The sequence below is a fragment of the Mus musculus genome, chromosome 3, assembly GCF_000001635.26.
Source record: "Mus musculus strain C57BL/6J chromosome 3, GRCm38.p6 C57BL/6J".
Classification (NCBI taxonomy): domain Eukaryota; kingdom Metazoa; phylum Chordata; class Mammalia; order Rodentia; family Muridae; genus Mus; species Mus musculus.
In genome coordinates this window covers 9,657,050-9,945,407 of record NC_000069.6, presented here as the reverse complement: position 1 = coordinate 9,945,407, position 288,358 = coordinate 9,657,050, and the positions used below count along the sequence as shown (strand labels likewise).

The following is a 288,358-nucleotide window of genomic DNA, read 5'->3' as shown; positions in this document are numbered from 1 at the left end:
GCATAGGGGGATGACATTTGGAGGCATAGCACCTGGTGTTCTCTGGCTTCCGCATACATGGGCGCACATGTACACACACACACACACACACACACACACACACACACACACACTGAGCTCCACAGTGTTGTGTTGCTAAATTGGAACATCCATCAGGTGAAAAAATAAACATAATTTTGACACACAGTATTTATAGCTTAGCAATATGTTTCTCAGGACATACTCCTCTCACACCCTGGGCAGTATCCACACATTATCTCACACAATTCTTCCCCAAGCTTATGCAGACACGGTCTGTTTTACAGACATAGACACTGGGGTGTAAGTGGTATATATCTAGTATCATATGTGTCAATGATTCCACCCCTGAAAGTTTTATTCCAGAGTTCAGAGTCTTAGCCCTCACCAACTAAACATCTTGTCTTGCAGTGAGGACAGACCAGAAGACAGTGTCTTTGTGAACAGATCATTTTACAGTGGCTATTAAAGCTATTCACAATGACAGATGCATCTTCTTTGGAGGCTATTTCTACTTATTCTTTCAACCAGTATTGGCATGCCAGGCAGTGTTCTCTGTGCTGCAAATATAATACAAAAACACACCACACACATACACACCCACACCACCGCCACTACTGCCAGAGCTTAGGTAATAGGAAGGAAGGTCATCTAAGGGTCGATGGCGAAGAAGATAGATCGGGATAGTAGAGAAGATGTGTCATCTTCCTTTCGATAGTGTAATAAATTGTCACAGCCGCATGGCTAAAAACAGAAGTATATTGTCTCAGGTGGTCATAGTACACACACCTGTGATCCCAGCACAAAAGAAACTTGGACAGGAGGCCAGCCTGAACTATTCAACAGCATCTGTCGCTGTCGCTCGGTCTCTCTGCCTCTCTCTGTCTTTCTCTGTCTCTGTCTTTCTCTGTCTCTGTCTTTCTCTGTCTCTGTCCCTCTTTGTCTTTCTCTGTCTCTGTTTCTCTCTCTCTCTCTCTCTCTCTCTCTCTCTCTCTCTCTCTCTCTCTCTCTTTTCTTCCTTCTCTTCCTCCCTCCATTTCTCATAGTTCTGGGACCAGAAGTCCAAGTTCAAAGTGTCTGAGTGGCAGTAGGCCACATCCCTGCAGGCTCTAGTGAGGAATCCTCCCTTTCCTTGTCCAGCTCTTGATGACTCCAGGAATTCTTAAATATGGCTATGTAATTCCAAATTCTGCCTGTCTCACGTGGCCCTGCCACCTGCTCCCAACGACACACACACACACACACACACACACACACACACACACACACGCACACGCACGCGCGCGCACGCGCACGCGCGTACACCCATGGGTACACACACACCTACACCTGTGATTTCTTCTGTTCTCAGGACTCTTGTAGTTGGGTTAGGGCTTGCTTTGGTCATGCAGAAGTGATGTCATCTCATAACCCTTAATCCCATGTGAAGATCTGAACAACGCCATATTTTCAGGTTCTAGGATTAGTACTTGGATACATCCTGTTGGAGCTGCATTTCAAACTGCCTCAAGAGATAAATGATTTTTAGAAGTAAGGGAAAAGGATGCTAATTAAAGACAAAAACAAAATGGAGCTGAATAAGTCCAGGCTGGGCATCATAGTTACACAATGGCATCAAGGTACTTCTAAGCTGACAGCTTAGTCCTAAAGAAAGGGACAGACAAATGTCCATCTACCAGATTATGACAAGACACGTGATGCCTCCCACAGTCTCTCTTGCCCTGTCCCACACTGCACGTTATGTCTCAGCTCCCTTCCTCTAGTCTGGTGACTGGGCTCCAGCTGGAGAGAGAGCATGAGTGCAGATTATGGCTTCTGCTCTTCCCCCACATGCCATTCATACTTCCAGCTCAGCGTGGGGGTGCCTCCACAAGCAACCTTGGTAGTTCATGCTGACTATGGAGTGGTTCTTTAGTCTCCAAAGTGACAGCATGCCCGATGGACTCCTCATAAAGCTGCTCACTGCCCAACTTACGTGAGGAAGAAATGTCCCCTGCATTGAAAGGGTCTAGCCATTTAGCAGGAGCACACAAAGTGCAGACATTAAGGCCACAGTCCACAGCCCCTGAGCATTCTCAGTGTTCGTGAGAAGCAGCAGGAAGGACAGGCAGTGTGGCTGCAATGGAATAGCAGGGACAAAAATGCTGTAAGATGAGGCCAAAGGGCTCTACTGGTAAGAACCAACCATAGTACAACAGAGCACTTCAAACTATAGCTTGGGAAGCCATGACCAGATTTACTGAGAAATGACATAACCTGAGAGGATTTCTTCGGCTTTTATAAGAAGACAGAATGTAGAACAGCAAGTTACCTTGAAGCAAGGAGAACTATCGGAAGGTGCCACAGATGACAAAACAACAGCTAATGGCAGCTCAGCTGGGGATTGACTTGACCAAGGCAGGAGAAGTGAAGGCAGGTGAGAGATGTTTTAGTGAAGAAGACATCAGAATTTCTGAGAACCCAGGTATGGGCCTGAGAAAGAGGAAGGATAGGATGACACTCACATTTGAAACTGAATCAACTGGAAGAAAAGAGTTGCCACATCGTCCCTCTCGCCGATATCTCATGTGCACCACATGTAACCACACCACAGGCTTCACAGAGACAAACAAAACTTGAGCTCAGAGTTCCTGAAGAGGAGCAGAGCTTGATAAAGGTTATATCCTCTCTTCTTGCTCTTGGAGAAGATTCTGTCCTCCCACACGGGGGGATCCTTCCCATGTGCCTAACCAATGATGCCGTGTTGAACAGCACCTTGGTTTGGATGTGGTTTCATGTTCACACTTGTGGTTTTAGTGTTTCTAGTGAACAGGCTTCTGAAAAGCAGGAACCATTCATATTTTATATCCATTTACAATTAACCCAAGTCATTAGGAATGCATTCTTTAAAGCATCCCTAATTGTTCTTCAACCTTAGTCACTGAGACCAACCAAGGTCTCTGATACAAAACCAGAGCTGGTGGATGTGATTTGTCTTACTAGCCAGCCTCCTGGGGGAGGAAGGGTCTCTGCCTCTGCCTTTTAGGGTTGGAAGTACCAGCAGGCCACCCTGCCCATCTGCCATTTACCCACTGAAACGCCTCCCTGGCCTAGGAATACACCTTTTAACAAGTGAACACAGCACTGTGTTGGTGTAGGAACAAACTGTCTTCCAGTAAGTTACCCCCCAGCAGGAGCCCAGATAACCCAAGGAGAGGGCTTCAGAGAAGTAAAACATTCAGAACTCGGGCACGGCAGCTTGAGCATGAAGAGTAGACTCTAGTGGGGCCATTGAAGAAAATCCCTTCTGGTCCTAGAAAATTAACACTTCTTGCATATAAAAATAAAGTGCAGCCAGGTGTAAGAGCTTATGTGTGTAATTCCAACACGTGGGAGGATGAACCAGGATAGCTGTACGATCTGGGTCAGCCTGGGCTACAGAGAGGGACCCTGTCTCCAAAATAAGCAAACAAAGCACAGCGAATGCATGTTCTTAGAATAAAAAGATCCTCCTTCCCCCACATCTTGGTCAATAATCTGACATTCTCCCATAGTAATTCACCACTATAGGTTGACTATTTGTGACCTTTTAAATTCACACTGAAATGTACTTGTCATTGTAACCATGGGAGCTGAGCCATAAGGACCTCACTGTCCTGCTTGCTTCTGTTGCTGAAGTAGAGTTCCTTCCTCTTGCTGTTTCTCCACTCCTTCAGTCTTTGGCCACTTAAAGGAGGGCAGTGCTCTTCCCTGTCCTCTGCAGGGCACAGCATTTAGGACACCATCTTGGAAGCCCAGACAGTGTCCGTACCACAAGCCAAACCCTCAAGCACCTTGAGTTTGGACTTTACATCCTTCCAAAACTAAAAGAAAAAAATGATCGCTTATAAAATGATCTAATGATCTCCAGTACTCTGGTATAGCAGCTTGAAATAGACTAAGATGATGTTAGCCCCTTTCATATCGCTAAATAAACAGATTTTGTATATTGCAATATAATAAAGCCATTCAAAAATATTAACAGATAAACTCATTTGCTCATAATTTACATCATTCCTTAAAAGTAGGTATAGACAAAGTACCTATATAAACTGAAAATACAATCAAACAGCTCCAGATGTTTCTAGACACAGATCTGAGAGGCTTGCAGGATTCTGACATTATCATCTGGGCCACTGGCTCAGGACTCAGAGCAGAGACAAATAATTCAACAAGTTCATCTACTTTCAGCAAAGTAAGTTGACAGAGCACCTAGTAACTCAAGGCAGTCTACCAAATATTTAGAAAAGAAAACTCCCTTAATTCCATCTCTCATGAGGCAGACGCAGGTGGATCTCTGATTTCAAGGCCAGCCTGGTCTACAGTCAGGACAGCCAGTCAGGGCTACATAGAGAAATGCTGTCTCAGGAAAGAAAGAAAGAAAGAAAGAAAGAAAGAAAGAAAGAAAGAAAGAAAGAAAGAAAGAAAGAAAGAAAGAAAGAAAGAAAGAAAGAAAGAAAGAAAGAAAGAAAGAGGGGGGAGGGAGGGAGGGAGAGAGAGAGAAAGAGGAGAGAAAAAAGAGAAGAAGAGAGGAGGGGAGGGGAGGGGAGGGGAGGGGAGGGGAGGGGAGGGGAGGGGAGGGGAGGGGAGGGGAGGGAAGGGAAGGGAAGGGAAGGGAAGGGAAGGGAAGGGAAGGGAAGGGAAGGGAAGGGAAGGGAAGAAAATTCAGTCCCACTACTCAACCCAGCAAAACAGGCTCAAAGTTCTATTTTCCACTGAATGACTTAACACGGGTGTTTTGTGAACCTCCTCCTAGGGAGTGAGCAAACATTCCTACTCCCCTCACCCCTACCTCCCAACCCCTCCTCCCCCATCCCTGCCCTGACTCCCCAGATAGAGCACCAATGACAAATCAAAGTAGCAGTCTCTCTCAAATCATCAATGAGTTTATCAGGTAAACTACAGAGCAGGGGTGAGGGGCTCCATACAGGAGGATGGGTCGATCCCAAAGCAGCTATGTCGCTGAAAATACCCACTCTAGTGTGAATGACAACTTCCCTACAGCTGAATAGATGGAGCCCCCGCTTCACTCAACCTTCCAAACCTCTACACTCTAATCTCCTGAGACCCCGAGGCCATGAAGCCTAGGCAGAATTGTACACAGCAGGGAGTGGGCATGGCAAGGAGTGACCTGTGGTCTCAGGGGAGGGGCTGTGTCATCCTGGGCTCAGGCTCCTCCCATCCTGTGGCTCCTCCCTTCTCTTGGTCCTCTTTTCCTCTCCATTCAGTCACAGTGAAAAGGCAGAGTGTTTATGGAACTGAGGACACTCTTTAAGATTCGGTCTTAGAGAAGGGGCACATCTCACCCCACATTGCATTAGCTACTGCTTAGTCAGTGTGGCCGAAGTCCGAGGTAACAGAAGGTGGAAGCATATTCCAGCCGTGTGCCGGGGAGGAAAAAAAAATGGGCTGTGAGCAATACATAGCAGAGTGAGCACTAACTTCTTGCAAAACATGGAAATATCCTCCGTTGGTGGCAAAAGCAGGCTTTCTTGATTTAATATTTATAAGGAAACAGCACTCAGCCAAAGAAAATAAATAGAAACAATAAATCTCCAAGGATTCATAAGAATCTCTGTCAGTTCCTCATCACTTATCGGGCCAAGTATTTCCCTTTACTGTGTATATTCTGAACATTAAAATGGGGTCCGGAGGATAATGTGGTCAGTGAAGTGCTTGAGTGCAAGCTGAAGGACCTGAGTTCAAACCCCAGAACCTGTGTGGGGAAAGTGAATGTTTGTAGTCTCAAAGGGCTGGGGGCAGCAGCAAACAACCCTGCTCATGTGGAGTTGATCTTGCAGCTTGGTCTTCACGCTGGTTGCCGCAGCTGGGGCGGGGGGGCGGGGGGGGCTGTCCCGGACTCTGCCTGCCCGCCTGTGGATCCTGTTCCCCTAACTGGGCCTCATTGTCTGGCCTCAGTGGGAGAGGATGTGCCTAGTCCTGCAGTGACTTGAGGTGCCAGGGTGGGTTGGTACGCAGGGGGGCACCCCCTTCTTGGAAGAGAACCGAAGGAGAGGAAGGAGGAGTGACTGGGTGATGAGGGACTGGGAAGAGAGGGGAGTTGCAATCGCGATGTAAAGTGAATAAATGAATTAATGAAAAAAATGAGCGCAGAACCCCTCTGGCTACTTTTGTCCCTAGCTTTTGTAGGTGATGTGAAGGTCACAGTTTAATTATTTACAAGGGTGTTGATTATGAATTTTCAGTTGGATAACTAAATTCTTTGATTTCTTTTTATATTAAAAAGGAAGACTTCACATTCAATAAGATTGGAAATGGATATCTTTAGTCTATATTCTAGAGAAAATGAGAGACCTGTTGGAATCTAGTGCTACCCCAGAAACACTGGACATGCAGGCATGGACAAACAGAGAGGGAGAGAGGGAGAGAGAGAGAGAGAGAGAGAGAGAGAGAGAGAGAGAGAGAGAGAGAGAGAGAGAGAGAGAGGAGATAGACTCACCCACAAATACAGCAGCATCTGTCACAGCCCCCACCCTCTCCTGCACCCTGCCAGGAAGTCATCCTATTGACATGGGCATATATGTCATGCAATCCAATTTAATTAAGTGAGCTTGTTAATTAGGACACACATGCTCCGTCTTGGATTAATCCACTTGGTTTCTTTGGTGGGGAAATCCTACTAGATTTATGAAGAACAGACATCACAATCAGAGAATAGAAGGGCAGAGCTTCTTAGCCTGACCTTCTTCAAAATCCTCTTGTACTGCACACATACAATTTTGTCATTTTAAGTTAAAGATAAAAACAAACCTGCATGTGCTAGATGTTTTTAAGTCTTTTACAACTTGGTTATAGTTATAGTCAGCAATATGAAATTGCATCTTGTTGCTAAAATTTCATATGCAGTTACTAAAGCCATGGAAGCAAAACTATAAATAATGACAGCATACACAATGGTTTGTGTGACTAGAGAATCCCACATTGTGAATGGGACATAACATTTCTGAAAATATTTATTGATGCTGGCTAGATATGGATGCGTTTATACAAACTACCTTAATGGTGTCAAAAATTATCAAATATGCATTCAATGTATTCTATATGAACGTTACACAAAATATTCAGATGCTGTGCTTTAATTGGCAAGGGGTACAGTAAAGCTTTTCTCCTTGATAGCTCTTTTATAGCCCTAGAAACACAAGCCTAAGGCAAGCCGATCATTAGCAAGAGCAGACATTGCTCTTTGTAAAGTGTGAGTCTAGTTAGTCTTGTGACCAATGAAACTCCAGATGACCTTATGTACCCCTCAGGATATCAAGGATTTGTGGGAATTTTGGAGAGTAGTGCCAAGGACATCTTGTGAACAAAAGGGTTTTGCCGCAGAAAACTAAAGAAATGCACGTCAAAAGGCAAGTTCCACTATGCAACATCAAGCATGTGGCCTGCCCTTTGGACAAGCCCTTGGGACATGTAATATATTTACAAAGCAACGGAGGGCAGAAAGGTTGTCTTTGAGGAGTAAAATAAGATGTCAGGAGGAGGATGGAATCTGGGTTATGGGGGCCTCTTAATGCGATGGGACATCCTGTCACTTCTGTGGTTTATAGCTATTGACTGTGATCCCACACCCCAAAGGAAGAGACAGAAGAATTTATTAAAGGACTGACAAGCAAACTGCATCTTTGACAAACTGCTATTGAAGGGTATTAGTAAATAATTGGGCTGGGTTTTTGTCCCTTCGCTCAGATATAAAATTTACAAGTAAAAAGGCAAGCAAAACAACAACAACATAACCCTATTGATTTTTCTAGCCAAATCCCCAGAACCCTTTGCAGAATAATAGGCAAAAATGATCATTTCTTGCTAAATTCTTTCCACTGAAGAGCTATCCACAAAATAATTTCTTTAAAGTTTCCAACAAATAAAGAATTCCTCACTGGATGCACTTTGATCAGAAGGTGCTGTGCCAAGCATGCACATATGATCTCATTCCCTCGGTGCCCTTGGCTGGCATTACGTATCTCAAGGAAAACAGTTACCCTTCCATAAGCTTGTTATCCATGTCTCGAAATGAGGACATGCTAATGGGTTACAACAAACACAGGAAAGATGTAGTTTGCACTGGCAGTAGTTGTCAATGGAACCCGTGTAATGACTGTCAGCACAAGCTCCAAGCTCATGAGAGAGTGACATCCTTCCAGTACTTAGCATTTTCTCCGAAGAACTTAGAACACTTTGCAAACATGAAAATGTTTCTCTTTTTAGGAAAAAAAGAAGCCCTGTAAAATTCATCCTTGAGCACTGAGCAAGATCAGTGGCACCCATCTCTCACACCCTCCTTGGCAAAGCTATTCGCTGCCAGCAAGCTGCTTACTGGAGTTCATTTCCTCGTGACAGGAGAGCATGGCTGCTCCTCCTCCCGGTCTCTGCAACTCATCTCTTGGATCTCAAATTTAAGTAAAATGTTCTTTGTAGTGTTTTACATTGATTGTGTGTGTGTGTGTGTGTGTGTGTGTGTGTGTGTGATATAGTGGGAGTGAGTGTGGTGTGACAGAGAGAAAGAGTGTGTTATGGTGAGAGACAAAGCTGTGTGAGAGAGTATGAGTATGTGGTATGGATGGTGTGTGTGCTATGTGTGTGTGAGAGAATGAAGAGTATGTGAGAGTGTGTGGGATGTGTGTATGTGAGACAGAGTATGTGAAAGAGTATGTGTGTGCTGTGTGTGTAAGAGTATGTGTGTGTGATTTGTGTGATATGTATATGCGGTGTGTGAGAGTGTGTGTGCTCTGTGCATGTGACAGAGAGAGAGAGAGAGAGAGAGAGAGAGAGAGAGAGAGAGCAGGGATTAAACCCAGGGACTCAAGACATACTAGGCAGACATTCTATTGTTGACTGTAGGGCCAGCCTAAAAAGGCACATTTTCTTGAAATCTCATTTGAGAAGTTGACAAGTCCTTTGCTTAAACTGTGAACAATTATTTTTTTTCAAGGTGTAGTTTAAATCAAGACTACTATGATATCATTTATATACAATTATATTTTTCTTTTGAGCACAGTTCAGTGATTTGTCTTGAAACCACCACAAATACCATGTCATATTTTAGCACCTCAGTCCTTTGGTATCACTCACTGCCCATCTCCAGCAGCGACCTTTGAAAAGCAGATGCACCAGTGTTCTCTCCCAGTGTAAAGGAAACGTGTGACAACAGTGGACAACACACAATCCCCTCTTTATTTTTAATTTATTACTTTTATTTTTTTACAGTCCAGTCTTCTCCAGTCCACCCTCCCACAGTTCCTCATCTCTTTCCTCTTTCTCCATTTCCAAGAGGATGTCCCCACACCCCACCCACCCACCGGGCCTCCCTACTCCCTGTGTCCTCAAGTCTCTCAAGGGTTAGGCGCATCTTCTCTGACTGAGTACAGACCCAGCAGTCCTCTGCTGTGTATATGTTGGGGGCCTCATATCAGCTGGTGTATGCTGCCTGGTTGGTGGCTCAGTGTCTGGGAGATCTCGGCGTCCAGGTTAGTTGAGACTGCTGGTCTTCCCGTGGGGTTGCCCTCCTCCTCAGCTTCTTCCAGTCTTTTACTAATTAAACCACAGTGGTCTCAGACCTCAGTCCACTGGTTGGATGTAAGTATCTGCATCTGTCTCAGTCAGCTGCTTGTTGAGCTTCCCAGAGGACAGCCATGCTAGGCTCTTGACTGTAAGCATATCATAACATCAGTAATAGTGTCAGGCCTTGATTGAGATGGATCCCAAGTTGGGCCAGTCACTGGATCTCCTTTCCCTCAGTTTCTTCTCCATTTTTCTCCCTGCAGTTCTTTTATACAGGAACAATTCCAGGTCAGAGTTTTTGACTGTGGGATGACAGCCCCATCTCTCTACTTGATGCCTTGTCTTTGTACTAGAGGTGGACTCTACAAGTCCCCTCTCCCCACTCTTGGGCATTTCATCTAAGTCCCTCCCTTTGAGTCCCGAGATTCTTTAACCTTCCAGGTCCCTGGTACATTCTAGAGGGTCCCCTCCTCCACACCACCTACCTCCCAAGGTTGTATATTTCCATTCTTTCTGGTGGCCCTCGGGGCTTCTTTCCTGCCCACTGCCCCCACCAATACTTAATCATGTCCCCCTTTTCCCCTCCCCTTCCCCTCTCCCACTCAGGTCCCTCCTTCCTTCTGCCACCCCACCCCCAATGATTGCTTCCTTTTTCCTCCCAAGTGGGATTGAAGCATCCTCACTTGGGCCCTTAGGCTTGCTATCCTTCTTGAGGTCTGTGGATTGTGTCCTGGAAAGTCTACCTTTTTGGCTAATATCCACTTATTAGTGAGTCATACCATGCACATCCTTTTGGGTCTGAGTTACCTCATTCAGGATGATACTTTCTAGTTCCATCCATTTTCCTGTAAAACTCAGGATGTCTTCATTCTTAATAGCTTTGTAATATTCCATTGTGTAAATGAACCAAACTTTCTGTATTCATTCTTCTGTTGTGGGACATCTGGGTTGTTTCCAGCTTCTGTCTATTACAAACAAGGCCACTATGAACATAGTGGAACATGTACCCCTGTGGTATGGTGGGGCATCTGTTGGGTATATATTCCCAAGAGTGGTGTAGCTGGGTCTTCAGGTAGATCTAGTTCCAGTATTTTGAAGAACCTCCAGATTGGTTTCCAGAGTGGTTGTAACAGTTTGCAATCCCACCAGCAATGGAGAAGTTTTCCTCTCTCTCCACATCCTTGCCAACATGTGTTGTCACCTGAGTTTTTGATCCTAGCCATTTTGATTGGTGTAAGGTGGAATCTCAGGGTTGTTTTGATTTGCATTTCCCTGATCAGATGCTTCTCAGCCATTCCAGGTTCCTCTGTTGTGAGTTCTCTATTTAGCTCTACACCCCATTTTTTGGGTTGTTTGGCTTTTTGGAGGTTAGCTTCTTGAGTTCTTTATATAGTTTTAATATTATTCCTCTATCAGATGTAGGATTGGTAAAGATCTTTTCCCAATCTGCCAGTTGCCGATTTGTTCTATTGACTGTGTCCTTTGCCTTACAGAAGATATTCAGTTTCATGAGGTCCCAATTATCAATTCTTGATTTTTTTTGGATATTTTCTTTATATACATTTCAAATGTTATCCCTTTTCCTGGTTTCCCCTCTGAAAAACACTATCCCCCTATCCCTCCCCCTTCCCCCTGCTCACCAACCCATCCACTCCCTCTTCCTGGCCCTGACATACCCCTATACTGGGGCATAGAGCCTTCATAGGACAAAGGGCCTCTCCCACAATGATTTCCGACTAGGCCATCCTCTGCTGCATATGCATCTAGAGCCAAGAGTCCCACCATGTGTGCTCTTTGGTTGGTGGTTTAGTCCCTGGGAGCTCTGGAGGTACTGGCTAGTTGTTGTTCCTCCTATGGGGCTGCAAACCCCTTTAGCCCCTTATGTCCTTTCTCTAACTCCTTCACTGGGGACCCCATGCTCAGTCCAATGGATGGCTGTTAGCATTCACTTCTGTATTTGTCAGGCACTGGCAGAGCCTCTCAGGAGACAGATATATCAGGCTCCTGTCAGCAAGCTCTTGTTGGCCTCCACAACAGTGTCTGGGCTTGGTGATTGTATATGGGATGGATCCCCAGGTGAGTCAGTCTCTGGATGGTCATTTCTTCTGTCTCTGCTCCGCACTTTGTCTCTGTAACTTCTTCCATGGGTGTTTTGTTCCCCCACTTCTAAGATGGATCGAAGTATCCACACTATGGTCTTCCTCCTTCTTGAATTTCATGTGGTTTCTGAATTGCATCTTGGGTATTCCAAGCTTCTGGGCTTCTGGCTAATATCCACTTATCAGTGAGTGCATATCATGTGTGTTCTTTTGTGGTTGGGTTACCTCACTCAGGATATCCTCCAGATCCATCCATTTGCCTAAGAATTTCATAAATTCATTCTTTTTAATAGCTGAGTAGTACTCCGTTGTGTAAATGTACCACATTTTCTGTATCCATTCCTCTGTTGAGGGACATCTGGGTTCTTTCCAGCTTCTGGCTATTATAATAAGGCTGCTATGAACATAATGGAGCATGTGCCATTATTACATGTTGGAACATCTTCTGCATATAAAGGTCAATTCTTGACCTTAGAGTGTGAGTCATTAGAGCTCTGTTTAGGAAATCGCCCCACAGCCCCACCCATACCAATGAGTTCGAGGCTCTTTCCCACTTTCTCTTCTATTAGATTCATTGTATCTAGTTTTATGTTGAGGTCCTTGGTCCACTTGAACTTAAGCTTTGTGTAAGGTGACAAATATGGATCTATTTTCATTTTTTTACATACAGATTGCCATTTATTGAAGATGCTTTCTTTTTTCCATTATATATTTTTGGCTTCTTTGTCAAAGATCAAGTATTCATAAGTGTGTGGTTTTACTTCTGTGTCTTCAATTCTATTCCATTGATCAACGTGTCTGTCTCTGTACCAGTACCATGCAGTTTTTATCACCATTAGTCTATAGAACAGCTTGAGGTCAGGGATGGTGATTCCCCCAGAAGTTCTTCTGTTGTTAAGAATTGTTTTCACTATCCTGGGGTTTTATTTCTTCCATATGAAATTGTGAATTGCTCTTTCTATGTCTTTGAAGAATTGTGTTGGAATTTTGATGGGAATTATCTCATCTTAAAGTCACTTGGTTGGCAGGCTTTATTTTATTTCTACCTTACCTTCTCCTCAGCACTAATCCAATCTGATAATGGACTCTGGAGCCTTGGATCTCTTCTGAGACTATTATACCACCTTACAGCAGACATGTGAAAAGAACGCACAGCGTGCACACTGATCTACCTCACCTGACTGCTGGTGCATCTTTCACGGTACCTGAGAGATGTATTACCTGCATCAATCTATCTGGTTGTCTGCCCAAACTCTTCAGTTGTGGGTACTTTGAAAAAGGGGATGCAATTTTCTCTTCACAGGCCTGTCATCAATAGAGTATGAAGAGGAGCCAAGCACATTGCCGTGAATGAATGGGTGACCACAGAATTCAGAAATGAGTTCCTTCAAATCCCCTTGGCTGTCCTGCTTCTCCATTTTTCCCTCTGTAGCATGCTGGACGCTGTAGCATGCTGGATGGATTAAGCTTAGATTTATGGTTCATTTGCTTCAGGACTGTGAGCTTCTATGTTAGATTGCTATTGCTGGAAAAACAGATTAATCACACGTTAGATAGTAGGAAGATCATCTATTTACCATTCCACAGTCCAGACGTGGCTCAGTTGGTTCTCTGCTTAAGGTCTCCTAAGTCCAAAATTCAGGTGTTGGCCAAGCTGAATCCTTAGGTAAAGAATTTAAAGAGGAGAATTCATAAGCCAGGTGTAGTGATGGTTGCCTATAATCACAGCGCCAAGAGGCTAGGGCAGAACCATTGCAATGGTACTGGACGTTCCAGGCTATTCTGAGGCATATGGTGAGACCTTGCCTCAGAAAAAAATGGATCACCACCAACAAAGATTCCTTCATTGCGGCTGTAGCTCCGAGGTCACCATTCTCCTGCCGCTGTCAGCTGACATCCACCCTCTGCTCCTGGCCACTCCACACTCACGACCCCCGGGTCTTCAAAGCAGTACGAGCAAGCCCTGCCCTTCTGTCCTCAATGCTCTTGATTTCTAATTTGATCTTAAAGGGATGTATATGACTAGATCAGGCCTGTTTGGTTAATCGCCATGTCTGAAGGTCATCCGCTTTGGAACATTTAATTACAGCTGCAAAACTCTTCACAGCATGACCAGAGGAGTGATTCAACAAGCAGGAGACTGGCTTGGGGGCAGGGATGGTGGGTAGCCATAGACTACTGCACACTGTCCCTTCCAGCAGAAACTAAGATCTCCCTGAAAGAAAAAGCAGAAATGGGAATTATTCTTACCACCTTACAAATACCCAACTGTCATGACCTTTGTAACATACCTAACACATTTCCTAGACTTTTTCATAAATTGAAATACATTCATTTTCTTATAAAAGCACATTCATTTCACAAAAGCCTGGGTTGTTTTTACTAATATTCTCAGCTTACCATTTGTGGGCAAATTTAAATTTCACCTTTCTTTAAACAAAGTTGACTTTATTTGTTGAAGAATCTCTATTTTGTACAGAAAACAAAGCATATTTTAATATAAATCTGTATGTGGCAGTCTAAATATTTTAAGAGCCTTTCAAAATTAGAAGTGTAATTGTAAGTGTCCTGAATATAATCTAAAACCTCAAAGGTTCCTGTGTGCTTTGGCAATAATAAAAGATTGTCTAGGAAACTGGTCTGTTCCATGTAAGGTTTTACACTTCCTACGTCCCTTTTAGAGAAGCTGTACTGTCAGCTATATTTCCTTTATGTTAAGAAAGAATTGAATCTCCTTAATATGTTTCTAATTTATTAAAAAGTTCCCACAGGTCTTTGATGTGGAAAGACAAATGATGAACATCTGTTCTCTCTAACAAGAGACAGCCTTGTGTCAGGGGCCGGGAGAGTTAATCTATAAAACAGTTGACCTTCTGATGACTAGGTTGGTGGTTTATTAGATAAAACACCATAAAACAATGAACTAAAGGGCTTCGTCTCCAGAATTGCTTCATTTTCTCCTCAGGCCTTTGATTCACTAGTGACTGTATCTTTCATGGAAAACAAGACAGTTTCTAACAAGAAGATTTTCAGTCATTCCGACTCATCTGCATACATTTGGTTTTATGACACTAAGTACTTTCACTTGGATTTGTTTTAGAAAGAACATTTAGCACACTTAAATTGTGTAGTTCTTAAAAGGATTTTTTAATTATATCTTTTGCTCCTTACCACAACTGCTTTGAGAAGTCAGAGATATGTTCGCATCTCTTTCCACCAGTGAGGAAGTGGGGCTAAGAGGATAGTTAATTGACTCATTTTCGTGTTAACTGGTAAAAAACTGAGACAGGGCTTCAGGTGTTCACCCTTTGTCCTTTCCAGCATGTGATGCACCAATCACATTTGAGAGCATCTCGAAGCAGACTCTCCTGTAAGGATAAGTCTCTTAGCCACATGCATTCATTTTTATAATCTCAAACTAAATTACAATATCTACTCTTTAAATCATTGGCTACGTTTCAATTCTAATTTTGAACCTGATAATTCTACCAAAGTCCAGGACTACAGGTTTATCTTACCTACAGTAAACCCACTCACGCTGTGGTAGAGATGAAGAACCATCAGCTATAATTTATCAGGTAAACAAGGAGGCTTTTGAGAGTAAGAGGAATACTATTAACTATGATGGAAGAGTAGGTCTACCCAGGAGAAACCTAAAGAAACTAGACAGGAATTTTACTACAACAACCTAGCCCTGGTAGGTACCTAGCTCTGGACCTTAAATGTCCTCTCATTTCCCTGGGAACAAACAACCTTGGTCTTCATTATTATTACCACACCACACTGTCTAATCTGCCTAGATTGTACCATTGTGACTTGAACTGTATCTTCAGTTAAAAGTGCTTATTCTCCACAGCACCAAGCTCAGGACCGTTCCTTTTCTCATTGACTCTGCATTGTCTCCCTACTTCTGACTCTGTCTGTGTCTTCGGGTCCTGGACAATGTTTGTCCCATAACTCACGTAGCAGGCAGAGGCCACTGGTCTCTGGGAGGCTCTTCCCTGTGGGCAGCCATTTCTGGAAAGCTCTCTGTGAAGCCTCTACCCTCCTCTGTGCCTTTTCATTCTAACAGGGCTTTACCCAAGATGCTTGTGTTATTTAGCCCCTTCCCATGTGGTGACTGTTGAACATTACTGGAGAGGGTAAAGCCTTTGAAATCTTCCTTCCTTCCTTCCTTCCTTCCTTCCTTCCTTCCTTCCTTCCTTTCTGTCTGCCTGTCTTCCTTCCTTCCTTCCTTCCTTCCTTCCTTCCTTCCTTCCTTTCTCTCTTTTTTTTTTCCAGATTTTTCCTGCCTGTTAACAACTGGATCCTCTTGGTTAGCAGTGTCTTTCCCTCTCTGAATTAATGTGCTTTCTTCCACACCATTCAGAAATAAATCAGCTACTGTGTCTGCCTTCAGGGAGAATACAGTTGTGCAGATAGACATGGTACAAAATGTAATTAAGATTGCAGTTATAAAGTTAACAGTATGCTGGGATGCACTGTAGTCATGACTAAATTCAAAGAATAAGGTCACTTCCGAAGGAAAAAGGCAGTCAAGAAAGATTTTACAGAGGATTCTGGCTTTGATTTGAGCTAAGAATCAAAAGGTGAATGGGTAGTTTCAAGTGGCAAAGGAGTGGGGTGACAGAATGTCTCAGACAGGGACAAAACACAATGAGGTACAGGGCAAGATGTCATATGTCCTAATGTCAATGGGACATCAGCATTTCTGAATAGCTAGGTTATAGGCCGTACATAAGATGGGTAAAATTCTTTGTTCCAGTTGGAATTCATCGTGTGTAGAGATTACTAGACTGGGAATGCTTGAGAGAAGTAGGGATGAAAATACTGCCTCAGACACAACTACTAAGCTCTGGTGCTTTACAGCTCGGATCACAAAAAGCTAGGATATATTTACTAACAGCTGGATGGGCTCTAAGTGTGCAAACAGAAAGCAATGACAATGTGATGGAAATGCGCATTGTCCTCATCTGATCGGGTCACTATGTATGTATCACTAATTTCATTTTAAAAAGAGAGCAAATGGCTTATGGGAAGAACTGTATCTTTCATGGAAAACAAGACAGTTTCTAACAAGAAGATTTTCAGTCATTCCGACTCATCTGCATACATTTGGTTTTATGGGAAGAACACCTGTGTGTCAAGACACCATGTTGCCATCTCTTACTTGGGGGAAATTTGGAGAAACGGAAAAAGGAATTATTATCATCTTCAAACAAAACAAGCTTAAAAGCCAGTAACATTCAGACAGTGTGCCCTAGAAGAAAGTTTCTAATAAATTACCCTTGAGCACATGTTAAAATAAGTGAGAAATAACTAACTTATATACTCCCCTTCAGTCAAGACTCATAGATAGTATTTCATAGCTTACTGCTCAACAGAGCTCAGGGTGTTGTGACTGCAGAATTAGTAAATTTAGCTTCTAATGAGCTAACATCCAAGAATCCAATGGTTTGGCCCATTTATGGTAATTGTCCTCAACTACTCCAATAGGCTGGCATAGTTCTTGGCTAAAACACACGTAGAGCGGGATTCAGAAAAGAATTCTAGCTTCAGCATCTGTAATCGTAACTATCAGCTCTAAGTAGGTCCTCAGAAAAGCGATCGCAGGTGTGAAGCAGAGAGAGAAAAGCCATTCAGTTCTGAGAGTCTCTAAGTGTGAAATGGTGGCTGGATCAGCAGAACCTGTTGGGTACCCCACCCCCATGGATACTCAAATCTGAGGCACTCAAGGCTTCTATAATATAGTGTAATGTGATGATCATACACATACACACACACACACACACACACACACACACACACACATATATATATATATATATATATATATATATATATATATATATACCCACCCTTTTAAAGTTTGGATTGAGTGTGTGTGTGTGTGTGTGTGTGTGTGTGTGTGTGTGTGTGAATGTTAATGTCACAGCTGAGTTTGAACTGTATTTTAATGGTTCATTCTAAAAACAAAAGAAATACAACCAAACAACAAAAATACCCACAATCCTTGGGGATATTAAAATTTTCTAAAACTCGGTTTTGTTATTCATCCTCCTGATAATGAGAATAAATTTAAGATGATCTTGCAAATTTTGGAGTACTTCACACTGAGTTATGCTATTAGTGGGTAAGTTCCCCACTAAGCCTCAATCCTTCTGAGAGACCCCAAAACTTATGAACCTAATTAAGTATACATATCTCCTAGTGTAATTCTCCTGATTCTCTCCTCCCTAAAGGAGTAGTTAGCTTCACAGTCAAAGCAAGCAATTCTAGCAGGTAAAATAAAAAAGGGACATGAAAAACAGCCATTGCTTGCTATCAGCAGTTAGCAGGAACCCCGTCCCCGTGGATACTCACTCAAATCTAGGCCACTCAAGGCTTCTATAAAATAGTGTAATATTTGCATATGATTGATCATATATATACACATACACGCATACATATATATGTCCATCCTCTTTAAGTTTGGATTGAGTGTGTGTGTGTGTGTTTGTGTGTGTGTGTGTGTGTGTGTGTGTGTGTGTGTGTGTGTCTGAATGTTAATGTCACAGCATACATGTGGAACTCAGAGGATAACTTGCAAGAACTGGTTCTCTCCTTCCACCATATAGATCGTGGGGAGTTAAATTCAGGTAGTTCTGGCAGCCAGCACATTTAACTGCTGACATATTGCACAGTCCACTTATATACTTTCAATCATTTCTAGATTATTTTTAAATGTACTACAAATGCTATGTAGGCCACTGGTACACTGTATTGTTTGAGAAATAAGTACAAAAATGAAAGACTATATATGTTCAATGCAGATACTGTTGTAGGTATAACTCTACTCCGGGCCTGTGGTACCTGAATCTGTGTGAGAAAACCCACGCAGATGAGTGCCCACTGACATCAGTTACGAGAAGCCACGGATGATAAATTACACAGTAAAGATATGAAAATAATATCAGGAAAAAAAGATAAAGTACTTATAGATACACAACTGAAGACTAATTCTCAGATAAAATAAACAATTTTCCCAAATATTTTCTGAAAATAAAATTGAAAGGTTCTCAAAAACTAAAGTTATTTTAGAAAATAACCTAAACCAAGATTTATATTCTTAATTTTGCTTATGATATTTAGAGCATGCTAATAAAATCAGAAGTGATTAATAGTGGCTATATTTTCAGTGTTGGGAGGAAAATGTAACACTTGAAATTTACTTTATTTGAATTAAAATATTTATGAGAAAAATAAAGCTTAGGATACATAAAGTTTGACTATAAGACATGGCTGCATATCACCAGGCATAAAATATGTAAGAGCATTTGGTAATTTCTAGAGAGAAGATAAACTTGGGAGCTATTACTTTACTTGTAAGAAGATTTTAGTACATAATTTAGAGGAATTACCATTATTATGAAGACACAGTCTGCAGCAATCTATCAAGCCATCTCTTTGTTTGTATGTGTGAGGTGACAATCCAGACTAAAGAAAGGCACCCATCAGTCATGTCTTCTCTCCACACATGGGTATCTGACACCAGAACCAGGAGACTATGGTTGACCAGTGACCACTGTGTGTCTGCAGACCTTCTCTGAGACTCATGCCCCAGCTTCTTTAAGAACATGTATCTGTCTCCATGGCAGGATTGAATCACATGAATTCCAAACAAAAGCACACAATATGTTCAAAGCTTGAAGGCTTAGAATACACAGTCAATGGCAAGGCACAGGGAACTTTTTCTGCAGCTATTTGGAGATAGTAGGTTCTTCCAAGAGAAGCAGTTTTATAGTGAGCTTCTAGACCCAAGAGCTCCTATGCCCTCTTATATAACGGGAGTCAAGAAATATATTTTCTCATGAGAAATAACAGCAGCTAATCCAGACTGCCTGAAAAGAGAAATTCTGCTTCTATCTCCATGGAGAATGTTGTTCTTCCTCTGACTCACATCCATGTTAGACATGACATGATACCATTACCAGTACAGGGAGACCTCAGTTGCAGTTCATTTTCTGTTATAACAAATACTTGAGGCTGAAAAACGATCAAAGAGAAAAATGCATATTTGAACAAAGTCTAAAAGTTCGAGAGTGTAGTGCTGACTTCTGACTCCATCACATCATGGGGTGTAAGTATCTTAGCATGTGAGAGGTCACACAGAACACTAGGAGTCAGAGACTCATAAGCAGGATTCAGCTTGTTCCTTTTAAACCAATTTGTTCTTGAAGGAAATAACCAGACTACCACAAGAACTTTAATCCCTTGCAAAGTAGGCAACTACCAATGAGCCACCACTTTCCACCAGGCTTCACATTGATTGTTTCATTGGTTGGCTGGTTGATTGGATGGATGGATGGATGGTTGATTGGTTGGTTGGCTGGCTGGCTAGTTAGTTGGTTGGTTGGATGGATGGATGGATGGATGGATGGATGGATGGTTGATTGGTTGGCTGGCTGGCTGGATGGATGGATGGATGGATGGATGGATGGATGGATGGATGGATGGTTGATTGGTTGGCTGGCTGGCTGGCTAGCTGGCAGGTTGGATGGATGGATGGATGGATGGATGGATGGATGGATGGATGGATGGATGGTTGGCTGGCTGGCTGGTTGGCTGGTTGGTTGGCTGGCTGGCTGGCTGGCTGACTGGTTGGTTGGTTGGTTGAGCTTTTTGATACAGGATCTCCACATCTAGCACAGGCTGGCCTCTAATTCATAATCTTCCTGACTTAGCCTTTGGGGTTCTGGGAATGCAGGTATGAATCACCATGCCTTGAAGCCTTTACCTCTTAAAGATTCTGCCTCATCAATACCACCACACTGGGAGCCAGGCTACCAGCACATGAAGCTTAGCTGGGAGGGTCACACTGAACTCATATCCTAACCACAGCTGCTCCTCAAATATAAGGGAAGCAGAGGTCTAAGCATAGGGGCCCTAGACCTGTGGGTGCTACCCACAGACCAAAACCACTCTATTTTGAATACCAGTAACTGTTTCCATGAGGCCCTTGGGGCCCTTTTCCTTTTCCTTTTCCTCTGCACTCTGCCTTCTCTTGCCTTCCTATAAGTGGAGATAAATACTCTTAGGAAGTCCAACTAGCATATCATCCAGTCACAGTTGTGCGTGTGACTTAACTTTTAAGGGATACCCAGGAATCCCAGCAAAACACCTTTCTCTCTGTAACGTACAGATAGTGTTGTACATATAGCATGCACATAAAAGTCAATTAGTTATACATTATTAAGATTCACTATAGTACTTAGCTTTTATATTTATCTGTAGAGTTCCCAATAACTAAATATAATGTATTAAGAGGAAAAAAGCAGAAAGATCTTTACAATTTCTCTTGTGCTTATTTTTGTTTGCTTGTTTTGGCTTGCTTTTTCAAGACAGGGTTTCTCTGTGTAGCCTTGGCTGTCCTGGAACTCTGTAGACCAGGTTGGACTCGAACTCAGAAATCCTCCTTCCTCTGCCTCCCAAGTGCTGGGAGTAAACGTGTTGGCCACCACCACCACCACCTGGCTCCAGTTGTACTTCTACTGGTGATTTCAATACTATGTGCTTTAGGGAAAGTAATTTATGACTATTGTATCTTTATTGCTTTCAGGCCACCCTCCTCTCTCTTTGCCTGCTTTTGTCCTTAATTGGTTCATCTGAAGAAGTTTGGGTAAGAAGGTGGAATTTGGTAGGGAAAGGAAATGGAGATGTATATAATCAAAGTACATTGTAGGAAATTCTCAAAGAACTAATAATTTTCTTAGGCGACATCATCTGTTTGATTCATCATTATGTCCTCAGCATCTCTGAGTAACAGATTCACTGAATGCATTCTATATATGTTGGAATTAATAAGTCCTCATGTTACGTATCTAACGAGGAGGTGCTCTGCCCACTTTAAAGCAGATGACTCTGTGCTCATAAATAGCTGCCACCTTCTTCCTCGGCTCCTGTTTTATTCTTAGAGTAGCTTGGTTTTTTTCTCTGGCCACTCACCAGCTTCACCTGTAACTACAGACTCTACCTGAACACCCTCTTTAATGGCATCACTTAATCTTTACGTCCATTAGCATAGTTAGTAGATTTCCTGTTATTCTTTACTCTAATTCTGTGTTGTGCCATTAGGTGCTTTGAATCCTTTAAGAATATATTAGCCTTGCTGGTGATATATCTCAGTGACAGAATGCTTCACCACATGTATGAGGCTCTAGGTTCAATCCTGGTAAGTAGAGAAGGAGCGAATAGAAGCCACTGGCCACATTGTCTTCATTATTAATCCTAAGAAAACCTTGTTCCGTTCATCAGCACACATTAATTCTCTCCACCACACTCTGTTTCTCTGTTCCCCTTATCTGAAGCTATATGTGATTCTAAGGCAGTTTCCCCCTTATGGTTAGCCTCTATTCTTTTTTAAAAAATAATTTATTTAATTTTAGGGTGTTGATTGATATTTTGCCCAGACAGTTGTAAGCAGCCATGTGGGTGCTGAGAATTGAACCTGGGTCCTCTGGAAAAGCAGCCAGTACCCTTAACCACTGAACCATCTCTCCAGTCCCTATTTTTTATTCTTCACCTTCTACTTTCACAGCTGGTTGTTTCCTGCTTAGGCACATTTTTCTTCATCCCCTTTTTTTGGCTTAAAAAAAAAAAGGCATTTCATTATAAATTGCTCCCAAGAAAACTGATGCTCAGTAGCAAAGAAGCTAGTGTGCCCCTGTGCGGGCTTAGGGGGTTACACTGTGTGGGTTTCACTGCAAGCTCTACCCGGTTGTACAGAGGTAAGGAAATAAGGGAAAGGGAGAGTCTGTAATACTAGTGCTATGCTCAATGAGGTATAAGGATTAGCACGCAACTGTCGCTTGGCCGTACCCATGAGTGAGGAAGCGTGAGCAAAAAGCAGCCTCCCCATCTGTCCCCACTAAAGCCTTATCAGCAGTTAGTTACTCATGCTCAAGACATCAGGACTGTCTGTACATGGCAGCCAGCTAGGCAACTGTTCGGCCACTTCTGTTTCAGAAGAGAAGTGGCACGGTGCCCAGCCATCCAGGAAAGCTGCTCACCGTCTCTGTTTCAGGTCAGACAAGATTCAGTAGCAATGGCTGCAGACTCAGAAGGCCCACCAGACCAGACCAGACCCTTCCCAAAGGGAGGACCCAATACCCCTTGTCTAGCCCATCCTTAGTTCTCCTAGGGCAAAAGCCTTTGCTATATCCACGAAGATCTCTGTGAAATGAGACTTTCTGCACTGGCAAAGGTATCCACAGACAGAGACCTACTTCCCTGGGCCTTGGAGAAGATGCCTATGTGTTGGAGTGATATTTGAAAGTAAAGTTGTTTTTTTTTCCTAGACAAGGGAAATTGCTTAGGAGAAACACAGGGGTAGATAACTTACTACCTACCAACATCCTAAATTAATCTATCTTTCCTGATGCTGGGGATTGAACTGGAGCCTTGTGCACGCCGATCCAACTTTCTTCCACTGAGAGACATCGCAAATCCTTAGCTTTCTAAGGCACTTCTGTTCACCATACTCAACCTACTCCATGTCTGAAAATGACAGATGAGAATGTCTAAGGAGCCCAGCTCAGCAAATAGAAAGCACCCATTACAGGGTCTTGGTGACTGGTTTTCTAGAATCTTCCACAGATTTCTCTTCTTTCTAAAGAACAAACAGTTAAAAAGTTGGTGTTAACCTCATATTTTGTGAAAAAGATGGTGTAGTGGTTTGAAAGAAAATGGCTCCCATAGGTCCATAGGGAGTGACACTATTAGGAGGTGTGGCCATATTGGAATAGGTGTGGTCTTGTTGAAGGAACTGTATCACTGCAGGGGTAGGCTTTAAGGTTTCATATCCTCAAGCTATGTCCAGTGTGGTTTACAGTCTCCTTCTGTTGCCTGCAGATTAAGATGTAGAACTCTCAGCTCCTCCTCCAGCACCATGTTTGCCTGCATGCCACCATGCTTCCTGTCATGATAATGGACTGAACCTCTGACACTGTACGCTAGTCTCAATTAATATTCTCCTTTGTAAGAGTTGCTGTAGCCATGGTGTCTCTGCACAGCAATGAAAGCCTAAGACAAATGTGAAGCCAGAGTTGTGGTTTTGCTCCATGGGTCTGAGGCCCCAACAGACTCTATTAGAAGCTTGTACCACATCAGGTTATAGTATTCAAACAGAGGCATGATACAGCATCTCCAGGTTCTGGCCACTCTTCTTCTGACACCATGTCAATGTAAATCTACCTGTATTCTTTCCTTAACCCCCGCTAGGCTCCGTACTGACTTAGAATAATTGATGAGGGAAATTACAGATAATAGCAGTAAAAGAAGGTTTACCAGGCTGCACAGTGATATATATATATATTGTCTTTTCTATAAGTACAACTTCACTCTCCTCATTGCATTTACACACAGTGACAAGCACTGTGTGAGACCACTTTGCAGCGTCCACCTTCCTAAAGATGGGCCTTCTTAAAAGTGACATCAGTGCTTACACAGATCCACAGGTCAGCTCCACAGTGACTTACTACCCCAGGAGGAAAATGGGAGACTTTTTAAAAATATTTTTATTAGGTATTTTCCTCATTTACATTTCCAATGCTATCCCAAAAGTCCCCCATACCCTCCCCCCCCACTCCCCTACCCACACACTCCCACTTTTTGGCCCTGGCATTCCCCTGTACTGGGGCATATAAAGTTTGCAAGTCCAATGGGCCTCTCTTTGCAGTGATGGCCAACTAGACCATCTTTTGATACATATGCAGCTAGAGTCAAGAGCTCCGGGCTCTTGCTAATCAGTTACCCAGCTGGAGTCAGGACTCCGGCCCTCTGGGCAGTCCATTCATTCAACTGGGGCACTGCATTAGCTCCAGTTGTTTCCAGGACTGTTCAGAAGATAAAACCGGATACTGTGGCCATAGCCCAAATCTTAACTTTAACCAGGCAGCATGTTTAATACACCTATGTAGCCTATTGCTGGGTAGTAGCTTTCAACTTAGTTTCAAACCAAGCTTTCACAAAAACAAGTCGAGGGCACTGCAAGGAATGACCATAACTAGAAGCGTTTTGTTTGGAAGCTTTCACAATCAGCATCAATATGAGAAACTCATAAAGTACTCTTTTTGCCATCTGGGGAAGAGAAGAGCCTAGTTAACGGGCATGGAGGATGTCCCACTGGCACAAAAGCACCTTTGGCCGTAGGCCCAGCAATTCCTAGAGTCTATCCAAAATTGAGTTTTGTCAACACTTGGACAGAAACCCTACAGAGAAAACCCCAGGTGTGGCAAGAATTCTGTTGGTGATTCATTGGCTGGCATCCTCACTTTAGTGTGAATAACTAAACCAGCATGCCAGCATTGACATTCTGCCCAACCTGAAGGCTTTGGCAATTTGTATGGCTTTAAAAGGAGACTCATGCTAAACTATTGATCATAAACACAGTGGAGATAACACAAGGAACTTGGAACCTAGTTGTAACTACAATTCAAAATTAATTTTGATACATAATTTCTGCAGTGGTCTTCAGGATTTTATCCAAAGAGAACTTTCTGCTCATTTTTCTATAGAATTGCAATTTCCCAGAGAAAGCAAGAACAGTATACTATAACTATGAAGCCATATCTTGGTGAGTTATAGAAACAACTCTCTCATAGGAGAGAATTCTTTAAATGTCCCCCTAGAACAAGATTCACGTGCAGCTTGTTGGCAGGCCTGAGCTAGGAAGGACACAGTTCTGCGGCATAGCATTTGCAGATGGTTGTGAAGGGTTTTTTTGCCTCCACACTTTTGGTGTACGCTCTCAGTATCCTACAGTCAAGCCTTCCTGTTATCGAGTCATGAATTGTGAAGCTTAGAATCATGTTCTTCTGTCTACACAAAGGTGGTGAGGGAGGAGCCATGTTGGACAGCATGATTTGGCCAGGTTCATTGTGCAAAACACACAACCTCTGCTATGGCGATGTGTTCACAGAAATATAGGTTTCAAGAAGCCGAAGAAACTCATTTTCATTTTTTTTTAAATGAAGACAGTGCTAGAGAGTGCAATTGAGCCACACAGTTTGGCCCAAATAAAGAATGTCACGTGATGGTAGCCAGTGGTATCCTGAGCTTTTGTCCCCACCGGCAAGAACACGCTCAGGACAACCGGAATCTTCTGCGGCAAAAGCTTTATTGCTTACTTCTTCAGGAGCAAGAGGAGAAGAAGGGCGAATGGCAAAACCCCGTCCCTTTTATGGAGGATTGTCCTCCGCCTCGGACGTGTCGCTCCCTGATTGGCTGCAGCCCATCGACCGAGTTGTCCTCACGGGGAAGGCAGAGCACATGGAGTGGAAAAATACCCCGGCGCATGAGCAGATTATTTGTTTACTACTTAGAACACAGGATGTGGCGCCATCTTGTAATGGTGAATGTGAGGGCGGCTTCTCACACAGTGGATTTGATAAAGCTGGGAAACTGCCTATTGTCATTTAGGAACCAAAATGGTACATATATAAATATTCCAATAGTTCTTATTAGAACAGTACTTTAAAAAGAGAAATAGTTTCACACCTGGAAGAGGTCTTAGAAATAGTAGTTCATAGCTGAACTTGAAAATAAGAAATTCAAAGTTTGGACTATTATTCCTGAGAGAGGTTCCCTGGGGACTGTGAAGAATAAATAGGAAAGATTCATGTTCCTGACCACTCAGGGGAAAGTGTCACAGTAGTCAGGGTGCTATCTAGGTACCAGCAGGGGACCATGGTGGCTAGGAAGCCCAGAACCAGTTTTAACTTTATCACAATTTCATAGTCCCTTTTGCCTCTTAACATAAATCTACACAGAGTCTGAGATTGTCTGCAGATAGCTTGATAGCTTTGGATGGCTGGTTCAGGCTGGACAGTGAAATTAGAAGCTATTTAATCACGTACCAGTTCTGTAAATGATGGATCTTAAGTCACTTATCTGTGCCTCGGTTTCCAAGTCTTTAAAGTAAGAAGATTGTATATTAAATGGCTTACATATACATTCCTAAGCCAAATTCTGTTTTCCTGGTTAGCATGAATAACAAGTTTGAAAACAATTATGAAACTGGATTTTTTTTTCATGGAGAATATTCTATCAGTTTTAACTACTGGGTGTTGCAGATTCGTGCAAGCATTTGCATGGCCCCTGTCTTCAGCATGAGCAATGGTCTGCCTACCACTGTATATAATTGTTTTGTCCTTTCTTAAAAGACATCCATTCTCTTCCATTGCTTCTCTTCCCTCCTTCCCATTTACACCAACCTTCTATTCTGAGAGAGAGAGAATGAGAGAGAGAGAGAGAGAGAGAGAGAGAGAGAGAGAACAGAGACATAGAGACAGAGACACAGAGAGAGGCAGAGAGAGACACAGAGCAAGACAGAGAGAGACACACAGAGACACACAGAGAGAGACAGAGAGACAGAGAAACACAGAGAGACACACACAGAGTGAGACAGAGAGACAGAGAGAGAGACAGACAGACAGACATACAGAGTACCAAGAGTATCCTGGAGCTTCTTTCATTCAGTTTTCAAAAACACACAGAAGCAAACTTTGAGACCGTGTGTCTTGGTCACTATTCTAGTGATGTAAAGAGACACCATGATCATGGCAACTCTCAGAAAGAAAGGCATTTAATTGGGGCTTGTTTACAGTTTCAGGAGTTTGGTCCATTATCATGGTAGGGAGCATGGTGGCACACATGGAGCCATGGTGCTGGAGAGGCAGTTGAGAGCTCTCCAACTGGATCCACAGGCAGCCATTCTTTTTATTATTAATTTATGTATTTATTCACTTTTCATCCCAATTGCAGCCCCCTCCCTCCTCTCTTCTGAGTCTCATCCTCATACATTTCTCCCTCATTACCGCTCCCATTCTCCTCAGAGAAGGGGAAGCCCCACTTGGGTACCAGCCCACCCTGTGGCAACAAGTGAAAGCAAGTCCAAGCACATCAGATGACATCCTTACACAAACTACCAAGCCCACCTAGCTTATTTTATATTCCATCCTCACACACTTCCATTTCACAGAACAAATCACAACTTAATGAGAGACATATATATATATATGTATATATATATATATATGCTTTCTAATAAAACTATCACTCCCATAAAACAACAACTGAGAAACCATGCAGGATTTGCACACGCGTTTCCTCTCAACTTCTGCTCCTGCTCATCCAGGCTCAGATTAGCCTGAAGATAAATTTTTGATCAATTACAAGGGTGATGAAAGAAATTGGCCTGATTATAAGATCAGTGTAAAACTCAGCTAAGCAAGGGCACGCATAGTGTCGGAAGAAACTCAGGTCATCAAGGGTCACCTCCATGGTGGCAGGAGTCTGGGAGAGGTAGATCCAGTCAGTTCCAGAAAGGAATTAACCTGATCCCTAAGCAGCATGTGTGGTGACAAGTGCAGAGGTGAGGCTGAGGCCCAGGTGGCAGCTAGAAGCTTGGCACAAGGAGCTGCTCTCCCGGACTAAGCTTCTCACTTAATGAGCTGCTCTCCCGGACTAAGCTTCTCACTTAATAAGCTGCTCTCCCAGGCTAAGCTTCTCACTTAACTGAGTGAACTTACTAAAGCTTTTCCTGCTTTTCAGGTTTGAGTCCAGAGGTGCAAGGGGCAACAGAAAACAAAACGTGGCTTTCTGCACAAGCCCTTCTTTTCAGAAAATTAGTTCCTGACTTTTGAAATAGTCCCCTAAACTCCAAGTCCCCTAAACGCCAAGTCCCAAACATCACAGCACCTGGAGGAGCCAAGAGTACTCAAAAAGCCTTTCAGAAAATATGCACAGGAAATCAGTAGCAATCACACACAGGAAAGGCGCGGCTCCGTGTGAATTTGATGCTGATTTGATTTTTTTTTTTTTGCAACTCGACAGAAGCTAGCTTGATCTAGGAAGTGGGAACATCCGTTGAGAAAAGGCCTCCATAAGCTTGACTTGCAGACAAGTCTGCAGGGCCTTTAATCATTAATGATTTTTATGGAAGGATCCAACCCACTGTGGGTGGTGCCACCCTTGGGCAGATGGTCCTGGAGTGTATCAAAGAGCAGGCTGACAAACACTGTATGGAAGTCGGGGATTCTTATGGAAGAGTTGGGGGAAGGATTGAAGGCCCTGAATGGGATAGGAACTCTACAGGAAGACCAACAGAGTCAACTAATCTAGATCTTTGGAGCTCTCAGAGACTGAGCCACCAACCAAAGAATATACCCAGGCTGGAACGAGGTCCCTGGCACGTATGTAACAGACATGCAGTTCAGTGTCCATGTGGTGCCTCCAACAACTGGAGTGGAGGCTGTCCCTAAAGCTATAGCCTGACTGTGGAATCTGTTCCCCGACAGGGCTGCCTCGTTGGCCTCAGTGGGAGAGGATATATCTAATCTCGCAGAGACTTGATCCACCAGGGTGGTGGGATACCCAGGGTGGGGCCATCCTCTCCAGAGGAGAAGGGGAGGGTTTTGTGGGGAAGGACTCCGTGAGGGGGAAATCCTATGGAAGCAGAGTGTGGGATGTAAATAAGAAAGTAAATAAATAAATAAATTTAAACGAGTGCAAGCCGAGGGAAGCAAGCCAGTGAGAACCAGTGCCTCCACTTCAGCTCCTGCCTCAGCAACTGACTATAACAGAGACTGTGAGATAAAATGAACTGCTTTAACACAGCGACAGAAAGCAAACCAGAACACGGCTGGCTCGGTGGCTCGGTGGCTCGGTGGTTAAGAGCATGCACTACGCTTGCAGGGGACCCAAGACCAACTTCCAGCACCCATATTGGAAAGCTCACATACACTTGTAATACCAACTCCAGGGTATATGACATGCTCTTCTGGCCTCTACGACACCTGCGTTCATACGCACATACCAATACATATAATTTTAGGAAATGATTTTAAGAAAAGGAAATAAGTCTTAAGTATAAAATAAAATGTAGTTTACTGCTGAAGCCCCAGTGCCAGTACATACCATTCCTATCAACAGAAATCAATGCGACGATTGCAAAGTCAGCATCCTCACAGATGGACTAAGTTCATATTTTCTATACTTCCATTATCCTGAATCTGGACGTGACTGAAAATACATCCAAATTAATGTCCAACATGCTGCAGCTTACGATGTGGTTATAGACTCCTCAGGGAACAGAATTAAACCATCGAACCCATCTTCTGTGTCCAGGGTGAAAGGTTAATGGGCTGACTAAGATGCTAAACAAATTACAAAGCAATGTCCCTTGGAGGGAGAGATGAGGAAAAACATCAAATGCTTATTTGACATTTTCCCCTCAGTTCTGCAAATGTTGTAAATAGCAGTAAAATAATCGCAGAGAAGCCACCAAGGCTGAATGGCTATCTAATGAAGAGTCCCTGCCAGCTAATTCAGGTTTTTGCTTTGTTGCGTGGAATAGAGTGGGTCACCTAAAAATGTTATTTACATTTAGCAAATGACTGAGAAGAAACTCCAGAAAAGCTGGCTCTGCTCAGTCTCTCACACCAAGCAGACAAAAGAACCTGGGGATCCAACCACCGTTCACATTATCAGGACCCGCCTTTCTTCCATGTAATCAAGGACCAGGCATTGCAGTTAAAGACAATTACATTCTTCAAGAATATACAGGCTTGGGCTGGAGAGATGGCTCAGCGGTTAAGAGCACTGACTGTTCTTCCAAAGGTCCTGAGTTCAAAGCCCAGCAACCACATGGTGGCTCACAACCATGAGATCTGATACCCTCTTCTGGTGTGTCTGAAGACAGCTACAGTGTACTCATATATAATAATAAATAAATCTTTTTAAAAAAAGAACACACAGGCTCAACTGTGTCTGGTCTATACTAATTATACAGTTGAGACAGCCCGGTACATAGTTTTTTTTCTCACCTTCTCCTATCTGGTTCCAGATCCTACTGAAGGAGTTCAGTGGTCACACATCCTCCCAGCAAACACAGTCAACCAAGGAAAAGTTAACTCCAGCTAAGGAGAGGAAGCCACACAAGACTGAAACAGATGTCACTTTCTCCAGGTCATTCACTCTCTCATGGGTTTTTTGTACTCATTTCCCCATTTCCTATGGAGAGGCATGCGTGAACTAAGCATGTTTTCTGGCTAACCTGACAAAATGCCTCACAGAAGCAATGGCTAACAGTTTGAGGCACAGCCCATCGTGTTGGGATAGGATATGGAGGTAGCTGGTCACATTGTGTCCCTAAGTGGAAGCAGAGAGTGATGACCGTCACTGCTCAGCTCAATTTCTCCTTAGTCAGTCCTGCACCTCACCTGGACTGGAGCTGCAGCCTACAACCCAGGTGGGTCTTTCATCTCTCCTCAGTTAAACTTCTGGAGAACGCTCACACAGACACCAAAAAGGCAGTTTCCAGGGCAATTCTTAATCTAGTTGACAATGAAGATTAACCTATCATAACAATAAATTTCCAGACGCAGAGGGCTGGGGAGTTTCATTTTTTTCATATGACACTCCCACACAAGTAATAAATTCTGTTTCTTTCCCCTTTATTAATCCACCAACTGTAAGTCCACATAGTCTCTGCTATTGAAAATGGAGTAAGAGTCTTTCCCTCTCCCAGGCTGCTCTGGGCCATTACAGTTAAGACAACCAAAATGTCCTTGTGTGAACTAGTCTGCTGAAGCCACTGAGTTGGAGCCTGAGCAGTAATTCCTCTAGATACAGAACAGTTCCCTTCTTCTCCCTCCTTCTCATGGTTCTGCTAATCTGCCCACTTTCCTTCTCTGAAGGCTTGTCACTCTTTACTCAGATGCCTCCTCACATCGAAATAATAATAATAATCCCCATTGTATTGAGGTTACAAAGCAATGATAAACATCAAAGAAATACACACATAATGTAAAATCCATACAGACAGGTAAAGATAGCATCAGATAAACTAATTTTGTAGGAGGCAGTATTGCCCACTGAAACCAGAACAGTCTACACTGAGACTAGTCTGGACCTGTATATGGTGCTGCCACAGACATGGCCTGTCGCGCTGATATTCAGGGAAGATAGACTTCCCTGTACCTTATTACATGTATTTCTGTCTTCTAGTACTAATTTTGAAGCAGGATGTCAACATTTTATGCATAGAGTGACCTGGAAAATATGGTCATAATTCAAACAGTTCATTACACAGCCAGAAACATTGGCATATGGTGAACACCCCTTCTTGAGGGCATTTAAACAATGGTTACAACATCAAGGGCGCTTGCCTGGAGTGGGTAGTTCTGCATTCTTCTGAGGCTAATACCCTACTGTCCTTAGAGTTCTCATTTCAGCTAACAGTTGCAAATTAAGTGCTCACAGAGATAAAACAATTCCCCATTACTGTGACCAAATGCTTGACCAAAAGCAACTTGTGTGCCAAAGGGTTTATTTTGACCCATGGAGGAAGAGGCACTGCAGAATTCATAGTGTGGGAGAAACTAGCTGGGATTTCCCACATCAGAACAGCCCAGAAAGCAGAGGCAGAGATGGGTAACTACCAGTGTATTCATTTCCCTTAGGCCATGAGGCACAGATCTATGTTAGTGCTATTTCCAGGGCGTGACTACCCCTCCCCTGTTAAACCTTTCAAAAAATATCCTCACAGACACATCCAGAAGTGTGTCTGTCCTAGTTGGTTTCAAACCCAGTGAGGTTGCCCATTAGTGTATGACCATTAACTACCATACAACTACCATCTCATTTCTTCTCCACAAAGTCCTATCAAATGAGTGTCACCTCAGGTTAACTGATGCAAAGCCATCAGGCTAAGAAAACTAAAGTGCCTCTTTAACCTCATTATTAAAGCAGTGATTTAAGGCCAAGTCCCGTTAGCTAAAACTCAAGTCAGAGTATAATGGAGAAATTTTTGCAAAGTCAAAATACATAACCCATAGATTTTCCCCATGCATAACAAACCAACTTTCTTAACGTCCCTTGTTTTATGTCATTTTATAAATGGGTAAATTCTATATTAAATAAATTTGATCGAGCAATGAAAAGAAATGTTAATGAAAATGCTCTGCTGTAAGTGAGGCTCCGTTCTCAAGTTCATAGCATGTTGTCTCAAAAATACAATTAAACACAAAGACAAAAGACACACAAAACCCTTAGTTGAAAGGAGGGTTAAAGTCATGAAGTTTTGATTCTGTCATCACTTTTTTAGTGTGCATATTGATTTAACCAAATTACGTGTTTATTCACATGTGTGTAATTTGTAAAAATAAATAAATAAATTTTGTCTGATTTTCTGTTTTATACACCAGTATTTTTTATATCCTCAGGAAGACTCAAAGACTCAAACGAAGGGAGATCAGCATTCTTGTTCCTGGTGCATTTGCCTTCCAGACGGGAGTCAGAGGAGCATTGTGTAAGAGGCTGACTATGGTAGAGATATTATTTCAGAGCAAGATGAGGAAACATGGTGTTAAAAGCTTGTACCAGAAACGCCATTCTGGGTAAAAAATAATTGAGTGTGAGGATCAAAGAGAAACCCACAAGTCACTACCACTCGCTCCACTTTATTACATAAAACAGAAATAGCTATGGGTCTGGGACTTTTCTTCCTATTAAATCTACAGCATTGGCACAATCCCACTCTCTCATCAGAACATTCAATCTAAATTATATGATTCAGCTTCGTCTTCCATTTGACCTTTTCCTGACTCTTATTTCTTATTTGCAATTTCAAGCACTTGAAAGCTGACTTGATTTACCAAAGTGTTTTCTTGTGGCCAGCAAAAGAAAGCAAAGCAACCCCTCTGGGAACTTCCTTGTATCTACATCCCATCTGTTCCAATAGACATCGAAGAGAAATAGTGATGTACAGAAGCATGGCTGTGTTTAGCGGAGAAAAAGTCAGAGTCAAAGAAAGTAACAAGAAACCCTCAGAGAGCTGTGTGAAACGTCGAGTCGATGGAACACTCAGCTTCCACTACTCGGTGTTATAAACAAAATGACTGAATCCATACATGCTCTCCTGGCTTGGCTTCACTAGCTACTTGTCTCCTATTTGCTTTGTTCCAAGTGTTTCTAAAGAGATGCCAGGTTAGTCCGTGCAGCAAAGACACAATTGGTACCCTCACTTGAGCATCTTCCCTGCAGAATCCCAAACACACTCCAAGCTAAATTCGGTTTACCTAGCAGATCTCACTTCAACCCACATTCCGACTCTTGTGTAGGAAATGAATATAAGACCCTCGAGGACCAGGCATCTTCTTTTTGTTATGTTGCTCACCAAGTCATTTTCACTATCTTTATCCCTCGTGTACACCAAAAACCTCTTTTCACAATACATTGTGCGTGTGTGTGTGTGTGTGTGTGTGTGTGTGTGTGTGAGAGAGAGAGAGAGAGAGAGAGAGAGAGAGAGAGAGAGAGAGAGAATCTTCAATCCCAACCCCCAAATACAAGTATAAGAATTTACAAGAATATCTCAAAGAGTGTTTTATGCATTGAAATGTGTCCCTTCAGAGATGCAGATGAACTTCAGTGGTCATTCAGAGGCTGTAGCTAGATGGTTTCAAAGTAATCAAATTAAAATGAGGTCATTGGGTACACCTCTGCACATCAGCCTTTAAGTGTAAGGAGAGGATTAGGATGCATTCAGCACAGAAAAGGGTCAGTGTGCAGAGGCACAGGAAACTGATGCACAGGAAGATGGCCAGCTCAGAGACAAGAAGTGTTTGTAGCTGGTTTGATCTTTACCTTTCTTCTTTGGTAGTATTTAGAGTACTTTCCATTACACTGAACACTAGTCAGTAGGGGTGAAGGCTCTAAAAAGGCACCAGTCTAATTTCTCCATGTTCAGTGACTGGTATAGGTTCTGTCGTCTGTAATACAACCTTATAAGCAGTTTGTGGAAAGTAACCAATATAGCCTTGGCTATGGCCTTAGATGTTTGGGGATTCCCATGAGGCCCCCTTGACCACCAACTAGATTAAATGTAACCCATTCTTGGTACCAGAATTTAGTGATGAGAGATGTCCAGTTGGGGCTCCATCCTCCCCGTTATTTGACAATTCTGCTTGCATCACTTTCATAGATGTATATATATTTATTTTGTGTGTGTGTGTGTGTGTGTGTGTTTTATGTAAGCAGTATTTTTTTTAATTAGGTATTTTCCTCGTTTACATTTTCAATGCTATCCCAAAGGTCCCCCATACCCACCCACTCCCCCTTTTTGGCCCTGGCGTTCCTCTGTACTGGGGCATATAAAGTTTGCAAGTCCAATGGGCCTCTCTTTGTAGTGATGGCCGACTAGGCCATCTTTTGATACATATGCAGCTAAAGAAAAGAGCTCCCGGGTACTGGTTAGTTCATATTGTTGTTCCACCTATAGGGCTGCAGTTCCCTTTAGCTCCTTGGGTAATTTCTCTAGCTCCTCCATTGGGGGCCGTGTGGCCCATCCAATAGCTGACTGTGAGCATCCACTTTTGTGTTTGCTAGGCCCCGGCATAGTCTCACAAGAGAGAGCTATATCTGGGTACTTTCAGCAAAATCTTGCTAGTGTATGCAATGGAGTCAGCATTTGGAAGCTGATTATGGGATGGATCCCGGCATATGGCAATCACTAGATGGTCCATCCTTTCGTCACAGCTCCAAATTTTGTCTCTGTAACTCCTTCCATGGGTGTTTTGTTCCCATTTCTAAGAAAGGGTAAAGTGTCCACACTTTGGTCTTTGTTCTTCTTGAATTTCATGCGTTTGGCAAGTTGTATCTTATATCTTGGGTATCCTAAGTTTCTGGGCTAATATCCACTTATCAGTGAGTACATATTGTGCGAGTTCCTTTGTGATTGGGTTACTTCACTCAGGATGATACCCTCCAGGTCCATCCATTTGCCTAGGAATTTCATAAATTCATTTTTTTAATAGCTGAGTAGTATTCCATTGTGTAAATGTACCAAATGTTCTGTATCCATTCCTCTGTTGAAGGGCATCTGGGTTCTTTCCAGCTTCTGGCTATTATAAACAAGGCTGCTATGAACATAGTGGAGCATGTGTTCTTCTTACCGGTTGGGACATCTTCTGGATATATGCCCAGGAGAGGTATTGTGGGATCCTCCGGTAGTACTATGTCCAATTTTCTGAGGAACTGCCAGACTGATTTCCAGAGTGGTTGTACAAGCTTGCAATCCCACCAACAATGGAGGAGTATTCCCCTTTCTCCACATCCTCGCCAGCATCTGCTGTCACCTGAGTTTTTGATCTTAGCCATTCTGACTGGAGTGAAGTGGAATCTCAGTGTTGTTTTGATTTGCATTTCCCTGATGATTAAGGATGTTGAACATTTTTTCAGGTGCTTCTCTGCCATTCGGTATTCCTCAGGTGAGAATTCTTTGTTCAGCTCTGAGCCCCATTTTTTAATGGGGTTATTTGATTTTCTGGAGTCCACCTTCTTGAGTTGTTTATATATATTGGATATTAGTCCCCTATCCGATTTGGGATAGGTAAAGATCCTTTCCCAATCTGTTGGTGGCCTTTTTGTCTTATTGACGGTGTCTTTTGCTTTGCAGAAGCTTTGCAATTTTATGAGGTCCCATTTATCGATTCTTGATCTTACAGCACAAGCCATTGCTGTTCTATTCAGGAATTTTTCCCCTGTACCCATATCTTCGAGGCTTTTCCCTACTTTCTCCTCTATAAGTTTCAGTGTCTCTGGTTTTATGTGGAGTTCCTTAATTCACTTAGATTTTGTAGGAAGCCGCCCTCACATTCGCTGTTGCAAGATGGCGCTGACATCCTGTGTTCTAAGTGGTAAACAAATAATCTGCGCATGTGCCAAGGGTAGTTTTCCACTACATGTGCTCTGCCTTCCCCGTGACGACAACTCGGCCGATGGGCTGCAGCCAATCAGGGAGCGACACGTCCTAGGCAGAGGATAATTCTCCTTAAAAGGGACGGGGTTTCGCCATTCTCTCTCTTGCTCTCTTGCTTCTTGCTCCTAAAGATGTAAGCAATAAAGCTCTTGCGCTCTTGCGCTCTTGCCCTCGCTCTTGCTCTGGCTCTTGCTCTTGCTCCTGAAGATGTAAACAATAAAGCTCTTGCACTCTTGCGCTCTTGCTCTCTGGCTCCTAAAGATGTAAACAATAAAGTTTTGCCACAAAAGATTCCGGTTTGCTGTGTTCTTCCTGGCCGGTCGTGAACGCGTGTAAGAAGATTTGACCTTAGTACAAGGAGATAGAAATGGATCAATTCACATTCTTCTACATGATAACCGCCAGTTGTGCCAGCACCATTTGTTGAAAATGCTGTCTTTTTTCCACTGGATGGTTTTAGCTCCCTTGTCAAAGATCAAGTGACCATAGGTGTGTGGGTTCATCTCTGCGTCTTCAATTCTGTTCCATTGGTCTACTTGTCTGTCACTATACCAGTACCATGCAGTTTTGATCACAATTGCTCTGTAGTACAGTTTTAGGTCCGGCATGGTGATTCCACCAGAGGTTCTTTTATCCTTGAGAAGAGTTTTTGCTATCCTCGGTTTTTTGTTATTCCAGATGAATCTGCCGATTGCCCTTTCTAATTCGTTGAAGAGTTGAGTTGGAATTTTGATGGTGATTGCATTGAATCTGTAGATTGCTTTTGGCAAGATAGCCATTTTTACAATGTTGATCCTGCCAATCCATGAACATGGGAGATCTTTCCATCTTCTGAGATCTTCTTTAATTTCTTTCTTTAGAGACTTGAAGTTCTTATCATACAGATCTTTCACTTCCTTAGTTAGAGTCACGCCAAGATATTTTATATTATTTGTGACTATTGAAAAGGGTGTTTTTTCCCTAATTTCTTTCTCAGCCTGTTTATCCTTTGTGTACAGAAAGGCCATTGACTTGTTTGAGTTAATTTTATATCCAGCTACTTCTTTGAAGCTGTTTATCAGGCTTAGGAGTTCTCTGGTGGAATTTTTAGGGTCACTTATATATACTATCATATCATCTGCAAAAAGTGATATTTTGACTTCCTCCTTTCCAATTTGTATCCCCTTGATCTCCTTTTGTTGTCTAATTGCTCTGGCTAGGACTTCAAGTACAATGTTGAATAGGTAGGGAGAGAGTGGACAGCCTTGTCTAGTCCCTGATTTTAGTGGGATTGCTTCCAGCTTCTCACCATTTACTTTGATGCTGGCTATTGGTTTGCTGTAGATTGCTTTTATCATGTTTAGGTATGGGCCTTGAATTCCTGATCTTTCCAAGACTTTTATCATGAATGGATGTTGGATTTTGTCAAATGCTTTCTCAGCATCTAACGAGATGATCATGTGGTTTTTGTCTTTGAGTTTGTTTATATACTGGATTACATTGATGGATTTCCGTATATTGAACCATCCCTGCATCCCTGGGATAAAACCTACTTGGTCAGGATGGATGATTGTTTTGATGTGTTCTTGGATTCGGTTAGCAAGAACTTTATTGAGGATTTTTGCATTGATATTCATAAGGGAAATTGGTCTGAAGTTCTCTATCTTTGTTGGGTCTTTTTGTGGTTTAGGTATCAGAGTAATTGTGACTTCATAGAATGAGTTGGGTAGAGTACCTTCCGTTTCTATTTTGTGGAATAGTTTGTGAAGAACTGGAATTAGGTCTTCTTTGAAGGTCTGATAGAACTCTGCACTAAACCCGTCTGGTCCTGGGCTTTTTTTGGCTGGGAGACTATTAATGACTGCTTCTATTTCTTTAGGGGATATAGGACTGTTGATATCATTAACCTGATCTTGATTTAGCTTTGGTACCTGGTATCTGTCTAGAAACTTGTCCATTTCATCCAGGTTTTCTAGTTTTGTTGAGTATAGCCTTTTGTAGAAGGATCTGATGGTGTTTTGGATTTCTTCAGGATCTGTTGTTATGTCTCCCTTTTCATTTCTGATTTTGTTAATTAGGATGCTTTCCCTGTGCCCTCTAGTGAGTCTGGCTAAGGGTTTATCTATCTTGTTGATTTTCTCAAATAACTAGCTCCTTTATTGGTTGATTCTTTGAATAGTTCTTCTTGTTTCCACTTGGTTGATTTCACCCCTGAGTTTGATTATTTCCTGCCTTCTACTCCTCTTGGGTGAATTTGCTTCCTTTTGTTCTAGAGCTTTTAGGTGTGTTGTCAAGCTGCTAATGTGTGCTCTCTCTAATTTCTTTTTGGAGGCACTCAGAGCTATGAGTTTTCCTCTTAGGAATGCTTTCATTGTGTCCCATAAGTTTGGGAATGTTGTGGCTTCATTTTCATTAAACTCCAAAAAGTCCTTAATTTCTTTCTTTATTCCTTCCTTGACCAAGGTATCATTGAGAAGAGTGTTGTTCAGTTTCCACGTGAATGTTGGCTTTCTATTATTTATTTTGTTATTGAAGATCAGCCTTAGTCCATGGTGATCTGATAGGATGCATGGGACAATTTCAATATTTTTGTATATGTTGAGGCTTGTTTTGTGACCAATTATGTGGTCAATTTTAGAGAAGGTACCATGAGGTGCTGACAAGAAGGTATATCCTTTTGTTTTAGGATAAAATGTTCTGTAGATATCTGTTAAGTCCATTTGTTTCATCACTTCTATTAGTTTCACTGTGTCCCTGTTTAGTTTCTGTTTCCATGATCTGTCCATTGGTGAAAGTGGTGTGTTGAAGTCTCCCACTATTATTGTGTGAGGTGCAATGTGTGCTTTGAGCTTTACTAAAGTTTCTTTAATGAATGTGGCTGCCCTTGTATTTGGAGCATAGATATTCAGAATTGAGAGTTCCTCTTGGAGGATTTTACCTTTGATGAGTATGAAGTGCCCCTCCTTGTCTTTTTTGATTATTTTGGGTTGGAAGTCGATTTTGTTAGATATTAGAATGGCTACTCCAGCTTGTTTCTTCATACCATTTGCTTGGAAAATTGTTTTCCAGCCTTTCATTCTGAGGTAGTGTCTATCTTTTTCTCTGAGATGAGTTTCCTGTAAGCAGCAAAATGTTGGGTCTTGTTTGTGTAGCCAGCCTGTTAGTCTATGTCTTTTTATTGGGGAGTTGAGTCCATTGATATTAAGAGATATTAAGGAAAAGTAATTGTTGCTTCCTGTTATTTTTGTTGTTAAAGTTGGCATTCTGTTCTTGTGGCTGTCTTCTTTTAGTTTTGTTGAGGGAATATCTTCTTGTTTTTTCTAGGGCGTGGTTCCCGTCCTTGTATTGGTTTTTTTCTGTTATTATCCTTTGAAGGGCTGGATTCGTGGATAGATAATGGGTGAATTTAGTTTTGTCGTGGAATACTTTGGTTTCTCCATCTATGGTAATTGAGAGTTTTGCTGGGTATAGTAGCCTGGGCTGGAATTTGTGTTCTCTTAGTGTCTGTATAACATCTGTCCAGGCTCTTCTGGCTTTCATAGTCTCTGGTGAAAAATCTGGTGTAATTCTGATAGGCTTGCCTTTATATGTTACTTGACCTTTTTCCCTTACTGTTTTTAGTATTCTATCTTTATTTAGTGCATTTGATGTTCTGATTATTATGTGTCGGGAGGAATTTCTTTTCTGGTCCAGTCTATTTGGAGTTCTGTAGGCTTCTTGTATGTTCATGGGCATCTCTCTCTTTAGATTTGGGAAGTTTTCTTCAATAATTTTGTTGAAGATATTTGCTGGTCCTTTGAGTTGAAAATCTTCATTCTCATCCACTACTATTATCCGTAGGTTTTGTCTTCTCATTGTGTCCTGGATTTCCTGGATGTTTTGAGTTAGGATCTTTTTGCATTTTCCATTTTCTTTGATTGTTGTGCCGATGTTCTCTATGGAATCTTCTGCACCTGAGATTCTCTCTTCCATCTCTTGTATTCTGTTGCTGATGCTGGCATCTATGGTTCCAGATTTCTTTCCTATGGTTTCTATCTCCAGCGTTGCCTCACTTTGGGTTTTCTTTATTGTGTCTACTTCCCTTTTTAGGTCTAGTATGGTTTTGTTCATTTCCATCACCTGTTTGGATGTGTTTTCCTGTTTTTCTATAAGGACTTCTACCTGTTTGGTTGTGTTTTCCTGTTTTTCTTTAAGGACTTGTAACTCTTTAGCAGTGTTCTCCTGTATTTCTTTAAGTGAGTTATTAAATTTCTTCTTTATGTCCTCTACCATCATCATGAGATATGCTTTTAAATCCAGGTCTACCTTTTCAGTTGTGTTAGGGTGCCCTGGACTGGGCGAAGTGGGCGGTCTGGGTTCTGATGATGGTGAGTGGTCCTGGTTTGTTTCTGTTAGTAGGATTCTTACATTTACCTTTCGCCATCTGGCAATCTCTGGAGTTAGTTGTTATAGTTATCTTTGTTTAGAGATTGTTCCTCTGGTGATTTTGTTACCCTCTATCAGCAGACGTGGGAGACTAGCTCTCTCCTCTGAGTTTCAGTGGTCAGAGCAGTCTCTGCAGGCAAGCTCTCCTCTTTCAGGGAAGGTGCGCAGTTATCTGGTGTTTGGACCTCCTCCTGGCTGAAGATGAAGGCCCAAAACAGGATCTTTCCCAGAAGCTGTGTTGCTTTGGCCAGGAAGGTGGCCGGTTGTCTGGAGCCGAAGATGGTGCCACCTCAGAAGCTCTCTGGCTCTCGCCTGTCCCAGAAACTGCTGGCCTCTGTATTCCACACCCTCACCCGTGCAGCCTGCCCTCCGTGGAGTCCCGGAACCAAGGTGGCTCCCGCCGGAGCCTGAGGCAGAAACCTCTCGGGCCGGGCGGACCCCTGTGCTCTCACCAGGAAGGTGGCCGGTTGTCTCCATAGATGTATATATTTTAGGAAACTTCTACTATGTTAGGTTTCCAAATGGCTCCACAAATGGCCCTTCTCGGATGATTCTTCTATATGAGAAAATTAAATTCATGACCTACTATTAAAATTGTATTAATAATATATATTATAAAATGGCCACCTGATTTTTACTAACAATTGGCTTCATAACTCACTGACGGAGATATTGCCTCTTTATTGTGCTGCGAGAGCTTTCAAAGTGAACAAAGGATAAACGTGAAGTTGCAGCAGAGTATACATTAATCACGGTAGCCTCCCAGCAGCTCGTGAGCTCATTGTTAGAAGGGAAAAGTCTCAACAAACAAGGCTGCACACATCACCAACTGCTTTACAGCAAGTGCAGCATTGGGATGGACAGCACGGCCATGGGATTGTCGACCCTGTACATTTCTCCAATTATTCCTTATTACTGCCAACCAAGTTCCAGAGCATGCATTGACAACGAAACTTAATGGAGCAGAAAGAAGAGCAGAGTTCATTTTGAAAGATATATTATCCTCATTGTTTTATGAAATCTTCATCAGCTTGATTTCTTCAAAGTCAGTCATTCTTGTAGGAAAGCTTGGATGTTTCCAAGTGCCTCTCTGGTAGCAGAGTAGTGTTGAGGTAGACAGCCACCAAGTCAATGTCCACTAATCCTTCTTTCCTTGATTTCATACTCGGTGGGCCTTGCTTCTGTGTTAAATAATAGGTATGTGTCCAATCAGTCGGATGTCAATGTGATAGAATGGGATTTTGGGAGGTGAGATCACCAAAAATGTGATGTTTCTGTTGTTTTCTCTCACATTGCTTACTCTGAAGTTGGTCCACTACCATACTACTTAGACATCTATGGCCTTTCACCAATATCCAGTACCACTTTCCTGAGAATGTGAGCCAGCCACCTCGGAAGCAACCCCTTCATCCCCGCACATCTTTCAAATGGCTGTAGACTCAGTCTGCAGTCATGAGTGCAGTATCATGAGATGTCTTAGACCAGAATCACACAACTACACACTCCAAATTCTTAACCCAGGAAGACCAGGCTAGAATAGACTGGGTATAGTAGACTGTTAACTTTGGTGCTTTCCAAAATGTTTTCGTGAGGCATCAGACAATAATTATCATAGATATAGAACATGGCTGCCATTAAAGAGATCATGGGTTGGATCACAAATACCTCAAAAAGTGACAGAAAATAAATTCTTATACGTATAAATACAACAACCCCAAAGATGTTTGGACAATTCCAGAGTAATACTGTACCCTATTAAACATATGTCTTCTCATTTAGTCTCTCAAATTTCAATTTGTAGCATGTATAATAGTGGGTTTTGTGCAAGTATGTGGTTAGAAATTGTGACTGGAGAATGAAGGAGAAGGAGAGAAGAAAGTATAAGACAGAAAGAGGGTTAATTCCAAGACAAACTGTCATGTCACACATTGTATAGGTCCCCATTAGCCCAACATGGTACAGAGGAAATGCCACTTCTGCTGACAGTGGGTTATTTGTTTGTTTTTGTATTTCATAACACTCTACGAAGAAGGAACCTGTGTCAGCACTTCTATGTAAACAATGACAGATAATCAAGGGAAACACATCAGGGATTATGTAGACAGTAACTTACATTATCCCTTATATAAGCAATGTACTACAATATTTAAGGAAAGTTTAATCCTTATTAAACAATCACTTTTGCATACACTGCCTTCTCTTTATCTATCATTTGTTTAACTTTAAGCAATTCTGCCTGGATAGCTTTATCTCCTGGGCTGTCTCCTGCGCTGTCTTAGGACCAGCCACTCCTTGATCATACCACCTTAATCCTTACCATCCTTGATTTTTGGTATACTGCTTTGGTGTTTGACAGGTGCATTTCAGGAACCTCCAAACAACTGTCGGTTGCCCCATGCCAATCTGACACCTTCAATTTACAGGCTGCAGTCTGGATGAATCTGCTTTCTCAATAACAACCTTTGAACTATCCAAGCACCTTGTGTTTTAATAACCACATCCCAGTTCTGAGACTTGAATTTCCAATGTTTGCTAAGTCTTCAGATATTAATAAAATTTTATCTCCATATTTTAATCTGTATCTGCATTCTCAGTGAAATCTGTATGACTATCATCAGATACATCTTTGTGGGTCATCCCCTTCTTTCCGTCTTCCACATTTTGCAATAACACACAGTTTGACGGGTTGTCACCCCTCACTTCTACATTTTCTAGCACCCTTGCCACACCCAGTCCTTTAATTACTTGACCAAACACAACATGTTTCCCGTCTGAATGAGGAGTCAGAACTGTCGTGATAAAGTACTGAGAACCATTTTCATCGGGGTCAGCATTTGCCATGCTCAGCAAACCCTCCTGATCAGGCTTATAATGAAAATGTTTATCTTCCAATTTTTCACCAAAAATATTTTCTCCTTATGTATACTATCATATCATCTGCAAATAGTGATATCTTAACTTCCTCCTTTCCAATTTCTATTCCTTTGATCTCCTTTTGTTGCCTAATTGTTCTGGCTAGAACTTTGAGTACTATATTGAATAGATAGGAGGAGAGTGGACAGCCTTGTCTTGTCCCTGATTTTTTAGTAGGATTGCTTCGAATTTCTCTTTATTTAGTTTGATGTTGGTTATTGGTTTGCTGTATGTTGTTTTTATTATGTTTAGGTATGGGCTTTGAATTCCTGATCTCTCTGATACTTTTACCATGAAGGGGTGTTGCATTTTGTCAAAGGCTTTTTCAGCATTTAATGAGATGATTATGTGGCTTTTTTCCCCCTTTGAGTTTGTTTATATAGTGGATTACATGGATGGATTTCAGTATATTAAACCATCCCTGCATCACTGGGATGACGTCTACTCGATCATGGTGAATGATTGCTTTTATGTTTTATAAAACCACATTGGAATTCAATCTGGCAGTAACTCAGAAAATTGAAAATAGTTCTACCTGACGACCCAGCTATACCATACTGGCATATACCCAAAAGACACTCCAATATATAACAAGGACACCTACTCCAATATGTTTATAGCACCCTTATTTATAATAGCCAGAAGCTGGAAGGAAGCCAGATGTCCCTCAACAGAAGAATGGATACAGAAAATGTGGTACATTTACACAACGGAGGACTACTCAGCCATTAAAAACAATGACTTCATGAAATTAACAAGCAAATAGATGGAACTAGAAAATATCATCCTGAGTGAGGTAGCCCAGACACAAAAGAACACACATAGTATGCACTCAGTGATAAGTGGATTTTAGCCCAAAAGCTCAGAATACCCAAGATACAACCCACAAACCATATGCAGCTTAAGAAGAAGGAAGACCAAAGTGTAAATGCCTCAGTCCTTCATAGAATGGGGAACAAAATAATCACAGGAGCTTGAGGGAGTGAGGGACCAGAGACAGAGAAAGGAGGGGAAGGGAAAAGGGGGGCAGGAGCAGGTCCTGGAAGGGACAGGAGAGAAGTATAGAGGATCAGGAGAGTGAATAGAAATATGTAGCAGAGGGGGATGGAGAACTGGGGTACCCACTAGAAAGTTCCAGACTCCAGGGAAACAAGAGGCTTCCAGATATGACTTTAGCTGAAGTACCCAATAAAGGGAGATACAACCTCTAGAGACCACCTCCAGTAGATAGACACGGCCCCCAGTAGAAACATGGGGCCACCCAGGCATCTCAAAAATTTTAACCCAGAAATGTTCCTGTCCAAAGGAAAGAAAGAGACAAAACATGGAACATAGATTGAATGAAAGGCCATCCAGAGACGGCCGCAACTAGGGATTCATCCCATCTGCACGCACCAAACCGCCACACTATTGCTGATGCCAAAAAGCACTTGCTGATAGGAGCCTGATATAGCTGTTCCCTGAAAGGTTCTACCAGGGCCTGACCAATACATACAGATGCAAAGAGTCACAGCCAACCATTGGACTGAGCCCAGGGAGCCCAATGGGAGAGCTAGGGGAAGGACTGAAGGAGCTGAAGGGGATTGCAACCCCAAAAGAAGAACAAGATCAACTAATTGGACTACCCAGAGTTCCCAGGGACTAAACCACTAACCAAAGAGTACACATGGAAGAAGCCATGGCTCCAGCTGCATATGTAGCAGAGGATAGCCTTATCTGACATCAATGGGAGGGGAGGCCCTTGGTCCTGTAGAACTTGATGCTCCAGAATTGGGGGATGCTAGAGGGGTGAGGTAGGAGTGTGTGAATGGGTGGAGGAGCATCCTCATAGAGTCAAAGGGGAGGGGGGAGAGGGGAATTGGGATAGGAAGGTTGGTGGAGTGGTAACCAGGAAGGAAGGTATCATTTGAAGTGTAAATGAATAAAATGATTAATTTAAAACAATGCTTTCTGATTTGAGAAGTCTCCACCATGAATGATAAATTTCTTAATAATTCCATGGAAAGGGCATCCTTTAAAATGGAAAGGTTTCCCAGTTGTGCATCTAGTGCCTTTTCTTCCTGTACACTATACATGAAATTTTTCTGCAGTTTTGAGAACAATATCTGCAAACAATTCTAAAACAATTTGACCAACTCGCTCCTGGCCAATGTCCACATCAAAGAAGACCATCAGGTTCTTGTGTTTGAAGGGCTTGGCTGCTGGGGATGGGGAAACATCTTCTCGCAGGCGCTGGGACACAGGGTGGGGGAATCCCGTGTGTGGGGGAGAGGAGCTTGGCAGGGTTCCTATGTGTCAGGTCATCTGCTTTACTGTAGACCCGTTTCTGGATTTTCTGCTTAATCCTACTGAGCCATCCTTCTATAAATAGCATTCCCACTTCTATAGATAGTATTTTTTGTTATTGGAAATTTCAAGTTGGTTGAAATAGAAAAGCAAGTGCTCCCATGAGCCTTCACAGTGAGCCTTCACGGTGCTCCCATGAGTCTTCACAGTACTCCCATGAGCCTTCACGGTGTTTCCATGAGCCTTCAGAGTGTTCCAATGAGCCTTCACAGTTTTTCTTGACTATTCTTATTCTTTGCTTTTTCCACTTGAACTTTAACATTGGCATATGATGTTAAGTCACATTTTAATTTTTTCCTCATACATAAACTGATATCACTATCTTTTGCATTTCTCAGAAGCAGTTAATATATATTTTTTATCTATTTCCCTTTTTTATCATCTAGGTCAAGCTGGCTTCTTTAGGGTCTTACCCACAAGATCACTCAGTTCTCTTATTTTGCCTGATTTATAGTTTTGTCATTCAACCAGACCTGCGTTGATATGAAATTTAAACTTTGATAAACACAGTGTGTTTTGAGGTCAAGAGCTGCAGTGATCCTTCACATCGATAAATGATCCTGACTGAACTTAGACCACGAGCCTAGACCACATCTTCAAAAAAAATAGTATTCTATCCTGAATTTAGGCATATGAGGCAGTGGTATGATTATAGTATGAAAATTTTAAGCTTATCCCCAACTAGTTTACAAGTAAATGAGACTCAGACTATGTTTATTTTATTTGGCTTTTACAATTACTGGGGGTCACCCTTAATCTACTCTTCTAACTGCAGGCCTGGCTACCTCCCCAGTGGTGTACTCCAGACACTAGCTGTTTCTCCTGGCCATGTGCTCATGGTTCCTCTCCCCTCATGGTAGATTCCTCCTACTCCTCCTTTTTCCTCTTTTCTCCCAGTCTTTCCCCCTCCAACCAGGTCACTCCTAACCCATCTACCTCTAATCCCTCCAGTAATTGGCTGTAGCCAATTTTATTTAACCAATAATTAAAAATCAAGGAACAAGGTTTGCACAACAAAAGCTTGCAAACCTGAGAAGTCACTCCTGGGCTTAGACCTTCTGGGTATAGAATTTAGCATTACACAGCAATAGACCAACACCTCAACTTATAATCGCTGTTCATATTTGCTTTCTTCAACATTAAAAACAAATTCAGAGGGGCTTTTTATTGTCAAGCTATACTAAGTCACCTTGGGTGAATATCTGCAAACTCTTAAATTATTCTGATGTATGTCTTTCCTCAATGAAACATCTAGCTGAAACCCACTTGTGCTTCATGTGGTAACAAGCACTTCAAACTACCATGGCTCAAACTAAGACAGACAGGGAATTGATGCTAGCATGCGTACATAGATACATCACAATAGCAAGAAAGCAAACAAATAGACAGACAGAAAGAATGGACGTTTAGTACAGGATGAGAAAAACCAATAGCTGACAGACTAGATAGAAACTTTATGTACAACATAAAGTCATGAGGACACATTCCTAACACAAAGGAAGAGCTATGAGGAAATGTGAGGTGAGCAGCTACTAAGATGAGAACTGTGGGTTTCAGCTAGATGTTTCATTGCAGGAAAGAAGACAGACCTCAGAATAATTTAAGAGCTTTCAATAAAAGGTTTTCCCTTTTATTGAAAATAAATTTTTTTCTCATACAATATACCCTGATTATAATATCCCCTCCCTCCTCTCCTCCCAGTTCCTTTCCACTTCTTCTCCCTTCTGGATCCACTCCCCTTTTTGTCTTTCATTAGGAAGAGACAGACTTCTAAGAGATAACAACAAAACGTAACAAAATGAAATGTAAGATAAATTTAAACATCCCATTGAAATTGAACAAGGAAAAGCCAACATCAGGAACAAGAGAAGGAACAAAAATCAGAGACGCCCTTGTGCACACACTCAGGAGTCCCATACAACTACTAAACTGAAAGCTATAATATATACACAGGAGACCCAGTTCAGACCCGCGGTGCAGAACCGCGTAGGCCCCGCACTGGCTGCTTCAGTTTCTGTGAGCTCATGTTTGCTTTGCTCAGTTGATTTAGAGAGCCTTGTTCTCCTGATCACCGTCGTTTCTGCTTCCTCTTCTGTGGAGTTCCCTGAGTCCTGAGGGAGGGATTTGATAGGGACATCCTATTTAAGGCTGAGTCTTCCAAGGCCTCACTCTCTGCATAACGCATGGCTGTGGTCTCTGTATTTGTTCCCATCTGCTGCAGAAGGAAGCTACTCTGACAAACATATCTGACAATGACACAGTTATGAGTTATTTTAACACTCTTTTAAAGACCAGTAGTGTTTTGTAAGCAGTGGATTCCAACCAGGCTGCAAGGCATCCTCTCAGCAGTGCTGACACTCGCCTCTGTCTTCTCCCCTCCCCTGCCCACTCTCCTAGCCTCTAGTGGACACCATCCTGCTCCGTTCTATAATAGAAAGTCTTTAAGGCTTGAAAAGTCCATGTGGACAAACTCAGAAGAGACTATGAGGAAGCAAACATGACCTCAGATTGTGGTCAGGTTGAGAAGATAACATGTTAATTGGTTTAACAAAAATAATTGAATTCTACTATGAAGGCATGCATTTAAGACAATAGGCAAGCACTTCTCAAAGCCTTCTACCCAAGACTAAGACTTGCTTCTCTCCAGAATGCCATCTACCGCTCAAGTGATGGGGAGATGACTTAGCCAGAAAAATACTTGCAGTGCAGGGTGAAGATCTGAGTTCCCCAACACTCACTCACCCCCACTCCTGAGTGAGGGAGTGTACGACTATAGTCACAGTGCTAGAGAGGCGAAGGAAGACAGCAGGCTCCCAGCTCTAAGAACAGCTGACCTAGGCAAACAACCAGCTGCTGTCTCAGTATGGGATCCCTGTCTCAGAAAGCCATGAAGAGAGCAACCTTCAGCACACACACGTGTGTATTCCCACTCACATGTACACACAGGCACGCCCACATGAAGATACAAACAACACATATAACACACACACACATACAATGTCAATTTTAAAAGAGAATTCTCTAACATTCTGCTATTTTCATGCTTAAGAAAATGTTATTATCGCCTATCTATTGAGTCTTCACGGCAAAAGCCAGCCCTTGTCTGTGATTAGTCACCCTCTTCATGTGTGCCTTCCCTTTTCAAAATAAGAGAATTTTCCAAAGTTGTACTTAAACTCCATAATCCATGAATTCTCTATTGCACTTAGGTTGAAAGTGTATAGAATCAGAGGGCAAGGCTGTATGATGTCTGCCACTTTCTGGACAGTGGCACAAAGGAAATGTCTGAGACGATTTCCGCCCAAAAGGCGGAAACTTCTCTGGTGGAGGGCGTACAGGAGACAGCCACCAGTGCATGCCCACACGCTGTGGCCTCAGAGTGCAATGGCAGATCTGAGAAGAGGAAATGCATAAACCCAATCCTCGATGCCCCCCAGAGGGCCGGTGAAGAACTTTGGACCCCACTTCCCCAGAGACTCTTAGCTGCTCTCCTGTGTTCTGTACAATTTATCCATTTTGAAAACTGCGCTAAACAACAAGCAATAATCACACCTACTCGGTGTTCTTTTCTGCCTTTGATTCAGTTTTCTCTCTCACTCTCTGTACCAGATTACCCAATAGAGCTAATCTGCTCTACTTAAAACAAAATACTATCCAGTACAACAGCTTGTATCCTCTACCATACCCTACAAGGCTACTCCTACTATCTGTCCCAAACAGTTCAACTAACCACACGCTAAATATTCAAATATGGAGGGCATTCTTATCCAACTGCCACAGGAGGTGGCTGGAGTTAGACGAGGTTAAACAAGTGGGGTTCTAGCACTTTACATTCATCTACTTCTTTTTCCTTATAGAAAGACAGCTAGGACATTCTCCCCACCTCTCTCTTTCTCCACTGTATATTTGCACCACAGAGAAGCCACCTGAACACGAAGTGATATGGTGGCTGCCCATAAACTAAAGAATGGGCCATCTGCATGGAACTCCCCTAGTTGTACAAGCTCCGTGAGTCTGTACAAGCCACGCAGCCCGTGGTAAAACGGCAGCCCCAGCAGACATCTCTCACCGACCTCTTTGCCTTGCTCTCTCTGTTCTCAGGATAATGGTGAGAAAGGTGCTGTTAAAAATGTAAATTACACGATATCATTTCCTCCTCTAAAATCCTAAGAACTTCATATCTTCCAAGAATTAAAATAAGGACCTTAAATGGTCCATATGCCTTGGACCCTGTGACATTGAAATCATCTTTGATACCTTTTACCGCCCTTTCCCACCACAGTGGCTCACTCTTCCTATTCTGTTCTCAAGATGTTTGGACACTCTGGCCCATTACTGGAATCCGCTTCCCTTCCCACCCTTGACCCGTGAAGATCTGTGCTCAGATGTCCACCGCGGCCCCAGCTAGCGCCAATGCCCTGTCCTCTACATACCACTTCCTGGCTCTTTCCTTTGGTTCGCCTTTCTCCTTGGTCACAACTAAGCTTTAAAACTCCTCACGTTAAATTTTTCCCTCAATTGAGAGCGCTTCGTTAGGCTAAAATTTGAATTCCATAAATTCCAATCGATCATTTCTAAAGGGACTTACATGACATGAAAGTTTGTTCCTTATTTATCTTGTCCTTTCTGTGCCACAACAACACCTGCTGCATGAGGACCAGAGTTCCTTTCCTGTGCTGTCTACGGCTGCTTCCCCTTCATTGCCCCCCCCCCAAATCCTTCACATGCTTCCTATTCATTCCGCATAAAGCGGTAACAACATGTGTGTAGTACCAGGAAGCATTCATGAACCCCACAAGACCAGTGAGCAGGCAATCCTACGCAATTCACAAGCTCGAGCTCGGGCTTAACTCACCGCTGACCTACAGGATGGTTTCAGTGGAGGAAAGCCCGAACTCTCATCCGGACAAGGTTTTATAGGAAATGACAAATGAGAGGTGAGTGTTTCTAGCCTGGCAAGCATCTAACTGGGGGACTACTGTGGCCTTTAGCATAATTGGCTGGTGCTGGGAGTCAAACCACAAACTTAACTTCTGTTTTCCTCCTAATTGGTGGTTGTTAGGCAGGGGCCGGCTTGCACCCTGGAGGTGCAGATTTGTTGGGCAGTAACCTGAAAACTGGTGTTAGACACAGGTCTTGTTGGGGGTAGCCTGGAAACTGGTGCTAGGTACAGGCCTGTTAGTTAACTTGAGTTCAACCTTAGGCAGGTTGTCTAAGATGGAGTCTGAACCCAAAGAAGTTGGTCTCTCAGTGTATGCTGAGGAGTCCGTATTACATTTGAAGACCAACCATCCTTGTCTTGTCTTTTATTTTATTTTATTTTATTTTATTTTATTTTATTTCAGTAGTCAATATTGCTGCCTTACTCCCCCTGGAATAATATCCATATAATGAGAATTCATGATTCAAAGTAGAGTCTTGCATGTGTTAAATAAATCAATGACTTAATAAATACACGTACGTTAAATTTAGTGTCTGAAATACTACCAACATGTTAATGCATATCATATACAATAATTGTATGCAATGTTTAATAGAATGTTAATAAAATTTACCAACTGCAAAGTGGGTTCCTAAACTCTGTTAACAGTTATTTCACTGGTTTTCTCAGTGTTACATAACCAAAATAAATGCAAAATAAACTGCATGCCCATCTATCTACCCTTCACATTTTCAAAGTTTACATTATTTGAAACAGCTTCATTAAGATAAAAGTTCAATTCTACATCACGTTAATGCTGTCTATAAAATTTTGGTATCTATAAGACAACAGTTTGACTTAGAAGTTTGAAATCACTGCATTGGACTTACTACTTTCAGATGCAAGAGGGGCAGTGGGTTTCTTCCTTATTATAGATCCATAGCCTTTTAAATAAAACATTCAACCTCAATCCAGCTAGGCAACTTAGTGAGGCCTTGTGCCAAAATACAAATAGAAAAGGGCCTAGGGATACCTCAGTAGCACTGTGCTCAGTTAGCCTGTACAAGGTTCTGAATTCAGTCACTGGTTTGTCCCATTCCACCCCCCTCCATCCCATACTGCCCCCCCCCCCATTAGACACCACACATACCCCGAGCCCCCAAAGCTTCCAGTTAGAAGTTGGAGGAGGAAATAGTATTTGACTGGGGACTAAAAGCACACACTGAATTTGCATAGAAGAGAATGCTTCTCGCATGGGTGGTTACTAAGAAAGACTGCCAGCTGGGCTAAAAGAGAAAGAGCAGTCTGATTTTGGGAGTTCTGACTAAAAGTTGAAGCCGGAGAAACCATCATGGGAACCCAGAAGCCACACAGGCTGGGGCTGAGTTTAGTGTCTTGTTCAGCCAGCAAGAGACGCTTCCTCCTGTAGGAGATGGGGACTAATTGAGACACCCTCAGCTGAACAATGTGCAGAGAGGGAGAGACCTGGGACACTAAGTCCTAAATGGGCTTAGTCTTCATCAAAACCCTTCTCCTCAGGGTTCAGAGATCTCTGTGGAAGAGAAGGCAGAAATATGTTAACAGCCATGGGGATAGACATCACCAAGGAAAGGAGGCCTTCTAACCAGAGCCCGGCAGGTGCTCACATAAACTCAAATAACCACTGCAGCACGCACAGGGGCTGCAGAAGTCTACCAGAAGGAGTCCCATCACCAAGAAGGGAAGCAGACAAGTGCCCTTCCCTAAGCCAGAAGCTATCTCTAGCTGGCGACCACTCACAAAGGAAAACTTAGTTTTTTCCAGTGGAGTCTCGCTGGGTACACAAACCACACTTTTGCATTTTCTGACTGCTGTGACAATGTTTTCTATGGTATCTTCTGCACCTGAGATTCTCTCTTCTATCTCTTGTATTCTGTTGGTGATGCTTACATCTATGACTCTTGATCTCTTTTCTAGGTTTGCTATCTCCATGGTTGTCTCACTTTGTAATGTATTTATTGTTTCTATTTCCATTTTCATTTCCTTCACCTGTTTGGTTGTATTTTCCTGTAATTCTTTAAGGAATTTTTGTGTTTCCTCTTTAAGGGCTTCTAGCTGTTTACCCGTGTTCTCCTGTATCTCTTTAAGGGAGTTATACATGTCTTTCTTAAAGTCCTCTATCATCATCATTAGAAGTGATTTTAAATCCGAATCTAGCTTTTCTGGTATGATTGAGTATCCAGGACTTGCTGTGAGAGAACTGGGTTCTGATGATGCCAAGTAGCCTTGGTTTCTGTTGCTTATGTTTTTAAGCTTGCCTTTCACCTCTGGTTATCTCTACCAGCCCTTGCTATCTCTGGCTGGACCCTGTCCCTACTTTGATTCTGGTTGTGTCAGAACTCCTCAGAGTCCAGCTGTCTCTCTGGTCCTGTGATTCTGGGATCCTGGGGTCCTTAGATCTTGGGTGTTTCAGAGCTCCTGGGAGTTAAACTGCTTCTGGGATCCTGAAATCCTAGTGTGCCAAGCTCCTGAGATCCTGTTGTATCTGAGCTCCTGAAAGTCTAACTTTCTCTGGGTGTTGCAAGGGTAGGTGGGGAGTCAGAGCCCTGGGTTTACTCTGGGCACAGGTGCAAACAGAAAGGAACCCATGCCTCTGGCTGAGTGGGGATTTGTGTTTCCTTGGTTCCTGTGGGGGTCCCAGTTACACTGGGTGTTGGGAAAGATGTTGTGGTCTCCAGCTGTGATCTTGAGTGTGTCAGTGCTCCAGTGCTCCTGGGTGTTTCAGATCTCCTGGGAGTCAAGCTTCCTCTGTGATCTTGTGATCCTGTGATCCTGGGCCTGTTAGAGCACCTGGGTGCCCAGCTTCCTCTGGTTGTAGGACTGGGTGGGGAGCCAGCGTCCAAGGTCTGCTCAGGGCACTGGCTTACATCGGAAGAAATCCATGCCACTGGCCTGGTATGGGTTCCAGCATCCCTAGATCCAGGAGTCCCGGTTACTCCCATTGTTGGTACAGATGTTCTAGCCACTTTACCTATGATCAGTCTATTAGATTTTTTAAAAAGATTTATTTATTTTACTTATATGAGTATACTGTAGCTGTCTTCAGACACAGCAGAAGAGGGCATCAGATCCCATTACAGTTGTGAGACACCATGTGGTTGCTGGGAATTGAACTCAGGACCTCTGGAAGAGCAGTCAGTGCTCTTAACCACTGAGCCATCTCTCCAGCCTTGCCTATTAGATTTTTAAAAAGATAAAGAAGGTATGGGGTTGGGTGAGAGGAGAAGTAGGATCTTGGAGAAGGCAAGGGAAGAGAAGCCCTGATCATATATACTGTATAAAAGTAATTTTTAAAAAGGCAACACCAATCAGAATGACTAAGATCAAAAACTCAGGTGACAGTAGATGCTGGAGAGGATGTGGAGAAAGAGGAACACTCCTCCACTGTTGGTGTGATTGCAAACTTTTGCAACCACTGTGGAAATCAGTCTGGTGGTTCATCAGAATATTGGACATAGTACTATCTGAGGACCCAGCTGTGCCACTCCTGGAGATATACCAAATAGATTCTCCAACACATAACAATGCTCTATCTACTATGATCATAGCAGCCTTATTTATAATAGCCAGAAGCTGGAAAGAACCCAGATGTCCCTCAACAGAGGAATGGATACAGAAATTGAGGTACATTTACACAGTGGAATACTACTCCGCTATTATAAACAATGACTTCATGAAATTCTTCAGCAAATGGATGGAACTAGAGAATATCACCCTGAGTGAGGTAACCCAGATACAAAAGAACACACAAGGTATGTACTCACTGATAAGTAAATTTTAGCCCAAAAGCTCAGAATATCCATGATACAACACATAACTATATGCAGCTTAAGAAGGAAGACCAGTGTGTAGATGCTTCAATTGTACATAGAATAGGGAACAAAATAATCACAGGAGCTAGAGGGAGGGAGGGACCAGGGAGAAGTAGAGGAGGAGAAGAGAAAAAAAAAAACCCCACAGGGTTAGGAAAAGGTATTGGAAAGGACAGGAGAGAAGTAAAGAGAATCAGGAAATTTAATAGAAATATGTAGCAGTTGGGGATGGGAAACTGGGGTAGCCAGTAGAAAACCCCAGACTCCAGTGAAAGGCTCCCAGGAGCCAATGGCAACCAATGACTTTAGCCAAAATACCCAACAAAGGGGAGATATAACCTGTAGAGACCACTTCCAAAAGCTAGATATGGCCCCCAGTAGAAGCATGGGGCCACCCACACATCTCAAAAATTTTAACCCAGAAATGTTCCTGACCAAAGGAAAGACTGGAGCAACAACAACAACAACAACAACAACAACAACAACAAACCAGAACAGAAACTGAAAGATGGGCCATCCAGAGATGGCCCCCACATAGGGATCCATCCTTCCTCCAGACACCAAACCCCCACACTATTGCTGATGCCAAGAAGCACTTGCTGGCAGGAGCCTTATATGGTTGTTCCCTGAGAGGTTCTACCAGCGCCTAACCAATACAAATGCAGATACTCACAGCCAACCATTGGACTAAACCAGGGGACCCCAATGGAAGAGCTAGGGGAAAGACTGAAAGAGTTAAAGGGGTTTGCAGCCCCATAGGAAGAACAACAATGTCAACCAACAAGACACCCGAGAGCTCCCAGGGACTAAACTACCAACCAAAGAGTACACATGGAGGATCCCATGGCTCCAGCTGCACATGTAACGGAGGGTGGCCCTTATCAATGGACCTGTGGAGGCTTGATGCCCCCGCGTAGGGGGATGCGAGAGTGGTGGGGTGTCAGTGGGTGAATGAATGGAGGAGCATCCTCATAGAGGCAAAGGGGAAGGGGGTGGGACGAGGGTTGCTGGAGGAGTAACTGGGAAGGGGGTTATCATTTGAAATGGAAATGGATAAAATGATTAATAAAAAAGGTATTTTTTAAAGGCAATTCAAAGTACAGATCATTGAGTATGTCAAAGTTCCTTTTTAAAAAAAAAGCCTTACATCTAGTTATAGTTGTTTAGCTAAGCAATTCTGGGCCAACTTTCCTGGGACCCTGGAGGAATTCGTTTTATAAGTGTTAGCAGGGCATGTCACTCTCAGACCTCATGCATATGTTTGGGTGTGATGCTATTCTTGGCTGTCATCTTGACTACATCCTGAATTAACTAAGACTCAAGATGGTGGGTACACCTATGAGAGATTTTTTTCTTTCTTTTCTTTCCTTTCTTTCCTTCCTTTCTTCCTTCCTTCCTTCCTTTCTTTCTTTCTTTCTTTCTTTCTTTCTTTCTTTCTTTCTTTCTTTCTTTTATTTCAAGACTGGTCTTCTATGTATAGCTGTCCTGGTTGTCCTGGAACTCATTCTGTAGACCAGACTGGCCTCACACTCATAGATCTGCCTGCTCTGCCTCTGCCTCTGCCTCTGCCTCTGCCTCTGCCTCTGCCTCTGCCTCTGCCTCTGCCTCTGCCTCTGCCTCTGCCTCTGCCTCTGCCTCTGCCTCTGCCTCTGCCTCTGCCTCTGCCTCTGCCTCTGCCTCTGCCTCTGCCTCTGCTTCTGCCTGAATCTCCTGAGGTTACAAAGCTCCACCTTAAAGCTGGGCCATACTTTTTGGTGGAGGCCTACATAAAGAACAGGAAAGAAGGAAGCCTTGCTCTTTGCCAGCTTAGCTCACTCTCACTGGCATGAATGGACATCAAGTGTGTCCTTGAGATTCCAGTATATACTGAAAACCAGCTGAGACATCCAGCCTCATGGACTGAACAAATGCTGGATTCTTCAACTTTCTACTGTGAGGCAGCCATTGTTGGAATAATCAGACATAAGCTATAAGCCACTCTAATAAATCCTGGGTTTTTTGCAGGGGGAAGGGAAGAGATACCACCATGAGCCTGGATGGACTATCAGGGCTGGAAGCAGAGCTGGATGATATTCATGGAGAGTACAGAAGCCCACTGAGCACAGGAGACAGGGAGTACAGATGAGTCACTTCATACTCAGACTGCATAGAGGAGAAAAGGAACGTGAAAAAAATCCTAGGGGATAAATGATTGGAAGGAATGCTGTAGGAGATGCCTTCTGGACAGGTCACAGTCATGACACTCAGAGCAGCAGTGGTGCCTTCACAGGACACACCTGTCAATAGTCAATCATGACTTAGGGGAGGGCTTATAATGCTTCACTCCTCACAGATGAGCCTAAGGCAGGTTCCTTGGGATTGGAGAGTCATGGTCCTCAGCGCTGTAGTCGCTGGTATAATGTCCTTCCTCAAGTAATAACACCCCACCCATGCTCATGCAGGTACCTTTAATTAAAACATGTGTACACGCGTGTGCGTGCATGTGTGTGTGTGTGTGTGTGTGTGTGTGTGTGTGTGTGTGTGGCAGTGTATAAAAAGATGGGAAAGTATGAGGAACTTGGGAATAAAGGCTGTATTGGGAGAGGAAGGGGATAGGAGGTATGATAAGGGCCTTTGATACATACACATATGAACACACACACATACATCCTGTGGGAGTGTGGTTTTGCTTTCCTGTTTGGGGGCTCTGCTATCAGAAGTATCAACAGCCCTGTGGCATGCTCCAATTAGAGGAGGAGGCACTGGGTCCCCAGATGAACTAAGCGGTGACCATTGAGAGCAGCTGAGAATCCATGCCTCCAGAGACAGAGGGTTTCTGTTGAAATCCCTCAAAACTAGCCTGAAAAACAAAGAGAGTCTGAACACTGGCTGAGAGTCACTTCCACGGGTGAGAATTGTGCACACAGTCCCAGGCTGCAGCTCCACAGGTATTCTGTGGCTGCAAGGGACAGTAGAAAGAACAGACAGACGTGTACAGAAAATCTGGGATCACTAGACTGTACTTGCCATGACAGAGTGCACCTACTATGTACAGCACAAGGGAAGGAGTTAGCTAGTGTGGGCAGGAAGTCTGCGGTGAGCAGTCTAAGTGTCTAGGAGGCAGAAGTTGCAATTGCTATTTTTTTCACACACCAGGTAACTGTCCCTAAATACTTATACTTACACACACTGTCAATATTTGCGCTCAAACAAGAGGAGGGCTTTGCCAGGTCTCGATCTCATCAGTATGGGATGCTTTGCTGTTCCCACGGCTCTGAGGTGTTGGGACTTTGACAAGGGTGTGCCCATGTCAGACAAGCCACACTCCCTCAAGGCTTTCTTAGTTCTCCACAGTGTTCCAAAGCCCCCACACAGGAAAGCAAGGCCACACTCCCACAGGTGCTGGAGGAGAGGTGTAGTCACACAGTGGTCTCCACCACAGCTGTCTACCACAGCTGTTAGAAGGCAGCAGCCCACAGAGCTGTGCCAGGGGCATTGCACACAGCTGCAATACCGCAGTTCTCAGCCACAACGCTGCAGTCAGCTGGAGCGGATCGCCCTCTCTAGTAGGGGGTTGTTCTGCTCCTTATAGAATGTCAAGCAGTGTCCTTGGCTTTCCTCGTTGTATCAGTACCTCTCCCCATCCCCCCTGTGCTTGGTTGTGACAGTGAAAAATGTCCTCAGACATTGCCAAATGTCCTCAACCAGGCAAGACTAACCCCAGTTGAGAAGCACTGTGAAATACTGGAACTTTGGGCCAAGTTGCTTCACTTCTCAAATTCTATTTCTAATCTGTGAAGTGAGGATAATAATAGACTGAGCACATAAGCTTTGGGAGATAACTAATGCATGGGTAGTTAGCAGAGGAGGTGGACATCTCAGGATACCGTCCGTTCCTAAGAGTGCAACATTGAAGAAAGGCTTGGTGGTGCATGTCCTTGGGCGAGAACTTAAGGTTGATTTTCCCTTCTTAGACTAACAATATTAGTTTCTTTTTTAATTAATTAGTTAGTTAATTAATTTTTATATCGCAATCGTTGCTCCCCTCCCTAGCCCCTCCCATAGAGTCCCTCCCCTGTGCCCTCTCCCCTTCTCCTCTGAGCAGGTGGGTCCCCTTGGACCTCCCCCACCCTGGCTCATTAACAATATTAATTTCTAATATCTACTTCATCAGCTGGATAGAGGTTGAATCTCAGTACAGATAAACCTAGGAGGAAAGGATGAAAAGATCAGTCACTTTGATCTTCCTGCATTACTAAGCACCCATTAGCGCTCCCAAGCTACAGACACCCACATGTCACTCTGTTCTGCTTAGTTCTGTCAGTTGAACGTGGCGTGTGAAGGAGATGAAGAACTTCTGCTTAAAAAGTGGATGGGAAAGCTATATGCTCTATTTCAGAATAATCTTCAGGAATTTATACCTCTGAGTTTTACAAAATACAGATCTGCGATGTACATTTACTAAAACAAATTTTTAACATCTGCAATCTCAGACTTAAAAGCATGAATATTTTAGGTTTATTAGCATAAACTGAATACCAACATGCAAACACTGAAATGAATTTAAGGAAATTGTTAATGATTCATTACGTAGAGTAATTAGATTTTTGTATGATCAGAGCAAATGCATTAGCAGAAACAATTATGCGCCAATACAATGAAAAGCCGCTCTCAGGAAAGAAGCCATTAGTGTAATAAAAAGGACATTCTGCAGGGTTCCTCCTGTACTTTCTTAGACTCAATTGCAGCAGCTGTTGCCATCTGCCAGTGAGAACCCTTGGCAGAGGAACATGATGAATCGTTGCCAAAGGCTGGCCTGTTGAAAATGCCTCGCCTGGAACTCTAGAAACCTAAGTAAGGGACAGGAAAGCAGCACAATCAGACATCCGAATGTGAGAGGGGACATCAAAGAAGATACGCAGGAAAGTAGCTCTGTGGAAATTCGTTTCTTGTTGCTTCTGTCTCTGGAGTCTCTGACTTCCACGCTCTCTGTCTGTCTGTCTTTACCTACAGCACAATCGTTATTCAGAGGTGCTGCATTGCTTCCCACAGAACTGACTTCTAATGCAGCTTCGAATTCAAGACACTGACATCTTTGTATTCCTAGGACCTAGCATAAAGCAAGCATCTAGATAAATGCTAAGTTTCGTGGATTATGGAAGGGAGGGAGGGAGGGAGGGAGGGAGGGAGGAAAGGAGGGAGGGAGGAAGAAAGGGAGGGAGGGAGGGAGGGAGGGAGGGAGGGAGGGAGGGCCTGTCAGTTCAGGAGGACACATCATACTCCTCCTAGAATACGGTCTCTGGAGGCAGGAAATGAGTAGACAAGAAAGCCATGTGACATAGGGCAGGCAGCTCTAAACCCAAAAGACAAAAAGTTAGGCAATCTTCCAGATCACCAAAACAGACAAAGATGTTTGTTTACAAGAACTTCCTGATAAAGCAGGCGATGTGGCTTGGGTTCTTGTTTGGTTGTCTTTCCCCTTTCTGTATGAATCAATACCGTATTCACCTCAGTTCTTCTCCATTTGTACATTCTTATTTAAACGCGGCTCAGACACAATTGTTTGAAGCAGACCATTCCAGGGGTTAGAAGAGAGGAACCCCAGGGACAAAGGAGGAACCTTCAGAATTAGATCAAGGGTGTCACAAGCAGTCCAAAAGTCTGGGTGGCACTTTAGGGGTAAATGAAAACTGGCCCACAGAAAGCACTGAATTTTACAAATAAAAATGCTAGCTCATCCCCATGTGGGGCATGTGACAAATGTGACATTTGCAATATTATGAATCTATGAAGGTCAAGTTTTGCTTTTCATTTCTGAGGCTACTGACTACAAAGAGGGTTTTTTTTTTTCCTATAAAAATTCTTTGTGCAAAACCTTGAAGGCAACAGTACTGGAAATGATTTTTAAAACAGAACTCAAATAATATGGTCTCCCAGGAAGTAGTTTTGAATAATATACAAAGAAAAAACTGAATTACGTTCGGAGCCTCCTCCATAGATGCTGTCCCTGAGGAGCTGAGCCCAGACCGCCTCTAGAGAGTGGGGGTTTCATCCAAGATAAACTCAGCCACCGTGGACCAAGTCCTGCATCAGCCACCTGCCAGCTACAGCTCACGATGGATCTGAACAAACTCCTCAAATTGGACAGAAAAGTAAGCAGGCACCACAGAAATTAAAATGAAATTGTCTGTGAGACAGTTTTGTAAACCACAACACCACCGTGGAAATCTGACTTATCACACCACAGAAGGCTCACAGGAGCCTCTCTCCTCTCTTTTAATCAAACAACGTGACGAATTGCAAGGATAGAAACTCATTAAGTCTTTTAACCAGAATTTTTCTTTTTAATTACTGCAAGCTTATTTGTTTTCTGTGGACAGAGTTTTGAACCTCAGTCATTTTCGTCTCCCCGAGTTGATGAAAACCCCATGGCACATCACTTCCGGAGCTGTTCTATCCAAAGGAAGACAGGATTCGTCTACCTATGCTACAGGAACTCACCATGGAAACAACAGAACCGAAGAAAATTAAGCGGAACAAAGCAACATTGCTGCGACTCCTCAACACAGGTAGTCAGCCTTCTCCCGGGCCTGCAGAGCCTCGCGGGAAGCTTGCACATATTTTGTTGTTGTTGAACTAGATTTGTAGTGTAAAATGAAAGGTTTTCTTATTTTAAGTTTGCTGACTGGAAAATAAATTTATTTCTTGGTACATTTAATTTTTTCAGACATCATAATTTAAAAACAAGAGGTAAAGCTAAACTAAAAGTTTTAGGCAACATAGGTTCAATGCATGTCAAAAATAGGATCCAGAGACCTGGGTTTGTTGCTTAGTGGTATAGCATGCTTAAGGCTCGGGATGCTGCCACTAGCACCAGAAGTAAACAAAACATTAACCATCAGATGTTATCACTGCCATTGCAAATCAAATTGTCAATGATAATCTCTGCTTAAAAGTTGTCATTCTTTAATTAATATTTCAAAGTTACATCTTATTCATTTATTTTGTGTGGTATGGGATACACATGAATATGGATGTCGGATGGGACTCAGTGGTTTCTCTCCTTCCACTACGTGAGTCCAGAAGCTCAAACAGGTCCTAGGACATGCTAAGCTATCTCCCAGCCACACTCCTCCTTCCTCTTTCTTTACCTTTGAGACATTCATACTCATCTACATTGAAATATGATCACATCTACCCCCAGTTTTCCTTTCCAATTCCAACCCCCTCATACCTCACCAGCATATCTCTCTCTCTCTCTCTCTCTCTCTCTCTCTCTCTCTCTCTCTCTCTCTGTCATAACTCAGTAAGTCCATTTGTGCAGCCCATGTAAGCTTGGGTGTGAGTCCTCTCCAATACAGAAAAACTGGTAAGAATGAAAATAGATGTTACCAAGATCACATCATTAGAGTTCTACTAAGACTCAATTTTATAATTAAAGTGTGCATAATAATATAACACTTATTGTTGTAGGAGATATTGAAAATGAACCAGCATGTCCCCACACTTGTGCTGGCAACTCTCTGGCATGGCAGCCTGGCTGGCCATGCACTGGCGGGCAATGGCCGACCTGTTATTATCTTGTGCAGACTCTGGCTCAGAGCTCCGCAATCTCTCCACCCAGCTCACTAAGTTCCCACTGGTGGGTCGTTACCATGCCAACCCTGGGCTTCACATCCTCTGTGGCCTTCATGGTGTACATCAGGCAAACCCAGGCTTTGCCACCATACCTTTCTCTCTTGAATCCAGACGAGCCACTGCATGAAGGAAAATGCAACACAAACTTAGTTCAGATATGATGGTATCACTCCCCAGCCCCCCCGAAATGATGGTAACTCAATCGCTCCCCAGCCCCCCGAAATGATGGTAACTCAATTGCCCCACCCCCACCCCAGAAATGATGGTAACTCAATTGCCACCCCCACAGAAATGATGGTAACTCAATCGCCTCCCCCCCCCCCGAAATGATGGTAACTCAATTGCCCCCCTACAGAAATGATGGTAACTCAATTGCCCCCCCACCACAGAAATGATGGTAACTCAATCGCCCGCCCCCCCCCCCCCGCCCCCGAAATGATGGTAACTCAATCCCCCACCCCCCACCCCCAGAAATGATGGTAACTCAATTGCTGGGCATAGCAACTAAAATCCTAATCTTGTAAACCTTATTAAATCTGATTCCTCTTGTGGTGAACCCGCCATTGAAACCAGAAGACACTAGTAATTACAACTTGTCCTACACTGTCCCTGTCCAAAATGGGCCTCTCTCCTGCTTCCTCTCTTCCTCTGTTCAACCGGGAATTCCCTCCTACTCGCCCAGTGATTGGCTCCTTTATTCATTAGGGGATTGGTTCACAAGAACTCACCCGAGTATGTGACTTACTCCTCGTCCGCAACCCCTTCCAGTAAAGCGGAATTAGCACCAAAGTACAAGTACAAACAGCACCAGGCCCATCCACAACACGTATTTCTTAAACTATTCCTACCAAACGCTAGGCAGGGACTTTGATTGTTCTATTAAATTTCATTTGAACTTTCCCAACTCTTCTTAGGAAACCCTGGTGTCTACTGTGTCAAAATGACGCAAAGTGCATTGTAATGTGCTCAAGGCATGAGAATGTCCCAGATGGGACTGGAAGTGGCCACATGGGCATCTAGACACCATTTAAGGAATAATAAGAGCCCAGGGGCATGATGAAGGAAGAATAACACAAACAGCGAAGCCATGGCTGCAGAAAGCTCACTGTAGTTAGGCCATCGAAAGTAATCCCAGGGCTTATTAACCCTTCTTAGTGAGATGAGTTTATTACAGCACCTTTTCTAAATGTATTTGTTATAATGTTAAGGGCTGAACTGATTGCGACATGATTATTATATTTTCTTAACTTATGTGAAAGGCTGGGCATGGTGGTATGTATCTGTAATCCTAACTACTGGGGAGGCTGAAGCAGTAGAATCATATGTTCGAAACCAGCCAAGACTGTAGGCAATACTGGGACATCCTTCCTCAAAATAGACCAGCGAATAAGCAAACCCATTGGCTGATAGAAGCCAATTAAATTTTGAGACCATGTAAAAAGAATTAAAGTTCTTTAGTCTCATGAAACATCTAAATGTGTATCTTTACTTTTCTCAAGGCAGCAACCGTTGAAGGAAAAAAAATTTTTAAATGGGCTTCAAAGAATGTAAGGGCTGGAGAATGCGGAGGAACGCTGAGAAACACTGTCTATTGATGAACTCTCAACCACCGTGCTGACCTGCACAAGATGAAGCCAAGCCAAACCCCAGTGCGTAAAGGGAAGCCATTGCCAACTGGTGATTGTTGGAAGAAGGAGAACTGATTTTCTTTAGGGAGGCAGACCCTGGGAAGCTACCTGAGCCATTTGTGGAGGAATCACCCTGTGCACGTATTCGCAGCACTAAGTTGACTCAGTGAGTATAAAAAGAAAAGCGCGTGGGGCGGAGAGGGGAAAGTGGTGCCTTGGGAGTCGGGCGGAGAGGAAGTAGAGCAGAAGGAACTCAGGGTAGATTCGATTCAAACTCACTTTAGGACACTTTATGCTTTTCAGAAAGGTCATTGAGGAAGACAAGAGAGCTGTTTAAAATATTGATTGGAAAACAACTATGAGTATGGAAAGTTGCACTTCTAAATCTAAACACACTTTCAAACTTTCCAATGCCTTGAAAAGAGCTAGATTGGCGATCCTAAAATGAAAAATTATCTTAATGAGTTACAAATTTAGAAAGAGATTCTCCAGTTGTGTCTAATTTAACTTGATAGTTAAGTGTTCCAAAAATATATCTTTAAATTCCTGCTGCAAAAATGTACATAGTGATGCTTAAATTAAAATGACTTTTAGAGTTAGGCACATGCTACGTGTCTTCTTGGTCACCTTTCTCTTTCCTTTCTGTGTATAACCAATGGTTGGATGAGTATTGATAATTTTTTAACCATATTTCTTATTTAATTTAGTTGTTTATATTAAAGGATAATTTAATTAACTCTTTGAAATGTCTTACTCTTTTATGAGTTATATTCTTTTGAATTTTATTTCATTTACATTAAGGTTTAGTAATAGCTGATTGACAAGGTTTAGATGCTACTCTGGTAATGGCAGAAATAAAATACATTATTTCAAATATTCAAATGTCCCCCTTCTTGGGTTTTATTTCTAATTTAACAACACCAAAAGTTCATCATCTCCAACCTTTAAAAACATGAAAATTTGAGACAAATGATTAGAGAAAAGATTTGACTGTGTATTTAACAACATACAACTGATGCCGCCACTAAGACTGGGGATTAGTGAGGACAGGGTTTGGTCCAGGAGACAGTGATGGGGGATTTGAGACCAGTTACTGTTGTGGATGGCCCTGGGGCTAATTATATTTGATGTTAATTCTGTTCTCCAGTGAGTAGCCTCTAACAAGCAAAGAGTCAACACTCAGGTGATTTCCAGTAAACCTGCTTCCCACCTTAATTTGTAAAATAAAGGAGAGCTGATGATTGGGCAGATAAAAGGGAAGGTGGTGGTGGAGAAAATGGAAGAGGGAGAGGACGCAGAGGAGGAGGAAGAAGAAAAGCAGAGCAGAAGCACATGGCCTGGAGAAACCGCAAGTTCTAAGGGGTCTCATAAGCTGTAGAAGATGGTAGTGTAACGGTAGATCTGCCCAATCTAGGCTCACAGCATGTATTCATACTAATTGTGTTGTGTTTTCCTTGCCGGGGTGTATTTGGGAGGAGATTTACCGCAACAGGTTACTGTAAAACAAGATTCTTACTCAACTTCTCTATCACAAGCAATCTGGTAGGGCAAAGGGAAGCCATCTTTCTGAGGGTGGATGCTGTGTGTCACAGGTCTTTGGCTGCATCCAATTTCATAATTTATTGCACCAGCTTGTTTTGAAGCTTTCAAACAGTCCTCTCCCTCATTGCTAACACTTGCCCTGGTTTTAGAAACAAGCAAACAGGGAAGTTGTCACCCTTTTTAAATTGTGTGCTTTCCTCACCTTCCTTGTTCCCCAGGTTTCTCCCCCTTTGAGAACCAGCTGGCTGCTCTTAAAACACCACCCACATCACAGCCCATGTTCTGAAACTCCACCAAAGGTGGCCTACCCAAGTTCTGGTACCTGGCACTGGCTGTAGCCGAGTGGGAGATGCCATCCCCAGCAGTGGCAAAGTCCTTTTAGTCCCAGCACCACACACAAGTATCAATAAGAACAATAACAGCAAAAAAACCCTCATATAACAGTGGCCAAGGGTTAGATCCAATAGCCAATAATAGCGTTTTCTCCCCCAAAAGATTTCTAGGATTTAAATCATCTTCTCGGAGACAAATGAAATCCAGATCAGGGCTCAACAGCAGACACAGCAACCTTGGAAGAGGGGAATATGGCTGCAGAACTTGAGAGCTTGCATAACTAATAGCAACAGCAATGGCCACTCCTGCCAGGGGCCCTTTCATCCCAACCCCAGAAAAGGCAATGAATGATTAGAGAGAGGGAGAGGATGCAACTCTGCCAGATAGGGAAACCGCTGTGGCTCAAGCCCTCCTCGCTGCAGTCCGTTTCTGTTTTGTTTTCTCCTCCCCAAACACTTCCCTATTTACCCCGTAAACCAGAATGGACTAGAACATTCTCTGGAGGAGTTTACCTGTCTCACAGGCTCTTTATTACTAAAGCCCACTTCCTTGTCATAAACGTAAGAAGCAATGAGATAACAGAATGTATGTCCTTAAACTTTGCCACCTTAAAGGACTCTCCAGTGCTCTCCTCTCCCTCAATTCCTTGATGTCAATAAAGCCATCCAACTGTTCTAATCATACAGAAAAGAAGCATCCTCCATAGTCATTATTGAGAGAGAAGCATAATTGAGTGGTCTATTTCTAGCCCTAAATTGCTGTGTAAAAAGAATAGAGAAGAAAGACCATTTTTGCCAAAGCCCTGAATCCAAGCAAGAAATGACAGTATGCCTCCCTCTCTCTTTCAATCTCTCTCTGTCTCTCTGATTCTCTCTCTCTGTGTCTTTCTCTCTGTCTCTCTCTCTCTGTCTCTCTCTCTCTGTCTCTCTCTCTCTGTCTCTCTGTCTCTCTGTCTCTCTCTCTCTCTCTCTCACACACACATACACACACACACACACACACACACACACTTGTTAACATGGTCCATGGCTAGTAATCCTATCAGGAGTTTCTGACAGAAAATTGACACATCAGAGACATGAGCATGCATTAATACTGGCCCCCCACCCCCACCCCTGAAGCCTAAAGTACAACACAGCAGCTAATCTGATGGGAGAGTGGGAGCCCTGGGAATGCCATCACAGTTTGAGACCACTCTGCTATCTTCCTACCTTTGTATTCAATAGCTCTCTGAGCTGAGCGCTCTATAGACTCAGAGAAAAACAGATGAGTTTCTGAATGCACACAGCCTTTCTGATGTTCTTAAAACAGTGTGCCTCCCCCTTTGATTCTTTCCTGATTTATTTTCCAACTCCAAAAGGTCAAGTTATTCATGATTCATGAAAAAAAAAATTCTTGATCTTAGAATATGAGCCATTGGAGTTCTGTTTAGGAAAGTTCCCCCTGTGCCAGTGAGTTCAAGGCTCTTTCCCACTTTCTCTTCTATTAGATTCAGTGTATCTGGTTTTATGTTGAGGTCCTTGATCCACTTGGACTTGAGCTTTGTGCAAACTGACAAATATGGGTCTATTTTTCATTTTTCTACATACAGACAGCCAGTTAGACCAGCACCATTTACTGAAGATGCTTCCTTTTCTCCATTTTTGGAGTCTTTGTCAAAGATCAAATGACCACAAGTGTGTGGTTTTATTTCTGGGTCTTCAATTCTATTCCATTTATCAATGTGTCTGTCTCTGTACCAATACCATGCAGTTTTTATCACTATTGCTCTGTAGTAAAGCTTGAGGTCAGAAATGGAGATTCCCCCAGCCGTTCTTTTATTGTTAAGAATTGATTTCACTATGCTAGGTTTCTTGCCTTTCCAGATGAATTTGAGAATCGCTCTTTCCATGTCTTTGAAGAATTGTGTTGTGATTTTGATGGGGATTGCACTGAATCTATAGATTACCTTTGGTAGGATGGCCATTTTTACTATGTTAAATCTGCCAATCCATGAACATGGGAGATCTCTCCATTTTCTGAAATCTTTGATTTCTTTCTTGAGAGACTTGAAGTTATTGTCATACAAGTCTTTCACTTATTTGGTTAGAGTTACCCCAAGATATTTTATATTAGTTTTGACAATTGTGAAGGGAGTTGGATCCCTAATTTCTTTCACAGACTGTTTATCCTGTGTATAAAGGAAGGCTACTGATTTATTTGAGTTAATTTTATACTGGCCACTTTACTGAAGTTGTTTATCAGCTGGAGAAATTCTCTGATAGAATTATCATCGATCAAGAATTGATAAACGGGTCCTCATAAAACTGAAAAGCTTCTGTAAGGCAAAGGACATAGTCAATAAGACAAATGGACAACCTACAATTTGGGAAAAAGTCTTCACTAACCCCACATCTGATGGAGGGCTAATATCCAAAATATATAAAGAACTCAAGAAGTTAATCACCAAAAATCCCAAACAACCCAATCAAAAAATGGGGTATAGAACTAAACTGAGAATTCAGGACTGAAGAATGGCTGAGAAGCACCTAAAGAAGTGTTCAAAGTCCTTAATGATCAGAGAAATGCAAATCAAAATGACCCTGAGCTTCCACCTTACACCAATCAAGATGTCTAAGATCAAAATCTCATGTGATGCCTGGCCATCTTCCTTCTGAGCCCAGCTGAGGCCTCTAAGGGCTCCTGAGTGTTCTCCAGGCTACAGAACCTCGGGATCACGGGTGAGTGGAACGCAATATCAGCTCCAAAGAATCAAGGAGGATCTTGTGCCAGCAGAAACCAGGACTGAGGAACCCCTGCCGACCAGCCTCTGGGATCCATTCAGGTCGGGGCCAGCCCCACCATCTTCTGCGTGAACCTGACCGAGGGCATCTAGGGCACCAGAGGACTCTCTACGCTGCAGGACCCCTAGCACACCCAGGACCTCGTGATCACCTGAGAGCATGTGGGTGATAGAAGCAACAGAGCTTCTTGATCAGGGTCCCGTCCAGCCTTCATCTTCAGCCAGGAGGCAGAGCTGAGACCCAGACCCCTGGGCACCTTCCTTGCTAGAGGAGAGTCGGCCTACAGGGAGGGCTCTGACCCTAGGACTCAGGAGGTGGATCAGAGCTCCAGACTGCTGGACACTTGCCCTGCAAGAGGAGAGCTTGCCTGCAGAGAGTACTCTGACCCCTGGTACTCAGGTGAGAGTTGGGTTCCCAGGAGTGCTGAGAGGCTAACAGAATCACAGGAGGATCAAGCTCCAGCCAGAGACAGCTTGAACATTAACACCAGAGATTTCCAGATGGCAAAAGGCAAACGTAAGAATGTTACTAACAGAAACCATCAGAATCCAGTACGCACACCACAATGAATCCCGGATACCCCAACACAACCAAAAAGCAAGACTCAGATTTACAATCATATCTCATGATGGTGGTAGAAGATTTTAAGAAGGACATTAATAACTCATTTAAAGAAATACAGGAGAATACTGCTAAACAGGTAGAAGCCCTTAAAGAGGAACCGCAAAAATCCCTCAAGGAATTACAGGAGAACACTGCTAAACAGGTAGAAGTCCTTGAAGAAGAAAAACAAAAAATCCCTTAAAGAATTACAGGAAAAGAAACCCAAACAGGTGATGGAATTGAACAAAACCATCCAAGATCTAAAAATGGAAGTAAAAACAATGAAGAAAACCCAAAGGGAGGCAACTCTGGAGATAGAAACCCTAGGAAAGAAATCAGGAACCATAGATGTGAGCATCCGCAACAGAATACAAGAGATGGAAGAGAGAATCTCAGGTGCAGAAGATTCCATAGAAAGCATGGACACAGCAATCAAAGAAAATGCAAAATGCAAAATGATCCTAACTCAAAACACCCAGCAAATCAAGGACACAATGAGAAGACCAAATCTAAGGATAATAGTAGATGAGAATGAAGATTTTCAACTTAAAGGGCCTGCAAATATCTTCAACAAAATTATAGACGAAAACTTCCCATGCCTAAAGAAAGAGATGTCCATGAACATACAAGAAGCCTGCAGAACTCCAAATAGACTGGACCAGAGAAGATATTCCTCCCAAAACATAATAATCAGAACAACAAATGCACTGAATAAAGACAGAATATTAAAAGCAGTAAGGAAAAAAGGTCAAGTAACATATAAAGGCAGGCCAATTAGAATTACTCCAGACTTCTCACCGGAGACTATGAAAGCCAGAAAATCCTGTACAGAGGTTATACAGACACTAAGAGAACACAAATGCCAGCTCAAGCTACTATATCCAGCAAAATCTCAATTACCATAGAAGGAGATACCAAAGTATTCCATGATAAAACCAAATTCACGTAATGTCTTTCCACAAATCCAGCCCTTAAAGGATAATAAAGGGAAAACACCAACACAAAGATGGAAACTACACAATAGAAAAAGCAAGAAAGTAATCCTTCAACAAACCTAAAAGAAGACAGCTGCAAGAACAGAATCCCAAATTTAACAACAAAAATGACAGGAAGCAACAATTACTTTTCTTTGATTTCTCTTAACACCAATGGACTCAATCCCCCAATAAAAACACAAAGACTAACAGACTGGCTACACAAACAGGACCCAAAATTTTGCTGCTTACAGGAAACCACCTCAGGGACAAACACAGACACTACCTCAGATTAAAAGGCAGGAAAAACAATTTTCCAAGCAAATGGTCCAAAGAAAAAAGCTGGAGTAGCCATTCTAATATCGAATAAAATCAACTTCCAACCCAAAGTTATCAAAAAAGATAAGGAGGGGCACTTCATACTCATCAAAGGTAAAATCTACCAAGATGAACTCTCAATTCTAAATATCTATGCTCCAAATGCAAGGGCAGCCACATTCATTAAAGAAACTTTAGTAAAGCTCAAAGCACACATTGTACCTCACACAATAATAGTGGGAGACTTCAACATCCCACTCTCATCAATGGACAGATCCTGGAAACAGAAACTATACAGAGACACATGGACACTAACAGAAGTTATGAAACAAATGGATTTAACAGATATCTACGGAACACTTTATCCTAAAACAAAAGGATATACCTTCTTGTCAGCACCTCATGGTGCCTCCTCCAAAATTGACCATATAATCGGTCACAAAACAGGCCTTAACAGATATAAAAATATTAAAATTATCCCATGCATCCTATCAGATCACCATGAACCAAGGCTGATCTTCAGTAACATCATAAATAATAGAAAGCCAACATTCACATGGAAACTGAATAATACTCTACTCAATGATACCTTGGTCAAGGATGAAATAAAGAAAGAAATTAAAGACTTTTTGGAGTTTAGTGAAAATGAAGCCACAACATACCCAAACTTATGGGACACAATGAAAGCAGTCCTTAATGAAAGCAGTCCTTAGAGGAAAACTCATATCCCTGAGTGCCTCCAAAAAGAAACTAGAAAGAGCATACACTAGCAGTCTGACAGCATGCCTAGAAACTCTAGAATGAAAGGAAGCAAATTCACCCAAGAGGAGTAAATGGCAAAAAATAATGAAACTTAGGGCTGATATCAACTAAGTGGAAACAAAAAGAACTATTCAAAGAATCAACCAAACCAGGAGCTGGTTCTTTGAGAAAAACAACAAGATAGATAAACCCTTAACCAGACTAACTAGAGGGCACAGGAACAGTATCCTAAGTAACAAAATCAGAAATGAAAAAGGAGACATAAGAGATCCTGAGGAAATCCAAAACATCATCAGATCCTGCTACAAAAGGCTATACTCAACAAAACTGGAAAACCTGGATGAAATGGACAACTTCCTAGACAGATACCAGGTACCAAAGTTAAATCAGGATCAGATTAATGATCTTAACAGTCCCATTTCCCCTAAAGAAATAGAAGCAGTCATTAATAATCTCCCAACCAAAAAAAAAAAAAAAAAAAAGACCAGGACCAGATGGGTTTAGTGCAGAGTTCTATCAGACCTTCAAAGAAGACCTAATTCCAACTCTCCTCAAACTATTCCACAAAATAGAAACAGAAGGTACCCAATTCATTCTATGAAGCCACAATTACTCTGATACCTAAACCTCGCAAAGATCCAACAAAGAAAGAGAACTTCAGACCAATTTCCCTTATGAATATCGATGCAAAAATACTCAATAAAATCCTCGCAAACCGAATCCAAGAACACATCAAAACGATGATCCACCCTGACCAAGTAGGCTTCATCCCAGGGATGCAGGGATGGTTTAATAAATGGAAATCCATCAACATAATCCATTATATAAACAAAGTAAAAGACAAAAAGCACATGTTCATCTCATTAGATGCTGAGAAAGCATTTGACAAAATCCAACACCCCTTCATGATAAAATCATGGAATGATCAGGCATTCAGGGCCCATACCTAAACATAATAAAAGCAATCTACAGCAAATCAGTAGCCAACATCAAAGTAAATGGAGAGGAACTAGAAGCAATCCCACTAAAATCAGGGACTAGACAAGGCTGCCCACTTTCTCTCTACCTATTCAATGTAGTACTTGAAGTCCTAGCCAGAGCAATTTGACATCAAAAGGAGATCAAGGGGATACAAATTGGAAAGGAAGAAGTCAAAATATACTGATATTTGCAGATGATATGATAGAATATATAAGTGACACTAAAAGTTCCACCAGAGAACTCCTAAACAGCTTCAGAGCAGTAGCTGGATATAAAATTAACAAATCAGTGGCCTTTCTCTACACAAAGGATAAACAGGCTGAGAAAGAAATTAGGGAAACACCATTCACAACATTCACATATAATATAAAATACCTTGGTGTGACTCTAAGTAAGGAAGTGAAAGATCTGTATGACAAGAACTTCAAGTACCTGAAGAAAGAAATTGAAGAAGATCTCAGAAGATGGAAAGATCTTCCATACCCATGAATTGGCAGGATTAATATAGTAAAAATGGCTATCCTGCCCAAAGCAATCTACAGATTCAATGCAATCCCCATCAAAATTTCAACTCAATTCTTCACTGAGTTAGAAAGGGCAATTTGCAAATTCATCTGGATAACAAAAAACCTAGGATAGCAAAAACTCTTAACAATAAAAGAACCTCTGGTGGAATCACCATCCCTGACCTCAAGCTGTACTACAGAGCAATTGTGATAAAAACTGCATGGTACTGGTACAGTGACAGACAGGTAGATCAATGGAATAGAATTGAAGACCCAGAAATGAACCCACACACCTATGGTTACTTGATCTTTAACAAGGGAGCTAAAACCATCCAGTGGAAGAAAGACAGCATTTTCAACAAATTGTGCTGTCACAACTGACGGTTATCATGTAGAAGAATGCGAATTGATCCATCCTTATCTCCTTGTACAAAGTTCATGTCTAAGTGGATTAAAGATCTCCACATAAAACCAGAGACACTGAAATTTATAGAGGAGAAAGTGGGAGAAAGCCTTGAAGATATGGGCACAGGGGAAAAATTCCTAAACAGAACGACAATGGCCTGTGCTGTAAGATCAAGAATTGACAAATGGGACCTCATAAAACTGCAAAGTTTCTGTAAGGCAAGAGATACTGTCACTTAGTCAAAAAGGCCACCAACAGATTGGGAAAGAATTTTTACCAATCCCAAATCTGATAGGGGACTAATATCCAATATATACAAAGAGCTCAAGAAGCCAAACTCCAGAAATTCAAATAACCCCATTAAAAAATGGGATGCAGAGCTAAACAAAGAATTCTCAACTGAGGAATACCGAATGGCTGAGAAGCACTTGAAAAAATGTTCAACATCCTTAATCATCAGGGAAATGCAAATCAAAACAACCCTGAGATTCCACCTCACACCAGTCAGAATGGCTAAGATCAAAAAGTCAGATGACAGCAGGTACTGGAGAGGATGTGGAGAAAGAGGAACACTCCTCCAGTGCTGGTGGGATAGCAAGCTGGTACAACCACTCTGGAAATCAGTTTGGCAGTTCCTAAGAAAATTGGACACAGTACTACCAGAAGATCCAGCAATACCTCTCCTGGGCATATACCCAGAAGATGTTCCAACTGGTAATAAGGACACATGCTCCACTATGTTCATAGCAGCCTTATTTATAATAGCCAGAAGCTGGAAAGAACCCATATGTCCCTCAACAGAGGAATGGATACAGAAAATGTTGTACATATACACAATGAAGTACTACTCAGCTATTAAAAACAATGAATTTATGAAATTCTTAGGCAAATGGATGTATCTGTTGGATATCATCCTGAGTGAGGTAACCCAATCACAAAAGAAGTCAATTGATATGCACTCACTGATAAGTGGATATTAGCTCAGAAACCTAGAATACCAAGATATAATTTCCAAAACATGAGAAAATCAGGAAAGAAGACCAATGCGTGGATACTTCATTCCTCCGTAGAATAGGGAATAAAGTACCCATGGAAGGAGTTGCAGAGACCATCCAGAGACTGCCCCATCCGTGGTCCATCCCATAATCAGCACCAAACGCAGACACTATTGCATATGCCAGCAAGATTTTGCTGAAAGGACCCTGATATAGCTGTCTCCTGTAAGTCTATGCCAGTGCCTGACAAATACAGAAGTGGATGCTCACAATCATCTATAGGGTGGAACACAGGGCCCCCAATGGAGGAGCTAGAGAAAGTATCCAAGAAGCTGAGGGGGTCTGCAACCCTATAGGTGGAACAACAATATGAACTAATCAGTAGCCTGAGATCTCGTGTCTCTAGTTGCATATGTAGTAGAAGATGACCTAGTCTGCCATCATTGGGAAGAGAGGCCCCTTGGTCTAACAAACTTTATATGTCCCAGTACAGGGGAATTCCAGGGCCAAGAATTGGGAGTGAGTAGGTAGGGAAGTAGGGCGGGGGGAGGGTATAGGGGACTTTTGAGATAGCATTTGAAATGTAATTGAAGAAAATATCTAATAAAAAATCTCAGGTGACAACACGTGTTGGAAAGGATGTGGAGAAAAGGAAACACTCCTCCTTTGCTGCTGGGATTGCAAACTGTTATAGTCACTCTGGAAGTCAATCTAGAGGTTCCTCAGAAAATTGGAAATAGATCTACTTGAAGACCGAACTATACCACTCTTGGGTATATACCCAACAGATGCTCACCATGCCACAGGGGCACATGTTCCACTATGTTCATAGTGGCCTTATTTGTGATAGCCAGAAGCTGGAAACAACCTAGATGTCCCATGACCGAAGAATGGATACAGAATATATGGTTCACTTACACAATGGAATACTACTCAGCTATTAGGAATGAGGACATCTTGAGTTTTGCACGCAGATGGATGGAACTAGAAAATATCATCCTGAGTGAGGTAACTCAGACCCAAAAGATATGGTATGTACTCACTAATAAGTGGATATTAACCACAAAAAAGTACAGAATACCCAAGATACAGTCCACAGAACTCAAAAAGGTCAACAAGCTGAAGTGCCCAAGTGAGAATAGAATGCCTCAGTCCCACTTGGGAGAGAGAAGAAAGTAATCACAAATGAGGAAGGAAGGAAAGTGGAGGGGAAAGGGAACCTGGGGCAGGGAGTGGGGGCATCCATGTGGAGACAGGGGTGTGGGGAGGAGGTATGGAATGTGGAACAGTCAGAGGGTAGATGGGGAGGCATGGATAAGGAATGTAAAAAATAAATTAGTTTTTAAAAATTACATAAATTTTATTAAGAAAAGTGATTGATGTTCTAAGCAGATTAAAAGTATTGAGGGGGATGGGGGAACCTGATCTGGTACTGGGGGAGGGAAAAGGACTAAAGCCCTGAGGGCCAACAGAAAGAATGGAAACAGGCAACCTCAGGAAATAGGAAGTTGGGGGACCCCCCAGAATGCACCAGAGACCTGGGAGGTGAGAGACTCTCAGGACTCAAAGGGAGAGACCTTAGATGAAATGCTCACTGGACAGTAGGGAGAGGGAACTTATAGAGCCCACCTCTAGCAGGAAGACAGTGCATCAAATGAGGGATGGGGTTGCCATCCTACAGTCACAACTCTGACCCATAATTGTTCCTGTCTGAACGAATTACAGGGATGGAAATGGAGAGAAGCCTGAGGAAAAGAAGGTCCAGTGACAGGGCCAAAGTAGAATCCAGCTCAAAGGGAGGTCCCAAGGCCTGACACTATTACTGAGGCTATGGAGCACTCACAAAAAGGGACCTAGCATGTTTGCCCTCCAAAAGACCCAACAAGCAGCTAAAAGAATCAGATGCAGGTATTTGCACCCAACCAATAGACAGAAGTAGCTGACCCCCGTTGTTAAATTAGAGAAGGTTGAAAGAAGCTGAGATGGGTGATCCTGTAGGAGGACCAGCAGCCTCAATTAATTTGGATCCCTGAGATCTCTCAAACACTGGACCACCAAACAGTCAGCATACACCAGCTGATATGAGGCTCCCAACACACATACAGCAGAGGACTGCCGGGTCTGTGTTAATTCAGACATGATCCACCTAACCCTCAAGAAACAGGAGGCTCCAGGGAGCTTAGAGGTCAGGTGGGGCAGGGAGTGGAGGCATCCACGTGGAGACAAGGAGGCAGGAAGTGGGGGCAGCCACATGGAGACAAGGAGGAGGTATGGGATGTGGAACAGTCAGAGGGTGGATGGGGGGCAGGGCATGGAATATGGAATGTAAAAAATAAATTAATTTTTTAAAATTACATAATTTTTATAGGAAAAGTGATTGATGGTCTAAGCAGATTAAAAGTATTGAGTTAGAAATAAATTCCTAGTAGGGGTCCAGTTTCACACTGACATTTAAGGGTTCTGACCTGGTCTGTGGGGCATTTGCGGGGCTCTGCCTACTCGGACATCTAGAAGGTCCAGTGGCTGTGAGGATGGAAAGAGGCAGTGCTTTGATTTCAGTGCCAGCATCTCAATGTCATTTGACAGGAGATGGCAGGTTGGCTGTGTTTCTAGACATAGTCTCCTGGCTGCCACTCACATCTCCATGACTGTCCTGCCCTGTTGCCATCTATGAGGCTGAGGGATAAGAAATGTATACGCTTTTTATAGTTGCATTTTCTTGAAACTTTTGAATTATAGTAGAATTACAAAAGTTCTGTGTTTCTTGTCCTCCCTCCAGGCCTACCCATTTACCCTTATTCACTCTCCTTCAAAGTCTCGCCTCTTCATTCACTGGTACTGCATGCATACATGTGTATGTATATACATATATTCCATATACATACATACATATATACATACATAGATATCCCTATAGGTCTTTATAATGTTACGTTTGTGTATGTTTTCAGGCCTGACCATCTGTCACTGAAAAGCTGATTGGTGTGCTCTTCCCTGGGGCAGATCCCGTCTCCTGCTCCCAGCTCTCCTTGGTTTCCTGTAGTTCTCCATGTAGGGTTGAAGCCCAGTGAGCTCTGCCCTGTCCACTTTGGTATGTTCACTGGTGCTGTCCTTGCTCAGCTCATGTTGGAACATTGCTGGGAGACACTTTCTCAAAGCAAGCTCCCCGACCCTCTGGGTCTTACATTCTTTTCATGCCCTCTTCGGCAGAGCTCCTTGAGCCTTAGATGCAGGTGTGTCTTGTAGATGTATCTATTGGGTGTGTCTTGTAGATGGGTGTGTCTTGTAGATGTATCTATTGGGTGTGTCTTGTAGATGAGTGTGTCTTGTAGATGTATCTATTGGGTGTGTCTTGTAGATGTATCTATTGGGTGTGTCTTGTAGATGGGTGTGTCTTGTAGATGTATCTATTGGGTGTGTCTTGTAGATGGGTGTGTCTTGTAGATGCATCTATTGGGCGTGCGCTCCCCAACTTTGCACTGTGGTTAGTTCTTGTTGTCTGTAGTAGTGTTCTCTGTTGCAAAGAGAAGTTTCCATGGTGAGGGAAACTTCTTATCTGTGGGTACAAAGCATAGTGCTCATAGACTATTTGAAGGATTGTGCTGGTTTAGTGAATTAGTGATAATATTCTCTTACACTAGCCATGACTTCACTAGCACCGAGTACTTAGCATGCTTTCCCTCTTGTTGTTTGGATCATAAGTCCAATTTCGATACAGGCTCTTGAAGTAGATCATGCACTGATGCTCCTGGAGGGGCCTTGATAGCTGGGAGCTCCTGTCCTGGGGAGACCTAGTTCCAGACAGCTATCCCTACCTGCATCCCACCTCTCTGATCTATGGAGAAGCATCAAGTGTTAGCTTAGTGTATGGTGAACAAGAAGGACCAAAGGGCCCAGTATTCTCTGAGGTGATGGGAAACTCCCATTTAATGAGTAGTTCAAGATGTCCAGTGTTAAGCTTGATATTTAATATAAGACACTCATTAGTCATTAATCCAAGTCACTCTACCATCCCTTGGTATCCATTGAGGTTTTTCCTTGTGTTTACACGATGCACGTACACTCATAAACTCTATATAAAATGATGATGCATTTGTACATAACTGTCAATATCTTCCCACATAATCATAATTCCCCTTTAATCATCTCTAAATATCCTTTTTATAAATTTTACTTTTGTGTTTTTATAATGTATGTGTACACACACATGAATATAGACTCCAGAAATCAACAGCAGAGGTCTTCCTTCTTACCTTTGTCCATCTTATTCTTTGAGATAGTGCCCACCATTGACCCATCTAAATGGCTGGCCACTGGGCTAAGGAACCCTTCCATCTCCTCCTCCTGGCCCTGGGGTTATGGTGCACACTGCCACTCCCAGCTTCTTACATGGTGCTAGGGATCTGAGTTCAGGTCCTCACGCTTGGGTGGCAGCCACTTGACTGACAGAGGCATCTCCTCAACCCTTTCAAGACTCTTAATACAATGGAGATGCTGTGTGAGCCCTGTGATGCTGTATTCTTCGAGGGACCATAAGAACAAAAGTCAAAAAATTGATACAGATGCAATTTTAAAAGATTTTCAATCTTGGTGCATCGAATCTGCAGATTCAGAAGAGCAGATACAGATACATTTTAGAGGTTAACTTAGCTTGAAGCCTAAAGAAGGCAAAGTTGCCGCCCAAGCTCACAGAGCTGCTAATGAGTGGCCAGTGTGTCAGCTGTCCCTTCACCTCTTGCTGAAAAGACCTATCTCAAAGCATCACCATCTTGATTCATCTGTTTCCAAGCTGATTATTTGGCATATAACTGGTGCTTAGTTTATTTTTGTGGCACTCAGTTATGGACAAATGACCATCTTCTACAATAAAAATATACATGAACATTTTACTGGGTCTACATTAAATAATTCGATAGCACTGAGTGCATCTTTAATAACAATGTGATAAGATCTGTGCTAGATTTGAAAACTGAACTCTGCACTTAACTCTTATATTTCACATGCGTGTCTTGCCTTTGATTCCATATTTGGTCAGAGTGCATACACACGCTGAGGACGATGGGAGTACCTGGCCCAGAGGCTGCCAGGCCCCACAGCCGGAAACTGGCAGCAGGTTGTGGAACCGTATCTTTGGTTTGGCGGTGAAGTGTGCTACACCCATTTCCTGGTCTGGCCTCCTCGTTCACACAGGTTTCCTGCTCTTGGCAGTTTGGGTTTCCTCCGTTGCAACAGCTCTTCCCAGTACGCACCTGGGGAGACTGAGGAGGAGATGCCACTGGCAGTGCAGCTGGGTTGAAGAGATTATTTGTTTAGGGCGACAGAAAGAAAGGTAGAGAGAGAAAAGGAAGGGGAGGTAGTGAAGCATTCACGAGCAATGCCCTAGGCTTCCTGGATGAGGTGTGTATTGTGGGGGGCACAGGACAACTCTGGACAGGATCGTGTGTGGTGTGCTTGTGTGATGCGGGACAGTGGGAATGGCCCGAGCCTTCTCACACCCAGGAAAAGCTACAGAGAACCAAGCAGATCTCGGGGTCTTTTCACGCGCTCGAGGTGCAGCTGTTCCATGTTAGCTGGCTGGCTTCTTCTTGAAAGCCTTCTCTGGTTTCCTCGTTGACGTCATCACAACCTTTGTATCCTCTTCATTGTGCCTATCATGACCAAAAGCTCAAGTGTTGGCTGAGTTCCTTATGACTTCCTCAGTCTCTCCTTCTAAAATGCATATTGTGCCCCAAATGTCTGTCACCAGGGACACTTTGCCCTTCGGAGGTTGTTAATTATCCCCTTATTCTAGGAGATCTTCACTCAGATGCCCCATGCCCTGCTTTTATTGTTTGTTTGTTTGTTTGTTTGTTTGTTTGTTTGTTTTTGAGAGAGGTCTCAGAATGTAGCCCAGACAGGCCTTGAACTCATGTTCATCCTGCCTCCAACTCCTTGGTGCTGGGATTACAGTGTACCAGCACTTACGGCTTGGGAGTCTCATTTTTATTCAAAGACAAGCCTCAAAATTGGGCTACAAATCCTCCTTTCAGTTCCTCAAAGAGCAGTTTGTTTCCTGTCTCAGAGCCTTTCATGCCACTCGCCTGGCTGAGACATCAGCCTTTTGTGACCTCCTTGCAAACTCTGCCTGGGACCCCTGATTCATCCAGATTCAGTGGCCATCCATAGAAAGGTTTGCTCCTATAACTTTCTCAAGCTGGATTTCCTCTACGTCTTTTCCATTTGCTTACCCACTCAGTTATCCTGCATCTTCCTCACACTTTTATAAGCTTCCTAGGGGTAGAGAGTTCACGAGCTTTATTTCTCATCGTGTGCTTACGGTTTAGCACAATGCCTAGAACACAGTCAAGGCTAAGTGCATTGCTGGATCAACAAATCGATCAATGATGTTCAATCACCTGCCAACACTTGGTTCCAGAAGAAATCTTACGTCTTAGTAGCTGCAGTTCATCTGCATCATCTGATTTCTACCTCTCTTAAAAATCAAAGTTCTCCTCTGCCCAAAATGTTTCCCTTAGTACACAGCCACTGTCACTTTCTCCTTCGCCAGACCATTGGTCGTTTTCATCCCCAAAGGGGCTCTGAGCACTTATGGGAGCTCAGCACAAATCAGGAGATGCATTGGCTATGGTCGCGGACCTCAAGGAGAATGAAGACCTAAAGCACACTTTTAGCCTTTGACTACAGTTCAAATGGCTCAAGGGGGAGACGAATGAGCTAATTATAGTTTCATTGGCATTTCAAAACGTGTTTCTTTCTCCTGCTATTCTTCCTATAATCTTACTAAGACACTTTAAATAGGGCCACCCTTCCAGGAGACTCACCCTGAGGACAATCTTTCCCAGCACAGCTTTGATGCTGACAAATGCTACAACTTCCCTTAACCTGTGTCTAATCTGTGCCCTGCTGATTCCTTCTATTTAAATGAACCTCCTGAAGACCACACCTTCTGGGGTTCAAATGCAAACATGCAAACAAACACCTTCGAAGCCAAAGCCTAAACACTTTCAGCCAGCTATCTTAGGAATGGGACTTACTTCCCCTGCTTCAAATAACTATTTCTCCCTAGAAACTTGTGGTCATATTTATAGTTGTGTTCTCATTAATTTAAATCAAATTGAATCAAATTTTCAATCAAACTTAGATTCTTTACTTTTCCCTCTGTTTCATCCAGTACTCCTAATCCTGCAGATGGATCATCACATATAAGTAGGAAAACAGGCAGCTAAAATACAGGAAATGCAGCCTCTTACTGTACTGTGTGTATGCTCTTGCTGGCTGAGTCTGCATGCCTTTTCTAGCTTAAGGGAGCAGAGCGGGCAGCTTTGGCACAGTCACTGTGCTACCAATTTCCCCTGTATCTGGAAGCTCTACTCTTTGCAAAGTGCTTTCTTGTCACACTCGAGCACAGGTTATAGCACCTTTAGCTCTTCATTTCCACTCTCTGCTTCAGTTCCCTGGAAGAGGTAACCTCTAGACCAATGCCTCTCACTCGCTCTTTGACTTGAGTTTCCAGAGAAACCATTCCAGTGTCACTCTGTACTGATTCGCTGGCTCAGTTGTTCAGTCTCCTTCTGAGAGGAGTCTGGATTCCAAGTGCTTGCCACCAATCTGGCTCTATAGCATCACCCCAGGCAGTGGTCCTGTTTATCCCACACTTCTGTAGTAGATCCCTCAGGGAGGACACTGGGGACCTCAGTCTGCAAACCACCTTTCAGTGGTAACTGCAGATGGTACAGCAACTGTGCACAAGTGCTGTTTCATGCAGGAATCAGATCTTGAGACTCTTGTGCTTGGAAAGTGTGAGTGGCTTCCTGTTGCAACCACAACGAAAGCTAAACCCCTGCCTCCACCTCTCACACCCTATTGCAGGACACCTCCAACTCTGTCGCATGTCGCTCTATAAAGCTATTCTAGGCATACGTCCTCCACTGGAGCCTTAGTTCACCAGACAGTGAGCTTGATCCAGAATCGACATTTATGCTTCCTGGTCCCAGGGTCTGGAAAGTCTGAGATGGAAGAAGGGTCTCCAGATTTGTTTGTCTAATGAAGGTTATTTTTTCTCTCCAAGATAGTGCCTTCATTGTGTGTTCCAGAAGAGTGCCCTCATCATTTACAAAGGTGGGAGGATAAGGGAGCCTCTTCTTAAAGGACTTCAGTCCTATTTACAGGGAGAGTATCCTTTATGGATCACCACCTTGTAAAGCCCCCAATCACCTTTGCTAGGACTCAGTATCCCCGTCTTGAGGGTCACATTGCAGCCATGGGTGACTTGCTTGTGTGTTCTTCCCCTCACATGGCTTCCTCCTTCTCATGGTTCAGATTCTATTTCAAAGGTCATCTCCCTCCTTGAGCTACATCTGTTTTCACTCTCTGTGACATTTCCCCCGTGGCTATGTTCACAGTTCTCATGAGTGTGAGAAGCAAAATATTAGTGTATAGATTGTAGAACAGCCACCTCCCTGTGAACATAAGTTGCACACGGTTGGACCCACCTCATTGCTCTCCTAGCATCTAATAGAGAGTCTGGCGCATGCCTGGCATCCATCCATCCATTCCACTGTTTGAGCCACTTGTACCTGTCACTGACTGCCCTGAACACTCAGCTTTCAGCTATGAACAGTACCAAAGAGCTCCTGTTCTAAATCTGCTTCGTATTTTGGGGGAAAGGAGGTGGATAGTATTTAAAAATTTGCTAACCGACGAGTAAATATACACAATGTCAAGGGTAATAAATGGTGTAAGAAATGAAAGAGAACATGGGAGTAGAAGTTGTCTACAAGAATGATTAAACTGCTGTTGTTTCCATTTAACTTTTGATCTGTATCTTGATCCCATTTTAAACAATTTATCACAGCTCTATATTCACAAGACATTCTCCACATGGTTTTAATTGGCTCTGAGATCTAAGTCTCTCCTGGTGTTACATGGACCATTCTTTGTACCTGGTATTCAGCAATCAGATAAACCAGCACCTGAGAGCCACCGCCAAAGAAGAAGGTACCAAGAGCCTGAAGGAAGAGGACACAGGGCAGACACATGCAGTCTGTAAGGGAGAGGACACAGGACAGCACACGTGCAGTCTGTAAGGGAGAGGACACAGGACAGCACACGGGCAGTCTGTAAGGGATAGGACACAGGACAGCACACGTGCAGTCTGTAAGGATGAGGACACAGGACAGCACACGTGCAGTCTGTAAGGGAGAGGACACAGGACAGCACACGTGCAGTCTGTAAGGATGAGGACACAGGGCTAGGGCAGCACACGTGCAGGCTGTAAGGGAGAGGACACAGGGCTAGGACAGCACATGCGCAGTCTGTAAGGGAGAGGACACAGGACAGCACACGTGCAGTCTGTAAGGGAGAGGACACAGGACAGCACACGTGCAGTCTGTAAGGATGAGGACACAGGACAACACACGTGCAGTCTGTAAGGGAGAGGACACAGGGCTAGGGCAGCACACGTGCAGGCTCTTAGCCTCAGCTGTGGCTAGGATGAGAAGCGTCCCCATGAACTCATGGGTTTGAACACTTTGTCCTGGCTGTGGTTGATGTTTATGGAAGGCTGTGGAACCTTTAGAAGGCGGAGCCTTTATAGAGGAAGTGAGTTACCATGGATAGGCCTTAAAGTAGCATAGACCAACTCTACTTCATGTGCCCTCTCTGCTTCCTGACTGGGTGCAGTAGGACAGGCTACCTCACACTGCATCCTTCTGTAAACTGTGAGCCAAAATAAACGCTGCCTTTATTGCTCTTGCCAAGTTATTTCTTGTAGCAACAAGAAAAGTAACTAATGTGGGGACTTAGACAGAGGTTAGTGTTGGGCAGCTGTGAGACAGGAGAATCCGACCAATATGTAGATAACCTGTCATCTACTACAATATGTTTGGCTTTCTAAAACATTATTTAATACGATGTCAAACATCAGTTAAGAAACAGTCCCGGCAGCATCAGTGGTCAGCATGAAATGTACAGATAACTATTTTAATCACTGTTTTTCCTGTAGGACTTGGAATGAGTGCTGGGTCATTGGTTAGATGTGAGTTAAGACTAAAATGGTTGTAGTCTTGTCAAGCTTAATCCAGATGTGTAAGAAAGAATGTCTACATTTCTATATTATTCATGGATTTTTATGTAAAAGTTCAGGAGACATTTCTAGTTCTTCAATCTTACAAATGGAGAGTCAAGGCTGTGTTGGTATCTCATAGCATCAATGGACAGAAGGAGCCCTCAGAAGCGAAATGCACTTCTAGTCTGTCACACCATCCTCTGAGCCTGTATCAGTGGACAGAAAAGCCCTCAGAGATGCCATGCATTTCTAACCTGTTCCATCATTTCTAACTGGTACGCCATTCTCCGTGCATGGGTCCTCTGTCTGCTCAGTCTGCAGCAGTTGGGGTGATGCTCAGTGGTCCTCCACGAGCCTTATTCTATATTTATACAAATAAAGAAGACACATGATGCACACTGAACACTGACATCAGATCCTTTGTTATAGAGCACTGTCACAGAGAAAGTATTGAGTAATTTGTATAGCTAATCTGGGTTCTCACCACCTATCTACACACTGAGACCACATCCAATTTTCCTACTGAAACTCATGGTTCATTAGAGTTTTCCTCCTCAAAGATATCAAATGTCTTTCTCAGATGGGCAAAAGCAAGTACCTTTTTTCCCTCCTGCCTCTAATATATTGCAGCATTACAAACAATGAAATGCTACCATCCCATTTTTTTTTTGTTTTAAAAGAATTGGTTACTAAGTTGTTTCTTCTCTTTATAGGAGAACTGCAGATAATGAAAATAATGAAACCTGATACTATACTCGTATCAGAGATATTAAAAGGGAAATTAAGTTTTCTCAAAAAAATTGATTGGTAGGAAAGTCCTTTAGGAGAGTAAATACTTCACTAGCAGCTAGGGGTTCCATGTGTTTTCAAAAACTGTCTCATATGCCCTTAGGAATAAGCAAGGGCATTTCTCTATTAATGCATATTGTGACTATTGCCAAAGAATGTAGAAGGAAAAGATGATTATACCACATATTGTACAAGATATGCAAGACCTATTTTTATGAATTATTTTTGCCTAGGTGTGTTTGTATGGTGTGTTGAGTAAGGGGTGAGGATGTGTGGAGGACTCTGGTTGACACTGGGTCTCTTTCTCCACCTTACATACAAAAGCAGATCACTCGTTCTTTTTGCTAGTATGGATCACCAGCCTCCTCCACAGCATTCCATGTCTCAATGTACTCCACCCTAGGGTGACAGACAGGCAGCCACCATGCCCATCTGGCTTTTACACAGATTACAGGGCTTTAACTCTGGTCCTCACAATTTCTTGGCAAGTGGCTTAGGCACTGAGCTATCTACCCAACCCAAGATTTCTTTACACATGTAATCTGTATTGAGATGTAGTTTTTCTACATGAAATGGGTCCCTGCTGCAAAGTTAATTCCTAACCTTGCCTTTAGAGTGGCTTAAATTGGCCATCATTGTCCTCCCATGCCCATCTCTAGTTTGCTGTATATAAAAATAGGAAGAAAGAAAAAACAATTGTCAGGTTAAATGTATCATTTGTGTTTCAAGTATCTCATAACAGAGACATCTGTTGGTCTCTCACTATGTATTATATAATATACATATAATTTTATCTAAATATTACATATATATATGACATCACTCACTGTAGTGGGTGGAGCTTGTTATGTCTCTGTGGTGTAAAGATTAAGAGTTTTAATATGTGTCATGGTGTCATCTCTCCAACACTTTTGGTATGGTGTCCCTTTGATTGACAACTGCTTTGGTAGATGTGATCTGTCACCTGGAAAAGATTTATCTCTTTGTAAAGCAAAAGACAATCAATGTAAGTGTGTCATCTATGTGGGAAATAGCATGGGATCACTTTTGCTTTGGACAATAAAAGGGTTTCCGTATTGTGCGGTGTATGTTATGCCTGAGCTGGCTCAAAATGGAATCTTTTGGAATGCTGTGCTGATACACAAAAGCTTCCGTTATCCATACATTTTTGAGGAACCATGTCCATGGTCCACATCTTGTTTGCTGCGCTTCTGAAAGGAAGATCTTCATGAAAAACACAATTGTCAAGAATTGTCCGCACATCGGAGGTGGTGATGAGTACAGGTGTTTGAGAAGAAAGCCACTCAGATGCAGTCAATTATTTCTGCTATAGTCTGTAGGCTGTGAGGGTGCACACATGTGGAATGAAATCGAATCAAACTAGATTGGGATGTTGGGACAGGGGCATATAACACATGATTAGGCTGGTGTTAGAAAGCAGGAGCACATAACAAGTGATTTATGAATGGTGGCTTCCACGAGAACTTGAATTACAATGAATGCAAAGCTGGCTATTAAAAACGCACAGTGCTTAATAAAACCGCATCTGATTGAAATGAAGATTTGGAGGATTATGCCTAGTGGATCGGGGATAATAGTTCTGATACAGAAAGGTGGGATTTTTTTATTTGATTTATAATACCCACTCTTTGAAGGACCCTCCAGGCATATGTAGAGCAGACCATCAGAATTCAAATGGGTAAAATAGTTCAGAGTCCACATCCATTTATATCAGAACACCCTGATTTAATGCACAAGCTTTCTGCCATGCCCTGAGGGAAAACACGTTTAGGATTTTCTGAGTCAAAAAAAGCAAAATTCCAAGGCTTTGAATTTCCTTATAAAACTATAATAGTCTGAGTTTGCTAAAAGAAACAGAAGATGTGCTAGCTTCACTGCTCTGTGTCGCAAATGTGTGTGGAGGCCCGAGGACAGCCACAGCCTCCCGCCTTGTTTCTTGGAGACAGAATCTCTCACTGGCCACTGCCTCCTGAGGGACTGACTGCCTGTTTCTGCCTCCCCAGAACTGGACCCCACACTCACAGCAACACACCCAGCCTCATTCCAAAACTTCTGTGGACAAAAGCTCGCTCCCCAGGCTTGTGCCACGGCCAACTGAGCCAGCCCCAAGCTCCAGCCCCATCATCCTTCTCCATTTTAATTGTCACTGTTCTTAAAATGAAGTGTTTTTATAAAACTGTAAAGTGTGTGGGCAGACTTGAAACGGGTTATATCAGGCTAGAAAAATGTCAGAGATGATAGGCTGGAAAAATAGAAGTAATTATGTACCAGTGATGTTTTCAACTTCTCTTAACACTCAGCATGTCATTTTATATTTTAAAAAAAAAAAAAGGAAAGGAAAGGAAAGGAAAATTTGTCTCCACTTTACAAATCACCCTGTCCAACCCTTCACTGTCCTGTATCCTCTGCCTGACACTCTCCCCCCTCCTCCCCACGGGGCTTATTAAACACATATGGAAGCTAGAAATAGCACACCAAAGACAGTGTACAAGTTAAGAGAATAAGTATATTTGAGAAATGCATTTGAGTTAATGTCAGTAAATATGTGAAAACGTTTATCTTTAATAATAACTCAAGATACGTTAAACAGGTGAGCTACCATTCCAGGATCACATTGATTTTAAAAGTTTATAGCTAGGTAATACAAACATAAGCAGAATCTTTGTGTTATACCCTGGTAAATCATGAACTGACATAGCCTCTTACTGGCAATATGGACAATTTTTTTTTTTTTTTTTTTTTTTGCTGTTGAGATGCAACCCGCCATTCTTTTTATTATTATTATTAGATATTTTCTTCATTTACATTTCAAATGCTATTCTGAAATTCTCTTATACCCTCCCCCTGCCCTGCTCCCCATCCCACACACTCCTTCCTCCTGGCCCTGGCATTCCCCTGTACTGGGGCATATAATCTTCTCAAGACCAAGGGCCTCTCCTCCCAATGATGGCCAATTAGGCCATCTTTTGCTACATATGCAGCTAGAGACACGATCTCTGGGGGTACTGGTTAGTTCATATTGTTGTTCCACCCATAGGGTTGCAGACCCCTTCAGTTCCTTAGGTGCTTTCTCTAGCTTCTCAATGTGGACAAATTTTTATTTGTGTATATGCATTTATAAGTATTACTATTTATATACTTACATTATATGTATGAAATTATACAGCGTTGTTTTTCTGAGAAAAACATGTTTAAGTGATAGCTACATGAAAAAGGGATATATGCACTGGATAAAGAACGAACACATACAGACACCATGTGATTCCTTTACAAGTTGGAATTGTCTGAAGCATTACAGTATGTTATTTTTACATGGTAAAATTAAGGTTAATTTTAGCATTTGCATATGTGTGTTTAAAATTTTTCAAATTAAATATTTAAGCATATAAACCTTATTATGTCTTTGGGATACACACACATGCACATGCACACGCACACACACACATGCACACGCACACACACACATGCACACACACACACACGCACATGCACATGCACACACACATGCACATGCACACACACATGCACACACACACACACATGCACACACACATGCACATTTACACACACACTCATAAAATGGGGATTTAATAGTTGCACCTTTCTCTTGGATCCACCGCTTGGCATCTTAGTTTTCCTCCATCTTTGTGTCCTCTGCCATAAAGTGGAATGAGCATAGGTGTTACTCATAAAGCCCCTGATTGCATTCCAAGCCTTGCTGTGTGTAAGGAATCAGATAGGTTCCCAGAGCAGTGGGGTCTTTGTCTCCCTTGTGCTTTGGGGAGTTTAACTTGCCTTTCATCCACTCCAGGCAGCCAGGTTTTCTTCCTCTGATCAGTCTCTTCCCTAGAGACTGCCCTCCTGGGTCTCCACTTCTTCCACACCTCACGCCTCCTCACTGTCGCTAACCTCCTGAAATTCCGTGCAGGTCAGAATTCCCAGCCAACAGCTACTACCCTTCTCTATCCTTCACCTCCTAACCAGATCCTTGTTGTGTTTATTCCTGGTGGAGGACCCAGATGCCCCGATATGCCGGAGGATATCTCTTATGGCATTTCTCTTATGGCATCTATAAAACTATAAGAAGTATCACCTTAGGAGTTTATATGGACAGCAGCAGGGACCACAGGAATGCTATAGTGACAAGACTCTCTCAGCTATTGGTGGAGGTCGGGGGGTGGGGGGAAGCTCTAGCTTCCCAGTTTCCCTTAAACTCATTACTCAGATAGTTTTACTATGAACCAGAGAAGCTAAGCCCCACCCTCTTTTGCTGCTGTGATCACACAGAGATTGCCACCGTCCTTAATTCTGCATGGAGAGGCTCTGTGAAGTCAGAGGAGCACCTAGCAGGGATATGAGAAAAGTGCACTGTTTCAAATGAGCAGAGTTCAAATCATCCATCCTTCCCGCCGAGAGTGCGCTCTGGGGTTGCTTGTTCTATATCAGCAATGTGGGTTTTAACTTTCTAAGACTTGGAAGTGAGTAGGCATACGTATTTACCTCCTGACTGTAGTAGGGACAGTGCCCAGAAACAGCTTCTTCTATAACACTTGTGTCACTAAGACAATGTTGTTCATAATTTATGTCCTATATGTCCTTTAAAGGTATTCAGTCTACCTTCCATTTAGGTAGCTTCTGGTATTTTACAAACCACTTTCAAATACATCACCTCATTCAAGGAAAAGAAATGCATATTCTATTAGGGCCACTCCTGAGAGAAAATAAAATGTCAACTAAATGAAAACTATTCCTAGGCCGAGTAACTCAGGGGATTGCTCTATCGAAATAGCAAACTAGTTCATGAAAAAGAAGGCAAAGAAAATGAATAAATGAAATAAAATCATCAGGACCAGCATGGGAATGAAATATATGGGGCTGAGTGACTGTTTTCATTATGTTCATGACTCATACACTGTAATTTGTTCTACTTTGTCAAGGTTGGAAATAAGATGATAAATAGCTATCCAGGCTCTCCCCAGTACCACACAGAATTTCAATGCTTCATTTCCTTAGGCAATAAATATATGCATATATAAAATACATGTATGTATACACATATATAATTTAATATGTGTACATAATAATCATATACAGGCACCCATTACCTTTATTTCTGTGTGCCTTCTGCTCCAGCCAGGCCAGTGTCCCCTCTTGGACAAATTCGAATGCATGTGTACTGTTGTCTCTATTGTCTTGGCTCTCACCGTTGTTTGTAATCAAAAGCTGTATTTCTCCCTTCAAGAACTTTCCACAAATACTCTGAATTTCAATGCTCTCTCCTTGTTTCTAATTGTTTAATACTTCCTGAATGAGAATCAACAACGTACAAGCCATCCTTCTTGGGCAGTGTGAAGAGGCCTTGAAGAAGTCTTGAGGTCTCCAGACTTGTGCTCTGGATGGGAAGAAGGGGTGTGAGTGGGGGGTCGTGTATAGATGTTCTGAGCAGCATGAGGTTTGTAACAGGGTGAGAGGGCGACATGTTTGCCCTGAGTATTAATAGCTGGGCATATAAGGAGAACTTCCCTGAGGTGGTCTGAACTAAAAGCAGGTGAGAGAATGTAGAGAAAGGGCAAGTCCCATACATTCCCATTCTCCTTATGAAGAACAATGTGATGCTTCCTCGGAGAGCAAAGAGAAGGGCTGTGAGTGCTCCAGCCATCCCACTTGCCCTAGATGCAAGGGAAACAAAATCACGTGTGGAAGGTGTCTCTTCATGCCTATTTTCATTGCAACTCCTTTCTCCACAGCTAAGATAAGAAGCCCATCTAAGTGCCTATTAGCAAACAAAACATAGTACAGGTGCCCAATGGAATTCAATGATATTCACCCAATAACAAGAAAGAAAAACGAAAACACCATTTGCAGTGGAGTGAAAGAGAACTGTGGACTGTATGTTAAGTGGAAAGGGACAGACACAGAAGGCTTAGGCACCATGTGTTCTGTCTCTCATATGTGAAAGTTAAAAACAAACCAGCCTAAATGCAGAATAGTGATTTACTAGAGCTGGAAGGGGCGGGGGCTGGAGGAAGGGACAGCTGAGTGGGTTTGACTCATGAACACTGTGCACATACAGAAATATGACACGGAACCCACTAGTATGTACAATTAGCATATTCATCAAAAATGAAAATGGCAGTCCTGCAAAGACGGGAATTAAGTGCCTGAGGCAGAAGGAGCCCAGCTGCTCCGGGCTCTAAGGGAGGCAGAGCACAGCGGACTTCAGGAGCAAGAAGAAGCAAGTGTGTGTGCTAGGGCACTGTGAGCAAGAGGCTGCAAGGCACGGGTGGCACTGGGAGGCAGGGAGGTTCAGATGGCCCGGATCTTTGTTTTTTCTGTGTGTGCTCTGCAACCCTGGGTGAAGAGGGGCTATACTGTGTTAAGGCCTGCGGGCCAAGCCAGCATCAGGAGTGAGTTGAAAAGTTTTTTGGTTTTGTTTTTTGTTTTTGTTTTTTTTTTTAATACCCAAATCCAAATCCAGCAATGAATGTGATTAATAGTTTTTGAAAACTTGCTTGGCTTAGCTACAGCCTGGAGAGTGGACTATGGTGACCCAAAGCTGGAAGAGAGAAAACAGAGTCATCTCCAAAGGATCAAGCATGGCCTTCACTAAGCTTGTGTGGTTAGGCAGAGGGCGAGACAGGTTTACCCACTATGACTCTGGGTAAATTAAAGAGAAACAGAAAGAAGCGCAACTTCATTATCTCTCATGTCATGACAAAGCCATAGCACATAGGTTGGGTTTCCGGGCCCTTTCAGCTGCACTAGAATTGCTCAGGAGTGTGGTGTGTGTGAAAATGAGCACACAGTGGGACTTACCAGTCACCATTTCTCCTTTTGTGAGGCTGAAAATCATCCAATCTAATCGAACTGGCCACTGCAGTGCGGGGCGCCTCCCCTGCTCTGTTCCTTCATGCTGACATCTGCCCTTTACCACCTACTGGGTTTCTCAAGGCCTAATCTTCCTGTGACTTATTCTGCAATCCCTCTCTGGAAGTCATGTGCCTGCTGTGGTAAGAACACCCACTTCCTCCCTCTCTGCATAGAATAGCACCTGTGATCCCTGCTCTGTACACACTCCCTGACCAACCCTCTTCTGGTGGATGGAGAGCCAAAGGTAACACAACACAGGCAGGCATGAGAAACCTCACAGTTCAGTGTGGGACTGAGAACTAACTACGTGGGAGAATCTTGCACCATCAGGAGATCCACACACCCAAACCCACACAGCCAGGTTTCTCCCCTTTACAGCTGAGCTCTCTAAAGGCTGAATGGGGCTGGGATGGGGAGATCTACCTGCGTTCCTGGCCCTTTCCCTCTGAGTCCTGTGGCCAGCAGGCTTTAAGTTCTAGGTAAGGAATCTGAAGTGTTTCCTTGAAAAGCAACAAAATCATTTGACTCCCTAAGTAGAAATGTCTTAGGGAACCAGGAGATGACAGTTATATCTTTTATCTCCCACCTTATCCTCACAAACAAATATCTTTAGTCTATTTGCTTTTCAGTAAACACACATCAAATGATCACCAGTACAGGTGTGGTCTTGGTGATACAGTTCCTGCTGGCCAGATCTTTGAAGAAAATCTCTGGAGAAGCATCTAAAGAAATATTCAACGTCCTTAGTCAAGAGGGAAATGCAAATCAAAACAACCCTGAGATTCCACCTCACACCAGTCAGAATGGCTAAGATAAAAAACTCAAGTGACAGCAGATAACGGGGAGGAAGTGGAGAAAGAGGAACACTCCTCCATTGCTGGTGGGATTGCAAGATGGTACAACCACTCTGGAAATCAGTTTGGCAGCTCCTCAGAAAATTGGACAGAGTACTACCTGAGGACCCAGCAATACCATTCCTGGGCATATACCCAGGAGATGCCCCAACATGTAAGAAGGACACATGCTCCACTATATTCAAAGCAGTATTATTTATAATAACCAGAAGCTGGAAAGAACCCAGATGCCCCTCAACAGAGGAATTGATACAGAAAATGTGGTACATTTACACAATGGAGTACTACTCAGCTATTAAAAACAATGAATTTACGAAGTACTTAGGCAAATGGATGAAACTAGAAAATACCATCCTGAGTGAGGTAACCCAATCACAAAAGAACACACATGGTATGCACTCACTGATGAGTGGATATTAGCCCGGAAGCTAGGAATACCCAAGATACAATTCACAGACCACCCTCAGCACAAGAAGGAAGACCAAAATGTGGATACTTTGGTCCTTCTTAGAAGGGGGAACAAAATACCCGTGGGAGGAGTTACAGAGACAAAGTGTGGAACAGAGACTGAAGGAAAGGCCACCCAGAGACTGCCCTACCTGGGGCTCCATCCCATATTCAGTCACCAAACCCAGTCATGATTAATGTGGGGAAGATGGAGAGTGTGGGAGGTGGGGGCGGGGGAGTGGTGGCAGAGGGAGTAACAGACTGAAAACCAGGCAGATCCACGTCAACAAGGCAGGAGCGTGAAAGGAAAAGAAGAAGCAGAGGAATGGTTTCTTCTTTAAAAAAAAAAAATTGTTTTATTGGCTGGGCCAAGGTGCACGCCTTTAATCAATCCCAGCAAATGGGAGGCCGAGGCAGGCAGATCTCTGTGAGTTCGAGGACAGCCTGGACTACAGAGTGAGTTTCAGGACAGTCAGGGCTACACAGAGAAACCTTGTCTTAAAAAAACAAAGCAATACAAAGTTTCATATGATAGCCTCCGGCTTGTGTGAAATGATTTTAATTCTTTCTCCAAATATTTCCAGATAAGATATCACAGTTTCATAATAGTAGTTATTTTTTGTTCAAAGTAACTATTTTTTAAAAATGTTCTTTTCTCAATTCAAAATATTTTAATGTTTAAGAAGGGTAGAGTAGATAAGATACATAGGCCTGTTCATAATTTCCAAGTAGCCTTTTAAAAGGGGTCCCTTTAATTCTTAAATATGGTTAATAGTAAAGTCCCTATTCTGACACTCTGTCCCCATTTACTCTGCTAAGCACAAACCCACCATCATATCAAGAAAACTTTCATCATTTTATAGATGAAATGTATTTAGTACAAGTTTTGAATTTATTTAATGAGAATTTTTTAGATTTAAGAAAAACTACTTGTGGCTAAGCTGACCCTTTGGTCACCAAATTGAGGATGCTTTGAAATCCATAATAATGTGATAACAATTATATTTGTGTGTGTGGCTGTGGGAGTATTTTTAAAACTAAGCATCCCTCTGGAGTCCTCTTATATTGTGCATGTACACTGGTGCCATTTCTTCTTTTCCTCTCCGCATCCTGTGAAATCCTTCTGTTTATAGTAGGCCTTTTGAAGTTAAGGAACACTCTGCAGATGATGGAGGCAGCACTGTCTTGTCTGTTTGCACTGTGCAGTGAATAGCGAGCTGTTCATTTGATCAGTAGCTGTCACTCTGAAATAATTTGCTCCTAAGTCCAGACTCTTGAAGTTATTGGGAGGGGGCGAGGGACAACAGCCAAGTCTCACAAAATGTATAAACATGTGGGAAACTGGGCGGCTCCTTTTGACCTTCCAAAAGGAAATTCACATTCCTCGGTATAAAGTATGAGGCCCTTCAAAGTCTACACCATGAGAAGAAGATCTTGTTTACCCTTGGTTTTGCTTGAGAATTCCAGCACACATTGACCAACAATGGTCATATTGAAGAACCCACTATGCCATTCTGTTCTTTATACATTTAGCTTCCCTCAAAGTAGGAGGCAGTCAAGCTGCTACAGATGTCTGTCATGAGAGCTTCTAAAAAGATGAAGGCTTTTTTTGTTTGTTTGTTTGTTTGTTTGTTTGTTTGTTTTTCGAGACAGGGTTTCTCTGTATAGCCCTGGCTGTCCTGGAACTCACTTTGTAGACCAGGCTGGCCTGGAACTCAGAAATCCGCCTGCCTCTGCCTCCCAAGTGCTGGGATTAAAGGTGTGCACCACCCGGCCAATGAAGGCTTCCTTGATGCACAATTACTCTTCATCCTTCCTCTTGGCTTGAACACAGATATGAGACCAGAAACGTAGGTGACTATGTTGCCACAACAGGCAAGGCCACTCAAGGGGACTATGAGGATGACAGGACACAGGCCCTGACACCAGCTACCCAATGAGTGAGCTGCCAGCCTCCTGAAGGTAGACTTTCTATTTGAGGAAAAACAACCTTCAAAATTTAACAATCGGCTGTTATTCACTTCCTGTCATGTGGAATAGGATGTATTTCTAACTGAAAGACACTGATGTCACAGGCCTGTATCTTGTTCCTCAAGCTGCACTAACAAACAGGGTTATTCCACAATCAACACAAAAGCCACGTTTCTGCAATCCTACTCACCAAAAGAAATGCCAGAAACATTCCTTAACCAGCCCCATCTGGCCCTCTGCTCGATCCCCTCCTCCACTCAGCACTGCCTGCTCTTTACCAGCTAGGGCAAGGAATTCCAGGGAAAGTACCCAGCAGGTACCTTCCAAAAGCTCCCTCCCCTCCCATGCTACCTGAAGACAAGGGCGTTTCCTTTGCCTGCAGAGTGGAGCTGAAGTCCTTTCCCTCCTCAGTCTCAACTCAGTGAAAGAAATACAATGTAGTTGGTTACAGTCTAAGGGACACATTCACAATGGCAATTAAAAGGTTAAATGTGTATAGTTTTTGATCCAGCAACTCTTGTCCTAGAAAGTTGTCTGAGAGACCTATGATACAAATAATCAAAGGTGTCTGTACGTATACACACTTCAGACACAGAGCAGGGAGGATTTGAGTTGGGTTTGACTGGCAAGCCTCTTTCTTGAAAACTAGCTCTCACAGTACCAGAAGGTGCTAAGCAAGCTGTTAGGGGAGGAAATGCAATCAATCCTACCTAGCTCTAATGCCTATGAACTTCAGTAATGACCAGGATGAAGAAATATTCTGAAAGGCACAAAGAATTTGCAAATTTCTCAGGGGCAAGTTCTAACCCAGAACAGATGGAGCCTGGTTGTGTAGAGATCAGCTCAAAAACACATTTCTGCTGAATTAGAAAGAAGGAAATATTCTATTAATGTTACTAAGTGCACAAGAGTTCAAAAGAATATTCAAAAACTGTTGAATAATGATTTCTGGGACAATGTGTAGACTAGCTTTAGCATTTTAGAACAGGAATTTGCCCCTATTCTAGAAAGTTCTATTTTTAAAAAGAAATGTAGGAGTGGAAATAATAAATCAAATAACTCAAGTGGTACAAACATCTTCCTCATGGTTCTAATTTCCCCTATTACATTAATGTATAGTTATGCATCAGATATATAAACGTGTCTGTCCTGAAGGGGTGAAGTCACACACAAAGCTCGTTATGCCACCAGAAAGTCAGGGTTTCAGCACTGTTACCTTCTCACCCCTCACTCTTCCTCCTCACTTGCTTGGTTTAGATGCAGTCTATTTTTTCCATTTGACATATATTAATTTATGAGAACATCTATTGTTGAACAATCAGTATTAAGTTTCCTCCTAATATATTTTTTTCCTATTATAAAAATCACCAGAGCACGGAGTAGTGAAGTTTGGGAGATTTTGAGTCCACTAACAACAAAAGTAGACCCAAAGGTTATATTTACTATACATATGTGCATACATATGCACATACACATGCACATATACATATACAGGGAACATGGAGAGAGTTAAAGGGAAGAAGCTGGGTAGAGGGAGAGAGAGGAAATGGAGCGGGAAAAGTGGTGTTCTAATTTTATTTCCATTAAAAACTTTTACAAATTTCAATATTAAAAGGAAGCATAGTCAAGACTAGAAAGAAAACTCAATCAATTAAGTACTTGGTGTAAAAACATGAGGACGCATGCTCAATCCTCAGAACCCATGTAAACATTAAACAAGCAAGCAAGCAATCCTGGCCTGGTGGCATGTGTGTGTTCTCCCAGTACTGGGAAAACAGAGGCAGGGGTCCCTGGGACTCACTGGATAGCCAGTTTACCCTAATCAGTGAGTTCCAGGTCAAGTAGAGACCCTGTACAAAAATACAATACACATGACAGTCAAGGAATGACGTGGAAAGTTGACCTCTGACCTCACACAGTCATATGCTTAAATGAAGGTGTGCTGAATTTTAGAAAATATTTCTATGCTACCAATTGCGATTTAATAAAAAAATGCACTTGGATTATTTCCCAGCACTCCTCGGGGGAATACGATTTGCATTTGTTGGGTTCATTACTCTTTCGCACAAAGTGAGGAGTGCAGCTTGAAGAAGCTTGAGTCAGATGTGTGCGTAGTCGCTGCACTGACCTGAAGCAACATCATTCTGGGAGCCCTGGTTTGAAGGAGACCAATCTGTAAGTGATGGCATTAAGATGCTTAGAAAAGACACAGGCCAGGACTTACCTAGAACAGTGACAGAGCCACCAGACAGGCCCAGCTTGGCTGCAATGGACAGTGTAACTATCAATGTAGACCATTGTGCTTCTTTTACTCTCTAAAATGACATGTTAGCAAGCTGGCATGCTTCTCATGGTACATGGATGTGCTCCATCCTTACATATTTCTCTGGTTCTTATTGGGTATCAGATAATAGCAGAAGTTCTTTTAGCATTAAGATAATATAGTTTCATATTTTAACTATGAAAATGTGGTTATTACCTTTCTATAGCATATTTACAATGTAGAAGTCCACGTCAAAGTCTTCCCATATATTGACTCAGTTAAACACTCTCAAGACCTATGTGGAAAATGCTTCTATTGGTCCACAATCACACATCACCTGTCCCTCCCAAATACACAGCACCGTCAGAGAACATATACAGATGAGCAGGAAAACAGAGGCCCTTTGGTCTACAGTTGTACATCTTCTGGGATACAGGAAACCAAGGATGAATCGCAATTAATACCTTCTGTCCTTTAGTTCCAAGTAACTTAAGTCACAAGATGAAAAATAGGTAAGTGGGGTAACAATACAACATTTTTAACCAACAAAGATGTAACAGGAGGAGGTGACAACATGCCCTAGGTATTCCAAAGGCACAGTCAGGCAGAGTGAGGTGCTTCAGTCTGCACACCTCAGGCTTACTGGACCACCTCCCTCTCCAGGAGCAGACTCAACTCTGTAAATGACTAAAAGAAAGAGCAAATCTGAAAAGAGACGAGGAGGGAGGACTGTGCTCTGGGTCCCCTTTCAGCCTTAACAATCAAGTAAGTCTCTCCTTCCTTGCCCCCAGTACCGAGTGGGGATGAGCAAGGATCTTCGTGTTTTGTGTAAATGGAGCCTCTGTGCATGGAAGAAAACACCAGCTATGGGGAAGAGAGGCTCCCTCTTCAGTCACTAGGAAAAACCATGCTATCTATTTCTCTCACTTATGTACATAACCTTGCTTTTGATAGGAATGGGGGTTTTGAGACAGAAGGTAGCTTGGGCACACCCTGGCCACCTCTGTAAAAAACAGTAGCCAGTCCTCACAGGGGCACACCCTATCTCCATCAAAGTACTTAGTGAAACATCCCTAGAGACAGAAGGCACACAGGCTCCAGATTGTAAAACTTCCATTTGGTGCCTAGACTTTCTTGGATCCATAGCATTTACAGTACGTTTGGGACATTATCACTTTCTTAGGGTGTGTTGAAAGTAGCGGTGGGAAACTAGAGCAGTCCTTGATGTCACATGTACTTTGAAGTTCCCACAATGCATATCTTCCCATTGAGATCCCTCTATTTGCTCTTGAAAACGATGCGCTGCTCAAAGCATTGGCTGAGTACTTTAAATAGCATCCCACCCCAAGGAGGAACATGTTATCAAAGTCCATCTTACAAAAGAAAAAATTAAACTTCAGATAGATTATTTTAAAGGCAATACACAGGTAGGAAACAGAAAACAGTGTTTGAACCCAGTCACCCCAACTCATACATACAGGCTCCCTGCCATGATGACTTAAACAGCTGTCAATTATTCAAGATGAGTATGCCTTGTAGGTAAGACTGTGGCTTCTATTTATTCATCTTCTTTTTCTGTCCTCAGCAAAGAACACATACAATGCTCTGTGCTGAGAGGATATTCAATAACTATTAAATAAATAGAGTGTTGTGAAATTCTAGATATGGAGAATGCACGAGGAAGATCCAGGTCTAACTTGTCATTTCCCTCTCTTCTCTCTTGCTCCTCTTCTCTTCCCTCCCTGTCCCTTCTCTCCCCATTCCCCAGCCCCCCTCTATGTGCTCATGGCCAGGCCCAGCTCCTCCCCCTCCCCCACCCACCCTTTCCTCACATCTGGGCAGATAGTGACTTAGTGTGAATCACTTTGGCTTAGTTGTAGGAAGGGGTCAGCTGCTGCTTCTCCTGGGACCTGAGACCTGAAGGACCAGGGATCATGGCTGGGTCACAGAGCCGGGAAGATTTACAGGAAGGAAAACAGCAATAAATAAAATACCACATTGATTTATTAGACAAGCATCGGAGAGCAGAGACTCGGTACATGGACCTTATAGTCATATGGCTCACGTTTAAATGCACAGAGGTCAGTCAGCTGCCCACTAGCTATGTCGACTCAGACATGTTATTTAACACATGTATGCATCTCCTTTTCTTTACCTGTAAAACAGAAATGTAGTATTTCACTGTCTTTATGGAGGTTACATGAACTATGGACACAGGCTGCCCACAGCTCCTCTCATAAGTAAGTGCTATATAGGAGCAGGGATCTGAATACTTTCTAGGCTTCCAAGAATATGCTGCTTTTAAACATCATCAAATTTAATATTAGGATACGTTGTTGGCATATTTTCAAGTAGTAAACAAGAAACACTATTGTCTCATTTTACAAAGGAATCTTGAAACAGAGCAAGGAGAAACAGCTGGTGTGCGATTCTAATATCTACCAGAAGAGGCATACAAGCCTCAATAACCCTGCACACCACTGTGTTGGGGGCTGGCTCCCATCACAGGCTGGTTTTTCAGAAGGCAGAAATACCACCTTAGGATCAAACAGCTTTCAAACTCACTGCTACAGCCATTTTCCCCTCTGGCCCAACTCTCCTTCTGCTCTCCTGTGGCCTCAGGAGAGGAGTTGGTTCTGAGCCATGGCCCTGGATCCAGAGGAGTGCAGTCTAGCTAGCTAACTGCTCTGGAATTGGACACCGAGAGAAGTGATATCAAAGAGAATTGATAGGAACTCCCCTGAGATTGACTGCTCTTGAAAAAAAATAGTGGTTTTGCTACTTTTATCTGCTAACAAATATCCAGCAGGAAACGATACAGGGAAGGAAGTATTTATTTTATCTCACAATTTGAGGACACAGTCCGTTGTGGGGCGGGAGAGGCATGGTGGCAGGAACAGTAGTGATTGTGGCCACAGACAAGTAAGGTTCCTTCCTCACATCTGGGCAGATAGAGAAGCAGAATGAGAGAAAGGTTGTGGATGGATGCATACCAGGTTGCAACCCTGAATCCCCATTGCCCCGAGACTCCTTTTCTCCAGGTAGACCCTACTTACTGATTCAACAATGTCCCCAGACAGCGTCAGCAGCTGGGGGCCAAGGATTCAGACACATGTGAGGGAACATTGCACATAGCTGTCTCTAAGTCAAGAGCATACAAGTAGGAGAGCTCTCGGCAACAAAGACAGCAGCATCTGTCGCTGCATGAAGCCTCATCCACACATAGAGCAAGAAGGTCCTGAAGCTTTTCCCTAATATCACCTGCTTGGTCTCGGAGACCATGTCATGGGAATGTCTAGCCCTAGGACTCCAGGAAGCAGTCACCCTTGCCAGCGTTTCCCTTCTAGGTAAAGCGCCTAGGAAATCTGTTGAGAGCTGCTCTGTCAACATGTGCTCCTTCTTGAGGTTGCCATGTCCCCCACAGTGGCTTTCACAAACTTGGGAGTTTCCACCACATGTGTGAGAGGAACATAAAGCCCTAATTGGGCATGGCTGCGTGCTGTCAAGCAGAACGCCACTGCCATGCCTGTGACCTTGCCCTAGTCACTGTGTTTTGACAGATTCTGTAAGTAACAAATTAAGCTTTTTGTGTTAGAAATTACTTCTGAAGAGTAAGATAAATCAGATAAGATAAAAATGAGATTTTTACACTACTTTTTCATCTGAGATCAACTATTGGTCTGTACCTTCCATAATGACTAAAAACATCTTCAAGCTTCAAAGCCAGGCTTTCTATTCTGTTTTTAAAATGAAGACTTACTGAATGAGGCCAGATTCAACTCAGTAAGGCTAATTCCATTTTAACCTGAAAGACAAACAGGATGGTCATTTTCACATTCTGGAGAGATTTGTTTTGTTTTGTTTTGTTTTGTTTTGTTTTTATAATTCCTGTTTCTGCCAATATTTGAATTCTTTCTTATTCTTGGCATGGCCTAGATTGATAGACATCTCTAAACCTTCCTAGCTGTATAACTGAGACTTAATTTGACAAAAAGACACTCTGTTAGTGATCAGAAGAAACAGAGACCGAAGTGACCTGCTCTGATCTGAACGTTAAGTGCCCTGTTCTGTGTTATGACCAATAGAACCCGAGTCTGAACTTTTCACGGTCTCATCTACAGGCATGGACTGAACTAAATACGACCAGCCAATAACTCTCAATACTGGAGGACAATTTGGTAAGTTAAACAATTGCCTTGGAAAGGCAGAGGAAATTGGCTTTGTATTGTAGATCAAGTCAGGACTTGCTCCACATGGCTTAGATTTTCCTATTTGTGAAAAGCGGAGGAAATGATACTGAGCTGGCATCCATTGCAACAAGCACGAAAACGCAAGGGATCCAATCAGAAATCATTTATTTGAATATCTTCATGCTAACTGTAGAATGTTTCAGTAGTACTTTGGATTTTTACAAAGGATGTATGTATGTATGTATGTATGTATGTATGTATGTATATGCCTGTGTGAGTTCATATACCATGTGCATGTAAGAGCCTGTGAAGGTCAGAAGAGGGTGCCCCATCCTCTGAAACTAGAGTCACAGGAAGTTTGCAAGGTACTATGTTGGTTCTGGGAATCTAACCCAAGTTCTCTGCAAGAGCAGTAAGCACTCTTAACCACCAAGTCACCTGTAGCCCCAATACTTAGTATTTTTAAGACAATTCCCTGGACGCAGCTTCAAATTCACAGGTGTGGAATGAGGAAGGCTGTTTTCCAGGATCTGCGAATCCTGCTGGAGTAGCGGGATGTGTGTGGTAAAACCCTTTGCTTACTCCCATGACCATCAGTCAGCATGTAGACAGGTCGTTAGAGACACAACCCACTGCTGAGATATACAGATACCCTCCTGTATCTGGAGATAGCAGTGCCTTAGATGTTCTGTTAATCTGAGCTGTAAACAGGTATCACAGGTACTTGATAATGCAATACTGAGTTCTGCTACCAACTCTCTCACCCTGGGCACTGCGCATTTTCAATGCACGCATGAGTTATTTGGAGGGAGCATCAGATCCTTCTAGTTAGACAGCATTCACAACAGACACCAGCTACAAGCAGGGACCCTAACCTACCTGCTCTTCGGTCTGACTTTGGCTATAATTTGGGGGGTTTCTGTGAGCCTACTTCATGTTACTACTCAGAGCATGCAAGATACTGAAGGCGGAGTCTCAGTCCTGTGGAGTCTAGCACATCATTCTTGAGTACGTCCATTTATCCACAAGCCAAGAAGCTCCTCTAAGACAGTGTCCTGAGGTTTCCGTTGTTCTGAAGCTATGTGCCTGCATCGTAAGTCACTGGAAATGTGACTTAGCTACATCTCCAGATCCAGCACCCCTCCCCAGGGGTTGGAGGTGAGGCTGAAAGTCTCGGCCTTCTAATCACATGGCACATCTCATTAGTACCCCAAGGGATCAATTATGAACAGCACAAGCTATTCCTGTCCCCCAGGAAAGCCTAACGGTTTTGAACCAGAGCCTGAAACCAGAGACAAAGTCTGGAAATATGCTTTATTACATCACATGTATATAAATCGTCTTCTGACTGCTGCATAGCATTCACAATTCCTTTCCAGTCACATCTTTTATAAACATTAATTGTGCAATGTTGTATGTGTGTGTGTGTACATGCATGTGTGTGTGTGTGCATGCATGTGTGTGTGTGTGGGTGCATGCCTGTCTTGCATGAATTAGGCAATGGGAAGAGAACTGCATTCGCTGGGATACTTTGCATTTCTTTGGTACTAATTGTTCCATTTCCTTCCACCCACTACCCAGCACGTCCCTTATTCTCCAGCCTGCACATTAGCGAAAGCTTGTCTCTTTAGCCAACCAATTGTTCCTGCTGCATCAATCAGGTGATAGAGTTGGTCTAATCAGTGGTCACAGCTTGCCACAATATAGCTGGGGGTCCCTTACCTGAGCAGGGGACTGACTATAAGCAGGACAGAAAGACAGAAGCATAGGGAAAGACAGACACAGTTCTCAGGTGTTCGTCTCAGGTAGCTTGCTAAGGAAGGCCCTGTAGCAGAAGAGTGTGGTTAAGTTCCTGCTGAGCTGTCTCTTTGGCTCCTATAGATCATTCCTTTCTCCAGAGACCTAGCCCTCTCCCAACTCTGGGTTCAATCTTGTCCACTGTCCCTCAGTGCTAAAATACTGATTATCCTTTGCTTGGAGTTCAATATAAAATAAATCTTCATGTCAATCTGCATACCTTCTACCCACTTGTAGTAATTAGATTTTGAGTTTTTCTCTGGAAACCCAGCCTTACCCTATAACTCCAATGCAGTGAGCACTTGATGATCTGCACAGCTCTGCATACCAAATAGGATCTGAGAGTGAGCTGGCTTTAACATTTTTTCTCCTTCCCTTTCCCAAATCTTATACTTTGGTTCACACCAAAAATGATCACAGTCAGGACCATCATGACGATTATAATGGATGAAGTGACCAGATAGTTAAGGAGTACAGGTACCAAGAAGTGTGAAATATAATACCTAACACTATGACATATAACACAGACATGTTATGTTTACTGAGCTGCTGAGCTGTGCATGCATGTGCACACACACACACACACACACACACACACACACACACACACACAGGACATCTCTAATACAGAGCAGTGTAGGGATGTATTACTTGGTAAGAGACAGTTGGTAGCATGGACATAAAGAAGAGAGGAGTCCCTGGTAGCATGACCAAGGTCGACTTCACGTGCCTGAGGAGCTATGAATCAGGTGTTACGGTAGGGTTAGCTTTTGAAGAACATAAATCAGAGGAGAGCTTGGATTAAAAAGCCAGCAAAACCTCAAAGCAAGAAAGGACAATGGATATGGAAACAAGAATGAGAGTTTAGACAAAGAAGATCTGGGAATAGGACAGGATGCAAGCTATTCTACTGTCAGCATCCCTTTCATTACTGGGATAAGACAGCTGGCAAAGCAGCTTAAAAGGAAGAGAGATTTGTTCCTTTTTGGTGTGGTTTCAGAAGTTTTGGTCCATGGTCCTTGGCTTCCTTGATTCTAGAACCAAGATGAGACAAAACATCATGGTGGTAGGATCCTGTGGAAGAGATTATTCACATCATGTAGGACAGGAGTCGGTGGGGGTCCAGAAACCAGGTAACCTTTGAAGATATTCCACACCACCTTCCAATGCCCTACTTCGTTCAGCTAAGCCCAGTTCCCGAACTTTCTAACATCTCCCAAAATAGCACCACAGAGGGGGCCAAGTATTCAACACAAGTACCTACCTGTGGGGCATCCAATATTCAAATTGTGGCATCCATATGCCTAACAGCTACTTTAATTGAGAAGGACAGTTGTGTATTTTTAGAGGGGGAAAAAAGCTAACATGGACAAAGCAAGCTATTATGAGATTGTTTAAAATTGGCTTCAAAATGGAATAGTACAGTAATTTCTTTTTTCTTAAGTTACTGAATTTTGTTGGATACTGAACATTTCTTGAATAAGTGACTGGGAATGTGTCAATAAAAGAGAAAAATCATTTTAAATAGCTGTTATGCTGGCTCTACAATCGAAAACAATGTCTATTAGACTCAGCTGTTTCCTTGTACATTCAAACAAAACAGCTCCTATGCTCTCTTCTTTTCTCACAAAAGAAACTGGGCTCCCAGGGCTGGAGACAGCTGGCCAGCATCTTTCTGCCTACGCCACATGCGTCCTGGGCTCTGCAGACTGTTACCAACACCAACATCTGGCTCTGCTAGCTTGCTTGCTTTAAACAGAATTTCATTTTCCTGTTTCCAGAAACAGGAAATACCATGTGCTTTTCAGTGGAATTCGGGATTAAATATTTCTAAAAGCAACTGCTGTCTTTACAAGACATTTTAGAGTGATAGTTTATTTTACAGCTTTTTGCCCTTGGGAATTATTTCTATGGGAACTGTTGTGAAATTTCCAAGGCCCCTTGTTCTTCTATAAGACTGGTCTTGTGCTCTTATTTTCCCCTTGGGACATGGGTGAGAATCCACTGAAGATCTGACTACCAACTACCAAGTAACACTTGCAGTGCCAGCTTTGTTACCTATTTATTCAGAACAGTAGGTAGTTGTTGTTACTGATCATTGTTTCTTCAAGCCCAGGGACCTTGTACATGCTAAGCCAGCACTTGAACACTTCACTGAACCCAGAATGGTAGGAACCACGGCCAAGTGTATGGATGCAGGAACTTCACTCAAGCAGAAGAGAGCCATACAAACAATGCATATCCTTTTCTATCTAAAGCATAATTCAGACTACATGCTACTGCCCCTCCTTTCCCCCGACCCTGCCATCTTTTGTGCTTTGTAGCAGGAGCTAGCCTGCACTGCAGAGATGGTACAGAACTGAGGGTAGAAGATACTGTTCACAGGAAAAGACCCAAAGGGTAGGGCTTAAGAAAAACAGAAATGAATCATCCACTATACGTTCTTGTAACTAGAGTGCTCATTTACTGCATAAACCAGGCATGATGAACAAGAACATGCATGTGGTTTCAGCCCTTGGGAGATAGAAGCCAACTGATCCAGAGTTCACAGTCACCCTTGAATACATGGAGAGTTTCAGGCCATTCTGAAACCTACCTTCTGATTCTTGGCTTAGTATATTATACTAAAGTGATCGTTGCTGAATAGTGTGAAACTGAGCCTTCTCTGCACATTGGCTTTGCATTAAGCTTGAGTGCTTGACCCCAGGAGAGAAACATAAGGAATGCGTGAGATAGGGTAGCTCAGGACAATGGGAATACCCGTAACAGAAAGACAGTTTTGAAAAGGCTCTGTTTTCACCTTTGGAAAGCCTGTCTCTTGCTGTCCTAAGTTTTCTTCTTCCCAATAGAAAGTATGAAATCCTTAAGCCCTGCCTTTTTCTCTGCAGGGCAGCGTGAGATCACTAAGTTCCTTTAGCAGGAGGCTTTCTCCTCACCTCCCCTGAGCATCTTTCCACTACCTTCACCTGCTCTCATCTGCCTACAGACACAATAAACTACCTTAGATCTTAGCACTTGCATTACTGGAACTCCACAGGTTTCCTATGCTAGGGCAAGACACTGAGCTTTTCACAAGTTTACAAAAGTTTCTTGGGAAACAGGAAAGACTTGAGCCCAGTTAGGGATTCAGCTACGGTCTTCAATGACACTGTCTGCCACCTTATGTGATCCAACCATACAAACGTGACAATCAACTGTGTCAAAAATCTAGCACAATATATACATCTTGTGCGCGCTCGACTGGCCAGGAAGAACGACGCTGCAACAGGATCCTTCTGCACACGTTTATTGGGTGAGCTTGATTGTAGAGGCGAAAAGACCCCGAGCCCAGAACTGGTGCTGCTTTTATAGGTCTAGGAGAGGCGTGTCTTACACCCGGATTGGTTATGCACTACGCCTCATTTGCATGTTCCTCATCTGATTGGCTACTCTCTCTCAGTACCTCACAGAGCCTCATTATCATACCTCATTTGCATGTCTCACATCTGATTGGTTATACTCTCAGTACCTTACAGAACCTCATTATCATGCCCGGGCCAGGCAGTATCTTTGCAAAAAACTTTACTGCATATGTACACATTGGTTGTTTGTCCAAACTTATGCGTGGTGGCCAGCAGTAGTCAGTGCCACTCTGCAACGGCACATGTGGCTTCCCACATATATAGAGTTTTCTAGCAAGCTTTCCACTGAGCTGTATCTGATTGCTTTGCTTCCAATTCTGTCTCAGCCTCTCCCATAACCCTGAGTTCTGCCAATTCCCTCATCTGAGTTGTCTCTGTATGGTAAGCAAGCCTGGAGATTCTTATGTCCAAGAAACCATTTGAGTGAAAAGGATCAAGAATGTAATTAATAAGGGTGAAGAACTTTCCAACCAAGATTCCTTAGCTCAGTGATCGTCCTGTGATTCTTAGCAGAAATAGTTTAATTTAAAGGAAGGGATAGGAAATTTATTCTAGACAGAGCTCCTTGAAAGGAGAAAGAATAGATTGCTAGTGTCTGTAATTGAAAATTTCATGAGTGACATTTTTAGGGTCATTGGATGAAGAAATTCTCAAAGAGCAAGCTGTGCTGGCCCATGAAGAATACAAGTCAGAGAGAGAGAGAGAGAGAGAGAGAGAGAGAGAGAAAATATATCTGTTATTTTTACCACAGAACAACAGCACCTAACAAGAAATAAATTCAAAATGCAGACATAGTCAATATTAAGATTCAATCAATGCTAGGACAATATTACATGTTTCATCTTTTAAACATCAATAACAGTGGCTCGGAATGGCAGTGGGACATACTAATTAATTTTTTATAAAATTGAGCCATAGATTACTTGAAGTCAATAAATGCTACACAGATAACTATTTTCGATGGAGTTGCTGGAGCCGTGGAAGCCTAGAAGAGCTGTGATGGTTAACTTCTTTGTCAGCTTACAGGATTGAGAATCGCCCAAGAGAAACCTCTCTACTGGGATCTACGACAAGCTTCTACAGAGCTTAAACCAAGGACAAAAGAACTACCCTGCGGCAAGTGGCTCCAGGTTAGAGTCCCAGAGTAAATATAAATGGAAAAAGAAAAGAAACAAGAGGGGGGGGGGGAGAAAAGAAAGCTGAATACCAGAACACATCTCTCCTGTTTTCTGTCTCTGAGTGCAACATGATCAGCTAGCTGTCTTATGCCCTCTGCACCATGAGAGATCGTACCCTCAAACAACGATTTCCTAAGTTGCTTTTGTCTGTTATTTTATTATAGCAACAAGAAAAGTATCAAACACCAGTTCTTTATTTAAAAGTCCCGATGTAATTTATTCTACTAGCTTTTTTTTAAATTAAGATACTCTTACAAAACAAACAAACAAACAAACTGTACCAGGGGCTGGAGAGACGGCTTCATGGATGAGAGTATATACTACTTTTTCAAAGGACCCAGGTTCAATTCCCAGCACCCACATCCAGCAACTCACAACTGCCTGTGTTGCCAGTTCTAGGGATCTAGTGCTCTCTTTAGGGCATCTGAGACAGCTACACGTGCACACATGTCACACAGCACACCCACATATAAAGGAATAAGTAAGTCATTAGAAAATACTCAACCAAATTTACTATGATGGAGCAGATCCCTCATTTTAAATGAATTCGTTTTTGTGAACTCATTCGTTTCTAATTTATAATCAAAAGAGACTATATATACAGTTGAGAGAGGTTAACCTCTGTAGAATAATATATAAATACACACTTGCTTCCAAAACTTCACACACAGGGAGTGCTATCTATGCATTAACTAATAAAGATCGTCTTTGAAACACGTGTGAGTTCTCATTGGATGATTGCAGATCCTGATCTGAGCAATTTGGAAATGGAAATGAATCTCTAGTGTGTCGTTTGGTAAAGGGAGCTTGGGAAAGAGACTGAATCAGTGATTTCTCCTCGTTCACTCTTCCTGTGTGAAATGAGGATGGTAATTGCACTTGTCCCCAGAGAGTGTGAATGTTGCCCTTCTAAATCCCTGGCAATCTTGTGTAGGTAACTGCAGGATTCTGATGCTCTGGAAACCACTTTGTGCAGCCCTAATTCAAGAAGCTGCAAAGTGGGATGGAGACAAGAGACATACTTCTTCCTTAGAAAAAATGAAAGCCTTCCTAACTCAAAAAGTTCGCAATGTGTTTTTCTTCGTTAGGGTTTTACTGCTGTGACCAAGGCACCTTTTATAAGGACAACATTTAATTGGGGCTGACTCATGGGTTCAGAGGTTCAGTCCATTATCATCAAGGTGGGAACATGGCAGCATCCAGGCAGGCATGGCGCTGGAGGAGCTGAGAGTTCTACATCTTCATATGAAGGCTGCTAGCAGAATATTGGCTTCCAGGAAGTTAGAAGTAAGGTATTAAAGCCCACAACCACAGTGACACACCTATTCCAGCAAGGCCACACCTCCTAATAATGCCACCAACCTGGGCAGAGCATATTCAAACAATCACAGTCTCTCAAACTATGTGGAAAATATTGCAGAGTTTTCTTTATAAGATTCCAGTCATTTCCTGTTACCTGAAGCTTGCTCACACCGGAGCCAGAGCATGGCGTACCTGCTCAGTGGGCGTTCTCTTCTTGGTGCTTATTCTTTGACTTGATTGCTGTGTGTGTGACATATGTGCATATACATGATCATGTGTGTGCATGAGCACACATGGAGAGCCCAGAGTTTGATAGTGGGTGCTTTCCTCAATTGCTCTGCACCTCATTTTTGAGTCAGGATCTTTCACTGAACCTGGATGTCCCTGATTGAGCCTGGTCCCCAAGTCCCACTGATCGCTCCATCTCCACACCCCCAGATCTGAAATAGCAGATGTGGCTTCAACATCTGGCTTTGTAAGTGGTCCCTTTCTAGGGATCCCAATCCAGGTCCTCTTGTGTGTGCAGCAAGCACTGCATCAACTAAGCCCCACAGAATGCATTTTTTTAAGAGCAAAAAATAGATACAATAACTTCCTATATCTAATTTAGAAGATCATTGTGGGATTCAATGAGGTAAGTCATTGTGGTGGTTAATCTTGTCAGCTTTACAGGACTTGGTGTGTCTTAGGGAAAGGTGTTCCCAGAGAGGCTTATCTGAGGAGGGGAGGCTCTTGCTGCCCTTGGGCAGTGCCATAGCATGGACTGGGATATTGGAATAAAAAGGACTAAACACCTCTCATCCATCCCGACTGTCAATGCCGTGTGACCGACTTCCTCACGCTGCTGCCTTCTGCGCCATGGTAGACTGGACCCTCAAAGCATGGCTCGAACCAAAGCCTTCATTCCCTGAGTCGCTGCTGTTGCCAAACATTTTGTCACAGCAATGAGAAAAGTCACTAGTACAGCCTGGTGGTGAAATCCAGACCTTTATAAGTTCTCAAACCAACGAACCTCTCACCGTCCTCTAAATCCAGCCAAGTTGGATCCTGCATCCTTATTCTCAAAGTACCTTTCCAAGCTGAAGACTGAGTTTAATATCTCCTACACATCCTCCTCTGCAACGTATTAACATTCCTTTCTCCTTTACTCAACTCCCTATTCCCACCCCTTTGCTCCTAATGAGCCGTTTTTATCCAGCCAACTTCACACTACCTGAGTGAATGTGTGTATGTTTAATATCACTCGTGCCTGTTCTTCCCCATTAGAGAAAACAAATGAACTTGTCAGACAAATAACTGTTTGGTTTAGAGTTCAGTGGACTTGGCTCAGAAGTCCTGAGTGTCACATCTGGACTGGTTATTTGTTTCCACACTGTCTATCCCCATTTCCGGGTTGCTTGTTTAATAAGTTAAAATTCAAGGCCAACAAAACCCTTGTCAGATTTATCTGCAGCTTGTTCCAGGCAATATTCGAGTCCTCCCCACCCCACCCCACTCCCCCACACAATCTCCCCTCCCACTCCCTCCCCCAGTGCCCAGTGGGTGAACCCGAACCATAGTGGATACGCCTTGGAAATTCCAAGTTAAAAGCATTTTCACCTGATTCTCAGGCAGACCCACACGCCAGTAGCTGCTCTGGGGTCTCTGTCCTCGTAAGTGGCAAGGAAGAACAGGGTGTGGGAGGCTTGCAGCCCTGGAATAGTCTTGGACCCTATTGGAATAGGGATTCCCCATCCTCCAGACCTTCTGAATGTGCGTAGGCAAGTGTTGTATTACCATACAACCAGCACATTCTCTTGGGGAGCTTTGGGCAAGGCTATTTACAACCTACATACCTGGGCCCCACCTCTCAGAGTCTCCTGTGTTTACTTTGGAGTCCAGCCAGGACAAAGGGCTCCTACAAGCTCCTCAAGTTCTTACTCTGCATCAGATCAAAGTGAAAGGTGTCCTGCAAATTGCAGTCCTTGAAGGTTAAGCAACCATCTGGGTTAAACTTGACCTTTGCAGGCTGTCCTGGGACCCTAAGGCAGTTCCCCATAGACTGCTTCTTAAGGGACAATGGGCTAAGGAGACAACCTCAGTCACAGAGTTTTTGGTCACCAGCCCTGATTTTGCGAAGCTCCAGCTCCTTGCCCTGCAGCTGGCAGCCACATTAGCCTCGCAGCAACCCCCCCCCCGACCCCGCCCCACCCTTCTCGCTCCGCCCAACCCCGCCCGTTGGCACCGCCCCCGTGACGTGCCGCAGCAGTCGCGAACATGCGCACTGAGTCCCGCGCGCTGCTCCGCCTCGGCGCTGTCATTCTCCGCGGCGCGGCGGCCAGTGCGGACTGCGGTTCCCGCCCGGCGCGCGGGTGCTGTGACTGCTCCTCCGGGGCGGACTGGTGACTCTGCAGCGCTCTGGAGCCTCTCGTGCGGGGACTCCGTGGTGTCGCATTCCCTCAGAGAGGGAGACACGCACCCGGAGCTCCGAGCACAGCTCTCAAGGGCTGGCGGCCACGACGGCGTTTGCTCGGGTTCCCGGTGCAGTCCGAGTCTCTGCGGCCGCCCGGTGCGCCCGGGAGAGCGCACCTCCCCCGGCACGGCAGAACCGAGGCGACGAGGATCAGGAGGGTCCTGCGCCCGCTACCACTGCCCACCGCGGGCCAGCCCGGCTGCGAGCAGCGGAGTTGCAGCGCTTTTTAGAGCTCTGGAGCCCCAGAAGACCTCTGCGAACCAGTAAGTTGACTGTAGTTTCTGAAGTTTCGGGCAGCGTGGGAAGGACAGGTTCGTTTTATTCCTGTGGTTCCAGGCCGAGGTTTTACCTCCCGTTAGCGGGGCTGCGGCTGGAGGAAGGCGTACTGGACTGTAAAGGATGGGGCATGGCATTCGAAGACTCAAGGCTGGAGTCTAGGGCTGGCTCCTGCCTCTCCCGAATGTGCCAGCTGGAAATGTGCTAGGGGAGACAGGTGCTCCGAGGGCATTTGGCCCGCCGCTAAATTGCACATTCTGAGCTCCTTGATTTTGCGCCGCGTGGGGTCAGGGACGTCAGCCACCTCCATCCTAGGAAGCTCTGCCTACATCCCCTCCATCCCCTCGGAGGACTGGCACAGAGATGAGAAGCTGAGACATTGCTGCTCGGGCCTGCAGGCTTTCTGCACATCCCACTTCACTCTTCCCTTAGGCAGAAGTTGCCAACCTCCCATAATTGGAGCCTAGCCCTTTAGGGAAAAACAACTTATGTGTCAAATGAGTGTTTTGTGCTCCAAGGCATAGAAAATGAGAAAAGTGCTCTATGCGTTTTAATTCATATGCTTTAAGAATGTGGGCAAGTCTCAAAGAAACAGGATTCCGAGGATGGCTGAGTTGTCCTGCATCTCTTATGTAAGCCTCCTGGCTGGGTACCTTTGCATCTGCAGGGGCTGCATCTGGGCCTCTACTCACTCCATTTTTTTTTTCAAGTCCAGCTTGAGCCGTATTTAATAAAAACGTTGACATGATATAGTGGTTCGTAGTCAGAAACAGGGCAGTCTTTAAATTAGACTGTCTTCTCCTAATAGGGAGCATGGGAGGAAGAACTTGGTGTATTTTTTTCAAGGCAGTTCAAGGAATTAGATACATAAATCATGCTTTAAAATACCATACATTGTACAGAGAGCATGCACAGAACCCTCTTTAGAACACATCCCCTTTTGTTTTAGTAAAAGTGGAGATTTGCTCATACCAGACAATTGTTGAGTCTGAAAGTGAAGTGCACTGATGGCCTTAATTATCTTAATAAACAAAGAGCATGATTTATAGGTAGCTACAGTGGCCTACTTTGAAGGGTAGAAATCTTTAACCTTTCATTCTCAGCTGCCCCTAGAGATTCCTTTTAAGCAGAGCAATGGATTAATGCCATTGATGTTTAATACTTGAGTTGATTAAATTTGTAAAAGGAATTCTTTGAAATACCATACAGCCCTGCTGTGTGACTGATAGGCAGTGACTGTTATAAAGAAAGATAATATTTAGAGTACCAGCTTTGCATTAACCAAACAGCTCATATTGCAGCTGCCCTGTGATACACATGTATCCATAGATGGAAAGAAATATGCACACAGAAAAATATATACATGCATATGGATTTGAAATAAAAACTCAGGGATGTGAGTCAATGTGAGATTTATTTAGGTGACCTTTAGAAAGAGGCATGTATGGGTTAGAGTGCTTCAGTGGATATAACAAGATGAACTAACTAGTTATAGGCACCTGGTTTAAGCATAGTTATTATTTTAAGGATTCTAAGAAAAAAGAAAGATTATTTTAACGTTGAAAAGCTAGTTATCACATTGTAGTTTATAGGAGCATTGAGTGCTGACCCCTAGAAGAAATTTTGTCCAAGTGTGGGCTTTCAAGAGACCAGGCTGTTGGCACTATTGCTGGCTTTGAATCTGAGCAATACCGGAATTCTGTGCCCGGCGTCTCCATCTGTAAAATAGGTGGGTGTAATTGCAGTACCTTCCTGGTTGGGTTGTGCGAGGCTTAAGTGGAATCCTGATGAGAAGGTATTGAGCTGGTGTCAAGTATCGTAGGCTGACTTTGGGGAAAAAGTTTCATGCTGTGAAAGGAAATTTGTCTTGGGATAAGCTGTAGACATTAAACAGCTGTTGCTGGAGGTCAGTAGAAGCAGTGCACATGTGTAATAGGAGAGAGGATATAAACACCCTGGCCACATGTTAATATTGGATTTACTGTCTCCAGCAGTGCCTCCCTGAAGGCCTTCTATGGAGATGGCTTTGTCTTGATGTTAGAGAGGAAGAAACTGAGGCCGAGAGAGATCAAGTAGTAGAAATTAGAGCTGGCATCTTAAACATGCCTGTTGGAATCTTGTTCTTTGACCCTGCTGCCTCAACTTGCAAGCAATGTGGGTGGGTTATCCTTTCTCCACGGGAAGTTTATGTTTAAAGTTTCAAGTATGCAAAGTGCTAAATAGCACTCCTTCTTCGAGACTGGAAGCTATTATCATCAACTTCTCTGTTATTAAATGCCAGGCCCTGGTTGCAAACCCCGTTTAGTGCTATTGTGAGAAAGATAACAGGGTGTTTTGCCTTCAGCTGAAACTGGATTCTGTTACTTCTTTCTTCCCTGTTTATACATTCGTAGAACCAAAGAGAAAAGTTGGGTAACTTGATACTTTGTATTGGTGGTTGATGCTCGCTATTCTGCCTCCCTGCAGCCTGTGTCTTTGCTGTCTGTGGTCCACATGGACACAAGCAGCAATAATCAGCCAGCATTGTCTCTGAGCATAGCCCAGTGTCCAAGGAAGAACTCCACTCAGGCAGAGAGATGGGGCCTTGTGCTTATCTTGAACTCAGTGTTCTGAAGTGGAAATCATTTATCCATCACATCTATGGGCACACTTCCTTTAGTCTTAGGTTTAAAGCCATAGGAAGCAGTTGTTGGCGGATTCCATACGAGCTATTTTGGTTTAAAATCTCCATGGACTGTTGAGTTTCTCTTCTGAGTTCTAGGGTGTGGGGTGATTGAGTGGCCATGGTACTTTGGGCTTTCTTAGGTATTCTGGTCTTTATCTTTTAGATACTGAAATCAATTGCTATAGAAAGCTCCTAGGCAGCTGACTCACCCCAGGTGAGTGAATGTTTACTGAAACCCTCCTAGCTGATATCCTTACCACTAAAAGTACTCTAAGATGGATGCTCACTGCTACCTGGCTGATGCTCTGGATCTCTCTCCCCTCCTAACCCCCCCCCTCTCTGTGTGTGTGTGTGTGTGTGTGTATGTGTGTGTGTGTATGTATGTATGTGCGTGCCATGTATCTGTCTCTCCAAAGCTGCTCAACAGTGAGTTTCCAGTAGTGAGCTTCTGAGAGCCTTTGGAGGCACAACGCCACAACTGCAGTATGCCAAAAAGAACTCCTGCCACCAACCGAGTTCTCTCTACTGATATTTCATCCTTCCTTTTCAAACAATACATACACACTTTGCCTCAGTAGCTAGATTCCAGCTGTTCCCTGTTCTGGATTTTCTGATCAAATGTCTCCCTGGAACATGGCTATAACTAGAGCTAACCCTGTGAAAATAATTTCCATATGGATGTTTTATTTCCTATTTGTGTTGTTATAGTGGATTTTCTGTTGTCACTTTTAAATCTACAAGAAATCCTTCCCCCCCTCAAAACACACACATCCGTTTTCTTTTGCTCTCAGAAGACTGATGTACAACTACAGACATCCTACCCTTCATTCACCCAATCTTATATGATTTCTGAAGCTAAGCAGGCTTGGGCCTGCTTAGTCCATGGATGGGAGACGGCTCAGGCATATAGTCTGCACATTAATTGTAATATGGATATAAGTGAGTAAAGACCATTTACTCTTCCTTAATCGCATTACTCCTGTGGATTTTTCACTTTTATCTGAGGAGCTGGGACTTGATTTTGATCCTACCTCATTCAGTGTATGGGCTGACTTGGAAGTTACACACTTAAGTTATACAGACAAGGTCAGGATGCTGCAGAGTTCAGGGGCTTGGGGTAGATTTGAGAGAAGACAGCCTTGAGCATGATTTATCTGACCACTTTTCTAGTCGCTACTGGTCATGCTTTCTGATAAGAGCTCTTATCGTAATATTCAGCTGGGAGTGAGCGCTCACTGTGTGTTGGCTGTTTATGGCAACATTATGTACAGTGTTTCCCTCCACCCTGACACCAGCCTTTTGGGAAGTTCCTATACTGTAGTGCTTTTGCAAACGTAGAAACGGACCTAGAAAGGAAATGCATCCAAGATTACATGAGTAAGTTTTGCAAGAAAAAGTAGAGCTCAGAACATTTTGATATTCCTTACAGAATATCCTCCTGCCTCTGGTTTTTCAGCTATTGTAGTAAGTTCTATAGTAGAGATGGACAGTCTCAGGCTCTGCAAACTTTCCCGTCCACAGCGTGGATTGGCTAAATAAGAAGTACCAGCTCTGTGTTTTTGTCAAGGTAGAAGCTTAAGCTTAATTTATGTTAGAAATCAAAAACCACATATCACTTTGTGAGAAAGAAGGAGCGAAAGCCACGTGTTACTCTGTAAGTAAGAAGTTTGAGTGCTTCCGGTAGGGTGGCAAGGCAAACTTGCTTCCGTTGTGCTTTGAGTCTGAGGTTTGCGTCATTGTCCTCGAACAAAGGAGAAGTAGAAAGGCCTAAGATTTTTCTCAAATGATTTTTTAAAGTTTATTTAAATCTAAAAATGTCAGAGTTACAACAGCAGTAGTAGTTATTTGTGGTATGACTGTGTGTGTGTGTGTGTGTGTGTGTGTGTGTTTTAAAGGAAATGCACCCACATATCTAACAAGTAGGGATCAGAACAAACACATTGACTCCATGCAAGCTCCCATGTCTGTGGTGTAGCCTTCCTGACTCCAGTCCGGATAAAAAGCAGAGACTCTAAAGCCATACTGTTAGATTCTCAAACCCTTCTGTGAGATAATACCTCTGCAGGGAAAGGGGGAGGGGTAGGGGAGGGGGAAAGCAGAGAGACAGACTCACTGCCTGGAGACTAAGCCCTCTGCCTGCCGCTGAGCTATATCTTCAGCCCCATTTCCCCTCTGGATTTTACATTGGAACCACCATCATTTCGGGTGTAATTGAAAAGTTAGTCAGTCATCGTAACATTCAGGCATAGACTGGATAGCGCCTCTGTTCCTATACTAGACTGTAAGACTGGATAAGTGTTAAACCAGCAAGTGATTAAAAACTTATTTTAAAACTCTGCTTTCTCCTTTCTAAATATAGACTGCCAGGGGACAGGAAACTCGACCTGACCGTGGCCTTTATTAAAACACAGAGCATTTGAGTCCCTGTGCACTTTATGGAATGGACTTTAAAGTTGCTGGCAACCTTTCGTAAGCCTCCAGCTGGCCCAACGAAATATATCATATCCACTCTTTATCTGCAAGCTTCCCCTGTCTTCCTCAAAGGACCAAAGGTGTGAGTGTGTCAGCTCTTGTCACCTGTCCTCCTGCATAGCCGCCCTGCGTGCTCAGGCTTCTCTGAATGTAGTCCTCGTGCATCTGGTCTCCTGTATTTCTGACTGTCTGTCACTGTTGGCTGCTTCGCCCACCCCAGTCCTTTACCCTGACGTGTACCCGTGCCTCGCCGTCCCATCTGTGTGGGGTGGGAAACGATCCTGAAGCAGCACAAGCTGTAAGTCAGGGCAGGAAAGCTGCACAGCGCAGCGCAGTGACTTACTGTTAAAGAGAGGGCCAGTTACTACCACAGCCTCTGTCCTCAGCACCTGACAACCGTACTGAGTAGCCTTATTATTTCATATGTGACATCTAAAAAGAGCTGTGTCCCTCTAATTCACACTTAACCAGCCGCCAGCAGCTTGGCTGTGCATGCATCAAGTTTGGTGAAAGTGATTGATTTGGATTTTTCAGATATGTATTTTAGGAGATAAGCTGTTAGGGATAAGCCGCTCCATACAATTGTCAAAGAAAAGACTCAATAAAAATAAATGAAAAATACAGGAATTAAAAAAAAAAAGAAAGAATGTGGCTTTCCTTCAGGGGCTGGTACTTGGTCTGGGTCCATGTTCGGGGTTGGGGCAGATGGAGGTCATTGCTGAGCTGGGTAGTGGACTGTAAGACAGCAGCTCCGTGAGCTGGGTAGTGGACTGCAAGACACTTTGTGAAGTGTCTTGGTGGCCAGACTTGGTCCTGGGGTGAGTGAGTTCTGGGGCTGGATTCAGGGCCTCTCGAATCTGAGGCGCCTGAGCTCTATCCCAGGGTTCTGCTGGCTTTTTATTTTGAGACCTATTTGCTTGGGCTGGCCTTGAATTCAGTCTGCAGCCCGAGTAATCCCCTTGCCTTAACCGCAGTAGCTGGGGGGACCATCCACTACTGCCAGGCCTGGCCCAGGCTGTCGGTTTAGAATGTTCAACCTGGTGCATCCACAAAACAAGTGAACTAGGAGACGGAAAAGGGAAGCCATTAAAGTCTGAGTTCAGACTGGTAAGGGTATAGACGCTGAGGGCACGGGGCGGGGGTAGAAGCAAGGAGGTGGCGCAGGGACGCTGAAGAGCCTCCCCAGATGACCTCGCTCAGATCACTGAAGAGATAAAAGTTCCATTGGTGATGACAGTGAGCACAGAGGGTGGAGCATTCCACAGGGGAAGGTGACAAGCTGTGGATTTATGCCGTGTGAGGCACCAGAGGGACATCAGAGCCTAGAGATTCTATGCAACTGCCAGCTTACAATTCAAGGCAACCGCTGAGATGCAGATGGAGACTTAGCATCCATTTGCAGCTTATTAAGGTGTCCAGTCCACTGAGATATCTTGGATATAGTATGACTCTCGCTTGTGTTTATAAAACGGCCTCACCGTGCTCTAGATAGTGGAGTACATGGAATGGATGTTGAGGCTGCTGGTCAGCCTGAGAAAACATGTAGAATAAAAAATAAAGTCAAGGCCAGGGTGGCACACAGAAAGATAAAGGAGATGGGATAGAAAGTTAACTGAGAGAAATTTTTGACAAAAAAAAAAAAAACGACAGAAGCCAGAGGCAGAGCAGGGTGAGGCGCTTGGCTGAGTGTGAGCTGAGGACACAGAAGTGAAACCGGAGGTGCCACAGGGCAGGGTACTCCTCCTCACTGTGTCTGCACCGGAGATGGGGCGATTGCCTGGTGGCTTTCAGTTCCCCTCCATCAGTATTAAGAGTCTGGATGGTAGGTAGGATGCCATTCAGGAATGAAGTACGATCCTGAACTCAGTCTACTAATGGAGTATGGACATCGTGTCGTCTTCTTTTCCTTTAATTTTCCCCATCATGATCAGAGGAGTGCAGACACTGGCAGAGTGGGAAGGATGGGAAACACGCCTTCTTAATGCATAAAGTGCTCGATCCTCCGTGCGAGCAGGAGTGCGTGGATGGGACGTGGACAGCAGCACAATCCAAGTTCACAAACAACTCTGCTTTCACGTGGCGTGCTGTCATTAGAAAGGTGGCACTGTGTGCCAGTACTTGCAACACTTGTGACGTGTCTAGCCCATTGGGCTGTCTGAGGTGTTCTGTATATAGCATGCCATGACTTTCATTTGTTTTATATTGTAGACAATGTGGAGTATTTATTAACCATGGAGATAGTTTCTGTGCTTCCATTCCTGTCCATACTCACATGTGTGAGCCTATCAACCAGTGGTTCTCAGCCTTCCTAATTCTGTGATCCTCTAATACAGTCTTCATGTTGTGGTGGCTCTAACTATAAAGTTATTGCATTGCTACTTCATAACTGCAATTTTGCTACTGCTATGAATCATAGTGTAAATTTCTTTGTTTTCAAATGGTACTAGGCGACTCCTGTGGAAGGGTCCTGCGACACACACCACCCCCAAAAGAGCTGCGCCTCACTGGTTGAGAACTGCTGCTAGAGCAGGAACATTTTGCATTTAAGCCATTGCACTACATTACAGAAACTGGTAACTTGAAATAGAGTCCAGAGGAGAGACCCAGCTGCTAAATGATTAAGGTTGTCAGACCCAAACTCAGATGTTCTGGCTTCACATTGTGGGTTCAGATGATTCTAAGGTACTTTTTATCATTTGCAACTAAAGGTAAACTTGGAGGAGGATGGAATCCTTCGATGTCTTTTAAAGTTAGTTCACTTAAAGCATCAGCACTAGAAACTGTTGCTGACTAAAACTCCTCTACTTAATGGACCACAGGTTATTTATGCAAATATCTAATTAAGCTGGGGGAAAGTAGGGGTTTCTTCTATAAAACAAGCTTTTTTCTATTATTGATGCTGACTTTTTTAGAAAGCTCCTATCCATAAAGCCTCGAGGCCTAATATTTTAAACTGAAATTCTTGTACTTAAATTTGTTCTTTGTGGGAATATATTTCTTAATAATTGCAGTTTCTGCTGTGTGTGAGGGCCATTCAGCATGTGCATTTTGTGCTACAAGTATATCAGACAAAACCCAGCCAAGTTAGGTTTAAACTATTGGTTTCCCTTAATAATGTTCTTGACTGCTTTGGTCATATGAACCAATAGGCATATTTTGGCTTGTGGAAGCAGCTATTATGTTACCAATATAAGGCTGAAGTCTTACACTGACATTGTCTTTTTACCTAAGTGCTACAAGATGATGCAGTATAGCTCTAAAGATGCCTGTTCCACAACTTGTATTTTGGCTCTGAATAGTCCAAATTTTCCTTAATATTGTCATCAAATCATATATAGATACATACATATGTGCAGTAATGCTTGAGTTAGTTGTGAAATGGATATGTACTCTCATAACCATTGAAAAAGTTTACAATGTTGCTTTTTTATCACACACACACACACACACACACAGTGTATCCCAATTGCTAGCTGGCAATTTGCAGATGGAAGCACTTCCTAGCAAGTAACAAAGGCCAGTGCTGTCCCCAGATGTCAGAGTCACTTCTCATGGGCCAGTTTTACACTCTAGCTTCAGTAGGAAAATCTAAAGGGGCTGACATTTCTGTGTCTTCAGTGGATGGCTCTTTTTCTTTTTTTTAATTCATTGGATGGCAATTATTTTTTTTAATAATGAGACATTTGTAAATTCTGAAATGTTAATAAAAATGCAAGGCAACTATCTTAGTCTGGTAATTACTGTCCCACACAGTAGTGTACCAGCCTTAATCCATTGCAGTGAGAAATTACAATATAGGCACATGAAAATCTAAGTAACAATGTAGAGCATCATGGTACTTTAAATATGATTTTATTGTACTTTATAATATGTCAAATGAAGATTAATTTGTTCTTTTCATGCCTGATGGGTTCCAATTTCATCCCAATGCAAATATTGTAAAAGAGAAAGCGGTTAGGCTTCGGTTCTTCAGGTGACTTGCCACCGCCGTATACTCATCCACACACATGAACAGTCAAGCTGGCTTGCCTACTGATATTCCATTATAGCATGTACTATGAGTTTTCACTTCCTAAAAAAGAGTAGCTATATTTCTTCTAAGTCCTGTTGGATTTCAGTCATACATTTTTATGTTCTTTATACTCGACGTGCTAGAACATGTCTAAATTAGCGATCTAATTTGAATACTATAATTATATGCACAGTTGAGTTTGAGTACAGTGTTTTTGCATAATGTGATGGTCTCTCTTAGTGAATTTAGGAATTCCATGGTTCCAATTTCAGAGTCCTAAATCTATATACGCTTATGGAGGGGTTCACAGGACAGAATGCAAATACTTTAAGCCTATTTGAGTTTTAGAAATTAACATATAAACTATCTACAATAGCTTTTTTTATGTATAAGAAAGTAACAAGAAATACAGAATTAATTAAGAACTAGGTTGGTGTCACATCTAGTGACTAAATTTTGCCATCAGGGTTAAAACTCATACTTTGTTTTGCTAAAATGATAAATAAAGGTATATTTAAGCAAAGTGATAGCATGAATTCTCATAAATAATTGTACATATTTAATAGGGCTAACATCTTTCTCTGACTTTACTGTACTGGTCATGTTGGCCAAAATGCACATCTTGAGCACAAATATTAGCTTTGTGTAATGTTCAATGACTAAAGTTGAGTGGCACACTCTGTAATCCCAGTGCTCTGGAAGCAGAGGCTGGAGAAGCAATGCAAGTTCAAACCTAGCCTGGTCTACGCAGTTCCAGGACAGCCTTGAGATCTTGTCTTAAAAACAAACAAACATGAAACAACACACACACAAGACAAGAGAGAGAGAGAGAGAGAGAGAGAGAGAGAGAGAGAGAGAGAGAGAGGGAGAGAGAGGGAGAGAGAGAACGAACGAACGAGGGCAGGAAGGAGAGAGAGCATAAAAATTTAATGCCTCTAAAGTGGCATTGGAACCGAATGCTTTTAGAGTCTTGTTAAAACAGTTCAGCATCATCCAGGCTGAGATGTTAGGAGTGGAGCTGCCAGACACGGCAGCCGGTGAGACCACAGCAGTACACAGTGTTATCACCCTTACTCTTAAAGCTAACCGTCCCTCCCTCCACACTTCATAACCTTGCCAACCAGATGAGTTATTTGCTAATAGTAGCATGTCAAAACCGGAATTATTATGGATCTTTTCCTTTAATAAATATTCAACAGCATTTTCAAAGCAGTTAGATACAATTCCTAATAACCAGCGCCATGCTGGCTGCGGTGTGCACACTCCTCAGACCGCTCATGGCCACAGGGCATTGGGCCTTTAGACCCTTTTCTATGTATTTTCAAGAGCTCCACAATCCCTGGGCTGGAATAATCCTTTTACTTCTCCACAGTTACATATAGAATAAAGAGAATTTCTCATCTTTTCTTCACCTACGACGCCAAGGTCTGTATTCAGAGAATCCCTGTTCGTTGTGTTCTCTGTCTACAGTGATATCCGTCCGTCTTTTACAAGTAAGAGCCTTCACGTTCCCTACTGTTCAGGAAGACGCAGCACTGACTGTCTTCCTACTTCAGGGCTGTTCATCTGAAATGTTAAGAGAGGATGGTGCTGTTGACGTAGCAAAACGTTGCTCTATAAGTTGATAGAGTCTTTCACGTTCTGTTGGAGGTGTACTCTGTGTGCCGCAGTCTGTGCTGACTGAGCAGTGCTCTGGCGTTTAGGAGCGCACAGAATGGGACAACTCCTGCCACACCGGAGCTGCTCAGTCCCAAGAGGAGCCCTGAGCCTGTCATAGGGAGTCTCCGGGCTCTCAACTGTCCCTGTCCCTGTCCCTGTCCCTGTCCCTGTCCCTGTCCCTGTCCCTGTCCCTGTCCCTGTCCCTGCCCTTGCCCCTGTCCCTGTCCCTGCCCCTGCCCCTGTCCCTGTCCCTGTCCCTGTCCCTGTCCCTGTCCCTGCAGCCATGACCGGGCACTTCTGAATCTCACTTGTCTTTCTCTGTGCTTCACCTTAAAAAAAAAAAAATCATCCAAACATTTCATTTGGAATTCTAATTTTTACCAGTAAAAATGTAATTTGTCATCTTTTCTTCAAAGTCAGTATCACTTTTTCATTGCTCATATTTACATACTGTAAGCAGATTTGGATATGTTTATTAAAGTGAAGGCATACAGCCAGGAAGATATGCCTGTGTGCAGTGCAGCCGTGTTTTAGAGTAGACCATGAGCCTGCTTTTCAGCTTGTCTCTGATATCAGCCCTTCTCCTGAACTCTTCGCCCGGTGAATCGATCCAATAAAATCATGTAGAAATCACGGAGCTGAGGTCAGGCAAGTGCCTGTATCATTTGGGGGAACATCAAAAGAATCAACACTGGGAACCCTGCCTGTCTGGAGGCGGTGCAAAGGCAACCTCTCCCAATGCCAGTGTAGCTCAGCTGTTACATGGGCCATGACAGTGCTCATCTTACCACCCAGGGGTGGAGGCCCGGGACAGCTGTGACCTTGAGGCCAGCCTGGTCTACATAGCAAGTTTCAGACCAGCCAAGGCTACACAGTGAGACAAACAAAAGCCAGCTTTTACAAAGGTAATGCAATGCTCCCCCTAAAGAAAAGCAGTCGACTCAGGGATTGCTAGTTTCTAGAAGTTGTAGTCACTTCTGCACCAAAGTGAATCAATATTTATATTTAGCTGCATAAAGGAAAACCCTAAAGCAGTTCAAGTGAAGTTTTGGAGCAAATTCAGGTAGAAAATAAGGTATCCAGTTTTCAGAAATGTTTACATTTCAGCCTTATGAAGTTTTGTGAGAACCCAAGGGTACTCACTTTCATTTACCATCTCCTTGTCCCCTCATCCCCTCTGCCATATCCACATTTTAGATGGCCAAGCCACAATGTTAGCTTTCTATCAGACTTGATACAGGGCCAAGTCAGCTCTTTGGGGTAGTGAATGAAGGCCGGGTTTGGATACAATATGGCCAGCCAGGCTGCGGTTTGTGGTTCCAACTCTTTGTGACAAGCCTGGATTGTAGCCATGCTCAGACTATACCCAGTGTGGCACCCAGTTTGGTTCTGCTGCCTTCAGATCAAGATGTAGAACTCTGAGCTCCTTCTCCAGCACCCTGTCTGCCTGCACGCTGCTGTGCTTCCAGCCTTGATGATAATAAGCTAAACCTCTGAAGCTGTAAGCCCACCATATGATAATGGACTAAACCTCTGTTTGTTTCTTTTTTTTTAATTAGATACTTTCTTTGTTACATTTCAAATGTTATCCCCTTTCCTAGTTTCCCCTCTGAAAACCCCCATCCCCTCCTCCCTCCCCCTGCTCACCAACCCATCCACTCCTGCTTCCTGGCTCTGACATTCCCCTATACTGGGGCAAAGAACCTTCACAGGACCAAGGGCCTCTCCTCCCACTGATGACTGACTAGGCCATGTTCTGCTACATGTGCAGCTAAAGTCATGAGTCCCACCATGTGTTTTCTTTGGTTAGTGGTTTAGTCCCAGGGAGCTCTGGGGGGTACTGGTTAGTTCATATTGTTCCTCAGCAAACATCTTCAGCTCTTTGGGTACTTTCTCTAGCTCCTTCATTGGGGACCCTGTGCTCCGTCCAATGGATGGCTATGAGCATCCACTTCTGTATTTGTCAGGCACCTACAGAGCCTCTCAAGAGACAGCTATATCAGGCTCCTGTCAGCAAGCTCTTGTTGGAATCCACAATAGGTTCTGGGTTTGGTGACTGTATATGGGATGGATCCATAGGTAGGGCAGTCTCTGGATGGTTACTCCTTCAGTCTCTGTTTCACACTTTGTCTCTGTAACTCCTTCCATGGGTATTTTGTTTCCCCTTCTAAGAAGTATCGAAGTATCCACACTTTAGTCTTCCTTCTTCAGTTTCATGTTTTTTGGGAATTGTGTCTTGGGTATTCTGAGCTTCTGGGCTAATATCCACTTATCGGTGAGTGAATATCATATATGTTCTTTTGTTATTGGGTTACCTCACTCAGGATGATATCCAACAGATACATCCATTTGTCTTCTAAGAATTTCATAAATTCATTGTTTTCAATAGCTGAGTAGTACTCCATTGTGTAAATGTACGACATTTTCTGTATCAATTCCTCTGTTGAGGGACATCTGGGTTCTTTCCAGCTTCTGGCTATTATAAATAAGGCTTCTATAAACATAGTGGAGCATGTGTCCTTATTACATGTTGGAGCATCTTCTGGGTATATGCCCAGGAGTGGTAGTGCTGGATCCTTCAGTAGTACTATGTCCAATTTTCTAAGGAACTGCCAAACTGATTTCCAGAGTAGTTGTACCAGCTTGTAATCCCACCAGCAGTGGAGGAGTGTTCTTCTTTCTCCACATCCTCTCCAGTACCTGCTGTCATCTGACTTTTTGATCTTAGCCATTCTGACTGGTGTGAGGTGGAATCTCAGGGTTGTTTTGATTTGCATTTCCCTGATTACTAAGGATGTTGAACATTTTTTTAGGTGCTTCTCAGCCATTCTTCAGTTGAGACTTCTTTGTTTAGCTCTGCACCCCATTTTTAATAGGGTTATTTGGTTTTCTGGAGTCTAACTTCTTGAGTTCTTTTTCTATATTGGATATTAGCCCTCTATCGGATTTAGGATTGGTAAATATCTTTTCCCAATCTGTTAATGACCTTTTTGTCTTATTGACAGTGTCCTTTGCCTTACAGAAGCTTTGCAATTTTACGAAGTCCCATTTGTTAATTCTTGATCTTACAGCACAAGCCATTGGTGTTGTTTAGGAATTTTTTTCCCCTGTGCCCATATCTTCAAGGCTCTTCCCCACTTTCTCCTCTATAAGTTTCAGTGTCTCTGGTTTTATGTGGAGTTCCTTGATCCACTTAGACTTGAGCTTTGTACAAGGAGATAAGAATGGATCAATTCACATTCTTCTACATGACAACCTCCAGTTGAGCCAGCACCCTTTGTTGAAAATGCTGTCTTTTTTCCACTGGATGGTTTTAGCTCCTTTGTCAAAGGTCAAATGCCCATAGGTGTGTGGGTTCATTTCTGGGTCTTCAATTCTATTCTATTTATCTACCTTGGACTAACATCTTAAACTGTAAGCCAGCCCCAGTTAAATGTTTTCCTTTATAAGAGTTGCCGTGGCCAGGGTGTCTCTTCACAGCAATGAAACCCTAATTAAGACCCTCACCTACTTCAGAATTGGGGCCTGGAGAGACTGAGATGATGATGATGATGATGACGACGATGACGATGATGATGTTAAAAGGATATCCCGGGATATGGCTGGGGAGAGCGCCCAGTTGTGTTTGTTACATAAGCATAAGGACCTAGGTTCTGAGTTCAAGCACTCATGTGAAAAGCCAGGTTAGGGACTCACCTGACAGGCAACAAGAGAGATCCTTCTTAATAACTAAAGTGGGAGCAGAAAAGGGAGATGCCTTATGTAGACTACAGGCTGCACATGTACACATGTGCTCAAGTGATAATACACTCATGGGCATGTGAGCATGCCCACACGACACACATAATGACTACATGAATACTTAACAATTCATGAAGAAACTCCATGGGCAACATTCCCAGTTTTCAGTCCAGGTAGCCTGGCACAAGGTTGTGGAATGAGAAAATAGGCAGTATAGAAAGGCGTGAAAACTGGGGAAGAGAGTCCACTAGGAAAAGCTTTCTTGTGGTAGATGAAAGTACTGAGAGCTCAAGAGGCATCATGGGAGCTGTAATGGGAGCTGTGCGGGATCTCCATTGCACTCACCTCTCAGGAGGACACTGGCTCAGAGCAAAACACCTAGGCATGTTCTGAATTGTCAAGTTCTTCATTGCCGTGTAAAATAGTGTGCCTAATGATAGCAAATAATGATGATTAGTCATTTACTCGTGAACTTCCCATCTGTGTTCAGTTCCAGATCCGGGTGGTTTCCTAGGGTAGGCCAGAGCTCATTTGTTTTGTTTTTGTTTGTTTTGGGTTTTGTTTTGGAACTCCTATTCCCTCCCCCACCCCCACACCCTGCCCCCAGGAATAAGGTTTGCTTTTTTTTTTTTTAAAACAAGTAAATGTATATTCTATCACAGTAAATATCCTTGATAAAAACATATTTGAGATTGTGAGACCCATTTATGAAAGAGCCATGTGTACTATCACATCAACAATAGAGAAAAAGATATGCATTCACAGGAGCGTCTGAGATGGCTGGCCTGAATATTCCTGAATTGTACATATTTCTTTGCTTTCCCACATTTTCCATTGTTAAAAAGCTGACAGTCTGTTACACACTATCTCCTCATTTAAATGTGCTCTCCCCGCACTGTCTGTGTTCGCCATGGTCCTTTGTGTGGTGGTTTTCCAGGATAGCTACACATTAGCATCCCTGGGGAGGCCTACAACTTGCTGACTAGTCCCTACTTAGTCATTCTGATTAAAGGGTCCTGCTTTGGGGCCTTGACCTTAATGGGTTTTTAGGACACAGCTGATGTTAATAAGTAGCGATACTCAAACATACCTGAATCGACCATGTCAAGAGCCATTGTGAAAATCAGAGGAAGGCCTCTGTGGTTGAGTGCTTGCCTACCTCGCAGAGGTCCTGTGTGTGCTTTCTAGAACCCAAACCTGGCAGTACACAGTAGATTCAGCTCTAGCTCAGGAGGGTTCATCCTGTCTTCTGGCTTCTGTGGACACCGGCACTCATGTTCACATACCCACACGGTTACATAGCTTAAAAATAAGACCCAGAAATAGCAACTCAGAGTCCAAGCCTAGTACAAAACATCGTATGCCAACCGGGTGCTGAAATGCTGCTCTTGAATACCTCTTCTGTGGCCACAGCCTGGTGAGACTGTAGCAGGCTAAATTCACTGGTTAAAATGTGTGTTAGAAGCGATGACTTCCAGGACTGGGCGTGTGGCTCAGTTGGTAGAGTGCTTGTCTACCTCTCATGAGCTCCTGAGTCCAGTCACCAACATCATATAAACTACATAGGGTGGCACTTGCCTATAATCACAGCACTCAAGAGCTAGAGGAAGGAGGAGGCATATTTCAAGGTCAAATACATGATGAGTTGAAGCTAGCCTGTGATATTGAGCTCCTATCTCAAAAGGAAAGGAAAGGGAGGGAGGGAGGAAGGGAGGAAACAATGTCCTGGTTTGGTGTTTATCTAATAACAGATTGGGACCTAGACTTCATTAAGTCTCCAGGTAGCTCATCTCAGCAGAGATACAAGGGCCAGTCTTCAAGAGAAAAAAATTATATCTGAGGACTGTTTTCTTTCTTTAATACCTCATTTGATTCTCACATGAACCTCATGAGATTCAAAAGAAGCTTATTTTTTGAAGTTACAGATTAGGAAGTAGGCTCAGTACAATTAAACATCTAGCCCAAGGTCATGCAGCCAATGCATGGTAGGTCTGGCAACTTAGGCCATTTCACAAATAGACCCTCATGTGTGTAAATGGAAAGAGCATAGCCATACAACCCAGGAAACCTCTACAAGCAAGCAGATGACTGAGATGACAGATGCAGATACCCACAGCCAACCACTGGACTGAGCTTGGGGGATCCTTATGGAAGAGTTAGAAGACAGACAGAAGGAACTGAAGGAGAGGGCAACTCCATAGGAAGAGCAACAGTGCCAACTGATCAGACCCCTCAGAGCTCCCAGGAACTAAACCACCAACCAAAGAGCATCCGTGGGCCAGTCCATGGCTCCTGCTACATATGAGCCAAGGACTGCCTGTCTAGCCTCAGTGGGAGGGGATGCGTTTGGTCCTGTGGAGGCTTGATGTTCCAGAGAAGGGGATGCTAGAAAGGTTAGGTGGGAGTGGGTGGGTAGGTGGGTGAGCACCTTCTAAGAGGTAAAGGGGGAGAGGGACTCGTGGAGGGGAGAACTGGAAGGGGAACAACATTTGAAATATAAATTTTAATTTTAAATTTTTTAAATTTAATTTTTAAAAAGTAATTAAAGAAAGAAAATATAACCCCCCAAAAAATGTGATTGTAGATTAGGTGTAGTGATACATGCCTCTAACTTAAGCACTTGGGAGGCTAAGACAAGGGATTACAAGTTCAAGGGGAGCCTGTAATACATAACAAAATAAAAACTTAAATGTAGATATGATAAACCATAAATTTATGTTTGTGGCTCATACTTGTAAACTATGGTATATGTTTTATTCCATAAAGTACATTTAAGGGTTAAGAAAAGAGCTTAGTTTTGTTTCTCAAAGCTAGAGTCGTAGATCTGAAGGAAAATATCTACATTGCAAAGAAGACGTTTGATCTTGTTGGCCTTTATCTCTACCCTTTCCCTTGAAAGAACTGAAGAGGGCTAAGGGGTGGCAAGTCTTTATCCCCATGGACTTGAGAACTGACCATTGTGCGTTGTCAAGAACCGCCCTGCTTCCCGCCACCATGAATCATTTACGTCTTAAGTGGTTCTTGAACTGTTGCTGTGTAGATGATGTAAGCGTGGGAAGGGAGTTGCTGACTGGAAGCACATTGATGATCATAAATCACGCTTAAAAGCGCTCCTGCCAACACATCTGCTTCTGCAAGTTACCTGTCTGCGTCCATCCGAATGTGGGAGGCAGGTTCCACTTCATTTTCTGTAGATAGGATATCGACCATGTTTGTATGAGAGATTTCATTTCCTCATGAAGTGGGGTTCAGCAGCCTGGGAAGTGCGTGGACAGAACATGAGAGGACAAGAGAAGGGTCTTCTAAGCCAGCCTTTCTCTACTGTGTGCTCATTGTCAGGCCATTTACGGGTGACCAGGGACAGACTGGCCTGGACCCAGGCTGGTGCTGCCTGTCTCTGGCTGGAAACCAGCATCAGTGATGTATAGAATCGATAGAGAAGAGATACTGGCCGTTTTATTCACAATTCACTCCAGGTTTGCCATACTGGAGAGAGAGACAGGGTTTCCTTCAAAACTTGAGGTAAGCACTCTTTCCTGGGGTTATTTTCATTGACAGCAATCAATCCATTTTCTTCTGTGACACTGATTGTCCAGAGAGGCTGATGTCTTCTGTCCAGGTTTTCCCAAAGGGATATGGGCAGCCTGGGTTGTGTGATCAGTCTCACTGCCAAACTGCTCATGGTGGCGCTGGGCCATGTCTGGGAAACTTGCATAAAGACAAGGCACATCAGACGTGGATGCAAAATGGTCCCCATCTGTGCCCACAGTTGTAAGCAAAGGAAAGAGGAATATCAGTGACACCCTTAAAAGGGAAAAACTGTGAGCAGTTAATTGCGGCTTGAAGAGCAGACAGGGGGAACTAGCTTTGGGTATAGGAACAGCATTCCATGAGTTGATTGTGTGCATTGTCCATAAAGTCTGGACACATTTTCTAGATATATGCATTATAAAATAATATTGGCATACCATTTATTATGGAGATTCATCTATTTCTATACTTTATTACCACATGAGGTCTTTAATTAAAACAAAACTTAATTGAGCTAGGTAGCATTCTCAGTGGCTGTCTGTGTCTGTGGTAGCTGGCTTACTCTCCAAAGAGAAGATGTTTTATCTGCGGTAGATTTGGGTCAGAGATGGGGTCAGGTCTTGTTTTTAATGAGGTAGATTTGGGTCAGAGATGGGGTCAGGTCTTGTTTTTAATGACTTTTTTTAAACATTTGTTATATTTTATTTAGGTGTGTGTGCATGAGTGATTGAGTGGGTATGCGCGTGCATGTGTGTATATGTGTGTGTGTGTGTGTGTGTGTGAGAGAGAGAGAGGGGGGGGGATGTGCACCTGTGTACAGTGCCTGTGAATGCCAGAAGGTTTTGAATCCCTCGAGTGACAAGCAGTTTTGAACTGCCCAGTGTATGTATTGGGAATAGAATTCCAGTCTTCTGAAAAAACAGTAAGTGCTTTTAACTTCTTTTGTTTCTTCTTTTTTTTTTATTGGATATTTTCTTTATTTACATTTCAAATATTATCCCCTTTCCCAGTTTCCCCCACTCTGGAAACCCCTTATCCCATCCCCCCCCACCGCCTACTTCTATGAGGGTGTTCCCCCCACCCACCCACTCTTACCTCCCTACCTTCATATTCTCCTACATTGGGGACCAAGGGCCTCTCCTCCCATTGATTGCTGACAAGGCCACCCTCTGCTACATATATGACTAAGGCCACGGGTCACTCCATGTGTACTTCTTGGTTGGTGGTTTAGTCCCTGGGAGCTCTGGGTGTGTGGTTGGTTGATGTTGTTGTTCTTCCTATGGGTTGCAAACCCCTTCAGCTCCTCCAGTCCTTTCTCTAGCTCCTCCATTGGGTTCCCTGTGCAGTTCTGGTTTTATTCAGCCAGTTTGATGGCACCACAAGGCACTATACAGTCAGCATGCTGTTTTCAGAACAGTCATCCCTTGATATTCATGGGAGATGTTTTTCAGGATGTTCTACAGATGTCAAAATCAGAGGATATTCAGACCCATGTATAAAATGGCATAGTATTTGCACATAACCTATACATATACTTCTATTTACTTTAAATCGTCTCTAAATTACATGTAGTTTGAAAAATGGAAATGCCACTTGGCCTCCATAGGCTCACCATATTTAAATACTTGGGCTCCAATTGGTGGGACTATTTGCGAAAGATCAGGAAGTAAGACCTTGTTGGAGGAAGGGCACGCTTTGCGGGATTTCAGAAGCCCATGATACCCCTTATTAGCTCTCTCTGCCTCAGTGAATGGAGATGTAAGCGCTTGGCTACTGCTCCAGTGCCATGCCTGCCTGCCTGCTGCCAGGTTGCCTGCTATAATCGGCATGGCCTCTACTGATCTGAAAGGGAAGGTCCCAAACGGGCTCTTTTCCATAAGTTGCTTTGGTCACAGAATAGAAAAGTAACTAAGACACCAGGCAAACAGTTGGTACATTGTAATTGTTTGAGGATAACAAAAAGAAAAAAAGGTTGTATATGCTCACAACTGATACTTTTTTGCTTATGAATATATTTGGCAGGAGGCTAGTTGTATCCATAGATGGAGACCCTCAGGGATTTGGGAGGCATAGTATATATATTTAATCCCTTACCTTCTAAATATTTGCTAAAACTCAGTTGTTGGTTTTTTTTTAAATATTTTTTAATTTTATGTATATGTGTGCTTTTTCTGCATGTGTGTCTGTATGCCATGTGCAAACAATGCCCAAGAAATCTGAAAGAAGGGGTCGCCCCCTGGAGCTAGAATTACCGATGGTTTAAGCCACATGTGGATGCTGGGCACAGAGCAGCAAGTGCCCTTAACCACTGAGCCATTTCTCCTGCTGAAGGCAATTGCTCTGACACATGCTAGGACATACTGTTAAGGCCTCACTGTTCCCGCCTCGTCAGAGGGTGAAGTGAGTGGAATGGTGGTGTGGAATGTCAAATGCATGTATACGTGGTATGGTATGATCTGTCTAATGAACACATGTGCAGTGTGGCCTGTCTAATGCATGCATGCACAGGGCCTGTCTAAAACATGCATATGTGGTATGGCCTGTCTAATGCATGCATGTGCAGTGTGGCCTGTCTAATGCATGTATCCTGGAAGTGTTTTGGTTGCACTCAGAGAGCTGGCAGAAGTCACAATCTGGCCTCCATTCCCTGTATTTTTCTGTGATTTTTTTTTTTCTCTTTAAGTTCACCAGTACAAGAAATAAGTGCCAGATTTTATATCAGATAAAGAGATTAAAGAATGAGTTAATAAGATCCCTATGCCATCTGACCAGTAAAGTGGCATATTCCAGTGACTTTCCTGAGGGAACAATTTTCAGTGTTTTTTCTTCTGTATACAGTAGGGGGAAATCTTAATCTACAAAGTTACAATATTGTTTAGTTTGTCATATCAGCTCCATGATGAGAGCTTAGATTTTGGTATAGCTGTACAGAAGGGCGTAGTCGTCTGATGGAGAGTTGTGGGTATCTATGAGTGAACGCCTTCTCTCTGAGATCCAGGGAGTCTAGCAAACTGTCGAACTTCATATACCTAAAATGAAATCACATTTAAAGTGAATAACTTTTAAATACCATTATTAAAAGTCATATTGTCACTATAATATACATAAATTTCTTTTTTAAATTCAGGCAGATGTCTAAACCACTATTGTGAAGGTACTTGCTTTAATTATGTAGCCTGGGATATACCTGTCAGAAATATGATTGTAAAGTATGCCATTGATTGATGGGCAAATGTTTCATGGATTTTGGCATATAGCAAGGCCTGCCATGAGTTATCCGTCCACGTATTTGAATTCTCAGGTTTCTATGAAGGAAATGAACCAGTGTTCCTGCCTCTTTGTCAGTTCTCCCTTGGACCTATGAATTATGATCTTCTCATCTACAGTGTACAGATACCCAGCCTACCCTTCTGTTCCACATGTGTCCTGTTACATCTTCTCTCCCTGCGGTCTTGCCTTACTGTCTCCCATCACTAGCTGCACAGATAAGACAGATCAGTCTGCCGTAGCTTCATCCTTTAAGGTCTGTTATACTGTCTGCTAAGCACTGGTCCCATATTATGTTTGTAGTCTCTAGCTAGTCTGCATTCTGCCAGATCTGGCCAGCCCTTACGTTCTTACCTGATGCTGAGAGAATTTTCTAGTATATTGATTTGTTCATATCATTCTTTAAAATATTACATTGTTTCTTCTGAACATGGGTCCAGACACTTTTGTGTCCTTAGCATGGCATACAGAGTCTCTAGAGATGAGACTCCTGATGGTGGATTAGCCTGCTTTCCTACACTTTCCTAGGTTCTAGCTGAGCACGCAGTGTGCTCAGATGTGTCCTGCAGCCTTGCGTGAGCTATCCCTGAGTCCAGCTACTAAGTCCTGCTTTACTTTTCAGTGCCTCCCTTCTCTGAGAAGCTGATGCTGATTGTCCGATGCCCCACACAATATGCTTTAAAGGCTTTCCACTTCCATTCCCATAATGTTATCAGCTTCAAGAGCGTTTCATGCTGTATTGTCTTAATACCTACTTCCCAGTGGCCAGCATTAAATCTACTCTGTAGTAACCAGATATTTGTGACCTTGAGCAAATTCAGTGTACTGTCTGTCTAGTTGTCTTCATCCAGATAGCAAATCTTTTCTCATAGAGTTTCAGGAGATAAAAGAACATACAGCATCAACCCAATGGTCGGCACACAAGTAGAGCTCCATCATCACTGTCTTCTAATGTTATAGTCCGCCCAAAGAGTGTGCACAGGACACTCGCTCAATGTATATAGATCTCTATTGAGTTTAAAAAAAAAAAAAAAGAGCTGGGCGGTGGTGGCGCACGCCTTTAATCCCAGCACTTGGGAGGCAGAAGCAGGTGGATTTCTGAGTTCGAGGCCAGCCTGGTCTACAGAGTGAGTTCCAGGACAGCCAGGGCTATACAGAGAAACCCTGTCTCGAAAAACAAAAAACAAAACAACAAAACAACAACAACAACAAAAAGGATTTGACAAATTATCGAAGAGGAAGTTTAGAAAGATTTTAGGATATGTGGTCCTTGTAGTTGTAATACTGTACCCCAGGAGAACTAGGAAATCCTCTAAACATTGCAAGTGTATTTAATATTAACAAGGTAAACTACAAAAATTAGACCTTTTATTTGTGAAAAATATTAGGATTGTTAAGATATATGCCAGGTAAGGGGAAAGATATTCATTGTTCGTGGATCAAGAGATGCAATCCCTCTTCAAATTAATCAGTAACTACAACACACCTAGTCTTCAAAGCTTTTTTTTATTATTTTCAGAAAAACTGAAAATGTTGAGAGTATTCTCCCTACTTTCTTCACATTTACTATGTCATGTGGACAGAGACACTCACAATCTTTTTGTACTGAGCTATCTTTTCAAGAAAATTTGTGATATGAATATCTATGAAGGAAAGAGATAGCACTTCCCTGCAAACAAAGAGTAGGCTTGTTTTATTGCCTGACAAGATATTGTCTCCTTGCAGCGGAAGGCTGCATTAAGGACAACACAAGATCCCTGTACACTGTTGGCGTGATGCAAACCTACAGCAGTCATGGCGTCCACCAGGCCTTTCTCTGGCGCCACTGGAATGTGAGCATCAGGCAGAAGAGACAGAGGATAAAACCTGTGCTGATTGTCTTTCTCTGGCACCCATAAAGATGAGCAGGTCACTATGTTAACTTGGAGTTGCAGAGGCCTCAGGGGTTAGGAGTACTGGCTGGATTTCCAGAGCCCTCGTGACAACCAAGAACTATCTAACTCCAGTTCCAGGGATCTAGGGTCCTCTTTGGCCTCGAAGGGCACCAGGCAGGCATACAATGGACAGACGTATATGCAGGCAAAACAAGCACACTCATAGCATACAAAAAGTAAAAAATTAAAAGTGTGTTAGCTTGAGAATTTGATGAAATCTGAGATCTCTTTCAATTCTTCACAGAATTCAGGAATCCCTACTTGTAAAAGTCATTTAACATACTGAATTATAAGGGTGAACAATTAAAATGAGTGCAATGCTTACTCAAAAAACAGAGCAAATCGGCCAGCTATTACTGTCCCCCAAAGGAAAATTGTTTGCTGATTCTACTTTTCTCTCTCCTTTAAGATGACAAATGTACCTCTTCAATATATCTGATGCCTTTCACCCTGACAATTTCTGTGACCTTACCTTTGTTAGAATTTAGCATTTCTGGGCTTTTCTATTGACATGTTAAGCTGTATTTTCCCCCAGTATTTTTATGTACAGTGTGGTTGTTTAAATATTTGCATTAAATAAGCAAGACAGTTTCATTCAGGCTCTTTCCTTTGAGAAAGCTCTTTCCAGTTCTTTTCTGTGTCACCATGTCCTGCTCCCTCTTATTACACCTAAATATATCATAGTCATTTCTCTGTTTACTCATTGCAAGGATAACCACATTGTAGGGTCAAATGCATTAGAGGGAGAGATAGAGGGCCATTAATAATGATTATGGAGTGTTGTCTTAGTGCCAGGAGCTACTGTTTGGGAGGTAATGGACACTGGGGAAATTAAAGATCATAAAAATTGTATTAATGTCCAGTTGTAACTTTAACAAACTGCTATCACAGCACAGTGTTCCAATTTTCACAAACTTCTAAATCACTTGGTGACTTTGAGTCCTTTTGGGAAGGAATTGCTATATAAATAACACACAGACAACGGGGCATTTTCCAAACCAAAGCTCTTTGGGATACTAGATATTGAGTGATTTTTGATAAAAACGAGTTATGGCTGCACAATGTAAAAATAAGAGTAAGACTTTATTTGCAGGGATCTTGAGCTTGGAATCACTAATGATTCCAATCACTATGTACACATAATTGAAGGGTACTAGTGACAACTACAATGTCTTTCCATTTTTATAACTGTGACACCCCCCCTAAAATCATGGTGAACAGTAGAAAGAATTGTTCTATGGATTTTCATAGCCACTTTAGGTCTTTATAACCATGTTTTAGTATCTAGTACATGAATGACTGCAGTGTCCTCTCCAGCTGAGGGCTTGCTTATCTGCCTCAGTGACTGGACCCTGGGTACTAATGGGCATCATTGCCCATGCGTATATCCCCAGTGCTCGCTGGGCTGTCTCTGGGACCTTATGCAAGTAGAGCCATGCTCTGTGTATCTTGTGACTTGCTTCTTTTATTCAGTTATTTTGCATCTAACTGTAGTTTATTTTTGTTGCTTTGTAAACTAGTGTTTTATGACTATTCAAAGATCATCTATCCAGTCACCATTGATGTTACCTTAGGTTTTATTGTCTTCTTTGCTTGTGAATAGAGGACTAAGTATACACATACCACACACACATGCACACACACTCACACATGCACATACATACACACCCTCTTTAAAATGGGGACCAGCAAACTCTTTTTTATAAATGAACACTTAGTACATAATATAGGCTTTGCAGAGTACATTGGTCTCTGCTATCTATCCTTTAAAGAAAATTGTAAAAACCACTCTTGGCTTGTAGGCCATAGTTTCTTGGAACTGTTCTCAGATAACACCCAAGAGGAGAAATGTCTATCATCAATTATAGACACAGCCATTCTGACATGAAATGGGAATTGTTTTCAGTGAGATTAAGCCTACTTATCCTCCCTCCCACAAGCAGTGGGAGAGAGATCCCAGCATGCATCATCCGTATCACAACTGAGTGTTATCATAGTCTTCATTTGCTGGTGTGTGACAGTCCTTCCCACTCAAGACGGAGCACTGCTGTGGTGTGTGACGGTCCTTCCCACTCAGGACTGAGGATAGTAAACTTGACCTTGTGGTAAAAGAAACTTTTCACCTTGCTTATTCAAAGTTTTGTGGATTTTTCTTTCATTTTTAACTGTATATTGTTCATCTTAAGCTGGTGTTTGCATATGATATGAGGTATGATTGAGAAACTACACTTCATTAACCAGTTGTCTGAGTATTTTTAATGACACTCAGGCAGTGCATATGGATTCCAGGATAAGCTGAAATTAAATAGTAAGTGAACATGTAGCTGAAATGAACATTTAAACACAAGGACACATTTTTCCTTTTCCTACAATGAGAGCAAGAACTAGCATTGGGCCTCAACTCCTTTACCATAGTCCTATCTCAGAAAAGCAAAGCAAGTGACTTTCCCTTTATATTACTCCTATCTCTATGTTCTGATTTAAAGTATGCTTTCATAATTTATTCTGTTATTAGCTACTGTATGTCAGCCATGTTAAAAATATGATATGCCTGCTAAAGCAATTAGCGTTGTATATGAAAAAGATCACAGGGCCCTACCACCAAAAATCTAACAAACAAAACCCCTCCTGCTGTAATGTAAACTGTAACATTGAACAACTTCCCATGCTGACTGTGAAGCACAGTCTGTTGATTGCATTGACAACTCGGCTTTGTATCTAGAAGACTCAGTGTGACCAAACAAGCCTTAAGTTTATTTAGCATTATTCTTAGTTCTAAGGCACTTGGATATAGGAGCTGTGGGCAGACCTCAGCTCTGGCACACTGTCCCTTGTGGCCTTTTCACAGAAAGGACACATATTCTCGTGTGTCGAGACTGGGCAGGAATGGCTAGTGTTTCCTTGAGAGGTATCCTGGGGCAGGTGTGGTGTTTTGAACTCTCATGTTGACTACACTCGTAGAGCACAGTGCAAGTTTTCAACACAGCTAGTTAATCTGCACTACATGTTGCTCACTGTAACGTGCTCTTTGTTGGATACTTTCGGATTGGCTGTATGTCAAGCTGGTGAGGAAGCTTAATTCTCCTGCATCTTCAGAACGGCTTGATAATGCTTGCTTTATAGTTCACTGAGTACGGTACCGTGCTGTTTCCTTCTGTTCACCCAGCAATGAGAAAATAGCTGCATCAAGCAGTATTGTAATGAATTTTCCTAGCCCAAGGAGCTGCCGTTTGCTTCTAATTGCTATGTGGAGCATGAAATCAGAGCCCCAAGTTCCTCAGAACTTCTGCAAAAGAAGGCCCCATAGTCACCCAGCTACCTCAGAGAACGTACAGCGTCTCTTAAAGAGCCTTCTCAATGGCACTTACGCTCACTGCCATGCCATATCTTATTTGGCTCTATTGCCTTTAACTGAATTTCTCAAGAGTAATCCATTTGTGTTCATTGGCGGAAACTCACATCAATGTATGTTACAGGGACGTCCACTCATTATTAGCTAATGCTTTTGCCACACTGTACATTTTACTTCGAGAGTTGACTAACGTGAGCTAGGATGTACATTAAGACCTTAGTGGCACTTTAGTAATGTCACTTTGTATGTGCATCCTACAAGCAGGTCACTGGGGAGAAACCCTCAGAGACTACGACGAGATGTAAGTCCTAGGTGGCTGCTTCTCATTAAACAGAAAAGAAAGATTCCCTCAGATAATTACCCAAGTAGGAAAGGAACTCGAACATAGGAGTTCTTGGTAGTAATTACGAATTATCACCCACACATAAAAGATCTCCTTCTGCTTTCTAAACGAAAGTGAACATCACTAAGTATTTTCTTTGAAAAAAAAATATTTAAAGCATATTACTTAAAAACCCTTTAAGTCTTTAATAACCATCCCAAATTGATTTCATGTAACCTTCTGCTACTACTTGATAAAAATTTTCAGTGTAGCAAATGCAATTTCCTTGCTTAATCACAATTCTAAATTTAGCCTCAATACAAAGGGAAGTATTTTCTCTCTGCCTCCAGAAAGATGGCATAGACATACTTTCCTCTGTTCTGCTAAGTCCAACTAAAACTCAATGTATAGTATATGAATCAAACATAGGATTCTAAAGATGACGAGGAATCAAGACCCTGTGGACCCTGCGCACAATCCAATGATACATGTCCTGGGTTTCCTTCCACTTCACATACCCCAGATCTGGAGGAGAAAACATTATTGAGAAAACACCAACATAAACTAATTAACAAGCAATCACACAGCAGCACCAGTAAAATAGAAAGTGTTTTCTGTAGTTAAATTGCCAGAATGTGATGGCCTTGACAAGAAACCCTTAATCAACAGTCCCCACTCTAAGGCACTGTTCTAGAGAAATGCACGGCTCCATTCCGACAGCAGTCACTGGTGGGAAGCAGCAATCGGCCACGCCTGCTAGGCTGCAGTTCCCCAGCCTTCCTCACTGGTGGTGTCACAGACAAAAGCATTCCTTTCAGGTGGGTGCTAATAAAAACCTGCATTCCATCTCCATACAAGTAAAGAACATAGAGAGGCCTGGATGACCCACTTCCAATAGTGTGGCCCTTTTTCTTCTCCTACTGAAGTCAGAATACATCACACAAGAAACAATGGGTGACTCCTCCGAGCCAGGAAAGCATCCATGAAGGCTGAATAGAGACTCAGAGTCTCACTCCTGCCAGGCCTTCAGAGGAAGTCCTCCCCTCAGACATCAGTGGAGTTGTGCTAGGGAGTCCTAATGACACCTTCCTTCTCCCACCCCTACCCAGCTTCCTTAGCTGGAGTTGATATCGAAAGAATGCAAGGGATCCAGCAATTTCTACCATATTTCCATATGTCCACATTTTGATGAAGAACAAACCAAAAAACAAAACCAAACAGCAAAGTCAAACCATGTTACAGAAGGAACAAGGCAGCCTCTGGGGAGAGAAGGCTCAGTCAGTGGAGGCCAGCACTAGATGACAGATGTGAGAGCTGCCCGCTAAAGACGTTAGAGCACCACCATGAACCAGGAGCTACAAATGTGAACATTGACCCCTAGCAAGCAAGTGGGAAATACAGTGAAGATCTCGTGCCCTCCTGGAATGGAAAAGTCTAGGAACCGGAAGGAAGGCCTCAGTGGAGACACTGTAGAACCAGATGGAGGGCACACAGCACAGGTCAGTGAGCTGGGAGTTAGAACCATAGAAATTATTCAGTCGGAACAATGGAGAGAAAGTAGACTGAAGAATAAAATAAAAGAACCCCAGGAATGGTAAGAGTGTGCCAAAAATCTAACATTGTATCTTTGGAACACCCTAAGAATAGGAAAAGGCAGGGAACTGAAACACATCTGAGTAAGAAACGAAAACCTACAAAATTTGACCAGAAATTTGACAGACATAAGAAATGCCATCTAGTTGCCTGGATAACTCTCCCTGTAAGCCTTGATCCTAAAACTGTGAATGCATTGTTGTATATGATAAAAGGACTTCCCAGGGGTGATGGGATTTTTGAGATAAGAAAACACCTTGTGTCATAAGAGTTCTCCTAAGAAACAGACAGAAAGGGCACTGGGACGAGTGCTCAGCAGTCAGGCCTGCAAGGAGCACTGGAAGCTGTGAGGTCAGGAGGTGGATCTGCTTTGGACTTCCAGGTCAGTGCAGAACTTCTTACCTCTGCATCTGAAAGACAATCAATTCAAGATAGTTTAAGCTCTGAAACTTATGAAAATTCCTTACAGCCACAGTATAAAACTAATCTACTGATTTAACCTCAGACAAAAGGAAGCCATGCCATGGTGCACCATGCCCCTGAACAGAGTGCCAAGGAGACAAGCCTGGGAAGCATGCGGTGTGGCTGCAGTCTGAATGCCAGTGGACAGAAACTACAAAGACCAAAAGGACTTGACACTTCAGTATTCTAAGTGATGTAAGAGCTGTCTCCCCAGAATCCTGTTTCCCATGAAAATACCCTTTAGGAGGAAAAGGAAATCAAGGTACTCTCTGGTGAAAGAAAGCAATCACCAGTAGATCTCTCTAAGGGATTTGCTAAAGGACATGCCCTAAAAAGAGATAATAATCTTGTAAGATCAAGAAACTTAAAAAAAATGCAGTGAATATAAGTATGGCTGAAGAATATAGGATTTCCAAAGGTTTTGTTGTTGCTGTTGTTTGTTTGCTGTCTTTTTCAAACAGGGTTTCCCCATGTAGCCCTGGCTGTCCTAGAACTCATGTAGACCAGGCTGAAACTCACAGAGATCCCTCTGCCTCTGCCTCTGCCTCTGCCTCTGCCTCTGCCTCTGCCTCTGCCTCTGCCTCTGCCTCTGCCTCTGCCTCTGCCTCTGCCTCTGCCTCTGCCTCTGCCTCTGCCTCTGCCTCTGCCTCTGCCTCTGCCTCTGCCTCTGCCTCTGCCTCTGCCTCTGCCTCTGCCTCTGCCTCTGCCTCTGCCTCTGCCTCTGCCTCTGCCTCTGCCTCTGCCTCTGCCTCTGCCTCTGCCTCTGCCTCTGCCTCTGCCTCTGCCTCTGCCTCTGCCTCTGCCTCTGCCTCTGCCTCTGCCTCTGCCTCTGCCTCTGCCTCTGCCTCTGCCTCTGCCTCTGCCTCTGCCTCTGCCTCTGCCTCTGCCTCTGCCTCTGCCTCTGCCTCTGCCTCTGCCTCTGCCTCTGCCTCTGCCTCTGCCTCTGCCTCTGCCTCTGCCTCTGCCTCTGCCTCTGCCTCTGCCTCTGCCTCTGCCTCTGCCTCTGCCTCTGCCTCTGCCTCTGCCTCTGCCTCTGCCTCTGCCTCTGCCTCTGCCTCTGCCTCTGCCTCTGCCTCTGCCTCTGCCTCTGCCTCTGCCTCTGCCTCTGCCTCTGCCTCTGCCTCTGCCTCTGCCTCTGCCTCTGCCTCTGCCTCTGCCTCTGCCTCTGCCTCTGCCTCTGCCTCTGCCTCTGCCTCTGCCTCTGCCTCTGCCTCTGCCTCTGCCTCTGCCTCTGCCTCTGCCTCTGCCTCTGCCTCTGCCTCTGCCTCTGCCTCTGCCTCTGCCTCTGCCTCTGCCTCTGCCTCTGCCTCTGCCTCTGCCTCTGCCTCTGCCTCTGCCTCTGCCTCTGCCTCTGCCTCTGCCTCTGCCTCTGCCTCTGCCTCTGCCTCTGCCTCCTGAGAACTTCCCTAAGTTTTATATGAGAGTGACACACACAAATTTGTAACTGTCCGATGTGCATGCACAAATGGATAACAGGACAAAGAAGGATAAAGGTTCATAGGGGAGAATATTAAAACAGAAAAGATGAAAAAAATATTGGGTGTAATCTCAGAAGAGCTTGTGCATTGAAACTTGGGTACTGATGAAGCAGGGTGTGGTCATGGTGAGACCCCGTGTGCTGATGAAGCAGGGTGTGGTCATGGTGAGACCCCGTGTGCTGACGAAGCAGGGTGTGGTCATGGTGAGAAGATCCCGTGTGCTGATGAAGCAGGGTGTGGTCATGGTGAGAAGACCCCGTGTGCTGATGAAGCAGGGTGTGGTCATGGTGAGAAGATCCCGTGTGCTGATGAAGCAGGGTGTGGTCATGGTGAGAAGACCCCGTGTGCTGATGAAGCAGGGTGTGGTCATGGTGAGAAGATCCCGTGTGCTGATGAAGCAGGGTGCCGCCGTGGGTGAGAAGACCCCACGTAGTGAAGATGCTGATTCCTCCAGAGCTGCTGTGCTGGCTTAACACAGTTTCTCTCAAAATCTCAGCAAGAGTTTTTTGTAGACCTAGGCAAAATTATCCTAAAATGTATATAGAAAGACCAGGGCTAGAATAACTCTAACAATTGTGAAGGAGCTGAACAAGTGGCATCGAAAGAAGGATGAACATCAGAGGAATCAGATAGAAAGTCAGAGCTGAGTCATACAAGATACTCACTCACCTGAGGATAGATAGACCCAAAAGCACTTACATGAAAGAATAAATAAGAGGAAATACTGATAAGTAAGATGTCTCTAAAACCTGCCTAGCAGAAAACCTTGTTAGGGGTTTGAAAAGACAAGCTACAGAGTGGAAGAGAATAATTGTAAAGCCTGTTTGCAAAACAGAGGGCTAGGGAAACTCCAGCAACAGGAACAGGAAGTGATGCTGTTAGAGCATACTCACGGGTATATGGCCTGGAGGGGTAACTTAGCACTCACCTCGCATGCTTAATGTTCTGGATTCTATTCCACACAACACAAGGGCACTGTGAGAAAGAAGAAATGGGCCAAAGGAATAGACATTTTATTAAAAGTGGGGGGTATACAGGACCTCAAGTATATTTTGTTGACCCATTTAATGCTAGTAAAGTTGTTTTTTGTTTTTTTTTGTTTTTTTTTTTTTTGCTTATATTGGTAGCATATATTTAAGCATTGTAAAGTATAATAGAAACTCCAGATTTCTAACTTCTCTTAGGAAGAAATAGAAAATTCACTCCCAAAATACTTCCCCAAATCATAACTGTCTAAGGGTTGCTCTTCCATGGAAGGCTTGTGCTCCTCCGCACTGTCCCCATCAGTGTCAGGTAACATTCTGAGACACTGAAAGGAAACAGGAGCCAGCAGCTACATTTTTCTCCTTCCCCTTGTGGGAGGCTATCTTCTTTATTGTTACAATTACTGTAACATTTCTTGCTAAAGATTTCCTAGTGGTTTCTCTGGGGTTTCAACAGAAGGCTTGTGGCTGATTATAGTTCGTGTCTTACATGATTTGGTTCGTGTAAGAGGAAATGTTTCCTCAGTGTCTGATTTTCTAATGAGCCATTTTAGTTCTATAACTCAGAGCCTCCCACCCGACCGACTCTTGCTGGTCTCTCTTCTTAGGGGACCCGAAGTGGAAAGACTTTCCTGGGTTTTATTAACTCGGTCTAAAGGGGTTAACACAAAGGAAATAGAAGAACGTTACAGAAGGAATTTACTATGGTGGCCATGATTAATAAGCTATTCTGATTGAGAAACTTGGCAACACTTAGCACATTTTGTTACAAAGTAGACATCAGAAGTAAAGCCATTATGTTTGATATTGAACTCCCAAGTAACTTGGTATTTTCTAAGCACAATAGTATTGCGTACTATGGTACAGTTAGACAGGCTGTTTGTCTGAGCAAGGAGTATATGGCAGAACTAAAAGGAAAGTAGATGGTTAGTGCAGGATTGAAGGATGGCCAGAGTCCATGACTGTAATAGCCTTTCAGGCTACCTAGAGAAGTGGCTTCCGTGTTCTATTTGGCTTTTCCCATGGATCCAAAGTAAGAATGGAGGACTAGGGATATAATCAGTAGGCGAGCACTTGTCTCACGTGGTTAAGACCTCAGGTTCCACTCCTAGCCCTGTCATAGGTACTAGGATAAGGTGGCCACTAGAGAGATCTCTCAGATGTTAGGACTTGCGGCTCTTGCAATGGACTGGAGTTTAGCTCCCAATGCCTACACTGAGTGACCCACAATTACCTAGTGTCAGCTCCAGGAGCATCCAACACTGTCTTCTGGATTCTCTGGACACTTGTAATACACAGATGTGAGGGAGGGAAGAGTGGGGGAGGAGGGAGGGAGGGAGAGAGAAAGGCAGGGAGGGAGGGAGGGAGGGAGGGAGGGAGGGAGAGCTTGGTTATAAAGGTGGCTTTCTGAGGTGAGGCTGGGCCTCAGCACCCTGCATATGCTGACCTCCCCAAATGTGGAAACAACCACTGCATAATTTATGGTATTGGGGGGCTGCTCCCCTATTATTATGAAAAGAAAGAAATATTTAGCAAAGAAAAGAAATTTACATAAGGAAAAGTAGAAAGAGAAAGAAAGAGATGGAAAAATGAAAGTGCTACTTGGGATTAAAGCTCGCCATCTGGCTGCTAATTTATGTGATTGCTGTTGGAAGGAGAGGTTCTAGTGACCTTATGCCCCAGCATCTGTAAGAAAGAGGATAAAGGAGTGGGTGAAAGGAGTGGAATGGAGGCAGGGGTGAGGGTCTGAGTGTGAAATCTAGAGCTGAACTGTTGGAATTGTCTCTGTCTCTCACTGTCCTAGCTCTGACCTCTCCATGCTTCAGTTTTCTCCTCTGTGAGTGGGAATCACGCAGTCTCCGTAGGAGGGCGATGTTGTCAGAGAATGCAGTAGTGCCCGGTGCGTTGTCAGCCACAGCACTGGCTGCTGGAGAGGACAGGCACAGGCTCAAGAATGGCAGAGGCTCGCACTTGACAGAGCCATGCTTGGGCTTGGGACTTTGTCATCCGTGAGTTTTTCCTGATGTCTCAGTAGAACACCTATTTCTGCCTTTAGATATTTGTCCTGACTTAGCCTATGTGCTAAACTCAGATAGCTCAGTGTGTTCAAGACACACCAATTCGTAGCATAGAAAGAATACTTTGGCAAGACCTTGGCCAGGAAAGAGACCTAAGGTTTTATTTGTTCATTCCTAAGGCCCAGCAAAGAGAAGTCTCCCACATACAAGGAATTAGTTGACTGGCCTCAGCTTTTGCTGTTTTGTTTGGAGAGTACGGTTGTTTTGGAGTACTGTTGCTGCTGTTGTTGTTTGGAGACATTCTTACTTAGGCTGGCTTTAAACTGTAGCCCAGGCTGAGTTAGGCTCAGAGCACCCCCTCCAGCAGTCTCTTCAGTGCTTACTCATAGCTCCTGCCTTAGCATCAAGTCTTTTCAGATATTTGTTTTTAAAGTATCATTAATAATAGATTTTAAAGTTTTGAAGTTGATTTTAAATAGGTTATATTCACTTTGCCAGAATAAACAGGTACATGAAAAAATATACAACTAAATAATGTATGCCCAGAAAACCGTAGAACTACGCGATGTATACAAATAAGATACAACTAAATAACGTATACCAAAACCATATATACCACCCCCTCCAAAAAAACCCATATATACCACCCCTCCAAAACCCATATATACCACCCCCTCCAAAACCCATATATACCACCCCCTCCAAAACCCATATATACCACCCCCTCCAAAACCCATATATACCATCCCCTAAAAAAAAAAAAAAAAAACCTCGACCATAGCCAGCAGAAACCTTCCATGGTTTTAATTTTGAGTGTTCAGAGCCCTTTATAGCAGTGGACCTGTACAGGTGGTCTGGATCTTCACGGATCTATTTCCTGTTTCATGAGCTTGATGGTTGTGGGACCACAGGCACCAGAGCAGTGATGCCCAAGTCTGAGAGGCTGGAGTCCCATCTCAGGGAGCTGCCCTTCCTCCTCTCCCAGAGCTCTGCTGAGCTCATCCGAGTCTGTTTCGGATGTAAAGAAGGACCAGCATAAGCAACCAGCATTCTGACTCAAGAGAGCAGAAAGACCGGTTTGAACTGGGTAGGTGGGGAGTCGGAAAGATCAAGTCCAGGGGGAGGTGACAGATTGATAGCATCCTGTGCCAAAGTCCCAACTCACAAGGGAGTCAGATGAGCCAGGGACCCCTCAGCCCTTCCCAGAGAGCCACGGTTTATTTAGGAAGCTCTAGAACCTAGATCAATCAATCCCCTTGCACTGATTCTCAGTGTGTCACTTTCAGCAACATTTTAATATTCTTCCTACATCCTGAGTTATTGATTGAACACTCTCATGTTTTTTAAGCCCACCTCCTTCAGCACAGCACCCTTGAATCCCATGCATACTTTTATGATTCCTAAATTGGTAGACGAAATGTTAGTTACGGACAAAAATACAATCTCTTCACACCTGGAAAAATTAATGTTTTTTTTTTCCCCAGAAAAGGTACCATATGATGGGAGGAGACCAGTTGCTATTTGCTTGTGAGTGGAGAGACGGATGTCTGCCAGACAGAGTAAAGAGCCTGCCTGTCCCTTTCAGCCTCCTAAAATATTAGTGGTGCAACACTGATGTAATCTGAATATTATTGAATATCCTTCACATTCTGGCTACTTTCACAGCTGAAATCTAGAGGGAAATAACCATAATCAAATTCTCCTGCTTAGAAATTAATGTTCCGAGTCTGTTTTAGGAAATATATAATAACCGCGCTGTCAGGGTATGGGAGGGGCTGCTTTAGAAGATGCCTCAGAAAACTTACAGGCCAGTGGCAACTCAAATACAGTTCTGGGATTGTTAGTGATTCTAAGCTGATTTGCAGTGCACATCCTTGTGGCTTTGGCAGTTTGGTGGGGCTCTCAAACGCCAAGGCAACGCTTTATGTAAGCTATGACTTTAAAGCTTGTCATAAGGTAGAAAATGGGGTCAGAGAAGAACAGTGGTCAGGGCTACATCACTGGACCACACATATGTAGAAGTCCAGAAATCCAGAAGCTTTCAGCTCACTGCCAAAAAGCAGAGTGTCCAGTCTCACACGTTATCTGTGTCTTCACTCCCCCAAAGCAGCATGTGATGAACAAGCCTACTCCTGAGCAATGCTCATCTCTAACTCCATCCCAGCATCTTGGAAATGTATTTAGGCCATTGGAAGAATGCCCTATGTCAGGTAGAGTGATGGCTTGGTTGTTAAGAACATGCTCTGTTCTTGCAGAGAACCTGACTTCAACTCCCAGCATCCAGGTGCGGCAGTGTACAACCAACTGCCTGTAACTAACTCCTGCTCCAGAAAATGCCTTCATCTGAATTCCATAGGCACCAGCTCTCACGTGTACAGAAACCTCCATGCAGATGTATATACATATACACATAATTAAATCTTTAGAGAAAGAATACAGACCCCATGACAAGCAAACACAAGCAGTCTGACATGCTTCTCTATATGGCACAGAGTGTGGCTTATTCTCATCTTAAATCCCAACACCCCATAGTAGGGTCAGAGAAGAAAAGCATTGCGGAGTGAGCCAAAGGCTGTACAACACTGGAATCTAGATGTTGGAGTCCCACAAAAGGACAGGTTACTAGTTCCACAGCCTGTCTAGGCCTGATACCTTTTCACTTGTAAAATGACACAGTTGAACTGGACAGGCCTTGAGTGTATGCTTCCTCGACTAACATGCATAGGAGGAACTGGGGTGTCCTGTAAATTGCAGATCCTGACTCAGTAGGTGTGACCTGCGGCCTGTGTTTTGTTTTCCTGTAGAGGAGTCCTGATACTGCTCTACAATGCTCACACTGCTGGTCCACTGATCTCTCAGCGTTTAGTTAGTTCTGTGCATGTGTGTCTGTCAACTAGATGGCTCTGTGACATTGCAGGAAAGATGGGGGCTTTCACCAGTGACCCTCCCATGGAATCAACAGTCCTCATTCTTCATAATTAATCTCTATCAGACACTCTTTACTATGTAATTATGCATAACAATTTCATGTGCACACCAGAAAGCACTGATAGATTTAGTCCCAGCTTACCAGACTTGACAACAGAAGACAGAAATATGTATAAAGACAGTAATAAATAGTAAGTTATGATATATGCCCATTCAGACATTGAGTACATTCAAATAGAACAAGCATATATTTAGATGGACCATAGAATATTTGTATTCAACATCTTTTTTTTTTCCTTTTAATCTCTGGTAAATGAAGTATATTTCTGACATAAAACAAGATTTCTGTTTCTCTCTTCCTGGTGAGAGCTGGGAGTGGCAAGGTCAATTTCTGAACTGCTTTTTTTGAAGACTGACTGATTCTGGCCTCCTCAGCCCCAAACCTTAACCCTGTGACTGACTGTGCAGCTGCCTCGGCTTAACTTGGGGTTAAACCCCGAGTGTGTCCTCACAGGTTCATTGACTGACTCTCAGTGCTTCCTGTCCAGGGCTTTGACCCAGCCGTCACCCTTGTGAATCAGCGTGGGAAGAAGTGGACAGCACTATCTCTGAATCACAGAGCTGTGGGCACTACCGAGGAGGGGGCCAGCGCATCCGAAGCCTCTCGGTCATTATATCAGAGGAAGGCTGGCTTGGTACTCGCTCTTCTGTACACACAGGTCTCATGACCTAGCCTGAGGATGGGATCGAAGGAGCAACAGTAGGCAGCATTGACCCCTGAAGGCAGAGCTGGATCTACTCCTGAGGGCCATCCAGACACTGTGCTGGAAACAACATCTGGTACCCATGGTGATAAGCCAGTTTATTAGAACTGAATCCCTGGTTAGAAGAGAGATGCTAGGATGACTCAGGGAACTGATTTATTCTAACTCAGCAAGGACTGAATTATCACAGGTCTGTTCTATCTACTCAAGGGTTTCCCAACTAAATACTAGTAGTGAAATTAGAAACCCTTCATTTAACCTTCTCTGACTCATGTGAACACATGTGATAATTAATAATGGTCCTATGCACATACATAGGAATACAGCCATGCAGAGAAAACAATACATACCATGCCCTCAGCACACAGACGTGCATCCATGGGAGGAGAGGAGTAACTGTGAAATCTGATACACTGTTTTGAAACGTGGCCCTACCACTGCAGGCTGCATCAGTTCGCCTTTCAGACTGCAGCTGTTCCACCTGCAGGGTGATGTTGGCGTGGCTTCCGTGCAGTATGTGTGTGCACTGTCTGAGGTGCAGATGGGTGGAGTTATGTAGCATGATGTCTGAAAACCTAATCACAGTCAGCAACCATAAGAAACCTGATTATGTGACAGCCCCTGTGAAATTGTGCCTCAGGGGAAAAAATAGAAAGAAAGCGTCCACGTTTGTGTTTGTCTCTTGCTTCGTATGCAGGCCTTTGTGCGGGAGGTTGTGTCTGGGTTCATAAAATGTCACGCTGCTTATTAGGAATGAAGCTGTGGTGAGGACAAAGCCTGCATTGATTAGGTAGGCTCAGCCCTGTTCACTCAGTTTTGTCACACGTAGCTGTTGTTTCCCTGTTAACTATCTATACATAAACCTAGCAATAAAGGGTGAAAGCAGCCTGCTCATATTAAGGAAAACACGAACCCATAGATGATTACTGAATTGGAAAGCTAAATCTTAAAAAGCCATAAATGACAGTCCATCTACTTTGCACCAATGCCTCTTACTGTCTCTCTGAGCATACAGAGTTGTACAGACATGACAGGATGCCGCACATCCCGCTAACCGCTCACAGGGAGGTAAGGAGAATGGAGGAGTGGGTCTGGACTGTGGTCCTGGGAAGAGAAGGATGCCCTCCACGTGCAGCCAGGGAGAAGAGGCACGAGTAGGAGCGGTGCTGACGCCTTCCACCCGTGTTAGAAGGGCATGAAGACCACAGGCAGAGGGTGTGAGGCAGACTTCTAAAATGCAAATGATCCATAGGGGCCAAATCTGAGTGAGGCCTTGGACGGGCCATCACCTCAAACCTGCTCACACAGTGTCTGAACAGGGTGTTACTGCTTCTATGCAGGGAGAGAGTTGTTCATCTTAGGTTGAATGTAACAGTAGTTAGGACAGTTAGTTCTTTCCCAGATTTATTGTGCACTTGAGTCATCTGTGACAGTATTAAAATGCAGATCCTATAGGTCTGAGACCTGCATTTCTAAAGAGCCCCTAGGTATTGCTGAAGCTGCTGGTTCAAAGACTGTATTTTGAGTAGGAAGTGTCTAACCCATTTTCTCCCCGAACTCTCTGTTTCCCACTCCCATCCTACTTACTTCTGTTCCTCCCTCCGTACGCCCGTGCCGTTCCTTCACTCTTTCTCTGATAGTTGCTTCCTGCTTGCTGACCTAACTCTCATGCTGTCTCGTTGGAGTCACTCTTGCATCCAGCCTGAGTCTTTGCTTAGACTTTCCCCCTTTCTTCTTTAAGCGTGCATACTAAAGCTCCAGTCCTCCAAAACTCACCGTTTCCTGAGTCCATCACCTCCCTTCTACTCCGGGTAGGGCTGAGAGGGCCTGCATGGCCATGCTCCAGGTCTCATGTCTGCTGCTCCTTCACTCCTCCTTCCTTCTGTATAACTGCCTGCCAGTCATGTTGTCGCAGGTTGAACCTAAGTCTCCATAGACTCAAGTCTGGAGAGCTTGTTCACCAGCTCGGGGACTGTTTTGGAAAGCTATGGAGTGTTTAAGGGATGAAGGCTGGCTGGGACAAAGCACTAGGGACAGGCTCTTAGGGGTTTCAGCCAGGCTCTGGCCATAGTTCAGTTCTCTGCTTTCCTCTGATCCATCAGTGTGAGAAGCTGCTCTACCTCATGTCCTACCAAAAGAAGGAACCAACAGCTTGCCTTCCCCACCATGATGGCCCACAATCCCTCTGAAACCATGGGTCAAATGAAGACTTCCTCCTGTTAAGTGGGTTACCTCTGGTAGACAGCTCAGTCTCCAGACCTTAAGTCCTTCCTTCCCCTCCCCCACTGTGTGCTAACCTCCCCTCCCCCACTGTGTGCTGGCTTCCCCCCCCCCACTGTGTGCTGGCCTCCCCTCCCCCACTGTGTGCTGGCCTCTCAGCCCAGCCCCTCCTGCTCCTGAGCTTTCATTCCTTCAGTGAGCACCACAGCAGCCCACCAGGTGGACAGCTCAACCTCTTCTCTACCACTAAGCTCCATGAGGACAGGAAAATCTGTCTGTCTTCATCAGTATCAAAACTCCAAGGGGCCACAGTGACGGGTATATGGAGAGATTTAAAATAGTTGTAGTTAAACAGAATTAGAAAAACATATATTTAAAGCCCTCTTGATCTTTCAATAGCTAGGACTAAGGAATGCCCCTGTGTTAGCACTCATTTGAATCTAAAAATGCTGTTTAGTAAAAACTGTTGAGCCTACCAGGCCCTTTGAAGATTAGGACTAAAAAATGACCAAAATTAAACTCTCTTCAAAAGTTTCTGTCCCTTGTCTCAGTCAAGGACCTCAGGAAGGTTGCTGGCTAAAGTGAGGATTTAGTCAACCTCATTGCTCTTCTCCTGGGACACAACACAGAGATGCAAGCAGTCAGCACTTAATGATTCTGGCCTGGCCTCTGACTCCTGTGGTCCTCCCAGCAAGAGAGCAACTGTCTGTCTCTAAGATGGCAATGACCCAAGTCACAAAATGCAAGATCTTCCATTAAGAACCCATTCTGCCACTTGCTCTTAAGGACACTAACAGCGAAGGAGACTGATGTTCATAGACGTTGTAGCCATGCTTACTTTTAGTGTACTCCAAAGTCACATCCATGCTAACGATGTTCTCATTTATAGCCTGTATGATGGCCTCCTGACTGGATGATAGGAGATCTTAAAGCAGTTGCATTATACATTCCCTGATGGCTGAGTGTGGGACTTGTTTAGCTCCATAGCCTGATTTTAAATTTGGGTCATTTGTATTTTGGAGTTTGGTTATTTGGATTCCTTATGTATTCCAGATACAGAGTTGGAAAATATCTCTCCCACCCTGTGGGGTACCTCTTCATTCAGTTACTCATTTCCTTTGCTATACGGAAGCATTGGCTTCATGAGGTCCACTTGTCAAAAGTTGGTGTAATTTCCTAAGCCACTAGAGCGCTGTTTAGGAAACCCTATCCTGTGCCCCAGTGTTGAAGCACATTCCGGGGCATCATGTCTTACATTGAGGCCTTTGATCTATTTGTAATTGAGTTTTGTGTAAAATGAAACACAGGGATCTAGTTTTTTTTATAATATGTTGATGTTCAGGTTTTCCAGCGCCATTTGTTAAAGACACTAACTTTTCTCAGATGCATATTTTTGGCATCATTGTTTAACATTAGGTGACTGTAATTATGTGGACTTATATGTGGATCCTCTATTCTTTTCCATGACCTGGGTCTGCTTTGTGCCAAAACCATTCTATCTTTCTTACTATGGCTCTGTAGTATTAGTTGAATTGAGTGTACTATCTCCTGTAGTATTCTTTTTGTTCGGAATTGTTTTAGCTAGCATTGACTTTTGTGCTTCCATATAAAGTTTGTATATATCTGCAATTTTGATTGAGGTTTTGAAAGAACCTAGTGGGGAAACCCCCACTCAGCTCCCGATTCGGCGTGTACCCAAGAATCACGAATAGAACACAACACCTTGATGTAACAACACGAGGTATTTTAATGGCGGAGCTCCGGGTCGAAACGTATCTCACACAGGAGACAGTGGATTCGACCACGAGGCTTGGAAGCTAGGGGTTTTTATAGAAAAGGAGTGGGGCTGGGGGAGGAATTGGCACGGTTTCACATGATTGGTCCATTTAAACATCAGCAGCCTGTAACATTTAACTTAGGTCAGAGGGGTGGGAGATAGGGAGGCGATGGGCCTACCCGGGCATGTCCTGGTCTGTTCTGCTATGTTCTCAGCCCCAGGTTTCAAAGCTCACAAACAACTCTTTGGGCTATTTGACATACATCACATGAATCACAGGTCTCAAGTTTTATTTCCTTTCAGTTTCATTCAAATTAATAGGTTGTTCTTAGTAGAGGGGCTGTTTTCACAGTAGATTTTCTTCCAATCCAGTAGTGTATAAGGTCTTTCCATCTTCTAGAGTTTTCCTCCGTTTATTTCTTCTGTGTCGACATTATCATCCTGGAGGTCTTTCTTACCTTGCTTATGTTGATTTCAAAGTTGTGAGCAGAGTTGTTTTCTTAATTTCTTTCTCAGTATTTTTGCCGTTGGGATATAAAAAGGCTTTTGGCTATTTACATTAATTTCTATACTACCATCTTTCTGAAAGTGTTTATCAGCTTTAATAGTTTCTCTGGTGGAATCTCTAAAGTCTCTTTTGCATAGGATCATATCATCTGCACAATGTATCAAGGATGCAGTGACTTACTTCTTTTCCTATTTACATGGCACTACTTCCTTTTCTTGTCTTACTACTGCAGCTGAGACTTCAAGAAGTCTGTTGAATAGAAGTGGAGAGAGGGAGCAGCCTGGACTTCCTACTAGTCTTAGTGGCAATGCTTTAGGTTCTTCTCCATTTGCATGATGTTGGGACTTTCTGGGGCACGAGCTTGCAAATAATGACACGAAGACTACATTTATTTATGAATGCCTAGAACTTAATGAATGCTAGACTTGTTCCTGACTAGCTTATAACCAATTATCCCATTTATACCTGTCTAAGTTTGGCCACATGGCTGGTTGGTTACCTCTTCTTCCTTCCTGGCCTGCTTCCTCCTTCATGTTCCACTGCATCTCCCCATGTGAGATCTTCCCCAGAGTTCCTAGCTCTGCCTGGAAGTCCTGCCTTCCTATCTTTCTTGCTTTGCTATTGGCTAACAGAAAGGTGAGAGAAAATGTTTGCAAAACACCGAGACAGGTCATACAAGGTCCTACCTGTGCTGAAATCTCTGCAGGTTCAGAAACCAGCATTTGTCTAATACAGAGACAATCTTACACAGTGCATAAAAACGTCACTCTGATAATGCTGGCTTTTTGACAGGTGGCTTTTTTATGCTGTGGTAGGCTTTCTCCATTCCTAGTTTCTCTCTGACTTTTATCAGGAAGGCATACTGGATTTTGTGGAAGCCTCTTCTACACCTGATGAAATGATTCTATGATTGCTATCTGAGTCCATGAAAATGACAGATTACATTGATTGATATATGCATGTCAAATCATCTCTGCCTTCCTGTAATGAAGCCCATTGGATCACGATGAATGATCTTTTTGGTGTTTGCCAGTGTTTTATTGGAAATTTTTGTATTTGTGTTCATCAGGGAGATATGCCTGGAATTTTCTTTTTTTGTTGTTGTCGTCAAAGTTTTAGTATCAGGTTAATACTGACTTCCTAAAAAGAATTTGGAAGCACTCATTCTTTCCTTTCGTGTTCTTGGGAATGATTTGAATAGTAATGGTGTTAGTTCTTCTGTGAAGTTTTGATACAATTCCACTATGACTGTATATAGTCCTGGGCTATTTTATAGTTGGGAGTCTTCATATCAATGCTCCAGTCTTATTGTTGGCTATAGATCTCTTTAAATTACTTCATCTTGGTTTAATTTTGGTAAACCATATGTATGTAAAAATTCAATTTCCAATTTAGTATAATCCAGGTTTTTATAGTCGATCCTTATGGTTTCTGAGTTGCATTGGTGTGTATGGTAGTGTCTCCCTTTCGTGTCTGGTTTTCTTGCTTGTGTGTATTCTTTCTCTCTTAGTTAAGTTGACTGTCAATCTTGTTTGTCTTTATAAAGAACTGACTTTTCATTTCATTGGTTCCTCGTAATGTTTCTTGTTTACTTGTATTTCATTAATTTCTGCCCTTATCTTAATTATTTCCTCCCATCTCCTGCATTGGGTAGTTCTTGTTTTTCCAGGACCCAAAGGTACCTCATTAGTCTGCTTATTTGCTTAAAATTCCTGATGTAGGCACCGAGGGCTGGAAATCACAGCCGCCTCCATTGTGTCCCATAGATTTGGTCTTCATACATATTTTAGAGGTTTTGTTTTTTTTAATTTTAGAGGATTTTTTTATTTCTTCAGTGAGCCATTCATTATCCAATAGTGTATTGTTTGGTGCCCATGAGTTTGTGTGTTTTCTGTGGTTTCTCTTACTGTGGATATCTTGCTTTATTCTATCATGGCGAGATGCAATATATAATGTTATTCCAATATCCCTATAACTGTTAAGGATTGCTTTGTGTCCTAAAACATGGCTTCTTTGGGAGAAATGTGTGTGTGCTGCTAAGAAAACTGAACTATTTAGTGTTTGAGTGGAGTCTTGTATGTGTCTTCCTAGTGTCCTTTCACTTATGCCTTCATGTAACCCCAATGTTTCTTTTTTGTCTGGATGGCCTTTATTGGTGACAATAGCATATTGAATTCCCTCATGGTTACAGTACTGGGGTTAATCTGTGACTCTACACATCGCCGTGTTTGTTTTATGAAATTGAGTGTACCTGTTAAGTGCTGTTCTCTAATGAGACCTGGACATCTGGGACCAGGTCACTAGCTGTGTCTTCCATGGTGTGGTTTCAGCCCCCGAGCCAGTATCTGTGAGAGGGCAGTGGACAGGGTAGCTTGAGAGAGGCTGGAGTGGGACAGAGGCAGGCTGGGGCGGAGGATCTGTTCCACGCCAGTGTGGTAAGTCAGCAGGCAGAGCTTCCTGGGTCATCTCTACTTGGCTCGGGCATCATTCCCAAGTTCTTGTTTCTGATGCTGTCTTCAGAGCTTGCAATTCCCTCCCCTGTTAAAATGATGGTTTTCTGGTTGGTGTGGAAACCTTCCAGAAGCCACAGTGTCACTGAGGTGTGACCTGAGTAGTTCTGGGTTGGGATTTTACCCAGCAGATGGCTGAGAGGAGTTTCCATGGGCTCACATGACTGAAAGTCTGAAGGCAGAGACAGCAGGCACGGCTGCTACCTTCTCCTGACTTCCTGCTGAGCAACTTTCTCCTGGAATACACAATCAAAGGCTCTTAGATCACATGGCCAGGGCTTGAACTGGGATGTAGTGGCAAGCTCTGACCTTACTGATTTCCACAGAGTCTCACCTGGGCAGCTCATGGCAGGACCATCACTTCCTCGGGTGGAACCACTGTGTCTCTTTGCCGTCTCTCAGCTCTGGTCCTGGTGGTTCCCGTAGGGTCTCACCTGGGCAGGGTCTCACCTGGGCAGCTCTTTGCCCACTCTAACATTGCTTTCCTTATCATTTATTTCTAAGGAACAATTTTTGTCCTTTCCTTTTTAAACTTTACCAAAACAGAAACAAATTGAAAGCATAAAAGAGTCCCCGTTTTACCTCAGGATTCATCCTCAAGCAATCTCCACCAGCTCTTATGTCTCCCCACTCTGCAAGCGTCTCCCTCCATGACACAAACTTAAGAAGTCTACACAAGAACCATCGTACAAAGCAGGGTTTTAGGTTTGAGTTCAATTTCTCAAATCTTAGTCACACTCTTGCAGGACAGGATCTTTATAAGTGATACAATCTTACTGTTAATAAGCATAAGGCACTGTATTAAACAGTGTATTTCAAGTTGAAGGAGTAAATAGCATGGCTAGATCCATGCTAGCAATTAGCACATGGTTCTTCACCCTTTCATTTCATGTTCCCCCTCCCTCCCTCTCTGTCTCTCCCAATCTCTCTCTCTCTCTCCACCTATCTCCCTCCCCACCTCTCCCCCTCTCTCCCTCTCTTCCTCCCTCTCTCCCCCTCTCTCCCCCTCTCTCCCTCTCTTTCAGTATATAGCTGTTTTAAGGCTGTGGTACATTGCCCATTGTGTAGGTCTGCGGTTATGTGTGTGATATATAACACATGCCTACTGTAGGACTCTGTAGATTGAGAAGAGGAGGAAGGAAGCAATTATTCAAATATGGCAGAGACATAACTAAATGGCTCGTCTGCAGCTTCATTTCTGTTCCTTCCATGGATATGTACTCTGTGTCCATGTGTACATTTATCTTATCTAGAACTGTTCGTTTAGATTTAGATTGGCTTGTGTTATGTGTATGAGTGTTTTGCCTGCATGTATATGTGTACCACAGGCAGGACTGGTGCTCATGAAGGTCATAAGAGGGCATCTGATTGCCTGGCACTGACGCTAAGGAGAGGCGTGAGTCACTGGCACCCGTGTCCAAGGTCAGAACTGAACTCAGGTCTTCTGCAAGAACAAGTGCCCATCACCACAAGTCTGTCGACTATGGGCAGGCATTTCAAGTTTTGTCTTTAGGACTCCTTTCTCTGTAGTACTAAAATGCTACAGCTTACGCTTACTGATCAATTTCCTCCTTTACTGCAGAACTTTTAATAAGTAAAGGAGAAGGTAATAACTCTTTTCATTCTTTTAGTTTTAGTCCAATAAGAAATTTAAAACTATGTTCCTCTTATTCCTTTCTAGAACACACTGGGTTCTTCTCTGATTTCCACAGTGGAGCACAACTTCAAAGCTGGGAGTTGGTGAGTTCAGGATATTTATTCATCTAAGTCACCATCTTTAATATTGGTCATTCAAGCTTGCTACTAAGGTAACTCTGTATCTAGCCACCCTGCATGTACAGATGCACAGCTCCAGCCAGGTGTGAGCTAGCCTGCACTCACAGATACACAGCTCCAGCCAGGTGTGAGCTAGCCTGCACCCACAGATACACAGCTCCAGCCAGGTGTGAGCTAGTTCCACCTTAGATGTCACACCATGACCACTGTGCCACAAGGGTAACTTGTCTGTTTTATGTTGCTCTAACAAAACCTGATAGAAACGGCAGGAGATGTGTGTTTGGGGTCACAGTGGGGTCAGAAGCATCATCACTTAGTGAGGCGGATTGAAGGGCATGGTGGGACAAGCTGCTCCCTCCTAGCAGTGAGGAAGCAGAGAGCCAGGGAGGAAGTGTGTAAGGACAAGATACAGCCTTTCGAGGCATCGCCAGCAGCCCACTTCCTCTGAGCCCCGCCTCTGCTCTCATAACTCTGCTCTGCTCTGAACTCATAACTGCTGAATCCATTGATGGAATTCAGCCCTAATAAGTCAATCACCCCTCAAAAGCTCCACCCAGTGTCCACCAGGCGCTGACACATGGGATATTTCCTATCAAGAGACAAGAGACCAAGACACCAACAGGCACAGTTCCTATGCCATGGGACTTCAAGCAGTGTCTGGCTCAGTCCTCATTCTGCTTCTTGGTGCCTCCATGGAGGGCCAGTGCTACCTCATCTCAGTCTCTTTCCTCATTCTGAGATGAGAATACTAATTGCACAGACTCTTTTTTTTTCTTTTTTTTATAAGGTATTTATTTCATTTGCATTTCCAATGCTATCCCAAAAGTCCCCCACACCCACTCCCCCACCCACTCACTCCCACTTCTTGGCCCTGGAGTTCCCCTGTATTGAGGCATATAAAGTTTGCAAGATCAATGGGCCTCTCTTTCCACTGATGGCCGACTAGGCCATCTTCTGATTCATATGCAGTTAGAGACACGAGCTCCGGGGTACTGGTTAGTTCATATTGTTGTTCCACCTATAGGGTTGCAGATCCCCCCAGCTCCTTGGGTACTTTCTCTAGCTCCTCCATTGGGGGCCTTGTGATCCATCCAATAGCTGACTGTGAGCTTCCACTTCTGTGTTAATTGCACAGACTCTTGAGCTCTGTGAAGGATGACCAGTATACACAGCTCTCCCCACCACTACCATCATCGGGACCATGAGGCTGTGTTTACTGTGACCATGATCAGTACTAATACCAGTTACATCGGAAACCCCTGAGTGATCTGGGCTTGGACAGAATCAAAATCCAGCGTGAAATCCTCGAGCCTAAGCAAACGACAAGTCAACGCAAAGACCTTCACACTAGGTTTAGCAATTGCATTACTACAGGTTATCACTTTTTAAAATGAATCCTGGACCTTGAAGTGTCATTTTCACCCCATTTAAAAGATTTAGAAATCTCAAGTGTCCTGGCCTCCCTGACCTGCTCCCATTACAGACCATCATTCTGGGCCTCTCTGCTCACAGAGGAAAGGGTCCATCTGGTCTAGGTTTTCCCAGGCCCTCACATCTTGGTAAAAATGAACCATTGTCTTTTAATTAAATCTTTTCTTATGCTTGTTGAGAAATCCAGAGTTAAGTCTTTGCTGTTAGGAGAGCTGGGTCACTGCTGAGTCATTTGCAGGGCAACTACAGAACCTAGAAACAGATTCCTCCTCCTCCTCCTCCTGCTCCTCCTCCTGCTCCTCCTCCTCCTCCTCCTCCTCCTCCTCCTCCTTCTCCTCCTCCTCCTCCTCCTCCTCCTCCTCCTCCTCCTGCTAACTAAGGCTAAAGAATATGTGCTTAACAGCTTTGATTATCTGTGCTCCATAAATGCCTTCCTCTGATCTCCCAACATTTGACAAGAATCTCAATTCAGGGATTAAATACTTTTTCTACAGCACTGTTTCCTCTAGAGTAACTCGCCTTACACATATAGTGTTGACCTAAAGTGCAGGACGTTCTCCAGTCAGGGATCATTCAGCTTTAACAGGGAACCATGCATTTTGGAATAGACTTCAGATGCATCTCTACACTCAAGGCCCCCAGTGTCTGCAGAGCACTGTCTGCTCCCTTTCTGCCCATGGCCTGACTCTTATGCTTTTCAGTGAAGATAGTTTTCTGTTTGTCATTTGTTTTTCTTTCTAAATTAATGTGAATTTGCAGTTTGTTCTCTGTTGGATGAGATTCCTGTCCCCAATCCTCTGATAACCCCTATTTGAGTGTCTCAGGCAGCTCCCCAAATGACAGGGAAACTGCCTCCCCCACCTGGCTCTCTTCCCTTCTGCTAGCAGCTGATTGCTTTTACTGGAATCAATACTCCAATTAATGGCATCCCTGTTGACCCAGTACTCAAGCCAGGAATCTCTGCCCTGGCCTGGCTTCTCCCCGTTCAGTCCATACCAGATTCTGGATTTAAGATTATGCAAAAGTTTCAGGATATTGGTGCTTAGAGGGTCACATAATTGCTGTTACTAGTATTCATTGTGTCTTTCTGACCTTCCTTTTCTCTGCTGCCGCTGGTCAGTGCTTTGTTCCTGGCCTTCACACATGCACATGTGCACATCTGTGCAGATCAGGTCTGAAATCAACTTCTGTAGCTTCTTTCAGAGTGGCTCTCCCTGACTGAGGACCCTGCTCACGATTCCCACACCTCTGTGCCTTTGTCACCTCAACTGACCCAGACACCTGGCTGTGCGGCCCTGTGGCCCAGTCCTGGGTACCCCTCCAGCATGCTTTACCCTGCTCCATGGGGCTGGATTTCCTTGGTTTAGTTTTTTCAAGGCAGGGTTTCTCTGTGTATCCTGGCTGACCTAGAACTCCCTCTGTAGACTAGGCTGACCTCAAACTCAGAAATCTGCCTGCCTCAGCCTTCGGGTGCTGGGATTAAAGGGGTGAGCCACCATCGCCCAGTTCCAGGGCTGGATTTCTTGAAGTGTTCTAGAATGTCATGTCTCTTAAGACAAACATGCGCAAGCAAGACTCAGTGCACACAGTTCTCATTTCTGAGAATGTTCTGCCCACCACCACCACCATTTCTTCTCAATTCTGAAGCATCCTTCAAGACCCACCTCATTCTCCATCTCCTCTGAGAAGCTCTCCTTGATCCTCTAGGTACCACAGGATCCAGACAGTTCATTAGCTGCATCTCAGACCACACTGTGTTCTTGTTAGCCACCTGTATATAGCCTTCCTATGGATGCTGAGCTGCAAGGCAAGATTCTAATCCTATCTTTGTACCTACAACATCTAGTTACTGTCTGGACCATTCAGGTTTCTATGGATGAAGCATCTCCAACACGAATAAAGAGAAGGCATACATGAGAAGAAATTGACCTCAAGCTGTTCTTTTCCTCTGACCTCCCACAAGCTCCTTCTCAACGATGTAGCTTTGTTTTCTCCTTTTGATTTTCATATCCGTGTTTGAAGGAAGTACCACCAAAACGTATCCAAGGCCTTTCACTCCTCTGCTGATATCAGAGCTAAAGTATTGGCTACATTCTTCCTAAACTTGAAATCCGGTACTGTTTTCTCATGGGAAAAGAAGGCTCAGCCTGTGTCTCTAGCACCCTGTTGATGATGGTGGCCTATTCTGTGATGTTTAATTTGGGAGCAAACCCATTTGCAGGCTTCCATTGTGCCTGTGCTTGAGATATGTGTCCCATGTGTTCAGTGTTTCCTGTTCCCCGGCTCTGAGAAGACAGAAATTACTTCCCAGGGAGGCGTGGGCTCTAAGTTCAAAACAACACTGCATTTCATGAGGAGCCACAGTTAACACAGTGGTGAGCTGCTTAGTTGGGGATCGAGTTTTAATTCATTCCAATTGTAGGCAAGAGCCTAGATGCCCTGAAGTGGCCTTACAGTCAAAGGTTACTGCAGGGCACCGCAGAACGTCCCACAACTGTTCCCACTGCTTTGCTGTGCAGCGCTGGCCAGGTGAAGGCAGCGTGAGGAAATGACTGCTCTCTCCAGCTTCTCTCTGAAGCTTGGCACTTTGGCTCAGAAACTTGAGGCTAATATCAGCATGCACTGTTAGCTTTACTTTTGAGAGCAGTTCATTTGAATAGCAACCTGCCTGTGTCTTGAAAAGCATCCAAAAGCAGCAAGGAAGGTTCGGCCAGGAATCTGAAACAGTAAATTAGCTAGCTCTGAGCTAGCAGTCAACAGAATACTTTGCAGTCGGTCTCATTAATTTTTTATTTTTGCCTCTCTTTTCCCATATTATATTCTAAATCATAAGAAAATATGTCTGTTCACTTCAGATAGTTGGGATTTTTTTTTTAAGTTTCTTGGTTCACACATTACCCAGAGAATACCACTATTGCCAAGCAGCTAATAGTCTCCTGACAGTTTCCCCTAAGCCCTTACAGACTTTGAATACTGCTGCGGGGAGGGGGGGGACGGGGGGGGGGGACGGGGGGGGGGGACGGGGGGGGGGGGACGGGGCTTTATAACATAGGAGAATCGCAGAGCAGCTCCCTAGATACTCAGAAGGCAGAGTCGCAGTAGTCAAAGCTTCCTCACTCTGCCTGCACCCGTCCTGCACTCTTCCAAATTTCCTCTTTTAGAGACATCAGCTACTACTCTTTAAGGAGAAAAGAGAAAATGCAGTGCTCGAGGCCACTGGGAAGCTGTTACTCGCTGTAGAGACATGCACTACATGTCACTGTTGCAGGGAGCACGTATGGTCTTCCACTCGGGGCGCATTGGACTGGAAAGGACGTGTAAAGCTCAGGTCTGGGTGCTATTGGTTTTCCTCTTACATCAGTGTTTCCCTGGAGCACAGATTTATTTATTCATAAAGCTGAGATGATGTCAGACAGGAGTTACGGCAATGTCAATTCATGCTGCAGCCTGCATAGGAAGAACTTTTATAAGATTCAAAATCAATGTGCTGATGCCGGCTCTGGAGGCATGTGCCACTACACTTCTGTGTGTGAGGGGACAGCACGTAATTAAACTCCGCTCCTGCTTTCTGAACTACTTTGCATATGACTGCAATATAGCTGAAATATGACTGAAGCCTGCCTTTGCCAGATAGACAGATTAGCACCCCAAGCTGGCCAGGAGCAGCACCAGCCCTGATCCTTTACTGACACTAAGTCTGTCAGCTCACATGCCTGTGGCATGTAAGTGTGCCTCTCAGTGCAGATGACAAGCGTGGTCATGACATACTTTACGTATTGGTTGGCTTGTTAAAATACATACAGGGTGTCTGTGTGACTAAACCGTATACATCTTACAGAACTGTGGTGGTTTGAATGGGATGCCCCTCATAGTCTCAGGCATTTGAATGTGTGGTTCAGTTGCTGACACTGTCTGGGGAAGCCTGGCGGGTGTGGCCTTGCTCCACTTTGCTCCCTCTGTCTCCGGGCTATGGTTTGAGATGTGAGCCCTCAGCTTCTGCTCCAGGCAGTAAACTGCTGCTGGCTGCCATGCCTTCCCATCCAGTGATGGTGACTGACTCCTACTTCCTGACCCCTTCCTTCTGTAAGCCCCGAATAAAGCCTTTTTTTGATAGGTTGTCTTAGTTATGGGGTTTTGTCATAGCAATACAAAAGTAGTAAGACATTAATGCTACAAGTGTTTACCCCTTGCTTGTAAAGAGGGTTTGGGGAGCCAGGCTTCCCTCCTCATTCCTGTTTGTTCCTTGGCGTGTGATCTAAGAAGTCTTGCTCACATGCGTGCTACGATGTGTTACCTTGCCACAGGCTCAAAGCGACTGGGTTACTTGGTCATGAGCTGCACTTCCAACAATATGAGCTAAAATTATCCTTTCCTCTTTAACAATTAATTTTATGAGTTTGTTGTTGTTGTTGTTGTTGTGGCAATGAAAAACTAACATAGTGGTCAGAGGTAGCTTTTAGAGTTATCTGAGCAAGACTGGCAACTAGCTGTGGATCAGTTTGTGTCTTCCAAAATAGTCTATGGAATCCTAAATCTCTGTTGCCATAGTGATAGTAAGGAGGGTCCTTGGAAGGCAACTAAGTAATGAGGAGGGAAGCTGTCATTGTAGGTTTAGTGATGACGACAAAAAGAACTGTTTACTGGAACCCAAACATGCTGGCACCCTGGTCCATCCTGATCATGGATTTCAGCTCCTAAAGCTACAAGAAGCAATACACTGTTTAGACATTGTACCGATAAGTCTTGATACTGTAGTAGCAGCCAAGGTGATTAGGAAGCGCTCGATGTGTACCTACAAAGCATGAACACACATCTGCCTGTGGAGTCGTAGGCAGATTGGAAGCATGAAGCTAGCATCTTTAAGTCTTAGACTATCTGGTACTATCATATACATCAAAAGCTTAATAAAAACCTGTTAACTGGGGAAAAAAAAAACATGTTTACCCTTTGTGGATAAAAGTATCTAACAAATGGAAATTTGCTATTTAATATTTGGCTTTTGAATTTATTTTTAAAACTACATGTCAAATTTTCCCTAAACTGGTTGTTTTTCTATTGGCTGAAAAGCTCATCTAGTGACAGTATCAGGACATAGAATTCTAGGGACACAGGTGACGTCTGGCCTTATCTGCTTCTTGCCCTGTGTGACCTAAGGCAAGCGCCTGGATTCTCTGGGACGAAGGTTCCTGATTTAAAACCCAGTAAGCAGCAGCCTGTAAACTGGCAAGCACTCACATCTTGGTTTCCACAGTCTTTCACACATCTAGCTCATCTCTCCACTTCAACGTAGCTCATTGGTGTTTAAAGAGGAAATGAATGAGACAGAAGGGGTAGAGAGATGAGAATTATTCCCTCTGGAAGAATTCAGTTTGTTCCAATTTCAACGATCTGGAAACTCAGCTTCTAGCAGCCCCATCTCCCTTAGAAACTGTACCAGGAAGACACCCGGTGGGGTGGAGACTATGAACCTTACACCCTGTGCTGACAGCATCCAGATGTCCTTGGCCTAGGGCTCAAACCCTTTGCCTGAGGTTAGGGTGGTCTGAGTTACTGTTCCCTTGAATCTCAGTTCATGACGGTAGCTGGTCTCTGCCTTAGCTTGAGCCTCACTCAGCCTTGGACACTGTGTAAATTGCACATATTGCAGATGTTTCTAGGTCCACCCAAGCTAATGCAGGACAGAGCTTTATCCTGGCTTCCCTGGCTGGGGACTCCATGGTTCTAGGCACTGTGCATTCTGCTGCTAGTCAGCAGCTACTTTCTGTTTTGCTGGCATGGGAACCCCTGGAGGTCAGTGTGCCCCAGAAAGCTTCCAGCTCCAAGAAAAAGGCTTTGGACAAGAGCCTCATTACCCATCCTTGAGGTACTACAGTGGTGCTGGCTCGACAGGCCAGCTGGACGCATGCCTTGTTCTGCTGACAGACAGAGAGCCTGAGGGCTTCCTGTCCTGGTACTATTGATATACTCCTGTGAGAAACTTTACCCTCTTCTCACTGCCTAGCTCCAACACAGTGGCCTGAGTCTGATCTTGTTCTGTCTGGGAATATAATTACCACATTGTCTGCTAATGGCTGTATTTTACATAATAATGAATCCAACTTCTTCTACCAAATCTACTTCATTTATGCAAAATAGATATAATTTGGAATGTGTATGAATCATGCTATTCTTTTGGGGATCAGAGAAGCTGTTGGAGAGTCTGTAAAATACAATTTTCTGGGCTCTCTTAAGGTTAACAAAAGAAAATGTTGGTTTTGTGTTTACCAGAGACAGTGTTTATTGCCTTTGGATCTTGTGGTCTTTGTGACTCCCACTTTGAAGGAGAAAGATGGTCTCTGCCTACCTTTTACCTCTGCAGTAATGCCCTTGATACACCAGTGATCTGGAAGCACTAGGAGGCTTGCTCACTGATTTCCAGTAGTATAGAATAGCTACTCCAAATCAAACCTGACTATTAACAAGGAAAAGGAAGAAAATTAAATTAGCAGAGAGATACAGCAAAGTCCTTTGAAAGTGCGTGACATGTCTTTATATGTGATCCCCATGAGAAACTAATTTTATCCTGGAAAGAAAACATTTGTCTCCTGAAAGATGACAAAATACTTTGCTTTATTAAAGACAATGGATTATTGGTCATAAATGGAAAACTGGGAATTCTTGTTTATTTAATTTTGTCATCAACTTGTGGTTCATTGTCAAAAAAATAAAAATAAGAGTAACCTGCAAGACTACCATCCCTGCCTGGTGTGCAGTTTGGTTTTCGGGTATAGTTAATTGTACATATTAATTTAAATGTCAGGCATATGAATGATAGCTGAACATTGTAGAAGTTCTTGATCTTGGGGCTTTTAGTGATCGTTGTCTTCTATGTGAACTTGAAGCACAGATGCCTATATCCTTGAAAACACACATCTAAAAGGCCATACTCGGGGTACGCTCCCCTGGAGAGCAATAGAAAGGAACTTTTCGATCATACACGGGTCTTCTTTTTTTATAGATTTTTTTTAATATAGTATATTCCGTTTACAGTCTCTCTTCCCCAGATCCTACTTACCCCTCTCCCCAAATCTGCATTTTTTCTTTCTCTCTCTAATTGGAATAGAAACACACACCCAAAAAAGTAATAAAATAAAATAAAAACAAACCAAAATCGGACAAATTAAATGGGTGAAAAAGAAGAGCCAAAGAAGAAGCCTAAGAAACACATTTAGATGGGGACACATATCCACACACAGATGGGAGCACATATCCACACACAAATGGGAGCACATATCCACACACAGATGGGAGCACATATCCACACACAGATGGGAACACATATCCACACACAGATGGGAACACATATCCACACACAGATGGGAGCACATATCCACACACAGATGGGAGCACATATCCACACACAGATGGGAACACATATCCACACACAGATGGGAGCACATATCCACACACAGATGGGAGCACATATCCACACACAGATGGGAGCACATATCCACACACAGATGGGAGCACATATCCACACACAGATGGGAGCACATATCCACACACAGATGGGAACACATATCCACACACAGATGGGAGCACATATCCACACACAGATGGGAGCACAAAGCCACACACAGATGGGAGCACATATCCACACACAGATGGGAGCACATATCCACACACAGATGGGAACACATATCCACACACAGATGGGAGCACATATCCACACACAGATGGGAGCACATATCCACACACAGATGGGAGCACATATCCACACACAGATGGGAACACATATCCACACACAGATGGGAGCACATATCCACACACAGATGGGAGCACATATCCACACACAGATGGGAACACATATCCACACACAGATGGGAGCACATATCCACACACAGATGGGAGCACATATCCACACACAGATGGGAGCACATATCCACACACAGATGGGAGCACATATCCACACACAGATGGGAGCACATATCCACACACAGATGGGAACACATATCCACACACAGATGGGAGCACATATCCACACACAGATGGGAGCACAAAGCCACACACAGATGGGAGCACATATCCACACACAGATGGGAGCACATATCCACACACAGATGGGAACACATATCCACACACAGATGGGAGCACATATCCACACACAGATGGGAGCACATATCCACACACAGATGGGAGCACATATCCACACACAGATGGGAACACATATCCACACACAGATGGGAGCACATATCCACACACAGATGGGAGCACATATCCACACACAGATGGGAACACATATCCACACACAGATGGGAGCACATATCCACACACAGATGGGAGCACATATCCACACACACAAATGGGAACATATATCCACACACAGAAAACCCATTAAAACAAATTGGAAACCATGAACTATAAGGAAAATATCTGTAGAGGGGGAAAAAACATTGTTAAACAAAAACAAAAAACCAAAAAAACCCAAACCCTCCAAAAGTACCATTGGCCATCATCTAATGCTGATCGTGGGACCTGTCCTTAAGTGTGGTTTGTATATCCAGCGAGACTCCACTGGAGAAAACAAATTTTGCTTTCTAAGGAGTTACCAATTCAAGATTAGGAGCTCTTTTCAACTTCCCCTCTCAGTAATGAGACTCAGTCTCTGTTAGAGCTATGCAAGCTCTGTGTGTACTGCCACCGTCTCTGTGAGGTCATGTGTCACAAAATCTTAAGCCAGGACCTAATGCCAATTATCTAGCACAGAAACAAACATTTGCTCATTTGAAACTAATAATCTACTAATCTGTATTCTTTTCAAAAGCAAGAGCTCAAAACAGTGTGTGCATGTGTGCACATGCATTTGTGTGTGTGTGTGTGTGTGTGTGTGTGTGTGTGTGCGCGCACATGCATTTGAAGGCCAGAGTTTATAAGAAACCTTCCTCCAATGCTCTCGACCTTATGTTTTGAGAACGGGTTTCTCACTGCCACCGTAAGCTTCAGCCCGGACTCTGACCTTTAAAGCCACACGAATGTGTTGAAGGCCTAGTTGCCAAGCTTGACTTTGCTTTGGAAGGCAGTGGACTAAGGATGATGGTAGCTTCAGACCATTTTCTGAAGAACGGGGTGCACAAAGCAAGTTTTACATATAATTGTAGGTGCTTTGTGGCTCCTCCTGGGCCTGGCCATTTATATAGGACCCATCCTATATAGGGCCCAATCTATATAGGACCCTGTCTCCTATCTTCCAACCAGTAGCTAGACTTAATTTTTGTGCTGAAAAATCTTCATGCTGCAACATCTGACATTAGTATAGCACTCATAGATTGTATACCACACTGCAGTATTCTCAGCCAGCCAGAAGGACTTATCAAGTCCTCTCACCATGGTGCTGACAGTTACAGAGGAAACAGCCATCGAGTTTAGGGAAATACTCATGGACAAAAGAAGATTTTTACACATACTGTTTGCCCTTTAAAAACTTTGTTTTCTTGAGCTGTAATGCCCTTGGTGGCTTAAGACACAAATATTTAATCCATTTTCTGAGTATAGCTAATTCATGCTAGCATTTGGATTCTTTTAGAAGAATGAGACCCTGGCTTTAGTTCCATTTAGCAGTGACTGATGGATTTAAATAATAGGTGTATTTCATGTGATTGTTAAACTTTTCAACCCTGGTGAGAGCATTGCTTTTACTTCAACTTAGATCCTTTATTCTTCTGTAGTCAATGATTGTCTTGTGTGTTCTTCCACATGGAAAGTAAAAAAGTAAAAATGTCCAGTCCCAGCAGCCAAGTGGGAGTTCTCTCACAGAAGGAGCAGTAGAAGTGAATATTGTTGACAGTAAATGTGGAGCAAAAAAATATGTGAGAAGTGGGGCTGTGGAACCAGAAAGGCCGAGACAAGCTCTGCACGGGAGGGGTGGCTCACCCTGGACCTCAGTGCATACATAGCACTCCCTTACAGCGATAACAACAGAAGTGCCTTTGCAGAGCCTCGCTTCTTTGCAGAGTTCTTTTTATTTTCTGAATTCTGCCACAACTAAATGCTTGTTAAAACATAACTTACCACAGTCCCCAAACCTAGCCAGAGCACACAGAGAGGAGCCCAGAGCTGGCCAGCATGTGGACAGCCACTGCTTTCTCCTTTCTTTCTTCTTCAGGGGAAAGGCAGCCTAGAAGAAACCAGTGGCGTTAGTCTGGGCCCTTTTAAAGCTCTGTTGCAAATCCAGCAGGGAGGATGTCTTGGACAAGACCAGCCCATTTTTCCAGATGCTGTAACAGAGCCACACACAGCAGTGAAAGCTGCTTTTCTCGAATCTAGCATATTTGGGGTGTGAGTGTGACATTTGGGGTGTGAGAGTGGTCGCTAGTGAGAGGTTTAGGACCAATTGGCCAGGCTATAAGATGTCCACTCCACCGACTAGCCGTGTCACTTGACCATGCTTCTTAGCACCCTCTGTGTCTCTGCATCCTAGTTCATAAAAGGAAGAGATAATAATAGCACCTACTTATGAGGCTTGCTGTTAATATATTCTTTGGCCCACTCTTAGCTGTAATCATCATTACTGTCATTTGAAGTCAAAGCAGTTGCACTCAGAGGTTAATTAACTTGCCCCATTTCACACACAGTGTGACCCAGAGCCTGGGGCTTTGCATGTGTCCCACTGTAAACCCTGCACAGAGGATGCACTCATGCTGCCCTGAATAGAATTTCAGAATTGTGTGATCAAGCTTCATTGCAGACCAACCTGTTTTATGTATGTTCTCTGCAGACCACCCTCTCCATCCCAGATTTTCACTTGTCAAATAATCCCAGGTTGACAGCAATGCATTTGGAAACTTACTATCTATAAATAAAGTTTTATTGGGACAGCATACCCTCCTCCTTCAGCTGTGTGTCTACCTTGGGCCTGCGCTGACCAAGGTAAAGTTGTAAAGGAATGACTGGATTCTAATACCTGAAGTATTTATGCCCTAGCATTTTACAGAAAAGTGACGAGTTTCCTGATCTCACTGAGTATTTTAATCTTTCCTGAGGTGGTGATGCTTAAATTATAGATACCTATCAAATTCCTCTACCTCCACACCCGTGTCCTCCTAAGACTGGCAGCTACCAAATGCTTTGTGTTTACTTTCCACTGGGAGTCAACTCATCCTGGGTTTCCTAGCCCCATTAAGAACACTATCATGTGTCAGTGTGCCACCTTGACTACCATGTATTAGCATGACACTCTCCTCTTCTCTGCTTGCAGCCAATCTATTAGGAATGCCCGTCTGTTGATTATCCTAAATGCATAATCTGCCTCAGGACATTGGACATGGGCCTGGACCTCTACTGAGCCAATGCTCCCCATTCCAATGTATTCAGAGACAGTCCAGAAATTACTCTTGTGAAGGTGTATCAGATAATAGTTAGTCATTGATACATCTCTGCCCAGAGAGAAAGGTCCATTGCTGAGTTGTAGGCATGGTTTCTGAAGGAAGAATTTGGAAATGGTAGAAGGTTGAATATCCATGTCTATAATTTCCTTACTTGAACATATAGGGGGAAATGTGGCTATCTGATTGATCAAGGTCATACTTTAAAACGCTTTGTTTAATGCTTTGAAATGGAATTTGATACCAGGCCTCCTTGACTGAGGGTAAGGAGTTAAAACCCTTAACAGACAGTTTTTTTTTTTCTTGTTGCTCCAAAGAGCACAGTCAGATAACAAATGCATTTTGATCCTCATCAGTATTATGTGAATATTATTGTAAAGCTCATGATATTATTAGCTCTGCTTACTCTTTTATGAATTTAAATTATCCTCTGATAACTGGTAAAGAGCACAGAGGAGTATCCTACAACTAAGATGGAAGCACAGGGGATTAGTGGCTAATTAAAACCCACTCAGTGCCTTAGCAGCTTTGATCTTGGCATTTGTTTCATCCAGCAAACATTTTCATAGTGCCTTAATTTCTGTCTCTATTTGAATCTTGGGCAGGAGTTGTCTTTGTTTCCCAAGAACAGCAGATATGTTGACATCACTTACATGTAGAGCTGAGACCATAAATTAATTCTAATTCTTCCAGCAAAGATATTAGTCTTTGTGTAACAATATGCTCTCAACAATAACAGGTCCAATGCCAAGCAGTGATCATAAAGATTAACTTTTCCTTTGGTTAGGGATAATATAATACATCTATAAGTGTCCCCAAATATTTCCCAAACTCTTAATTATCTGTAGACTGTCAAAGATATATTTTGATAAGACGTATAAAGAAAAAGTATAGCTCAATAACTGTCAAATTAAGGATAATTTTACATTCCAATGTAGAGAAAGATGTCACGCACCCTCAGATGTCAAAATTGCTGAAATACTTAAAGAAGCTAGCAGGTGTTTGCAAGTGTTAAGATAATGCATAGATTCAATGCCCTTTTCCCAGATGCCCCCTGTAGTGTTCACCAGCTGTCACCTTGTCACTATTTATAGACAGGAGACCATGGAGGCCTCCTATCTAAGCTGCCAGCCATTTGGGCATCTGGGACAGGTTGTTGTTTGTTTTGTTTTGTTTTGTTTTGTTTTGTTTTGTTTTGTTTGAAACAGAGTCTATCTGTGTAGCCCTGGCTGTCCTAGAACTTCCTAAATAGACCAGGCTGGCCCCAGACTCACAGAAATCCTTCTGCCTGCCTCTCCAGTACTAGGATTAAACGTGTGCACCACTGCAACTAGGTTGTTTTTTTTTTTTTTTTCGTTTTTTTTATTAGATATTTTCTTTATTTACATTTCAAATGTTATCCCCTTTCCTAGTTTCCTCTCAGAAAATCCCCTATCCACTCCCCCTCCCCCTGCTCCCCAACCCACCCACTCCCACTTCCTGGTCTTGGTATTCCCCTGTACTCCGGCATAGAACCTTCCCAAGACCAAGGTCTGTCCTCCCATTGATGGCCGATTAGGCCATCCTCTGCTACATATGCAGCTAGAGACACGAGTCCCACCATGTGTTTTCTTTGGTTAGTGGTTTAGTCCCAGGGAGCTCTAGGGGTACTGATTAGTTCATATTGTTGTTCCTTCTATAGGGCTGCAGACCCCTTCAGCTCCTTGGGTACTTTCTCTAGCTCCTCCATTGGGGACTCTCTGCTCTGTCCAATAGATGACTGTGAGCATCCACGTCTGTATTTGCCAGGCACTGGCAGAGACTCACAGGAGACCTGACAGCAAAATTTTATTGGCATCTGCGATAGTGTCTGGGTTTGGTGGTTGCATATAGGATGGATCCCCAGGTGGGACAGTCTCTGGATGGTCATTTCTTCAGTCTCTGCTCCAAACTTTGTCTCTGTAACTCCTTCCATGGGTATTTTGTTTCCCCTTCTAAGAAGGATCTAAGTATCCACACTTTGGTCTTCCTTCTTCTTGAGGTTCATGTGGTTTGCAAATTGTATCTTGGGTATTCTAAATTTCTGGGCTAATATCCACTTATTAGTAAGTGCATACCATGTGTGTTCTTTTGTGATTGGGTTACCTCACTCAGGATGATATCCTCCAGATCCATCCATTTGCCTAAGAATTTCATAAATTCATTGTTTTTAATAGCTGAGTAGTACTTCATTGTGTATATGTACAACATTTTCTGTATCCATTCCTCTGTTGAGGGACATCTGGGTTCTTTCCAGCTTCTGGCTATTATAAATAAGGCTGCTGTGAACATAGTAGAGCATGTGTCCTTCTTACCAGTTGGAACATGTTCTGGATATATGCCCAGGAGAGGTATTGATGGATCTTCCGGTAGTACTATGCCCAATTTTCTGAAGAACTGCCAGACTGATTTCCAGAGTGGTTGTACCTGCTTGTAATACCAGCAGCAATGGAGGAGTGTTCCTCTTTCTCCACATCCTCGCCAGCATCTGGTGTCACCTGACTTTTTGATCTTAGCCATTCTGACTGGTGTGAGGTGAAATCTTAAGGTTGTTTTGATTTGCATTTCTCTGATGATTAAGGATGTTGAACATGTCTTTAGGTGCTTCTCAGCCATTCAGTATTCCTCAGTTGAGAATTCTTTGTTTAGCTCTGAGCCCCATTTTTAATAGGGTTATTTGGTTTTCTGGAGTCCAACTTCTTGAGTGGGAAGTAATGCTTATTTTATAAAAGGTGTGGTGTGGAAAGTGGGAGGATTCCTTCAAGAGGCCTGCCACATGGCAGGCTCTGGGAACAAGGCAGCATTGGTGACTGCTGAAATTGTCATCATGTCGGAGGCTTATTATCATAATTATACAACACCTCTGTCACCTGCAGAGGGTCCAGTGAGTGACAGGTAGACGAGTCATCTCAGTCTTGATTGGTAAATATGTTTCTCTGAGATATTAAATGTTCTACATATGAGATCATGATTTGGTGTCATGGAGAAAAATGTGTGAAAAGCTCTCACAGAAGTTTATTTTTCAAAAATTGGGAACTGCCTGCTTCAGCACATAGAAATGACTAGGGATATAAAAGTGCACAATAGTTTATAATTTTTATAGTGATATGCAGGAACTCTTTTTGAAACATGGTGAAGAACTTTTGACGTACGTCCTAGTTAGTTTTTTGTCAACTTGATACAAGCTTGAGTCCTCTGGGAACAGGGAATGTCAGCTGAGAGAATGCTGACAGACAGACAGACAGCCTGTAAGCAAGTCTGTGAGACATTATCTTGATTAATGATGATATTGGAGGACCTAACCCACTGTGAGTTGTGCCACCCCTGGGAAGGTGGCTTTGGATTGTATCAAAAATCAGGCTGAGCAAGCCATGGGGAGCAAACCTGTAAGCATCGGCCTCCAGGGGCTCTGCATCAGTGCCTGCCTCCAGGTTCCTGCTTTGAGACCCTGCTCTGACTTTCCTCAATGCTGGGCTGTGACAGAGCAAACATAAGCCAAATGAACCCTTTCCTCCCCAAGTTGCTTGTGGTGAGAGTGTTTTGTCACATAAGTATCATGCCTGAAATAAGAGGAGGCAGTGTAGACTGTATAGTGGCAGACACTTCTATACAAGATCAAATGCAGTGTTCAACTTCACAGGAGTCTTTTGTCTGCTACTCTCTCTGTTTCCTGGAAAGCTGTGTAACTTTATAGACTGGTAGGATTTGTCTCAAGGTGTACTGTGTCTGCTCGTCTCTAATGAGGAAGGGCTCTGCTGCTCCTCATGGCAGACTTGAAAATGCTCCCTTTACTGTTCTTCTCACTTTTTTTTTTGAAGTTTTTTTTTTTCGTATTGTTGCCAAAATCTTATATATGTAAATAGCAGAGGACTGTGGGAGCCTTGCGCGTAAGATTTAGAGTTCTAATTAACCCAGCAGCAGCAGCAGCAAATGCAGCCGGTGCATCCTCTGTAGTAATTCATGTACCAGTTTAGGACTCAGTGTCTTCTAAAGCTTAAATGCTTTGCAGCGGATGGTGATTTATATAAACCAGACCCTTTGAGGTCTCATTTTTCTATTTCCTCTTACTGCATCTAACAGGGACTCCACTGAGGTAAATGCTTCTTTCTCCTGTGCTCATGAACTACAAGGTCGCCCCAGCACATCAGCAGGGAGGGATACAATCTTGCTGGCTGACTCGGACACCTACTTTTGCCTTTTCTTGGGTTTATGGGTTTCTCAGTAAGATGCCTCCTTCCTGTTGTTTGGTTCCCACCTGAAGGGGAAGCCTGCCTTACATTCAATGTATTTACTGTATTGTAAATAGCATGTGAACAAAGACAGAAAAAGGGCAATGTGGGAGAGCATCTTCTTGATACACACTGCAATCCCAGTGCTCACGAGCCTGAGGCTGAAGCAAGGTGAGTCTGACGGCAGCCTGGGCTGTGGGGCTTCTTCCTGTGGCTTTGACTGAGCATTGACCTCTCACTACGAGGTTTGGCACTTAGAGAGGCTACACCTGTAAAAGAGTGAACTCAAATTAGACCTGAGGGCTGCAGTGAGGTGCCGGGCCTTAGATTGTTATAACCTTAGATACGTAAAGCTTACACTGTGATTTCGGAGCACCTTCCCAGAGTTCCCTAGCTCTACCATGGGTATTTAAAACCTAAGTTTGTTTCATCCAATAAATTATGAAATTTGGGGACTTGAAGTAAGCTAATTTCTGTGATTAAATACTCATTCATTTGCTAGAAGATTAAATGCTATATGCAGAATGCCAAAGGACATGTTTAATATGGAATCTCAGTTCTAATTGCAGCACCATCATTCTGTTTTGAGCATTGAGGAAGGACAATGAACTATGTGAATAAATTTTAAAGTAAAAGATTAAACCTCATTAACTTTAAGACAGCTTTTCTTAGGTTTTCTTAGGAGCTAATTTACAGTTTATTTTTCATACACAAATAAAATTTAAAATGGATATAGACTATTGTTTGCATGCTGGTGACACGGTTCCACGTTAAGTAGGGTCAGTCGTGACCTTCTGTATCCCACGTTCCAACATGTGGCTTGTTACACTGGCGGTGCTCGATCACAACACCAATCTCCAGATGAGTAGCTAGCTGCTGAAAGCTATTGTGTTTAAGTGTGTGACTATGTTTGCCTTGACTATGTGTGACTACGTTTGTTACCTATTTGTATGTAAGTGTGTGGCTGTGTTTGCTTTGATAATCAAGAGGAATACTTGTCCATTCCAAGCATTGGATGGTGCTGATCTGGGAGTCCTTCCCAGTGCTGTTACTGTGGTCACTGCACAGCAGTGCTGTGCTAGTACTGACGTCCAGCTGCCCTTCAACAAATGGGTACTTTTCAGAATTTTCAGAGCTAGGATGCTACAGTTGAAGCAAGAGGTTTGTCTGACTTACAAACACTAGTTAAACTACTCACAGTGCCTTTTTGTTTTTCCATGGTGAATTATTCAAAATTATATACACTCTTTACATTAAAAGCTTTTATACATAGATGAAGGAGAATAAAATTATTATGAAGATCTAAGAGATGGGTAAATGAAAACTTGGCATTTAATGGATCGCTATAGTATATTAGATCAGGACATGTGTCCCATAAAATTAACTTTTAGATATGCTGTCTTTTTAATAATGGTATCTTCTTGAAATGCAATCTTGTAGGTTTTGATGAAGAAAATTAGAGTGTGCCTTATCTTTTACTCTCTCCTCCAGCTCAGTGTGCAATTAGATTTACTACACAAGATCGGTGTGGCATATATTAATTTTATCCTCAGCCACCCTGCTGAAAGTAACACAAGAAATGTACGAATGAAGTCATAGCCATTAGCCAGAATGACAACAGTTAACAGTTGTATTTTGCTTTACTTTCACTCTTGTCTATATATGCTTAGCTGCTATGTTACTGATTGAGCCCATCTGAGTTTACATTCATTTTGTCAAAGACTGTCAACATACAACCCAACACGTAATCCGGGCAGGGACATAAGTCACAGCCTCACAACACTTTTTAAAACTGTCTAGTCAGTATGCATGTTCATATAGTGAGAACTAATAGTGGAGTCTTAATTAAACATATAATAAGGCACTCCTAGGACTCTTCCCTACACTCTGAGAACCATTAAGAAATAGAATAAAATCACTGGCAGGGGAGAGTCAAACATTGCCCTTTAAACCAGTTCTACTATGGAACCCCAGTCTGAAGCACGTGCCACAGTGGCTTGCACAGGCCGCTCCTGATCCCAGGAGAGCAACTCAGATATGACCCAGAGAATAGAAAAGATGTGTTCCCAGAGGGGAGCCCACTCTGGAAAAAGAAGCTCCTCCCCCAGGCAGTTCCTTGGAGCACATCACCTAATGAAGAGATGTATTTATATGCTTGAAATGGGCAGGGGGGCAGACAGAATAATTCACTCCCTTTGCAGAACAGGTAATAGGACATTTTGCTTCACATGAAACTACATAGAACTTAAAGACAGAGGAAAAGAGTGTAACTTACTGACAAAGATAGAGGCATGTTTGAAGAGAAATAGTCCAGGCACAGTTGTATTATCAGGGATATATGCAGGGGAGTGACTTTGCGTTTAAAAAAAAAACAGCCTAGGCTGTCAGAGCATGTGACCTGGGGAGTGGTCCCCTTATCCAGAGCTGCCAGCTATAGCACAAGTGAGTGTTTCTTTGAGCAGGGTTTGTTGCTGTTGTGTTATTGAATGCTAGCATGCTGATCTCTGAGAATATCTTTGTATATTTGCATAGTTTTCTCTGTAATTTATCTTGGCGAATGATATGGAGCTAGAAGCATTCCAATTATACATTGAACTCAGTGACTAATCGTGAGATTTCAATAGCAAAGAGCCCATAATTCTTGGAGTGTATCATCATTCTAAAGCCATGTTGCAGAGTGGGATTGCTTTCTCCTTTTCCCTGATGAAAATGATGTTTGTTATGACGTTGGGAAAGAGAGTTAGCTACGAGGTAGATGTCAGCATTGCATTTGTGGTGTACGTCGGTGCAGGCAGACTGAGGGGCGTGTTTTGATGATGCAGGGCACAGCTCAGGCACATTCCCAAGGCAAGACCTACTGATGTTAAGGCACTGCTTCCGCTTAAATGAGGGCTGCGTTGCATTTGCTCAAGATGGAGCCCTTTGACAAGGAACTTCAGAGAGAGAACGGTGAGTCATGACATAACCTACAGACTTTGTCATCCCTCCCAAGTGAATCATACCCAAAGATGTCACCAAAAGCAACAAAACAAAGGCAGTCTGCAATACTGTGAGACTGTAAGATAAGTCCATCCGGTATAAAGCAATAGGTAACTCTTTGCTGAATGCTTCAGTATGGGCTACTGTGTCTGATAGTGACGCGTGGGGTGATAAGAAAGTTGTGAGCAAACAAAATATGTCAGCCACCAGCTGAAAATCTCACTGGGAAGCTGTGACCAGAAGTCACATGGTATGTGGTAAATACAAGATACTTAATGAATAGGGCCAGGTTATCTATTCTAGACTTGCATTGCCTGGTTTATTTAGAAGGTTTCATGCAGAATTCTATATCATGGGATCCTGAGAGATGTGACTGTCTTGGTTTAGCCAGAGATCATTAGACTTGCTGTCTATAGAAATGACAGGGTCGCTGGGTAGTGGTGGCGCACACCTTTAGTCCCAGCACTCGGGAGGCAGAGGCAGGTGGATTTCTGAGTTCGAGGCCAGCCTGGTCTACAGAGTGAGTTCCAGGACAGCCAGGGCTACACAGAGAAACCCTGTCTCGAAAAACCAAACCAAAACAAAACAAAAAAAGGAAGACAGGGAGACTGTCTAGGTTGTAGGGGTTCCCTTCTTGGCTCTCTTGAACAAAATGGGTTTTTTAGTTCTTTACTAGATCTCAGCGGGCTGACTCCAGGGTCTCTACAATGACAGAGAACGAAGAAAGAATAGGGCTATTGTAAACCAAGGAAATGAGTGTTGTCTACTTTCTCTGTTCTACCTGGGCAGGGTGAGTAAGCCTGACATATCAGCTTTTCTTTAGGATGCTACAAGCATGACAAATAATGTTTATGGTATTTTGGGTTTCTACTATGAGCAGTCTATTTTCTTTGCCCATGTCCATATGTGCTTATGAAAAACATTGTTTTAACAACAGTTTTGTGAACTGGGGAGAACTTAATAAACCACTTGTGCTGGATGGTTTTATGTCAACTTGACACAAGCTAAAGTCATCTGAGAGGAGGGAACATCGATGAAGAAAATGCCTCCATAAGGTCAGGTTGGAGCCATGCCTGTATGGCATTTTCTTATCTAGTGACTAAGAGGGGAAGACCACCCCATTGTGGGTAGTGCCATCTCTGGACTGGTACTATAAGAAAGCAAGCTGAGCAAGCCATAAGGAGAAAGTCAGTTCTCTGCATCAGCTCCTGTCTCCAGGTTCCTGCCCTGTTTGAGTTTCTGTCCAGACCTCCTTTGATGATGAGCAGTGACACAGAAGTGTGAGTCAGATTAATCCTTCCCTCCTCAAGTAGCTTTTGGTCATGGTGTTTCATCACCTCAGTAGAAACACACCAAGACACCTTTCTTTCTTAATTAAAAATAGATTCTCTTATCATACACTATATCCTGAGTATACTTCCCTCCTTTATTCCTCTCAGTTCCTCCCCTCCCTTCCAGATCCCCTCCATTTGTTTCTCTCCTTAGAGAAGAACAGACTTCTAAGAGATAACAACCAAACATGAAAAAATAAAATAATAAGATTAAGCAAAGACTTTCATACTGAAGTTGGACACAACAACCCAAGAGGAAGAAGGGTCCCAAGAGTAGGCCATAGAGTAAGAGATCCACTCATTCTCATAGTTAGGAGTCCCATAAAAATGCTAAGCTAATAGCTATACTACATACACAATGGACCTGGAGCAGACACAGTGGACCTGGAGCAGACCCATGCTTGCTGCTTCAGTCTCTGTGAGCTCTTATACACCTGGCTCAGTCGGTTCAGGGAGCCAGGTTCCCCTGGTGTCAGCTGTCAGTGTAGCTGAGTCATGCACCATCTCAGTCAGTTTTAGAGCATTCTCAGGAACAGAAAAGTAGCCTTCACTGCCCTGCCATCCACACCCACAAGCAAGTATCCCCTCCCCCCCCCCCGCCTTTAGCACCCTTTGATTACTTTCTGTCTCAGTAGAACAAGCGAGGCAGCCCCTTCTGAGCACCTCGTGTCTGATGGTTCACATGGCGTGCTGAATCTCATAGTAAAGTCTGAAGTTTCCCTATGTGGCTGGCTAAAACATCATAAACCACAAAGTCAGTGTGTAGGAAAGGACTTTTCAGCCAGCACCAGTTCTATGCCCCAGTCATTTGTACCACCTCTTTGCATGAAGTGCTTTTAACATAATGAAATCTGCAATAAATGGCTTATAGATTTTATATTTTTAATCCCCTGGGGACATGCTGTGTATAAAATTTGAAAGAGTAACTCCCCCTTCTGAGAGGTTACAGCACAATAGGGTAGGGATGTGTGTGCATAATCAAGTGGAGCATAGAATAACTTCAGAATGCTCTTACAGCACGGTGCCTAGAAAGGCATAGTGACTTAAATCTGAGACTGTGGGCAGCACTACAGAAACAGCTCCCACACAGAGTAACACCAGAGACCACCGAAGCATTAGGAGGGCTTGAAGAAGGGGAGAAGGGCCAGAGTGCTCACGCGTATGACCATAGGACACATCATAGGCCTTGGGATGTGAGCAGATGCCATAGCCAAGGGATGGTGGGACAGGAAGGTACTAAGGGGAATCCTTTGGACTAAATCAGGATCTAGAAATTTCTGTGTAGGGTACCAAGAGTCCAGGCTTTATATACCACGTTCCTTTCTTGGATTGCTATGGCAAAGAACCAAAAAGCCTGGTGGTCTAGAACAATACCTACCTTCCCATAGCTCTGGAGGCCACAGTCTGCAGTCAAGGTGCTACACAGCCGTGGCCCTCCTGTAACCTCTAGGGGAGGAATCTTTCTTCGTCCTGCAAATGCTTATAGCCTCGGATACTTCTTAGTTTCTGGCAGCAGAATTCTGTATGTGCTCTTATCATCACGTAACGGTCTCCCACATCTCTTCCACCATCTCCCCTCTGTGCACACTGCTCTCTTGACCTTCTTTCCTTCTGCCTGTCCATCATCACATCCTTTTCTATACATATACCCCCACTATGCTCGATAAAAATCTTCCAGCCTGAAAATAGAAAGTTAAAGGGACCTCACAGAAGAAAAGGACATCCAGATCAGAGAAGCGGCTCCAAATAAAGAAGAGAGGCATTTCGCCAAAGTCATCATGGGAAACATACCATACCTGCTTATTATGAAAAGCGTGAGCCAGGTACTGTTGGCAGCGTGAGCTGTTACATGCCTACCGCTTGACAGTTGGTAAAAAACACTTTACGTGCTCGCTTGGAAACAGTTTGGGAAATGATGTGGGCCACTCCCTGGAGGCTTGTGTGAAGGCTGCATCCACAAAACAGCCCTGCTCAGACGGGCTTTGGGGGAGTGATTGGACCACAGGGCTCTCTGGCTTCATCAATAGCCTGTCTGTGGATTCATAGCTTGATGGCTGTAGTGGCTATTCCTGGTTGTCAACTTGACTATATTTGGAATGAACTACAATCCAGAATTGGAAGGCTCACCAGTGACCCTTATCTGGAGGCTTGGAGATCCTTATCTGGATCTTGGTATGGAGATCTTGAGCCATAGTGGCTATGGATTCCAGAAGATTGAATCTCCGAGTTTAAGGAACACACCTTTAATCTGGGCTACACCTTCTGCTGGAGACAGTATAAGGACATTGGAAGAAGGGAGTCTAGCTCTTGCTCTTGCTCCTTCGCCTGCTTGCTGTGTGAGACTGAGTAACTGCTAGATCCTTGGACTTCCATTCACAGCTGCGACTGAACAATTGTTGGGAATTGGGCTGCCGACTGTAAATCATCAATAAATTCCTTTACTATCTAGAGACTATCCATAAGTTCTGTGACTCTAGAGAACCCTGACTAATACAATGGCATTATTACGAGGTATTGAAGCATAGGAGTTGAGGCCAACCTTGAGGAAGTAGGCTGTGGGGAATGTACCCTAGATAGATGCTTTGTCCTTGGCCCCATGCTGACTAGCTCTCTCTGCTCAGCCTCCTCTTCCATACTCTCTCACTGCCATGAAGTTCTGCCTCACCTCAGACCAGAGGGATGGAGCCTGCTAGCCATGGACATCTGAAACCAGACACAAAATCTGCCTTTCCTACTTTCAGTTGTTCCTCTTGGGTGTTGGTCACAGACAACTGACAAACGCACACTTTATCTGCATGTGGGCTTCACACCAACCCATTGGAGGAATAATACTCTGTCTCCTTAGGAAAGGAAAGCAACGCCCAGGACTCAGAGCCTGCAATGCCTTCGCTGCCATCCTGACGCCTGTGTGGACTCAGATGAACATCCTTGGTACCACACAAACTTTTGCCTAGCTTATAGCTTTCATATTAACCCCAAAATGTTCTGTCAGCTGTCTTACCTCTGAATCACAGAACTTAGCTAGTGTTCTCACGTATGTTACTGATCTACCGAGATGATGGCCATTTGTTTAACAAGCTGATAAATGATAGGGATGGAATATGTCCATTGAGTAGGCACCAGCATATGCTTATAAATTATTATTTATTTTCAGGAGTAGTAATTCTTTTTTCATTCATGATGCTAAATTTGGTGGATATTGTCATAAACAACAGAGAAAGTTCCAAAGAAATAAAGTTTGGTTCTTAGCCAGAATTCAAGAAATTTTCTGGTGCTAATCTGAAATGTTAGTACCTGGACTAGAAATATTGTCCATACTTCCTAAAGAATAGTTGGTGACAGCTGGGAAGGTGGCTGGCTGGGTGAAACAGGAGGGTCTGAATTTGGATCCTCAGCACCCATGGTAAGAGCTGGGCAGTAGCACTGGAGACAGGATGGAGAGAGGAGACAGGAAGAGCCTGAGATTGCTGGCTAGCAAGGCTAGCCTCTCTGTGAGCTCCAGGTCCAAGGAGAACTTGTCTCAAAAATTAGGGTAGAATGCACAGAAAAGGAGCACCCTCTGGCCTCTCACGCTGTAAGGAGGAAGGTGGTGCCCATCACCCTCTGGCCTCTCACCATCACATACATGGGTACACACTGGCACATATGATCACATAGATTCACTTGACCACATACCATGCACACATACACAAACACACAAATAGCCATTGTTTTTCTAATTATTGCCTACCCATAGTGGCATCACCCCTTTCAAACAACATAAAAGGCCTGATGAAAATGGCACCTCAAGTCCTCAGCGCTCTGGGTCTGAGAGCCATTTTGCTACAATGTACCTTTCTGTAGTGGTTTTATTTAGTTTTTCTTACTTTTGCTGCTTCTTAACTACAACAGTTGCCATAGTAACACCTGTTGACCAAAGGAAAACTGAATGCCATTTGCAGAAGAAAAATGCTGCTGTGTTCTTGCTTTTTACTCATACCAAGGGATGCTTTCATTCCTTTCAAATCCTGTGTGACACCTTTCTACATGTTGGCAGGTGGTTGGACCCCCACTATTTACATTTTACATGCTAAACTGCAGCTATGTCATCCTCTAGAGTCCAAACAATTTCAAAGCTTTTATAAAAAGTGTAATTTTGTTAGTTTTTTTTTCTTTCTGTAAATGACCTGTTCAGGTCTTTAGTCCACTTACTTATTGGGCTAATTTTTTTTAAAAAGAATAAATCCAATTTATTTCCCATTAACAGTTTATAGAGGTAAAAGTAACATACTATTTACTTCCCTTTTTCGGTGACTAGAATCAACTAGATTTCAGTATCTGTATGTCCCTCTCACATTATTACGATTAGTGGACAGTCTGTCCACTGGACAGTGAAGAATAGTTAGTGGAAAGAGAAGTGGTAGGAACCGAGACTCCATTTCCACACGAGACTGGGCAGATGAGGGCAGCTCCAAAGCATGTTGTCCTAATAGGGTATAGGGAACGAGGATTTTTAAATAGTTGTCATATTCCCAGTGTATTTGAAAGTAATACATATGTATCAGAGAAATGGAGTAATACTCTTTGTCTGAGGCCAAAATGGACTTCCTAAATGTCCTGTAAGAGCATATTGCTCGCAGCCGTCAGCAGCCATGTCTTTGGATCACTTTTTGAATCAAATTCTCTACAGCACTTTTTTAAATTTTTTTATTTTTTGTGTGTGTGTTTTTTTTTTTTTTTTTTGAGACTAGGTTTCACTATATAGCCCTGACAGTCCTGGAATTCACTATATAGGCTAAGGCATCCTCAAACTCACAGAGATCCACCTGTCTCTGCCTCCTGATTGCTGGGATTAAAGGTGTGTGCCACTATGCCAAGCTACAACCTGTTTTTAATGTCCCCCTTCTTTATTTCCTCTGTCCCTTTTCATTTCCCCTCTTGCATGGCCAATTGGGTGGATGAAGACTCCATAGTTGATGGAATAGCTAAGCAAAGAACTGTACATGGTAGCACAATTTCATTTGTCTTTTAAAATATCACCAAAAAAGTAAGGAAATAAAGCTAGGCTTATATATGATGGTCATTATCCCTACAGATATATCAGAAGAAATAGGTTTTAGATGTTAATTTTACAATATATTAAAGGGGCGACACATCATTAGTGCCATCCTCCTGAAGTAAGCCATCTTGGAACCACACCCCATTGAAGTTGGCATTTGGGCCCAGCTGGTCTGGATGCAGCATTTTAGCAGACTTTGGGTGAGGGTTTCATGTGACTACAGAACAAGTCCTCATCACCACCAGAGGTCATAAAACGTGGAGATCTGATCCTAGAGCATTGTATGCTCCTAGCTGGGCCTCGGTTTCCTTATTGCATTTCCTTATTCCATCCAGAATTGAGCTGAGTTTGCTCTCAGCTCCAAGATTATCTAAAGCGTACTCTGAAATGGGCACAGTCTTGAAGACTAGAACACAAATACCATCACACCCTGAAGATGAAGAAAATGTCAGAAACCCAGGTAGCCACTAAAGCATGGACCCTATGTGACTTTTCTGAAAGGAGACAGAACATGAACTAACAGAAAGGAAGCAAAGAAAGGAAGTGAGCACTCACCTACCACATGTTCAGTCCTGGTGCCAAAGCGAACGGTGAGCCAATGTGGCCATCTTAATACCGTGTCTTCTAGTGAAGCAAAAGCAATTCTCAAAGATTCCAGCCAGCCTTTCACAACTACCGCATAGTTACAATTATGGAGTTTTCTCTTTCATTCTGCTAAGGTGGTTAGTTAGTCCTGCAAGCTATTCCTGAAAATTATATTTTTAAAAAAATGCAAGCTCTAGGGATTGGAAAGATGGTTCAGCAGTTAAGAATACTGGCTGCTCTTCCAGAGAACCCAGGTTCAATTCCCAACACTGACATGGCAGCTAACAACAGGCTGTAACTCCTGTACCAGAGGATCCAACACCCCCATACAGACATACATGGAGGCCAAACACCAATGCACAGAAAATAAAAAGAAATCTTATTTTTAAAAAAGTGCAAGCTCTGTCTTTGAAATGGTGCAGTGACCAGTGTGAGCCTGCCTGTAACGCCTGTGTTCCTTTGAATTTCTGTAAGAAACAGCAGTGGCTAGGCTGCTCTGTCCACACTGCCCGTGGCTAGAGCTGAGTGCCCTGAGCACCGCCTGTCTTACCCTCCTCTTTGCCTCGGAGGCAGGATGAGGTAGTAGGAGATGTAGCTGCTTTTCCCATGCGCTGATTCTGATGGTTTCCCAGGGCTGCCATAACAAAGTGGCACCGATTGTGTAGCTTGAATGGCAGCAATAGCTGTGTCACCTCTCGTTGCTGGCGCTAAGGTCCAGGGTCCAGGAGTCAGCAAGGCATGCTGCTGCAGTGGCTCCAAGAAATGGTGTCAGGCCTCACCCTTGATTTAAGGCAACAAAACCTCAGTGCTGGGATTGGGTTCTTCCAGGGTATGTGCATGTGTGTGTGTGTGCGTGTGTGTGTGTACACTCAGCTTATACAGTTCAGCAACGCGAGCGTTCCACCCTGCAGAGATGCAACTTCCTCTTTAGTTCTTCTAAACATATCATGTCATGACACAACCAATATGGTCAGAGCTCTCTCTGTTTACTGCATGGTTCTATTGGGTGCTGGGGCACATGTTAGGTCATGCTCTGTTTACCTTCGGATGAATTTCCTTTTCTTCCTCAGAGATAGCCAAGTTCAACTTAGGTCATCTTAGTGTTCTGTGGAAGAAAGAGAGAATGTGTGTGTGTGTGCGTGCGTGTGGGAGAGAGACAGAGAGACAGAGACAGAGACAGATAGAGAGAGACAGAGACAGGGACAGAGGTGGTGGTGGTTGTTGTTAAACAATGTATCCTAAGAAGTCTTGGGTTTCCACAGGTGCCTTCTGTGGGCCTAACAGACTGGGACTGTGGGGTTTTATGAGAGTAACTGAACTTAAGCAGTTTGAGATAGATAGGTCCTGTAGCCAGTTCATGGATTAGTTTGTAAACAACTAGCGGTTAACAGGTAACTAACTTATCAATTAAGCTATAACTTAACTGGCTGTGCTGAGCGGTCCCTATGCTTACGTCTACAGAATCAGTGTCTGATGAGATCAGCACTCAAGGTTCCCAGAACCTCCAGGAAGCTGTTCCCACTCGAAATTGGGCTGTTGCTTTATTTTGCCAGAAAAACAAACAAACAAACAAACAAACACTCAATTTGAGGATTGACCTGGGGCTGTTATCACGGTCTATCGAAGATGGCCTTTCTGTAATATGCCCATCACAGTGAGACAGTCAGGCCAAAGCTAGAGAGGCCTGTAAATGGCAGCAGAATCCTCCGTGCAGAGAGCTGTATCTATAATGTGTGAAGTGGGAGGCACTGAGCAGTGAGGGATTTTTGTATTTGTAAGAAATGTAATAACATTGACAGATGGTAGAAGTGGATGAGTGACAGTGAGTTTGCCGTTGCTGCTGTTCTGATTGCATGTGTGTTTGCAGTATCTAACAGAGTAGCCTTTTAAGTTGGGGTCACCGGTGAAGCCTCACAATGTAGCCCAACTGGCCTTGAACTCTATCCTCCTGCCTCAGCCTCCTGTAAACTGGTATGCACCATCATGCTCACCTTGAAAATGTTCTTAAATACCTTTTTTGCTTCCAAAGGACCAGCTTTTACAAACTGGTCATGCGCAGAGTCATTTTATGTATTGCCTGTTCTCTGAAGCAGCGCATAAGCTCTGAAAGCAGGCTGTCATGTCTAGACCGCTCGTCGTCTGTCCCGGTGCCCTGGGTGTGCTGTGGAATGTCCTAACTGCTCACTTTCCGTGGACTATGGGACAGCTCACGTGTTATAACCTGGGCTGTCCTTCCGAGCCGCGAAGCCTGTCTTCCTGTTGTGCACACTGTCACTCCATTACTTCTCTTCCAGTATTGAAACTGTTCATCCACAAGCCCTGTCTGCGATCCATGCTTATTCAGAGGGTTCGTATTCATTGTAACATTGTAACATTGTAAGCCTCTCTGCAAGTGACGTGCTTATAAACAGAAAGCTTTTGCTCATAAAATTCCAATTGTTTCTCACTCGACATTGCTATTAGATTGTTAGCTGTCCTCCCTAGGTTCTGGAAACTGTAGATGGTATGAGAATATGTACTTAAGAACTCCCTAAAATTCGTAACAGCATATCATTCTTGGAGAGATTTATTTTTAAGCCAGGTCCTTTATTGGGATTTCCAGAGGGAGGTACTTTGCTAGTGTTATCTTTATAATCTTTTTGATAATTAAAAAAAGAAAAAATCTGACATCCCTAAGGCATGTCCAGTCATGGCAGCCTCTGCACTGCCTCTTTCAGCCATCCTTTCTCGCCTCTTCCATTTCTTCATTTGCAGCAAGGAAAATAAACCATAGGAACCCTGCTCTTGATGGCCTGCCACTCTGCATACCTCACGGATCTCAGCTGTTGGAGTGCAGGAACAATGACCCCGACATCAGCTGATGGAGTGAGAGTAACTGCCAGGGACACGGAGCTGGTGGCTCAGGGCTGGGGGAGGGGAGAGAAACGTGGGAGAAGCTGGTGAGAGGTGAGACCCAGAACAGGAAGAGCTTAGTGAGGGAGATGCCAGCAGGCTACAAGGAGAGTCCTGGGACACAGGAGCAGGGCACTAGTGTCTCCACACTGCAGTCCTTGGCAGCCCGTTACTTTATCTGTAGCTGATGCTGTACTGCTGAGCCACTGAACACAGCTAGGGTTGATTGCTGAGAAGAACTGAATGTTCTAATTTAATGGACAGAAGTATCTATTCTGGGTGGGGGATCCCTGTTTTATTGTTAATTTGTTAAACCCATCACTAAATGCTAGTGAACTAATGAGAAGTATTATGCAATAGTTTATGACCTTTTTTTTTTAACCAAAAATCTATCAAATTGCTGACATTTATCATTTTGACAAATTGGGGATGTGTATAATTAACTGGATTAATGGCTGACTTAGTAGGCATATCTCAGGGGAGCTGACTATTAAATTGCTATCTTCTTGGCAAAAGGCTCTTGGGGTTTTATCCTAATCCTTAGTCAACACTAGGCCTCATCTGGGTGAAACACCATAAGGAAAGATGGCTACATAACAAATGGCAGACAGAGCAGGAATGGGGAGCACCCTGACCTTTAACTGAGTACCCCAAGGCAGAACTGTCACGGAAACTGTGTAAGCAGTATAATAATGCAAATGGCTCAGGAAAGAGAGCTGGGGCTTAGTCCAGGCCTACTGGAAGGAAACGCACACTTCGTTTCAGCTACAAGCTGATATGGCAGGATACTGGGACTGATTAAAATGCTGCTGTGACTGATAAAAAGCTTTCTGTATAAAGGATGGTATGCAAGACAACACAAGTCAGGGTCTGCACCACCTTTGGCCAGCCACATGCAGTGGAGAACTGCCTTTGAACTACCCAAGGGGGGGCCACAGGGGTGGGGGGCAGAAAACTCAACTGTCACCTCAGGAAGTCTCCTCTTGTCTTCCTAACTCACCACTTTTTCTCACATACATCCTCTTGCCTTCCCCGAAACTGGATCGGTTGTAACCAAAGCAAATGTGCCCCACTAACACCCACCTGTTCCCATCGACAGCGGAGGTTTGCTCAGTACTGGTGGAATTTGATTGTTCAATTGTAGTCTCCCAGGCTGAGATGCTACTGTCTGGGCCTGACCATTGGGATGACTTCCTGCAGAGCCAGGCAGATCTCACACCACAGGTGCCACTCCCACTGCTCTGAGTGGCTTTAGATGGAGCAAGCTTTCAGGTGAGTTTTAGGCATATCATAAGCTCTTTCTTATTTGGACCTTCCTGGGAGCATCACTCACCAATGTTCAGAACTTATTGCCAGTCCCGAGGAAACCTTCAGTAAAGCAGGTGCCTCGTGTTCCACTGGCTCAGTAGTCACAGACGCAGAAGGATGGATAGACAGCTCGTTTCAGGAGCCCCAAAGTCCCACAGGATAGAAGGAGATATTAAGTTGAAAGGTTTGGATTAGTTTAAGTCAGTCTTCGTTTGCAGTGTACACATGTACAGATAGTCACACAGAGAAAGGAGCCCCAAAGAACGACTAAGACCTCACGTGAGGATTCTGCTGAGGACAGATCATGACAATGTTCTGTCCTGAAGCCCAGTGTTCTAGTGATGTAGCTAGAGTTACACTGGGGTTTGCCACCTTTTTTTGAGAGTGATTTGGAAAATAGTAGAATATCTGCATCTTTTGGAATATTCTTTTTTCTTTAGTAAGAGCTTTACTGAGCTATCATTTGCTTGACATACAATCCATCCACTTAAATGATGCAGTTGGTGGGCTTACCATAGAGCGGGACACACATGCTTCATAGACCACTTCCATCACCCTTCACCACAGTTTCTACCTCCCATCTTCCCCAGCTCTCAGCAGTCACTCCTTCTCTATGCAGCCAGCTTTCTTTATTTGACCATTTGTGGACGTTTCTTGTGAATGGGATCCCCTAATATATAGAGTCACCGGCTTCTTTCCATTACCGTGTGTTCAAAGTACATCCATGTTGACCCTGTGTCAATGACATCCCACTCTGGGTGTGACTAATATACTCTGTATGCGTTTGACAGTTTAGTTTCTGTTCACCAGTTGATGGACGCCTAGGTTATTTCTGGGTTTTAGCTATTTAAATCATGGTTCTATGAACCTCTGTGCTTCTGGGGAGTTTCTGTGGTCGCTTCTCTTTGTATATATTTAGGAGTAGATAGTGACAGTTCTGTGGTTAGCACTTCCTGAGAACATCTAGACTATTTGCAAAGTGGATGGTCGTCTTGCACTCTTAGCAGAGGGTCTGCGCGTTTGGACTTCTTCCCTTCCCGCCAGCACACATTACTGTTTTAGCTGGAGGATATGAAGCAGCATCTCACGGTGGTTGACACTTGCACTTCTTTGATGATGGCATTGGCCACATGTGGACTTACTGGCTAGTTTATAAGTTCCTTTGGAGAGATGCCTATTCAGACTCTTTGCTCCTTTGGGGTTTGGATATCTTACTGTGTTTTAAGAGGTGTTTATATATTCAGGCTACAACTTCTTTATCAGGTGGTTTGCACCTATTTCTCTTCTTTGGGATGTCATCTTTAATATGTATAGTGTTCTCTAAAACTCACGTCTTTTTATGTTATATTTTATTGATTGTGTACTTGGCATCATATCAGTAGCTTCTTTGGCCAGATCTGAGCTCATGGAGACTTACCGTTTCCCTTTTTAGTAGTTTCTGTGGTTTCATCTCTTATGTTTCAACTTAACTTTAGTATGGTGTGAGTTCAGGGTTCACTCTCTCCTTTTGTATGTGACTACTACATATCCAGCCCTGTTTCCTAACGTGACTATTCTTTCTCCATTGAATTATATTCACACTTCTGTTAAAAGGCAATTGACAGTGTAAATAAAGGGATATAAACATATGGGTTTGCTAGCGTGGATAGTAAGTTTTGCCCGATTTAATCAGTATGTCTGTCTACATTTGCAATAGCAGCACTGTCTCAATCACCGCTGCCCCTGGACGACTCTTCCCTCCTGCCCAAGCTGTTCTGACAGGGCAGTTATACACTGCTCCTACTGCTCAGCTTTAAGTCGGGCTCTTTACTCATCAGGAGTAGAAGAAAATGGAGGTTGATTTTATTTGACTGTATGTGTGATACGAGGACTAAACTTAGACCCTGAGCATGTCATACATGTGTTCTACCACAAACTGTGGCCCCAGCCCTGAAATACTTTTTCTAATACGTAATGAGAGAATTTTACATTAAAACAAACAATGCAAAGCCATTGGCCTTGGGTGACTAAACCTAGCTCATCTTTCTGACTAATTCAAGAGTCTTCTGAACTTGGGCATTGACAGAGAAGCCAAGAGGTTTGTGATTAGAACTTCCATGTAAATAGAAGTGAATGTGAGAGCCTGGGAGGAGGCCTGACTTGAAAGGGAGTGAAAGCTGGAACAAAGGAAGTCACTTACCCAGGAAGCCTGGCCCTCCCACTTTGTGTGATTGACACAGAAGACCTGGAGTTGGGTTAGAGGAAGATAACCCATGACTGTGTGCCTCCTGATATTTTTAGATTTGTTTTTAAAATAAGAAAATAACAATGTAGCTGCATGGATTGCAAGCAAAGGCAGCCTTTCTCTCACGACAACTGGCAGGGAAAGAATAGTTGTATCTTAATATGATGTCATGTCTGATTCTGCACCAGAAGAAAGAAACACTCAGAAACTATGATATCCAAAGAGCAACCATAAATATGCATCTAGGTGGCCCATGTTCTGCTCACAATTGAACGTTAAAAAACAAAACATAATAGAATTTGTACCTCAGTCTGCTAAAATAATTGAGAAGTCCTGGTCTTAGTCAGCAGCTATAATTCACTATTCATATTCACTAGAATATGAATAAACTCATCGCTCACTCCATTCCTCTTCCCCCATCACCGCCTCCATCATGGTGTAAGTCCACCTGCCTCTGCCTCCCAGGTGCTGGGATTAAATGCCACCACCACCCGGAGAGGCAGGGTCTCACTAAGAGTGCTTGTTGCTCTTCTAGAGGACTGAGTCTGGTGCCTCAAACTTCCTGTAACTTCAGCTCCAGAGGCTCTGAGACGGCTCCCAGCCTCCACTGGCACCCACACAGATGACCTGTGGACGCACATGCACACACGCACTCACACACATATAAATCATTTTTAAGTACACTAAATATTCAGTATAGATGACATTTGTTGTAGAATGTAAACTGGGGTGGAGAGGAATCATGCAAGATGGGAGAAGGGTTGGGCCAGTGGCCGGATGTGGGAGCTGATGAGTCGGCAATGAGGGGCTTGCCTTCCTACAGTTGCCTCTCTCATTTCCACAGTGGGGTGAAGATGGAACGAGCACAGGCTATATCCGCATGCCCGTGGCTCCTGACAGTCACACAGCCTCCTTTCTATGGGAAAGAGTCAACTGAGTCATGGCTTACCACGCCAAAAGCAGGAATGTTCTTTTCATATAAATTCTGAGTTTTTATCTCAAATGTAGGTAGCACTTACTTGATTTTAATTGTAATATGGTAATTTACAGATTTATCTGTCACAAACTAGAAAGACTTTGAGGAAAAAAAAGTCAATTGCTTTATATTTGATCCAATGATAACATGGCTGTTACTTCAGGGGGAAAAGCCTTGTATGTTTTGAGTACCGCCAGCACTTTCACTGGTTTAGAAGTTAAAACTACGGCCTCTTTGAAGAGGAATGTGGAGCTCAGGGTCTGATCCGCAGGCCAGCGTTTTCTACAGCAAGCTGGCAGGCGTCTTTCACAGCCTGTCCACATGCCTTCCCTGCCCCCCAGACATTCTTTCTTTCTTTTTGGTTACAGGCCAAGAAGGAAGAGAGAACCCCAGCATACTGACACGTGAACGAAACCCTCTTCTGGACAACCGTTTCTCCAAGGTAATTGTGGCCGTCATAGGAAGAAGGGAGGGAACACATGCCTTGCAGTTTCAGACGACAGTGGGAGCATGGAGAGTTGATGGTCTGTCTGCTGCAGACTAGGGCTGAGTGAAAGGGGGAGAGAGAAGAAAGGGAGGCTGGTGCTTCCGTCTGCAGCCTCACTAAAAGTATCAGCAGAAGAAGACCATCCCGCCCTGGGAGGTCATGGGACTGGGCAGCAAGTGTGTGGGAAAAGAGGGAGCGGGGAGAGTCCTAGTGTTTAGACTGAAAATTGCATTCATTCCTTTATGATGAAATAGTGGAGGGATTCTAACTAGAGGTCAAATAAAGTATCCATTCTGTATGTGTCATGCAGGTGATCCTGGACCAATGCTTTGTACCAACTAAGACTTAACAAATAAGAAAAGAATTTAAGAAATCTCTGCGTGGGGGGGGGGGTCCCTGAAAATGCACACCAAGTTAGCCTTTCAGTGGTTCATACAAAATGCTTTATAAATGTCTCATTTTAGAAGATAATGTCCTTAATACCACTTCTAAAGAGGAGCTGAGGGGGAGACACAGGCAGACCTCAGATCCTAGTGGAGTGGGCCACCCTCACCTTGCACATCCACAGGAATAGCTCCAGGCTCTCCCTTTGTGAATCATATTCTTAGTAGGCACCAAGGCTTACAGGCAGCAGTAGAGCCCATTGTCAGCTTCAGCACTCGTGACTCGCCTCCTAGGCCCTGAACACAAACTGCTCTATCATTTCTATGAAATTCCTCTTTTGCTGTTTAGTTTTTAGCATAGGGCTATTTTCACTAGGCTGAGATTTTTATCTGATAAAGCGCTTCCTTTTTCCTTACAAAGTGTCTGTGTACTCACATCCGCAGGGATGAAACAATACACAACTAGATTTGAAATCTTCTTGTCTGCTTTCTCTGATTAGAAGATCATATATGGCTGGCATTATTCCACCCTTGGTGTTGTGGAAAGCAGTTTCAGATGGAAGGGGAGAGCCAGCTTCTGGCCTCCCCCTCCCTGGCAGTTCTCAGAAGGGTTGGGGGAAGTGTAGGCTGTAAGTTGGAAGAGAATTTTGTGATACTATTCATTCTCGGCTCTGACAGAGAGGACATTGTTTGCTCACTGTAATAGTCTTGGCAGGGATCTCTGCTGTGCATACAGAATGCGAGCAGAGCAGTGGGAACCGCTGAATTCTAAGAAACACATCAGCTTGGGGATTTTTTTTAAATACATTTTAATAGCTTCTCATTACCAAGATGCAAGTTATAATTTAGGAAAACATTTTCCTTGGTTCCTTTCTTCACACTGCATTATGCATGTATTACATAAAAGGTCCTTATGAGAGTAGGGTGCCCATCTAAGCTGTGGCATCAAGCATTTCAATCCTAGAAATTCAGAAAGACATCCTGCGCGCTGCAGACAGCCTCGAGGCTTGCTCCTTGTACATCAGCACTCCTATCAGTGCCAGCAGTGTTAGCTTGGAGCTCCTGGGAACAATTATGTGCAGACAGTAATCAGTGTATGGCAGGGACACGGTGAGAGTACCACCCGCGGTGTGACACACAGAGAACGTGCATAACTTTTAAAGACCCCAACTTCAGAAGGAGTTTCTGCAATCTGGATTGTGTGAAAGGAGGACAGGAGCTAGAGCTCAGCGGCAGCAATGTGCCTGGTGTGCTGAGAGTCTGCATTGCATCCTGACTATTACAAACCACGGTAATAATGATGGTGATGGGTGAGCATAGGCAGGACATAGAGGAGTACATTGATATGACAGTGTTTGGGACTGAATAACAGATACCAATAAAAATAACTAAGCTCTTCAACCTTCTCCACCTCCTTTTTTTATTCCAATGGATGCATTTTAGATAACCTGTTTTTAATATAAAATTTTTATATAAATATACAGGATTGCTGAGGGTGTGGGGTAGAATATGGCATTGTATGGAGGCATACGAGAGACGCAGGGCCAGCCACTCCTGCCTGTGTCTGGCGGTCTGTGGAGGTGTTGCTTGTGTGGCAAGGATACCTTCAGAGGACCTGCTGGCCTATCATTGTTTCTCTTGAGGCTCCTAGAACCACTGAGACTCCAGGCCTGAGCAGTGTCACTGTCCTTGGCTCCTGGCTTTTCACACCTGTGAGCACAGCTCATCATAAAAGGGACAGGGATAGGAAGGAGCTCACAGGCAGCTAGATCCTTTTAGCTGCAGCTGACCTGAAGGGAAGAGAAGAAGGGTGTTGTGTGAACATTGGGGCAAGGCATCCTTACCCACTGTGAAGAGAAATGGTTATGACAGAAACCACCCCAAAGGCTGCATGGTGTTTTCTTGTTTGACAGATAATTTATGGCTCCTGGGAAGGGCGGGATAATCTGCATAGCTACCCTGGTGTGATGGTGAGGATGCCCATTTAACTGGGGATTCAGCAGTTCAGAGTCCATAAGGACCTGAGAGGCAAGAGCAGAGTCAGCGCTGGCGTCCAGCAGCTGTGGGATCTGGCTTAGTGTGTGTGTAACTGACCATCATCGGGGCCCCTGGACCGGACCAGAGCCCGCTGAGCGGGATCTGTGAACAACCTGTAAACAGTCACCTCCACGGAGGCGTACACCGTATGGTCCATCATCGTGTTTGGAAGCATGGCCTTTGTCTGATTGTGCTTACGTCTGTAGAAAAATAATTTATAGTCTTCTTCTGTCTACAGTGGGCACATGATCATTAAAAAACAAAATTCCAACATTTCCGTCACGACCCTCATGGTACACTGTACCACAGGTGACTGCACAGGATTCCCAACAGGCCCAGTGCCCTCACTGGGAGACTGGGCTCCTTACTACATTGTGACTTACCACCTTCAAGAGCACCGCAGCTGACACTGATGTGTCAGCCGATAACATGTGGCCATTTCCGTTCCTCACCTGATTCCTGGGGTCTCATCTTAACCCAGACCCTCCCAAGGTGTGTTCAAAGGAGTCTTTTTTTTCTCCTTAAAATGTTTTATTATTTGAATTTTCTATTGTATATTAAATATCCTAATCATATTAAGTATTTTAAGAATTGAATAATGCATCAAGATATTTCATTCAACTTTTCATATTCTTTAGTACCCTAAAAATATCGTTAAATCATATTGAATAATGCCCATACTCTGGATCCTACTTCTAATGCTTGATACTAAATTATGTTTCAGAACATTTAAAATAACCTTTGGAAATTAAACATAGTAGAAGAACATAAAATGTTAGAGAATCATTAAGTAATATATTAAAAACCATTATACAATACCACCTAACATAGAGTGAGAGTATTCAAAATGTGTTATATGTCTGTATAAATTGTCTAATAGCTTACTTTAAAAGATTATCCATGTTTCTATGAGAGAATTTATGTAATCAGTAAGAAAATTTTAAAAATATCAAAATAGGAAAAACCCTTTGAAATCAAATATTACAAAAATGTTCATTTTGTTATTATTAATGTCCAGCCTTAGTAAAAAGAGCAAACATGGGCTGGTCAGTGGTCACCAGAACAAATTTAGCACAGGACTGCCCTGTGTGACCTCTGCGAGAGGATGCCCATAACCCTGTAGAGACTTGATAGTCCAGAGAGGAGGGATGCCGGGGGCGGGAAGGAGGTGTAGAGTCTGTAGAGATGCGGGTGGGGATGAGACAGTGAGAGTATGGGAGAGCACACTCTCAGAGGACAAATAGGGGGGGTATGCGGTGAGGGACTCTGGGGTGGGGGACCAGAAAGGCGACAATATTTGGATTGTAAATAAATAAAATAATTAATTATTTTAAATGCTAATTCATACACAATAAGAAAATCTTTCAATAATTATATTTCCATGATGTTTGTAGACTGTTTATAATATTTTCAAGTGTTAATGTTTCTCAAACACAATAATAATTTTGAGATACCTTTTCATTAAATTGATGTATCCATTTCAAAGTATAAAAAATAATACAATATTCCATATAATCAGAGTATTATACTTTTGGCTCCTTTACACATCAATTTAATGTTACCTTTTAGTGTGAGTGTTGCTGTGTCATTTTACTAAAACAGCCATCAGATTTCTCTTAAAACCTCAGTCTTCCTAATTCTTTACCAGACTTAAATTGATGTCTGAGCACTGAGATGTTTTCTTTTTTTTTTCCTTTTCCTTTTAATTGGATATTTTATTTATTTACATTTCAAATATTATACCCTTTCCCAGTTTCTGCTCCAGAAACCCCCTATCCCATCCCCCTTCCCCTGCTTCTATAAGGGTGTTCTGCCCACATACTCCCAGCTCCCGGCCCTGCCATTCCCCTATACTGGGCATGGAGCCTTCACAGGACCAATGGCCTCTCTTCCCACTGATGTCCCACAAGGCCATCCTCTGAGACATATGTGTAGCTGGAGCCATGGGTCCCTCCGTGTGTACTCGTTGGTTGGTGGTTTAGGCCCTGGGAGCTTTGTGGGGATCTGGTTGTTGCTATTGTTCTTCCTAGGATATTGCTATGAAGCAATCCCTTCAGCTCCTTCAGTCCTTTCTCTAACTCCTCGATTGGGGACCCCATGCTCAGTACAGTGGTTGGCTGCTAGTTTCCTCCTGTATTTGTCAGGCTCTGGCAGAGCCTCTCAGGAGACAGCTATATCAGGCTCCTGTCAGCAAGCTCTTGTTGGAATCCACAATAGTGTCTGGGTTTGGTGACTGTATATGGGATGGATCCCCAGGTGGGGCAGTCTCTGGATGGCCTTTCCTTCAGTCTCTGCTTCACACTTTGTATTTCCTCCCTTGAGTATTTTGTTCCCCTTTCTAAAAAGGACAGAAACATTCACTTTTTGGTCTTCCTTCTTCTTGAGCTTCATGTGGTCTGTGAATTGTATCCTGGGTATTCAGAACTTTTGGGCTAAAATCCACTTATCAGTGAGTGCATATCTGTGTGTTCTTTTGTGTCTAGGTTACTTCACTCAAGATGGTATTTTCTAATTCTGTCCATTTGTCTCAGAATTTCATAAATTCATTGTTTTTAATATCTGAGTAGTACTCCACTGTGTAAATGTACCACATTTTCTGTATCCATTCCTCTGTTGAGGGACATCTTGGTTGTTTCTAGCTTCTGGCTATTATAAATAATAATAAATAATAGGCTGCTATGAACATAGTAGAGCATGTGTCCTTATTATATGTTGGAGCACCTTTTGGGTATATACCCAGGAATGTTATAGCTGGGTCCTCAGGTAGTACTATGTCCAGTTTTTTGAAGAACCGCCAATCTGATTTCCAAAGTGGTTGTAAAAGCTTGTGATCCCACCAACAATGGAGGAGTGTTCCTCTTTCTCCACATCCTTACCAGCATCTACTGTCACCTGACTTTTTTATCTTTGCTATTCTGACTAGTTTGAAGTGGAATCTCAGGGTTGTTTTGATTTGCATTTCCCTGATGACTAAGACTATTGAACATTTCTTAGGTGCTTCTCAGCTGTTTAATATTCCTGTTGAGAATTCTCTGTTTAGCTCTGTACCCCATTTTTAAATAGAGTTATTTGGTTCTCTGAAGTCCAGCTTGAGTTTTTTGTGTAGATTGGATATTAGCCCTCTTATCAGATGTAGGATTGGCAAAGATCTTTCCCAATCTGTTGGTTACTGTTTTGTCCTGTTGACAATGTCCTTTGCCTTACAGAAGCTTTGCAATTTTATGAGGTCCCATTTGTCGATTGATTCTTGATCTTACAGCAAAAGGCATTGGTATTCTATTCAGGAAATTTTCCCCTGTGCGCATATGTTCGAGGCTCTTCCCTACTTTCTTTTCTATTAGATTCAGTATATCTATTTTTTTATGGAGGTCCCTGATCCACTTAGACTTGAGCTTTGTACAAGGAGATAAGAATGGATCATTGCTGACTGACAGTTGAGCCAGCACCATTTGTTGAAAATACTGACTTTTTCCCACAGAATGGTTTTAGCTCCTTCGTCAAAGATCAAGTGACCATAGGTGTGTGGGTTAATTTCTGGGTCTTCAATTCTATTCCATTGATCTACCTGTCTGTTGCTGTACCAGTACCATGCAGTTTTTAATCACAATATCTCTGTAGTACAACTTGAGGTCAGGGATGGTGAGTCCCCCAATTCTTTTACAGTTGAGAATAGTTTTTGCTATCCTGGATTTTTTTTTTTTTTTTTGTTATTCCAAATGAATTTGCAAATTGCTTTCTCAAACTCTGTGAAGAATTGAGTTGGAATTTTTATAGGGATTGCATTGAATTTGCTTTTGGCAGGATGACCATTTTTACTATATTAATCCTGCCAATCCAAGAGCATAGGAGATCTTTCCATCATCTGAGATCTTCAATTTCTGTCTTCAGAGACTTAAAGTTCTTGTCATACAGATCTTTCACATGCTTGGTTAGAATCACACCAAGGTATTTTATATTATTTATGACTATTGTAAAGGATGTCATTTCCCTAATTTCTTTCTCAGCCTGTTTATCCTTTGAGTAGAGCAAGGCCACTGATTTGTTTGAGTTAATTTTATATCCAGCCACTTTGCTGAAGTTGTTTATCAGGTTTAGGAGTTCCCTGGTGGAGTATTTGGGGTCAATTCAGTATACTATCATATCATCTACAAATAGTGATATTTTGACTTCTTCCTTTCCAATTTGTATCCCCTTGATCTCCTTTTGTTGTTTAATTGCTCTGGCTAGGACTTCAAGTACTATATTGAATAGGTAGGGAGAGAGTGGGCAGTCTTGTCTAGTCCCTGATTTTAGTGGGATTGCTTCAAGTTTCTCTCCATTTAGTTTGATGTTGGCTACTAGTCTGCTGTATATTGTTTTTACTGTGTTTAGGGATGGGCCTTGAATTACTGATCTCTCTGATGCTTTTATCATGAAGGGGTGATGAATTTTGTCAAATGCTTTCTCAGCATCTAATGAAATGATCATGTGATATTTTCTTTGAGTTTATTTATATAGTGGATTACATTGATGGATTTCCGTATATTGAACCATCCCTGCATCCCTGAGATGATGCCTACTTGATCATGATGGGTAGTCGTTTTGATGTGTTCTTGGATTCGGTTTGCTAGAATTTTATTGAGTATTTTTACATTGATATTCACAAATGAAATTGTTCTGAAGTTCTCTTTCTTTGTTGGGTCTTTGTGTGACTTAGGTATGAGTGTAATTGTGGCTTCATACAACAAACTGGGTAGTGTTCCTTCTGTTCCTATTTTGTGAAATAGTTTGAAGAATATTGGTATTAAGTCTTTTTTGAAGGTCTGATAGAATTCTGCACTAAACCCATCTGGTCCTGGACATTTTTTGGTTGGGAGATTTTTTTTTAATATTTTTTATTACATATTTTCCTCAGTTACATTTCCAATGCTATCCCAAAAGTCCCCCATACCCTCCCCCCCACTTCCCTACCCACCCATTCCCATTTTTTTGGCCCTGGCGTTCCCCTGTACTGGGGCATATACAGTTTGCGTGTCCAATGGGCTTCTCTTTCCAGTGATGACCGACTAGGCCATCTTTTGATACATATGCAGCTAGAGTCAAGAGCTCCGGGGTACTGGTTAGTTCATATTGTTGTTCCACCTATAGGGTTGCAGATGGTTGGGAGATTTTTAATAACTGCTTCTATTTCTTTAGGAGATATGGGACTGTTTAGATGGTTTATCTGATGCTGATTTAACTTTGGTTCCTGGTATCTATCTAGAAAATTGTCCATTTCATCCAGACTTTCCAGTTTTGTTGAATATAGGCTTTTGTAGTAGGAGCTAATGATTTTTTTTAAATTTCCTCAGTTCCTATTGTTATATCTCCCTTTTCACTTTTGATTTTATTAATTTGGATACTGTCTCTGTGTCCTCTAGTTAGTCTGGCTAAGGGTTTATCTATGCTTTTCTCGAAGAACCAGCTCCTAGTTTTGTTGATTCTTTGTATGATTCTTTTTGCTTGTACTTGGGTGATTTCAGCCCTGAGTTTGATTATTTCCTGCTGTCTGTTCCTCTTGGGTATATTCAGTTCTTATTGTTCTAGAGTGTTCAGATGTGCTATCAATTTACTGTGCTCTCTCCAGTTTCTTTTTGGAGGCACTCAGAGCTATGAGTTTTCCTCTTTAGCGTTGCTTTCCTTGTGTCCTATATATTGGGGTATGTTGTGCCTTCATTTTCATTAAATTCTAAAAAGCCTTTACTTTCTTTATTTCTTCCTTGGCAAAGTTACCATTGAGTAGTGCATTGTTTAGCTTCCATGTGTATGCGGGCTCTCTGTTGTTTTTGTTGTTATTGAAGACCAGCCTTAGTCTGTGGTGATCTGATAGGATGCATGGGATTATTTCAATCATCTTGTATCTGTTGAGGCCTGTTTTGTGACCGATTTTATGGTCAGTTTTGGAGAATGTATGATGAGGTGCTTTAAAGAAGGTGTATTCTTTTGTTTTAGGATAAAATGTTCTATAGATATCTGTTAAATGCATTTGGTTCATAATTTCTGTTAGTTTCAATGTGTCTCTGTTTAGTTTCTGTTTCCATGATCTGTTCATTAATGAGAGTGGGGGTTAAAGACTCCCATTATTATTGTATGGGGTGTAATGTGTGCTTTGAGCTTTAATAAAGTTTCATTTACGAATGTGGGTTACCTTGCATTTGGAGCATGTTCAGAATTGAGAGTTCATCTTGGTAGATTTTTCCTTTGACCAGTATGAAGTGTCCTTCCTTATCTTTTTTGATAACTTTTGGTTGAAAGTCAATTTTATTCTATATTAGAATGGATACTCCAGCTTGCTTTTTGGGACCATTTGGTTAGAAAATTGTTTTCCAGCCTTTTACTCTGAGGTAGTCTGTCTTTGTCACTAAGGTGCATTTCCTGTATGCAGCAAAATGCTGGGTCCTGTTTACAAATCCAGTCTGTTAATCTATGTCTTTTTATTGGGGAATTGAATTTTAAGAGATATTAAGGAGCTGGGCGTGGTGGAGCATGCCTTTAATCCTAGCACTTGGGAGGCAGAGGCAGGAGGATTTCTGAGTACAAGGCCAGCCTTGTCTACACAGTGAGTTCCAGGACAGCCAGGGCTACACAGAGAAACCCTGTCTTGAAAAAAAAACAAAACAAAACAAACAAACAAACAAAAAACAAAACAAAAAAAACAACAACAAAATATTACGGAAAAGTAATTGTTACTTCTGTTACTTCCTGTTATTTTTGTTGTTAGAGGTGGAATTATGTTTGTGTGCCTATCTTCTTTTGGGTTTGTTGAAAGATTACTTTCTTGCTTTTTCTAGGGTGTAGCTTCCCTCCTTGTGTTGGAGTTTACTATCTCTTGTCCTTCGTAGGGCTGGATTGTGGAAAGATACTATGTAAATTTGGTTTTGTCATGGAATATCTTGGTTTCTCCAACTATGTTGAGAGTTTTGCTGGGTATAGTAGCCTGGGCTGCCTTTTGTGTTCTCTTAGGTTCGGTATGGCATATGCTCAGGAACTTCTGGCTTTTATAGTTTCTGGTGAGAAGCCTGGTAGGTCTTCCTTCATATGTTACTTGGCCTTCTTCCCGTACTGCTTTCAATATACTTTCCTTTGTTTTGTGCATTTGGTGTTTTGATTATTATGTGACAGAAGTAGTTTCTTTTCTGCTGGTCCAGTCTATTTGGAGTTCTGTAGGCTTCTTACATGTTCATGGGCATCTCTTTCTTTAGGTTAGGAAAGTTTTCTTCTATAGTTTTGTTGAAGATATTTGCTGGCCCTTTAAATTTGGAATCCTCGCTATCTTCTATACCTATTATCCTTAGGTTTGGTCTTCTCATTGTGTCCTAGGTTTCCTGGATGTTTTGGGTTGGAGCTTTTTGCATTTTGCAATTTTTTTGACTGTCATGTCAATGTTTTCTATGGTATCTTCTGCACCTGAGATTCTTTCTTCTATCTCTTGTATTCTGTTGGTGATGTTTTCATCTATGATTTCTGATCTCTTTCCTAGGTTTCTCCAGGGTTGTGTCCCTTTGTGATTTCTTTATTGTTTCTATTTCCAGTTTTAGGTCCTGGATGGTTTTCTTCAATTCTTTCACCTGTTTGGTAGTGTTTTCCTTTAACTCTTTAAGGGATTTTTGTGTTTCCTCTTTAAGGGCTTCTAGCCATTTACCTGTATTTTCCTGTATTTCCTTCTAGTGTGTGTGTGTGTGTGTGTGTGTGTGTGTGCGTGCGTGCCAAAAACTTTTTGCCAGTTTACTTTGTCTTATTATTAACCACAAAAAGAATTGTAAGTTTAGTGTTTTCACCCAAACTTAAGATATCACAATGTTAGTTATTATTATCATGTATCTGTCTTAGTACCATGCTATATCAAATATAGCTTTTAAATTACATAATTAGTTCCCAAACCAGGAATATATTGCATAATTACAATTTCAAAAATGGATGGTGGGTTGGAGAGATGGCTTAGTGGTTAAGAACACTTGTAGGTCTTGCAGAGAAAGAACAATGCAGGTACTGGGTCTTGTCCCTCATGGCGGCTCACCATCATCCATAACTCTAAATCCAGAAAGCCCAAAGCCCTCCTCTGACCTCCTCAGGCACCAGGCCTGTGTGTAATACACAATCGTATGCACAGGCAAAGCAGTCATACAGATAAAATAAATCTTTTCTAAATATTTTACAGTTTTGGTAAGGCATGCATTTCATTACAAAATAAACATAGAATAAATTAAAAGTACATTACTGCCAGGCGGTGGGGGTGCACACCTTTAATCCCAGCACTTGGGAGGCAGAGGCAGGCGGATTTCTGAGTTCTGAGTTCGAGGCCGGTCTGGTCTACAGAGTAAGTTCCAGGACAGCCAGGACTACACAGAAAAACCCTGTCTCAAAAAATCCAAAAAAAAAAAAAAGTACATTACTTTTTAAGTAGAAAAACCACAAAATATAATACCTAAAGTTTATTTTTAAACAAATTTGACTGTAATTAATAAAAATATACCAAAAAAAAATTTTACATGATGTGTCTTGTATATTATAAACCATTTAAATATGTGCCATGAAGGCTTATAAAACTTTAACCCTGAAAGTCAAAGTCCAGGAAAGCTGTGAAATCATGTTTATATCTGTTGGAATCAGAATCTTGCCATTCTTTATTTCAGATTTATTTTTATTTTCTGTATATGAGTGTTTTGCTTGCATGTATATCTGCACGGCATTTGTGTCTGGTTTTCAGGGAGGCCAAATGAGGGTGCCACATGCCCTAGAACTGGAGTTATAGTTGGTTCCATTCCCCCCAACTAGGTGCTGGGATTGAACCTGGGTCCTCTGAAAGAGCAGCAAGTGTTCTTAACCACTGAGCCATCTCTCCAGCCCGCAAATCACAGGCGTGTGCTTGTTTGTTGTTTGCAACATCAGGGATTGAACCCAGGGTTTCACACAGGTGAGGCAAGTGCTCTTCCACTGAACTATGGTGGCCCAGGTCCAATCTTGCCAGTCTTATAATCCATAAGTACAGTTACTTTATTACTGTACACATATGACTGACCACAGACAGGCAGGCTCATAAGCATTGTAATTGACTATGAGGCCTGATCAGTTGCAGAAGAAACCCTGAAGTCTACTGGGAGGGTCATTGTACTAGAAGAGAATGTCCTAAAGCAGGGCTCACACCACTCCCCCACCCATGCCAGGCCTCCTGGAGTTTGCTGGCCTTGGGGATTACCCCTTGAGATGAATGCCAGCCTTAAATGTCCCTGCCTATCCCTGCCTATCCCTGCCTATCCCTGCATATCCCTATCCTGTTTGTGTTCCCTTTCCGTACTGCATGCTAGAGAGCCACACCATTCCCAAGCCATCAGTCAGAAACCAGTGATGTTGCTCCGTTGATTGTTCTTTTATACAAAAGGAGATTTTTCAAGAATTTCTACTTTCTATTAAATACTGTATTTTCCTTCCTTTGTCCCCCTGGGTGTTGCTGAGATCTTCTTCAGCAAACTTATCAGTTTAAAAGTTCTGCCTTTATCCATTTCTTCCATCATAGTCGATCAAAGTTTCATCGACTGTTCCATTCAAACATCACTAACAACATTCAGAATTATTTAGAATGAACTCAGTGTTTTCCAGGATTGGTTGGCTCTAATCAATGGTTTGGTTTGGTTTTCGTTTTGTTCTTTTGGCTGTCTCTCCTCAATGTTAATTTAAAAACCCACCTCTCCTCAGAGCACTGTTAACAAAGCCTTTAATAAACATCTAAAGAAGTATTCATTGGACAGGACAGCACCAGACAAACCCACTCAGAGAAGCAGCTGTTGCCTTGCATTAACTGAATAAACGACAGTATCTCTTGGGGTCGTCACTAGCTGTTATTTTCAGACGTTAGAAGAGCAATTCGCCTGTACTAGACAAAGCTGTGGATACACTGTGCTTGGTGCCCGGGACAACCTTGTTGGCCTTTAGAGTTCCCATTTACAGTGCAGCTTCAATCAGAGTTAAGTGCTGGGCATCTCTGTAAGGGACACAAATGCTTGAGCATTCTCTGCTGTGATTAATGATTCTCCTCGGAGTAACGAGAATCAGCCTCGTTTAGGAGATGTCACATAGACCTTGAGAGGAAAATGATCAGAGAATCGCTGTGGGCTTTAAAACAATGAACCAACCCAGTGATGACAAATCATACAATGCTCTCATCGTTGTTGGTGAAATGCTCGTTATTCCTAGCACTCTGTCCTGTCCTTTGCTTTTTAGGATTAATAAATCCATGGGGGAAAAAATCAGAGACCATGTGCCAGACCCTTCCAAATGTCACATTCTTTTGAACTTAACCTTTCTCCTTTGCACAGCATATTTCTCATAACTAAAACCTGAGATGATTTCATTGCCATGTGCCCTCTTTCTTCATACTAGAGAACAGGAGAGCAGTAACTGTAGGAGTATGCCTTCTGAATCCTGGTGTCCATTCCTCCCCCTTCCCTGTTGCTGGCCTCCTAAGAATGTGTGCCTCCCATTCCCTGGCCAGTCTCTCTCTCCTCATCATCTCTCAAAGAAAGAAAATAAAGCACAGAAACTAAATGGAACACAGCATCCTGGGCTGGATCCTGGGGTGAAAAGCCAGTCATCAGAACCCTTGGCTGCTGACTCACACCTCCCAGCATTTGTGAGGTGGAAGCAGAAAGATGGCTTCCAGTCTAAGGCCAACCAGGGCTACAGAATGATACTCTTGTCTTCAGAAAAACAGGTAAAGGCTAAGAAAATATGAATTAAATGATAACTGTATAGTAGAATATAGCTAACATAAGATGCTAATGATGGACTAGAAAAACTAGGGCAGATACATTTTACATGGACATAGTAAATGCCTGAGGTTGACTTAAGCCCCTCTGTAAGACGAGCTGCTATAGACAACGAGCATTTCTCCCCTTACTAAAATCCTCCACTGAACAGAATGGCAGAGGTCAGCAAAACATAGGCCTTCGGCAAAGTCTCAGGAGCAGCTCCAGCCCTGCAGCCTGAGTTTGTGCAATAGCGTACATTTGCCCTTGCCCTCCAGATGCCCCAGAGCAATAGCGTACATTTGCCCTTGCCCTCCAGATGCCCCAGAGCAATAGCGTACATTTGCCCTTGCCCTCCAGATGCCCCAGAGAGGTGATATAGGCTCAGGGACTCTAGGGCAGGTGCCCAGACATTCGGGGTGGGAGCACTAGCTGGCATCATCTACAGCTCACATCTTGTTTTCCTATCTACAAAGTCAGGTCCCACCAGGTCTTTCTTTTGGGGAAACCTATGATTTAGAGTATTATCTTAAAAGTGCATTTGTAAATATAGTCACAAAATCTATCAAGGATGAAATGTTGGCATTAAAGTGATTTGTATATATTATATACTCTAACAAGATTATTTACAATTTTGGCACTTTTGAACTCTTGACTGAAAATAATCACAATTTTGAAACTAACAGTAGTGCCATGTGAGAGTTACTTGCACACTAGGAAAATAAGACCATGTTCTTTGGCAGCCCATGTTGAATCTGAAACTAAAATTAAACCACACTGAAATAACACCTTGTAGCTTAGTTTGTGATAAAATGATTTTATTCACACAATAATGTAAATTTTTGGAGGAAGAGTTTAGATTAATGCTCTTAAACGCGTTCTCACGACCGGCCAGGAAGAACACAACAAACCAGAATCTTCTGCGGCAAAACTTTATTGCTTACATCTTCAGGAGCAGGAGCGCAAGCCCCAAGCCCCAAAAACGAAAGGCCCCCAAAAACGAAAGCGAAACCCCGTCCCTATTTAGGAGAGTTATCCTTCGCCTAGGACGCATCACTCCCTGATTGGCTGCAGCCCATGGCCGAGTTGACGTCATGGGAAAGGCAGAGTACATGTAGTGGAAAAATACCCTTGGCACGTGCGCAGATTATTTGTTTACCACTTAGAACACAGCTGTCAGCGCCATCTTGTGACGGCGAATGTGGGGGCGGCTCCCAACATCTCCCCCTTTCCTTTTAATAAGAGCAATAGGCCACCCATATTAATGAGAGTGGAGATAGAGGTCAAATCCCCAGTGTGCAGGTAAAGGAGTCATGTACAGGATTAGCTCTTAGGCTCACAGGCTTTTACCCAGAGCAACCCTAACCTGCTCCCGTGTCGTTTTGCCTGGAGAGAAGGACACTTGGACACTCAACCTTCTTGAAAGATGACATGTCTCCCTAGAATAGGCTCATATATGCCGCAGAGCCCTTCTACTGCAGTGCTTAGCCGTGTAACTCTCTCGGGCTGCTGAAGCACACTCACTCTATCCCGTGCAATGAGACTAGCCTCGTGGGATGCAAGAGCTGAGTGGCCAGCGACCTATTGCCTAAGCATAGATATATCAGGGGAAGCACCATGTTCTAGAGCTGCAAGTGCCTGGGCAATAACCACCTTGTCTCTCTTAGTTTGGGCCTTAAGCTTACAGACCAACCAAAGAAGCAACACTAATCCACAGCAAAGTGTATCTCCAAATAATATCAATCCCACCCATTCTTTAAAGAAGGGAAATGCTGAGGAGATCCAATTGGGTAATCCTTTGGTCAGGGACAGGTCCAAGCGCGTGGAGTTGACCTGAAGTCTCAATTCCCGAAGGATCTGTTCAAATCCAGCCGTCCAATTCTGTAACATATACTGAAAAAGACTTTTTGACAAATTAGCTGCCCTAGTAAATTTCTCATACTGAATGGAAGTAACACACAATCCCGGAAACTTTTGTTCACATCCCAGCTGAGCTATTTGCCATAATACATCTAGTTGTTTCTGGACAAGATCTATGAGTTGATTAACCAGCATGAGACCACCCTGTATCTTGACATTAGCTGAGGCCTGTTTATCTATGACTGTAGTCACTGAGGCTGACAAAGTGTTAATGGTGTCAGTCGTCTGGACCTGTCCAGACAGAGCCAAGGCTGTCTGAATCAAGGCCAAACCCAGTTCCTAGTTAGTGGTAAAAAAGCAGGGGAATACTTGAGCATTATACATCACCGTCATTAGGAGTGGAAATGTCGACATTATCCCCCAACGCTGCTCTCTCTTTATTATTGACGCCCTGGACATCATCAAGACGAGGGACATCAGTATTCCCTTGGTCAGTCTGGATTTTTCGGGTGAGTCTTTCTGGTATCCAAAATGGGTTGTCTTCATTCTGTGGGAAAACACAGATAGCTCCCCTGGATCTTATCAAAATAGGATCCGGGCCATACAATTTATTATCAAGGACATTTTTCCATTTAACCATCTCATTGGGCCTATCTGGCTCTGAACAATGACGTTCAGCCGCAGTATGGCCATGAACATCAATATTTAAAAAAATGAGTGTAAAGAGTGTCATAGACACAGACACTCTTGGTACTCGGGGTAGAGTCTCCTCAATTCCCCTCTTCTGTTTTATAAGATAGGCTTTGAGGGTGCGATGCGCACGCTCAACAATACCCTGTCCTTGAGGGTTGTATGGAAGTCCAGTCAGGTGGGTCACGTCCATTTGACGGCAGAACTGCTGGAATTTTTGAGATGTATAAGCTGGTCCATTATCAGTCTTAAGGAGTTTGGGTTTTCCCCAAGTACTCCATGCCTCAAGACAATGTTGAATCACATGTGAGGCCTTTTCTCCGGTTAACGGAGAAGCAAACATGATGTCAGAACATGTGTCAATGGACACATGGAGATATTGAAGTTTTCCAAAGGAAGAAACATGTGTAACATCCATTTGCCAGACCTGTAGAGGTCGAATACCGCGTGGGTTAATTCCCACATGAGGAACTGGCAAGAACTCACAGCAGCTTTGACATTGAGTAACAATGTCACGGGCTTCTTTTCTTGTCAAGGAGAAACGACTGCGTAATGTTTCAGCCGTCACATGAAAATTGTTATGAAAATTTCTTGTAGCCTCTACCGGGGATGATAGGGCAGCAGCCACCACTTTAGTGGCCTTATCTGCCAAATCATTTTTCAGAGCCATGGGGCCAGGTAGGCCTGAATGGGCTCTAACATGAGTAATATAAACAGGAAATCTTCTGGATAACAAAACTAATTGTATCTGCTGAAAAATATTGGCAACTCTACTGGAAGGCTTAATCACTCCAGCCACTTCTAAAAGATTTACTGCATTAACCACATAACAGGAATCTGACACAATATTAAGGGGTTCTAAAAAGGTTTTTAAAACTTCTAAAACCACTAAACATTCTACCACTTGAGGTGAATTTTCATTATATTGTTTGGATACCACTTTACCATTAGCCACATAGGCACCTATGCCAGTTTTTGATCCATCAGTATATACCACAATCCCATTTTTAAGTGGGTTTCTTACTGTTATTTGTGGAAACACAACAGATTGATTTTGGGCAAACTGTAAAATTGGATGTTTTGGATAATGGTTATCTATTTGTCCTGAAAAGGAGGTAACTAAAACTGCCCAATCATTAGATGTGGCTGCCAAGGTTTGAACCTGTGCAGCGGTATAAGGTACAATTAAAAGATATGGACTTCGCCCAAAGTGGGTGATTGCTGCTTTTAGGCCTTTAAGGGCAAGCTGTGCAATTGCATCAGGATACCAATCTATTATTTTAGCTGGGGATACGTTTGGATGGATCCACAACAATGGCCCATTTTGCCACAAAACTGCGGTTGGCAATTGTGCTGTCTTAAAGACACACAAACTGAAAGGCTGCGAATCCTCAATACGTTGTAATTGTGCATTCTGTAAGGCTTTTTCTACCTTTTGTAAGGCCTGGTTAGCAGCTAGAGTAAGAGCCCTAGGGGAGGAGATATGAGGATCTCCTTCTAAAATACCAAACAAAGGCCTTAACTCAGCGGAAGGAATCTTTAAAAAAGGTCTGAGCCAATTAATATCTCCCAACAGCTTTTGAAAATCATTTAAGGTATGGAGGTGATCTCTTCTTATCTCTACCTTTTGGGGCACAATCTTATCTGGGGACACCACAGAGCCCAAGAATTGTCCTGTATCAGAAATTTGGACTTTTTTTGTGGCTATCTGTAAACCCCACTGACTTAAAGTTTTAAGTAGAAAAGGATATGCCTTCTGTAGCATGGTAAGGTTTTTATGGCACAGGAGGATGTCATCCATGTAAAGGAGCAAAATTAAAGAGGGGAATTGTTCCCTCACTGGCAAAAGAGCTTCTTGCACATAAAGTTGGCACATAGTAGGACTATTGGACATTCCCTGTGGTAAGACCTTCCATTGATACCTCTTATCAGGTTCCATGTGATTAATAGAGGGGATGGTAAAGGCAAATCTGGGCCTATCTCTTGGACACAAAGGTATAGAAAAGAAACAATCTTTAATATCTATAATAATTAAATTCCAGCCACGTGGTAAGGCGGAAAGTACAGGGAGACCCCTCTGTACTGGGCCAAATAAGTTCATTTGCTCATTAATGGCTCTGAGGTCATGGAGCAGTCTCCACTTTCCTGACTTTTTCTTAATTACAAAAATTGGAGTATTCCAAGGTGAGGTAGAGGGTTCAATATGGCCTAGTTTTAATTGTTCCTCTACCAGTTGAATCACAGCTTCCAGTTTTTCAGAGGATAGGGGCCATTGAGGAACCCACACTGGATCCCCTGTTTTCCATGGTATGGGTCGTGTTGCCCCAATGGCCACTAAGGAAAACCCAGACCCTGTCTGTCTTGGTTTCCATTAGGTGAGATGGGCTCTATCTTTCCCTGTTCTTGATGTCCTAACCCTTTTCCTTCTTTATAACCCATCTTTGCCATGATATTTTTTGCTTTAGCTGAATACCCTCCCGATGGGGCGTTTTCATTGGACAAAATAAGGCCCAAATGCTGCATAATATCCCTTCCCCAGAGGTTAACCGGGAGTGGGAGCACATAAGGTATGAACTTCCCTTGCTGCCCTTCAGAGGATTCCCACGTCAAGGCAATGGAGCTTATAGTGGGACATGATTGATAACCTAGGCCCTGTAATGAATGAGATGACTCTGTGGTGGGCCATGCTTTGGGCCACCAATGTGTAGAAATTATACTTTTATCTGCTCCGGTATCAAGGATGCCTTCAAACTCTTTTCCGTTGATCTTAAGGCGGAGCTTAGGTCTATCATTCAAAGATACAACCAAATAGGCAGAATCATTTCCTGAGGAGCCCATTTTCTTTCTCTCAGGTCCTGCAAATTTCTCCCTGGTATTATCAGGGAGGAGCAGCAGCTGAGCTATCCTATCTCCTTTACTAATAGAAAAAACGCCCTTAGGGCTTGAGCACAGGACCTGTATTTCAGGGGAATGTTGACAATCCATAACTCCAGGGTGGACTACTAAGCCCTGCAAGGTGAGTGAACCCCGGCCGAGAATAAGGCCCATGGTTCCCGGGGGCAAGGATGGTATAGGCTCCACTGGCACCGGCTGAATACTCATTTGAGGCATTAATAGGAAGTCGGAGGCGGCACGCAGGTCCACCCTTGTGGGTCTTCCTGGGTCGCCTCTCTGACTGCTTCCTGGGTCCTGACAAACCGGTTCCCATATCTTTGAGGGCCCTGGGACCGAGGGCCCGATGACCCGTTTTTTGGCACATAAGCTGATTGACTATCAGGTGGGGGGAGGATTCTGCCCTTTATATCCCTCACAGAGCGACACTGGTCGGCTCTATGATAACCCTTGCCACACTTAGAGCAAAGAGTGAGAGTCCCTCCCTGTTTATCTGGAGCTCTGCAATCTTTCTTAAGATGCCCAGGCTTTCCGCAGTTAAAACATGTCCTCTGATCATTTCTGCCCATGGAGCGGTTTTGGGATTGAAGGATGGCAGCCGCTAAACCTGCATTGCTGAGAGGTCCCCCAAGCTCTCGACAAACTCTGAGCCAGTCTTGTAAGCCTTTGTTCTTTCTTGGGGCTATGGCCGCTTGGCACTCCTTTGTGGCTTGCTCATAAATGAGCTGTTCTACCAGAGGTGCGGCTTGCTCTGAGTCTCCAAAAATACGCTCTGCTGCCTCTGTCATTCTGGCCACAAAATCTGAGAAGGACTCCTGAGGTCCCTGGACGATCTTTGTTAATTGTCCAGTGGCTTCACCTGCTCGGGAGAGCGCCTTCCAGGCCCTAATAGCCGTGGAGGAAATTTGGGCATAAGCTCCCCAATGGTAGTTTGTTTGATCAGCAGAATAAGCTCCCTGACCCGTTAACAAGTCAAAAGTCCAATCTCTCTGCTCTGGAGTCAAAGCAGCTGCGTTTGTTCGGGCCTGCGCTTGTGCAGCTTCATGCCAAAGAGCTCTCCATTCCATATATTTGCCCATACTAGGGAGAGCGGCTTTTACAATCGTTTGCCAGTCGGCAGGAGTTAGTGCCATGCCGGCAAGCCTGTCTAACTGCACCAAGGTAAAATTAGCATTGGTTCCGTATTTACGGACCGACTCGGCAAGTTCTTTAATCTGCACATATTCTACCGGAGCGTGGACACGCCCACCCTCGGCTCCTTCAAAGACCGGAAATGCCTGTTGTATTTTCCTTTGTTCCTCTCTGGGAATGAATGAGTCTGCGCATTGCCTCTCTGCGCATTGTCTCTCTGCGCATTGTCTCTCTGCGCATTGTCTCTCTGCGCAGGGCTGACGCACTACGCAGGGCGGGGGCTCCGCATAGGGCGGACCTTGAAGCCGACTGCCCGGAGGCTGAACAGCATGCTGGCCTTCGCCAGCCGCTTTTGGCTTTTTTCTTGACCGATTAGCTAGCACTTTATCTGGCTGGTAATGAGCTGCTTCTTCCTCCCAGTCTGTTTCTTCAGAGGAGAATTCTTCATCTGCTTCAGAGCTACTAAGAGCTGGCTTCCTGAGCTCATCTAGTGACGAGTATCTCTTAGAGACCTCCGCTAATTGATCTTTTTTCTTTTCTTTTTTCTTTTCCTTCCTTCTAATCTCTCCCCAGGTATTCTTACCTGACCTAAACTTTTCCTTGGGTTCAAGACCCTTGGAAAGGCCTGTATACTTAGTTTGTGTACCATATTTTCTCTTTGCTCCTACTCTCTCTCCCCGCTTTACTTCTGATAGATTGTCCTGAATTTCATCCAGAATTTTCAGCCCTATCTTAATCACTTGATAACATGTGAAAAAGAACAAAAGGGCTCCTAACACTAGAAAAAGTTCAAGGCCAAACATACCTTGTAAAGCTATTTCCCACTTTACTTCTGATAGACTGTCTTGACTTTCCTTAGAAAGTTCAAGACCAGACTTACCTTGTAAAGCTGTACTCACTGGTACTCCTGTTCCCCAGCTGAAGAGTTCTGAATTCACGCAGTTGAATCCTTCTCAACAGTCTGTTTTACGGGAACCTTCGTTACCATGACCCGCAGTTCTGGTTCCGGAATGAGGGATCTTCCTTGCGCCGGTGATGGTTAACTCCCGTCCCGAGTTTTCTTGTATTTTCTCGTCCCGGGTTTCAGCACCAACTCTTAAACGCGTTCTCACGACCGGCCAGGAAGAACACAACAAACCAGAATCTTCTGCGGCAAAACTTTATTGCTTACATCTTCAGGAGCAGGAGCGCAAGCCCCAAGCCCCAAAAACGAAAGGCCCCCAAAAACGAAAGCGAAACCCCGTCCCTATTTAGGAGAGTTATCCTTCGCCTAGGACGCATCACTCCCTGATTGGCTGCAGCCCATGGCCGAGTTGACGTCATGGGAAAGGCAGAGTACATGTAGTGGAAAAATACCCTTGGCACATGCGCAGATTATTTGTTTACCACTTAGAACACAGCTGTCAGCGCCATCTTGTGACGGCGAATGTGGGGGCGGCTCCCAACAAATGTGCCTTTAGACTATACACTTAAGTGCCAACTAGCTGTGGTGGTTATTTAATACAGTCTGTAATGTTTATGTTGGAGGCTTTCAGGCCATTTTCAGGACTCACATTATGCTTAGAGTTAATCATAGGGACATTCCTCATCTAGGAATTACTTTTTAGTTCCTGTTAAGCCAGTCATTGCTAGTCCAAGAAAGTATTTCCTAGCTGCAGCACATCAGCACTGGGTTTTGATTACAAGCACATTAAAAAGGTTTTGTTCTAATTACCTTGAAAGTTAAATCCCATAATGACTATGAGGGAGGGGAGCTGTCTGTGCAAGGCTGAGTACTAGTTCCCAATTACTCCTCAGTAAGATCACCCACAGGTTCTTAGTGTCCCTACATGCAAGCTGTACCCCAAAACTAATTAATCCAATCTCTATGGGCACGTGTTTCTAATGTGCAGCTGAAATTGAAGATTGCTGCCTTGGAAAGCAACAGGCCTCCCAGGTGGCTCTCCATCACAGGATGCTTCTGCTGGCTGTGACTGGCTGGCTTGAGCTAGGGAGAAACAGGAACAAACAGCAGCTTGTGGCTTACCCCGACTCTCCATCCAACAGGCATAGACCGTGAAAACTCTTACAGGCATGTCAGGCATGGCTTCTGGGTGATGCTGGCATTGCCTCGTCCTGCTTGGCACCTTACTTCCCCACATAGGATCAATAGCAGCTGACAGTTAAACAGCGCCTGCATAGTACCAGGTCCCATATGTACAAATGATCTTACTCGAAGCCAGGAAGGATGAATTAAAAGGCCAGAGTTCTTGGCTTTTCTGTCAGGAGGACCTGAGGTCAATCCCCAGAGCCCTCATTATAGGGAGAAGTCTGAAGTTCTGTTTTGTAAGAAAAAAAGTCTTATTGAATATTTTGTTATTCCATCATTTGTTCATTTTCTTAATAAACAAACTCAATCAGAAGTAAGGCTTAAAATTGCCACAAAACTACAAATGATCTCTTATACCAAAAGTAAAATAGTAACCCCATCTTTATCTCCTCCAGGCAAGCCTAGGGCAACCGCTTGTCCAGCTCTGTATCCTGTGGAGAGGTTCGATGGCCTCTCTGTGACACAGGTCAGTGTGGCTTAGCTCATCTTAGCTGGGCTCCGCTCCCATGTCTGGGCTTCAGCTAGGACACACTGGCTGACAGAGCTCTGCTCTGTGGTTCCCTCCCAGGGTGTTGTAGTCTTGATGAAAAGGGCATCAGGTTTCCTCAAGAATACAAGGTGTCTCAGACTCCCCAGAACTGAGATTTTGCCATTTTTGCTGTTTCTTGGCTAAAGCAAGTCAACCAGTCAGTCTATATTCAGATGGTGGAAAGGCAGATCTCCTCTCCTGATAAAAGATGCTGGGATCTCACATTGTGAAGGGCAAGGGTAAAGGAAAGAGTGGGCAGTTGTATTCCTTTTACCATCACCCAGAGGACAGAAAACAGTCAGGAGAGATTCCTGAGACATAGCTGCATTTGAGCAGATTTCAAAGATACAGAATTCATTTCAGCTGCTAAGAATAGCAAGACCAAGAGCACCAAATCACAGTCTCCTTAGACAAACGACCCAGGAGGTACAGCTAACCTGTCACTTAGGGCACCGCCTGAATGCTCTGGGATCAGGACAGCGAGGTGACCTAAGAGCCCCTGTGCAGATGTGAAGACCTGAGAGAGCTTCACCATGTACCAGCTGGTGGAGCATGTACAAGTGACAGTGCCTTTGTTTAGTACAGAAAGGTCAATACCATATCGCTAACTTTTACTGTGTGACCAGCCACCCCACAACTTGACAGTTTGCAAACAGCCATTTCCTTAGCTTGCGGTTCCAAGTCTTTCATACGGGGTAAGAATCCATTTCAAAACTTGAGCTCTTGATAAACCTTATGGATTTATTTCACTAGTGTAAGTATTTTCATCAAACCACTTAAGCCCCACATAGTCCAGATTGATCCGTAAATTGCACACACATCCTATGCATTGCATTGAGTGGAGGTCATTCGTCTGGAGGCTAAAATGTCTAATTAGTGATGTGGGTGAAAAATACCTGTTTCGAAATGAATAAAACATCAAAGGTTATCCAAAGTGATCGGAGGGCCAGGAGTGTGTCTCAGTGGGTAGAGCATTTCAGAGGGTCAGAGGCGTGTCTCAATGGGTAGAGCATTTGCTCTTCCACTGTAGTCTGGATTCCACAGCACCACGTAAATAGCATGGTGTAACTACGTGTACACCTGTGACCACAGTGCTGGAGGTGGGGTTAGAGACAGATCACTGCTGTTTGCTGGCCTTCTGTACAGCCAAACTAGCAAACTCCTAGTCCAGTGAGAAACCTTGCCTCAAAAGAATGAGGCAGAGAGACAGAAGACCTGACATTCATTATCTTCTGGCCTTTGCAGAGGTAGGTGCTCCTACACAGGTACATACACACCACTCTACATACCACACATGGATGCACACTGTAGAATTATGGCAAATTCACTAAGGGATCCACCTTTTATAACAATGGACATTTTAAGCCCCTAAAACAGATGTCATATGTGGGATCTCTGCCACTGACTCCAGCCGAGTTCACCCAAGCCACTACTTCCAGAAGTGCCAAGATGTCTGGAGAGCCCAAGTCTTCCTCTTGTGGGCAACACTATCAAGCTCTGAGCATTGAGTCCCCTTTGGCAATTTGTAGTGGCCCTGTGACAGGGTATTTAAACAATTTAGTGTGTACCTCTCCAGGCCCCGGGGTGACTGAAGCTGTAGACCTGACCTCAGCTCCTCCTTAGGCAACAGCCCCTTGTAGCATCATCCATGCTTATAACTATTTCATTGCATTGATGGTAAGTATATGGTCATCAAGTACACAGGTAGTGAGTCCCAGAAACTCAGGATATCAGAAAGAAACGGGGTTTGGAGTTAGGTGTTCAAAGTGACCCAGCCCAGAGATTTACTGAGGGATTCAAATCTGCCTTTAAAGATGCTTGTCCCATTTGCCTCTCCTGCCTTTTCTCAGTGGAACAGGAGGCATGCAGGTCAGTCTGCCATGCCTTGGTGATATTGTCGTCTGTTCTCAACATCCAGTGTTTGTTTTTAAAACAATGTTTTATGGACCGTGGAATGAAGCACCTCACAGTACTGCTTTGTCTGCTCTGCAGGCAGACAGAGATTCTCAGGTTTGTAAAGTCCATGTTGGCAGGGAAAGTGCTTTTGTTGATGCTGGTGGGCCATCTGGACTTCGTAGTCTAAACTCGGTGAATCTATTTATATATCCTTATGGGGAATTCCATAATTTTTACATGTGTTTACAAAACTAGAAGTTGCATATAGATGGATGAGCCGAAGATAAGAGAATTTTACCCTGGTAAGCCCTGCAAACATTTCCAAATACCACAGTAATTGTCAGTAGGTTCTTTATGCAAGTATCTGGGACTAGACCTCCAGAGTCCCTAAATGGCATGAGATTTTCAGTGTTGGCCTTTGTACTAAGTGTGAGTGTTGAAAGCTGTTGGGAACTACAGAGATGAGAACCCTCCATGAGCTTAGTGAGTGTTTGACTCCTACACTTTAGATAGCTAAGACATAAGTGCACACATCTCACAGTGAGACATTAACACTCTACAGACGAGAACCCTCCGTGAGCTTAGTGAGTGTTTGACTCCTACACTTTAGACAGCTAAGACAGAAGTGCTAGTTCTTTCTCACACAGCCAGTGTTCATACATCTCACAGTGAGACATTAACCACTGTTCTCCTTCAGAAACTTAAAGAGTTTTGTCATGTGTGGAGATCTCTCCCCTTCTCCCTCTTTCCCTCTTCCCCACTCCCTTTCTCCCGCCCTTCCTCTTTGTCTGTTTCTTCCCTCACTCCCACTTGGAGACAGAGCTCATAGAGTCCAGATTGGCCTGACCATGAATTCATGATCCTCCTACATGCAACTCTCCTGTATGAGAATTCCAGACATGCCCCCACCACACTACGCACTTAGCATCCAGTACCCAGTATGGGTGGTGCTGAGAAACAGCTTGCCTCAGCCTCCTCCAAGTCTTACTCCCTAACAATCAAAGTTGAATCTTCATCAAACTCTTATTTTTTCTTTTCTTTTTTTCTCTTCCTCCACACCATGTTTTTTTAGTGTTAAAAATACTATATATAATGAGTTTTGTCTTTAAACAAAAGTGAGAATCATGGCTAACTATTCACTGACTGCATCATTGTTGCTATTGCCTGCTGGGCACTGGAGTTTATGTTGTTCAATCTGTGAGCCCTGTCTCATTAATAAGGGCTTCACTTCGTAGACACACATGTTTTCTAATCTAAACACAAAAGGAGGAGGAAGTATAGACTTCAGAGATTGTCACGAGCAGAGAGATAGCCCTTCACCTCGGTAGAATTCTCTGCCACTTCATCTCTCTGTCATATTGATCCATTTTATAAAACACCCAAGATAGTTTTAAGACAAAAATTAACTAAGTTTTCAAATTTTGAATTACTAAGAAAGGAAAGTTTATGAAAATGTTTAATAATGCTGACAGTCTGCAAAACTAAGGTCATCTCACTACATGACTTGATGGATGAGGGATGCAAAGTTGGCTCTTTAGTGAGCGAGTGTGTAAGTGCGTGACTGAGTGAGTATGTGACTAAGTATGTGAGTGCATAACTGAGTGTGTGAGTGTGTGAAGAAGTGTGAGTGTATATGTAAGTGTGTGGGTATGTGAAGAACTGTGTGAGTATGTGTGAGTGAGTCTGAGTGTGTGTGAATGAGTGTGTGAGTGAGTGAGCTAGTGAATGCATTAGTGCATGAGTGAGTACATGAGTGAGAGGGTGTAAGTGCATGCATGAAGAGTATCTGCGGGTGTGAGTGGCTCAGGACGCTTGGCTTGCATCCAGTTCTCACATCCACCTGTAGCCCCCTTGAGCCCTGTCACACACTGTTCTGTGAGTGATGTGGTGACTGTCACTGTCTCCTTACAATCTGCTATAAAATGAAGGAAGTGAGGCAGAAAGACAACTCGGTGGGTACAGCACTTGCTGTACGAACATGAAAACCTGAGTTCAGATCCCAGCACCCACATGAAAAAGCCATGCATGGGCATAGATACCTGTAAGCCCAGCACTACAAAGAGAAGAGGCAGGGGATTGCTGAGTTTTGCTGGCCTCCAGCCTTGCTCTAGGTTCAAAGGCAGACTCTGCCTTAAGGGAGTAAAGCAGAGAGCAGTGGGGCAGAACCTCTGGGCTTCACATAGGCACACACTTGCATACACTGCACACGCAGATGAGTGGAATGTAGGATTAACTGAACTGTTCTGTGACATTTGTACATTCAGGTTCAGAGAATGATTAAGTGTCTCTTGCACAATAATCTTTTGAGGAAATGGACCCTATCCTAACTCCCTACTTTCCAAGCAATTATGCAAGCAGAAACTAAAACTAAACCCAGACATAGGCTCCAGAGTCAACAAGATGGACCACATATGACAGAAGGTGAAACCGCTGCTGACCATTGATGAGGCTGCAGGGTCTCCTGACTCCTGACTTGGGTTTGATCTCCTGGTAGGGGTGCCACACAGTCTGTCTGTGTCCCACACATATGTGGGCATAGAAAAGCATGGTGTTGTGAAAGAGGGAAACATAGAAGCTATTGGCAGTGACCTTAAATGTAGATTCCTTCTGTTCTGATGCAATGTGGACCTGAACTGGGGAAAGCCAGTGTGGGCTGCTGAAGTCCCAGAGATGCAGGCAGTGTCGGGAGTGGCTGGCAATGAGTGAGCAGGATGATGTAAGGGCGGTGTGCGGAAAGGAGAAGCTTTCGGGAAGTAGCAGGCTGCTTACGATTTCCTTTGCTTTATCTCTTGAACAGTGGGAAAACGTTAAAGGCCCTAAGCTGTGGTGTGATCAAACTTCCCATTTAAAGATAGCTGTCTGACTGAGGTTGAGGTCAGCAGTATGAAGGCAGGGACCAATAAATAGGTTCCTTTCATGCTAAGATGATGGTTGGGAGAACAAGGGAATACAGCCCTGGAAATGAAGAGACCAGGGTAAGCTGAAGAGAATGACTTTAAAGTAGTGTACAAAATAGCGACATTGAGGAGCTCGAAGATGGAGTAGATAGGAGAGTAAGCCGAGAGAGGCAGAGCTAGGCTAACCTCGGATTCAATCTAGTATAACTAGCTGAAGGCTGGTGGAGGTCTCAGCCTGGAAGACACCAGGAAGAGCGGCTCAGGTGCAAACTGGATACAGAGCCCCACAAGTAGGTGTCTATACTCAGCACCAAGGCAAAATGATGGGAATTAAGCCATGCTTGTAAACTCACAGAGAAGAAGGTAGTAGAGAGGAGGAGAGAGCAAAGTAAGGGAAAGAGCCAGGGTTGGCTCTGAAGAGCTTCCGTGCTCCCTCACTGGGGGAGGACTCAAACTGCAAAGGGATCCATTCATTATGTGGTTGCTATGAGAGTATTGGCTACTTTTCTTGTTGCTGCTACAAAGTGTCCCACGAAAAGAAACTTGAAGGACACAGTTTGAGAAGATAACATTCTGTCCTGTCCAGTGGCTTGACTGAGGAATATCATTTGCTCGTCTGAGAAATACTGAAGCAGTAGCAACAGGGCTGGGTTAGAGCTGAGCTTAGGTCAGGTCAGATCCCAGTACACTCGCACACCTAACCCCGTGCCTTCACAATGCAGCGCCTGCCTGTGCCTCTTCACCACGACAGACTACTCACTGGCTTCAGAGTGAGCCCCTGCCCTCAAAAGCTCGGTGTGGAGAGGGCTAGCAAGGTTGCTCAGTGGTTAAGACCAATGCTGTACCTGACCCCTGGAACCCACGGGTGGAAATAGGGAACCAATTCCTACAAGTTTACTTCCACATACATGCGAGGTCACAAAATAAGTATTATTTTTTAAAATTACATTAAAGAATCTACATGTGCAGGAATCTGATGATTTCTCATATTCTCTGTTCATTTCAAATGATAAATTGTAAATTGTTATCAGAATAGAAGGCTGTATTAAATCAGCACGGGAAGTTGCAGGAAGTAGTGTACTTACTGGGGATCCATTCTGGGCAAAGGCACTGAATTATGCAAACTTATAAGGTACAACCGTGGCTGATTTTGATAATACTGTTAAATACCACTCATTTTTCTATGTTTGATAGAAAAATAAAACAGCAGAAATCCTGATTAGAGTCTCAGTGGCGCTCAGCCTTCCTAACTGCAACCCTTTAGTACAGTTCCTCATATTATAGTGACCCCCCAACCAGAAAGTTATTTTTATTGCTGCTTCATAACTGTGATTTTGCTACTGATCTGGGAGTATAGGTTTGTCAAAAGGTTTGAAACCAGTGGATTAGAGAGACGTGCGGACAGCCGTACATGTGTGGGTGGTTGGAAGCTGTGTTATCCATGTGAATGAACGTGTGAGTCTAGACCAGATAGAATCTCCTCAGAAGAGTGGCTGCACCCAACTTTCTGTGCCATGGCCACAGGATTTGTATTCAAGACTCTAGCTGGCTTCCTGGATGGGACCCGCAGTGTCATGTTGGTAATAAGGGTACAAGTGCAGACGCAAATCCAGGGCTGGAGCCTTCTAACAAAACCAGGCATGCATGGGAATGAACAAGACACCTGAGAACTGTACCGTACCATAAGGTCCTTAGCCAAATATGCATCCTGTACTCACAATCCACTACTCTAGAGAAATACCAACAGAGCATGGGAAGCAGAGTTTGAGCCCTGCTTTTTGCTGAGAATTGAAAGAAATGGCCAAGATAGCAAGTTATGCGTGATGGAAGAGCTCATCCTGGCAGAAGCCAGAGCCAGCTAGACATCAGGGAGGCATGGGATGCAAATGGGCTTCTCTGCAGACAGAGCTGGCACAGTGGTGCTAATTAAAATCCCAATGGGTGTATACTGCATGGAGAACTATAAGTTAAAATAGCAACTAAGCACACTCATTTATTATCAGCCATCAGTCGTTCTGGCTCACAGAACTCAGGACTGTGTGTGGTACTACTCTTGGTGAAGCTGCAGAGATAGGCGTCTACTCGCGGTCAGTCCTTACCGCTGCTGGTGGTAGAACTGGAGCTGCAGAGAAGCAAGAAAAGGAGGTGGTGTTTTCTAAAATACATATGCAGTGGTAAACAAGAGCAAATCATATATATATATATATATATATATATATATATATATATACGCATACATATATACATATATACATACATATATACATATATACATATATATACATACATATATATACACACATATGTGTGTAACTATATATGTGTATGTATATGTATGTATGTATATATATATACATATATATATATATATATATTGCTTTCAGATGGAGATAACAGAGGAAAACAGTGAGTACAGCTGAGTTGCACGGTCAGCAGGCTGGTCAGAAAAGTCATCTCTGGAAACCATGTCTAAGCAGGGTAGAAAAATGAAGAGGAACCAGCTGTATGATACCTTAAAGGGTGATCATTACAGAAAACAGTTATGTCATGCTCGCTATCGTCAAAATCTAAAAAGAGAGGCTCATGGAAGACATGGACAAAGAGCAGGAACCAGCTGAGGACAGACAGCCTTCCCCACCTGTCCAGCCGTGAGTTCCCAATGAGAGTTTATCAAACTGAGCTGAACAATGTGTGGTGTCCAGCAATGGTGATCAATAGAATAGCTAAGATGGCCTGAAGCATAAAGAAAAGTTCTTTATTATCAAGATAATTTATTGATTTCTAGCACACTCTTTCCATCTAAGGACTATAGATCATTTTGCAACTGAATAAATAAGTAATGTGTTCTAGTCAGCTTTGACACAGCCGAAAAACAGCAGCATCCAGCTTCAAAGTCATAAAAAGCTGCAAGATTTAATATATTTTTCTTGCTGAAAATTTTTATCTTACAAAATACTTTATGGTTTATCTAGCACATTATGAGCAGCTTTGAGATTAGGATTTCAGAAGATGTAAAAACATGTGGAAATAAAAAATATGTAGCAATGATAGCAATGAATCTTGGCTCAAGAGGACTGGAGAGATGGGTCAGGATGAAGAGCACTGGATAGTCTTCCAGAGGATACAGGTTCGATTCCCAGCACCTGCATGTCGGCTCACGACCATCTGACTCCAGTTCCAGGGGCTCTGTCACCCTCTTCTGGCCCCAGCCAGCACCAGGCACATACATGGTACATGTGCATGCAAACAAAAAAACACCCATACATGTAAAATTAAAATAAATTTGGGGGGAAGTGGCTCAAAATCCCTATGTCGAGATTCTAAGTCTGTGCCATGAGCCAGCCGCCACGTTCTGAGCCAGGCCTGATGCTGAGCATTTGGCACTGGACGTTAAGCGTTTGAACACTCTCTGCTTACAGTGGCTCGGCTAAGGACCGTTCAGTGTGATACTGCTGTGAAAGTTGTATGCACTCAGCAGGATCAGTGCTTCAGGTCATGGGTTTGGATTATTTCCCAGGCTAGCGCTAAGCAGTGCAGCCCTCTCTCAATGGTGGGCAGCATCATGGAGCCTAGGCAACCGGTCAGGCACTCGATGACGTCGGAACCAAGCACCACTGTGTGGAGCAATGTGTGACAGATCAGAAGTGTCAGGTGCTCTCTCCGCTTAAGATATGTCTGTTTTGTGGGTTTTACTGAGCAACACCCCATTGTGAATCTTGGCTCAGGGGAACAGACTGACATTTAAGCTCCCTGTGTAGCTCAGGATATAAACCTGCAGAGCTTCTCCTGCGTCCGCCTCCAGAGTGTTGGGATTACAGGTGTGTGCCACTATAACTGGCTAAAACGGATTAGTTCTTGGTCACTTTAGCATTTATGTGTCAGATGTAGACTCATTATTTCCTCAGGTGGCACCGCTTATGTTCCCAAGGGTTAATTTGATAGAACTTTTTCGGTCCCTCTTTCCCTTCCTCTTTCTTCCTTTTGTTCTTTGTTGCTTTTAAATCGTATCTTTCTTACTTAACCTGTACACTGAGAATTTTTTAAATATATAAAGCAATATATGTTTTATATAAATATATATACACACATATATATCACATATATATTTGAATATATGTATTGGGTATATATACATATATACCTAGTGCAATTGTTTAAAGCTTTAGCCAAACCTAGTGGTGCAGGCCTGTAGTCCCATCTACTTCAGAAGCCAAAACAGAAGGATCAAAAATTCAAAGCTAGAATGAATTCAAGCCAATGGGCACAATGACAGTTTAGTGAGACCTTGTCTCAAAGGCAGTAAGGGACCCAGCTCAGGGTCAGAGCACTCCTCTGTGCCTGTGGCCCTGCGTTCCAATGCCAGGACTGAAGGAATTTTTTGAAAAGCTTCCACTGAATCCCGTGAGTCACACTGTGATTCTAGCTATCTGGAAGGCTGAGGCAGGAGGCTCCCAGCTCAAGGCTGGTTGAGACCACAGCAGCTTCGAGGCTCAGTCTTCACACCACCCCCAGGAGACTGAGGTTCATTCGCCGTCTGGAGACTACGAGCTGACTCAGAAAAGTGAAGTTATAATAAAGACACATGAAAGTTGCTTCAAGCGGCGTGAAATAAAATACTTGTAATTGGAGTTGCTGCAGAGAGAAGGAGAAAGAGGCAGACTAAGGTAATTGTTATAATTGAAGATAATTATACACTTTGCACTCACAGCCAGCCATGTGAGGGAAAAGAAAAAAGGAAATAGAGGCAATATGCTTTTGTATGTAGTGTTTAGTTTTTAAAAAGAGAAGCAAGCAATTCATAAGATAGAAAACCTTCCAGCTCTAAGAAGCATTTATTATGCCGGGGCGGAAAGCTTTCTGGACTCCACAAACAACACAGTGCCACTCACTAATAGTTTTACCAAAAGTGCAGATAAACAAACCATGCCAGCTTCCTCTTTAAATATGCTACACAAAGTCACCTTTTATGGCATGAAATGCTCATGTCATAAATTCATAGATTCAGCTGCCACCTCGTAGAGCATCCAGCTCATGACAATAGGAATGTCCTAGACACCATACTGAAGGATTGTTGGTGTCCTGCTTAACAGCAGCAGGACGGTGCCCTTCAGCTCCCCCGAAAGCCACCCCAAGAAGTGGTAAGCCAGGTGTCAGATGACGTGCACGGTTAAGAAACATCAGAGTGTGAGCATTGATCCTGCCCTCACCTTTTTAATTCTGACAGCAAAGCACTCTGACATGGTCTTTGAGGGAGTGTCAATCATTTGGGAACTGTACTAAGATCATATACCTTGGCATCCCAGATGAGTCCCAGCCACAGAAGCACATCTTGCATTATGCTTACACATGCTCTCAGCAAGAGGAAGCAGAACACACCGGTGATAGTGGAGTGAGTGTGGCGTCTGCTTGCTCCTGACAGAGTCTAGTCTGCCAACTTAGCAGGGAGCAAAATGACCAGAACTTAAAGAGTTTGGTGCAAGGCCTCAGGAATGGAGTGTGGAAACGCCAGACTCGTACTTGTTTGTGGTATAATAATGTGCTTGCTGTGCGATAATCATAAAATATTTTGTAGATACTTTACAAACAAGAGAAGGATACAGTGTCTTAGGTTTAACCTACTTAACCCAGTGGGTCAAAGCGATAAATAAGACTCCTCTCCCAGTAGGACTCACTAAGTATCCATGATACCTTGCTTTCCTAGGTGAGAGTGTTGGTTTTGGAGTGAGATTGGGTTTTGAGAGGAGTCTCATTGTGCTGTTCAGACTTGTTATAAAACCCTGGAGTCCAGCAATTCTCTCATAGCCTCAGCCTCATGCCAGCGAGCAGGAGGTTGGAGCGTCCGCCACACCTGGCTCATAGGGACGTTTCATTTGTTCCTGAAAACATGCCTTCTTGTAAAAGACTCATGAGACAAAGGTGAGAGCCCTCCACTGTATTTCCCACCGCCACCAGTGTGGCTAAGCAGAGTGTGTGTCTCACCTCCAGATGGCACACCACTCCCCCTGCAGCCAGAGCCATGCAAAGCTTCAATGGTAGAAAAGGGTGAGTCTTAATTACGCAAGCAGGATCTCTCCGAGTTCTGATGTGGTCTCGTTTGTTTTTCTTTTGTTGGGTGGTTTTAGTTTTGATTTGTTTTGTTTTGTGTTTTAGTTTTGGGGCTCAGGAGCTTGGGAGATTCTTGGACTTTGCTGTTGTTACTTTGAAACATCTTTCTAGGTAGCCCTGGCTATTGTGGAATTTGCCATGGAAAATAAGTTGGCCTCAAACTTTATTTGTTTAATTATGTGTGTGCACATGGGTGCACTGGTATGAATCTAGATTCTCTCAAAAGCCATAAGTATCTGATGCCCTGGAGCTGGAGTAACAGGTGGGGGGAAGCCACCACGTGTGGGTGTGAGCCACCAAGTGTGGGTGCTGGGAACCAAACCTGCAAAGAGCAACAACTTCTCTTAACCACTGTGTCAGCCTCTGACTTACAGTTCTTAATAATAACTTACGTTCCAATAATACCCATTTCTTTATTGTGAAATTAATAGAGCTACCTCAGACACTCCAGAAAGGCGTGGTCCTCTCCATTCTCCTTAGCTTACTTAGCATATCTTAGAATGTGCCTTTGCCAGTCGGAGTGTTCCACTTCACCATCTGTCGCTCCTGGCTTCTCAGTGTGATACAATAACATTCCCCTTCCAGAAAGAAAGAGCAGTGAGGGCCAGGGGTGTCAGAGCTGTCCTTCATACTCGCTTTCATTGTACAAGACTAGAAGATGTTTCTGCCCTTCCCTTTCCAAAGACAGCGGGCATTGTGGGTAGCAGCCATATTGAGTATCTGGGTACAAAGTACTTTAAACTTAATGAAGGGAAAGAGCTCTCCCTAACTTTTCAGGTCAGTGCATCCGTTCTAAGTTCCTTTGCAAATCAGCCCTAACACTGTGACACCGACATTTCAAACTCAATCCCTGCATTTGGGAACAACTGTGACATTCAACCATAAAAATGTCCGTATAACAGTCTTAAGACTTCCTAAGCACAGTCTTAAGGCCTCCATTTTATTCTTCATTGACAGAAAAGATGGAAGCTCTTGGGGGGGAACGATGTGATTTTCATTAGCTGTGAGGTGTTCACAATTGGATTTGTTTCAGTTCATTAGGTATTATAATCACATTAGTTATGTGGTTTTATGAGGAGCACAGTTGGCCCTGTGGACTTCCTAGAGCTTCCCACGGGACACACAGCAGAATTATACTTTTCCTTTTTCAGGATAAGCCAAGAAAAAGAATACTATATGTAGAAACCATGCCCCCACAAACCCGTTCTCACCCTTGATGACAGTGGTTCTCAACGTTCCTAATGCTGCGACCCTTTATTACAGTTTCTCGTGTTACAGTGACTCACAACCATAAAATTATTTTTATTGCTACCTCATGACTGTAATTTTCTACTGTTATGAATCATAATATAAATATCTGTTTTCCAATAATCTTAAGCAACCTTGTGAAAGGGTTATTCACCCCAAAAGGGGTCACGACCTACAGGTTATGAACTGCTGCTGTATAGTAAGCTCTCTGCCTAATGCTGTGTCGATCTTAAGGAACTGTGAACTTCTAAAAGTTTGAAGAGTGACTGCCATCTCCTGGAGTCCCCATTGGGGAGATAAACAAGTATCCCATGGCGTGCATTCAGAGTCTGAGGGTGTACGTTGTGATACTGTGTCCCTGGGATGGAAGCAATCATGTCAACTTACCAAGAGGATGCAGCTGTCTGTCAGGTGCGCCACATAGCAAGACAGTGGGAGGAAGCTGTTTGGTACGCAGGAGCAGTGACAGTGAGGACACATCAGCCGCTCAGTGTGGATGGGACAGGCTCTGGAAGACTCACGTGCTCTAGGCTTTATTGCCGACTTCCATATTCAGTCAGCTTGGACCTCAGCAGAAGACCTGAGGGTTGGGTCTGGCGTCTAGTTTCACGAATGCCTCGGGTGTTCCAAAGCAGGCTTGGAACAGGTAAAGGAAAGATTCTGGAGGGTAGCCTCAGGTGCATTGTCCCTGCTCTGTTCCTGTATCCCACAGCTGGCAAAGGAAAATAGGGAAATCAAGGTACTGAAGTGTGTAGACACATAGCTGCGTGCATATGTGCACTGTTCTTCCCTGGCCATGGGCAGCGTGCTAGAGCAGGAGAAACTGCCCTAAGAAGTCCCTAGTTCAGTGAATGTCCAGCACCCACGTAAACAGCCAGGCGTGGCAGAGTGTGTCTGCAATCCCAGGGCTCTCCCTAGAGCCCCTAACCAGCCAGCCAGCCAAATCAGTTAGCTCCAGCTTCAGTGAAAGACTGTTTCAAAAGATAAGGCAGAAAACAGATAAGATATCTGATGTTGAGAGTGGGCCTCCACATATTTACACATTCGTGTACACACACACACACACACACACACACACACACACGCATGGGCTCACACACACACACACACACACACACACACACGCATGCGCACACACGCGCGCACACACACTCATGGATACAGCGCACACACTCCCTCCCCTCAACAAGTCCATTCTTCCATGTCTCGCCTTTCCCAATCACAGCATGTTCCATGCTGCAGCCTTAGAGACAGCCCTCTTACCCTCCCCCACCCCACCCCACCCCACCCCACCCTGGCCTCCATTTTCTTCCCCAGGTGATGTGACTGGCGACCAGTAACACATGCTTCCCTGAGATCTTCAGAACTCCTGCCACCCCCACTTAAGATGCTGTTACATTTTTAATCTCTGGTCTTAAATATAAAACAGAAGCACGTTTTCTTCCCATCTATGCTGACACCTCCTGTCCTTGGAAGCTAGCCCATCCCCAGAGGGCAGCTGACCCTGCTGGGAGGCTGCACACACGTGGGCGGTGGGCCTTTCCACCCTGTGAACATGCAAAGACTGCCTTTGGAATTCACTCGACACATTGAGGACAGTTCTCAGCTTGAGACCACAGCAGTCCAAGGCAGTGCAGCTGTGTGAATTCTGTGGAGCCTCTGCAGCCATGCTACACAGAGCCAAGCTGCGGGGACTGTGGCAGACTGCGGGCTCAGATGGAACACAGTGAGGGACCTCACAGTCTTTTGCTCTCATCTTGCATGCTTGAAATATAACGCTAAGCTGTTTTCCTACTTGTGGCCAAAAATATATCTCTGGTTGAGAAAGTTTCCTCTTACAAAGTTGACCTATTTCTCAGCTCAAGATTGGATGTGTCCTGCTTAGCACACAGTTGACAGTTAGGGAATGAGAATATAAAAGAATTAGAAGTGTCCAGAGGTATGAGTCAAGAAGCCAGTAGGACCAAGCCAAGGAGCTACTTCCTGACCAGTAGGGGCAGGCTCTGGAATGTCATAACTTCAGGACATCCCAGGCTGAGCACACACTGAAATGGCTCCCGCTCAAGCCTGCCATCTGTAGGGTTTCCAAAGAACAAGCAAAGAGCTTCGGACCCCATCCGGCAGGAGTGTCTGCGTTGGTTTACAGGAATCCCTGGTTTACATTGAATCCCTGGGCTTTGCCCTGTTCTGGCGTGTTTCTTAGAGGCTGTTGGATAGCTCATGAATACGTGCCTAGGCTAAGGATGGGCTTTCTTTTTCTTTGTTTCATGATTTCTGGAGAGACACGTTTTTCACTACGTAGCCCAAGCTGAACCCTAATTGCCAGTTTTCCTGCTTCAGCCTACTAGGCTAGAATTACAAGTATGTGCCTGTAATGAGTCATAAAGTATAATGCCATGGAGCACTGAGGACAAGTCAGCATACACCATAGATCATGGCCTGATGCTCTGGAAGGAGTGTGGGGTTGCTTCCTGCCACTACATGCTGGCCACAAAGACTGCCTGTGATTTGTTTTTTCCCTTACGGCATCTGTTTAACTGGTTGGGCTCACTAATACTTCCCATGACACTTTCTGAGACACTCAGACAGTCCTTAAGAACCACCAGTGCAGCTTTTGTGCCTATATACACAGTTCTGAATTGTTGGCTCTGACTCTGAGAAACACAGCCATACTCATAAGACAGGAGAAGCTAGAAGCTGGGAAGGACTCTAAAATGACAACATTTCTCAAAAGGGGAAACTGAGGAAGGCCTGGGGAGCAGCTCAGTGGGAGTGCATAGAGCAGAGGCTGCACACAGCACAGAGTGTCTACTCCCTGAACGTCTCTCAGTCATTGGACAGACACAACAGCCTTGTAGTTAAGTGCTGTGGGAAGAGTGAACGCTTAGACTTCTGGTCACATGCTCTTCAAGCAAGGTGATGGCCAGGTTTCAGCACCAGGGAACTGGCCACAAATCCTCCAGCTCTCTATCTTGTGTATTGTATGGATGCATCATCTGTCAATTTAAAGGCCTATGGCCTATAGGAAAGGGTAGAATAGAAGGAGAGACATCTGGGAGGCAGAAAGAGTTCTAGGAAAGAACCAGGCATGAGAGATTCACCTGGAAAGCTGTGACAAGATGAATGTGTGGGACCTGAGCACAGGTAAGCAGCCAATTGGCAGAGTGTTGATTAAAATAAATGGGATGTTTTAACTTATATCTAGCCAGAAAAGACTCCAGCTATATGGTCAAGGTCTCTGTAGATATATTTGGAGTCTGAGTCTTATTTCTGGGAGCATGGGAATGGGTGGGAGAACAGGACCCAACTAATACAGATGACAAAGGTTCTACTGACAAAACTCAAGTATCTTATGACATGAGCTGAGGTGAAGGTCATGGGTTACCCTCCAGACAGCACCTTGAAATGCAGCCCCTGCACAATGGCTGAACTAGACCCTTCAAGTCATCAGTGAGTAGCTAAGATTACAGGCCTGTGCAAGCAAGCCAGGCCAGAAGGGTGCGGGTGCGTTTTCAACACACTCCCTGGAAGTGATGTTCAGGACTGCTGTGTCAGACACTGTGCTGCACAAGCCATGCTCCATCCTTCGTCTCCTGCACCGTGGGGATGGATTGCTGTGGCACAGAGAGGCTATTACAGACAGTCTGCTGCCATCTCTGGTCTTAAGTTTTGCTTCTCCAGTCCTGAGGGTTGAGCATTTTTGGATATACAGTGGTATCAGTGATGCAACAGAGGGCACTAAGAATTACCCCTGTCCTCATGCATGTGTGCTGCATGTGCCTGTAGCTGCAGAGGCTCCAGGTCAACAGCAGATGTTATCCTCTTACAGCCCACCTTACTTCTGAGGCAGGGTCTCTCGCTGAGGTTGGAGCTTACCATTTGTGCTATACCCACTGGCGGCAGAGCGAACTCTCATGTCGTTTTACTCCCAGCACTGATCAAGGCTGGATTTTGTGTCCATGCCAGGGGTCCAAACCCAGTTCTCACGCTTGTGCATCAAGCACTTTACTGACTGAGCCATCTCTTAGCCACAGATCTGAGCTTTGGAAGTACTGTGAGCTATAAGAGGAGGATTTGGCTGGGAGACATTTATGAGGAAGAGTTCACTTTTCAAATAAAGAAGCAGAAGTTTGTTTTTGTTGTCTTGTTATTACTCTGAAAACAAAGGCTGAGTCAGCGAACCTCAGAAGCCAAATAAAGTGGGTGTGAAGCAATGCTCAGTTGAGTGTGACGGGAGCTAGCACTGGGCTCAGGAAGCGTCTGCAGGTGAATACCACATGCATCACAGCCGAGCTGCTGCAAAGTGCCCTGACTCCCACAGACGACAGCCAGGGATCGATGCCCCAGGAGAATGAGCGGTGGACAAACTGGGCGTCATCCCAGAGGATGATGGCTGTAGCTCCCTCACCTTCACAGTCTGCCATCCTGCATGGGGGATATGAGGCCAGCTCTGGATGGCCTCTGAGAGTACTGAGGGCTGGTGGAGTAGGAAGCCCTTCTCTGACAAGGCCATTAACACAAAGGCCCACAGGATTAAATAAAACATAAACTAGATGGGCTGGAAAGGTGGCTCTGTGGCTAAGAGTACACAGTGCCTCAGAGTTCAGCCATGCACCTATACCAGGTGTCCCACAACTTCCTGCAATGCCAGTCTAGGATGTCTGACACCCCTGGCCTCCATGACACAAACCCACACATAGACGCATTATTAAATATAAATCTGCTATTAATCACAAGGTAAGAGGCTGATGATATTGACTCATCTATGGTTCTGGTGGATTTCTCTGAAGACTGGAGTCCCAGCTGGTGTATAGCCTCCTCCTCGGGTTCTGGGAGCCTGGGTAAAGGAAGGTGATTGGTGCTGTCTGTGCACAGAGAGACACAGAGGATCAGTTTGCTGTGTCCCAGTGGCCTGGCAAGCAAACCTGTATCACTCCTGCTCCTCATAGAAAGCCAGCCTGAAAGCTGAGAAAAGCAACTTCTTGCTCGAGGCCTCCTCAGAAATCCTGACGCTCTGCCACCTTGGAACACTTCCTTCTGAAGATGCATTCTGAATGCCCACTGTGGGACACACAGAGAGACCCATGGAAGAGACACTGAAGTGCTCAATTTTGAGTAATGGTAGACAGAAAAATTCCTTCTAAGATGGGGCCGTAACTAAATTTGGAGGGAGAAAGGGTTGTAAGAAGAGGGGACCTGTTCCAGAAGCCTGGAAGCTGAGCGCTAAAGGACAGGACAGTGTCAGAGGAGACGGTAGATGAGGCTGTCAGTGTGTAGAACTCTCAAGGGAGGGGGACAGGGAGTGGTCGTGTGTGAGAGTTAACGGGGAGACTGCTGGCTCTGAGACTCATGCTCAAGTGGTAGTGGTATGGCTGTCCCCAGAACGATCCACTTTGCTGGTTCCAGAGTGAGGGTCTGGCCCCAGGACACCCTGGGCTCCTTCGGCTTCTCTCCCTTGCCATGTAAGCCACCCCTGCATCTGAGAGTGCCCTTGCTAGTCTTCCCGGAAGCATCCTGACCAGAACCTAGTTTTCAGATTATGAAGATGCTGAGGTTTTTAAGGGAAAAGAGATGACTTCATCCCTGCCCTCAGAGTCCTTTTCCGCCAGGTCAAATAAGCAAGCATGCAGCAAAAAAGGAAGGATCCCCAAATCCAATTGCATGCTTGCTGAGATGTCCCTCATGGCCTGAGGCAAGCAAAGCCTCTTCCTCTGCCACCCTCTGATCACAGGCTACGTCACCTTGACCCAGATGCTCAGTGAATCCCAGCTCTGTCTGGAGTATGTGCAGCACAGGCTGCTAGAAATAACAAACCTTCTCTCTTCTCTTGTCCTCCTCTTCTCCTCACCCCCCCCCCCGCCACCCCCAAATCCACACTAAATCAAAATGAGGAAAAGCACTTAAAGAAGACGTTCCCCTCCCTGCCTAGCACTAGCTGGTGCTGGTGCTGGTGCTAGTGCCGGTGCCGGTGCCGGTGCGGGTGTGGGTGCCAGTGCAGGTGCCGGTGCCAGTGCGGGTGCGGGTGCAGGTGCTGGTGGTCATAGTCATCGTCATCATCATCGTGATATCTTACCACAGTGACAGAAGTGAAGTTAGGACAGAGGGCATGAAAGGGCTGTCCTGGGGTTCATCCCCTGGCCCACACATCCATCATTTTACATAGGGCAGGGATTTACCAGAGAATTTTGCTCCTCCTGACTGTTAACTTGTCTGGTTGGTTCATTTGTAACCCATACACAGTTTGCATACCTGGTACTGACAGCAGGAGCCATTCCCATGGGGCTGGCAACTCTGCCCTCCCTGGTCCCTTAGGAGAGGGGTCATAAACCAAGATGGTTTCTGTCATCCTTAATTACAGGTCCACAGGACAGCTGTGAAGCCATAATAACTATCATTACTGACCTGAACCTGCTTCAAAGGGGCTGCAAGTGTTCGCCTCCCTAGATAATCTAATCTGCGGGCCACCCCAGCCCTGTGAAGTGTTATTATAGGGCAGGCTGTGATCTGAGCACCTACCTGCTTAGAGCGTCTGCTAGAAAAGTGAACAGCTGCCCTGCTCTGCCCCTTTTGTTCTTCTTGCTGGTATTTGCTTTCCGTCCTCTTGGAATTGATTTGGGTGGCTGATAGTCCAAGCTAATGAAGAATTAAACACCAAACATGACCAACCACAATTATTCAGGACCTCTCCATGCTGCTCAGGCCTGTTCACTGGGACTGAAACTAGGGTTAGGCTGCCACCTTGTGGCTTAAAATACCTGCTTTAAAGATAAAAGGCCAATAGTTTTTACTAATGATTGAAATCATTTACTGATCAGTGAAATCATCAAATCTGTATATTTGACAGGATGATAATAGATTGTGGAGTTTTCAGCACAAAATATCTATCTATCTTGCTAATCCCAACACTCTGCAGGCAGGGGTGGTAGAAACAGGAGTTCAAGGCCCTCCTTGGCTATTTAGCCAATTCAAGACCAGCACATGGTACATAAAAAAAGTAAGTAGCAGAATGAATTTCAGCACAAGTTTATAACCTGAAGTACCCACCTGAGTCAAGGAGTTGTGTGCCCGAGTCATCAGAATTGCCATGCTTAAGAGGGGCGGGAAACTCCACTGCCCCTTTTCAGGACTGCAATGTATTTTTATTCATGACTGTCTGCAACTTGATTGGAATCAGCCAGTGTATCCAATAATGAAGCACACTATAAAGCAAAAAGACCTTGTGCACAACTGTTCACTGCTCTCTAGCTGTGTTAACACTACCACCTTCTGGAGCTCAGCTTGGTGTGATCCACAGGTGTCATAGTGTCACTTGAGGTCAGTAACGGTCAGCGGGACTCCTTTGCCCTGAGTCAGATCATCTCAGGGGTGAGCTAGAAACCCAGGACAATGGAAGCGCCCAGGAATCTACAAGAACAACCCTAGTAAAGACTCCTAGTAGTGGGAGAGATGGCCTGGAACAATAGTCTCCTATAACCAGACAAGACAAGTGGAGGGATTGAGACATAACCCAGCCACAAAGCCTTCGACTTACAATTTGTCCTGCCTACAAGATGCGCTGGAGTGGCACAGAGAAATTGTGGAAGTGTCCAACCTGTGACTGGTCCAGCCTGAGATCCATGCAATGACAGGAAGCCTAACCCTGGCACTGCCCAGAGGGCCAGGAACCAGAAGCTAGATAGCCAGAGACTTAGGATAGAACCAAACATTACAGGTCCCCTCACAAAAATCAAGTCAGTGAAATGATTCCTGAATCTCATAGACAGGAGCCCGGCATAATCGCCATCAGAAAGGCTTCGGCAGCAGCTGGTGGAAGCATGCAGAGACCCACAGTCAAACACTAGGTGGGGCTCTAGAAATCCTGTGGAAGGGGGTACGGAAGGATTGTGGGAGCCAGAGGAGTCATGGGCATCATAAGAAAATCCACAGAATTGATTAACCTGGACTCATCAGGGCTCACAGAGCATGAACTGACAATCAGAAAGCCTGCATGGGTCTGACCTAGGCCCTCTGCATTTATGTTATGGTTGTGTAGCTTGATGTTCTTGTGGGACTCCTTGCAGTGGGGGCAGGGGCTGCCTCTGATCTTTTACCTCCTTGTGGGGCCCTTTCCTCCTGCTGGGTCAACTCATCCAGCCTTGATAGGAGGGTTTATCATAGTATGACTGCGACTTTCATATGGATGTTTAGTTCATACCAGATTGCAGGCCTGACCTTGTCTGAAGGGAAAAGGAGGAGTGGATGGGGAGGGGGAAGGGAAGGGAGAAGAGCTAGGAGGACAGGAAGGAGAGGAAAGTGGTCAAGGTGGAGAGAGGAATAAATTTTTAAAGATTTTTTATTAAAAAAATATTTATATATGCAGTCCCAAAATCGGCTGCTCTTTGTTTTTAGTAAGGTTGTTTGTTTGTTTGTTTGTTTGTTTGTTTGTGACAGGATCTATCTTTGTAGTCCTAGCTGTCATGGGACTCACTCTGTAGACCAGGCTGGCCTCAAACTCACAGAGATCCATAGATTACCTATGCCATAGATTACCTATGCCTCCCAAGTGCTGAGACTAAAGGCATGTGCCACCATGACTGACCTACAAAATCAGTTATTCACGACGAGTCTTTTCCAGAAATGTAACATGCACCCTACGTAAGGACCACACTCCCATCCCTGCCAAGAAGGCGAAGAGCACAAAAGTCACACCATACACATGAATGGGAGTGCGTTCACACAGGGAGGGTACATTGCATCGCCACCTACTGGGCAAGCAGTGTATCTACACAAGTGGGCAGGAAGTTGTAAAGAAGCTGGGTTGTAAAGGAGCCTGGGAAAATTCAAGGCAGTATCCACGTGAGGTGTTGGTGGCAGAATTATGGAGGCAGATCCAGAAAGAGGTGGAGAAAAAAGAGTGTAAGATCTCTAGAACAGGAATAGTCCACTCTGGAGGTGAGAGGTGTGACTGTACACATACCCTGATGCCACGCTCCTCTGGAGACCGTTTTGTCTCCTGTCTCTCCTCCGCCCCTGCTGTAGCCTCAGTCCTCCAGTCAAGTAGCAGTGGGGCACTGGGGTGGAAGCCGTCTGTGGCTGAGCCTGAGGTTTTACCCTGGCTCCCCGAAGTGAACCAGACAATTACTCTTCTCATTATGAGATTTTTGTACAGGGCAAGAGCTGGGGAGGATTTCTTTCAGTGGCTTTTCATGAAGTTCTAATTGAAGGGGGTAAGCTGTAAGTTCCATCTTTTATTCAGTAGCTCTGAGTGTCCCCCTTTCATCCTCCCTCCCTGGACTGTCATGCTAGGCTGGTACCCCCCACACTTCACCTATTCCAGCAGCCGCCTCCTGTTAAGAGAACAAGAAAGAGGAAAGATGAGACGCGTTCAGAAGTGGAGGGAGCCCTGGAGAGCCCTGCGTGCAGGCTCCTGGTGCACCCGCTGCTCTGCCCCGAGCAATTCCACAGCAGCTATCATCTACAAAGTTTGCTCTTTATAAATCACATTGATTAATCAGGGTGTGGATGAAGAAACAAAACTGTGTGTGTACAAGAGATGGATCCTTTGTCTGTGTTTCTGAAAGTGTTTCATGATTTGCAGCTACACAAAATTATATCAGAGGTCACTGTGACTTAAATGCTCTCCCATGTGTATTTTAGAAACCTGTCACTGCGGGCACGGTTTAAAGTGAATTGTTCTTTGTCTCCTGAAATGTGGTGGTTACTTACCCATGCAGAAGCAATTTGTCTGTGTGTCACACTGACCCTGTTGTGTTTGCAGACATAATATATAACCAGGGGAAGTTCCATATTACCCAAGAAACCCCAAAGCATTATAGCGTTAGAGGGGTATCCATGCGCACTGGCAGACAGGGCGGTCGGGTCTCCTCGGCTGTACTCTACCTCGGCTATGGGCTTCCTTGAATTTGCAGGTAGATGTTTAATAGAGCATTCTGCCTCTGTTGCAGTGGCTTCGACTTACCCTCTTTGGTTACATCTGGTTTGTCGCTGAGATGCCCTACAGGTGCCAGCACGTGCGCACTCTCAGACGGCCACGTTACTACAGTAATATCACTGAACCAAGTGAAAATGTAAAAATTCGTGGTCTTTCTGCAAGAAAAATTTAGTTATGATTCATTAGCCTAACACAGAAGTCATGTTTTCTTCCTTTTCTGCTTGCTTGAGCATAAACTTCAGGCTGTTCCTCTTAATTAGAATGTTCTGGAGCTAACCAAATGGGTGTAGTTTAAATAAGGCCTCTCTTACCACAGCTAATGTTAGCCTGGTATGCTCCTCTATTCTCCGTATGTCTCTAATATGGAAATATTTGACAGTGTTTACAAATTACAAAATAACAAATAAGGAGCACTAGCCTGAGCACTGTCAGCAGCATGATGGCGGGAACAGAGGGATGGTCCACGTGGAGGAGAACATGGCTGCGTGGAGACCGGGTCCAAGTGGAGGTGGTCAGTGCTTCCCCTGGAGCGGGGAGCAGTAACTGCGAGAGCAGTCAGTGGCGGCTGGGAACTAAGTGCGGGTCTTATGCCTGCTCTGTGGTTCCTTACACATTGGTCTTGCCCTCTGCTAAGGTCGTGTCCTCAGCACAAGCCTTTCCTCTGAAGGTGAATTTGCTGGGTACCCAATATCAGCTCAGTGAAAGCTCCTCCTTGAAAGTGAAGCCACACTCTAAGTGGGCAGCAGTCTGTGGGCGTGTAGACAGACAGACAGATAGACACTGGTTAATCTCTAGCTCTAAGGAAAAGGGCTTGAGGAGCTACGGGGATAAACAGAGGCACGGGAAGGAAATTGCTATTTTGCAAAATATGTGTCTAGGAAACCAGTGAGATGGCTGAGATGTAAAGATGCTCACCACCACGCCTGACAGCCTCCACAGTTGTCCCATGGGGCACATACATATGTATGCGCGCGCACACACAAACGCCTATATAAATAAAAATGAATTTAAAATTGAAAGTTAGGAATTACGTACGCACATACACATGTGTAGCAAACATTTCATACTGCCTTGGCTAAGGCGTATTAACGCAAACAAGCATATTTTGCTTGCTTTGGGGTGCTGGAAGTCTTTATTGACTCCTCATACTAAGATGATAAACTACCCACTGCTTTGGATGCTCTGCTACACACTGGTGCATCCCCAGTCAAATCCCATGTGAGGAAATCAAACATCACAGCACAGACTTGAAGAGAGCCAGCCAGGTTCCAGGCACGCCTACCTTCTGTGAACATCGCCCTGGCGGCTGTGAGGCCTTGCTCCTGACAGGGAGGCTCTGTGTTTCTTATGTGAAGTGCTGCTAGAGACCTTTCAGATTCTGAAATAGAGGTAGCTAACCTGGAGAGAAGACACAGGTGTGAGCGTGGCATTCCTGTGGCTGTCGGAGTCTCCTCGTACACAACCGTAATTTTACATGGTTTCAGCACACATGCATTTCAAGCTTCTGACAGCACCACAGCAGCACTCAGCAATCAGGTCAGGGTTCTTTCTGGTTTGGGATCTTGATATCGGGACTGCTCAGCCTTTCCCGGGAAGGGATTCTGAACGTGTAGTGTCGTTCTCTCTGCAGGAGGATGAAGCCTTCTAGACCCATGTGATCTCCTATGAAGAACTGACCCCACCTGCTGGTCACCCCAGCTCCCACCATGGGCCCTGCAGGAAGCGTACTGAGCAGTGGGCAGATGCAGATGCAGATGGTCCTGTGGGGAAGTCTGGCTGCCGTGGCCATGTTCTTCCTCATCACCTTCCTCGTCCTCCTGTGTTCCACTTGCGACAGGTTAGAACAAACATGCATGTTCTAGAGCCTAAACCTGCTGTTTTCCCTGTGTCCCACGGAGCCTCTTTATTAAGAGCCTCCCTGGCCCACATTCATGGGTTGGTCACAAAGGGCATTCTTCATTCGTCAATTGAAAATGCTTATTGATCTTCCTGGAGGGCAAAGCAAAGAGCCCTTCCTATCTAAATGTCTGGAATGAATTCTGCAATTCTTTGAGCACAGTCTTTGTGTGCTGTCTTTGGCCATGGGCATACTGAAATCTAAGTGTGAGGTACTACATCCTGTTGCCACAGTGGGAAGTCACTGAGGGTGCTCACTATTGCGTGGCCTGGAGAGCTCACATATTAGTAAAACTGTGTGTGATAAACTGCCCTTTAGGAAGACATAGGCTTGTATTTCCTACAAGAGAGGCTCACTGAAAATGGAAGCCTTTTTTCTCTTTTTTTCAGCATTATACTTGTCTCCCTTGGCTCAGGGAGAAGTGAAGTTCTTTGTAACCAAGACGGATGCCCAGAACTGTCAGAGATGATGCAGGGTGCAGCCTTCTGGTCTAGCTGGGAGCCAGTGGGAACCAGCTTAGCCAGCTCCATACTCAACTCTCTCGATTTGGATCCCATTCTAAAATCTGTCAAAAAGAGAAACCCATGCCCTCTGGCCTCTGCAGCCTCTCCTAGTCCCTGCCAAGCAAGGACTCAGGTCTTGAAGGACAGGACAAGCCTAGAGACACTAGACTTGGCTCCCCAAAACTTCAAGAATCTGCTACTGTAATGACTCACTCTCCCGCTAGGTGTCACCCTCTTCTCGCCACAGATAGAAATGTGGTCTTTACAACCAATGGCTTTCTTTAGCCTGTTCTGTGTAAAACACATTCTGTTTTTACTAGGCAGACTTTTCCGTAGACTGGAAGTACCTATGACTCATCCTGAGAGAATGTCACCTCCCTGATGTGCCAAAGTAGTATCTCCCATATTTTCTCTCATCCCTTACGGCACGTGACTTCACAGACTCTTAAGGGAGAAGATGAGGTCATTGTTAGGATTTGCTAAAGAATAAAGGCAGTGTCTGTCATCTGAGTGTTCCAGGCACAGACAGATCCTGCTTGCAGCCCGCTGTCTCCCGTAGTGAACTTGACCCTCTGGGAAGGGGTGTGCCAGAAGCGGGCTCAGCCTTTGCTGTAGGTCAGGACTTTTTCTGATCTAGTTTTATTAACCTGGTTAATAAAACCAGAGAGGCGGAGCTGATAAATGTTAGGCTAGGGAAGTATGGTGTCCACTTCACTTTAAGGGACACATTTGACATCAGAATGGTATTTTCTTCTCCCTTTCAGAGAGAAGAAGCCACGGCAGCATAGCGGGGACCATGAGAACCTGATGAATGTGGTAAGCCTCGGTGTGGCTGTCTGTCTGTCCGAGTACACCTCTCCAGGCATGGCGCTACTGGCTTTCGACACAACTGAAGCTGGCATGGGGACGTAAATGGATATTAGCTGTGGCTTTCTGTATACTGTATGTACGGCTGGGAGCCTGGCTTGACCAGTGTTCAGGGTAGCTTCTGCAGAGATGTCTTCATGCCCCTCCTGGTCTGGGAGGGCTGTCACAAGGAACAACTAGACAATTCATCTAAGATTTCTTGTCTCTCTGCTCTGGAGAGCAGAGTCCAGCATTCAGTGTTGTCACACGAGCCCCTTCCAGAGCTAGATCTGTTCCCAAACTCAGCTCCTTAGTGCACACCCACCTAGTCCTTGCTGTCACCTTCCCTCTCTGAATGTATGTCTTGAAGCCAAGATAGCAACTGTACCTCTCTGACTTCAGTCCTAACTAGTGCCATCTGAAATAGCCCTGCTTTCAGATGAGGTTAGGCTGTGGCACTAGGGACTGAGATTTTGGCATGCATTTGGGTGGCGCTGCAGCCATTCATCGGGGCCTGGAGCCCACAGCATAGCTTGGCCTTGGTGCGTTATCGGATCGTCAGCATTTGATGGGATCCTGAGAGACCCAGCAGTCTCAAGGAGAGAGCTGTCCACCTGGGTGGTGACCTTTTGTTGTGCCCTTAAGTGGCAGCAGCCTCAGCAGCTGTGTCTGCAGGGCTGGGTTGAGCTCCCGCTGGGCCCCAGGGCAGGTCTAGGAGAGAGGGCGCTTCCTGCTCCCAGCCAGGAAGCACATATGCATTTAAACTCTGGGGGGCCTGGGCTGTTTGCACCCAGCAAGCATGTTCAGAGCACATGCGTGAGGTACCAGGCTGCCTGAACCCCCACTTCCCAGTGTGCCTGTAGCCCAAGCAGACAGGAAGCTCCTCCTGGACCCCAGCCAGGGCTCTCTTCCTTTGTCTGAGACCACCCATCACAGCCACCCCGGACCTCAGCATCTCTCCTGCCCTGACTGATGTTCTCCTGCTATTTTCACCTCTTATCTTGTCTCACTCCTTGTTCCCAGTGTCTCTATGCTCCCCAGTGCTTGCACAGGGTAGGGGAGGAATGGGGGGTGGACAGATAGGCCCTGTCTTTCTTCAGAGCCCACCTTCCTCAGTCAGGTGGACAGGAGGTTGTGGCTGAACTCAACTCGAGCCTCACTTCCTCCTAGTGCTCTCAGGAATGGCGAGACCTGGCAGCTCAACCTGAGTACTGTATGAAGCCAGTGTTCAGGGGTGGGACCAAGCTTTGCCGGTCACTCTGATATGGGCATCCACATGAACGCCGGTCATTCTCGATCTTTCATCCCCGTTATTCTGCCTGAGGACAGCAGCCTTTGCGGGCAGGGAGAGTGCCGCCTCTTCATTCTCTTCCCCACATAGGATCTCCTCCACACACCTCCAGGACAGACTGTATCCACAGGATGCCTGCTGACAGTGCCAGTGAGGCCTGCACACAGCTGCCCACTGAGCTCCTGACTTCCCTAGACCACTCCCAGTTTGCTGACTTGTTTCTCATGGGGGCTAAGATGGGAAAGAGCAGTTCAGACAGAGATTATAGAAGCTTGGCAGTGGCGTGCTATGCAGGAAGCCTTCCCTTGGTCCCCCTCTCTGTCCCCTAAGGACACTGTTTCTCCAATATGAGCATCTCAGGGTCCTGGCAAAGCACAAACACTTCAAGTCACTTTATAGCAGCAGATGCGAGCAGTATTGGCCCAAAGAGCAGACTTCCCGGACACTGGCGCACTGCTGCACTTCAAGGGCTACTTATTATCTGTTATTATTTGATTTCCCATCAGAGTCAGTAAGATTGTGAAGCCAGCGACCCAAGACTCCTGTACAGGTTGCATCAGAATTTCCCTGTGATATCCTGAGACCTGGGCTGTGTCTTGGGCAGCAGAAGCCATTAACATGAAGAGGGTAGGGTCCGACATGTTAGACAGAACACATCCAGAAGCAGCTGCTGTCTTCTGCCCTGTGAGGACTCTGCCTGCCATGTTGTTCCAGGCAGTCCACACAGCACCATCAGCCCAGAGGAACAAAATCAGTTCTCCCAAGTGTCTGTGCATCTCTGAAAGTAGGAAAGGTTTGCAAAGCAATTATTCAGTAGATGATCGTTTCAATAAAGCTCGGAAATAGGCTCGGGAATGTATAGCATTAAATGCTGTGTTGACCATGTTTAAATCTCTTCCTGTCGGGACACTTTGCTGTTTGTTTGTCACCACCTGTGTTTTAGGGATGGCATTGATCCCTGCTGGGCTCTGTTCTGACCCACACAATAATCTGTGGTCTCCATTCCCCTTGAGCTAGGAAAACACAGTGTACCCGTAGCCCATCTGTAACCACCTGGTGAGATGCGCTGCCTGCAGTCCTGGGAGACCCCCAGTGCCTGAGAGACCAGAACCATACTTAGGAAATAAGTTCAGCCATTCTCCATTGGAGAAAGTGGTCCCCACTCTCAACACTTGAGTTTATCTAGTTATCCATGGTGTTCAGTCTAACCGTTCTTGTTTTACCTAACTTTGTCAATGGACTCTGGCATTTCTTTGGCTGCTTTGATTTTTGGAGTATCCGCTGGTGCCCAGCAGATTCTTAATAGAAGATGTGTTTGGATTTTTCAGCCTTCCGACAAGGACATGTTCAGCCATTCGGCAACCAGCCTGACAACAGATGCACTGGCTAGCAGCGAACAGAACGGGGTGCTCACCAATGGCGACAGTAAGTTCTGCAGAGGAAGCACTGGGGAGCCTTAGGCTTTGAGCAAGGTGCTCGGGGGCGGTGGTGATGACTCTGCCCCAGGGTTCCCAGCACCCACGTGGCAGCTCACAACTCTCCCTGACTGTAGTTGTAGGGGAGCCTCCGCACGCACCAGGCATGCAAGCGATGCAGATGACCAGTAGGGAATGTACTCTATCCCAGTCATTGTTACTACCAGCTAGAGGCCTCATTTGCATAGTGGCTGCTGGTGCCGGGTACCCTCTTGGAGTGCGTGCTGTCATTCCTTTCACTGTGCCCACACACAGGTGGCACTGTCCCCAGTCTAAGTGAGAGCACAGGGCTACTGGATTAAGTTACCACAGTCTAATGCTGCAGTGGCTGGAGTGACTGACAGCTGGCCAGGTCATGAGTATGAGGTGTCTGCCTGCACCCTGCTGGGGGCTGATGGAGTCACCTGCCTGCATCCCTTCCTGGGTTGCTTCTCCCGAATCATCAGGTCTTTCGCTAGCCTTTACTCTTTCACTGTTTAGGACTATGCAGTCTCTTGTCTAGGTAACCAAGGTTTCTCTACCCAGCCCAATGTTGGCTGACTACACATGGGGAGTGGGCAGGGGAGGGACAGCACACTCACGGAGTTGCTGTGTCATTCAGCATGTGGTTGCCAGAGACTAGGACATGGACATCTGTGAGAAACCAAATCCTTGTCACAGAGTCATTAATAACCTGACTGATGTTGTTATCCCAGATTTTGAGAATCTGTAACTTGAAGCAGGGAGCCCAGCTCTAAGGCAGACACTTAGTCTAGGGCAGGCATGTTGTTCCACACAGTGTGCACTGACTGGCAGGTGGAGTCGCAATGATTTCTTCCCGCTTTGCTGTCACCCAAGGCAAGGAAGGGACCTTGAAGGTCATCAGCAGTGGTACCCAAGGCTGCAGGTGCCAGTGCCCCTGTGTTCTGAGACCAGATAGCTAGAGCCCCAGCAGGAGCCACTCCTGCAGGAGAGGCTAGGACTCTAAGCCTGGCTGCTAAACCCTGCGGCTAAGGGTTTCTTTTCCTCTCCCTAACAGATGGCTGGTCTACTCTTCCATACAAGTATACAATGTGGTTTGCTCCCGCTCACCCTCACTCCCCTCTCACCTCCACGCATCCTGCTAACCCCGTCCTCTTCCCAGATGCCCCCTCCTCCGGTTTTGGCTCACTTGGGTTGTTGTTGTTGTTGTTCTATGGGGGGGGGGGGGAGCTGGGCGCCATGAGCAGCTCCCAGCTGACACGATGCTGCTAATTTCTCTCTGCTGTACAGTGAGATCCAGTTCCTAATGAACTTGGGTTGATATAAGCACCCTAAGAGCAAATTCCATTCCACTTGCGTATGGTCGAACAGTCTCTGGCACCTAGCCAACACTCAAAAGCCAGATACGACTGACCGACAGGTGTCATGGTCACCACTTTAGAGACAATTCAAGGATGTCCTGGCTGGACTCCTTCTAAGAGGAGGCAAGGATGTGAGGCTGCAGTGATGTGGAAAGAGGGCACAGAGTTTCCGGGCTCTTTTAATGATGGCCTAAGGGTCCATCATGGTGTCTCAGCTTCTGCTATGTCTGCCAGATGGAAGAGACTGGTGAACTGGGAGTGGGAAGAGGCTGCTCCCTCATCTAGGCAGGGACCAACTCCAGTCAGGGGAAGAGAGGACACTCATGCCCCATGGTTTTAGAGTCTTGTAGTCTGGTCCCAGGGGTTGTCAATTTTGTATGCTACACTAGGGGTAAAACCCAGAGCCCGTGTGTGAGGCAAGCCCTCTGCCGCTGAGTTACTGCCACGGCCCGCCCTTTACCCAGCCTGGTCTTGAATTCAGCCTTCCTGACTCAGCCTCTGTAAGAAGCCCCGCCCCCAGCCCCACCTGGTGCCTGGCAAGCCTACTGCCTAGTGGGTTTCAGCAGGAGTGGTACGTAATGAAGTCAAAGCATAGCCCACATCATTTATTCAATTTTGTACTGGGAATGCTACCGTGAACCGGTTCCTTTCAATGTAATGGAAATAAGACGGTGCATTGGCACTGAAGTCTGCAACTGAGCGTCAGGTAAAACCAGGTTTGTAGTGGCGACATCGTGGTCCACGCACTGGTTATTCACACCTTTTCCCCTTCAGTTCTTTCAGAAGACAGCACGCTGACCTGCATGCAGCACTATGAGGAAGTCCAGACCTCGGCTTCCGATCTCCTGGACTCCCAGGACAGCACAGGAAAGGCCAAGTGCCACCAGAGCCGGGAGCTGCCCAGGATCCCGCCTGAGAACGCCGTGGACGAGATTCTCACAGCCAGGGCTGCAGACACGGAACTGGGGCCCGGAGTGGAGGGGCCCTACGAGGTGCTCAAGGACAGCTCCTCCCAGGAGAACATGGTGGAGGACTGTCTGTATGAAACAGTGAAGGAGATCAAGGAAGTGGCAGACAAAGGCCAGGGTGGCAAGTCCAAGTCCACTTCTGCCTTGAAGGAGCTTCAGGGGGCTCCCATGGAGGGCAAGGCCGACTTTGCTGAATATGCCTCTGTGGACAGAAACAAAAAGTGCCGCCACAGCGCGAACGCAGAGAGCATTCTGGGAACTTGCAGTGACCTGGACGAGGAAAGCCCACCTCCTGTCCCGGTTAAGCTTCTGGATGAGAATGCCAACCTTCCCCAGGAGGGAGGAGGACAGGCAGAGGAGCAAGCTGCAGAAGGGACCGGTGGACACAGCAAGGTGGGCTTGGGTCATGCTGAGGCTACCGCTCTGAGAAATACATATATAAATACTAGCGTCAGCTGTGCCTGCATTTTCACCCTCTGAGCCTTACTGAGAGATTGATGTATATAAAACCTTTCTCAGCATCTCATTTAGATAGTTTCAAGATTGTATATTATATATCTACTTAGACTGCTATTGCTGCCTTCATATTGAAGACTAGGAACCAAATAGGCAGACTCTTTACCAGACAGCTTCCCTCGTCTCTGCCTCAGGCAGCCAGGTAACCTTGAGTCTTTGAGGAGAGTCCCACAACTCAGCGCAGAGCGGCCTTTACAGAGAGTCCGGATGTGCAGGGCCCCTGCTTGCAACTTACTGTGTATATTTTCCTGTACACCAGCTAGCAGCTCTTATTTTTCACAAGTTCCTAAACAATATTTTAAAGTCATTTCTAAGATGTTAGCAGAGATCTAAAGTACATCAGTAGTCCACCATAGTCTTCAGTGCATGTGTCTTACAGAGTCTGCACCATGGTGAGCCTCTCACCTGGGGACCGGCCAGATTGTCCTCACAGAATAACTAAGCTGCACTGCGTCAGTCTGCTAATACCAGACTGCTAGCATCTTCCAGCCGCAGCTTCCTCTCGGGCCTTTGCAGGGAGGAGCAGCGGAGGCAGCAGTAGCATTGCTGACGGGCAGCCCTCCTGTGGCTGCACTGGTTGTATTATGAGGTCGTTCTTTGCACTGTTCTGAGTGAGTTTGTTTCAACGTTTTACATTATCTATGAAATCAGCTGTTGCAAACACCATCAAAGTATCTGTAAGCATTCCCATGAAGTGCAGTAGTTTCTACCCTTCATATAACCAAAGACAGATGAAGCCAATATAAGTCTGCACTGCCTAAACTAGCTAAAGCTTTTTAGTGGCAAGCACTTGGAAGATAAAAAGGTTAGTTGTTAGTAAGCAGTTCTCCCGGTTTCACATTAAAAACTGGAAATACACATCTAAATTATCTCTTCACATTATACACGCAAGTAATCTTCCATGGAAACAATGCCAATTTTATGTGAACTAAGAATTTCAAAGGTTTAAATGTTTATCAAAACAAAGATTTTATTGAGCATCTACTGCATGCCTTCTAGGTGTTAGTTAATACACCAGTGAACAAACATAAATTAATGAAAACCCCAGGTCATGTGGAACTTCAACTTTAAGCAGAGCTTTAATACAGTTTAAAGGGAAAAATAAACTAACGGAGATTAGAAGTAAGCAGGGGTGGAGTACACCTTGGACAGAGTTGTTGTGTGTGACGGTAATCCTAAGCAGAGTTACGGAGCAACGAAGAAAGCTGTACATGTACTCTTTGGGACATTGTACAGCTTGACCACTTGGAAGCCCCTAAGTTATAGCAGTGGCTGGTATACAGAGGGAGCACGGGGTAGGAAATAGCAATGGACAAAGATAAGGGCAGTTTGCAGACAGGTACCTGGATATGAACTTAGAGAGCCTAGGCTCCTAGTCAGGACAGAGGCAGTAGAAGTGATGAGAAGAGCTAGCTATAGCCAAGAGCTCAGCTGGGGGTGGGGTGTCATGTTCCAAGGGCTGGCACAGCTGGTGGGCACAGGAAACCAGCAGGAACCCAGCTGGAGTATCACAGGCAAGCAGGAGCTGGGGCAGAGCTGAGCCTCTGTGTGTGTAGCATGCCATACCTTTAGAGAGCAGGACTGGTCCCAATTTTGACATAGCTCAGGGCAGCTGCAGAATGACTGGTCTAAAAGGGAAGGCTGGGACTAGATTCATATGGTTTAGGACCAGTAGCAGAAATGTGGTATTTAAACATATAGGGTTAGATGAGTGTCTTTTAGGGCCAGAAGAGCCCCAGGAACAGGGCTCTGGGGACGGGGAAATAGCAGGAGAGACCAAAATAGGGACAAAAACCAGGAAAGGGAGCAGGGTTGCTGAAGACCAGGTAAAGGAAGTGTAGGGAGGAAGGGCTGACCTCAGGTCACACAGGACAAGCCACACATATTGATGTGGCCATCTTGAGGGACCAGGATGAAGAGTTTCTCAGACTTGTGAAGGTGGAAACTCAGCTGGAATGGCTGCGAAGACCATGTGAAGAGGAGAGTTCATCTGAGGCTTTATTGTACCACAGTGAGAAGAGGACAGAGCTAAAAGTCCAGTTGAGCTTGTTTGAGCGCAGTGTATGGCAAGAAGTTCGTTTGTAGTAACCAAGAAGGGACTGAGGGACAGTGGGGACAGGGTAGAGTCCAAAGAAATGTATTTGCCTCTTCAAGTTTTCTCAGAGAATCCAGAAACAAGGCTGTGAGCTTGTGTGCACCAAGTAGATGGGCTGGGGAGGAAACGCAGGTAGAGTATGCCTTAGAGAAGTGGCCTGAGTCAGGGAGCCGCTCTCGGGGCCCACCCACTGGGAAGACAGCAGAAGAGGAAATGAAGGGGGAAAGGAAGAAGTAGCTACATTCACAGCAGTGTTGGGATTACAGAGAGGAGCTGAATAAGGAAAGCTGGCATGGCGAAGACAGAGAGGGACGAAGAGGAAGTTAAGGCCTGGGCCAGTGAAGGACTCTGGGAGACAGAGAAGCAGCTGCCAGTGTGGGAGAGACATGGTTTGCATAGATATGGCTTGGTTGGAATGAAGAATTAAGGTCATAAATACGTTAGAGATAGTTAATAAACCAAGGTCCAAATCACAGAAGAACCAGGAACCAAAGTCAAGGAGAAACAGATCAAGGGGAGACTATGAGCTGTGGGGTTCTTCCTGGTGATGCCGCAGGCTGTCGGATCTAACTGCTGGCGTGCCTTGCAGAACTGCAGATCAGCCCTTCCTCGGCGACTAACATATCAGAAGACCTCTGTACACCGTGAAGCCGCCAGGCAGCCATGCGCAGGCACGGTCATGGGGTGCTGATGCAGGCGACGCAGAGCTGCCTGTATCCTGTAGAAATACCGTGAAAGCATTTGCATAGGCATGGACATAAGTGCTAGGCTAAACTATTGGCTTCAGACTGTTTTACTCTGTTTTGTTTTATTTTATTTTTTTGACAGAGATTTAGTTCCTTGTCATACAAGTCTCGGGAAGAAGACCCGACTCTTACAGAAGAGGAGGTAAATTTCAATTCTTTTCAAATAAACAAAAAAGTCTGAAATGTAGATCTTGTGGGCTGGAGAGGTGGTTTAGCAGTTAAGGGTATGCGCTGCGCCTGCACAGGGATTAAGTGGCTAGACCCTAGCTGGGCTGGGCAGCCTACAACCAGCTGTCTGACCGGCTCCAAAGGATTCCATGCAGTGCTTCTGCAGTCCACAGGCATCTGCGCTCACATGCACAAGCAACTTTAAAAATAAGAGTTAAAAAAATGGAAGCTAAGTCTGTAATCCCAGTTGCCATAAATCCAATCTAGTGGCAAACAACAACCCCTGTCACGCAGGAGGATCAAGAGTCTAAGGCTAGCCCTGGCTATATTAGGCTAGCCCAATTATCTACATAAACCTTAAAACTCCCATTACTGAGGTATGTCAGGGCAGGAGCTTAAAGGCAAGAAGTGAAGCAGAGGCCATGAAGTCCTGCTATAAGGAAGCCTGTTTTCTTATATAAGCCACTGTCGCCTGCCTAAGGGTGGCACCATCCACAGTGGGCTAGGCTCTCACACACCAATCACTCGGTTTAGAAATGGCCTCTAGGCTTGTCTACAGGCCAATCGTACAGAGGCCCTTTTCAATTGAGGCTCTTTCTCCCAGATGATTCTACTTACACCAAGTTGAAACAAAACACAACAACCCAGCCTACAGTCATGGTTTCTCTCAAACGTAATCTCAGGGCCTACTTGCGGGCTGGAGAATGTTTATTTCGTTCAATGAAGCCTACACTGCTTGGCAAAACCCTGCCACCACCCCTCCCCCCACAAAACTTAGTGCTTCTTCCAAGGATAAATGTCCTGTGATTGTTGCCTGGGTCTGAAAGGCATGACAAGCCCTCAGGCCTGTGCTTGGATGTCAAGGCTAAGATGGGAAGGTATGTGATAGACTGTGAACCACAAGAATGGCAGGGTGTGTAAGGAACCAAGTGAAGGGCACTAGGCTGCAGGAAGGGCCGGCCCACATGAACAGGAGGAAGAACGAGGGTAAGAAAACAAGGAGAAGGAGTTCTAGTCAACAGCTGGGTGGCCGCCATAGAAGAAAATCAGCGGTAAGCTGAAAAATTCCAAAAGTCAGGGTGGTTGGGAGACGGGAAATGTCTCCCTGAGGAATGCTGGATACTGGTCACCTCAGAAAAGATGAACCCAGATAAGGCTAACATCACTTGAGGAAACCAGTGAGAAGAGATGAGGAGGAGTATCCAAGAGCCAGAGTAAAAACTTAGGAGACTTAGTGATGCCTTCTAAACGCTGAAGCCGTGATTATGGCATGCAGCGTGCTAGGTTCGGACACAGTACCAGACACCTTCCCTGCTCTTGCTGCACATGGCTGGAGTGGAAGGCCCCGTGTGGGCCCTGTGTGCCTGTGGAGCCACACACACAAAGCAGGAGCGTTGCCTTGTACAGAGAACTCTTGAGTGCAGTGCAGGAAGATGAAGCATCTCGGAGCTCAAGGCATAATTCCCACAGAGGATACTTCCTAGTCCCCGGCATGCTCCTGTTCTCAGGGATAGGAACTTTCACCTACCTATTTCTCTGACTACGTAGGGCAAAACCTGGGAGTCATGGGTGAGGCCTCTGTTACTTCACTATGCCAGGGACAGCCAATTGCGGAGGCCCTTCAGAAGCCTTCCAACCTCTACTCCCTTGCTTGCATGTCTGGAGCGCCTTCACTGGCTCAGGCACTGCTTTCTACTGAGTCCTCTGTGATTCTTTGACCTCCCACTAGTCAGTGTTCTCCATCCACAAGAGCTACATCTGGTCCCATGAGATCTCCACGAAACTGGGTTTATAGAGAGTTAATCGAATAAGTCTCATCTACAGAAAGGAAGATATTGTTTAATTATTCTCTAGTAACATACAGCTCTTACAGGCAGTAGGCCAAGTGTATAGCTTGTCACCAAGAAGCGGAGGAGGGAGTCACAGCTTGCAGGTGGCTTGTTCATGTCTCTCTGTTCCCTAGATCTCAGCAATGTATTCCTCAGTGAATAAGCCTGGCCAGTCGGCACACAAACCTGGACCATGTATGAAAGGGCCAGAATCTGCCTGCCACTCCATGAAGGGCCTCCCTCAGAGGTCGTCATCTTCCTGCAATGACCTCTATGCCACTGTGAAAGACTTTGAGAAAACTCCCAACAGCATCAGCACACTGCCCCCGGCAAGGAGACCCAGTGAGGAGCCAGAGCCTGACTATGAAGCCATACAGACTCTAAACAGAGAGGATGAGAAGGTCCCTCTGGAGACCAATGGCCACCATGTCCCCAAGGAGAGTGACTACGAGAGCATTGGGGACTTGCAGCAATGCAGAGATGTCACCAGGCTCTAGCAACTAAAAGAGGCTGTGATCAGCAGCTCTGCTGTGGAAAGGAGGTGGCTGCAGTTTCTCGCTGCTTTGGTTGACTGAAATCTTCAAGTGCAGTCTCCCAGTTGTCTCCCAGTTTCCAAAACAGTAAGGTACGGACCTGCCTGCCAGGGCAGCCACCCTCCAGTGCTCCCAAGAAACCCCTGGGACCCCTCACCTCCACATTCCACAGAGGAAGGCCAGCTGTGGGTGCTGGCGGGGAAGCCCCACCCACCAATGCCAAAATCCCACTGCCTGCTGAAGAAGAGCCAGGTTTCCATCCTTGCTCTCTTTCCCTCTGCTCCTCATGCTAAAACACTGGCACTTCACCCCTGGAGACCTCCCATGTGTGCTTCATCCCAAGGATGGTCTCCCACTGGCCTGCACTGGCCTTCAGTAAATGTTAGCATGGAGAGAAACTGGTTGCCGTTAACCCACCCTCTTCCCAGACCTGCCTCTTAGTCCCTGGGAAGGAACCTGGATGTGCAGGCTGTGAGGTATGGGGTGGGCCGTCCCTGGAGTCTCTGGGGTTCTTGCTCCTCGTTGGACACTGCATCTGCAGTCTTCAGAGGTTCATGAGGTCAGTTGAGATGTTTTTTAATGTTCTATGTTGAAAACCTTCCCAACAGTGTTTGGATTTTCATAACTACTGTGGTACTTCTGTAGCTGTTCACACCCAGTGCTCTTCCTTCCAAACAGAGCCTTAATGTTTCTGTGAGGATGGCAGCCATGGTGTCTATCCCCAAAGGGCTGCGGACATAAATGTGTTCCCGGTGGTCTTTGCTGCCCACATGTGACTTTCCTATAATCTGATGGTAATCTGAGTAAAATGTAAACATTTATTTTATTATATAAATTTATAAGATGTTTTATGTTTAATGCCTAATTTCTAGAAAGTGCCAGAAAATATATATTAACTATTTGGATTTTATGTACAACGATTTATACTCTCATTTTACAAACGATACCATAAAGCACATAAGCTAGATAATTATAAGCAGTTTTTATTCTTTTCTCTAATGAGTAATATAGCATTGAAGACTTGTTAAGGCTCAACTCCTCAGACAGTACTGGGAGTTCTAGATCCAAAACACTGAGGCACTGGTGGCAAAATGCAATGGACATAAATGTGTCACTGCTGAGACACTCGGTGTTATAAATAGAACAAAATCTGACTTGGGAATCCTGAAAGTACCAGACTTTCACTGATGTCTAGTGACCCCTCTAAAGACAGCAGTGGCGGTGCCCCCGTTCAGTCTCTGCCGACGCAAATTGCCCGGTTGTTCATCGCTTCACAGGAATCAGTAGCTGAAGCAGCTCACATTGAAAGTTCAGTCATCGCTCTAGATCTTCCCAGGCCAGCATTGGAAACTCTGTTCACTTTTCATTTTAAGAGGAGCCTCGCTGAAGTGCAGGACACAGATAAAGAGACAGCCTTTTCTTTCCTACTGCCATGTGGCATCTTATTCTAATGACTTAAGAATCATGCTATTTTCCTTCCCTGTGATAAAGAGTGTGCGTGGGAAGGTGACATGACCAGCTCTGTGGCCTGTCTTTCCATCCTTGTACTCACCGACTGGTTGTGGATCATGCCTGTGGAGCTGCAAACTCTCTTGGATGTTGTTGGCATTAGCCTAATCCTCCATGAAGATGGTGGGCACATGGATAAGCATCGCCTCTGCTGGCCCCGCCACAGCGGTGGGATACCCCAGGGAACTGGGAGCAGTAATGGGCAAGGCTGTTTGCAACCACTGATTTTCGCTGCTGTGTATTAATGAGTTTGGCCCAACCATCTCTCAGGCCACGAGGGTCCCCTCATCACATGCCACTCCCCGTGCCACAGGGCGCTCCTGGACATGTGCTTGCCACCATGCAATTCCTTACAGGCATCGTATAGCTCAGGAGTTTGATTATGTTTTATAAAAAGTCTTAGCAGGAAAGCTGGTATGATCTCTAAAGTATAAAACTCTTTTTTTCTATGAATGCACGCTTTATTATTCATGTACCGTCCAGAGACATCAAACCCATCAGCCCCCTGCCCCAAGAAGGAAGTTGAAAAACATTAACAGTAAAGAGCCTTTGCCCAAGAGTCAGAGATCCTATGACCTGCCTTCTCTGCTTTGGTGCCCAGAAGAGAGTGTGAGACTCTTCAAGGCTCCCAGAGCTTCGGGGAATCCAGGGTCATTTTGAGAGGACTCTGGGGTTCTGCCCGGTAGTCCCTCTTGATGCACAGTGGCAGCAGCACAGTTTCCAATTCGTGAGGGCCTTAGACAACCGCTTGAGCTTCATCTCACGCCCCTTCTTGAAGAAATAGTACCTGATGTCTCCTTTTGTCAGTTTGAGTTTGTCAGCCATGGCCGCCAGAGTCCCCTCCTTAGTCTTTCTCAAAGTGCTTTTTTACTTCCTGGAACTGCTCATAGGTGAACCCAGAGTATCCATCCCAGTCGGACAGACCCCGAGTTGTCTCCATCTCAGCTACTTCTATCTCTTCTGCAGCTCACTTGAGTTCTGTTCTTCAAGATTCCATAAAACTCTTTCTTCAGAGATAAGTTCATTATAGATAATCATGTCATCTTGAATTCCTGTTGTCCAAATGTCCCAGAGTTTCCAAACGTGGTATGTAGCATGGTCATGAAGTGTGCACTGACATCCCTCTCCTGGTCCGAGAAGCTCGCAGTGGTAAGAGAACATGTGACGGGCGATCTCACAGGTTCTGTACAAGGAACCTGGAGACCCTCTCCCCAACATAAATCCAAAGGAATACGCACTAGCTTGTGAGGATACAGATTTTAGCCAAGTGAAAGAGCAAAAGCTCACAGCAAAACAAAAGCCTGGACAATCAAGCCAAAGATGCCAGCACAGCAGGAAATGTGTGGTAACCATGTACCTGACGCTCGGCTGAGCAAAGCGAGCCCCTCACCAGTCAGTTTGAGTTACTTACTTGGCTAAAATCCATGTTCCTGTCTTTGAGCTGGACGGAGCCTGTAGTTTGGTTTAAAGTCTAAATGTTACAGAGTTTAAATATGTGGGAAACCATCATCAAAAGGAGGCTGGACTGTACACTAAACACCTCTGAGTCTACAGCAGGCTGGACTGTACACTAAACACCACCACAGAGTATACAGCGGTGACTATAGACTCACCACAGACTATCTTATGTGAAACATTTCCAATATTCTAAAAGAAAGTCATTTTTATAAATGTGTTGGCTGCATATTTTTGACTTGTCCTTATCTAAATCACATCACTAAGTCTGCAAAACTTCTAAATAATACCAATACTCTTTGTGGGAAAAGGGTTTTTTGCGTCTTTTATTATTTTTACATTGTACCTCTAAATATTTATGTTTTCTTGTTCTTCAGGTTCTTTTATTTAACTAAAAGATGTTTGTTCGGATTTTTACTCTCAGATGGAAATTGGAAGCATAATTGTGCTTAAAAGGCAGCACTAAAGATCATTCCATTTACTATTCAGATAGCCCAGTACAGGCTCCCCCTTGGATTGGCACTGCTATTCTGTAGGACTGCTTTGGTTTGGGTTGGGTTGGTTTGGTTTGGTTTGGTTTGGTTTGGTTTGGTTTGGTTTGGTTTGGTTTGGTTTGGTTTAAGATCTAGGAACTGGGCACTGCAGCCCATGCCTGTTATCCTATAATGAGGGAGAGTGGGAAAGAAGGACGGTTTTACATTCAAGGCTAACTTGGGCTACAAGGCCAGAGCCTATTCTAAACAAAATGTTCTGGTTATCTCAAATCACCTTATATGTGTTGTAAAGGTTGGTGACAGTCCCTCCTCAGACTTCTATGTTAACCTGGCACCTGTTCAATGTTGCTGTTGTATTTACATGCCTTGTGATTTGTGGGGGAGTTTGAAATACAAGCAGATAAATACACTGTTACAAGTAGAGGCTGTAGTTCTCATTCCAACAAGTTCCCTCATAAGGATGGTTGGTTGTAGCATGTCCCTAAGGTTCCCAGCCAGTTTGAAGGTACTCCTCTTATTCAAGTAGGGTACAAAATAGTCCAAGACACAAAGCAGTTACTAATTATCTCTGCTGATAATTGTAACTATCTGATCATCTAGTTCATGAAAGAGTAAAGAGGTTTTGTTCGATGTGAAAATGCTTGAACCTTGGCTTTCTATGTTCAAAAATATTCGCATTAGCCTCGGAATCTTAGGGTTCTTCCCTGACTCTGATGCCCTTCAAGAGGCAGAAGGACTAGGGTGTGAAGTCAGTGTTTCCTTCCCCTCACTTGCCTGCTCCTGCACAGATGACCTACTGCCCCTTCATCCATTTGCCGTTGACCTCGTCCCCATCATGAGTGTCTACACAGCTGTCACCTCTGTGCCATATCTACAGCATGTCCAGCTTCTCTTCAGTACCGCTCACCAGCCTAGGTGGGACCACTGACTGTGAGTCTGCAGTGGCCACCGCCCAGTCTCTGTGTCTCAAGCTCCAAGAGACGGTCACACACTAACCTGCAAGCCAAGGCTGGTGACTTTGACCATCCCTAACGCATGAGTTTTCCATGGAAACCTGGTCGGTGAACCTGACACGAAATTCCCAATTCCCCTTTACTCTGTACTGTGTGGCTGGTGCTCTTGTTTTCGTTCTCTCTCTCTCTCTCTCTCTCTCTCTCTCTCTCTCTCTCTCTCTCTCTCTCTCTCTCTCTCTCTCAAGTTGATTCCTCCATGTTGCTTTACAGAGACCTGCCAACTACCCAGGAATGTAAAAGCATTCATAGTATTTGTCTAGTAGAGATGCTGTATGAAAAATGCCAAAACCAAAAAGAGAAAGAAGGAAAGAGAGATAGATAGATGACATAGATGACGGATGGATGGGTGGGTGGGTGGATGGATGGATGGATGGATGGATGGATGGATGGATGGGTGCCTAGAGAGTTGAGTCTGGAACTCCAATCATTCTATGTATTTTTAGTACATTTTTTAAAGTATCAAATACACAATTGACTCTGAAGGAAGACAAAAATAGCAAAATTTGAACTAAGTGTTGTGAGTAGCTCCTGCCTGTCCCCACTTCCCACCTGCCCGTAAGGTCATGTTTCTCAACCTTCCCAATGCTGTGACCCCCCCCCCCCAAACACCACCATGTTTTATTGCCATTTCATAACTGTAACTTTGCTACTGTTATGAATCATAATGTAAATGTCTGGTCTGCAGGATAGAGAACCCAAAAGGGGTCTTCACCCACAGGTTGAGTGCCAGTCTTAACATGTAAACAGTAAATGTAAAGGATTCACCCACAGGTTGAGTGCTAGTCTTAACATGTAAACAATAAATGTAAAGGAAGACTATGAACTCAAAGGTTAAACTTTTTATTTAGATATTTTCTTTGTAACTCAAGAGTAAGCCAAGTTTGAGGAAAATTTAGTGAGGTCATTAAAGTTGTAAATCTGTAAGCCAGAAGAAGTAGCCCTCCCAGTATATTTTTTCTAAAGACTTTAAACTGTTTTCTCTAGGAAGATCAACTCCTGGAATAAAAGAACAAAGCTCCCATAGCCTTTCCAGCAGAGCATATATCTGTCTGCCACTACCCAGGTGTCTGTTCTTGTCATAGTGTTTCAATAATTTATACTGGGGGGAGGGGGAAGTGCATTTTAAATTTTCTTGGAAAAGTGAATTAATGTGTTAAATTGTCCAGTTTTGTCTAAAGAGAACGATTCGTTTTGGAGACAAGAGCACAGGGCTGTGGTCCCTGTCCCACCATCAAGTTTACTGTGTGACCTCAAGCAAATGATTGAACTTCTCTGTGCCTCAGTTTCTCCATATTACAAGATGGGGATAATGATTACCAACCATTGCCTACCTCATAGGGATATTTTGGGAACAAGTCAGATAATGTAAGACAAAGGTTTTGATCTCCTTAAAAGGTGCTGTATAAACTGCGGTTGCATTGCTAATGATCCAGCATTGTGTTTAGGATTAGATGATAGCAATACTTTTTGTCACGTTTTAGTCGAGGCATTATTTCTACTCTTCTGTGGCCAGATCACAAATTTTCATTCAATAATGGTACTTAAGGAACTGACACGGGTGTTTGTTTTCTGTCTCTAATGCTAATATGTCAATTCTGAACAGTCATAAAAGGGTGGAGTTGAACTTGTGATGGCTTCTAGTTCACATGGAACAAATCTTATTCAAGCTGTATATTAAAAGTATAATTACTTGTAAATAGCAGGTACATTGTAATTAAAGACACTTATTAACTTGTCTTTGTTCTTTTTAAATTGTAATAAAGGCCAGTTTTATATAAAAACTTGTTAAAATTTGTTTGATATTTGGAAAGGCCAGAAATGGTTCATTCTATGCTTCCACATAGAAGGATGCTCAGATCAACTGCCAACAATGAGGGTTATGGTTAGAGCCAGATTTCTGACGGAAAAGCATCAGTGCCTGAATCTGCTCCAGGTGACCTGTCTGTGATGTTGGAGATTGCAGTACCACCTACTGAGAAGTTTGTCTTAAAATGAAGGGTTGGGCATCACACCTGTGCTTTGCAGTTGCTAATAGACTTCACAGGAGCCTGAGCAACTCAGACTAGCTTTACCCACCTTTCCAGGCAAGCCTAGAAATGTCTGCTCAGGGCCAAGAGGAAAGGCCACCTCTCTGAGGTGGGAGGCTGAGAGGCAAGGGCTTCACTCAGTGTGTAGCCTTGAGTGCTTCACTATCCTTCCCTAAGACTGGCCCTAGAACCAAAAGGTGAACCGGTGAGGGTTTCTTTAGCCAAGGAAGTCCAGGGTCATTCTACCTGTGTAAAAGCTCAGAGCTAGGGAACACTTGTTTGAATTCTTAAATCCCAAAACACACCTAGACCACCCAGGGAACTGGAGTGTGTCACAGCTCAGCAATTTGGTCTGTGTCCTGTCTCCTAGGGTACAGAGCAGCCTGTAGGTCTACTAGAAGTCTCCTGCCAATCCCCACACAGAGCAGACATTCATCAAAGGAAAAGAGAAATCTGGCACCTAATTAAAGTCAATGGAAAACATTCCACTCATACTGTCATATATAGATACGTGTGTGTGTGTGTGTGTGTGTGTGTATTTCACTGATATAAGTAATATCTGCACACGTGACCAGCTCTGATTCTGTGTGTTTATGCAGACCTCAGTGTGCATGAGGACTATAAATCAGAATCATGAGGCTGGACTTCAGATTGTGTGGCACCAACTGTGGACTTGTCATCACATCTGTCCCTAAGACACCTCCATCTGTTATGTCCCAATGTCATCTCAGAATTTCATTCAGGAGCAGAATTCTCTCTCCCAGCTGTCCCATTTGCCCTTTAGAAACATTTTGGGTTGAAATAGAACTCCTATAACATAGACTAATTCAAATGCTGCTAAATAGATGTTTAATCTGGCTCCCATGCTCCCACGTTCCCGTCCCCAGCTCACTGAGCCTGGCTTGGACTATGGAGCCTCAGGATTTTGTCCTTGGGATGTTCCTCTCTCTAAAGCTGCTTGCTGACCATCAGTCTCTGAGGAAATGGCAGGGGACCACAACAGAAATATCCTCCAAGTCACACCAGCCCTAAAAGTGCCAGCGAAGTAGGGATGGCAGAGCACCTGCCATGGAAACAGACAGTCTAGCCACCTGACAGCACAGTCAACAGAGGTGTGGCCCAAACAGAAAGCTTTTCTATGCTCAGACGAAAAGGGAAAAAAGAAATAATCCTTGTAATATCAAAGTGAGGGAGGCAACAGAAACCACAGGAAAGACACGGAACTCTATGTCTATGCTACAGGAGCCAACTGAAGGCTAGTGAGTCAATGGCTAGTCTCACAGCCTTTGAACCTACTTTTAAATATTTGGCATGCACAGTGTCTCATCCCCATGGTAGATAACAGTCTCAGAAGATCTCTGCGAGTAGGTTAGAGCTCGTGTGAGAGCACACAGGGAATCCAGCAAAAGAGCAAGCCAGGTGTGAAGCAGTGTCAATGCCAGGGCTCCACACTAGGCCATCTGTGACTCCAACAGCAGTCAGTGGCCTCCTTGCCAGGTCCCCTGATGTCTCCCTCTCTAGTCCAGCCCCATCCTATTCAGACAGCCTTCCACAGTGTCACCAGAATTATCTTCCAAGAAGCAATCCTGCTGATGTCAGGAGAAAGAGGACAGATTTACTCAATAAGGCCAATGTGAAGGCCCTACTGTTTTCCAGATGTGGTTCCAGACACCAAGGTCACAGTTCCACCAGAGGTGGCCTCTGTATGTTGATACAGTACATGTTAAGCAAAGGGAAGTGGACTCTGATACTAAGTAAGAGTGGCAGACACAGTCTACCCATAGTCAGTTTTTAAGGAAAGATATCCAAAATGTACCTTTCTGCATCGGCAAATAAAATCTGTATGCAGACAGACGACAGTTCTGTTCGACGCTGCTCATGTCCTAAGCATCATTGAATGATGCTGAGTAAATAAAGAATGATTTGTCTAGATCCTAAGTGAGATACACAACTCAGGAGAATGAGGGGGAACGGGAAGAAGAAATGGGGCTTTTCCCGTTGGGTGGGGGGGAGGGGCTCATGAGTCAGTGGAACTCATATTACAGGCCTCAAATTACATGACACAGTTCTGTGAACAGAAGAAAAAGTCTGAAAGAAAATAAGATAGAAATACAAAGGAGCCTAGAAGAAAGAGACTGGTGTGCATGGGCTCTCAAAGGAACTAGATGATAGAGTTTAAAAAGAAAAATCTAGAAGGAAGCAGAGAGCAGAGCCATGATGAGGAGAAATGAAACAGATGCTGTGGGAACATTTACATCAGGTCTGCAACAACTGTCTTTCAAAAAATGACATAGACTGGATCTGCAGCTAAATGGAAACATTTCAGCGATGATCGCAGCAACTGGGGAGATATAGCTCAGTCCGCAAAGTGCTTGCCCAATCCCAAGATCTAGGGTCTCAGTCAGATTGCTGAACACAGAATTTTTGAAGGAGGAAGAAAGCTAGTTAGGGTAGCACACACTCGTCATTTCAGCACCGACGGAGAGGAGACAGCTCTCAGGGTGCCGTGCACCTTACTGGAGGCTTCCAGGGGAGCGAGAAATCTTATCTCAAAAAAGGGGGTGACCCTGCATAAGGAATAACACCGGAGATTAACATGTCTCACTACTGCAGTGGTTTAACAAGAATGGCCACTGTAGGCTCTTGTGTTTGAATGCTTGCTCATCAGCGGCACTGCTTAAGAAGGAATAGGGGGTGTGGCCTGTTGGAGGATGTATGTCACCACGGGTGGGCTTTGAGGTTTCAAAAGCCCAAGCCAAGCCCAGTGTCTCTTACTTTTCCTGCTGCCTGTGGATCCTGCTGAATTTACAGGTATGAGCCACCATGCCTGGCTTGTTTGAACTTTGGAACTAACTAACTCTCTCTCTCTCTCTCTCTCTCTCTCTCTCTCCTTTGTGTGTGTGTGTGTGTGTGTGTGTGTGTGTGTGTGTGTGTGTGTGTGTGTGTATGTGTATATACCAATACCAAAGCAACTCTTATAAAGGAAGCCATTTCACTGTGGCTGGCTTATAGTTCAGAGACTTAGTCCATTCTTAGGAGGGCAGGGAGCATGGCAACATGCAAGCAGATATGGTGCTGGCAAAGGATCTGAGAGTTCTACATCTTGATCCACAGGCAGCAGAAGTGAATTGACTTGAGCTTCTGAGACCTCAAACCCCTTAGGCATGAACTTCCTCAATCAAAGCCACACCACTCCGAGTGATTGGCTCAATACTGACTGACAAATAGCTGAGGAAGGAAAATGAAGGTAAGACTTCCAGGCAGACATGGGGACTGTGGAGAGCAGAATCCGGGCGGGATGATTCACCAGCGAGACAGGGAGGATCAGACATTGACAGCAAGAGAGAGGTAATGAGGAACAGATGTGGACTAGAATACACGGGTAAGTTAGATGAGCTAGCTGGGAGGTAGCTTAAGCTAAGACCTGAGTTGTAATAATAATAAGTTATTGTGTCTTTATTTGGTGGCTGATGGGTCCAAGAAGGTCCTGCAATAGTGCCTGTTGTGACTGGTACCTGTAATCCCCACATCTAAGGGGCTGATGTTGGAGGATTTCAAGACCACTGTGCTACCTGGCAAGTCAAATAAGCATGTACATGTGCAAAAGTAGCCACATTTCTGAGGACAGTGAGATGTGTTCTGTTCTCTGTCGTGCATGCAGCGGGAGCTGGGTATATGGTTGCAGCAAATGATGTGTGAACAGGACAGCAGTGGACGTGTGTGCTAACAGTGCCCCCAGGCTGATGGAATGTGCAGACACTAGGGCAGATCCCGGGCTGATGGAATGTGCTGTGGACGTGTGTGCTAACAGCCCCCTGGGCTGATGGGATGTGCGGACACTAGGGCAGATCCCAGGCTGAGGGGATGTGCGGACACTAGGGCAGATCCCAGACTGATGGGATGTGCGGACACTAGGGCAGATCCCGGGCTGAGGGGATGTGCGGACACTAGGGCAGATCCCGGGCTGATGGGATGTGCGGACACTAGGGCAGATCCCAGACTGATGGGATGTGCGGACACTAGGGCAGATCCCGGGCTGATGGGATGTGCGGACACTAGGGCAGATCCCGGGCTGATGGGATGTTCGGGCACTAGGGCAGATCCCGGGCTGAGGGGATGTTCGGGCACTAGGGCAGATCCCGGGCTGATGGGATGTGCGGACACTAGGGCAGATCCCGGGCTGATGGGATGTGCGGACACTAGGGCAGATCGTCTGGCAGGTGCTTCCTGAGCTCCAGTGGACAACATGGGCGTTTGCAAGGAGGTGAGGGGACCAGAGACAGGGGAAATACTTAAGATGATGAACTAGGCTTGATCTGGTGGTAGGAATAAGAAAGAAAAAAGATGCAAAAATTGGTCTTAGAATAGAAGGGATCCTATACCTGACACAATGCCGATGATTTGTTTTGGTTTTGTTTGGGGATTGTTTGTTTGTTGGTTCAGACATGTGTGGGCTCCTTGGTGGTGTTGCGGTCCAGGAACTCCTCACAAATCACAGGAACACCGATCTCAGTCGGACAGGAGTAGTTCATTGAGGATGCCCCAGGACTGCAGTGAAGACTCGGGGCTGAACTTCCATCCTCTGTCAAGATCCTGTGCAGCTTTTTAACCCTGAAATCTACAAACACCTGGCTCAAGTTATTCCACCCGTCAGGAATTAGGGATAGGGGATGTCTTAGGAGCATGTCTTTTTTGTACATTTATCCTATTCCCATTGGTTGGGGTATTCAACTGTGTCAGGGAACTTGCCTAGTCATGTCTTAAATTGCCAACCAGGATGTCAGCTACCCATGTACACGTCTCTTTCTGCCTAGTAGGATGTCAGTTCCCAGGGAGGTCTTAGGAACTTAAACTTTATTCAACTCCAACTAAAAACGGAAGTCTTATTCCAGACAGTTTCTTATACTGATATAGGTGTCTCTCACGTTCAGATCTACCCCAGAAGCTTCTGACAAAGCCAAACACCATAAAAGCCCATACACAGGTGCAAGAAGTGCTGCCTGGCGGTTGGTTCTGGGCCAAGCTTACTGTGGATAGTTATACAAAGCAGTTCTAACTGATTTCTCTTGTGATTGGTTTTGAAGAGCACAAGAGCACAGAGCATCCTAATGACAGCAATAATAGGATATGAGAAAGTTTCGCTATGACTTTAGTAACAGCACAAAATGGCAGACTAGACAGCTCACAGTTATCTGGGCCTTAACAAACAGGTGAGGTTCCCAAAGGCTTAACTTAGTTAATGTCGCCTTAGTTCCTTATCCTCATAACTTCCATAATAACTGTGCTAGATGAAGGGACCTGTAGTTGTTCAAACAAAGACTAGCTTAAGAAGATTAACAGAGAACTGGTAAACAGCTACAAAGAGGTCAGACTGTTCTAGAAGCAAACTATCAGTGCAGTAACATCCAAGTTGCATTTTAGGAAGCCAGGTTAAGGCCAATGCACTCTGTGTGCTCTCTTTTCACTAGTTAATTACAGGGATGGGGGGGGGGCAGTCTGGTCTGGTCTGAGACTGTTGGTGTAGTTTTCCTCCTTCCCTGTGTTTCTGGTGTTTCAGTACTGGTCATAACTATGAGGCCAATGACCTTGAATTGCCCTGGGTGTCTTCCCCTCTCTCTCTCTCTCTCTCTCTCTCTCTCTCTCTCTCTCTCTCATCTAGAGAAAGATAAAATGAACAGCCAAGTGATCCTTAGGAAATGTTAAATATTCATATCCATAGGCAGCAGCAGGTTCCCACTGAGTCCTCAGTGTGCCCGGCTGGCTCTGCTTTGCCACATGCAGCCAATGCCATGCCCCCTCTGTTTGGAATCAGTGCACATCGTACTGGGTCACACCCCACCCTACACTCAGAACCATTCTACAGCAGAAGTCACACGCTGGAAATGGAAGCCAAACCAGCACTCTGCATAGTGAGTATATCCATTGTTCATAGTTGTCCTCCGCTCTCTGGGAAGTGCCAGGGACCTTTCAAGGAGACTGTCTGCCCTGTCCTGCTAAGGCACACATCTCTTGGCAGCTAGAGGCTTTCTGCTTCTTGTTTACAAACCCAGGTCTGTAAGGAACGGAGGAAGCCCAGAATGAAGTTGTAAGTGAGTGTGTATTGTTGACATGGGCACAGCCAACAAGTACAAGCCCTGGACTTATAGGAAACTGACAAAGCCTTTCCCCATACATAGGTCAGGCTTGAAATTGCCAAAGCCTTCCTCCTGGCTCAATTCTAGTGTTTAACCACAATTGGTCAGTGTGTACAAAAACTAGGACCTTCAGTCTCCTCCTCCTGGAAGTTTACAACTTGAGGCTGCTTCCTACAGACACCTCCTGCAGAGACTAGCTAACCCCTCCCTGAGGCTCTTCTGTGGGATAACTGTGGCTTCATCCGAAGTCTTCACAGTAGCTTTTCTCTAAGTCTCTGTCTGTGTCTGTCCTTTCTTCATTCCTTCGCATCCCTATTCAACTTTCCAAATCCAAGCCTCAACACGTTTCTTTTCTCTCTTGAGACAGGGTCTCATGTGTCCCAAGCTGGCCTCAAACCTGGTGTAGTACAGGACTGATCGCTTTCAACTTCCGATCCTCCTACCTATGCTGCAGAGCTAGAGTAGTAGATGCTGCCATGCACAGCCTGCGAATCAAACCGAGGGCTTTGCAGCGTGAGAACACACCAAGCCTGCACTCACACTACACTCAGCCACATCTCCAGCCCCACACCCTCCCTTTACATTACCCTCAAAATCATTTACCCAAAAGCCCAAGACCTCTAACTCTTGTCACCAAAACTAGACACTGGAATGGAGCGCAGGGCACTGGAGTGAGCACAGACTGTCCCGGTGTCTTGAAAGACCTCCCCTGCACCCTCACTTCCCACCACCCTTCTCACCCTCACCAGTCTAGTTGACTGCTAGGCTCAGACACCAAGATTCACCATCCTCCAATACAAAGCACACCTGCCCTTGGGCTCCCTCTTTGAATCCACAAAGACAAACAAGCAGTAACTTTCAAGTTTCTCTTGGCTTATCTTCCACAAAATGCCAACACAGTAGCCACATAAAGTGAATGATCTAACCCACCCACAGTCTTTGCAAAACAAAACAAAACAAAACAACAACAAAAAACTAACAACAACAACAACCACAAAGGAACCGAGGCCTCATTCGTCACAAGGGCGTGATAATAAGCATCAGTTGCTAAAATCCCTAGGCAAGCTGGTGGGAAAAGGGCGTGGTGAATTCATCAGCAGTGTCTACTCCTCCTTCTAAGGCTCTAACTACAAACCAAGGTAGGATTCCACCAAAGTTCACTCTAGGGAACCAATTAACTTACAGAGCTTTCTTACAACGCTTAGGTGAGGGAGTTACTCATGGGAGTGTGGGTGCTGCGCACAATGCACCAGGCTGCATAAGTCTTTTACCCAACAGAGATGGTTTCCTCATAGCTGCATAGACGGGACCCCTCCCCCAATCTTCCTCCTGAGGCCACTTGCAATTAGGAAAGGGTTGGACACCACAGGTAGTGCACAGTGGCTGGCTGCTGTGGTGAGCTTCCCCGGCCCTCCCCAGTCCCCCTTCGGGTGCCAACAGGTCCAGCTGTAGTGATCCTCTGCAAGCGTGCACAGCCAGACTCCCTAGGACTGAGAGGGTAGGCGGGCACTCCAGCATCATTGCAAACCGAGGCTTCTGTCTGCCTACACTCCCTGCTCACATTCCCACCGGAGTGACTGACAGCTGCCTCCAGCCTCCCATTAGCTAGAATTTCAGAGTGTGTGATGTGCTGGGAGACGGAAACAGATGCCTGCAGCTGAAGATCACAGAACACTGGCTTACAAGTCCACCTTCCCGAAATGCCAGTGGGCGTATCTGGCTCTGAATAATAAGGTTAGATTTCCACTGCATCAGCACATCTTAGACTATGACATTGTCAAGATGACAGTGTGTCAGTCAGCTTGGCAGGACCTAGAATCACCCAGGAGACAAGCTTCCAAAATACCTGTGAGGGGTTAGCTGGCCTCCAGAGGTGCCTGAGAGGACTTGTGTGGATTACATTGAGAGGATTGTGTGGATCACACTAACATCCACTCCAGTAGTGACCCGCATGACGGGCCAAAAGCCTAGGCGCAGTCCCGAGGTGAAAAGTTCACGGAAACTTAGTCTCCTGGAACTGTGGCATCCCGTATAACGAAGGCTCCAAACTTGTCCTTGCAAATGGATCTGTGTGCTTCCTTTCAGTATTGTTTTACTATAGGTGCCTCCAAGCAATGACTTGTTCAATACCTAAGCAAAATTGAACTTTGCTTCCTGGCCTTCACCAATGCCCTAGGTAGTCTTTGAGCTGACCCTGGGCTTGGAATCGAGTAAGAATGTTACCTATTCAGTGACATTCAGAATTGCCTCTAGTATTGTAAGAGAGATAGTGAAAGAAATCCGGCATTACTATCTACTACACAGAGTTAGAAATCCCAGGGCAAGCTTAGCAAAGTAAGTTTAGAATTATTATAGTTATGTATGGCAGACTATATTACTTATTAGTAGAAGTCCCCCCACACTATCACTTAGAATAAAAGCCAAGTTGCTCCCATATACAGGAATTTACAATGGTTTAGGAAGTAGATCGGGCTGTGGTTTTAGAGTTGCATTATTCATTTTTTGGGGGGAGGGGGTTGAGACAGGGTATGCATTATTCATGAGAAGGTTAGCTAGAGCAGAACTCCCTAATTAGAACCATGACTTGGGTATGAAAGCCCTTGCCCTGGGAGTGTAAAGACCTCACACCTGGCTTCTAAGAATATAGCTGAGTTTATTTATTTATCTCAGTTGTTTTATTGCCCAGTTCCTGCCAGTCTTTGTGTTTGCATTCCTCTGTTTTGTGTAAGAATCATTAAGCATCCGGTAACCCCATTGCCGATGTGTCTCCTAACTTCCCTATTTTCTTCTGTATTAAAAGTCTGATGCTCAATTTGACAAATTACATTCAGATACCACATCCCCTTGTGTTCGTGTCTGTTTGTCACCTTTTTCTCGCCAACTCCTGCCCACCTGTCCGGAACCCTGATTTCGCCCACAGATTGAGGGAGCCTGACTGGGGCCAGTCCTCGGCAAGGGAAGGCCTGCAAGAAAGGTGAGTGTGGGCCCAGCCATCAGAAGGGGGCACAGTAGCTGAGCTCAAGCTTTCCTGCTCTGTCTCTGAGTGCAGAGAAAACCAGCTTCCTTAAGATGCCACTGCCTTGCTCACCAGGATGCACTGGACCGAGAACCATGTTCCAAAATAACCCTTTCCTAACCGTAGTTGATTCTTTCTGTGTGTTTTCTCACGGCCAGAGGAAACGGAACTAAGACTCCAATCTAGGACACTTGTCAGTCTTCACCGAAAGGACATCAGAGGCAGGGAAAAGCAGAGTGGTCCATCCCCAGAGAGGCACTACCCTAAGTCCCCCAGGTGTTCCTAGAAGGGATCTGGAGGAGGGGCCATTGGAGAGAGGCTGGGTGTGACACAGGATGTCCCCACAAATTTGTGTCCAACACGGAAGAGCCCAAGCTGCTGCTCCCCCTCGTCCCCCTCCCCTTCCTTCTCCTCCTTCCTCTCTTCGTATCCTTTATTATAATGACTTATGTTTGACTATGGGCTCCACTGTAAAAATGGCAAATACTTAGCTCAAAGAATTAAATCAAATCGCGCACAGAAGCGCCTGACTTTTCTGCCTAAATGTTTAGGTCTCTTTGCTCTTTCCTTCAGACACTCTGTCTCTTTACATGGGGAGGGAAGAAAATGCCAGTTTATCACCATCATGTCTCCTTTAGTGTCCTGCCCGCCCTTCCTCTTGCCTGTGAACTACAGCAGTTGCATGTATTATTCTGTGTGCACAAAAATATGCAGGCACACATGTACATCTGGTAAGTTTGGTTTCTGTTGCTGTAATAAAACAACTTAAGGGGGCGGGTTTGTGGCTTACTGGTTACAGTCCACCAGCAGGGAAAGCCCCAGCAGACTCGCTGGTGAGGAGCCTGGAGCAGGCGCTGAGGCAGAGAGCACAGAGGAACTTGGCGGACTGTTTCCCTGCCTGGGCTCATGTTAGGCTACCTTTCTTACACAGCTCACATAGGAAAGGATAGCATCACCTACAGTAGGCTGGTCCTTCTTAAATCAATTAACAATTAAGAAAATGCCTCACAGGCCAGAGGCTCAGCAGTCCAGCAGAGGGTGTGGGTTCAATTCCCAGCACTCACAACTACATATAACTTGTAAGTTCAGCTATGGGTGATCTGACATCTTCTTCTGACCTCCACAAGTACCAGGCAGGCACATGGTGCACATACATACATACGTACATACATACATACATACATACATACATACATACATACATACATACATATATATGCAAAACATTCATAAACATAAAATATATAAGTCTAAACTTCTTTAAAAAAAGAAAATGTCTCACAGACAACTCTAACGGAGGCAATCCCTCAGCTGAGATTCCCACCTGTCAGGTATGTATAGATCTGTGTTAATTGACAGCTGAAGAGAACTACACACACATGCACATGCAAATACACATATCATATTGACCTATGAGTGCAGCCACAGATCCCTCAGTGGCTGTTCTGTCACCTTCAAGCCTTGGGTAGGTTCCCACAATCACCTGCCACATCACCAGCTCCCTTGGTGGTGCCTGCAGGACCAGAACAAGGGTAAAAAGCCAGGTGTCACATTGGAAGCACTTCTCTGCCTGGCTCTAGTTAAATTTCTTTGTTTTACTTGAAAAGACATCTTTAGTTATCTAATCCACACTGGGTTTTGGCTGACGTACAAGGCTCTAATTCAGCTGGAGGAAGTGCTAACTCTAATGTAGCCAGAGAGAGGTGAGACAATGAACCCATCCTTCCAGGGACTTGGAGCAGACCCAGGACAGCAAGTGCTCATTAGACTTGTGAGGCTGTCAGCCAGCATTTGGAAAGATCAGAGCGTCTCCCTTCTGGATCCTTGACCCATTCAGAAATACTTGGAAAACAAGGCAATGGCATACAGTAGCTTTCAACTGCATCCATTTGATGGTCTGTGCACTGTGGAGTGGTACAGGTGGCAAGAAAGGATGCATGAAAGATGAGCCTCCCTGAGCATCATTAATTAGTAGGACCTCTCAGTCAAGGACAAAAAGAGGTCAGAGCCCACACTAAGAAAGATCAGGTCTGCCACATAGTGTGGTCGCCTGATAGGTGTTCGGATCTGTCTCTTAGATGATGGGGCAGACCTGACACGTCTCTTACTTCCACCCTTTGCCATTTTCATTCTGGTGACAAGTGTTCTACCTGTCCAGGTCCCTGTACTAATGATATCCATCTCTATGATTCAAACCAAACTCAAACGTGTTCATCTCTAATGTTCTTCCCTGTCACTCCTGGCCTCCCCCTGCACTACCGTTTTCTCATAGTCTGGAGTGACAGAGGTACTGGTCCATTCTGTCCATTTGCCTTTTCCCCATCACTTGGCTTCTTTTCTTTCATTAGTACTTGGTGTCCCCTTTGGGAGATGAAAGCCTGGGCAAGAAGAAATGACGGAATTGAGGCAACCGCTCTAACCCTCACTGTTCAGTCTGTCATGAAGCCACCCTCATACTGGCCTTTGATGGAGAAAGTCAGTGAGACTTTTGGACACTGGGAGGGACACTAACAATGTGCCACTGGGGACTGCTCAGTTCCTGCCTGGGTGAGGCCCCATGCTGGAGCAGGACTCTTCCCAGACAGCCTTTGGCCACTGCCATGTCCCATCCCCACTAGGTATAGGAAATGTAGCCTTTCCTGTAACCTCACCTGCTGTCCCAAATACTTCCCCAGCCTCCAGCTTCTGGTCTTAAGGACTGTGTGATCGTTGATCTTGTTAACAAGAAAGGATCTAGACTGACCTGAGAGGCAAATCTCTAGACTGCCTATGAGGGAGTTTCTAAACGGGGTTAACTGAGGTGGAGAGAAGCACTCTAAAAATGAAGGCACCACTGCAGGGGCTGGGATCCTAAATGGAATTAAAAGGGAAGAGAGCAAAGTACCAGCATTTGCCTCTCTCCACTCCCTGCCTGCAGACACAATGTGACCAGGGCGTCACATGCCTGCCAGCATGCCCCTCCTTGTCCAGACCATATCCTCAAACCCTTGTTCATAATTTGCATCTCTGCCTGTCTCTCTCTTGGCTTCTATGGGTTGGGAGCTGCAGGCATGTTGCTGTGGTACCCTCTGCTATATTTGCAAAGGTCTTTTCATTCAATATTAAGTTTCCTCCAAGCCACCAGCAAGCAAGATGGAAACGGTATCTATCCTTTGTAAGGGAAATTAGTCTTAATGGAACTTCAAGATGACTGAGCCCAGCAGCCCCCTCATTTCATAGGCTGAAAAAGTATCTTCTTGAGAAGTCCATGCTATGTGAAGACTTGACCTTTCTCTCTAAATTATCCATAACAAACCAGGTTGTGCAAATGCTATCCTTTCCTTGGAGCTAGAAGATAGGTCTGAAGTTTAATTATATTAAAATTTCCCATGAACTTCAAGGTAAGCAACTGTGACGGTTTGAATATGGTTGGCTCAGGAAGTGGTGCTATTAGGAGGTGTGGCCTTGTTGGAGGAAGTGCGTCATTGTGGGCTTAGGATTTAAGACCCTCATCCTAGCTGCCTGGAAGCCAGTCTTCTCCTAGCAGCCTTCAGATGAAAATGTAGAACCTCCTTCACCATACCTGCCTGGATGCTGCCATGCTCCTGCCTGAACCTCTGAACCTGTAAGCCAGCCCCAGCTAAATGTTATCCTTATAAGAGTGGCCTGGGTCATGGTGTCTGTTCACAGCAGGAAAACCCTAACCAAGAGAGCTACCTACAGTGTTGCCACTGAAGTACTTGGCCTTTCTACTTAAGCTTCCTTAAGACACTTCCTGCGTCCTACCCCTCTACCATAATCACTGTTTCCTTAACTACAGAGTCACGCCCCTTTGCTCACGCCCTCAGTAGCTCCCATCTGTGGTGCGTGGAAGAGCTGGTCCCTGAAGATGGTCACATGCTAATCCCTAGAAACTGAAATCTGTTGAAGGTTGCAAATCATCTGATCTGAGATGGGAAGATGACTCTGGAATGACTATCCAGGTGGCCTCAGACTAATCACAAGGATTGCTAAAAAGGAATGAGAGGGCAAGCATTTGGAAAACATTATACAGAGGGCTCTGAAGAGCCAGGATGGGGCCAGAAGCCACACAGTGTAGGAAGATGACCTCTAGACGATGAAAGGCATGTGAAGTGGTCCCTGGATTCTCCAGAAAAGGATTCAGCCCTGCTGATAGTTGGATTTTAGCCCAACTGAATCTAATTTGGGACTTTTAAGTATAATAACTCTAATATCATGAACAATAACTATAAGATGATAAGTGTAGGCTCAGCTACAGAGACTCATAGGTAGTAGTGTGAGCTGCTAGAGCAGAAATCGCAAGTGTGGCTCCCAGCGCCCACATCAGGTGACTCACAACTACCTGGAACTCCAGCCTCAGTAGGCACTTGCACTCATGTCTGAATGCCCATACACAGTGCACATATACATGAATATACATATATATGTACATATTGACATAAACCAAAATTTAAAAAATATTACTTTGAAGATCATGTTAGATTGCAGAAGCGCCTTAAATTCTAGTAACAAACCCGCTCTGAACTTAGAAATACATGTCTTTCCCAGCGCCTGCTAAGTCTCTTCTCAGGCTGTGCTGATTGCTCTGTGTAGACTCCAGATGCCAGCTGAAGTAGTCTAGCCAACCCTAGACAAGGCCAGTTTGATATACTTTTCCAGGACTGGGAGAATCCAAAGTCTGTCTTTCTTCTGGCCACTGTTGACTCAGGCTTGGGCCTCAGCGATTAAGCCTGACACTGAACTACCCCGCTCTGGACATGTTACATGGAAGCCCGGGGGAATCACAGAAGCATTTGTCAGCTGGAAACACTAAACCCTGCCTGAGCTGTTAGGGAAAGAACACACATTCTTTGTTGTTGTTGTTGTTGTTTTCGTTTGTTTGTTTGTTTGTTTGTTTGAGACAGGATCTCTCTGTGTAGCCCTGGCTGTCCTGGAACTCACTTTGTAGACCAGGCTGGCCTCAAACTCAGAAATCTGCCTGCTTCTGCCTCCCAAGTGCTGGGATTAAAGGTGTGCGCCAATAGAACACACTTTTTTTTAATTAGGTATTTTCCTCTTTTACATTTCAAATGCTATCCCAAAAGTCCCCCACTCCCCTACCCACCGACTCCCACTTTTTGGCCCTGGTGTTCCCCTGTACTGAGGCATATAAAGTTTGCATGACCAATGGGCCTCTCTTTGCAGTGATGGCCAACTAGGTCATCTTTTGATATATATGCAGCTAGAGTCAAGAGCTCCGGGGTACTGGTTAGTTCATAATGTTGTTCCACCTATAGGGTTGCAGATCCCTTTAGCTCCTTGGGTACTTTCTCTAGCTCCTCCATTGGGGGCCCTGTGACCCATCCGATAGCTGACTGTTAGCATCCACTTCTGGGTTTGCTAGGCCCTGGCATAGTCTCACAAGAGACAGCTATATCAGGGTCCTTTCAGCAGAATCTTGCTAGTGTATGCAATGGTGTCAGCGTTTGGAAGCTGATTATGGGATGGATCCCTGGATATCGCAGTCTCTAGATGGTCTATCCTTTTGTCTCAGCTCCAAACTTTGTCTCTGTAACTCCTTCCATGGGTGTTTTGTTCCCAATTCTAAGAAGGGGCAAAGTGTCCACACTTTGGTCTTTGTTCTTCTTGAGTTTCATGTGTTTCACAGATTGTATCTTATATCTTGGGTATTCTAAGTTTCTGGGCTAATATCCACTTATCAGTGAGTACATATCATTTGAGTTCTTTTGTGATTGGGATACCTCACTCAGGATGATGCCCTCCGGATTAAAAAAAAAAATGTGGCACATTTACACAATGGAGTAGTACTCGGCTATTAAAAAGAATGAATTTATGAAATTCCCAGGCAAATGGTTGGACCTGGAGGGCATCATCCTGAGTGAGGTAACCCAATCACAATAGAACACACATTCTTAAGAAGAAAGGAAGTCTCCTAAGGGAAGACAGAGGAGGGTCAGATACCGGAGGGAGGGGCAGGCTTGGCGTGAAGTCAATAGTTGAAGAAAAAGAGAGAGAGAGAAGGAAGGAGAAAAGGAGGACAGAAAGAGTAGAAAAAAGGAAGGAGGGACTCAGTGTATCCTGGGGAGGAGTCAGGTTCTGGTGCTCAGCCCTTTGGGCTGTGTACCAAAGCCTCGGGCGTTGGGGTCATGATGAAAATTAAACAGAGAAAGCAGCTGTGCTTTGGAAGGCAGCAGGACTGTGTGGCCTGAGCAGTAGGCGAAGATGTTCTTGCTTAGAAAATGTTTTTGATTCTCCCTCCCACAGGGCCAAAGGGAGAGCAAAAGGACCCACAGGCAGTTGGTCCTGAGGTAGCCAAGAAAACCCTGATGAGACCACCTAAAGGAAGAGGGGACCAAGACCGCTAGAAAGCAGAAAAGGCCAGACCCAGGAAGGGCCCTCCTATGAGGTGAAGATGACGGCTGTCTTGAGGTAACGATGTCATGCCTGGTGCTGTCTCTGCTTTGTGAAAGGCCAGGTAGGCTCTGCACCCGAGATTCAGTTATCCACAGGTTTCTAAAAGCAATGTGAATTATGGACAAAACGAGTGAGCATAAGTAAATCAGCACATCTCAGGAGAAGATGAGCGGCTTTGGTTCTCAGGCCTTTCACAAGCACACATGGAAGCCTGTGTTGGGCCACACGGGAAAAGTACATACAGAGGGCGACCCAGGGGTGCCCCGCTGTGTCTGGAAAAGAAGGAAGAGGAGCCAGGAAGGTGGCTAAGGATACGGCTGGAAGACCCCGGCTGAATTCCCGGGACCCAATGGCAGATGCAGACAACTGGCCACTGCAACTTGTCCTCAGGAAATAAATAAGCAAATAAATGTAATTTTTAAAAGAAAGGAGAAAGTTTCTTCTCACCTCTGGAGAAGGGGCTCTTTATTGTGGTCCAAGTAACATTTCAGTGAGAAAAGCTATTTTACATTGTTTAGTTTATTTATTTATTTATTTATTTATTTATTGTGTGGAGGGGTGTATACACTCGGAGATTAGAATTGGTTCTCTCCTCCCACCATGCGGCTCCAGAGGGCAGAGCTCATGTCCCAGGCTGACAGCAGGCAATTTACCCAATGAGCCATCTTACCAGGCCCCAAATCAGCAATTAGTTTAGTGCCTAGAATTCTACTGCAATCCTCTACTCTCCTATAAATAAGGGGCTCACTTTATGGAGAGAAAAGCAATTCCAAGCAACATTAACATGTTCTGAATCATGTAGTTAGGTCCATAATTGGAATCTTTCCTGCCTAAGTCAAAGTTGGTCTTGGCTCCAGGAAACCATGTAATCTTGCATCTACATGAAGAGCAGCTATGGAATCCACTATCTTTGGACAAATATTTTTTTCAGTGCCTATCAGCAGAACATACTGGCTCTTTAGGTTGGCACCATCCTTTTCATGTATATGTGCCGCCTTCTGACCCTCAGAACGCTAAGCTTCCTGTTGCTACTATAATAACTGAAGTTGGCTGATCTTCCAAGCCTAGCATATAGGCACAGTTTCCCTCGCTTTCTTACTCTCTTGGGTTGAAAGACAGTTAAAAACAAAATAAATCACTAATCCTCTCAGGACAAAGAATTAAATCAACTATCTTACTAGTCTAGACTGTCACAGTCTGCTGGAAATCTTTATAGCTGTCTGTCTTACACACACACACACACACACACACACACACACACCATACACACAGAGAGACAGACAGACAGACAGTGACTGATGGACGGACTGAATGACTGACTGACTGACTGGGTTATCCTTCCAGGCACTATGAGGCTGATAGACTGGGAGACCATAAGGCCCAAGACCTGCTGTAGTTCAGGGTAAATGCCATTGTTGAACCTCATCAGAAAGAAGATACCCCCCAACTCCACCCCATCCCCGGCTCCCCCAGCCCCACCCAATAAGACAGACAGCTAGGCGTGAGATGGATGAACCAGTAGGTTCAAGTCTTCCTCAAACAGCCTCTGCCTGTCAAGTTCCTTGAACTTTGAGTAGCTGGCAGGGGCTCCGACCAAAGAGCTCTGCCAAGTCTTGAGCAGACTGTTTCTCCTTCCCAGAGTCTCTGCCTGTTCTCTGCCACCTGGAAACTTTCCAGACTCAGAAGATGCTCAGGGAACCAAAGTCCAAGAGTCCCCTGTGGGAAGAACAAACAGGGTTCTTTCCTCTTGCACAATATTGCTCAAATGCTTGAACTGCTCTGAGGAAAGAGCATGTTTTTCACTTGTCAGGTCTGCAAGGAGTAAGAAGCCAGGAGGTGTGTGTGTGTGTGTGTGTGTGTGTAGTACCTGTGCATGTATATAAGCCAGAAGGTGTACTTCTACTATTATCTTCCCCCCATCCCCAAGACAGGGTCGCTCACCAAGCCTAGAGCTAGGCCAATGGCTCAAAATGCCCAGTAATCCTCCTGCCTCCACCCTACACAGAACTGGGGTTATATGAGGGCATGGTGACAACTAGCTTTAAAGAAATAGTGGGTGTTGGGGATCTGAATTCTGATCCTGATGCTTGCAGAGCAAAGCTCTTGCTCACAGAGTCTTCTTCCTAAACCCACGGTGGCAACTTTTGAGGATAAGCTAATGTACTTACCAATATTTCCAGGCCGGTCAGGGTAGCACATAGAATTTTTAAGATAGGCTCACTGTGTAGCCGTGACTGCTAGAGTGACTCAGAATCTCAACCCTCCTCCTGCCTCTGGCTCCAGGGACCTGAGATGACAGGGATGGGCCACAGTATCCCACTACACTTCTGATGAGCTCTGAGTGATAACTAGGCTTTCGAAAACCTCCACCATTAGGGACGTTAGGGGTTCCCCTAACTGACCGAAGTTATGCAGATTCCTAGTTTCCAAAATGATTAAAAATACATCTAAACACTTGCCTGTCCAGGGCCTGGTGGCACATGTCTGTGCTCCAGACAGTGGAGCACTCCTCCCACACCTTGCAAGGTAGGAGGAAGATGGAGTTCAAGGTCATTCTCAGCTACATTGTGAGTTCAAGACCAGCCTGGGATATAAAGAATCTTGCTTCAAACAAACAAATCAAATGTTAAAAATTCAAATTGCCATTAAAAATTGTATATCGTTCCTGTGGGCTAATCCAGGCATCTCCTTAGAGGGGAAGAAAGTAAAACCACCGCACCCTCACCACTGCTGTGGGATTGTTCATTTGTGGCAAGACTGTTTCACCCTTGCAACAATCCCTACGAGTCCTGGTAGGGAGCGAAGAAAAGATGACACCCATGCCCAAGCAGGAAGCAGGGACGTCTACACCACACTGTCAACTTCAACTGTTCTGAGAGTGGAGACCTTGTAAATGGTGGTGTCAGTCTGTCACTTCCAAACTCAAACCTGCCTCAGGCTTTCACCTTCCATTATCTGTGCCTCTCAGGCCGTATCCTCTCTAAAAGCTGTTTATAAGCCAGTGTTGTACCCAGATTGTAAAAACTCGGAAGAGACCACCAGGAATCACAACCCTCTGAAATCACATGAGGGTCTTTATTCAAGCTTGAGCTTGGGCCACTGACCTTCCTGATGGAACATGAAGGAGAGTAAACCCCAGGTCTAAGTGAAGAGTGTTTATAAAGGAAAAAACCACAAGTGGGGTTTCTAAGCCTTGGCATTCCATGAGAGGGTGAAGGAATGCCGTCCTTCAAACCTGACGACCTTTGTTCAGACAGCGGGGCACCAGCTGGAAAGGGACCTTTCTGACCTGGGGGAAGAAACTTACTGTGCTCGCAGAAGCTGGTTTTTTTTTTACAAACTGGCCACAGCTGTCTGGGAACACTTAATTGTGTCTTTTCCATAGTCCAAGAGTGGGCTTTTATCATTTTAAGGATATTGGTCTCTGCTTCCTTCAAGGGCAGGAACCATCTACACCAGGGAAACACTGGTTATCTGTCAAAGGGAGTGTTGGCCTCAGTGATGTGAAGGCTTGGGTAAGGTGCTTTCTGTCTGTTCCCAAGGCTGGCATCTGCCCCTGGGGGGTGCGTCAGACCTACTTAGTGACTGTATCAAAACGCACCTCTGACATGATGCTGGATACTAAGCATGGACCGGGTGAAGACGATAATTCCCAAAAACCTTGGGAATGAAACTTTCTAATTCCCCAGGAAGCAAACTGGTCTGCTCAGAGGAAGCCACTGGCAATGGGCAGTTGGTCAGTGACAACCCTGACTTAGGGAGGATGAGTCTGGAGTGGAGTCAGCTCCGGGGACACCTGGCTGGAGGAGATAGCAAGGCCAAAACTTAGCTGGTCTTTGAAACTCTTCAAGGTCTCAGTAAATATAATAAACCTTAGTAACCAATCCAAACTGTACTGATGTCACTGGTTTGCCCTACGGATCATAGTAGAGGCTACTTAATCCTTCTGTAAGTTTCCCTAGCCTTGCATTAAAGGGAGGTTTATAAGCCTTTCTGGTCGTCACCATTTTTGATGACTATCTGACCCCTGCATGTTGCTAATTTCTGCAGAATAAAACATCTTTGTCTTTGCATACTATTTGAGTCTGGGGTCTTCCTTTGGTGATCCTTGGGCCCTAATAGTGACTAGACACAAGAGGGTTTCCCCTTATACTGCCCCATGTTACTAAGGCCTACTCCTGCCCATGCACTAGCCTGTGCCAAAATTCCAGGATGGAAGGACCCACAATGCCATTCATCTGGAGAAAAAAAATCACCAATGGTATCCAAAGAGTGTGACATTCCATAAAAATAAAGCAAGAAGCAGGTGACCTAGTGTCTGTGTGAAGAGACCCAAGTGTCTGACCTCATCACTTCATCTGGGAAAGATGAGAAACTGAAGTCTGAGTACAGTCAGCAAATCTGAAAAGGGAGTGGACTGGGTATGGGTAGTACAGACCTGATGAAGCTGAACTGCAGGGAAAGGCCTGGCCCTTCTTCAGCTGATGTGGCCCTTCCCCTGGGAAATGGCCTGGCTGCTAAGAGTGAACCTGAGGTTTGCCTGCTTGTGTGAACTGAAGCGCACCGAAAAGGTCACACTTGTGGAAGATGCTGTCTCAGGTTAACCCCACACCCCAGCCCCCACCCCGTCCCCTCCTCTGTTGTGTGCAGGCCTGCACCTGTGGAAGTCAGAAAGCAACTTCAGCTGCCTTCCTTGCAGGTCATCTATCTTGTTTTTGTTTGTGTGTTTTTCCAAGACAGGGTTTCTCTGTGTAGCCCTGGCTGTCCTGGAACTCACTCTGTAGACCAGGCTGGTCTCTTATTCAGACATCCTCCTGCCTCTGCCTCCCTGGCAGAGTGCTAGGATTAAAGGTGTTTGTTGGTGGATTGGCTTTTTTAAAACCTGGGTCTTAATGAGGTTGAACTGAGGTCTTCCTGTACCTACTGAGCCCTCTCTGGCCGCATGGTGAACCATTGCCTGGTCCTTGAGGGATGAGAGCTTGCTGGGTTGTGTGGTGATCCTTGCTTAGCTGTTGATGGAACTGTCATCATGCCATGCTTTGCAGCCTGGGCTTCCTGTGTGGCACTGTTCTTCAGGAGAAAGGTTTCCTAGCAGAGATCTGGGCTGGAAGCGAGGCTATGAACCTGCTTTGGCCTTGCTGGTCCCCTGTGTCTCTTGTCTGTAACATGAGGAAGTCACCAAGTATCTCAGTAGGTTCCTGACGGGACCACAGTTCTGAGACTGCTAGTGGTCGAGGAGTACCTTGTGGCTTGATAGAAATGGCAGCGCCCAATGTGATGTACCCCATTTCATTCAGTTTGGGGAACAGGGAAGAGTCAGTGTGAGTGGAGTCACCGTGGAGAAGCTCAGCACTAGTAGGCAAAGATGAATATCCTCAGACGCTACAGCGCTTAAGAGAAGGCCAATCCTTAACTTGCTTACCCACAGCTCGCCAGTTTAGCAGTGTTGAGGAGTACCTTTGCTGTTGAGGGCATGGCGGGGCTGCAGCTGTGGCGGGAAGGTTCTGGCTTTGGGGAACGTGCTTTAAAGAAATCACACTGGTTACATTTTCTTAATTTAGCAGTCAGTTAACCATGACTCATCCTCCGTCTGCTCATGTGACCAGGAAAGTAAATATTGACAAGAAGTCAGCAGATGCCAACCCTCCTCAGACAGAAGGTGGGGGGGGGTGAGCTTGCTTCCTGTTTGCTTTGCTAACAAAATTTCAGGGACCACTCCAACCTCCATTATTGAGTCCTATCTATGTGAAAGAGGGCTGATTGGTCATTTCCAACTCATGACCTGCCTTCTGTCCCCTGCTTTTAGACAAGCCTGGGTCACAATTGTTTTCTTTCAGACCTGGTACATATTTTACACATTCAAGTAGACCTGACCTCCAGATTCTCCCAGCATCCTTCAGTCCCTATCTGGTATATCTTACCCCCAACCCTGAACTTTCCAGCCCAGGGCCTGGGCTGCCCTTCCCACAGAGGCTCCTCCCTATATAATGCAGACTTTTTGGTCTCTCTCCTCTCATTCTCTTCTTTGCTCTGCATGCCTGTCCTTTCTCTCCCCCCACCCACCCTTCCCCACCTCTGACAGTGACTCCCCTGGCCTCACTCTTTGGGTTCAGTGAACTTACCCAAGAGCAGATTCCTAATAAGCCTATCTTTAATATAATCTAACCTGGCTTGAATTGGCTCACTTTACTGGCAGAGAAATAACCTGTCAGATGGTGATGAATAAACAATGCCTTAGTTGCCCCTGACTGCTTTCTGCTGACACTGGGACGAAGTTTTGTTTTGGAGGAACCTAAGAAAACTGGGAGAGTTGGCTGTTCCATTGCTGTCCAGGCTCTGAGGGATCATTTGCAGCTGTAAAGTGAAGGCCCAGCAGACGCATGTGTTGGGTAGGCCTGAGCACCATGCCGAACTGTACCTTGGACCTTTTGGACCTTTCCTGAGTGCAGGTTCTGAGAGAACATCTAGATGTTAGGGGCAGAAGATAAAGTTACGGAGCTTAGGGGGACAGCTTTCTCTTGGTAACTCTTAGGCCCATGGTCTTGGTAGTAGGTGTGTGTGTGTGTGTACCTCAGATAAGATATCTCTGCATCAGAGGCTCCCCTAAAACAAAGGCCTTTGTTCAGGTAGGTCTAACTCTGCCTTCGCTCAGCCGAGAGAGCCCGGAGGGTCCTAGGCCCTAATAGGCTATTGGGGATGGGTAAACGGAGGCAGAAGAAACAATAGATAGAGTGGTAAACCATAAAAGGACAGAGGTGGCCCCCATGTGGCCAGGAAAGAGCAAGCCATCAGGCTGGGAACTCAAGTCCTCCGGGGTTCGCATCATCTAATAGGTTACTTCCACCTGAGAAATGAGCCAATTCAAGCCAGTTCAAATATATTAAATGCAGGTTTCTTGAGAAGCTGTTCTTGGATAAATTCAATGGCCTCAGTGGCCCCAAGAATTGAGGTCAGGGGAGCGGCCTTGGGGGGGGGCGGTGTTGCAGGGGAAGAGAAGGAGACAAAGGACAGAGGGATGGAGAGAGACGGGAGGGAGGAGATAAGGAAAAGAAGAGAGAGGAGAGAGACCAAAATGTCTGGATAATATAGGGAATAGCCTCTGCCAGGCCCTGGCCTGGAAAGTTCAGGGTTGCGGGCCAGGTGTAGGGACTGAGGGATGCTGGGAGAACCTGGAGGCCAGGTCTGCTTTGATGTATAAAATATTCGCCTAGGTTCCTTGTTGTCCAGAGACATGAGCAGAGACAAATGGGTCCTCCTGCTTCCCCCGATGATTGGCTGTGTAACTGTAATTCTGCAGCTGAAGCTCCAAGCAAAATGAATGCAGCCCCCCTCCCCCCTGGTGTAGCTCAGGGCTGGGTGACTATGGGAAAGCCACTCGCTGAGTGTCTCCACGTCCAGATTTCACCTCCAAAACAAAGAGAAAAATTAATCCTTTCCAGTTGTTGAGGTCAAATGGCATTCCAACATTCCTGAACCCTGCCTCTGCCAACTACAGTCAGGAGATGCTCTCGGCCTGTGATGTCCCTACACACAAGTGTTTGAGCTGTCACTGGGCAAGCACCAGTAGACTGACCCATCAGTGCAAGGGACGGAGAAAAAATGGGGGCTAGAGAGACCGCTCAGTGGGTAAAGTGCTTGCTCACAAAAGTTAAAACCAAATTTCAATTTTTAGAACCCAGTGAAAGACAGAGAGACGGGGTGGGGGGTGGGGGCATGTTGGTGTGAGATTTTAATCTCAGTGCTGGGAGGCAGACAGCTGAACCCTAGAGCTCTGGTCAGCTAGCCTGCTTAGCTTAGCAAACACATACATGAACACACACACACACACGTTAAAGAAGGGGCCTTTATATGCTTTCCTTTGTTCCTGACCTTTATATTTATAAAAGCTTCTTGCACTGTAGATGGGCAGACACTGGGCTATTCTACCCTGACTATGCTGCCCTGGCCTAGTTCCCAGCCACGAGCTTGTCACCTGCTATCTTGGCCTTGCCCTGGCCTCTTTCAATATTCCAATGGCTAGTCCCCCTGCCCCCATCTCACCTGAGACCCTTTCCCTCTCCTGCCAGCTATAAGCTGTTCAGCTCTTTACTGCACAGGCAGAAGAGGGTGGAGGACAAGGTTTTACCAAACATTGAGTCAGGAAATGCTTCATATTAGTATCAGTGCCAAAGTCCGGGCTGCAACTGGAGTTCTGAGTACAGAAATCAGCAACTGAGTGCACAGTGCACAAAAGCCACATGCACACGCGCATATACACACTCACAGTACACAAAGCCACACATGCTCGCACATGCACATACAGATGCGCGCACATGCACACACGCGCAAGCACATGAACACACATACATACAAAGCAGTGAGCCCACTTGGTGCACCCACTGCCTCAATGCAGCATAGCAGGTGGCACTGTTCGATCAGAAGGAAAGCACGGAGCCACACTGTGTTCTGAAGAAAAGCTTCCCTAGGACGCTGCAGTTGCTGAGATAAGCTGAAGTCAGAAACTCCAGGAAGATTAGGCCTCATATCAAAGCACACCAGGAGACTCTTGAACCATGCAGGAAGGTAGATCGGCCCTTCACATGTGTGGTCCATTGGGAGAAGGCATCCGTGGTGAGCTGTAACATCTGGGAAGCTGAACAGGAAACAGGTGCCTCTCCTTGCTCCCTCCGTGCTAGCAAACATCTTTCCTGTCACAAAGCTTGATTTCTTGATCCTGGCGATGTGTGTTTGGAACTCAAGCACGGTAAACCTTCACATTTTCTACTAAAATGCAGATGTCACCAGAATCCACATCAGTAGAAGGACAAGCTCTGTAGGGAAAGCCCACTACAACACCCTCAAGTCCTCAGCTCCCCAGATTCAGGCACGGAAACCCCAAAGGGCTCCACACCAGCTTGCCTTAGGCTGTTCCTTCTGCTACTTGGGTAGAGGAGAGAGCCTGGCTCACAATGTGTTCTCAACTCATCATGGCCCCAAGAAGCCAGCCTTTCACCTGACTCACAGATGGAGCCTTTCAGTGTTAAGAGGTAGCTGGTTTTTAAGCTACGGCGAGCTATGGCATCTAACCACGGGGCAGCTGTCCTTCTGAAGGAAGCAACTGCTCATATTATTATCTGGGTTGTGGGTTATAAAGAAATAATCCCAGGCTCCTGGGCTTTGGTGAGGAAGGATTTAGGAAAGTCAGTGGAAGAGACCTGAGCAGGCAGAGCGCCCTGAGATTGATGGGAGTGTTGTGAAATATAATGCGGTGAGTGAGGACTTTTGGCGGGGCTCAGTCCCACTCTGCTTTTCCTTCCTTAACAGCATGATCTACGGTGATCAGACCTGACGGAGACCTCAGGTGACAGGTAAGCACAATGAGAAACGGATGTCTCAGGAGGCAGGTTTCGTTGTAAGCTCATGTAATCGGTGGTAACAAAGGCTACTGAAACCGTTGTGGGGTAAGGGCGGGCTATGGGGTGAGTGTTCATCGTTGGTCTGGACCAGGTTTCTGGGAATGCCTCACTTGCATCAGGAGGAATTTTAGGTGCTGCTGGACCTGACCTTATAAGGGCGTAGGAAGTTTAACCTGGCTACTGGGCTCTGTATCCTCCCCTGGTGAGACAAGGGTGGGAACACAGAGCTACACAGGACATGCAGGCCCAGGGTGGGTGGAGAAGAGGAGGCTCCTACTCCAGGCAATCTCAGGACGAGATTTCTGGGGTTGGGACAAACCTTGACCGCAATCTTGCTCTAAGCCTGCTCCCCACAGCTCTATAGACTTCCCTGATCCCACAGACAGGCCTGTGCCAAGGTGTGCCCCTGAATAATTATGCCATTAAAAGGTGTGTATTGGGGGAGGGGAGGGGAGGGGAGGGAGGGGAGGGAGGGGAGGGGAGGGGAGTGAGGACCTGGGGAATGGGCAGGGGCAGGCAAGCAAACATGGAGACAGGCAAACAGGTAGGAGCAGAGCTATGAAGGCAGAGAAAAGGGGCAAAGAGAGGGAGAGAGGGGACACCAAGAACGAAGGGAGGGGAGGGGAGGGGAGGGGAGCGGAGGGGAGGGGAGGGGAGGGGAGGGGAGGGGAGGGGAGCTAACGCTAACAGGGAGGCATGACATGAGGTGGCAAATTAAAAAGGAGCAGGTCCTTGCCACCTTGCCATCGCCACCCAAGCTAGCCTCAGTCTGAGTCAGCAATAGGAAGGCTGATGGTCGTGTTCTTTCCCGGGTAGCTGCCTCCTCTTCCCAGGAGCTCAGGGCAGCTGTGAGGGCACTGTGGGGGCAGGGCCTCAGAATCCCAGCAGGCTGAGGCTGAGCGGCCTGGAATGTTGCTAGGTACAGACCCCTCACTTCTCTGGGTCATTCCTCATAGGCAAAGCTCCAAAGAAAGTGCTGATTGGCCGAACAAGGTCACACGGTCCCTTCCTGGCCCTGCAGTTTGCCCAGTTGGAGGCAGATATACCCCTCCTTCAAGATAACACAATTGGGGGTGAAGGAGGAGGAATTTCCTTCAAGGTAATAGGGGCTTTTGGGTAAAGAGGTTGGATATTAGACAAAACAGTGAGATGCAGTGATTACAGGGACTGCCCTTGAGTTTGAAGTGTTATAAAATGTTGAAGATATATATACAATGCGCATGGGATTGATACACCATAGACTGTCTTAGTTTGGGCTTTATTGCTGTGAAGACACACTATGACCAAGGCAACTCTTATAAGGGCAAATATTTAAGTGAGGCTGGCTTACGTTCAGTCTCATTATCTTCATGGTGGAAAGCATGGCAGCATGCAGACACACATGGTGCTGGAGAAGGAGCTGAGAAGTCTGCATCTTGATCCAACCAGAAGAGAAGGCAACCAGAGGAGAGACTCTGGTTAACAGGCAGCTAGGAGGCTCTCAAAGCCCACCTCCACAGCCATACCTATTCCAGCAAGGCCACACCTCCTCAGAGTGCCACTTCCCATGGGCCAGGCATATTCAAACCACCACTGAGACTCTGAGAATATTCCTCTCGAGAAGAGGAGGACTCAGCTCAACAAGATGGACCACAGAGCAAAACTGCACTGAGCTAATGAACAGAAGGAAGAGTCTAGATGCAAAGTGGTACTTGCCACATAGGTTCAAATCCTGATATGGTCCTTGTGTACTCACAAGTGAACCTATGGACCATGAAAGAGCAGAGAATGCAGAGTAAATGAGTCCTTTGCGTCTGTTTTAAATGCTAAAACAGTGGCTCCACCCCCAGCACAGGGCTCCACTCTCAGGACATCCCAGGAAACCCTGTCTCTAGACACTATTAAAGCTGATACCAAGCCAGGTGTGGTGGCACATGCCTTTATTCCTAGCACTTGGGAGGCCGAGGCAGGCAGATTTCTGAGTTCGAAGCCAGCCTGGTCTACGAAGTGAGTTCCAGGACAGCCAGGACTATACAGAGAAACCTTGTCAGAAAAAAAAAAAAAAAAAAACTGATACCACGTTAGTCTTTCCTCTCTACTGCTCCTCAGGCCACATCTCTTAAATACTTCAGGTGGCACTGAGAGGTGTCAAGAGATGTGTTGAGCCCAGGTGACCTGACCCTCAGGAACCAAGGAGGAAGCAAGATCCACTAACCTCTACATTTTTGTCACCAGTGGGACCTTATTGGCACCCTCAGTCTGATAAAGAAAAACAATCACCATGGTCTCCACAGTAGACCGTTCAGGGGTGGTCTCTGGACTATTGGGGCTGCTCTTCCTCCTAGCCGAATCATTTTGAGCAAGTGTAGTTTCATGTTACTTATAAAAAAGAAGCCCTGTTTCCAGGGATTATTGTAACAATTAAAGAGATGGCAGATTTAACGCAACTGAGCATACAGTAGTTAGTGCTTAGTGTATCTGAGATCAGTAACTCACAGCATCTACCCACTGGAGCCCAGACACAGTCAACCTCTGGCTTTCCACTAGAAACATGGTTCAAACCCTGTACCGCCCATACAGGAGCCAGCTGTGGGCCTCTCTGCCGGCTGTTATCTCATGCAACAGCCTTGATTGTCAACTTGACAGGACTTGGAGCTAGCTGGGAAGCACTGCTCTGTTCATAATGTGAACATTTCTAAAGGATCAGCTGAGCAGACAAGGCCTGTCTTCAGTATGGGCTGTAAATGAAAAAAATCAATGGGAAGGGAAGGGAAGGGAAGGGGAAGGGGAAAGGGGAAAGGGGGAGGGGGTGGGGGGTGGGGGAAGGGGAAGGGGAAGGGGAAAGGGAAAGGGAAAGGGAAAGAGGAAAGAGGAAAGGAAAGGACTGTTCCTAGTACAGAGGAGGAGGAGAAAGTTTATTGTAGATGCATGGATGAGTCAAGAGAAGATATGACGAGACTGAGCTGGACATGTGGAGCTGGGGTGGAGGCCAGGGGTCGGAACAAGGAAGCCAAAGGTACAAAAGGGGCAGGTGGCCACAATGGGTGGATTATATGGGGAGGAGCTTCTGGGGAAGGGCTGGGAAGTTCATGGGGAGAGGGTGTAATATGGGAGCCATACCCTGTATCAGGTGTGGACTGAGGGATGCTGGGAGAACCTGGAGGCCTATGTTTAATAGGCACCTCGGCCTTTTGTCCAGGTGTGAGCTATAACAGATAGCCACATAACCCAATGAGCAGCACAGATAGAAAGAAAGATGCCCTAGGAGCGGCTGTGTGGGGTACCTACCTATGCTTCCTCTTGCTGAGTGAGCAATTTATACTTGCTGCTGCTTCCACTAACATCAGACTCCAGGCTCTTAGGCCTCCAATGTGTATTCAACACCAGTGAACATCTATGTGGGAACTAAAAAAGGGGAGCCCCGGGGAAAGAGGGGGAGGGAAAGGCCCCTGCCCCGCCAGAGTTTTCCCTACTCTCTGGTCAGTCAGGCGTGGGAGGGCTGCTACCTACCTATTCACTCACCCCTGGGTGGGCATTCCTCTATCCCACTCTTCAGGGGGTGGCCAAGGGGTAGCCCTGCCTGGGGACCCTGGAGCTACCTTGCTAAAGCCCCGGGGTTATAGGAGAGAGGGATGATGGAAGAGGTTCCAACACTGACCAGAGTGCGCAGCAGATCTTGACGGAGCAGAGACTCTCTATGGTTTAAGAGCTTTATTATAAAAATGCAGGGAGAAAGAGAGAAGGTAGAAAGAGGTGGGGGAGGCTAGAGGGAAAGAGAGTAAGAGAGAGGAGAGGAGAGGAGAGGAGAGGAGAGGAGAGGAGAGGAGAGGAGAGGAGAGGAGAGGAGAGGAGAGGAGAGGACAAAGAGAAAGGAGAGAGAGAGAAAATGGGTGAGAGTGAGGGGTAAGAGGCAGACAAGTAAGAGCATAAGAGATAAGAGAGAAAGCAGGGGCTGAACAGCCCCTTTTATGATCTTTACGGTTGCTAGGTAACTGGGGAGGAGTTTATCCTAGAGGTCAGAAGCTTGGGCCATTGCCTATGTGACTACTAACCATGCTTCTCTTGTGGGAGCTGTGCAGGAGTGGGTGGGGAGGTGGGGGGGGTGGAGGGTGGTAACTTAGCCAGGAGCATGAGGGAACGCCTACCATGTCATAAAGGTGAATTATGACCATCAGGGTTCAGACCTCAGCTCGACTGGAGACCAGCCTGCAATTCCCCACACATCTTGACTTTCAGCACTGGATTTGGGCAGCTTCAGGCAGCTGGCTTCCTGGACTGGCAGCTTCTGAGTTCTCAGCCTATCCAGTGCTGTAGACTGACATTGTTGGGCTCCTGTCATAGGAGCCAATCTAATAGGCATCCTTAAATAAATTCACATGCATTATGTTCCCAGCCTGATACCCATCCAGAGAGGGCTGAGATCGAGTGAGGTGGAGTCAGTAATGCACAGGGAAGATGTAGCACACATGGAGTTGTCAGTGTGAGATGCGAGTGTGATGACCCTCCCTTTTACACAGTGCTACCCAACTCACTGGGGAAAGGGTTGAAGCGCCCTCACCTCCATATGGTTTACATCTGAAACGGAAGGAGGACACTGAAGATGCTGATGTCACTGAGTAGGGAGGAGGTGAAAGGAGAGGAAAGAGGACTCAGAACATGTTTTGTGTATGGATATGTGATCTGGAAGATGGGCTGTCAAGTCATACCCATGCCCCTATATCAATTCTAGTACATTCCACCTAGGAGAGTTGGGTTGTTTTGTGAGACCCCGACTTAGAGTGTTTCTACCTGGAAGGTAAGGCCCCTGGATGTTCCCCAAGCTTGTTTTCCCTGATCTCTAAAAATGCAGGCAGAAAGAAGCTCTTTGTTCTCTATAGCCAGCAAAAAGCCTTTTTGTTTCTGTGCCTTACAGCCAGAGATGCGATAATTGTAGGAAGACCTACAAGGACATGGAGATAGAGGAGGCTGCAGCTCACTCCCCCCGCCCCTCGCCAGAAAGGAGCTGTAGCCAACTCTCCTCCCAACTCCTCCCAATTCCTCAGCCAGCTGTTAAAAGCCCCCTACTGTCACCACTCAGGGTCAAACTCCCCTGCCCTGGATGGCAGAGGGACTTTTGTCCTCAGCTAGCTGATAATAAAACCTCTTGCAGTTTGCATCAGGTGTGGTTTTCTCTCGGGACATTGGGGCGTTGGCCAGCTCATCCCGGGACTTGAGGGGAGGCCCAGCTTCAGGGGTCTTACAGTTT

General features: G+C 44.4%; 1 protein-coding gene, 2 long non-coding RNA genes and 1 pseudogene across 10 annotated transcripts in view; 3 read left to right on the top strand and 1 right to left on the bottom strand.

Annotated features, from left to right (window-relative positions):
- Window positions 42,860–46,008, bottom strand: Gm6236 (predicted gene 6236; annotated as a pseudogene).
- Gm33273 lies at window positions 60,124–64,780 on the top strand. Its single transcript, XR_387542.3, has 3 exons — window positions 60,124–61,016; window positions 61,245–61,433; window positions 64,002–64,780. It is a non-coding gene; the product is annotated as a predicted gene, 33273 (long non-coding RNA).
- A 46,943-nt stretch (window positions 64,781–111,723) lies between these two features.
- Pag1 (phosphoprotein associated with glycosphingolipid microdomains 1) lies at window positions 111,724–257,929 on the top strand. Of its 7 annotated transcripts, NM_001195031.1 has the most exons (9): window positions 111,729–112,197; window positions 158,088–158,146; window positions 192,922–192,995; window positions 239,119–239,325; window positions 240,653–240,704; window positions 243,354–243,450; window positions 245,597–246,183; window positions 249,230–249,289; window positions 251,279–257,929. In NM_001195031.1, exons 4-9 carry the CDS (start codon window positions 239,195–239,197, stop codon window positions 251,639–251,641), a joined length of 1,290 nt encoding a protein of 429 aa, NP_001181960.1. In that variant the 5' UTR covers window positions 111,729–112,197; window positions 158,088–158,146; window positions 192,922–192,995; window positions 239,119–239,194; the 3' UTR covers window positions 251,642–257,929. The 7 variants fall into 7 exon arrangements, with proteins under 7 accessions (XP_030108787.1, XP_030108788.1, NP_001181960.1 ...); NM_053182.5 differs by lacking the exon at window positions 158,088–158,146; XM_011248151.3 differs by lacking the exon at window positions 192,922–192,995 and having other exon boundaries at window positions 111,732–112,197.
- Window positions 257,930–282,289: 24,360 nt separating this feature from the next.
- The window catches only part of Gm33169, a 15,507-nt gene continuing 9,438 nt past the window's right edge, over window positions 282,290–288,358 (top strand). The window contains exons 1-4 of one of the 2 annotated variants that reach the window (XR_878676.2): window positions 282,290–282,482; window positions 283,043–283,086; window positions 283,477–283,563; window positions 284,091–284,233. This is a non-coding gene — a long non-coding RNA (predicted gene, 33169). Of the gene's footprint in view, window positions 282,483–283,014; window positions 283,087–283,476; window positions 283,564–284,090; window positions 284,234–288,358 lie in introns of both variants that reach the window. The other variant, XR_387539.3, reaches the window with a different exon arrangement.

What these genes read in the sequence shown, in the direction of transcription:
- Pag1 (NM_053182.5), top strand. Translation starts at nt 239,195, where the DNA reads ATGGGCCCTGCAGGAAGCGTACTGAGCAGTGGGCAGATGCAGATGCAG. An exon ending in ATGAGAACCTGATGAATGTG is followed by an intron (nt 240,705 to 243,353) that starts GTAAGCCTCGGT and finishes TGGATTTTTCAG; the next exon opens with CCTTCCGACAAGGACATGTT. An exon ending in GGACCGGTGGACACAGCAAG is followed by an intron (nt 246,184 to 249,229) that starts GTGGGCTTGGGT and finishes TTTTTTTGACAG; the next exon opens with AGATTTAGTTCCTTGTCATA.